Genomic DNA, 215,175 nt, shown 5'->3' on the forward strand with positions numbered 1-215,175 from the left:
AAATATAAGCTCCCTTGTTTTGTGGGGAAAATATGCAGTGACTCTCATGCATGTTCACTCATCCACTCAAGATTTTATCTTATAACACTTTCAAATCATGAGTTGAATCTATAGATCCATGAGTTGCTATTTTATCTAGTACTAGTAAATTCAATCTTACAGAAGCTCCTTCACACTGCCAGTATGCCATATGTATCTGATAAAGCTCCTTTGGGAGTTCATTTCTCAGGTGGGTAAGAGCATAAAGGGAGGCCTGCTGAATTGAGCTGAATATCCATTTGCAGCTTTGATTGATTTTCCTTATCAGTCATCATAATAATCATAATATTTCCAAGTAGCCAATAAACTTATCCTGCCCCCAATCTCCTGTAGCTCCTGTTCAGTGAGATTCTGCTTTTAGTCATGGTCCTCTGTTCATATCAGCCTCCTAAACTTTTCAACCGAGGGTGGGAATATATGTAGATTCTTATTCATCAGAAGATAAACTGATGAGGATGCCACACCCTTTCGACCCCGAGGATCATGCTAATTTTCTTCAGCATATTGTGATTCTAAATGAAACACTAAATGAAATGGCAGCCATCAGCCATTTTAATTTTTAATAATGCCTCTGAGACATGAAAATATCTTTGGAAAGAAGTGTGCTAATGCACACAATGCTTTTTAGTAAGGCAGTGCTTTTTTCCTTCCCAAATTAAGTTTAGCTGTAATGGGAAATTTAAAGAGGCCTACATGCAGTGAAAAAGATCCCAGCTGTTCATAATTTCTGAAGGCTAGAGTATAATTATTTCAAGCTATTAAATTAATTAAATACACAACAAAAAGGCATCATATTTTTGAAGATCCTCCCCTCAACCCTTGATAATAATGATATTTGAGTATCATTATTATTGAAATTAATCTAAAACAATCAAAAGAATAATCAATTTTTCAATGGCTTCAGAACCCTTCTTCAGGCCTCATATTACAAAACCAGTTACTTAAGAAAGGATAAAAAGTTATTTCTGCTGACAGGTTCACTTCTAGACTACTGGAAGGAGCGCTGAACTAAAATGGTCATTAGGCTTCGTCCCTTTTTTTTCCCTAATATACTGGCTGTGAAATAAGGTTTGTTTTATTCTGTGTAACTGAAGTTCCATCAGGGAGCAATGGTGAGGGCTCCCTCTTCCTTTCTTTGATAAATATTTGCTGTCTCAATTTACCATTTTCTAAAAGAATTGACAAATAGTTTCCAGAGTGCCGCCTTGCTGTAATTAGCTATTATTAGGGCTTTTTTAAAAATTGGCAATCATGCAGTGGGAAATGATTACTTTCAGAATTCTTCTGTTCAAGAACGATTATTGAGAGGAGGTGTCAGGAAGAGTTCACCTCCAGGAAGGTGAGGGCTGCTGTCTGTTTCCATTGAACCCAACAGCTGAGTGACTATTAATGCTTTCAGTTAAGAAATGATACTGAAGGGAAGATGGGGAGACAGGCAGGGAAAAGCTTTTAGGAGCGGGATTCCCATCAATGCCGGTCTTTGGAAACAAATTAAACGGGTATGAAATTAAGGGGTCAAGTAACAGGAAAAGCTGCTGTGGAAAATGGCATCTTAGATTGTGCAAAGTACTTTGGATTGAGTCATGTTTCCCCCCCCTTAGACATTTAAAGGGAAGCACAAAATAGTCTGTTTTATTGTCTTTTTGGCGCCACTTGTGAGTGTACCAGGTCTGCCTGTGTTGATTAGAGTGAGACTTTAAGGAGTAAGACTTTAAGGCTTTGTTTGTTCAAGGCAGATTCCGATTCCTATTATAACCTGATCAATCTGAGAATACATCTTCCAAGATTAAGAGCCTGTAAAACGGGGGTGGGGGGTGGGAGAGAAAGTCATAAAGGCAATATTGGAGTGATAGACCAATGGTAAAACATATTACAGTATACTAGTTTTTTTCCTGACAGTTATGTTAATGCTAAACATATTTTTCTATTGAAAATCCCATTGTACCTTAGCAATTTCATGGGTGGGCCGCTGGGGGTTCGCAGGGGTTTGGGAGAGCCTCTAGCTAAAATTCTGTGCAGTTCGAAGAAGCCCCAAATCCCACTCTGTTCCGTCCCTCCCAGGGGTCCCCATGTGGCCAATTTTGGCCCGTGCGGAAACTTGGGGAGGGCAAAAAATGGGTCTACCAGAAGTTTGGAAAAGCCGGAAATGGGCAAGTTTCCAGTCTTCAGAGGGCCTCCAGAGCATGGGAAGGGCAAAAACCATGAGCCCTAGTTTAGTTACGTAGGCTTTATTTGTGTTTTAGACAACCAATGTCCCATTGGTTTTCATTGTTTCAGCCATCTTTGGTTTGTTGCTTGGGAATAGTAAGATTATAGTGCAACCTATCTATGTGGTGCAATTTGGGAAAGGTATATGCATGCATTGTTACAAAATTCACTATATGGAGTAGTAGTGTGGGTATCAGAGTTATAAATTAATAAGGACTGGATAAATTCATATTAAGAAGCATGAAATATTTTCAGGATACTAAAAAGTAAAATAGCAAAGAAATACTAATAAATAAACATTTGAGATCATTCAATAGTTAGCAGCATTTTTATAGTAAGTGATTTGCCGTTACTGGTTTTTAATTACTTTAAACAACACTATGGACATAGAATTTGATAGATTATACTTTCCCTACAATTGCATTAAATCTTACATTTCTTCCCCCCAAAAGTATAGTTTATAATCCTAGCCAAATTCATATTTATTATGCTTCCAGACAAAGACAAACCTTAATTGCAGTAGGTATAAATGAACTTAACTGACAAGTCAGCCTTTAATCTTCTCTTGGATGGATTTATCTGTGGTTTGTGGGTTTGCCCAAAGAAAGCACATGACCTGAACTCTTTTTAGTCCTTTCTTAGCAGCAGACATAACAACAACAGAAACAGAATTAACTGGATAAATCTACTTTTCTCATTCCTTTCGTTATTTGCGAATTGCTATGTTCTGCTCAAGCAAGGGGGTGGATTACACCTCCAAAATCCGGTCCAACCCTATGATTGTAAATTCTAAGAATCCTGCCATTAGAAACCAAGTCCTCACCTCTGGGCTTCTAGATAACCCATTCTTTATTGTTCTTTCCCATGGTTCCATTACATTAAAAAAGGCATTTTTAGCTGTTTTTAATTTCTAGTTTCATTATATCATAAGAAAAATAGATCTGTGGGGAGCAAAAATACAAACTTTTGTCTCAATGCAAGCTGTCTCTCAGAGACTCGGGTAGGTTGCATGTACCTGGGAAAGTAGATAAAAGATGAACAAATATAAATTGGAAAAAATAACTAGAAAAGGAATAAAAGAAGAACATATCTATCTACTGACTGGAATCCACAAAAACTGATTTATATGAACCAAAATAGAAGGAATTGTGTTTAGGTGAAGGATCATCAATTACATACTCCATGTTCTAACAAAATATCCAGTACATCTGAAAAAAAAAAGCTACCAAAAACAACAACACAAAAAAATATCTTGCTTTCAGCTTCCTTTTTTCCATAGCAATGGGTTTTCCCTCAAAGGGAAATATGTGACAATATTTCCTGAAATCATTCATATCTTACAATAACTTTGATAACAACACTGATTATTTTTTTCTGAGCAAATCAGGAACAGCATTTTTTCCACCAAAGGTTTCTTATGTAATGGGTGTATTAAGAAATATGTATTATTCTTTACAAAGGAAATACAATTTGATCATAAATCTTTACTCCATAGTAAAAGAATGTGCTTTAAAAAATCTACAAGGATTTCTAAATATAATTCAGTCCTTTTTTAATTTTAATATTTTTGTGTTCATATGTACCCTATTAATAAAATTGTTTCAGGTTTTTTTTCTTAAAATAAATCAAGCTACTTGCACATAAGTCGGGGGTCCCCAACTTGGCAACTTTAAGACTTGTGGACTTCAACTCCCAGAATTCTGGGAATTGAAGTCCACAAGTCCTAAAGGTGCCAAGTTGAAGACCTCTGACATAGGCCGTCAGCTATCATTATTTTAAAAAGTAGGACTGATGAAAGATAGGGAATCAAAAGTCTTTTGTATTTTAATGTACAATTTTATAGATAGTGAACTTCGTTTTAGCTAACAGACAGCAGAATCATGAGATTTTTTTCAATCATTGACTTTTTAGAGGTCTTACTCACCCTTAGCAACTCCCACATGCACAAATTTCAGCTTCCAGAATTCTCTGCTAGCATGGTCATTACACTAATGAACATTTTAGAATTTTGAGGTTCATACATTTAGGAGTTATAGAAGTTGTAAATATTGAGTCAATGTATTATTTAAATCCCTGTCCTGGTAAGATTTTTAGCAAATTATTAAAATTAACCAAGCTTTAAACAGATTTATATCTAATATAAATCCCATCTTTTGACAGACAGAATAGAGGTCACTAAACTGAAACTGATATCAAACATATGGACCCTTTTGTATCTAACAGATGTATCTCTATCTATTGTGGAATCATACTATGTACTCTAAAAATTGAAATTATAAGAAGTCTTTAATTCTTTTTCTCACAGCTACCAACCATATAATTCAATTTCAGCAGTGCAACATCAAAAATCAGCAGTGCTGTAAATATTGTATATTGTAGAATTTATACTAGAGGAAAACTATAATGTAAGCCCTATAAATGTTTAAAGAAATTTTTTAAAAATCCTAATCCATAAATCTGGGTTAAAACTAGAATATTCTAGACCAGACCTGATCAGTATCTCTACTTGCACTGTTCAATTAATCACTGTCCACCTACCATGGCAATAAAAAGAATTTATTTAAAAAAGAAGAGGAGGAAGAGGAGGAGGAGGAGGAGGAGGAGGAGGAGGAGGAGGAGGAGGAGGAGGAGGAGGAGGAGGAGGAGGAGGAGGAGGAGGAATAATCATAGATCTTTCCATTGAAACAAACTAATTATCCCTTTGGTGTGCTGCCTGCCTTATTTCCCAGTTAGGTCCCTTGTTGGGCTCCTTGATTTTGACTCCAAGTTGGAATCCCCTAGCCTTTTGGTATTGGATTTCAACCTACACCCCCTTGAATATAGTAGAAATTAATAGTGTCCATGATAATAATGGGCTTGTGCTAGGTAATCATAACTCTCATGATTTAATTATAATTTTCTTTTACATCTTTAAACATGTAAATAGGCAGAGTATACTTTCTTGGGCAGCATAAATATGTTTCAATTACAATAAGGGCAACACCCTATGATTTGGACTTCAATAGTAGCCAAAATTATTTAGAAAGAGAATCACAAAATGTCTCTACACTGAAGAACCACAAATCCAATTAAACAGCATTACATGGATACAAAAATCATTAACAGGGAAAAAATCAATAAATTCAAAAGTTATCAAACTCAAACAGCTCATAAAATATAAGAGAAAGATTGCAATATTTTAAGATATTTATTTCTTTTTTAAATTCCTTATTTAGTTGTTGAAAATGTTCAAGGAATCCAACTCTTGAGGCTAATTTAAAATGCAACATTATCAGAGGTGATATGTAGCCGGTCCTTACCGGTTCTGACGAAATGGTAGTGGCGCCTGCTGGAGGCTCCGCTCACCCGCCCCGACGTAATGCGTGACATTCTGTGCATGCGAGAAGGTTCCATGCGCGACTCTCTGCACATGCGAGCACACCCACATTTGCGAACTGGTAGCGAAGACAAGTGAACATTATGTATAATAATGAATGGTCATCAGGAAACAGTAATGTAACTAGTTTCATTTTGTAAAAGATTCAAGAAAATCTATATTATGGTAGTTAAGAAGGATGTTGCAATGTTGACTTTCCACTGATGATCATTTCACTTGGTATTTTAAGCATTAACCCAAATAATTGTAAAGTTGTGGAATGAAACATGAAACCACCATGGGAGAAAAGCATCGAGAGCCTGGAAAAGATTATTAAAATAACCTGGCAAACAATAAAACTATAAAAAATAACTGGAAAAATTGCATTTTAGTGATCCTGGAGTTATGGCAAATGTGTTAAATAACATTTTCATTTATGTTAATAAATATTAAAGCCAGGCTAGAACCAAGGGGTGAAAGTAGCTTAATCTAAAATGGAGTGAGGTGCTCTCCAGTTCTTGGTCCCTGACATCATGCATATGATTTCACAGAAGCTCAGATCTGAAGGCACAGCTACTGGTAGTTCAGTCCCCTGCTAATTACATGATCTAACCAAGACAGATGCTTCATACAGAATATTTCTGATTCCTTTCTGCAGAACACTCTGAGATCACAAACATTATCTGGTACCTCTCTCAGATAGCTCTAGATCACAGGCTCAGATATTAAATGTGGGCATTAAAACATCATCATGGTAAGAAATATTGTGAGAAAGACATTAAAAAAAATGTTATTGCATTCTGTTCTGAGCACACTTTCTCCAAAATATTTCCCCTACTCTTTGATGCTGTATACTTCACAAAAGGTATTGACAAATGAAAAAAAATTCAAAGACCAAAGATAAGGAGTGTTTGGAATGCAAGAACTATAAAAAAATGCTGATGCAACTAGATATATTTATTAAAGGAAAGAATGAAGGGAAAAAGCAATCAAATGTTATTTCAGTAACGCAACCCTCTTTCCCCACCCCACCCATAAAGAATTTAGACTGAAGCAGATTATCTACCACACAGGTAGAAGATAAACTTTCTAGTGATTTTTAACTCATTTTAATCACAGGACGCCATGCTTGTTCATCAAAATACTCCTCTCTATATTTCTCTGATAGCCAAATATATTCTAAAAGAATATATTCTTCTGTTGCTATGTTGCAAACATTTGTATCTTCAATTCAATTCCCTCTCAGCAAACCACTTGAGAGAAACACTGAAATTTTCAGCTGTTGTGAGACATATCCAGTTTAGTCTAGCCTATTACATGAACTGAATGGGTAACATTTTAAGCTCTGATGCTGAAGCAAGATGCTAAATAGGAATCCAAGATTGCATTTCTATGTTCCATATTACCTTGTGCATCTGCACGCATGTACTCGCTCACACACACACACCCCTCTTATTTCTTTCTTTCTCACACATACATCAATTTTCTAGTGCTATAGTATGTTACCAGTGATGTGCTCTTTCAGCCCATTGATTAGGTAGTGATAGGAGCTTGATGAGTTGATAACCTGCTATTATTCACAAAAGGACACCTCCTGATCACTGGGTGGCGCTCTTATGCTCTGCAGGTCACCCTTTTTTGTAGCTAAAGGGCACTTAAAACTACCAAATCATTGTGGCAAATGTGAGCAATCCTCTTGCCATTGTGGGATGCCCTTTCACCTTTAAGTGCTGGGCTCTTCAAAACTGTAGTAGAGAAGGGCATTGCAAATGTTAGATGTTTTCTGGTTAGGATTATTAAAGGGCTACATAAAATACAGCATCCAATGATAATAGGTTTGTCCTATATATTTTCTAAACAAGATAAAAAAGAAAGAAAGTGCTTTTCTTGTCAAATTTCAGCAGTGTGATTCTAGAATGTCTGGAAACTGTGCTTTGTGGTTTGATCCTCTCTAGTTTACACTCAGCAGTGCTGAGATGAGGCTTGTTGAACAGGTACTCCTAGATTTCTGACCACAATTGAACCCGAAATTTCTATTGCTCAGTGAGATAATTTGTAAAGTGAGTTTTGTCCCATTCTACGACCTTTCATGCTATGGTTGTTAAGTGATTAATTGCAGTTGTTAAGTTAGTAAGACAGTTGTTAAGTGAATCTGGCTTCCCCATTGACTTTGTCGGAAGATTGCAAAAGAGGATCACATGACTCCTGGACACTGCAATCTGTCATAAATATGAGTCAGTTGCCAAGCATCTGAATTTTGATCACATGACCCTGGGTTTGCTGCAACAGTCCGAAATGTGAGAAACGGTTGTAAGTCACTTTTTGCAGTGCTGTTGTTACATTGAACGGTCACTAAATGAATGTTTGTAAATTGAGGACTTCTTGAGATCATCTGAAAGGCTACAGGCTAGGAAAATCTAATCCAGAAACAAGGAACACAATGAAGATTCAGATTCATTCACAAATCCTTGAATGTGGGGCTTCAGGGAGCTGAAATCTGGTCTTTCATGCCATCCCAATGTTTCCTAACAACTATGCAGTTTTTCTAATCAGCTTTTCACTAATACTAAATCAAATGCTCTTTTGAAATCAATAAGCATTTCTTTATAACCCATTTTATTTAAAATATTCATATGGGCCTGTTTGAAAAACACAAACAATATGCAACAAAAAACACAGCTAAACATTAACATATAACAATTGGTAAAAACATATATTAAAATAGTGTATGAAATGACGTGCTACTGCCCTTGTCTCTCTATGCAGAGGAATGAGATAAAAAGCATTTATTTTGAAAACTCAAACATTGCAGAAATGCAGAAAATATCCTGTCACAGATCATTCGAAAATTCTTCAGAATATTATCTTTCACATGATTGTTTTAGCTGGCTTCCTGTGGCAAGTGATAAATAAGAGCTCAGAACATAATCTATTGAGAAAGACTGCTAAGCTAACACACACACACACACACACACACACACACACACACACACACGTGCGACCAGCATCACCACTGCAAAATGGATACAGGGCAAGAGAACTGCCAGAGATAATTGTCTAGCTTCCAATCTGTCAGCTATTTGATACTTAGCTGATGCTTTAGAAACTTGTCATGACGCAGAAAGAAGCATTTTGGAATTCACTTCTGCTTTTTCTTGTTCCTCAGAAAAACATTATGTAACAAGAGCTCTGGAAATTCAGAGTAATTCAAAGAAGATAAGGGAGGATCAAACCCTGAATTGTTCAGCATCCCATTTCTGACAACAGAATCTACCAGGAGCATAAATAGGATATCATCACAAAACAACTCCCTCTTCCCATGATCCCCAGCCACTGCTGTTTCAATTTATACTGCTTCCGAGAATTCCCATACTCAGTGGAATTTTTAATGTGACTGTAAGAGAAAATTATTAAAAACATAACGAACAATCACAGTAAATGTATTAAATAAGCAAGTGAACAATCTCGATTTGAATTGAAATTTTCTTCTTAGTCCTGATTCTATCATTCTCTGGAATAGATATCTTGACATGCCATTCAAATGCTAAGTGAAGGCCTCCACAATGAGCATGCCAATAAATACATACGTGAAATAATATAAACTATTCATTTAGTTCATGAGCCACGGTGGTGCAGTGATTAAAATGCAGTACTGCAGGCTACTTCTGCTGCCTGCCGGTTGCCTGCAATTTGGCAGTTCAAATCTCAAGATTGATTCAGCCTTCCATTTTTCCGAGGTGGGTAAAATAAGGACTCAAATTGTTGGGGGGTAATAAGTTGACTCTGTAAACGGCTTAGAGAGGGCTATAAAGCACTGTGAAGTGGTATACAAGTCTAAGTTCTACTGCTAGTTTATTTTATTTCTTTAAATAAAGCCAGTAGGCATACTTTATTTCTGTTTATTCAATCCTAAAATATCCTATCTATTGCATTGGCGTTTATCTTTTCTATAATCTATGTTTCTCTGATTATTCCTTACCCAAAGAATGATACTGAGGATTCTCTGGTTGTCAAGGGTGTCAAACTCGATTTCATTGAAGGCTCCATCAGGGTTGTGTTTGACCTCGGGGGTGGGGTAGGTGTGACTAACTTGACGTCACTTGTGTCGAAGGTGTCTGTGGTGGCCGAAGCACTCTGCCAGCGAAAACGGGCTCCAGAGCTCCATTTTCAGCTGCAACGGTCTTCTGCCACCCTCTGCCAGTGAAAACGGAGCTCCATTTTCACTGGCAGAAGGTGGCAGGAGACCGTTGCGGCTGAAAATGGAGCCTGGGAGGGCCACACATGGCCCTCAGAGCTCCTTTTCCACTGGCAGAAAATTTCACTGGCTAGTCCTTGCTGTTTCTAGGGTAGTCCCGTGGGTCAGATCTAAGCACCCCATGGGTGAATCTGGCCCCAGGGCCTTGAATTTGACACTCCATAATGAGGTATTTTCGTTTTATTATTTTTATTATGCTGTTCCTCTGAAAGAAACCAGAGTGATCTGGCTCATGTTAAAAATTAGTTGAACACACCAGAAACAAGCAAGTTTTTCCAATGGACAAAGTAATCATGGTGTTTATGGCCATGCCTCATTCTTTTTTAGCAGTTTCTAGCTTTTAGTTCTGTGCCTTTCTTATAATGATCAAGAAGCCACAAAAATGTATCAGAAGTAATACAGAAGCAAACCATGAATCTCATTCACGTTATATATTACATGTATATAAAGCTAATAAGCTACAATATTCATAGATCTCAATGTGCATATCACACCAAGTAAAAAAACAAAATTCTTTTGACTGTCAATTGGTCCAGCATTTGCCTCAATGATTTTTCTCTCTATGAGTTTGAACCATAAGAGAAGATTATGCACCAAGTTACTGATACCAAACATGAAGGAATGGATGAAAAAAGCACAAATGTTTCAATATTTTGGAGTATTTACTAATCTGGACCCCACAGAAATGTTGTGGCAATAATTCAGATGAATAGTTCATGCTAAAAGAGAAATTTCAAGGAGGTTTTGTGTTGTTGTTTTCAATATTTCTTCATTGTAATTTCTAAATTTACTATAGTTCCTTTTATTTACTGCGGAGAATCTTTTAAGATTAGGGCAGGTAATAAATATGATCAAATAAATAAATATACAGACAGACAAACAAATGTGACTAAATTGAAATAGTCTGTTATAGAGGTACAGGACTAAAGTATTCCACAACAATGAAACGCTGATAATCAATTACAAGAAGCAATTAGTTGCAGTCTTCCTACACCAGGGGTTGCAGTTACTAAAACTATATAGAAGAGATGGGGAAGAGATTGAAGGGGAAGAGAGAGGAGGAGTTTGGGATCAGCAATCCTTTGTGAAGGTATAGGAAGAGAGAATATATTATCTGTTTTCTTAAATAAAATAAAAAAACAGATATGCCCACCAGTTCTGAGGTGTCCAACATTATCCTTTGTTTTATTTTGCTTACATTTTTAACTCATATATCTGTTTTTTCCTCATGTCTAGGTTTATTTGTTTTTTTGATGGATGTTTTTTTATTAATTGTATAGTTTTGCTCATTGTCAGTTTTCAATTTTGTGAAAAGAAAGGCAAGTCATAGCCATTTTAATGTGTGCAATGACCAGGCTGATCATGAAGGAGGGGGTCAAACATGTCCTCAGTCTCAAGTCCAGGGGTGAAATTCAGCACGTTCTGACAGGTTCCGGAGAACCGGTAGCAGAAATTTTGAGTAGTTCAGAGAACTGGCAAATACCATCTCTGGCTGGCCCCAGAGTGGGGTGGAATGGAGATTTTGCAATATCGCTCCCCTGCCATGCCCACCAAGACACATCCACAGAACTGATAGTTAAAAAAATTGAATTTCACCACTGCTCAAGTCCTTTGCATCAACAAGAAATGTAAGTCCAGACCACTTTGAATCCCATTGACTTTTATCTGTGACCAATTTTCTTTGACAGTTAGTAGTTTAGTTTCTTGCAGTGAGCTTATGTTTACAATAAACCCTTACATTCATTTGAGCTGCCTGGATCTCCTGATTTCCCACGCTTGACATTTAAATTAAATAAAACAATACAAAATTCCACAAGGCTGATATCTATTACATCTTCCCGGCTCTCTGAAGGGTCAGCATCAGTTTATTTTTTCAACCTTGGCAACTTTAATATGGACGGAATTTAGCTCCCGAAATTCTCCAGCCATCATGGTGTACATGACTTCATCCTAAATCTGAGGGAGGGGGAATAAACTTGGCTTTATTCAGAGTTGGAAGAACTCTTGTTAGTACTAAGTATATGGATGATTTATTTCAATAAAACAACAATATGCTTAAAACAAAAAGAATAGCAGGAAGGAGCATTTGTAATATTTGTTTCCAAAAATGCACTAATAGCCTCATAAAAAATGACCATAAAATTGCTACTGCCAGTATGCAATGACAGCATGAGCTCCCATGTAAGTGGGGTGGGGAAGCCCAGTAACTTTTCTGCTTCAGAAACAGGAAATATTTTCTTTCCAGGGACAGGGTCAGCTTGTGCACTTAACAGTTTATAACCTTTGGTTGTTTAACATATGTTGTGCATATCCAGAAATGACCCTTAAAGGTCACGAGTAATTCAGAAAGAGAGATCAGGTCAAAGAAGGGAATGGAATCAGAACATCAAATCCATTGGATGATTGGAAGCAGATGAACAGCCTTAAAACCAGTCTTTCAGTATATACCAGTGTTTCCCCGAAAATAAGACTGGGTCTTATATTAATTTTTGCTTCCAAAAGCACATTAGACCTTATTTTCCGGTTAGGAAAATTATTTTGGGGAAAATAAGTTACTAAATGCATCCATCTGACTGATTATCTTAACTGGGGCTTATTTTGGGGGGTAGGGCTTATATTATAAGCATCCTGAAAAATCCTGCTAGGATTTATTTTTTGATTGGGTCTTATTTTCAGAGAAACACGGTACTAGTGGGGATTTAATTTTACAAAAGCCTCAGCTTTGGAGGGTGAAGAACAAGATCTGGTGTTGTTAGAGCTGCTCAGAGAAAACTGTTAAACGTGGGAGATACACAACATAAAAAAATAGCAATACAAACAGGTCTCTCTTTAATCTACTGCAGAAAATAAGATAAGTCCTCAACTTATAATAATTCATTTTGTGACCATTCAAAGTTACAATAGCACTGAAAAAAAGTTACTTATCACCATTTTCCATACACTGCAGCATCCCCAGGGTCACATGATCAAAATTCAGATGCTTGGCCACTGGCATGTATTTATGACGATTGCATTGTCCCAGGGTCATGTGATCACCTTTTGGGACCTTCTGGTAAGCAAAGTCAATGGGGAAATCAGATTCACTTAGCAAACACATTACTAACTTAACAATTGCTGTAATTCACTTAACAATTGTGGCCAGAAAGGTTTTAAAAATACCTACTTAACAACTGTCTTTCTTAGCAACATAAATTTTTGCTCATGTCAATTGTGGTCATAAGTCAAGGACTACTTTACAGTGATCCAAGTTCCTAGATTCTTCATTTGTCCGTTCATCTCAAAACTATTTCTTAACATCTACCTCAATAATTTTCATTCTCCCATTTCTTCTCATTTCTTATGAATCTGTCCTCAAACTCAGTTTTTCCATGAAATTTTTGAAACAATCACTAGTCCCCAGAACTTGTTACCATTTAGCCAATAATAAAGTTTAGCTAATTGTGTTAAATACCCTATGGTATTCTTTAATGTCTTGTGGGGATAGATATCAATAAGCATCTTATCCAACTAATAATTGGGCTAAAAATGGTATCATGGTCACCATAGAAATGAAGGAGGTAATCCTTGCACTTAAAATATTCCAAGGCGATGATGACTAAGATGCTATATGGAGCTGAGATCTTAGAATGAAAAGTTATCGCCCAAAAAGGAAGAAGCCTTTGATAATAAATAATAAAAATGCAAAAGATTTACAAGTATGGTAGACCAAATAAACACAGAGTGTAATGAATTGTTTTTTATGCTCAGATCATTGATCTGGTTTTTATTCTTTCCACATTGATAATAGAATGATTATGAACAACATAGAAGCTTTACTGGTATATTAATGATTTAACAGGTTAAAAACAGATCATCTAGCTGGGAAGCTACAGAGTTTATTCTAAATTGCTTCTTTTCAGATTTGATGTATAATTGTCTATGCTCACTTTAAGTTATGAGAACAGAAATCTAGATTGCCTGGAGGGCACCAAACTTTTTTTCAAGGTTCCACTGCCGGTGCTTGAAGCTTTCGTTTTTCTTGTTAACAGTTGACTTACAACAGATGAGAATGTCTCCTGCATAAAAACACATGTGTGCAGCACTGAATCACTGAACCAACATCTCAAAAGAAGAGATACCTAAATAGAATGTTACCTGACCTTAGTCTTCTTATTTAAAATATGCTCAAATTGAACAGAATTTTATTAATATGGTTCATTTTTCATGCAGATTTTTACATCTTAAATAAACTAATATCTATCAAAACCAGCGGTGGGATTCAAAAATGTTAGTAACCAGCTCTCTGCCTGGCTGCTGGATGGGCGTAGCCATGGTGGCATGGCCTACTTGGCCTCCTGCACCATGGCGGGGGGGGGGGGGCTCACCCTTCCCAGGCTCTGGGAGAGGGTGAAAACGGCCTCACCTGGAACTTCAGAGGCCCTCCAGAAGCCAGAAATAGGCCCATTTTTGGACTCCGGAACTTACACTAGGGCTGTTTTGTTTGCCGTCCCAGGCTTTGGAGACTTTCCCTCAGTCTCTGGGAGGGCAAAAAACAGGCCTAGCGTATGTTAGGCTCCAGAGATCCTAAATCGGCCTGTTTCCGGACTTCTGGAACTTCCCAAAGTCCTGTTTTTTTGCCCTCCCAGACTCTCCGCGTGGGCCCTGCATGATTAACCAGCCACCAACCAACCTGGGAGGTGCTGGACAGATGGACAGAGCCAGCCAGTCCTTGCAAGAACTGGTTCAGCGAACCAGATGCAAAATTAGCATCCAGTTTGCCCGAACCGGTCCAAACTGGCTGAATCGCACCCCTGATCAAAACCTTCCCCTTCCCATATTATGCACATTGGATAAAAGAGGATCTTTGAAGTTTCAGGTAAGGTCTTTTCCCAGCCTTTCCAGAAAAGGCAGGAGGAACTTTGGTTTTCTCAGTCAGATCTGTCTTGGATTACAAGGGTGGCCTTTCTGGCAACCTATTGCCTACTCGCTTCTAGAGAACTGCAAGTCTGGTTTAGATGGGGAAAGGAGAAAACAAGTGATTGGGCAATCAGGCCCTGCCATGGCCCAAACTAAGCATCTGCCTAGGTCTGTTGCTAATCCACTGCAATTCAGAGTAGAACATTTAAAACTCCCCTTTGGCACAGCCAAGAATTGCTCTCAATCAGTTATAAGAATGCCAAACTCCAATCAACTGTCCTGTTTTTGCATGCTTATTCTTCCAAGAATATAAAAACCAATCCAACATTATTGCTTTCTACCTGTTTGGGGGCAGGATGTGTGTGAGGTGGAGGACTAGAGATGCCATGATACTCTGCCAGGGCTCTCATGGCATAGAGATTCATGGAACCTCGGGCATTTCCTGAAGAAAGTTGGCAAACCATTGTATTTGCAAAAGAGATCTTTTTAGTAAATCATAAACTAAACAAATGGTTTGAGTTCTTACAAAATACTAAGCCCTTGTAGCCAACAATCTGTAATCAAAGCTCAAACTATCTGTTTGCAGAAATGTCCTTCTGGGTTCAGCTCCAAGTGGGGAAAAAGACACTGGAGAGATGGAGGCTACTTGGAAAGATGGTTTAATGGTGGACAGGACCACATGGCTTGAGGTCCTGGGGAAAAGGGTAATCACATGCTCAGATGTTGGGTGAAGAAGAAGAGAGAGAAGGGCTGAAAGTTCCTGGCTTTATACTCTCTATTCAGCCCCACCTCTCTGTTTCCTGTTCCTGTGTAAGAAAATATATTCTGATTCGTTCTCAGACTCCCATGGGGCCATACAAGGGCAACTCTCTAGGCTGTCTTTGAGTCCAAGTTTGAGTTTCCAGATGCCATGTGGTGAGTGGGGTAAATGGTTAATACTATCATGCCTTAATCCCATCACCCTGGAGCTGAACGGGGAAAATTCTTCATTATGTAGAAAGAAGGGCTTGGGCATTTTAATGGCCCATTAAGGAAAGTGGGGGCTATTAAGAGTGAGTCTGTTTCCTGCCTAAAAACATGTTTTTCAATTTCTGATCCAGGGAAATATAATATTCTGCCTTTTCAATACTTCCCAGGATATTTCAGTTTTCTAGCAAAGGGGTTTTAACTTCCTACATATCAAGTAGGTGGATAATTGATCTTGTTAAGCATATTGTCTGAACTGACGCACGTATGAGCAAATTGTTCCCTAATGATTTTCTAAGAGTCTAGCTCTCTAAATATGTTTCAGATTAATTAGGTTTGAAGTGTTGACACTCCCCAGATTTAGAGGTCAGTGTCTGTGAGCTGGGATCCTGAGAATCTTCTCTTTTTTTCTCCCATCACTGGCTCCTTGTGCATGTGAAGATGCATTTGTGCATGTGCTCTCGCCAGCTGTTTCGCGGCCCGTTTGCAAAGCCCTCACAGCCCACTAGTAGGCCAGGCCCACAGGTTGGGGCCCCCTGTTTTATTTCATTCTTTAAGTTCTAATGCTATTGCATTTTTTACTGCTGTAATTTTGATATTTTTATTCTATGTGCCATTCAGAATAAGATAACCTATAAACTGCAAATAGTTTAATATCTTATAAATTTCCAGATACTCTTTCTTTTCTTTGCATTTTTTACCAGAGGGCTTTTTACCAATGTCCAATAAATCTGGTATTTGTTGCAGGGTACTTTCTTCCCTTTCCTATCTTATATTTTCTCATCTTTATCTTAGTGTTGTAAGATGCTGTCCTTCTAGTCAGAGTGCTACCAGCATATATAGGAATAAAGATGCTTTTGATAGAATCTTTAACATCACAAAAACCAGCGGTTCCTACAGCATTGTAAAAGGTGGAGAGTTATATGATTAAACTCATTTAATTTTGCTGCTAGGTACCCTGTTGGCACAACTTATCATTGTATAGCTACAATTAATCAGTTTGCTGTGTTGTTTCTGTGACCTAATACCACAGACAGATGTTTGTGGTCACTGGGAGTCAAAAACAATTTGATGTCACATCATCATAATAAAAAGAAACCCACATACAATGGAGTTTTTTAAAAAATTAAAAATGACTACATAGAAACTAAGATCTTAAAAAGGAAGGCATTTTTGGAAAATATAATGAAGACCTTCCTCTCTCACAAACTCACTCCTATGCACACAATGCAAGCTCTTTTTTAAATGCTGAATATTGTAGTTGCTATTCAGCAACATTTGGAAATTGATTGTACCTCTAGGGACATTACCTTGCTATTTTGCTGAAATGGTTCCTAACTGATGCCAGTTTCAGATTTACATTTGGTCTATAGAAACTTTAGTACAGTAATGAAAAAAATATATAGAGTGATATGGTCGGGCTCATCTATGTATAATAATAGTATGAATGCCTATCATCAAAGGATATTCTTTTTAAAGCATGAAGATCATCTACTCCAGCTTGTGATGTATTACGGTATAATTTGACGTGTTTGTACTGCACCTTGTGTTAATATTTTAAACTAAAAATTTGCATCATACCAGAACCTGTTTCACTTAAGAAACCATACATCCCATCCCTGATGCACACAAAATGAAATGAAAGAAAGGAGAATAAGAGAGCAATTCTCTACTCAGAGTTTGCTCGTCTGTAGGTTGCTATCATTTCAACCGAATAGCCCATGTAGTCAGTATTTGCTCACCCTAAGTGGAATAACTTTTGATAATACAAACAAACATAGCATAAAAATATCAGACCTTCTCCTCTTTCCCCTACAGTGAAGACTCGGATAATGCCAGCGATGTCTCCTAAATGCTACTTATTTAGCCGGTAAAATCATGTAGAGGGCAACAATCTAACACAAAATAATACCAAAGTGTTCATTATTTATTTCTTACTTTTATATCCTATTCCTTTTATCAAGGTGATTTAAGAACTGTGTGATTGCCACATGCGATGTTCCCAACCAGATGCTTGTGATGTTCTGGCAACAGGAAAAACAGATTCACTTAATAACTGCAGTGTTTCATTAAACAACTCCTTAAACAACTGCACTGATTCATTTAACAACCATGGCAAAAATGGTTGTAAAATAAGGTGCAACTCACATAACAACCACCTTGCTTAGCAATGGAAATTGTGGTCTCAGTTGTGGTTGATAATACAAAATGATTAACATTAAGAAGATTAAATAAAAAACAAAACCAAAAGGACTGATATTGATTAATGTCATACCCTTCAAAAATGAATTATACAATAATACAATAGCAGAGTTGGAAGGGATCTTGGAGGTCTTCTAGTCCAACCCCCTGCCTAGGCAAGAAACCCTATTTGTGTGTGAATGTATGTGCATCTGACTAAGGTAGGGCTAGAACTCACTTTGGGGTTTGTAGCGTGATGCTGTCACCATACTGGCTCAAAATAAATAAATAAAATAAGTAAACAGTAGAAAATGGCAAAGAGGAACTTAAAGCCTATTAACCTTTCATCACATTAGCCGGAAGTTAAGGGAGCTGGCAACTAACAGATTGGCCAATTAAGACTGTGTGCTATAGTTACACAAAAGAGAGTCAATCAATCATCCTTAACTATAAATTCTGTACATGGCAGGCCTAGCTATCAAAAGTGGAAGGTTAGATGTGTATACTGGCATCCAGAAGGCCCAGCCCTTGAGGAAATGGAGCTTGTCATCTGACACTCAAAAGACTTAAAAATGCCATGGCTATTATTATTATTATTGGGACGTGGTGGTTCAGTGGCTAAGATGCTGAGCTTGTTGATCAAAAGGGCGGAAGCTCAGCAGTTCGAATACTAGCTCTGCGTAATGGAGTGAGCTCCCATTACTTGTCCCAGCTTCTTCCAACCTAGCAGTTCGAAAGTATCTAAAAAATGCAAGTAGAGAAATAGGAACAAACTTTGGTGGGACTGTAACAGCGTTCTGTGCACCTCTGGCATTTAGTCATGCCGGCCACATGACCACGGAAATGTCTTTGGACAGTGCTGGCTCTGAAACAGAGATGAGCACCGTCCCCTAGAGTTGGGAATGACTAGCACATTTGTGCGAAGGGAACCTTTACCTTTACTTTATTATTGTGCATAAGTGCATAGAAGGCTGTGCTCAGACCATTTTTCTCATGAGAAAACATGTCTACAATTTTGTGCATACATATACAAAACTAAGCAGTAATATAGAAGAGGGGAGAAAATATCTTTATTTATTTATATGATCTACACAAGTGACTTTGAGTGACTTACAAGATTAAATAGATAAACTCATCAAACATAATTCGCAGCACCCAAGGCTAAGAAGTTAACCCCACTCACCATTCATAGCAGGAGACCTCCTCCATCCCTTGATCCAAATGCCTGGGGAAACAACCATGACTTCAATATCTTGCAAAAGGTTAACAGGATAACCCATTGAGCAGGCATGACTCCATAGTCCAATAAGATGACATTAATTAATAGAAGGAACCTGGAACATACCCTATTGAGTATATTTGAGTGTACATGTTTATGCAAGAACAAGAAAGGCAGTTCTAAAAGTTATACTGTAGCTCTTCTACATATTTTCCTCTCATGTTCCACAGTGTTATTTTTTCCAGTTATAGCATGGGCAACAAGTACATTGAAATACTGACTATTTTATTGCCATCATTAATTTATATTGAACCAATTAAAAAAATGGTGCTTTGCATAGAACAGGTTTGACAATTTTCTACTCAAAAGGCTTTATAATCTATTGGCAATAATGTTGTTTACTGACATTTCAAATAGCATTGCATGCATACCACTATATGTAAATTCAAAACCATGAGGGTTAGGAGCTTCTTAATGAAAGTTGTATGTTGTTTTTAAGAAGCAGAAATATCTTATTAACAGCATCCCATCTTGAGATTGCTGAATTAGATATTTAAATGCTATCAAAAAGACTTTTTTCATCAAGTTTTTTTATTTTATAACATATAAAAATTACATTTTTGCAAAAAAAAACCCATTATTCCAGTTATTGCCCAAGAAATTATTTATATTAAATAATTTTTAAAAAACCTCATTCCAGGTAGACCACCTTTATGCTGTATGGGGGCAATGAATGTGTGTCTTACCCTGACTTTCAAAGCTGAAATTCAAACCATGTGTACACTGCTGAATCTAATAGGATTTCAATGTCAACATGTGTGCATTGTATTGGTATCCTTCAGTCTCAAAAAACTTAGGTAAGGTACAGTGGTGGGTTTCAAATCCCATTCCAACCGTTGGAATATACTGTTGGAATGGGGCCGGTGGCATCTTCATGGATGCATGCAGCACACGCACACATGCTTCAGCTTTTCCGTGGAGCATCACGCAGGCACTGTATGCACCATGCACATGCGCGGAAGCGCAGAAGCTTTAAAATACAGGTAAGGAGCTCGGGCAGGTGGGTGGGCCCTCCAGAGCACCGTACCGGAACGGTATCCAGTGCTCCGGGCTGGCTCCTGTACGCCCATACTGGGACGTACCGCCTGCAACCCACCACTGGTATGGTGTCTGGAAAGGGGTCCTAAAACAGCGTCTGGTATACTGTATGCAAAGCTGGAGTGTTCTCTACAGAGCACGAGGCCTGGGTGCACTTTCATGTTATATGTGTTTTTGATAACTTTGATTAAAGAAGCCTGACTAATGTTAATGTTGAATGTAAACCCTTTTTGGATTTTTGGGATGAAATAGAAAAAAATAAAATTATGACGTATGGATTTGATGATTAGAAAAATGCTAGATAACAGAAAAATGAAAGTTATGTTGTAAAATAAGAGTTTAATGTGAATTTATACTTACATCTACTATAAAGACAGCCAGAAGTCACTTTTTTGCATTTCTTTTGCTTTGCTCTTCTTTCTTTTTCATTCTTTATTTGTCTGTTTTTCTATTTTAGACAGTTGTTGTTAATTGAAAAATCAAATATTTTTTTAAAAAAGAAAATAGGTGTTTCCTGAATTCCAGCAGAAGGTAAGTCCAATTATGGCACAGAAATGCCATAATTTGAATCTATTAGGTTTCTCCATGAACATCCCAAGGAAGAGGAAAAAGTGATTTTACTCTTGCACAAGTGATACAAATTATGAATTTTATGCCATTTGCATCATATAACTGATACAAATTATATAATGATAGTATGAAGCATGCAAAACCTTCATGGTTTCTATGGGACACTCTGGGACTTCCCAACAAAATTCTTGTCTTGCATGCTCTGGCCTGCAAAACTGGAAGGTTAACTCGGTTCATTGCAGTTTGGGGCCCCTACAAATCATTATTTCTCTTCAAAGAGTTGAAATCCCAAGTTTTTGAAATCTATTTTTAAAGCATTTTGCTACATTCTACAAGTGGTGCATTGCTGTGAAGTGTACTTAAAACAGAAACTTCTTCCTCGATTTTCATTTTCTCTCATTGTCTTAAACTCTACTTTTTTTCCCCAGACAGCTTGACCTCTTTAATTATAGCTTTCAGTTTTCCTTGTGCCAGGCAATACGTTCCAAGCTGCAACCCTATGGCTTTTCATGGTCAGCTATTACTCTGGTGGGCTACGATAACAAACTAGCTGATCTCAAACAACAGGCCACTGATTTAGAGAAGGAAGAACATTTATCAATTCTACCTAGAAATACCTTGAGCTACAGTACTTACTCTGCATACCTTCTCCAAGCAGTCAGGTACATTAGTTGCATAACAATTCTGAAATTTAGAAGGGTTTTACCCTTGGCTAGATTCAATATCCTCCCAGAAGCTGTTATTGAAGGGAAATACTGAAATATCACTTTTCAACAAAGATTGTGTCCCTATGTCAGAGGAATAATTGAACGATGGAACTCAATATATTGTATTTCCTCCTTTTCACAAATACTCAGCAGGAATCATCTTTATTCTTCAGTAAACATCCTGGTCATTCTGACTTGTTTTATTTTAAGTTATTACTATGATTTTATTTAACAATAGCGAAGCACAGTACTGTTCTATAGTTTGTACATTATGGCAGAATATCATCTTAAAACATTTTAGAAGAATTTTTTTTTATTTTTCATCCTAATTAATTGTGATTTTATTGTTTTATTTTCTGGCTTATTACAAAATAAAAATAGATTGACTAATCATTACATATTTGTGAATGAGATCAAAGAAGTAAATTTTTTAAGGTATGGTAATTCATGCTGGCCTATTGGTGTTATTATTGATATTCAGTCCTAATAGCTTAAGACTGATTACATTTTGATATCCTGACAGAAAACTGAATGGAACAGCTAATATCTTCAAAGTCAGAAGTAATATACAAACAAGCCTTAAAGCCTACAGAAATGATATGAATAATAGAATTATATGCATAGAGAAAAAAAATACCAAAATGGTCAGTTGGAACAAAGACACAGGGATAGGATAGTGAATTCCTGACTTACCCATGATACTTGTAAAAAGTTCTTACACTAGCAATTAATTACCAAATGCATATGAAACAGAAACCTGCTTGGGTTGCAAAAGAAGTCAACACATTTTTAGAATTCAAGAGAAAATTAGCTGAAGCAGGATATGCAAATCAAATTTCTGAAAAGACTTTACACAGATATCATGAAATAAGGGATTTAGTAAGGTAGATTTTGACTGTTCATACGGAGCAGAGAATTAGAACTTTCCATACCTCTTTAGGTGACCACACATCCAGATTATTACAGCCCACATACCTAGATCTAGTTTTTGGAAAAGTATCTGGTACGGTTTACAAGAATAGCTTCCCAGTTAAAATACTGATGGCAGAGGAAAAGGGTATAGGAACATAATCAGATCCAAGCAGCAGTTCTTGCTTTTTATCTCTTGCAATTCGCAAGACTCACGATTTGTTCAATTGGACAGTAAGCCATAATAAGTGTTACAATATGTAAGCTCAGCTATTGTGGCTCTTAGCCCAGGCATTTGGTGAGGGTGATCAAAGCCCCTTCCTGGATAATATGGGTTTCTTTGGTTGTTGTCCCGCTTGTGTCATCTTTTGTTACATTGTTTGTTTTTATTATATCAATGTTATTTCCCCTGATTTTGTAAGTGAACCACCTAAAATTGCTGGGATTGTGCAAAGTAAAATGGAATAAATAAATAAACCATTGATGTTGGTTGAAGGTGTATATGAACAGATTATTTAATAAATCATGGTGAAGTATACCATAAATGTAATGCCAAATGAATCTGTGTGCTTCTTTTCATTTAGGGTGTGTGTGTATGTTTTCATTCAACTACACCGTCACAACCAGCTTGAAAACACTGTGGAAACTCTCCTTAGCATTAGTGTTCCCATAATGTTGTTGAGGAACTTCCAGTTCAGCAGCAGCACAAGGAGATGGACAAGGATTGTTCTGCAGGTTTAACTGAAGCCATGAGTGTGGTAGCCTTGTCACTGCTGAAAATTCTGGCTTGCTTGCATCTTCCTGATGAAGACAACGTGACTTGTATCATTTCATCATCTTCCTTGAGAATAACATTTCAGCCTTTTGAAAGATTGAAAGGATGGATTTTTTTTTTAAAAAATGAAGAAGCACACAGAGCACTGTGTGTGACATAACTATTTCTCAGTCCTATCCAGGATAAGGAATGGATTTGAATGGGAGACAGTTTCAATTGTGTTTTATTACCAGACTGGGAGAGTCAACAGAGGGGGGAATTGGAGAAAAAGAAGCAGAGAAGCAATTATAGGATGATTTAAAAGTAGTTAGTTCTCATTAACTTCTGCTGAGTTAGAACTAATTTGCTTCTTGGTTTCATTAAGGAAAATTTATTACTTTGGATCCTACTCTGAATTTCCATTGGTGGTGCTCTATTTCAAAGAAGAAATAATAATAGGTTCTGTTGTTATTTGTTTATTAAACTTGCACGCTGATTCTCGGTGACTGACTTAAAGAAATTACAACTGAATCACTAAAACATAAGACAGGGACATCATGTCCACAGTGCACATTTCAAAAATGATGTTCACCAGCAAAACTTAATTTTTAAGATGATGGTGCTGTTTTCTATTAAGTAATAGAAGATAAAAACTTAAAAGGCTAGAATCAAATAGGTGTATCCCTATAGTACCAGAAAAAAAGAAAAAGGTTGAACCGAATTCCTTTTTGTTTGCTTGCTTGCTTGCAAATCCCACCTTGACATTACCTTCAGCGCCTCTTAGGCCAAATAAGCAAAAACCATGCTTGAGTTCAGTTGGCACAGCCAATTTGGTAGTGTACATGTCAGACCTGAAGGTCCAATGTAAAAGATGGCTTCCAGGTCTTCAGGCCTGACAGCACATTTGATAACCTGTTTACATTTAAGGTTGCCAACAATTGTAAAATATTTGATGATTTATCACTTGTTACCTGTATGTACACTGAGACCTTATGCACTGGAGCCAAATTCCTTGTGTGTCCAATCACATTAGGCCAATAAAGAATTTTGTTCTGTTCTATTCTATGTTTCGTAGAATTCCTCTTGGTAAAGGATGACCTGGAGAACAGAATGCGCTTACTAAGACTATGAAAAGTGGATGTGACTACAGTGAATAGAAAGCAGCACAACGGAAATTATGATAAAATGCTAGGAGGTGCATGTGGATGTACTTAGCTCACAATACTTTAGTCTTAACTCAGTTCAACTTCCTAAAAGTTTAAAATAGTATAAAAAGAAATTTGTTTTTGGTTGTTTGGAAATTTGTAGCTTTTGTGTCCGAAATAAATCAGTCCTTCCCATTATCTCATTCAGCTGAAATAAGGCCTTGGTCTACAGCAGTGTTTCTCAACCTTGGCCACTTGAAGATGTCTGGACTTCAACTCCCAGAATTCCCCAGCCAGCGAATGCTGGCTGGGGAATTCTGGGAGTTGAAGTCCAGACATCTTCAAGTAGCCAAGGTTGAGAAACACTGGTCTACAGCATAAGCCTAGATCCCAGCCATGCTGAGGGAAAGGTTGCTAATATTTAATTGAATGATAACTACATATCATTCAGATATATACTTATCAGGTACTGTGTTTGTCAACCTCTGCAACTCTAAAATATGTGGACTGCAATTCGCAGAATTCCCCCTCCTGCCTGAAAAACACTATCTAGAGTCAGATAAATTAATCTGCCCTGTAAATTCAACAAACTAGATTCAAATTGCATTATCTTAGAGAATGGGTTCCATATTTTAGTAAAGCACAAAAGGCTTTCTGTCTTTATTAGCTGTTGTACTGTTACGTTCTAAAAACGTGTACAAATTTTACAAAAATATCCCACAAAATAAAAAAACAAGACACGTAAAAAAGAAAAAGCCATGATAAATTTAAAAAAAACAATGAAAAAAGGTATTTTACACTATCTATACGTATCATGTGTCCCTTAAATATTAAACAGCATTTAAAAATTTCTAAATCCAAATGAACGAATAAATAACACTCGGTTGTTGCAAAAGCCATGAAATCTGTGCCAAAGGGAAATATTGCGAGACATTTTCTACGGTTTGTAAGAATACGCAGGTCACCTTCCTCGGCAGGGACTGGGAACCTCCGAAAGCCACGCGGCTCTTGTGATTTTGACACTTCTCTTTTTTTGTGTGTCTTCTAGTTGGAGGCGTTGCGCAAAAGCGGCTTCAATCAATACTTTTGCGTAAATCTCCAAGCAGCGAGAGTGCCCCTGCCGGGCCGTTTGCAAACAAAGCCCAACGAGTCACAGGTCGCAGACTGAAATCTTTACCAACCGAGGCATTGAGGGGGGGAGGGGAAAACGTGCGGAATGTGAGGGGGCTTCTTGGACAGTAACGCGCGCTTTCAGCCCCCCCCCCCCCGTCTCCCCCGCAGGCCGTGCGCTGCCTTATCTGTGGCTCTGTTCACGAGGAAACCTCTCTAAGCTACACAAGGCGCATATATGAGATGCTTATGTTGGCTAAACAGCCGGAAACTATAGAAAAGGTTGCGCGCAGAGTGAGCGCGCTTCCAGCAGACTGAACAGGAGGCCCTCCCCCGACGGGATCCCTTCAGTATCTCCTTTCGGCGGATTTGAAGTTGGGACTCGGAGGCGAAGAATTTGCTGACGTCCCGAATAGAGTCCGTCCAACTTCCTACGCTCTGCAAGCAAAGCCAAACAAAGCGGTAGGTCGGGAGGGGCTACCAAAAGTCCCCCGAAAGACCCGAACTCGAACCCCCCACCTGCTCCTCCGGAGTAGCCGCCGGGAACCGGACCGCTTTTACGTAGAGGAGGAAAGAGGGAGGGGAAAGCCACGTATCCTCCACACATCGGAGCGTAGGGCAGGCTTATAAGGACTGCAGCTCCCGCTCTTTCCATAGGGGCTCATGGAAAGGGGGAATCAAAGCAAGCGCGGGATCCGATTGCTGCTGCGGTTTCTTCGGCCAGCAACGGAGGAGCAGCGCGGACTCAGGGAGAAGAGGTGCCGGAGCTTCGGCAGTCTGAACAGATAATGGGGCTTCAATCCGAAAACAGCAAAGCCCCGGCAACCGACTATAAGCCTCCGAGGCTGAACACCTGCCCGGGCAAGGTCTTCGGTAACATTAAGGTAAGAAGGACCTTCGCTCCGAGAGGAAGAGCCGGGAGGTGGTTGAGAAGGAGCCCGTCTCGCCATTGGCTTCGTTCGCAGAGGATCGACGCCGTTCCCTCTCTTTCTAGGAACAGAGCGGGGTCGGGATGCGCTGGCTGCTATTCGCCCCGATCACCACAGCCCTTCTTGCCTGGCTCTTTTGGTCTCATCCGAGCCACCTTGTAGTTCACGTTTTCAATTGTGAAAAGTTTAATAGGTAAAATCCACCTGTATTTAATTCAGGTTTCCAAACCTAATGGGTTTCTTGGAAGCTGTACACAGCCCTTGAACTGAGTAAGGTACATCAGGACTATGGTCCTCTCTGTGCACTTATTTCTTCATTGAGTTGCCACATTGATAAGGTCCCCTAACTATAAAAACTCCAAGTGATAGGTAGCATTAAAAACAGTAAATAATAATATAAACAGAGGTGACCAATAGCAGTAGACTTAGCAGTAGACTTATATACCGCTTCATAGGCCTTTCAGGCCTCTCTAAGCGGTTTACAGAGAGTCAGCATATTGCCCCCAACAATCTGGGTCCTCATTTTACCCACCTCGGAAGGATGGAAGGCTGAGTCAACCCTGAGCCGGTGAGATTTGAACCGCTGACCTGCTGATCTAGCAGTAGCCTGCAGTGCTGCATTTAACCACTGCGCTACCTTGGCTCCTTATTGACCCACCTTATTGACCAATGCATGCCTAGAAGAAGAAGTAAAAATCAAATATGCAAAATCTTATACTACCCTGTTTCCCTGAAAATAAGACCTCCCTGGATACTAAGACCAATTGGGCTTTTGAGTGCATGCGCTAAAATAATCCCTACCCTGAAAATAAGCCCTCCCTGAAAATATTGCAACAGAGCAGCAGACATAGGTGACCACAGTTGCAGCCACCTGCACCTCAAAAATAATAAGGCATCCCCAAAAATAAGGCCAATTGCTTATTTCAGGGGGGGGTCAAAAGAAAATAAGACCCTGTCTTATTTTCGGGGAAACATGGTAGGAGGTGGGGTTTTTTACACATTTGGGCTCAAGCCCTGGAGAAAAAAGACTTTAAACTGGGTCAGGAGAGGGGCTTTGTGGGAGATGCTGTTTCAGGGAGCACATTCTGTGAAAGGAATAGGATTCCTGATTTACTGAGAAGTAAATTAATAGGAAATGCCTAAGATATTATAAAGCTTTCATGACAATTAAGATTTATACCATCCTGTGCAGTTTATGAAATCAAGAACTGGTATTCATTTCTGAATAAACAATGTATTCACTCTGATTGTATGTGGTATAATTATCATTTTTGCAGTGTACTAAAAGCATGTGCTATGTTGCAAAAGAACAAAATTCTTTAAAACCAAAAATTCTTTACTTGTCAACACCTATGTGCTTTTGCTGTGATTCACACTTTAATTAAGCTGGAGTATTAGGTGACACATCAAATTGGGTTTGCTTCTTGGAGAGCATATAGACAAATGCTCACCTCTTTGACCTGTATCCAAGTACTACTCCAAATGTGTCCTGTAGGTTGTTTTTACACCACCCACCCACCTTATTGACTATACTCTGCCACTCCCTTTCTCTTTTTCTAAGCAAGGTTTTATTTTATATTCATCATCTGTTTGCATCTCATATCCAAATGGTCTGAATTTCTGCCTACTACTCAATGCCTGAAGGGAACAATCAGCCTTCATTTGTCCCAGGATTGATGACTTAGTTCTTCTTGCAGTGTGTTGTTCTTATATGAACCATCTCTAGAAGGCATTTAACTGCTTTCTATGAGTTCTACTTAATGCCCGGCTTTCATGATAGTATATTATCACTAGAAAATAATTGTTTTAGCCTTTTTCTTCAATCTTTGGGGACGTCCTTCATGATCTTGCTTAAATCTATCATTGACATCCTTTCCAGAATATCCTTTCTCTGGCAGGTTGTCCACCTTTATCTTATTCTGAGCCCAAGAAAATAAAATTATCCACCAACTTCACTTTTTGTCATTCGCTGTACATCCACTAAACCATTAGTGCTTCCTAATATTTTAGCACAAAGTCAGGTATTGCTTTCCCAACTTTTGCTTTCACAATGAGCTATTTAAAGAGACCTCTTCTTTTGGCAAATAAAGTAGGGTTATCAACACAGCTTAAATTGATGTTTCAGCCTCTTGCTAAAAAAAATTGTTGGAAGTGATTCTTGCTTGCTTTGCAATTGTGAACCCTTTCAAATTCTGTTCCTACAGTACTTTCTTATACATTATAAGATCTTTCCAAAAATTATTATATATTCTCACAACTATTAGCTTATTCTGATATTAACTACAAGCTTTGCTGTAGTTAACAAAGCAAAGATAACTCATCTTTTTATATTACTTTATAAACAATAATAGACCATCTTATATTAGCTATCTGTTCTAGGCTCCCTCTGCTTTTTCTGAAACTTGCTTATTCATTTGGAATTCCTCTGTACCTATATGGCTCCTTTCTAAGATGCTTGTTTGCATAAGAAATTAGTAGTTCAGCAATTTGCACATTCTGCGCCATATGTATAAACGTGAATCCTTTTTTGTCTCTAGGCCATATAATGTCTGTGTTGAAATAAACAGTAATAATTTAGTATCTTACCCTATAGTTTTCAACCATTTAAAAGTATACTTTAAGTCATGCTTTCCTACCTGACCACTTCACTTTTCGGTGAATAGCTTTCTGAACATATTATCTTTCTGTCATCCTATAATACTGTCCATAAACAGTTTGAGTACAGCTGTTTCATTATTCTTTGATCACATTTTTCTCTATTGGATTCTTCCACAATTATTATTGAGTATTCCTAACTAAAATGCATGCTTTCTTGTGATTTCTCCAATATTCTTACCTTAAAAGTATTGGTCGTTTTGTTTTTCTCTATTAGCTGACATTTACTTGATAGGTTTTTTTTTGTCTTTTATAGCTTGATACCAGAAGGTGACATTCAGAAGTATATTCAGTTAATATATACACTTTTCCTTGCCCAAGGCAATTACAATAACTCATTCTGAACCTTTTCATTTTGAGAATATTATTTTTTCACTTTAGTTTTCTCATGTGTCTCACTCTTCTCATAGATCCTCAGCTTTAGTTTCATATAAATGAAGTGTGCTAAATATTTCACTTTCTGGATGAGGCTGGTTTGAGATATCAGGTGATCACACAAAAGAGGGGGTCAATCTATTCTTTAAAGTACCTGAGGGCAGGACTGGAATTATGGAAAAGGTTGGAGAGATCCAACCTAGAACTTAGAAGACATTTCCTCACAGCAAGAACAATTAACCAGTGGAAAGGCTTGCCTCCAAAAGTTGTGGATGGTCCTTCACTTGAGGTTTTTAAGAAAGGATTGTACAGCCATTTGTCCACAAATGGTATAGGAACTCTTGCAATTCCACGTAATTCCTCAAAGTTTTCTTCTATCAGGTGTATCAAGCTGGTCGATCATTCATTAATTTCAGAGCCGAGGTGGCGCAGTGGTTAGGGTGCAGTACTGAAGGCCACTACAGCTGACTGTTATCTGCAGTTCAGCGGTTCTAATCTCACCGGCTCAAGGTTGACTCAGCCTTCCATTCTTCCGAGGTGGGTGAAATGAGGACCCAGACTGTGGGGGCGATATGCTGACTCTGTAAACTGCTTAGAGAGGGCTGAAAGCCCTATGAAGCGGTATATAAGTCTAACTGCTATTGCTATTAATTTCCCACCTGTATTATTTTTTACAAATAACTCATGGTGGTCATTAGGTTATGACCTAGTATCTTGTTACTACTTTGTTCCTTCATATGGTTTCATGCCTGAATCATTTAATTATATGAGTGCCAAATTCTGATCTATTTATGTTTACCTATCCCTACTTTATTTGACAACATAACTTTTTCTTCCCCATGCTTCTCTTTGCTTTGATTTTAAATTTCCTTATGAAATTGAAAAACGTTTCGCTACTAGCATGATCAGTGATCTGATTTTCTTATAGTTGGTTATGTCATCATATCTAAATCTATTTCTGTAAATTCAGAGTTTTTTCTAGTAATAGCAGAGTTCTTCTGTGTCTTATCACCTGCCATCTCAACCCAGCCATGTTGAAAAAGTTTTATTGGCAGAAACACAGAAGTGGTTTTCCACTGTTTTCTTCCAGTTTGGAAGAAATTTTGGAATGCCTTAAGTGGGTTTGTTTCAATAATTAATGAAAAAATCCATTTACTGTCATCTCCATTGTGGATTACTTTTAGTTTTGTCCCTCCTGGTTTAGCTTTAACAGCAAGCATTTCCCTACAGAGAGCTCCTGCCTGTTTTTCCCACTGATGTGATTGATATGTCATTAAGTCAGTGTCAATTCTTAGCAACCAATACTTCTAAAGAAACATCTATCTCCAACTTGGCCATTCAAGTCCTCTATGGATGTACTTATTGCTGTAATCCAGCCCATGAGTCTTGCTATTGATCATCCTTCTTCTTTCCTTCTGTCTTTTCCAACATTACATATTTTTCAATATCTTTACATAATATATCCAAAATACGATAATTTTAAACTGGTCCTTTGTGCTTCATATGACAATTCTAACTTGATTAGTTCTATGTTCAATTTGTTTTTGGACTATACATGCTATAAACATAACGGTATTTACTAACATCAACATTCCAAAATATAAATACTTTTTTCCATCCTGCTTCCTCAGTGACCAAGGTTCACTTGCATGGAATATCCCAGGGAAATCATTGCCTGCACAATTCTGACCTTTGCAGGTATAGACACATCCAGCATTTTTTGTACCCATTTTCATTAATTTGTTCTTTATATGTAATCATAGTCCTATTTTTAATTGTGTTCATGACTTTCTTGACTAGAATTTGGACATCATTTGCATTTCAGTCTGTCTAAGTAGCACCAATAGTATGTGCAGATTATTAATCTTTCTTCCTCCAATTTACCCTCTCCCTCCAGTCCTCATATACTGCCTCATCATGATGGACAAATATGCCTGGGAGATTTGAGCAAATAATATTGGGAGCGTATACCAGTAGGGTCACCCAAGGCATAAAGATAATCCCAGTTATCCAGTTAAAACAAGCAGGTGCTTATATTGGATAATAGTAACATAGGCAGAAGCTGGAGGTGGATGCTAACTTCTGTGACAATGGCAAAGGCATTGCATACTGCAAAGTAAAAGGCAATAAGTAAACCCCTCTTGTATTCTACCAAGAAAACACACAAAGAGACACTTTTGTAGTAGGAAGGTTCAATAGTTTTAGTAAGACAAAAAGAATGGAGATCCTAACATCTCCCTTGTTGTGATATTAATAGTAATCCCATGGGATTAATGTTACGAGATAATTAGTAACAAGAAAGCCTTTTTAGAGATGGCAAATACTCATACATTAAATTGTTCTTTTTTTATTTTTACCCACTAACTAGATTTTTATTGAATAACAAATTGCCAGAATGAATTATGGTTTTTCTGGAGAACTGAAGTTTTCAGGACATTTGCCATCTGGATAACTTGTCCTCTGTTTTATTTGTGTTAGTATTAATCAAATCAGAACATTTAAATTAATCACATATGCTCTTCAGACACTTATGATTCTCCTCTATAAATAGTTGAAAGAACTGCCTGAAGAATTTAGCACCATTTCCAAATGCACGTATCCTGTCCCTTATGTGCAAATAACAGTGCCATTCAAAGGAAGCCGTACATGCTGGTGCTCTTGCTGACAGAAAATGTATAAGTGATGAAAGATGTAGTCTTTCATCAGTTATACATAGCTCTATTTTTATATATGTATATTGTTTCAGCTGGGAGAGACAGGGCAGTTGGGAGAAGCAACTTTGCTGTGAAATGAGACTAGGTCACTCTCCTGGTAATGAATAGCTAGTAAATAGAGATAGAGCAATGGAACAGGAGTGAAAAAGGATTTTCACACAAAAAAAAATGATGTGCAGGACTACAGGCAGATAAAATTTTGTAATTTATATGAACATAACTGTCTGTTAGTTTTTACCCATAGTCTACCTCCCCACCCCTTCCTAGCCCATACATTTTTTCTTCTTTAAAGCCACCTAAGCCAACTACCTTTTCTGAATTCTGGCAGGTGGTGCAACGTGAGGTCAGACCATATATAACAATGAGTATTTGCAGTGGAAATATTTTGTGTTAAGTTTAATTTTCTGTATTTTTTAAAAGTCACTGAAAGAGAAAAGGAAACAAAAGTTGAAATTTTCCACATAAATTGGTTCCAGAACTTTATAGCTTGGCTCATTGCATAGACATCAACCAGATTCACTATGAATGAGCCCCAGAATGCTAGAAACAAATCATGTGCACAATTTTTGAGAGCCCACTGGTCAAGTCTGAGGGTTAGATTCTAGATCAAAGTCTGTGTAGTTGATCAAGAGGGAAATTAAGTTTTGTTTTTTGCATGTTTGAATCAGTCAAAACTGGGAAAGTCCTGAAGTGGGGTTTTTCCCAACTACCAAATTGGTACAATCAGATACCACCCACGTTGTATCCTTGAGGGAACATAACAAAATTCCAGCAAATCATTTGCTGTTCTGTCTCTCTTCCATAATTTCAAGTCTTTATAGACTGATATTGCTTGTGTGACAGTTGGTATAGAAGGATGAGTGGTTTTATCCTCTGGCTTTGCTGCTATTCTTTCCTAAACAAGCCACCAGCCATTGAAGGAAATAGCCATCAATCAAGGCATGCAAGCAAGGAATGGGGCAAAGCTAACAGACTTTGCATGGACTGGTTTCTCCAAACTAGCAAATAAACAGAGCAAAATGTCTCTTGTCTTGAATTATTTTGGATCACAAGCAACATCTATTTTCTCCCCAGCATTTTCAAGATTGGAATTGAACCAATAACTGAAGTGTACAAAACTTGGATTTCTATAAGGGGTCAGTAAAGGCCGACAAACCTTTCTTTGTCAGGAAAATATACCATTGCTCTAACTCAGTGTTTCTCTACTTCAGCAACTTTCAGATGCATGGACTGTTGGCTGAGGAATTCTGGGAACTGAAGTCCATGCATCTTAAGGTTGGTAAGATTGAGAAATACTACTCTGTGTTACTTTGCATTCTTCTTTTACCAAGCATACTGGCAGTGTTCTACGCGGGCTTACATGTTTCAATGACATACCTCAAGGATGTCAAATTTGCATCATCACAATGGCATCACCTGACTTATCGGGACTTTTCTGCCCTTTGCTAAACCAGGCGGAGGTGGGGCCAGCAAGTGACGTATCCGGCCCATGGGCTATGAGTTTGACACCCCTGATATACATAATGAAAATTAGAATCTTTGGAGAATATTTTGAGGTATAAAAAATTGTTGTAGTCCTACAACACCTTTTCTACAAAATGCAAACATGGATATTTTCAAGAAAGTAGATTCTTATGGTCACTTATGTTTTTGTAGTGATGAGAACCTCCATTCAATCTCAAACACAGTGCTTTGTCTGTTACATTTATTCTTAGGGTGACCAGACATCCTGCATTTGGTGGGACAGGCACGCTTTCTCATAATTTTTCCCACGTCCCGGGCCATTCCCAAAAGATCCCGCTTAATTTTGGTGCCTTCTTTGATGGCTCGCTCCCCCGCCCATCCGCTGCGCTCGCATGGGTGGGTTGCGTAGCGAGTGAGAGGGCGGATGGCGGTGGGATCGCCGCCCAGGAGCCGCCAGAAGCCTTCCTGCCCACCACCGGCTGCACTGCAGCTGACTCGCCCCGGGCAGGCTGGGAGGCTTTGGGCGTCCGGGCGGGAAGAGCCGCGAGTGGATGGTGGTGGGATCGCTGCCCGGGAGCCGCCAGATGCCGCTCCCGGCCGCGGGTCCCTGCCCTGCCACGTCCAGCGTGTCTTCAACAGCAAGCGGGTTGCCTGCCCGGCTCGCTGCCCCTCCCTAGCCGGGTCATCCCAAACGTGCATGACCCGGAGCTCCCTGCGCCTAGCTGCATGGCACACACCCGCGGGGATTCAAGGAATCCGGCTGGATACCTTGAATCCCCGTGCATGTGCGCAACGCAGCTAGGCGGGGGGAGCTCCGCTTGAGATGACCAGGCTATGCCCTCCATGTTTGCCAACAGTTACAATTTATATTTGTAAATTGTAGTTATGTTGAAATAAAAAAAATATTACAATACTATTTTTGCGTTGTATGAAAATTTTTGTTGCTCCGTATAAATTTTTTAATCAAGCCCCCCCCCCCAACCCGGTCAAAGGTGTCCCTCTTTACCAATCTGAAAATCTGGTCACCTTATTTATTCTGCATTTATCAGATCAATGGAATTTTAACATTGCCATTTTTTCATTTAAAAAAAACCCTGAGCAACATGTCTTTCTCAGCAAATGAGATTCTTTACAAAGGATTATTGTACTTGTGTACAGTAGTTTGGATATAGCACTATCAAGAGAAACGATGAAGTGTTTTCACACATTGCAGCATATACCCACTTTTTTTTAGAGATTTCAGAGGTGGGCTGCTGGGGTTCTGCATGGGTTCGGGTGATCGTCTAGATAGGATTCTGCCCAGTTCAGTGAACACCCAAATGCCACCCCTGGCTGGCCACCTCCCACCCTTCCCTCCTGTCCCGCCCCTCCCAGGAGTTTCCATGCGGCCCGTTCATAATGCCAGGTAAGTTTAGGGCCTACGTGGAGGTTCAGGGAGGGGGGAAATGGGCCTACTGGTGGTTCTGGAAGTCCGGAAACAGGGCCTCCAGAGCCCGGGGGAAGTTTTTGTCCACCGGAGAAGCCTCTGGAGCTTGGGAAGGGTGAAAAACACCCCCCCTCCATCATGGTGCAGGAGGCCAACTAGGCCATAGCCACCATGGCCACACCCACCCAGCAACGGGGCATCAAACCTGTTGCCAGTTTTTGAACGCCACCCCTGCATTGCATCATTATTTGCTTAGCATTTCTGTTGTTTCTTGTGGTTTCCCTTTCTGAGCTGACGCTCTGATGATAGAATTATTTTATCATTTCTCATATTTATCTTTTAGAATGGCATAATTGCTCTCATTAGTTTGGATTGATTCCAAGGCTTCCTTCCTACGTCATTTATTTGCTTGTACAACTAGTACAATGATCTTAATCCCATAGGAAGTGCATTGTACAAGGGAGCGGTATCTGGATTTGCATATCAGCATGCCAGGCAGATACCAGCAGCTCTGCATTGTTTGCTCAGGGTAAAAGGAAGACCAGCATCAAGAATTTACCTGTACTGAACACATCGGCTCTATCAAAAACTAAGGTTTAGGTTTTTTTAGGTTTTATTGGGATTTATATGCCGCCCTTTTCCCTGAGGGGACTCAGGGCGGCTTACAACCACAGGGGAGGGGAAGTGCAAGGTCAAAACAAACACTTTGTGAACAAAAGAAAAATAATAAACACAACTTTCATTCAGCAATCAAACACTCGGGCGGGTAATTGGAAGCCTATCCCCAGGCCTGCTGGGAGAGCCAGATCTTGAGGGCTGCGCGGAAGGTCTGGATCGTGGTGAGGGTGCGGATCTCCATGGGGAGCTCGTTCCATAGGGTCGGGGCAGCAACAGAAAAGGCTCTCCTCCGTGTGGTCGCCAGTCGACATTGACTGGCAGATGGAATTCGGAGGAGGCCCAGTCTGTGCGATCTGATTGGTCGATTTAGGGAGGTAATCGGCAGAAGGCGGTCTCTCAAGTACCCAGATCCACTACCATGGAGTGCTTTAAAGATGGTCATCATTATCCTGAAGCGCACCCGGAGACCAACAGACAGCCAGTGCAGCTCGCGGAGGACAGGTGTAACGTGGGCGAACCGAGGTGCGCCCACTATCACTCGCGCGGCTGCATTTTGGACTAGCTGTAGTCGCCGGATGCACTTCAGGGGCAACCCCATGTAGAGCCCATTGCAGTATTCCAGTCTAGAGATCACAAGGGCTCGAGTGACTGTTGTGAGGGCCCCCCGATCTAGGTAGGGCCGCAACTGGCGGACCAGGCGAACCTGGGCAAATGCCCCCCTGGTCACAGCCGACAGCTGATGGTCAAAAGTCAGCTGTGGATCCAGGAGGACTCCTAAGTTGCGAACCCTATCTGAGGGGTATAAAATTTGACCCCCCAGCCTAAGCGTTGGTGTATTAGCCAAATTATTGGGGGGGAAACACAACAGCCACTCGGTCTTATCCGGGTTGAGCACCAGTTTGTTAGCACTCATCCAGTTCTTAACGGCCTCCAGACCCCGGTTCATCACGTCCACCGCTTCATTGAGTTGGCACGGGGCGGACAGATACAATTGCGTATCGTCCGCATATTGATGGTATTTTATCCCGTGCCTCCGAATGATCTCGCCCAGCGGTTTCATGTATATGTTAAATAGTAGGGGGGATAGGACCGAACCCTGAGGTACTCCACATGTTAGGGGCCTCAGGGACGATCTCTGCCCCCCTACTAACACCGACTGCGACCTGTCCGAGAGGTAGGAGGAGAACCACCGCAAAACAGTGCCTCCCACTCCCACCTCCCGCAGTCGTCGCAGAAGGATACCATGGTCGATGGTATCGAAAGCCGCTGAGAGGTCAAGGAGAACCAGGATGGACGCATAGCCTCCATCTCTGGCCCTCCAGAGATCATCGGTCAATGCGACCAAAGCGGTTTCTGTGCTGTAACCAGGTCTGAAGCCGGACTGGAAGGGGTCAAGATAACTAGCTTCCTCCAAGGCCCGTCGAAGCTGAAAGGCCACCACCTTCTCAACAACCTTCCCGATAAAGGGAAGGTTGGAGACAGGACGAAAGTTGTTTAAGATGGCTGGATCTAACGATGGTTTCTTTAGGAGGGGTCTCACCACCGCCGTTTTGAGCGCGGCGGGGAAGTGCCCCTCCCGAAGGGAGGCGGTGACAACCGCCTGGATCCAGCCATGTGTCACCTCCCTGCTGTTGGCCACCAGCCAGGAGGGACACGGGTCCAGAATACAAGTGGAGGCACTTACAGCTCGGATGGCCTTGTCCACATCCCCAGAGGCAACTTCCTGGAACTCAACCCAGAACTGATGTGGCAAATGATCCTCCTGTGTCTCAGCTGGATCTACTGCGGTGGAGTCCAAGTCCGATCGAAACCGAGCTACTTTGTCCGCCAAGAATTGAGCATAATCCTCAGCCCTACCCTGCAAGGGGTCTCCCGCATCCCTCCTATTAAGGAGGGAGCGGGTTATCCTGAACAGGGCGGCTGGGCGTGACTCGGCGGACGCAACCAAGGAAGAAATATATGATCTTTTTGCAGTTCTTAATGCTCGGACATAGTCCTTGGTGCAGGTAGTTAAGAGTGCTCGGTTTGCCTCGGACCTATCGGACCTCCACTGGTGCTCTAGGCATCTCCTCCGGCGTTTCTTCTCCCGGAGTTCCTCGGTAAACCAGGGAACTCTCCGGGATCCACTGACCCGGAGGGGCCGTAGTGGCGCAATCCGGTCGAGAGACTCCGACGCCGCCGAGTACCAGGCGGCAGCCAGAGTCTCTGCCGAACTGTGGGCGAGGGTATCAGGAATAACCCCAAGCTCCGTCTGGAACCTCAAAGGGTCCATAAGTCGCCTGGGGCGGAACCACCTGGTCGGTTCCTCCTCCCTACGGTGGGGGTTTGGCCTCCGGAAGTCAAGCCTCAGTAGGCAATGGTCTGACCACGACAGGGGTATGATCTCATTACCCCTCAGACCAAGATCACACATCCACTGCTCCGAGAGAAATACGAGGTCGAGCATGTGACCCGCTGCATGGGTTGGGCCCCGAATTACTTGGGTCAAGCCCATGGCTGTCATGGAAGCCATGAACTCCTGCGCCCCTTCAGAGCGTTCACCGAGCGATGGCAAGTTGAAATCCCCCAGAACTATAAGCCTGGGGAACTCAACTGCCAGCTCGGCTACTGACTCGAGGAGCGAGGGGAGGGATGCTGCAACGCAGTTGGGAGGCAGGTACGTTAGCAGCAAACCCACTTGACCCTTGAGGTCCAACTTTATCAGCAGAGACTCACACCCGACAAGCTCCGGAGCAGGGACCCTACGAGGTAACAGAGACTCCCGGATTACAATAGCCACACCGCCACCCCTTCCCTGGGCTCTCGGCTGATGAAGCACCTGAAATCCCTCTGGGCACATCTCTACAAGGGGGACTCCTCCTTCTGTGCCCAGCCAGGTTTCAGTAATACATGCCAGGTCTGCCCTCTCGTCAACAATTAAGTCCCGGACGAGGGGAGCTTTGTGAACAACAGACCTGGCATTTAGCGACAACAGCCTGAGACCAGGGTCCTGACTACTCGCGCCATCTGGTCTTGGAGTGGGACTCCTAGGGCCGGAAGGAGGGATCTCTGTAATGTAGGAAATGGGGTTGCTATCATAAGTCCATTTTTGTCATTACAATGCACAATATTACTGCTTTTAAATCTGAGGTCTGTTAGCTCAAGATAATGGACTTCCTGTTTGTTTTGTAGCGGTGTTTATAAAGTCCCTTTATTAAGCTACTCCAGCAACAACACACATCGATTCAGCATAAAACCTTGCATGCAGAGATTGTTTTCCCCACCCCTGTTTAAACTTATGAATGAGCTTCACCGTACAGATGAATCATTTCCTTATGACTTGTACAGTGTAACTGAGCAGTTTATAAATAAATAATTCGGCTTTTCTATCTGCTATCTGAATTGTTGAATCATGGGTTTCACTGAGAGACGTGGGGTGGGGAATTGGCAATTGTGACTGCTGAATGATTAAGCAACAAGTCCTGATGATGAAAAGTTCATATCAGGTTTGCCTTTCAGCACTTAGAAGAGGAGAGGCAGGCTAAATCAAATAACATGGTGTACCCATAGCCTGCTGATTACCAGAGATGGGTGAACAGTAGGTTAAGCACCTTTAAAAGGTTAAATAAATTATCTTATTGGCTTTCACATAACAGCCTCTCAGGTGTACCGTGTTTCACTGAAAATAAGACAGGGTCTTATTTTCTTTTGACCCCCAAAATAAGCGCTTGGCCTTATTTTCAGGGAGGTCTTATTATTTTTGAGGTGCAGGAGGCAGAGAGTATGGTTACCTCATGGCTGCTGCTGTGTTGCAATATTTGGGGGGGGGCTTATTTTAGTGCATGCGCTCAAAAGCCCGATTGGGCTTATTATCCAGGGAGGTATTATTTTCAGGGAAACAGGGTATTAACTCCCAGAATTCTACACAGCAGGAACAAAACATTACTATTGTGGAATCTGAGACTTCTCATTCCACGTTGTGAGTGTTGAGCTAATTAAAGGATTGGCGTGTCTTCCATGCTTCGTATTCATGGTGTTAGAAGGAGAAAATGTTAAATATAGTAATGGAACAAGAACAGTGCTATCTGGCACTATTTACTGAAATATATTCAGATATAACCAATCACAGCAGCAGTGAAGATGGAAACACTACTTCCTTGTTTAATAGGAATCAATATAAACAGAGACTCATTGAAAAGGTAACAATTCTGAACCAAAGAAAGGTGATTGGTAATTTATATGAATTGAAATCTGCTTTGTATTGATATATTCTGCTTCTAGTAGGCTTAGAAATAGTCTTCTTCTCAGCTTCTTGAATGTTACCAGAAGTTTTCTTCCAGTTTCAGATATATTTTTATAGTCGGGACTATAAAAAAAAAGTGCTTTAAAAGACACTCTTAGGGGTTGAGAGCATGGAACTGAAAAAAAGCTCCTGTTTTGGAAAAAGCCACCCTTGTAGATGTTGTCTTAATCTGGATCAAGGTCTTTGTGACTGTTGAGTTGACAAATTGAAGGAGGTGAAAGAATGTAAATTTTAGTTAAACTAAAAGAGATGGCTAGAATTGCATCTAACTCGATTCTTAGCATCATTAGTCCCATACACACCATCATAAATTCCTTGATAAATTATTGAATTGTATAAATTAACTATTAATTTTAAAATGTATATTGTAAAATCCCAAGGCCATATAAATACTGCTGGAATCCTAGAACTGGGGACCTGGATTTAAAAGTCTGTCCCCTTTGGGAATTATTAAATGATTTGGCATGATTGTGGAAGTTGGATGGTAAAAGATACCATGACTGAACTCCATTGCAAGAATAAGTGAAGAGGCAATGTAAAAAAAAAAAAAAACCTGTCAAAATCTTTATCCATCATAGTGCTGGAATGTTAATTACAGTGGTAGCAAAAAGACTGAAAGCATTTAAAACAGGAAAATGAGGAAATGTAGAAAGTAATTATTTATTTTTTATACGAGACACATTGGCTAACAATCTGGCAGGAATTTAGCAAAGAATAGAAAATGCAATCTAGTACTCTTTCAAAGTTTTGCAAATTCAGGAAAAGGTAGTTGGGATAATAAAGTAGGTAAGGAAACGGCAGCTGTTTAGTTATGCTGTCTGATGATACTGAAAGATTAAATTTCAATTTATACTAAATCAGAAATTATACTTTCCAAGTATATGTTGGGATATGTTTGAGTTTACACAACACCTTAACAAATCACATTGTGCTTTGTATGAACCATTAGATCAAAGCCAAAAAGGGATTTGAGGGAACAGCTAACTACCTCCAAATGCCCCTGAAGTACAACTCCCAGCTGCCCAAACAGGTTGCAACCTCTAAAGCCAGAGGTCAGAAAAATTGGGAGAGCCACCTGAGAGTCACAAGTCTCAGGGAACCTATAACACCCATTAACAGCATCACTCATAGGATCAGTTTGGTATTGTGATATTGGACATTCTTGTCTTTGCCCTGGGAAAGTTTACTAAAATTTGCCCACGTTGCTGGGAAAGTGGGAAAATTAATGAAACTAATATTCCTCTGTGGCTGATTGGAGTATGAAAATGAATTGTTTTTAGCAGCACCAAAAACACCCTCCTTTTGAAGGTGCAAAATCCATGAAAAGTATATTTTGTATGGTAGCTGCAAGCAATTTTTTCTTCTATTACCTCTAAGCCATAACACATTTCATGTATTTGTTATTTATACCAGTATATTTCAGCTGTTCTTGAAAAGCTCACAGAACTATAAGTAACTAAAATAAAGGATTGTTCTTTATATTTATTAAGTAATGCTATAGAACTGTATTTTTCAACCTTGGCAACTTGAAGATGGCAAGGTTGGCAGCTTCAAGAATTCCCCAGCCAGTTATGTTATGCTGGTTGGGGAATTCCAGGAGCTGAAGTTCACCCATCTTCAAGTTGCTAACTTTGGAAAAAAAAACTGCTGTAAAATAAAATGTTAATTTGTAACTAAGTTCTAAATAATGCATTTAATGTTAAGGTGACATCCAAGTGATGTTTCATTCCGAACCCATTTCCTCCCCACAAGACCTTTTAAGGAAGCTAGCTTTTCTGGTTATAACCAGTGTGCTGCATTAGGTGGACTTTGGATCACCCAGCAAGTCCATTTTTATCTGGTTAGCTCCAAAACTGCATTTAATTTCCTGACCTTTAGATAGGGAGGAATGTCAACTTGGTGTATAGTAGCCCTCGACTTACAACCACAATTGAGGCAAGTCTGCCATTTCTGTCCTTAGCTTCTTTTGAGATGTTGGTAGGAAATCAGGGTGTTGGTCACTGGAAATTGAGTCACGATATGGCATATGTCTGACTTGGCAGTTCTGCTAACAGAAAGGATGGTTCATAGCAAAGTATATTCATATCAATGGAATATTTAAGGTAGGGAATGCCCTGTTTCTCTTTGCCCAGAGAAGCTGTCTTGCTCCGTTAGCTTGTTCTGCTATGTTTAATGAGTTGTTATTATTTTAATGGGCTGTTAGTAATCAAGAGGCAGGAGAATCCCTTAAGTGCTCTGTAGTTTTAGTCAGATCGCTTAGAGTAGATGTGGGCAGTCTGAAGGATGTATACACTCCTGTGCTTATGACTGGCCCCTTCCGTAAAACTTGTTTTTACTATCACTTGGATCCTGGTAATGTTTTTTTTCTAATGTGAACTGTAGCACCTTTTTATTTGCTTTCTTGCATTTCCATTTAAGCATCATGTTTCTATCCTCTAGTCCTCAAGTCCTACCCAGTGCACAAAAGCAGTCTTTGTCCAAAGAAAGAGAGCAACCCTTGAGCAGTAAATTGTGGCTCATTTTTGATTTTGGGAAAATAAAATTACAAAGGCTAATTCTCTCCTTATTATCCTTGAGAAATCCCATAGTGAGGAGGGCACTTTGTTCTCCTTCAAACTGACGGGGAAGGATTAGATTAGATTAGATTAGATTAGATTTATTAGATTTATAGGCTGCCCAATCCCGGGGGACTCCAGGCGGCTTACAAAAACAGGAAAAGAAAAACAGAAATAAAAATAAAAAATAATTTAAAAATTCACCAACACGCATACGTTCTGATCGGGGCTGGACCCTACATAATAAGGTCAACAACCCCAGGCCTGCTGGAACAGCCAGGTTTTAACAGCTTTTCTGAAGGCCATGAGGGTGGGTGAGGTCCGGACCTCTGGGGGTAGCTGATTCCACAGGGTCAGAGCAGCCACAGAGAAGACTCTCCTCCGAGGCCCCGCCAGCCGGCACTGTCCGGCTGACGGTGTCCTAAGGAGGCCCACCCTGTGGGATCTTATCGGCCGTTGGGAGGTATGTGGCAGTAGGCGGTCTCGCAAATCTAGAAGGATCTAAGAAGCTACCGCTCTGTCACCTTGACAGCAATGCCTGAGAAAGTTTTTGGACCAGATATAAAGACAATGAGCTGTGATCACATTGTGAACAGTATAGACTTCACAAGTTTTGCCAGATTAATTTTATAAACTGTTTGACTAAGTGGATGTTGTAGGAGTTTTCTGTGTTTCTGTAGGCCTTTGAATTTAGTGTTGATTCTTGATAGCTGCCCAGACAAGTCCCTGCAATTTTCTTGGTGAGGCTTTTTGGAAGCATTTGCCATTGCCTGCTTCTTAGTGCTAAGAGAGAATAACTGGCCCAAGGTTACCCAGATGGCTTTATGCCTAAAGCAGGGAATAGAACTCATGTCTCACAGTTTCTATCCCAGGGCCTTACCCACTACACCAAACTTGCCCTTATGTAGATCTAATAATCTTGATTTATGCAAGAGTGCATCCCCATAATTGTTTTATTGACAAACTAGTTAAGTGTGGGCACAAGGACATGAATTCACAGATATCTGCACTTTCAATGACTATGTGCATTACATTAACTTTAGGAGCTATCCGGGTGCTGGGGTTTAGTAGTTGCAGGAAGGGAAATGTCTGATGAGTTTCAATAGGATGAAACTGGTCACATGGCTGAAAATACAGTAGCAGGTTAGAACAGTGGTCTCCAATTTTAAGACTTGTGGACTTCAACTCCTAGAGTTCCTCAGCCAGCTTTGAACTCTGGGAGTTGAAGTCCACAGGTCTTAAAGTTGCCAAGGTTGGAGACCACTGGATTAGAATACACATTATAAAATAGAGAAGCCATGTAAAATTCCACACGGGGAGGTCTGACATAATGTAATATCTGTATCTCTCTGATCTGAGATTTTAAGGAAAGGAGGTCTAAATATATTATTTTGATAGCTCTTGAATGATGGGTTGTCAGTCTTTCTCGGTTTTACCTCTCTTTGAGGTGTTAAAGCTATATGTGATTCAATAGCAGATTTAAGCCTTATTTCAACATTATAAATATAACCTCTGTAAATACAATCTTATTATAACCTTACATTCTGTTCCTATGCCAGTGTTGCTTCAATTATATTAGCATCCTGAAGTCATTCTAGCATTCTGCAGCCATTCATACATTCAGTGTAAATGTATCTCATGGGAAAGAACAAGATTACTGGTATTATGCAGCCCCTGAGCTGTATATGTAGGGGGATAATGATAATAAAAGCAACTGTTTGAAATATTTAATTTTATTTCTAGTCTATTTAAAAATTTCAAGATCTTTATAAGCCATGGGTGGGGAAAAACGAGGAAGAGAGTTTTATACTTTTCAGGACTGCTGAAATTGAGACAAATGAGAATGTTGAGAATTACTTAAACAGAATTTCCTAAAAAGGCCAGTACTTTTTCAAACATTAACTTCATCCAGATACCTCACTGTTTACTGGCAGATTTCTTGAATAATAGTAATCCTCAGCCAAGGCATAAATTGTCTCTTAAATTAGGAGAAAAGAGTTTCAATTAATCCAAAGACAATGACCTTGTATATTAGGGATGTGTGATTTTTTTTCTGAAGCCAAGATTTGTAATTGGTCTTTAGATGAAATGCCTGGAATACACTCCAAAAAGTAAGGAGACTAATTTGATTTTATATAATTAAGTTAGTTTAATGAGGTAATAGGCTTACTCCCCATGTATTTAATAATCTCTTTCTGTGAATAATTACTTTGAAGTGGCAACTTTCAGAGCACTTCTTGGAAATGCATGCAAATCAGGAGTCATAGACAACATGCTTTTATAATGTAGCATCCCAGGAAGGCTCTGTTACTGAACTCTAGAGCTGGCCCTGTCATTTGACAAAGTGGGCAGCTACTTTGCACAACTGATTTGGGTTATAGTAAAGGGATAGAAGAGTATTAAAGAGCTATTTAAAAGATTGTTGCTACCCCCCCAAAAAATAAGAAAATAAAATAAAAGATTGTTGCTGCAGTTTCCCTAAAGGAACAGTAGGGCTTTGTCTTTCAAGTGATATATAATATCACAGTCTTGGGTCAAGTAGCAAGCAGGTGCTGTGCAGTTGAAAATTAACTAGTCTGGCATGACTGCAGGCGCAGACAACCTGATCCTTTCCAAATGTTCCACCCATTCTTTCCAATAGCATTGCTTCATGAGTTGTTCCAAAGCATCTTTTTCTGTACTTACCTACTTGCCTACTTCTGCTTTACTGAAACTTTATGCTTAGGTGCCCTGCTCTTCATTTTGAGAACGTGGTTATCCTTTAAACTTACAGATCTCATTTTTCAGCTCACTTTTCAGTCTTTCTCATCCCTACCCACTTCTTGTTCATTCTTTACTTGTGACTCTTTGAAACCTGGTTAGTGACAGTTGGACTGAAGTAGTTAATTGGTGGCAAAATCTACTGATGATATAGATTCTGAGTTTTAATACCCTCGTCATCATGGCTTTAAAGTTTTGATTCAAAAGTGCTTGCAGAACACCATGATTGTTGAAAAATATCTTGCACCAATTTTTCATTTCCTAAACTTTCTATAGCCACAGTATCTGTAATAACCACTTGCACTCTGCTCATCTGACTCCTGCTCCCTTTTATTTTATTTTTTTGTTTTTTCTGATCCCTTTACTTGGGTGGTCAGGTCTCATTATTTGAAACAGACTTTAAATTGTGTTAAAGAGTATAATTAATTTTTTCTGGGGCAGAGATTATAAATATGGGTCTGATGGATTTAGGATCCTTGAATAATCTCTTTTCTATTACCTAGACCCATGATGTCGAACCTATGACACACATGCCACAGGTGGCATGCAGAGCCATTTGTTAGAGCATGCGAGGTGTTGCCCTGTCAGCTGACTTCGGCCTTCATTTTCAGCTGTTTTCCACCCTCCAGAGGTTTCTCTGAAACCTCCGGAGGATGAAAAACAGCACAACATGCAAACTGGAAGTTTAGGAATGACTTCTGGTTTATGCATTCGTCTGTTTTCTCCCTCCGGCTGCTTCATGGAAGCCTCCTGAAGCCTCCAGAGGGAGAAAAACAGTCCTACGGGCAAACTGGAAGTTTGGGGCTAGACTTCCGGTTTGCCTGTAGGGTCATTTTTTGCCCTCCTAAGGCATTAAGGAAGCCTCCTGAAGGCTCTGGAGGGCCTTGGGGGGGGAGCAGCTGTTTTCACCCTCCCCAGGCTCCTAGAAAGCCTCTGGAGCCTGGGGAGGGCAAAAAACGAGTCCACCACTTGCCAAAAGTGGGGAGGTGGGGGTCGCATGTATAGAAAGTCTGGGTTTGCCCCAACTTCATTCTTAGTATTGAAATACCTGGAAAGGCAACTCAGTGAAATGACTACCTTGGTTCTCCAGTGGAAAGAGAAATTCCTTACTATTTTTCATTTTTGATTTTCATGTAATGTTACTTTTATATATGAAAAGAAGTATAAAACTCAGGTATACCATTTCACCCATACCTTGTTAGTAACCTGTTATGACTTAGCATCAGCTTGCTGTGAGTTGCGTTGGGATGGAGGAATAATGAGCAGCTGTTGCTCGTTAGGGTCATCTTCTGCAGATAAAAGATGGATGGTGCCACACCTTAGTGGCAGAAGTCAACGTTCGTTCATGGTTCGTCATTTGTCGTGTATGGTTCATTGTTTTGAGATTCAAAGAGGCACTTGGATAAGTGATTTGTTTTCTGCAAACCTGATTCAAAGAGGCACTTGGATAAGTGATTTGCTTTCTGTAAACCTGGTTTGCTGTAAGAGCTTTTTGTTTTTGCATTTGCTGTGTAACTTTTTGCCAGAGACTTTATCTACATTTATTTTTGGGCTTGCAGCCAACTTGAGCCAGGACTGATAAAGATATTTCCTTTGAAGTTCTGTCTGACTGTCATTTGTGAACGAGCGTAGAGGGGGGTTAGAACAGTAACCCATATTTAGAATGAGGAATGCAATACTTTCTAAACTTTTAAAATTTTGAAAAGGTATCAAATATTCAGATTCCAAGATTGTTCGTGAGTAAAAGTTCCCAGCTAGCAAACCACTGATGATTTTACCTAGTTTGGTAATGAAATGTCTACAAGAAAACTACCAACCTCAGAAAGCACTGAGGACCCCATATCAAACTTAAACCAAGAAAAATATATACTTTATGGCATAAACTTAATTCTGAAAGATTTGACTGACAATTAAAGCTCTTGAGTATACAATGAGATGGAAACTTTCCACAAGTAAAGTTCCAAAACATTTTATGCAACAGACTTTTAGTAAGAAAAGAGAGAGCCAGTTTGGTGTAGTGATTAACATGCTGGATAGAAACCAGGAGAGAGTGCGTTCTAGTTTCACTAGCTGGGTGACTTTGGGTCAGTCACTCTCTCTCAATCCAATTTACCTTATGGGATTGTAGTTGTGTGAAAATAGGAGATGGAAAGAGAATTATGTATGTGCGCTGTCAGGAAGGAAAGAAGGAAAGAAGAAAGGAAGGAAGGAGACGTGGTATAAATTACTAGTGATAACATTTTTTAAAAATCCCAAATATTCAATTTAAGAGAGGATCATCTGTTACAATCTTTTAAAACAGGTTTAGATGTTTGAATGTTCTAACTCTCTGACTATTTATGCCGTGTTCTGCTACAGCTCCTCCTTCCCACAGCTTGGTAACATTTATACCTCAACAATTCCCTCTGCATTAGTTAAGACATATTTAAACTGGAAAACTACAGTACAAATAAGGATTATAGTTCTTTGTTTCTCAAGATGATGAGAAGGCTTTCAGATACCTCCTCCCTCTATTTTTCTTCTGACAAAGATTCGTCAAAGGAAAGCTTTATGCCAAATTGAGATTTGCTCTGTGCCTCATAACAGTATCTTGCATGATATTGATGAAAGAAATGTCCTTCTGGGTTCGGCTCCAAGTGTGGAAAAAGACACTGGAGACATGGAGGCTTCTTGGAAAGATGGTTTATTGGTGGACAGGACCACGTGGCTTGAGCCCTGAACAGAAAAGGTGATCACATGCTTCAATGTTGGTGGAGAAGAGAGAACTTCCTGCAATAGGTTGAGTCCGTGTTTTACTCCTCATCTCTGATTTTATATAAAGATATAAAAGGAAAGTAGCTTTTTCTGGAAACACAGAGGGTAAAGCCTTTAACTCTAAACCGTAGTAGGATTTTCTTGATAATTAATTCCAGGGGAATTACTATATACATGAACTTTGATTTTTGTTAGCTAATGTTGCAACAATGGCACAGACTTTTTTCTGCCTAATCTCTGGAAATGTTCAACAGTGCTTATATTTTTATACCAGATGCTTGAATGTTGCCTTTAGAAGGGTAAGCAAAGTTGTTGATTGTATTATTTTACATAAACTAATCTGGTTGCCTAATGTGGACTGGATATATTTGCATTAATTACTTTGATACCCAACATCAGAAAAGAAACAGATTTCATTGCTTTATGCTTTAATGCTAAGGGTGTTTCAGATACCAAGCTCATAATAATAATTTACCCTTTAAAAAAAAACACCCCTCCAACAGTGACCTATATACGTTTCCATATATGTTTCTTTTTAATAAAAAGAATTGCATTCTCCTATTCTTTGCTGTGCTAGTGATCATCTACAACTAAGTCTAGGGTAGACCATTCTGTCAATTCTACATTTTGAAAGTTTTCATTTATTTTCTTATTCAACTATTCCTAAGAAGTGTATATTTATATACAGCTATCTCTAATATATACATTTTAGTTACATAATTTCTACATGTAATCGTTGCCTATTTTGTCAATTTGAAATGTATGTTTCTGTGCAGGCATCTTTTCCAAAGAGATGCTTTTTTCTATAACTGCATACTCCTTTTTCTATAATTGAACATGGATATGTATTATGGCAAATTACATACCCTTGAATACTATGCCAGGTTCTATTCTAGAAAATCATAACATTTACTTGAAAATAAAATCTGTGATGGATTTTTAAAGCCTCTCTGTTTTATAGGAGTTGGGCATGGGAAAATAGACATTTTAAAAATAAATTGTGGTTGGAATTAAGCTATTTCTATAAACAGTTTGCCGCTATGGTGATTTATCCAACTTTCAAATAAACCAGGCAATGAATATGGGATTTAAGAAAACACAGATGTAGAATGTTGGGTGACAGTGTTTGAAACTCTTTTCAAATGTTCCTGACTATGTCTAGGGGAAAACCCTATTTTGGCCTGGGGGACAGGCTCTGTATATCCAGAGATATTTAAGAATTACAGTACCTAGAGCTACCATGCTTTTTGTCAACTCTAGCCTTTCTAGTTTTCAATTCATATGAAAAACCATCAGCCTGTAGGACTTGTCACAAAGCTGAGTGGCAAATTGAATTTCCCATGTGGATCACATTTTATGATCTACTAAGATCACTCTTTCCCAGTAACTGCCTTTCTGTGTTACACTGACTTATTTTTACCATTCAATTCAAGAGAGCCAAAACATTATTTTTTACAGCTGATTGTAGTAATGAAAAGAAACAAGGTTCTTGGAAAAATATTAGTATATCTCAGAAGGAACTAGTGTCTCACATCAATTGAGAAACCTCGGTAACTCAACTGATTTTAGCCAGATGCCTTTTAATAGACAATTCCAATGTCTTTTTCTGTCAAATGGAGAATTTGGCTCCCCTTTCACTCAACTTTTAACATGCATCTGCCTAAAATCAGGACACTTTTGATATTATTAGTAAGTTTTTTTAAAAAAAAATATTTGCCCTAACTTACTTTCAGAGAAAGGTTAACTGCTATGTCCATCTGGATTTTATTTCCCATTATTGCTTGTTCTATCTTTTCTTTTCTCCTGTATGGGGAATATCTTTAATTATTAATGTAAGATTAAACCTTTTTCTTTATTAGTTTTATGTTTACCTGCTTACATGAAAATATTTTGGAATTTAGTACGTTTTATTTAATAGACAAGTTTAGAATGCCACTGTAAACTAACATTAAGATTGCACCAGAAATATCATCTTGAAGGTATAGCTGTGCAAATAAATGCAAAAATTGAAATCCAATTCAGATTTTACAAATTTAAAAATCCATATTCAGAAAATGGGCTCCTCCAGTCACAAATACATACAGGAGCCTTCAAACTATCTGAATGTATTAGTAGCAAATATCAGCCTAATTACATCAACAATAAGCCACAAGAAATGGGCCCTTCAAATAAATACATTAGGGCATATTCCTGTTAAGGAGCTTGAATTTCCTTCTTATGGACACCATGGCTTCATTGCTTTCCTGTATTGTTGTACATAACTGAACTAATATTATTTCCAGAATTCATAGGTGAATGGAGGTTGGCTGGGGAACTGAAATCTCAATGCATGGAGGGTGCCATGTTGGAAAATGCTGTTTTTTTTGTTTTGTTTTTTTTACTGTAGGCTACTTCAGCATTTATAATAGTTTATTGCCCTACTACCACTAGACCCATCATGAGTAAGCATATTGATGGAAACATATTGAGCACACATAGTACTATAGAGCTTCTTTCTGGCTCAAACAATAGATGTAGATTAATTAGATTAAGGTGCAGTTGCCCTAGTAAGTATAAAGAAGCATGGAAGACAATCAGTTTTTAATTTTGAAAAAAGCCCAAGAACTGAATTTGTTTGATCCTCATTTTAGAAATGTTCTTGTTCCTTAAGCGCTTCTCTGTAAGTGAGCTTACTGGCATTATTATAAGTTGTCTAAAAAAATTTGGGATGTGTAGAGGGGAAGAACTATCTCAGAGGAAAGATTAGGTTGTGTTTTTATGGGGAACATATGGGGTTTTAGGGCGTGAACTGAGCATTCTTATGAAATGGTTACAGAACAGTTACACCTGTCATATTGCTTAATCATTCTTGATTCTGAGAAAAATTAAAGGTAGGAGAGGTTTTTTTAAAAACAGTTAAGTCTTTGTCAGATAATGTTAATGTATTTGTAACTCAACAAAGCCAGTGAAAACATGGCAGCTTCATTCACAATTGTTAAAAGCCATACGGAAAACATACTGTGCTCAACAGTAAGCTGCGCTCCTGTAGTGTCAGTCTGAATTCCAAGGAAAAGAACCAAGAATCTGATCTGGATACTATTAAGAAATTGTAGTGTCTGCTTTTTTGATCGCAGTCCAAATCTTGGAAATGCTTTTGATTTTCCTTTCTATACACATAAATCAGCTTCCCAATATATCTCATTCCTCTAATTTGTGCTGTTTTATCTCAAGAGGCACTGTTTCCTGGGCCAGGATAATGTTTTTTACCTTTGTTTTTTCATGGATATTTTGCTCATGGATATCGGGGGACGTTCACAAACACAGGCTTTGTTATTAAACTGTACACTTTGTCATTCATAAGTAATGTGTGAATAATGCTGACATAACAACATTGGAACATTGTCACCAAATTATAAGAGCTGAGAAAACAAAGAGTAGTCTACTCTTTTTCATGAGTAAAAAAAGGCAGTAACCAGTTTTGCAGTTGATGATGCGAAGTAATGAGTTGTGTCAGGAAAATGACTAGCCGTCACAGTCACTTTTGTTATGTAGAAAAGAGTTTTGAGAGGACTAGTAATAAGAAACAGTATAGAATTTTAAAAAGTAATAATATAGAGGAGGATTTGGCATGAATTTCTCATTTTCCCTTCCAAACTATGAAACTCCACTTTGTCCCTTCCTTTTTTCACCTCACTTTTCTTTTGTCTTTCTGTGTTTCTGTCATATTTGTTAAACATTATTTGAGTTAAGAGCAACAAGAGGGAAAGGAATGTTCCACTGGTGGCCTTGATTGGGAAACTGTTCTTTATTGTCATTGGTTAAACAAAAAAACGTCATGCAAAATTTAGGTTTGCATGTATGCACACACACACACACACACACACACACAAAGACACACATACACACAAAATGTTATTACTATTGCCAGCATTAGTGTTGGAACAGAGGCCAGTGGATCTCATGGATGCCTGTTCTATGTCAAGCATCAACAAATACTGGAAACAATTATGTTTATGATAACCCTCCTAAAAAATACTGATCGGCAACAATGGGGAATTGAGAATTAGAAAAGCTAAGATTTGGAAAAAGTATTGTATAACTTAATTTGTATTTGTCATGTTAATATTTATTTAAAATATATATCTATTACCAGTTGGGTAGTGCAGGCTCTTAATTTATGGTCTTCAAGTTCTTTTGCATTTCAAATTTCAGGTTCTGATTATTTAGTGATTTATTTGATTTTTATTCTGCTATCATGTTTTATATCATTTTTGGCTTTTCTTTCACTCAAAAATACATATTTTGATGCCTCGCCCTACCATAATTGACCAAGCAAGATCATAATGTCTAACAAGCAAACAGTCTCCATCAGCCCGTAAAACAGTTTTTGGCTCAAGATTTTACTACTGCATTCTCTTTATCAAATATTCCCACATTTGGTTTCTTTATAAAAGTTCGAGAAATAAATTAAAGAAAAGTAGTATACTTGGCCATTAAACTTGCATAGTGTCATGCCAAGCTGTACTAAAAGCCAGTATTTGCTCAACACAGCCAGATTCGTTTGATTTGGAAAGGGGAGAATGCAGTTGCAAGTAGAACAGCAGATCTCCCTAACATATTTTCCGTACCTGTGCACTTTGAAAGTATTTTGAAGGTACAGCATGAAGAAATTGGCATATTTAGACCTAAAAGAAAAAGGATTGAGGGGAAATGGGAAAGCACTCTTTAAATATCTGAAAGAATGTCACAGAGAAAAGATTAAAGCCTATAGTTTGTCTTTTCAGAATTCAGAACGAGGAAGACAAGAGTTATGTTACAGGAAGATAGATGCTATAGATCTACTTACTATTAAACATGTAATAATAAGAGCAATGCAAAAGGGGAAAGAATAAGTAGTTAAGGATGGAATCACAATCACTGGTTGTGTTAAAGTGGGGCTCCACAGCCAGATGCTTTACTTTTCATTCATGTGTTGAACAGGGATTGGACTTAATGCCAAAATGGTTCCTTCAGATTCTGTGGTTCTATTTTATATGTTACTTATTCCTTCTTAAAACTTACTTTATTTTTATTGATGATTTTTCTATGATACATATGCTATTGTAATCTCACAATCTCCATTGTTTCACTACAATGTTTCTCTAAGTTTGTTCAAATTGGGTAGGGATTTAGTCACTTCCATATATCATATTTTAAAATGATGGCAAGGAGCCAAGCTTTCTTTTTATCTTTATTTTATTAATGTAACACATCTCAAACAAGCAAGTAGTTTTTCGTTGTAATTGTAGCTGCCAAATCCTAGGAAAGTCTTTTAAACGCAAGGAAATACGGACAAAATGAGACCACCAAGGAAGAAAAGAAAATTTCCCAAAGAAAAGCCCAACGTTACAAAAATGCAAAAATTAAAATAAAATGTTAAAAACTGTAAAGGGATCAAAAAACAAACAAACTCAGAGCAATCCAGTAGCAGAAGAGAGGAAAAATATGGCTTGCTGAATCACAGAGTTGGAGTGAAAGAATAATATACGTCCAGGATTTTTGTAGCCTAATGCCAGATATATTTCCTTGTTTGTTTTAACAAGCATTTATTTCGTGTTAAAAGAGCATGAAGACATGATCCCTATGTCAAACAAGAGCTAAATAAATGATTGTAGCATAAAGTTTTGACCATCAGAAGGCAATGACTTCAGCAATCAGTCTATATACTGTGTAACCCACTGTCAGTTTGATGTGCTACAAAAATTATACAAATCTCAAAAGGAAATTTTTTTTCCATCTTCCTTATAACTCCTGTCACCATATTTAAACTTTTATTTCAATACCATTTAAACTTTTCATATATTTTCATAGATTTTCACGGGTGTAGGTATGCTAGTCTTGTTGTATTCAGGTCTTTTCCCGTGTAAGATTGAGATTGAAAAACACCCCCACAACATGAATAAACATGATGATACCTCCCACCTACCAGACATCTGGAAACCAGCCCTAGTCAAGAAACAAGCCCCACTCACCACCCAGGCCATTACAACAACAGACATACAGCCAGCACCAATCAGCACCAATCTACCAATTATGATACAACTACACAACCAATCATTCTACTTACTGAAACAAAGCCAGAACTCCACACACACACACCAAGATTTATAGAAAGATGGCAGCTCCGACCACGCTTTAAGCCAAAAACATCAGCCTGAAGATAGCGAGTGAGACCTCGTCGAAATGTTGCCAAGACAATCTCAATCTTACACGGGAAAAGACCTGAATACCTGGAGTTGTAGAAATCTCACATTTCATTTTAAATAAAAATTCAGCTCTCTCAAATATTGAAAATGTGAGCTCACTGACCTTGAAACCAGCTTGTAGGGCAACAGATTCCAATTTTTTTAAAAGCTTGTTTTTCAGATAAGCAAATTCTCTTCAGATGTTTAGGGACTTTGATTTTAAGTTTATATAAACATTTGGTTACTATTTTGTCTGAAAACTCAGAATTACCCAACAATATCATCCACATACATATTGGTACTTCCTAGCCTTCCATCATGATAATACATCTAACTATGCATCTTCTTGCTAACAGGTGTTTGTGTTCTGCCATGGCCTGATGCAGCTGTGTCAACTCCTCTACAGTGCTTACTTTAAGAGTAGCTTGACTACCATCGAGAAGCGCTTTGGCCTCTCCAGTTTGTCCTCTGGCTTTATCTCCAGTTTACATGAGGTAATTGCATCAGCTGAATTGTTTCTGGGTGAAGCTGTGGGTTACTCTAGCTCAGTGGTTCCCAAACTTTTTCAGTCCACCGCCTCCTTGGTGCTACAAACTGATCCTCAGTGCTCCCCACCCAGTGGTGGAATTCAATTTTTTTTACTACCGGTTCTGTAGGCGTGACTTGGTGGGCGTGGCTGGGGGGTTCATGTGATTGGGCGGTTTGCACGAGCTTGACGGACGGAAGATAGTAACAGTAAAATTCAAAACTGTAACAATTAATTACACAATTTAAAAACCTTTTTAAAGGTTTGACCCAGAGTACCTTAGTTAGCACTGGTCTATGGTTACAAGTCCACCCTTCATTTTTGGAAGACCATCCTAGTTGAAAATCATGCAGTTTCATTTTTTCTTCCTTCCCTGCATTTCAGGCTGATATTTACTCTACTCATCTGCCTTTCACTTGCAACAGAGAACAGAAACAATGATTTAACCAAAACTATGGCACTCAAGAAGAAGAAATGGGCCCATCGCTATTATTATGAGCTTCAGTTGAAATATGCCAGTTGGCCTAATATGTTATAAGACCTTGTCATCCAAATACTTTTTGAACAATACTTGCTGATTATGTTTAAAAGATTGGGTTTGCTGAAATCATCATTTCATAATTAGGTCGCCTGTCAGAAAGTTTGAGCTAAACCGAATCAGGCACAAGAGAGACAAGTCTCTTCCCATCCACCTCCTCCGTAAAGCTAGGCCGGTCTGGCTTTGACTCACCACTGACGGCCCATTTTTTGTTCATTTCTGCCCTCCCCACCCCCCAGGAGCTGTCTGAAAGCCTTCTACAAGCTATGCAAGGCCATTTTGGTGAAGGGGGCAAGGTTTCAGGAGACAAAAAATGCTGTATTCACTGTATAAGACAGACTCAGATTTTCAGCCTCTTTTTTGAGGGAAAAAGGTGCATCTTATACTCCGAAAAATACGGTACATGTGCATGGGAAGCATATGGAGTGGTGTATAGGCACTCCACTCCAGGTAATGCATCCAGAACAGGGGCCTAATTTCTATGTCAGTGAATTATTGTATATTGTAGCATCATTGAGCCACCTATAGCATGAGATTGGTATGGCAATGGTTGGATGTCTGTGGCAACTTTAAGATGTGTGGACTTCAATTCCCAGAATTCCACAGCCAGCCTGAAGTAAAGCCCACACATTTTAAAGATGCTGAGTTTAAAAATAAGGGTCTGGAATATGCTGTAAATTACTAATATGGAAATGATCTTAGAATGGAGGAATCCGCAGCATTGAGGCATTGCCTCTAAATGGATGAATTCAGAGATGTGTTTTTTCTGGAATATTTCTTATTGTAACCTCAAATCAGATCTGGTCCATTAAAAAAATAGATTATTAAGTTTAATTCCATTCTGTGATTTTTCAAAGAGATAATTTGCTGATGGAAAGCATCTTGAACCCTTAACAGAATTTCTTTCCACATTTGGATAGTTTGGAAAGAATAAAAAGGAGAGCAGAATCACTGATTAGAAATTAAGATAAGAGTGTTGCATAACTCCATAAGAAAAAAATAATTGCCAAATCTCACATTAACTGTGAATATAGAAGCAGCTAATTTTTTTATCAGCACCTCTCATTAGATATTATAATAGGAAAAATACCATAGCACATGGAAATAAATGCAACAAAATATTTTTTAATAGCATGCACAACCACTACAATAATTCTTGCCAAAGGAATGCAGAAAAGCTCTGAAATTGTACAGGTTATATACACTCTGAAAAGATACCTGAGCAACAAAAGGCAATGTAAATAACAACATTCCCTGTACAGGCATAATGTAGCATCTGATAAGCAGGGGTGAAATTCAGTAGGTTCTGACAAATTTCTGGAGAACCAGTAGCTGAAATTTTGAGTAGTTTGGAGAACCAGCAAATAACACCTCTGGCTGGCCCCAGAGTCAGGTGGGAATGGAGATTTTGCAGTTTCCTTCTCCTGCCACGCCCACCAAGCCACGACCACAGAACCAGTAGTAAATTGAATTTCACCATTGCTGATAAGAACATTAGGTGATCTTACGATGGGCTGATTAGGCACCTTTAAATTACACTACTGTTGCTACTGCAGCATCTTATAACATTTTTATTGTACGTATGTATTGACTCCTTTCACACCAAGGAAAAGACTACAATTTGGTTTTTTAACTATCTGTCTCCTGTTCCTCCAGGGTCATCAGACAATTTCAGTTTTCTTGCTCCTTCAGCTGTAGAATTCAGAATCCCTCAGGAATCATGTTTATAAGGATAGAAATATTATTTGTTTCCATAATAGGTTTCCCGTTCTATTATCCAGACTATTTTAGAGTAAACCAGTCATTCTGATATTCATCTTCTTCATTAACCTCCTCCAGATATTAAGGGTGTGCCTTCCAGAAACTTCAGATTACAGTTTTCATCATTCCTTCAGTCGACCGTGATAGTTTGAGCTATGGGAATTAAAGTTTAAGAGGGCTGTAGGTTACTGGCTTTTGTTTCTGATAATTGCAATAATAACCATGCATTTCTTTCCGATTGCTCAGTTATACATGATGAGCAAAATGCCAGAGTTAGAATCCTTGAACTCCTTCTCAACTCATTTCTTTTTAACCTATTTTATTCAAGATTCCAAATTGTTGCTTCTAGAGATGTTTCTGTTTCCCACATTTGGGTAGGTTGGAAAGAAAAATTCTCTTTTGTGGAACAGATTTAATGATTTTTCTCTGGACTTAAAAAAAATGGCAATAAATCTCTCCTAAGATGCAAAGTGAGGGCAAACATTCCAGTGTGGTGAATGTTAAAATATTTCTACCAACTCACCATAGTATTAGGTTTGTTGTTCAGGATTGTTTTAGGGTACCCTTCCCTAACTCTGACTCTCCAGATGCATTGAGATATAAAAAATTCCAATCAGAGTTTATATTGGCCATACTGATCAAACATTCTGGGAAGTCAATTTCAGTGTGTCTGGTAGCCCATGGGTCAGCCGAGACTGTTTTTTTTAAAAACATCATTCCCAAAGCTATTGTATAAAAGTTGTTCCTGTATAGAGGTTTATAGCTGAGAGTTTTATTTTGGGAAGGGCAGAGTATGTACCTCAGTATCAGAGGACATGATTTTCCTGAAGAAGGCCTAAAGTTCAATTTTTAGCATCCTAAAATAAATGTAAGAGAGCCACTACCGGTCAACTTGATGTGATGTTGTTGGTATGTTAGGTGTGTCTGAGTACACATTGATTTTTAGACATCTCTGCAAATTTCGGCCCCATGTCATTTGCTTTTCTAAGGGAATAGGTGTTTTCTAAGGATCATTTGAAAATCCTGAAACTGGACATATATTGTAGTGCAATCCAAAGACTGTACATGTAGAAGCGGATTCCATTAAGACCAGATGATACATGTAAATACTGGATTCACACATATTGTGTGTTGTTTGGATTGGTCATATGACCCCACTGTGATTTATTCCGTAAACTATAAAATATGTAGAAATTCAACAAAATGCCTGCGGATGCAGTTCTAAAAATCAGTAGAAATGTTTTGCAACTAATATGTTACAAACATCAAAACTCTTTGTGTCAAGTTGAACAGCCTCCAGATGTGTGGACTACAATTCCTAGAATTTTCAGCAAAAGCCATTCTGGCAAGAAATTTTAGGAGCTGGTCCACATATCTGGAGGACACTCAGGAAAGCTTTTCCAACAGAACTCCAAGCACATTGCCTCATTTACGGTAGGAAACACAAATATTTTTTATATTAAAAAGATGTGGTCTTACTCTTGAGGGTCACCATAATGTCTGCTTTGTGATGTTCTTCCCTGAAAATTTCTTCATGGTCACATTTATTCTAGCCCACAAACAGCCATCATTAATGTCCTGCCAAGTACATATGTTTTTGCTTGGAACTATTTTTCATGCTTTTTCTACAAGCTCCCCTGGCTGATGACTGGGATCGTAGGCTTTCTCAGTTATGTTTAAAAATGATTCCAAAAGCTGGGCCAAAAAAAATTGATTCTAACGTACATTTGGAATAATAGAAAAATATATGGATGAAAGGATTGAAATTTACATTAAGTTATAATCTTAAATATATTTTTAATAAAAACTATTAGTATATGTCAACAGAGATTGTCCATAATATATAAAGACATTTCAAATTTATGTTGGAAATGTGAACAACAAGAAAGGACATTTTATCATCTTTGATGGATGTGTCCAAAGCTAGAAAATTCTGGATTCAAATACATTAATTAACTAAGAGAATGTAAAGGTTAATATGAAATTGAAGTCATATGTTTTTCATTTAGGATTGATGGACAAACAGTTGGAAAAGGTCATGGAACTTGTTTTTATATATGATAACTGCTGCAAGAGTATTATAGGTACAAATATGGAATGATTTGGCACTGCCCACAAATGGAGAAATGATTGCGGTAGATGATAGAACCTGCTGAGGTGGATAAATTGACTTCTTTGATCAGAGAAATGATAAGATCTACATTAATTGCTAACTGAAGCCCCTTATAGACTTTTTGCTTGGAACAGAAAATAATGAATTTATTATTTATGCTTTGAGGATTAAATAGATTATAGAAAGAACAGCTTTATGCTGTAGTAATAGAAGAAGACGTAAACCTATAATAGTACTTATATCTGCTATAAAGATCAGAAGCTAATTCTTTGCATCTTTTAAATTTTGTTTCTTTTTTTAACTTTTGTTTCTTTTTTGCATTTTTTCTCTTTGATTATTACTTTTCTCTTTTTCACTTTATATTAATTTGTATTAGTATTAAAAAAACCTTTGATAAAATTGTATATTGAAGAAATGATTCCATCAGCTGTAAAACCAAGAAAGGATGACAGTGTGTATGTATATTAATGGGGTGGGTGGGTGAATTCACAATTAGAGAATCTGTTCTAGTTCTATCTAAGACAGAGCAAGCAAGCAAATGAAGGAGGAAAAAAAGAGATCCAGATGATCCTTCTTCTCCTTAGCATGTGTCTTCCTTTGGGACTCTCCTAACACATCTGTATATTTTTGTCTCTCCACAGATTGGCAATGTCATCCTCATCATCTTTGTGAGCTACTTTGGTAGTCGAGTTCATCGACCTCGGATCATTGGCCTGGGAGGTCTGCTGTTGGCACTAGGGGCCTTCCTTTTGACTCTTCCTCATTTCCTTTCTGGCCGATATGAATATTCTTCAGCACAAATCAGTATGTAACTTTCTTGAACTCATTTCGTCTCCAAGTCTTTTGTAGATATTTGAAAGTTTAGTTGAGCTCCCTACCTTTTTTTTTTTTTTTTGCTTTCTTTTCTACCTTCAATTTGGAAGGTTCCCCAAATTCTTGATTTGTTCTTGTTAAATCCTGTATGGTACTATATGATTCTCCCTAACAGGTAAGTTTGGAAGGTTAGTTGCATGTTATAGTAACTTGGCCTTTGGCCATCTTAACTTCCAACATTCCTTGCAGGGCTATGTGCAGTCTCTGTGTGTAATGACTTGCCTACTCTGAGCATGCCAAGCTGGATCAGGACCAATGATGCAAGTTTTGGGTGTCATTGATAATTGTTCTATGTATTGAATTTCTGCTTTGAAAATATTGGGATTCTTTGATGTTAGCAAAATGAGTTGAAACTGTATGCAGATAGAGAAATAATGGTAATTAGGACATTGATGCATAGTTCATGCTTTTTTTTGTCATCAAAGCCTTATAAAAAGAGAATGTTCAGTGTATATATGATACAATATTTTATCTGTATTAAAGAAAATCACCAACAGGAAAAACAAAACAAAGAAAAAAGCAAAAGGAACAGATACATATATACATACATATACATACATACATATATAGCAATATACTCATCTGTGTTATTTATCTTTTTTAAACTTAATGCTATAATTGACCTTATATAAGCTTTAAATTGAGATTAAGACTGAAGTGAAAATTCCAAAGATGAGATTTGATATGATTATATAAAAAATTAAAAGCAAAAAATTAAAAAGAGAAAAATATGTCTAAGAAAACAATTATTATTGCCCTCTCTTTGGTTCTTTTCCTCCTCTACTTTAATATTGGTATAATGCAGTATGTTTTAAACTGCTGTATTATTGCTCATTTCTATTTAGACCTAAAAGGAAATTATTGATTTATACATTAATTTGTTATATAGTCAGCTTGGCTTCCAGTATTTCCCTCATTTCCTTTTAATGTCAGATAGAAACAAAGAGCCTGATGTACTCTACTTGAAAAGAGTTCCACATCTGGTTGGCAGGAGCAATTGTTTCTAATGACATCAGCTGGATTTGATTGTTTGGTTGCCAAGATTTGGATTCAAATTCTGAATTTCTAAACAGTATGCTATTCATCAAAAAGCAACATAGGATGATGGATAAGAGAATTCATTTAGGAAGCATTGACAAGTACATTTGGCTTCTCCTGAACCTTCTAATCATACATATAATCATGTAATAGTACCTTTTACGCGGTCATGATATTTATCTATAAAGTATTCAGCAAGTATGCAGGAAAACATTATTCTCATTTGTTCCTGGAAGAGGAAATCTGGATATTCACAGTTACTGACAAGTACAAATGCAACATCTTACAGCGTTTTCTCTTGTACTAGACGAGATTTTTGTTATAACTGTCATTTTACAGAGCCATCTTTATGCACAAACCATGATGGAATAAAATTACTGGAAAGTGCCTTTATAGAAAATGCTATGATCTTGAAAATGCTTATGAATTTGGTAAGAAAGATCTTGGCAGAAGATTCAGCAAAAATGTTATTACTTAGATTGTGGATTTTTATTTACTATGGCTCTGCAAGTCTTTCAAAAGATTTCCTCAGAACACATGAAAGCATGTATGAAGTATCTCTTTTCAAATCATTAAAGAAGCTTAGTCTTTTTCTAAACCTGCACAATTGCTTTGAAAGCGGCTCCTTGCTGCCACCACCCTCTCCCCCCCCCCCCACTCTTGCACACGAGCTTCATATTATTCTCAGTAAAATGAAGTGGCCATTTCATATTAAGCTAAGAAAACCAAAGAAAATTGTGCATTATATTATTTCAGTAGAATCTGCATGACACTTAAGTGATCATGCCTAACAATCTTTAGAAACACAAATTAACGATGAAGAGGTTCTGAAGATCTTGGGGAAGATGTAATCAGTTCTCTGGAGAAAAAGTCGTTATGTAAAGTTCATTTGTTAATAGTAAAGACAATAAAGATCTCTCTAATCTTTCGGGGAATTTCTGGGTATTTCTGGGAATTGAAACTGGGTGTTTTTAGTTATGTTTTATTAGAGATATTCAGGCTAAACGATTTTGTGGATCATACCTCATTAATAAATAGAATATATTCTTAGGTATATTAAGACATTTTAAAACATAGCTTTCTTCATCATGGAATGTATAGATTTGCCTCCAGTATACTTTTCTATGTAGGGCTGTCTGTTGTTTTTAATTAACAATTTTTAGTTACCATTTAAATACCATCTGTAGATTCATTTCAATTACATATGTATATCTAAAACTTATTTACCTCAATTGTATATGTGTGAGGACAGTAAACCATTTTTCTTTTCCAGAAAGATCCTTTCTGATCTCTTCAGAATCTCTTCAGTAAGAGATGAGAAGTGAAAATTAAGAGCATTTATATAAATAAACAAAAAAGAAATTGTTGGATTGTACCATTTTTCTCATTTATCTCCAGTTTCAGTTTTAAAAATTGTACTTTGTCATGCAATGTGTCTCAAATATGGTCCTGTGGGAATTGAATTATACAAATAAATATGAAATATTTATGAAGGCTCCTGCATTCTGGAATTACATCATGGCCTCCTGTGCTGTAATATTGTTGCTGTAATATTGTTGCTGTAATGAATTTATATGGAAATGTCAGTGCAATGTATTAATTGAATTTCCTTCATTAACTGCTCAGCATGTTTTGTTTCACTCACTTTCAAATTCATAGAAGTACACAAATCTGCATGGTAATTCATTAAGTAATTTCAATTTGTGGCAATATCTGAATCAACAGTGAAAATGCAAATAACAAGATTTAGGATGTAGGAAAACTGAATGAAGGGCAAAGACATTGTGTGTGTTTTAACTTTGCTTAGGTCCTGTAATAACTATCCTCTTATCTTTTGATGTCTGTCTCTCTCTGTCTCTCTCTGTCTGTCTCTGTCTGTCTGTCTCTGTCTCTGTCTCTGTCTCTCTCTCTCTCTCTCTCTCTCTCTCTCTCTCTCTGTGTGTCTTTCTCTGTCTCTGTCTCTCTCTCTCTCTCCTTTTTGTCCCTTCATCCTTGGAACCCAGGTTCCAAAAATCTTTCTGAACTTACCCTGTAACAATGCTGTCATATCTTGACAGAAAATGTGATGACACGTACTAATTAAACTAAGGAAGTTTATAGGTCTGGCAATTCTCCAGGAATGATAAATCATTAAGCAAATTTAAGGGTATATAATTCACTTTTCATTCTAGCTTGATCTTGCTAGTAGATCCCTGAGATTACAAGAATTGCACCCACAATGTTACCACCCACGATGTTGCTGTTACAAAGATGATTCTGAATGGATGTTAGCCAGTATAAGGTGCTTCAGGTGCTCGTCGGAGTTATTAAGTTTTCTTCCCTCCAAAATGTTTACTTTCTACTTGTGCGGCCTTTAGATCCCAAATAGAGTTATTGTGTCTCTACAGCCTCTGTTGTTAAATGATTCTTTGGTCATCTGGACCCTAAATATACATACCAATAATCATCAGAAATGTGGCTTGTGCTACCTCATCAATCCTCATTTCCCCCCCCTGGACATGACAAGTGATTATGTATGAATAAGTTACTGCAGGTTGATTTTCAAGTTTGCTGTTTGCCCATTTTTATATACACAGTACAGGTAGCCCTCAATTTACAACCACAATTGAACTCCCAAATTAGGTTGCTAAGTGAGAAATTTGTTAAGTGAGTTTTGCCCCATTTTACAAGCTTTCTTGGCACATTTTTTAAGTGAATCACTGCAATTCTTAAACTGTTGTTAAGTGAATCTGGTTTCCCCATTGACTTTACTTGTCAGAAGGTCGTAAAAGGGGATCACATGACTCTGGGACACTGCAAATGTGAGTCAGTTGTCAAACATCCGAATGTAAATCACATGACCATGGGGATGCTACAACGGTCATATAGTAAGTGTGAGAAATGGTCATAAGCTACTTTTTTCAGTGCTGTTGTAACTTTGAGCGGTCACTAAATGAACCATTGTAAGTCGAGGACTACCTATAGTAATTTTCTTTTTCAAACAAAAATGCTAATAAGGATTTAATATAAGAACTTAGTATCATAAAAAGTTAATTCCCAGTGTATTCCTCTGAAATTATTGTTGATTTTGTTCTAGATAACCAGAGCAGCCAGTCCAGATTAGAGCTCTGTCAAGGAGGATTTAAGTGTTTGAATGCCACTGTGAACGTCCAGGCAGAGGCTAGTATCATGTGGGGATTAATGATACTTGCCCAACTCTTGGCTGGAATTGGAACAGTCCCTATCCAGCCTTTTGGAATTTCCTACGTGGATGACTTTGCTGAACCAAACAATTCTCCTTTGTACATAGGTAAATATTTGCTTGAAAGTTGTACTGTAGCATCCTTATTGTCTGGTTTGTATTGCTTTAATACCAGTGTGGTGCTGGCTGAGAAGGTATCTGCTAAGCACACTGTCATGGGTGTGTCACTGATGTAGAAGAACTCTTTCTGATGTAACGTAAGTCAGGGACATAATCTTGTAATAAAAATCGCTGTCCAGGAAGGAGGTGAGACACATATTCAATTGTGGGAATTATTGACAACATGATGACAGACTTAATGTCTGTTCTTGTTGATAATGGCAGCTTTTGCCTCATGTACTTCTCTTATGAAAAGAATAAGAAATATATTTTTCTGGTTTTCTGCCATAATACATGTGGCCATTGGCATTTAGTATGGCAAGGTTTTTGCAGTTTCATTGCACACTTAATCCTCCAGAACTGATGTTTTGCGGCCTTTACCGTCTTCTGGCAGTTGCCAGATACCAACTCATCACAACTTATCCAGCAATTGCAGCACTATATGCTTTATTGGATGGGATGTGGTGGCTCAGAAGCTAAGATGCTGAGCTTGTCGATCAGAAAGATTAGCAGTTCTAATCCCTAGTGCCGTGTAATGGAGTGAGTTCCCATTATTTGTGCCAGCTTCTGCCAACCTAGCAGTTCGAAAGCATGTAAACTGCAAGTAGAAAAATAGGGACCACCTTTGGTGGGAAGGTAACAGCATTCCATGCACCTTTGGCATTTAATCATGCTGGCCCCATGACCACGGAGACGCCTTCGGACAATGCTGGCTCTTTGGCTTTGAAACGGAGATGAGCACTGCTCCCTAGAGTTGGGAACAACTAGCACATATGTGTAAGGGGAACTTTTACCTTTACCTTTACCTTATGCTGTGTTGGATAAAATCGGTTATATTCTGGTTTTGTTTCTATGATTCTTTGGTCATCTATCAATCATCTCTTCTTTGTTTAGTATTGGTATGTCAGTGTTAGTTGCCAGTCCTTATGCTAGGACAGAGGTGTCAAACTCAAGGCTCGTGGCGGGATCTGGCCCACAGGGTGCTTAGATCTGGCCCATGGAGCTGCCCTGGAAACAGCAAAGGACCGGCCCGCAGTGCCTTTGCCAATCTCCATTTTCAGCTGGGATGGCCAGCAATCATCTTCCAGTGTAAACAAAGCTTGGGAGAGCTCCATTTTCACTGGCACAGAGTTGCAGGAGGCCGTCCCAGCCGAAAACGGAGATTGGGAGCCCGCTTTTGCTGGCAGAGCACTCAGGCCGCCACAGGTGCCCTTGATACAAGTGACGTCAAGCTGCCCATGCCCACTCTTGCCACGTCCACACCAGTCCCCCAAGGTCAAACACAACCCTGATGCGGTCCTCAATGAAATTGAGTTTGACACTCCTGTGCTAGTAGAAAACAATGCCAGCATAACATTTGCTACTCCCATTTGGTGATCCCTATCCTGCCAGAAGCACATTACTAGCAAATCTTGTGGTCCTAATTCATGGTGTTCCAGAATTATTAATGCCAAGTGGCCATTTCGTTCATCTCCCATTAAATATGCAGTTCCAGTGGGAAGTCATCATTAATCACTTTCTTTTACATGGAGAAAGCAAGTTTTAACAGATGCTAGACCCATGTTTAACACTCTGGATTATTTTTGCAAGTAGTTGGCTTATGTATGTTCAAAGAAAGACCAACTGATAGTCAAGTTCTTTTAGATACTGGCTTAATCCTCTTCCCAAAAGCACTAAACCAATATTTGAAAGCAGCCAAAATAACATTTGACAGGTGTGGGAGTGTTGTGCTTTGAAGGAGGAGAAAGGACCACCTCTTCCCTGCTTCACTGAGCAGTTCTCCCAACCCCATCTTGCTCTGCAGCTGCTTCTCTGTCTTATAAGTACAAGCACAATGAGACAATCCAGTTTATAACATCCGTAACAGCTGCTGGGCTGCATAGATCTCATGCACCACCAGCGAATAACTGGTGAAGGGCATCAGATTTTATGCACAACCTAAATATAAACCCTGGATACATATACTATTTTAACAATGGTACAGATAAAAATGATTTAAAGTTCACCCAGTTGGTTAGGCATTAGATGAATACAATATTATGATTATGATGATGATACCAAAAAAGATTGCCATCCAATTCTGCTCAACAATTAGATATAAGGAAATATAATTTGGCATAGCATGGATGTTTCTTTCCTCAATACAAAAAAAGTCCTTGAATTATTGTTGCTGCCATGCCATTTCCTATATCATTTTTAGGGCAATGGGAACTTTTAACTCTTTATTCAGTGATTCAGTTGTCCTTATGCATGCAAAGGATTAGTTTGAAAGACTTCATGAGCATTTCGCAACTGAAAATGAATGAGTTGCAAGTATGCTTTAGATCCAAATATTTTCAGCTTTAGAGTTCCTGCACTGCATTGCACTATGTGATTTTGTCATTTAAAGTGGGAGGTGATCTTTATTTTAGGGAAATTGTTAGGGATTTCTTCCAGTGACAAATAAGAGTGGATTTGCTATCAAAAAAAGATCTGTAACAATCTACTGTAGTAAGTCTTAATTATACAATTTATTTTAACCCAGTACTTTCACAGTTTGTAGTACAAAATAAATATTCAGATCAAACTTCATTACAGGCTGGGAAGAATTAAGACCAATGAATTGTATTTGGGGAAAAAACAAAATAATCCACTTTTCTTTTTCTTTTTTTCCTTTTCAGCAATCTTATTTTCCATCTCAGTGTTTGGTCCAGCTTTTGGCTACCTACTTGGCTCTGCAGCATTGAGGATTTTTGTGGATTTTGGACGGGTTAGCCCAAGTAAGTGTTTGGTCTAATTTAGGGAAGCTATGGGCTCTTACACATAAGCTTTGAATAATCAGAGACCTGGAAATTAAGCTACAATCACACAAAATATGTTCCTGTGTCCATTGCCACTTGCAGGCAGATTTTTTATACCCTGCAGGGTGGAAGTACAGCCTGACTAAATTAGAGGTACTGTGAAATTCTGCAGTTCTTGGTTCTTGAAGCAACAAGTCATTTATGCCTTCTTGTAGATAGATGTTTAGAAACAGTAAGACGTATGTAGATATGTTTATTAGAATATTATTCTAATATAAATATTATCAAATTGGGAAGAGGCAATTTTGTTGTCACATAATGAAGTTAGTTGGATATGCATATATAAGCTACTCTGGCTTGAATAATGCTTCAAATGATATATTGTCATGTGAATTTATGGATAATAGGCATGTAATGTGCTGCCAAGCACTCAGATCACATTTACAGAAACCATGTGTCAAGATGGATCCCTTGAATCCATCTGGATGGATTCTCCCTTGAATGGAGAGATCGCTCCATTCAAGAGATCGGTTTCCATCTTTTCTTGTCCAATTCTCCCATATCCAGTATAATCATAATTATTTCTTGATACATCTCTATTATTTATCATGGGATTTCTAGGGAGAAATTCACATTTTATTATAATAGGTTTTGTGGAATACACATCTAATTAAGAATTTGGACTTAAGTGTAATGCAATATGTGGATGACCTTGAGAAATGAGGGGAGAAGATGCTCCATAGGAAAGAATCAGACAAGAAAGGAAGGAGTTCCCAGTGGCTTAACAGTCAGAGGAAGAAACTTAGAAAGGAGCTGCCCTAATTGATCAAGCAATTCAAAGTAGCAACAGAAAGTTTGTGATGTCAGTCCTCCCAGGTAAATCAGACAGGAAACATAACTAGATGAACCAGTTCTACTTTATTTGTAAGGCTAAAAGAATGAACTAATTCTGCTAATAATACAGCTAATTAACTGAATTGTGTAAATCTTAAGGTACAGACTTAGGTCACTAGTACAGGAATGTCAAACTTGTAGCCCACTGGCCAGATGCATCACATGCTGGCCACACCCACCAATTTAGTGAAGAGAAAAAGTCATGATACATCATATATATTTTGTGTGTGTGTGTGTGTGTCTGTCTGTCTGTCTGCCTGCCTGCCTGTCTGTCTGTCTGTCTGTGTATGCTGGTCTTGTTGTATTTGAGTCTTTTCCCATGTAAGATTGAGATTGTCTTGGCAATGTTTCAGCGAGGTCTCACTCGCCATCTTCAGGCTGGGTTTTGGGCTTAAAATGGGCTTTAAGCCCAAAACCCAGCATGAAGATGGTGAGTGAGACCTCGCTGAAACATTGCCAAGACAATCTCAATCTTACATGGGAAAAGACTCAAATACAACAAGACCAGCATACCTACACCCATGAAAATCTACAAAAACGTGTGGGGTGGGGTGGGGGGTGGGGGCGGTGTACACAGAGTTCTTTCTATCAGTACACAGATTTTCTTTCTCATATCCCCATTTCAGGCAGACTGGAATTTCAGAATGGTTGCTGACATCTTGTCCTATATTAAGCAAATAATGAGCTGAGAGCGGGAAGTGGCAATAGGTTTCTTTTCATTAGTTGCCCCTTGATTATGTCACCCAATTTTGAGTGGGGTAGTCACATCCAGGAAAGCTATACCATTGTTTAAATGGGGTGTGGGCTCTTCTTGTCTGCATGCTTTTAATACTGAAGGACAGGAAACCTGGACAGAGCTGGAAAAGTCTGAAGATTGCTATTTATTTCTTCCTGCTCATTAACAATGTGGAGCGATACTTTTGATGCCAGTTTCAGTGATCTGCTGCCTGTTTGAAGCAAGACCTCCTGCTGGGAGGATGTCCGCTCTCAAAATACACTGATTTGAGGTCTCTTCTCTAAGATCTCAGGAGAATAGAGGCTCCAAATGTTGGCCTTATTAAGACAGCTACTCTAATGAGACTCTTTTCAGGAAAAGGCCAGTTAATATTTCCAGTTACCTTTACTATTTATATTGTTGGCTAATCAGTTTTAAAAAACTATCAGTTGTCTAGAATTTTTTTAATACAACGGTTTCCATAATTAATACTGCAATTCCACCAGTGAATGAAACCTGCCACTTTACCGCCCTCAGCCTCACAATTCAGCTGTAGACTGTTAAAAGTCTGTATTTTAAACAAATACCTTTCACCACATGATACTACTAAGTTTCCTCCTCACCAGAAGTTCATATTTGGTGCCCGGTCCTATAGATACATTTTCTTTCTGTTTCCCCATTACTTATGCTTCTTTATTCACAATTCCATTAGAGGTTGTTTCTTCTAAAAAATTGTCATTAGATAATATTTCCTGTTAATTGTTTTAGAGCAATTTTTCCTTAAAAATTGTGAATCACTTCTTCAATTCAACTTAATTAAATTATACTAAATAATATGTATTTATTTCATTTCAAACACAGAGCAGAACAAAACTAACAGTAACTCTGAAATAGAAATAAAAATAAAAAATCATAATAACAAAATAAGGTAAAATAAATTTATTAGTGTAAAATTTCAAAATACAGGAATCAAAACTCAATGGAGACCTGTAAAATTACAATCAGCATTACCATCAATCAACTAAATACTATATAGATAACCAAGATAGAAATGATAGAAACTATAAAAAGACATAAGTAACACTAGGATTTACAAAATACTATTAGAATGTAAAGCTATGCTAACATATTAAGACTATAACTTGCTGAAGCCCTGCTAAAGTTTGTTGGAATTATGACAATTATAATCCAACCAATTAAACAAAGAAATATTAGGGTTAGGATTGCTGAATAATATATAATTGTGGTTGGCCATAACTTTAAAGAAAGGGGGATGGGGAACAGGACTACAGATCAAATGTGACAGCATTGCTGTTTTTTAAAAAAAATAATCCTGGGATGGATTGGTCTTGGAGAAAATAGATTCTAAGAATAGAAATAATTTGAATTTCATGGCATTTGGCCACTGAAGAAAAAAGGATCATATTTTACGTATTGGCAGAATTGTAATGTAACTTCTTAGTAACAAATTACTGAGTGCAGCTTTCTCCAACCTGGTACCTTCCAGATACAATGGGATTGAAATTCACAAGGTGACTATGGGTCACGCTTCCCGAGAATTCAGGGAATTGCAGAACCTGAAAAATGCCAGGTTAAGAATCGGGTCTGGTGACTTCACTTCTTGATATTTGTGATTTGTTTTTCCCATTTGTCTCTTAGAGGATGTAAACCTGACCCCAGATGACCCTCGTTGGATTGGAGCATGGTGGTTGGGTCTTCTCGTTGCTGCTGGTTGTTTGCTACTCTGTTCCATTCCCTATTTCTTCTTCCCTCGATATATGCTGAAAGGGAAGGTAAGCCTCGAGTATTGCATTGGAAATTATCTTGCTAAATTGCCACCGTCCTGTCCATAATGGAATGTAGAATGTTACATAAGAGAAAAAAACTATTTACTTCCACTTTGCCAGTGGGAAATGATTATTTCTTGTTCTGGATTAGTCATTTAAAAAAAATATTTTATCTCTTTTTTTACTGTCCTGAAACTGCCCTTGGTTATTTTAATATATAAATTAAATTCATAGATAAACATCTTGATATACATAATGAAATCAATAGATCCAGAGACAATGAAGAGATAAAAAAATGATACTATATTTTAATAAAGCCATATAGGGTTTTATAAATAAAACAAATGCTTTTATTTTGACATGAAAGGCAACTGGAAGCCAATGCAGCCAATGTTGTACAAAGCCACAGGGAGATGTCTAACATAAGCTTGGATAATGCATTTTGGACATGCTGCAGTTTCAGTCCCTCTATATTCCATCATCTTTCAAACAACCTTCTGTTTTCTTACATTAAAAAAGGCTTTATTTCATTCATCTTTACATGACATTAATCTTTTGCCTTCTGCTACTCGCTCATTAACAGTCCTCCCTACCAATCTCAGGCCTTCAGGGGGAATCCCAAAATGTGGTAATGTTTAAAACCGAACCTGGGGAAAAAAATTCAGTAGAGCCCCCAGCAGTGATTTTTTTTAAATTCTCTTCCATCAGGAAGCATCTGAAGCAGATATCCTGAAGAAGATTGAGAAAACAAAGGCAGAGGAAGAGTCCCTGATGGTTTTTATCAAAAGTAAAGTGATTTCAATGAAAGTGTATTTCCAGTAAAAGTAAATGCTTGTTTTGTTAAATAATTATATCTACTTAGGGGGGAAACAACAACATTTCTTAATGTCTACAATACCAACCATCCTGTTCATATTTGCAAGTTAAATACGGATTAATTGTTTGGATCTTTCAAGCCAATCCATTCCAGGTTTCATTCGATTTTTGTAGCAATATTGAAAAGCAGGATAACTAAAAATATTTCTTACTCGTTCTATTATGATTTTAGTTAGCCATCAAATCGACCCATCTTTCAGTGCTTTTAGGTGTCATTATAGTAGCTGGCTTAGCTGGTAGAGGAATGTTCAACTTCTACTCCAAGAGACAATAGATATTCCACACTGAATGAAATATGACTGAAAAAATGTTTCTAATAAGCATTTAGGCATACTGTATAGTAATCTTAGAAAATTGTTCACCAATTCAAACTGATGGCTAACTCAGCTGTTTGGTACATATTTCCTAATAGTTGTTTTTTTTTTCAAAACAATCTCATTTCCAAATAAAGTGGTCAGTTCTTTGTAAGCTAATATATATGCACATGACTTTTCATAATATGTAGGTAGTCCTTGGCTTACGACCACAATTGAGTCCAAAATTTCTGTTGCCAAGCAAGACAGCCATTAAGTGAATTTTGTCCCATTTTACGACCTAACTTGCCACAGCCGTTAAGAGAATCACTGTACTTGTTAAGTTATCATGGTTGTTAAGTGAATCTGACTTCCTATGGACTTTGCTTGTCAGAAGGTCACAAAAGGTGGTCACATGACCCTGGGACATTGCAACCGTCATAAAGAGGAATCAGTGGCCAAACATCTGAATTTTGATCACATAATTATGGTGATGCTACCACAGTCATAAGTGTGAAAAATGGTCATAACTCACTTTTTCAAGTGCCATTGCAATTTCAAATGAACTGTTGTAAGTCAAGAGCAGTGGTGGGTTGCAGGTGGTACGTACCAGTTGGAATGGGATCTGGAATCCACCACTGGTCAAGGCCCAAGACAATGTGCGAGGATTAAGATGGCTGCAAGGCTCCGTCCGCTCTAAAATCTACCCGACGAAATGCTGGAGAAACCGCGAGTAACATCTTTAAAATATAATATAAACAGCTCACCCGGGAAGCCTAAGACCCAGGGAGCCCCAAAAGATCAGTTGACGGCAGGGACTACCTCTTTGGAGATAGCCCCGAACCGCAAGGGCTCCAGCGTCTTTAGCGATCTCCATGCTGGTCGGGCCATTCGGCAGCGCGGAAGAGAATTTCGGGTTGGAAATGGCGGCGGCGTTCTTCGGGGGCTCCATCGCCTGTTTCATCTTCTAGCTATGCTGGCTTGCGACGGGAGCGACCCACGACTGTGCATCCACCCCCAGGACCATCTCCGGGCCGTCAGGACGCTGCAGCTGCGGATTGCGGAGGTTTGGGCGATTCTGGCGGTTTCCGTGCTGCTTCATTTGCATCAGCTGTTCGGCGGCGAGGGGGGGAATATCAATTTGGTGGCAGTGGCATCGTATTTTGGCATCTCCATCGCCTCCCCCACCCCTGCCCCCCGTTTGCCTACAGGGGGATTGTGGAACTGGGGAGACCACCCCTGGAATTTGCAGACCTGGACGATCCCATTGGCCTCAGAGTCTCCGGTGCTTTTTGGACTGCCTTGCCTATCTAACATCGAGGGAGCAAGCGCCATCTTGGGAATAACGACGGGGTCTCTAGGCAATTACAGCGCCTGTTCCATCTTTTCCCATTTATTTTTAATGGTGTGCCTCTGGGAACTTCTTGGAATGGTTTTTCCACCAGAAGGAAGACTCTGGACTTGTTCTGCGGGTGGACAGATGATGACTGCACTGCGTGTGTGTTTTGAACCCCCACAGGACCTCCTGACTAACAAAGTTATAGAAAAAGAGAGGGGTTATAAGACACTTCCCCACAGATACTATCTGAACTATAACTGGTCCTTAGCCATTTCAATTCTGAACATTGAGAGCCAATCTTTTACTGCCTGAACTCGCACCTTAAATTAATTAATTTTGCGCAATTATAATTTCTTTCTTTTCTTTCATCTTTTTCTTCTCTCTTTGCATGGGCTATGTATGAGGTACGCATGAGATGAATGAATGTCCCACTTTTATGATCATATTGTTGTAAAATTTTTGTGTTTTTTAACTTTTACGTGGGGACTGTTTGGGGGAGTGTTTGAGTATGTGTGATTCGGAGGACCTGCCGGGAGTTGCGGGGGCCATGGGGGTGGTTGAGGGGACCAGAGACACGGGAGAGGGTCGGGGTATTGCGGTCGTAACAGGGAGGGGCAGATACGGCGGGGACTTTAGGGCAGGCCATTACCGGGGAAGGAGGGTTCGCTACATTGCAGAGATCCCTCCTTCCGGCCCTAGGAGTCCCACTCCAAGACCAGATGGCGTAAGTAGTCAGGACCCTGGTCTCAGGCTGTTGTCGCTAAATGCCAGGTCTGTTGTTCATAAAGCTCCTCTCGTCCGGGACTTAATTTTAGACGAGAGGGCAGACCTGGCATGTATTACTGAAACCTGGCTGGGCCCAGAGGGAGGAGTCCCCCTTGTAGAGCTGTGCCCAGAAGGATTTCAGGTGCTGCATCAGCCGAGAGCCCAGGGAAGGGGTGGGGGTGTGGCCGCTGTCATCCGGGAGTCGTTAGTTCCTCGTAGGGTCCCTGCCCCGGAGATTGTCGGGTGTGAGTCTTTGCTGTTAAAGTTGGACCTCAAGTGGGTCTGCTGCTAACGTACCTGCCTCCCAACAGCGTTGCAGCAGCCCTCCCCTCGCTCCTCGAGTCGGTAGCCGAGCTGGCAATTGAGTTCCCTAGGTTGATGGTCCTGGGGGACTTTAATTTGCCGTCGCTCGGTGAAAACTCTGATGGGGCGCAGGAGTTCATGGCTTCCATGACAGCCATGGGCTTGACCCAAGTAATTCGAGGCCCAACCCATTCAGCGGGACACATGCTTGACCTTGTATTTCTCTCGGAGCAGTGGATTTGTGAACTTGGTCTGAGGGGGAGTGACATCATACCCCTGTCGTGGTCAGACCACTGCCTACTGAGGCTCGACTTCCGGAGGCCAAACCCCCACTGTAGGGAGGAGGAACCGACCAGGTGGTTCCGCCCCAGGCGCCTTATGGAGCCGTCAAGGTTCCAGACAGAGCTTGGGGTTATTCCTGACACTCTTGCCCACAGTCCGGTGGAGACTCTGGCTACTGCGTGGCACTCGGCAGCGTCGGAGGCCCTCGACCGGATTGCGCCACTGCGGCTCCTCCGAGGCAGCGGATCCCGGAGACCCCCTTGGTTCACCGAGGAACTCCGGGAGATGAAGCGCCGGAGGAGATGCCTAGAGCACCGTTGGAGGTCCGATAAGTCCGAATCGAACCGAGCAATGGTAACCACCTGCACCAGGGAATGCACCAGGGCACTCAGGGCAGCAAAAAGATCCCACATAGCCACCCTGGTTGCATCCGCTGAGTCCCGTCCAGCCGCCCTGTTTAGGATAACCCGCTCCCTACTGAACAAAAGGGAGGCGGGGGAACCCTTGCAGGGCAGAGCTGAAGAGTATGCCCAATTCTTAGCGGACAAAATTGCTCGGTTTCGGTCGGACTTGGACTCCACCCCCGCAGTTCCAGCCGAGGCACAGGGGGACCAAGTAGAACAGCTCTGGGTTGAGTTTCAGGACGTTACCCCCGGGGATGTGGACAAGGCCATGAGAGCTGTAAGTTCCTCCACCTGTGTTCTGGATCCGTGTCCCTCATGGCTGGTCACAAACTGCAGTGAGGTGACACGAGGCTGGATCCAGGCGGTTGTAACCGCCTCCCTTCGGGAGGGGAACTTCCCCGCCGCACTGAAAGCGGCGGTGGTGAGACCCCTCCTGAAGAAATCATCCTTGGATCCAGCTGTTCTTAATAGCTATCGCCCAGTCTCCAACCTTCCCTTCTTGGGGAAGGTTGTTGAGAAGGTGGTGGCCTTCCAGCTCCAACGGTCCTTGGAGGAAGCAAACTACCTAGACCCCTTCCAGTCAGGCTTCAGACCCGGTTACAGCACAGAAACCGCTTTGGTCGCATTGATTGATGATCTCTGGAGAGCCAGAGATGAAGGACATCCCTCCATCCTGGTCCTCCTTGACCTCTCAGCGGCTTTCGATACCATCGACCATGGTATCCTTCTGCGACGACTGCGGGAGGTGGGAGTGGGAGGCACCGTGTTACGGTGGTTCTCCTCCTACCTCTCGGACAGGTCGCAGTCGGTGTTAGTGGGGGGGCAGAGATCGTCCCCTAGGCCCCTAAATTATGGGGTGCCTCAGGGTTCGGTCTTATCCCCCCTACTATTCAACATCTACATGAAACCGCTGGGAGAGATCATCCGCAGGCACGGGATTAGATACCATCAATATGCGGACGATACTCAATTGTATCTGTCCGCCCCGTGCCAACTCAATGAAGCGGTAGATGTGATGGGCCGGGGCCTTGAGGCCGTTATGGACTGGATGAGGGTTAACAAGCTTGTGCTCAACCCAGAAAAGACCGAGTGGCTGTTGTGTTTTCCTCCCAAAGATTTGACTAATATTCCACCACTCAGGCTGGGGGGTCAAATTTTACACCCCTCAGAGAGGGTTCGCAACTTGGGAGTCCTCCTGGATCCACAGCTGTCATTTGACCACCACCTAACGGCTGTGACCAGGGGGGCATTCGCCCAGGTTCGCCTGGTGCGCCAGTTGTGACCCTACCTGAATCGGGAGGCTCTCACAACAGTCACTCGGGCCCTTGTGATCTCTAGGCTGGAATACTGCAATGTGCTCTACATGGGGCTGCCCTTGAAGAGCATCCGGCGACTTCAGCTAGTGCAGAACGCAGCCGCGCGAGTGATTGCGGGTGCACCTCGATTCACCCGCATAACACCTATCCTCCGCGAGCTGCGCTGGCTGCCTGTCGATCTCCGGATGCGCTTCAAGGTGCTATTAATCACCCATAAAGCCCTACATGGCAGTGGATCTGGATACTTGAGAGACCGCCTTCTGCCAATTACATCCCTGCGACCAATAAGATCCCATAGACTAGGCCTCCTCCGTATCCCATCGGCCAGCCAGTGTCGGCTGGCAACCACAAGGAGGAGGGCCTTCTCAGCAGTAGCCCCGACCCTTTGGAACGAGCTCCCCGTAGAGATTCGTACCCTCTCCACCGTCCAGGCCTTCCGCATAGCCTTGAAGAACTGGCTCGCCCGTCAGGCCTGGGGATAAGGATAGTTGCCCCTCCCGAATGATGAATGTATGTTGCCTACCATTTTATTATATGTTTCTATCTTGATGTCTGTATTCCCCTTTCCCGGTTTTATGTGAGCCGCCCTGAGTCCCCTCAGGGAAAAGGGCGGCCTACAAATTCTAATAAAAAAACTCTAAACTCTAAAACCACCCATATAAGATAAATCTAATCAAGCTAGTTTGGCATACTAAAGGATAAGACTTGAAACTGGGAGGCTTTGAATTCTACTCCCAGTTTTGTCAAAGAGCCAGTCCTAGGAAGGTGGTAATGGCAAACCACTTCTGGGGCCAAAAAAACTTGCTGAGTAATTGCAGGGACATGCCCAGACAGTCTCCAAGAATCAGACATGATTGAATGGAAAAAAAGTTTAACTTTCCATACAGCATCTGAGGTTGAAGTTTCTGCCGAGATACAGAGAGCTAATCTTAGAGATTACTCTATAACCTTGGTTCCTTCTTCCCATCTGATGCTTGCTTTCCAAAAGTAAGTTTACATTTTGTTGATACTGATTTTGCTTGTTGACTTTTACTTGATGAGCATAGAGAAAAGTCCACAAGGTAAGAGGAATATAGCTCTGAATGAGATTTGTGCCTTAACAGTTTGAGAATTTTAGATTTAAGTCTCTTAGGCTCCAATGAAGAGATAACTCTGAACACAAGACAGTGAGAGTATGAGTAAATGTTATCTGTGTTACTTATCTTATATACTTCTTTTGAACTATTGTGAGGGTAAAGGAGAGGGGGGGAAAGATTCTAAAGAGCTCTCGTCTTTCTTTTTCCATGAGCATTTAGCAGAAAGCCATTAAAGCCTAAATCAATCAAGCCTGGTCTTCCCCAGTCTAGTGGTTTCCAGGTATGTTGGGCTGCAACCTTACATTTTCACCTAGTTAAATACATCTGAAGAATATCAGATTGGGGAACCTTAGTCTAGAAAAGCATACACATCTTTAAGAATAGACCCCAAGTAGATCTACCTTAAGAATTGATCTTCTTGTTGCAACTGACATCCTTAATAAGATGCTATAACAATTATTTGGGTGTACTCAAGTCCTGAAGCCCTTTTCCTTTTCTAATCTTCATACTCTTCTATTTTTATTTTCAGAGTTCCCACAAGGCTTCTTAAGACTGCTCCTCAATCCTCTCTTCATGTTGTTGGTCTTGACACAATGCAGCTTCTCCTCTATTATTGCTGGGCTCTCTACCTTCCTCAACAAGTACCTGGAAAAACAATTTGGTGTTTCCTCCTCTTATGCTAACTTCCTCATTGGTGAGAAAACTAGAATAACTCATTTAATTTGAGATAATGGCTGAGGCTTTTTGAGAACAAAGCACTAGCTATTTAAACAGAGTGCTTAGGTAATTCTCCATATTCATTTCATCCAATAACAGACCAGAGTGGAACACAGTATTGAGATTGAAGATGTAATCTGAGAAATTGGAAGGCATAGAAAAATTAGCAAATTATCTTCTGTGGGCTGCCAACAGCGTTTGACATCAAATATCTGTTAATAAAGTATCTGCTAACAACATTAAATTGAGGGCAATGAAAATTAGTTAGAAGTTGAAGCACGACTTGATTTGATAAATCTTAAAATATGTCAGGCTGAAACCATGCTTTTTTATATCTGCGTCAAAAATTATCTCACCAAAAATATTGCTCTGAATGCATCTGCAGTATAGTGGTTGCAGGTGACTATCAAGCATTTCTATGCATTCTAGTTGCCAATCCATCCAAAATCCTTCCTTCCTTTTATACTTATGTTTGTTTGTTTTTTAAAAAAAGTAGCTGTGCAACTCCACCTTTGAGGCCTGTATTGCTGCCATAAATAGTTAAGAGGCACTTTGAATTAAATGGATAAAATACCTCAATATTGATAAAAGAAAATATTTCCAGCTCAATGTTGAAATGAGGGGGTCTTTGGTGCTCACTCCTTCCTAGCAATGATGAGGTTACCTAGTTTGGATAATGAAACACCTGCAAGAAAACAACCAAGTTCAGAAAGCAGCAGGACGCCTGATAATTCAATATCCCTATGATAAATTAAATGTCCTTCTCTCCATCACATAGATACTGTATAGGAGGTTAGAGCCTAGGGATCTCTTGCTGTTACTGTAAAAAAAATAAGTGGCTCAGTACTGCACCTCTTTTGCCATGTGGCAGCAGTGAACTAGAACTCTTTTAATGACAGGAGCATGTTCACTGTTTTTCCAATCACTGAGAATGTTATGTTGGAAAGAGACAATGTCATTTTTCCTCCTGGCTTACATGCAGATGTTGCCTGCAGCTTACAGCAACCATCTGTACTTTCCCGAGACATTTTTGAACTGAAGAGCATCAATATTTATCTATTCATTTAAGTTTTATGAAGCAGGGGGTAGAATTGAAGGTAGTGCATGAATGTTTTAATTTGAAAACATTAAGGCATCCTTGTCACATCTTTAAAACAAAAATTCCTGCTTGTATTTTCTCTTCCTTTGAGAAGAGCTAAAGAGGCAAACCAACAATTTACCTCGTCAAAACCCAAATTAAGTCCTATGAAACCCAAAGGAATGGCTGGCACTTTTGCTTCATCATCTTCTAGTAATGTCATGAAAACAAGTACCTGTAACTCTGGAAGGGTAACTGAAAGCACAGTATCCTCTGCAAAAGAATTGCCTATTCCTGTGTTTGCATTTGCCTTTCCTATAGAAATTGTCTACCTTTTGCTGAATTTTTAGAGTGCAAGACGCAGGATTCCTTCAGATTTATATGCGGGGGCGGGGGGGATCCCAATATGAATTTCAAAGTGCAATAGCCAGGAAACAGAATTGATTATCCTACCCTTACAATAAAAATAAAGAATGTTTTTATTATGCAAAAAGAATATGCAATCCCTTCTGTACCAATTTTAAGATCGATTTTTCATCAAGATATTTTTTTTAAATCTTCAGTTGTGTAGCACTGTTTCCAATTGTTAAGGATTTGTAATTCAACCCCCTCCTTTCCTTTATAGGATCTGTGAATTTACCTTCAGCTGCCCTGGGGATGCTCTTTGGAGGGTTGATCATGAAACGTTTTGCTTTCTCACTCAAAACCATCCCACGTTTCACCATTGTGGTGTTACTTTTTTCCACCCTTTGCTATCTTCCTATCTTTTTTATGGGCTGCTCTTCGCAGACCGTGGCTGGAATTCATCTGTCCAGGTAATATGCTCTACTCTTCTGGCAGTACTCTATGGCAACTAGAACATGGGGCTATAAAATCATGGCACAGAGATTTCTCTTTATCTTGAATTGACAATTTCTCCTTGTCCTGGCCCTTGGATTTTTATTTCATTATTTATTTGTTTTATTTTATTTGCTTCATTCTTCATCTAATAAATATGGTGACTGGGTTTAGCGATAAACTTTAAAACAAAATCTTTAGCCAGTGTTTTGTCGTGGTTTTATTGTTTTTGCTATTCTGACTTGTGAAGGCTACATATTGCTGAATCGTTTGGGGCAGGGATATCACCAAAAAAATCGCCTTTGTTTTCCAATGATGCTTACACATCTTCTTGCTGCATGCTATAGGGCAGTGGTTCCTAAACTTGGCAACTTTAAGACTTGTGGACTTCAACTCCCAGAATTCTCCAGCCAGCTCTGCTTAAAGTCTTAAAGTTGCCAAGTTTGGGAACCACTGCTATAGGGCTCTGTTAGTATCACTGGCACTCTGTAATATTTGAGGTGAACTCTTCTACATAGAGTGCATAATTAATTTATGGAATTAGGTGGAATTGCCACTATTTTAGATGGCTTTAAAAGATAAGTAGAGAGAAAAGATAGCTACAACTGTCAGTTAGGATGGTTAAGTTGGTCTTCCCAATTCCAGGACATGAAGGCAGTTAATGCAAATTGCTTTGAGATAACCAACAAGAGACTTAGTGTCCATGCTCTGCCTGTAAATATCCCAGTAATTCTACTCACATGAATTTTTGGCCCAATTTAGTAGAGTTGTTCTTATATTATAATATGGCAAAAAGCTTCAAATTATTCATTTAAAACAGTTTGGAGACATGAAAGCAATACAGATAGTCCTCAACCTATGACCACAATTGAGCTCAACATTTCTGTCGCTAAGTGAGATATTTGTTAAGTGAATTTTTCCCCATTCTACAATCTTACTTGCCATAATTGTTAAGTGAATCACTGTACTTGTTAAATTAGTAACACGGTTGTTAAGTGAATCTGGCTTCCCCATTGACTTTGCTTATTGGGAAGTCACAAAAGGTGATCACATAACCTTGGATACTGCAACCATCATAAATATGAACCAATTGCCAAGCTTCCAAATTTTGATCACATGACTATGGGGATGCTGCAACGATCATATGAAAAATAGTCATGTGACTTTTTTTAGTCCCATTGTAACTTTGAATGGTCTCTAAACACTGTAAGTTGAAAACTACCTATATCAGTTTTCAGTAACTCTTCCTTGAGCATAGAAGAAGCTAAAGTGATGGAGGTCTTATTCATTCAAAAGATTATAAGCTCTTGTCCAGAAGAGTTCCAAGCAAATCCCAATATTTAGTAAACATTTCCTCTGATATTTTAGAAAGATACATGCTCACTAATAGAATATATGATCTATGCTTATAATGAAAGTGTACTCGAGAAAGCTTAGGTAATGTGTTCCATTGATTCCTAATGTTAAATTGTCATTGGTCAGGAGTTCATAATTTTGTTCAAAATGAGGGACCCAATTCAAAAAGAAAATTGTAAGAATGTGATTCTGCCTTGAGGTACTTTTGCCTTAAGAAGCTTTTCCATTTTAATTCCAATATCATTTTGACATTTTTCTCCTTGGTTTCCCCTTGGTTTCTACTGACAGGCTTATATTGGATAATTTCAGGAATCAAATAAATTGCTCCCCAAATTATCTACACATTTTGGCTTGTGTAATAATTATATATGATTTAACTAAACAATGTTAGCAATACCTTCAGACGGCAATAGTCCAAGGTTCAAGATGGCAAGAACCCAATAAGATAGCCTAGAAATCACCAGTCCACTCAAGAAAACATATTTCACTCATTGGTTCCATGTTGTTTTGTCTCCTTTTTTTCTGGCAGTACATCAAGTTCCCCAGAACAAGATCCATGTAACCCTCATTGCTCCTGCTCAAAGTATCTCTTTCATCCAGTCTGTGGAGATGATGGTGTGGAGTACCTCTCTCCCTGTCACGCTGGCTGTACTGGTTTCTTCTCTAATTCTTCAACATCTGGAATGGTAAGAGGTTAAGGATGCAGAGTGCATTCAAATCTCTCTAGCACTCATCATACAGACAGGGTGGGAATATGGCCAAATCATTTGTAGATAAGGAAGGCAATATGCCATGCATTCTGCAGGAATTTGAAGTGCTTTCTCCTGAATGATTAGAGCAGGATTGTGTTAGAGCAGGATTCATTACTCAGAATATGTGCTTTTCATGCAGAGAAACTCAGTTTTAATTCTGATTATTTTAATTAAAAATATACTTCTCAAGAAAAAATTGAAGAAATAGTGTTATTCAACATAAATAATAAAAAAATTCATGAATTGGTACTACAATAAGATGGCTTTACTAGTAATGTCAAAAACAAAACCAGCTTTTTTAATGTCCCTCAGGTTTAATATGAGTCCTGTCCTTTTTATTTATTTAAAAGGAATCGATTTCTTTAATATCTCACCTCTATAATGGCACTCAAACAGAAATAAACAATTTTTTTTCAGGCCGGGAGATACATTTATATTTTGAGGAGTATGGTGAGAAGGGACACTCCACTTAAAAATGGGTCAGGCCAGAACAAAGTTGATTTTGTTGTTTAAATTAAAATTTAGCATCAGATCAGTAAGTTAAATATGTTTATTGTCCATGTATTTAATCATTTCCTACTTCTCTTAATAAAAATTACAGTATATAATAATTTTGGACTCCAAAGCATGCAAATCCAAATAGATTAATAGGTACCACTTCATTGAGAAGGTAAAAGCCTTCCAGTGTGCCTTTGGCATATAGCCATGCTGGCCACATGACTACAGAAATTGTCTTCAGACAATGCTGGCTCCCTCAACCAAGAAATAGAGATGAGCCCCATGCCCTAGAGTCAGACATGACTGACTGGGAAACCTTTACCTTTTTATAGGGCTGAGACCACAGATTTTATATTGATGTGCTAAACAGCCTTCTCATAATGTCTTCTGTTTATTAATTGGGTTTTCATATGTACTTCAAGAATTGCAGACGCTAAACTTCTAAACTAAGCTTTAGAAGACCTGCTTTACTTTTAAAATTGCTTAAGATGCAGTATCAGCACTGTACTTTTTAATTTATTTATCTACTTAGATATTTGTTTTTATTAATTCCAGCTCTAAAATTTCAGAAAATATTATATTTATATTCACAAATATAATATCAATATATAATTTTAAATGTGCATACAATGTCTATAATACTAGAGTAGTGCTACAACTAAACTCCCTGTTTCCTTCAAACATATGCTCACAATTCCAAACAGCCAAACAGTGAATTGGGCATGAAATAATTAAGTCACGAATCACTTGCAACTGATTTATATTGTATCAAACTATTTGCTTATTCAATGTTGTTGTTTGCTTATTCAATGTTGTAAATTCTGACCAATTGGACATTTAGGACAGAGGGTTTTTTTAACATTTGTACTTTTAGCTAGAAAAGCTGGGGATCGAACCTGAGTACTTCTGATTTTGATGCTTTATCATTGAGCTGTGGTCTGATCTTAAAGTGAATTTATTTCCTGAGATTGATTTCCCTTCTTTTCTTTAAACTAGATCTACACAAATTGCTCCTGTATCTATGCCAAGAATGGACAATCTTCCGCAAAGACTGGATCTTGCTCTGTTAGCTGTGCCCATCTATTGTTGCCTGTTATATTCATCATCTCATTTTCTGCATTGATTGCCTGTCTATCTCACAACCCTCTCTACATGATGGTGTTACGGTAAGAAGGGGCTAAGACCTTAGTAGATAGTCCCATGCAATACATCTGTAATTTGTAATAATCACAAATGCCAGCTGCAGCATAGCAATGTGGAATCAAATAAAAGAAATCCTAAAACCTTGATATGGTTTCATACAGCTTTTCCCAATCTGTATGCTCTACTGAGATTTGAATCAATTTCCAAAATTCCTGAACCAGTATTTGCTGAAATACGTACCTTGAAATTGAAGTATAACCTAAGTCTTCTAAAAGTAAGAGAGATTAGGTTTCACCTGGTTTTATTTTAGAATAGTATAACAGAGTTGGAAGGGACCTTGGAGGTCTTCTAGTCCAACCCCCTGCCTAGACAGGAAACCCTACACCACTTCAGACAAATGGCTATCCAACATCTTCTTAAAAACTTCCAGTGTTGGGGCATTCACAACTTCTGGCAAGTTGTTCCACTGATTAATTGTTCTACCTGTAAGGAAATTTCTCCTTAGTTCTTCTCTCCTTGATCAGTTTCCACCCATTGCTTCTTGTTCTACCTTCAGGTGCTTTGGAGAATAGTTTGACTCCATCTTCTCTGTGGCAACCCCTGAGATATTGAAACACTGCTATCATGTCTTCCCGTAGTTCTTCTTATAGAATTTATGGAGAACTGCCGCCAGAAATATTTTGCTTTATACCCCTTTTTCAATTTTAACCCTCTTTTTATGTAACTCAGTGACTAAACAACTAAAGCCAAATGGGTCACTGAACAGACTTACGGTAGGAAGACATATAAATAACCCCACAAAAGAAGTTGCTAGGCTTTGAACTACGTTAGCAATGGACAATCCTGATAGGATTTGCACCTCGCATGGCATCTGCTGGGACTCTCTGTTTAAATGGGGGGTAGTATCCTCCTCTCAGTGCGACTGTGGCATCCCATGTCAAACTGTAGATCACATTGTGACCGACTGTAAGCTAAGGGCATATACCAGTCCGGTATCTGATTTTTTTTTTACATTAACGATGCTGCACTTCAGTGGCTAGACAGCCTTGACATAGGTATTTCAACATAGAACTTTTTAACATTTGTATTTTACTGTGTATTATTATTCCAGGTGAAATGTTAATATATATTGCTAGTCCATGTATGACATGCCATATGCTAAATATGTAACTAATTCGCTATGTCTGTTTTACAACCATTCATAATCATCATCAAGCTTTCTAGCTTTTCCCAGAACAGGAACAGATCACTGCTCTCCCTCCCTAGTTTTCTGACATACTTTGCTGTATTTTGATTCTAACCAGAGTGGTGTCCTGTGATGAAAAGTCTTTTGCTATTGGAGTCCAGTTCCTGTTGATGAGATTACTGGGTAAGTAACAGCAATCCTAGAATTATTTATAAAGCAGTAACCCACACTGAATATAGTAGGGATTTGCATCTGACTATACATACAAAGGTTGTTGTAATAGTATTTGAAGGTTTTTATCAGAAATGTGCACAGGTAGTCCTCAACGTACAACCACAATTGAGCCCAAAATGTACGTTGCTTAGTGAGAAATTTGTTAGATTACATTTTTTAGGTGAGTTTATTCCCACTTTATGACTTTTACTGCCACAGTTGTTAAGTGAATCACTGCAGTTGTTAAATTAGTAACATGGTTGTTAAGTGAATCTGGATTCCTCGTTGACTTTCCTTGTCAGAAGGTCACAAAAAGAGGTCACATGACCCCGGGGAGGTTCAACCGCCATAAATATGAACCAGTTATCAAGCATCTGAGTGTAAATCACCATGGGGATGCTGTGATAGTCATAAGTGTGAGAAATTGTCATAAGTCACTTTTTTCAGTGCTATTGTATCTTCAAACGGTCACTAAATGAACAGTTGTAAGTCAAGGACTACCTGTAGTTTCTATGGTCATTCCAGGTAAGTTGAAGGGTTATTTTTAAAAGAGGGAGGGGGGAGGGGGAGAGCAGGACAAAAACATTATATAAATGATTTTTTTTCTGAGGAGAATTTTTTAAAAATGAGGATTGGGAAACTTCTGCCCACCAGATGTTTTTGAATTCCATAGAATCCTAAAATTGCAAGGTCCCATTTAGGCCATTACTTTCAACCCCCTATTTAGTACAAGAATCCAAATTAAAGAATTCCAGAAAATTGGATGGCTAATTATACGCTTGCAATTATCAGGTAAAAGGGAGTTCTCTGTACAGTTTGTTCCACAACTGAACTGCATCTAATGTTAGAAAATCAGCCACAATGAATAGGACTGAGAGCATAACATGACTTTAAATTTGTGCTTGTATCCGTATTATTCATATTGATGTTTCCTAATATGATTTGATTGCTTATTTGTACCCTATGACTATCATTAAGTGTTGTACCTTACGATTCTTGAAAAATGTATCTTTTCTTTTTTGTACTGTGCTGCCCCATGATAACATGTCATGGAACAACATTTCCCATAAGGCAGTCTCTGCCTACATTTCCCAGGAGGTAGTTTCTTAAAGGAATCAGCTCATAATTTCTGCACTATCTATATCCGTGATGGCGAACCTATGGCATGTGTGCCACAGGTGGCATGCAGAACCATTTATCAGGGCACATGATGTGTTGCCCTGTCAGTTGGCCAGCGTGCATGCGCATGCTGGCCAGCTGATTTTGGCCTTTCGAGACCGTTTTTCGCCCTCCGGAGGCTTCCTTGAAACCTCTGGAGTGCAAAAAAATGGCCCTACGGGTAAACTGGAAATTTAGGAACATACTTCCAGTTTGCTCATTCGGTCATTTTTTGCCCTTCGGAGCCTTCAGGGAGGCCTCCTGAAGGCCCCTGAAGCCTCTGGAGGGCCTTTGGGGGGCAGAGGAAGCTGTTTTTGCCCAAAGACTTTATAGGAGCCTGGAGAGGGAGAAAAAAGCACACCAAAAATGGAGGGGGAGAGCTGGTCGTGCACGCATGCTCACTGGGGTCGTGCGCAAAGCATTATGGGTGTGGCATGCCCATGCACAACCCCTCTGAGCTCCCTCCGCTTTTGGCATGTGAGCCAAAGAAGATTCGCCATCACTGATCTATATACACTGAGAGCATATGCACCAAAGACAAATTACTTGTATGTCCAATCACACTTGGCCAATAAAGAATTTTATTCCATTCTATTCTATAAATTCCATATTCTAGCTTGAAGACATGGCATTTGGTTCAGAATAGAACTTACCATTCTCTAGATGTTGGGCTGCATCTTCTTTCAAATGCAATCAAAGTCACTCTAAAGTTGAACAGCCTTAGGAATTCAATTATCTAAATACAAGTGTCTAGCAGCTTAACAGTCAGAACTTCAATAATGAGAATTGGATTCCAACCACATTTGGATAATTCTTCTTCTCCCCCATTTCACACACATATAATTGTTTCTACTCAGGACAATACCGGTAGTTACCAATCCTTAAGTAATTTCTCTTTTTCTTTGCTCTGCTGAATATAATGTTAAGGCCAAGTATAGATTTGGGATTGGTAAGAGAACAGCCAAAAACAGTGTGTTCTAAATAGAGAAGATGACAACTCAAAAACTCATGGGCTGGATGTACATATTGCACTTGGGTGTGATAAGATTTTTTTACAAAATATTTTAATTGCCTTTAATCAACAAATAAAGGAGAAGCTATCTAAGCACAAGTTTTAATAATCCAAAACAAAGAAACAGAATAGAATAGAATAGAATAGAATAGAATAGAATTCTTTATTGGCTAAGTGTGATAGGTCACACTAAGGAATTTGTCTTTGGTGCATATGCTCTCAGTGTACATAAAAAATAAAAATAAATAAAAATAAAACAAAAATTGAAAACAATGGGTGTTCTGATAACCAAGGTTTTAAACAATAAATTAAAATTTGATGACACAAAGCATACTGATTGTACTTTTCCTAATATTGGTTAAAAGTTTATTTGTATACAAAGGTGCATACATGCCTTCCTCCCAGGGTTTTAAATCAGATGCAGATTATCTTAAATCCATTGTTCTTCATATTTCAATACATTTCACATTTCTGAAATATAATTTTAGATATTGGGATAATTTTCATTTGCTATTGGGTTTGTAGAAAATCTTACTGTTTTGTTTCAATGTTACTGTTTTGTTTACTGTAATTTCAAATCAAAATAGAGAAAGATATCAACAAAGTTTGATCTTCATATCCTTGAAAATATAACATGAACTCTTACATTAAATTAGTTGTAATCCAGATTCAATTTTGATTCAGGTGATTCTTTGATTATTTTCCCTTGGAAGAGATATAACTAACAAATAAAAGGGTTTTGTTGAGTTGGCCCATAGGGGTTTTTCTGAATGTGAAAAATGTGTAGAGTTGTGTACTTGGGGTATGAAATACTAGTAGATTTTTTTTTCCTTTCTTTTTTTCCTAGCCTGGTTGCCAGCTCCCACCCTCTTTGGTATCCTAATTGACTCTTCCTGCATATGGTGGAAGAAAGCCTGCAACAGTAAGAGTGGAGCCTGCCATTATTATAACAATAGCTTGTTCCGCAGCAGGTAAGAAATGGGAATAGAGATAGTTCTCTGTGTGAATTAGATAAGGGCCTTTCTTATCTGGGGTAGATAGATAGAACTGATGGAGAGATTGCCTTCTACAAGTCATATCATAAAGTCACTATTTACTTTGTCCTTCAAAAATGCTGGTGTCCATTAATAATTATCCTCCCTGGATAATAAGCCCAATCGGGCTTTTGAGCACATGCACTAAAATAAGCCCTCCCCTGAAAACAAGCCCTCCCCAAAAATATTGCAACACAGCACCAGCCATGAGGTGACCATGCTTACCACCTCCTGCATCTCAAAAATAATAAGACCTCCCCAAAAATAAGGCCAAGTGCTTATTTCGGCAGTCAAAAGAAAATAAGACCCTGTCTTATTTTTGGGAAAACATGGTAGTAGTAGTATCTGCAGCATAATCTAACTTAGTCATTTGCCCAATATTTTCTGTATTGTGCTTAACAATCAGGGTGCAAGTCTGCTGCACTAAAATCACTTTTAAGCGATGTAAGCAAGATGAAAAATTAATAATTACAAGCTTAAAGCAATAGCAGGAAAACCTTCTGTTCATAATGTGGCTTTGTTCTGGTTGTCTCTTAAAAGACTTTGATGCAGTTATCTCTGCATCTGAACAAAGGTGGCTGATGCCTGAATCTTCTTGGCTCTTCTTTCTTATGTTTAGCCCCCCCCCCCCCCCCCCCGGCTTTGATTGTTGCTCTGCCTATGCATCTGAATTGGCTGGATCTGAAAGCTGTTGTTGTTTTTTAATCAGCTTAAGAAATGTACTATTTTGGGGGAGTCAGAATTATTTATACTCCTGGAGCCTAATGTATGAATGCCTTGGCATTCCTTTACAAACCACTTAGGATTTTTATATACATGCACACAAAATCATTTGAGAATACTTGTTTTGACTTGGTTTTTGAAGAGAAGGTAAATTCCCAGGAATTTCCCCGTCCCTTTTTCTCAGAACTTTTGCCATGTGCCTCTTCTGTAAGCACAATCTCCTTATATCACTTTTCTGAGAAGACTCCTCCATCCCAATGCAAAAATACTGCTGTCTTCTCAAAAATGCCATCTTTTAAGCACATTTGCTGCAGGGAAAATATATGAACTGCCATTTTAGTGTATTTTACTGGGTCTAGGAAGATCCACATCTATATTCCTACTTGAAGTTAGAGTTTACTGGGTGACTTTTGCCAGTCAGTCGCCTTGTGCTCAAAATGTCTGGTAGGGTTATTGAATAAAATGAGCGAAGGCCATCTGTGCCCCCTGCATGATTTTGAAATACATTGGCTTTTTGTGGAAATGTTTGTGTATTGAAATGCTATAGGAAAGTTTTGTGCATTGTGACCTTGAACCAACTGTGGCTATTCATTACTGAATAACTATTTCCAGGACAGGCACTTTAAGGGCGTTGAGAAAGTATATTCTCAAAGATTTAATTTGAGGATGAGGACTTCCTCCCCTTGATCCTTAGGCTTCTGCCATCTACAAGGGAAGCAAGCTCCTGAGGTGCACAGCACTTGCAAAGAAGAATCTCAATAGAGGATTTGACTAACACAAATAGATAAGCAAAAATGGAATGCATCTTGCCATGAAATCCCCAGTAATGTTCCATGAAGTCTGTCTCAAGAGCAGGGACATATCTGCCCTTGACCCATGCCTGCCTCTGGCTAGGTGAAGTTAAGAAAATAAGCTTGGCTGTCAGTGCGTTAGCAATTTCCTCCTTGGGATGCAGATGGGTTGACCTTTCCTTCCATCCCACCAAACAAGACTCCAATAACCCCAACATTAGTAAAGCTTTGGGACTTTAATCAGTAACAAAGGAAGTCTTTTCAATGGCCCTTTGCCATCTCTTACCACATTCTCCAATGACTGTTTCTGTTGGTGCGTCAGAGATTCACCTCCCAAGGAATCTCAGATATTTCCTAGCATACCAGCCATGGGAGTGAATTAAGCATCCATTGAGTATAGTCTCAGCCAAGATCCTGATCTTCATTCCTCCTCACAAGAATAGCTTCAACCTTAAACTGTCTACTGTGGACCTCACGCCATTCCTAAGAGGTCCATAAAGGGGGGGGGGGCATCATAAGCGCACCAGCATGTCTACCGTCCCTGTCCTACTGTCCCCATTTATTTGTATTCATTTTCTTTGTTCATGTCCCATGATACCTGTTACATGTTTGACAAACTAAACCAAACAAAATAAAATAAATGAATAAAGTGGAGGTGACATTCCTTCCTAAAACAGAGCAGTTAACTGGGACTAACTGAACCAGGAACTAATAGTAATGCACAGTTCCACAGCTACTCAGGGTGTAGACACTTGAGTCAGAGCCATCTGTAGAGGAGCTCTCCAACCTGCTGCCTCCACATGGGACATAAAAGGTCAGAAATCTGTGGCTTGCAGTTCCAACATCTGTAGCGGTACCAATTTGTATTTAATAGAAATTGGAGATACATATCATTTGTGGCTGGGAAGATTGCAATATGGATTCAAGGAAAGAAGGAATTTTGTCTTAAAATGAAAATAAAATGGAAACCAGTCTGGGGCAAGCATATTCCTACCTTTATAATAATAAATCATTAACTTGGCTTGCACATCTTATGCTCTCCAGACAGCAGAAAACATTTGGGCAGGCTGAATCACACATATTAACCCTTATCTGCCATGATAGGAACTGCTTCACTAAGTAACTATGAATTCCTCACCTGTATAGTATTGCTGTTATCTTATAACCTCATTTTAAAAAAGCTATGTGACTAGGAGTTATCTGGAAGTTCAGGACAGCTTGATCCTGGAAGACTTGTTATGCCAGCCAGGTGTAACACTCCGCTTCATAAAATGATTGAAAAATTACTATTTATCTCCACCTCTTTGTTAATTCTCCAAAAGAAATATTACAACACTTTTGGGATACCTATTGGAGGGGAACTGGTTTTTGTCCCTTAAAGAGGAGTTTCTCTTCTCCCCCCCACCAAGCTTTCTTTTCTTGACAACGTAGAATCACATAGAATAGCAGGTTGGGAAGGGACCTTGGAGGTCTTCCAGTCTAACCCCCTGCTCGAACAGGAGACCTTGTACTAGTCAAGACAACTGGCTGCCCAGTCTCTTCTTGAAAACTTCCAGTGATGGAGCATTCACAATTTCAGGAGGCAAGCCATTCCGCAAGATTAATAGTTCCCACTGTCAAAACTCACCCAGATCCGGAATCTCCATTTTCATATAAATGGAAGTTCATATTTCTGCATTCAGAACTGACTTGAATCATTTTGGAAGTGTACAGAGCTTAAAACAGAGCATTTTGTAACACTTAGAAATGAAATAGCCAGATTCAGTGAAACATTTGCTTTGCACTTGAGTAACTGTTTGGAGTTCAAAATGTTTTTTTTTCCAAATTCAGCATTGGATAGTTTAATAATGTTTTACAAATGATTCATTTTTTTCTCAGTCATTCAGCTACGTTTTATTATTGCATCCCTACAAATGTGATAAGTTGCATTTCAAAGGGAATGATCTCTCTCTTTATATCTCCAGATACTTAGGCCTCCAGGTTGGCTACAAAATTATTGGCATTCTGCTGTTATCTTTCATCAGCTGGAAGCTGACCAGGAACAAGCAATACAATGTGCAAGATAAAGCTGCTGACCCAGAATAGCTCTACACTACAACAAGACCTGCTTCAAGCATCATTTTGTATGATGTTTGAATTTACTTAACTTGGCCTTTGTGCCTTTTGTTTTATAATTTTTTTTAACAATACAGACACCATTTTATATTAGCAGCTGAACTTGGAACTCCTACATGAACAGTTTCTGCTGCATGTAGTCCAGCTAAAAGAACATATTTGTGTTGGGGAACAGAGATCACACAGCCAGCTCATCTCATTGAGAGGCATCGAAATGAAAACACCCACCAAAAGGGAGCCCACCCCACCACTGGCTACAGTGGTAGAGGCATCTTCAAAGACTGGCCCATCTGCATGTACAGAGGTTTGGAAGACAATGGGTTCTCTTGTTTTTATGTCAAAACAATGGAAATGGCTAGCAAAAACTGTTAACACTTAAAAGAACCGTATGAGTCACTTAAAAGTTGTTAGCAGGGGGAAGCCGTCCAATTTGGCTATGGGGTCTTGGACTGTTCTACTCAATCAACTTTGATGCATTATCCAAGCTTGCCAAAGGAATGGGACCAAGGGAGAAGCAATCTCAACTTGTCTGCCCTCTCTCGTGCCTTCGCTGCTTTTTCCTTTACTATACAGGCCAGAACGGATAAAAATCCCAGTTGATGTATAACGTTGGTTGTTATGACATGTATACTTTTAAATAAAAAACTTTTTTTTCTAGTTTGTTCTTACTGGTTTTTTACTGGCAGATTTTGAAGAAGCCACTTTTTTTCAATATTTCCCCTACTTTTGAGCCTCCTTGTTGCTATAGGCATATATATGTTTGACTTTGGAATTTTTTGACATGGTACTAATCCAAATTTTAATTCTAGGAATTGTTTTAGTCATGGGATAGTTTTTAATTAGTAATGAAAATATAGATATTTCATCAAGAAATGATTCATTTCTCATGTTACTTTCTCTTCAACTTACAACTTGTCATTTTGGTCTTTCCCCTACTTCCCAAAACTGAAGAGTACTTGGGGAGACAGAGAAAGTCTGTTAAGCTTCTTAAATCTAAAACCACTAACATGCTGTTTAGTTTATGTTGCACTGTATTTGCTTGAGATTTGACTCAATTGAAGGGAGTCTTCAATTCTCTATTCTGCTTGAGGACAAGAGCAAGATGCAAATAAACAACTGGATTAATAAATTGATTAGGAAGCATGCCTTAAAGAAAGAGATGCACTGTTGGCGAACAACTGTTTTAGGTGTTTACAAAATTATAAAGTTTGAGGAAAGTGTAGGTTATTTTCCAACTCCGTAAATTTAGTGGTTCCTTCAAACCTTTTTAAAAAAAATATCTGCATAAAAATAAAAACTTAACTACAAAGAAATGTTGTACCACCACCTAGTGGCACATTGATTTATGACAGATATATTTTGTTATGCTTAACATTCAGAGTTGTTTTCTTATACTGCGTGCCAAATCTGAGCAATAGGACAATTTAAGGTACAGTTTGTTTTTTGCTGATTTTTGGTTTTACGAACAATAAGAAAATGAAATACATATTGTAAACAGAGCCAGTGAAGGAAAACCACATGAGTCCTTTTAACTTGCAAGGCATAAGAAGATGTAATTATACGTGTTGGGTTGGCAATGAGAGTTTAAACATTATTCACTGTTCAGTTGACGCAAACAACTCATCTCTCTCATTTCTAGTTTCTACTAAGTTTAACATTTATTTGGGAATCCTATGATGGCAAAATAAAATAGTATAATTTGAATAGAAAAATGGTTTGGAGAGTTATATGTGTTTTTATGTTCAAGTATACAGTACCATTCCTTCTGCTGCTATTGTAAACACACACATGTACAACATACACTTTTGATATACATAATAAATTTGTTTTAAAAACAAAGTAGTTGAGTAGTTACTTATTGCAAAATGTTTATATGTTGCAAAATCCACATATCTGAAAACCATAAAGAAAATGTTATCATTTGAAAGGAAATAAAAAATATGAAACTACTAATAATTTGCCACATTTTCAGGGTCCTACAACTGCATCTAAAGCATTATTTGAGCCACCACTTATAATTCTAGCCTTAGGCATTCAGCCCAATCTTATGTGCTTTTACAACATATCTAAATCACATTTTTAAAAAGCATTCAGCTCAATCTTCTGTGCTTTTACAACATATCTAAAACACTTTTTTATTTAAAAAAAGCAAACTGATTTTACTGCAATAGAAGTAAAAAAAATGTCCCTTCTAACTGGATTTGTAACAAATAGCTTGATCTGCAGATTTGGGAACTGAAATTACATTCAGATCAATAGAAGATTCCAGTTATATTTCAGGGAACAAGAATTAAAGAGAATTGCTGAATCAGAGAAGAAGATGTAACTACAGTATGTATATGCTACATACTGTAAGTAAATAGGATATGCCTGAAAGAATTGCAATACTTTCTGTTTCTACATAGAAGCTTACTGGATTGGCAGCTGTATCTATTCAGTCCAAGATAGCAACATCTCTGCACCCATATAGATTAGATTATGTTGTATAACATAATTTTATACTTCCCATATCTTCCTACTGTTCCTCTAAGAGTTTGCTGTTTGAAAGCATATAATTTGATTATACTGCAATCTGTCTCCATTACCTAAACATTTTTTTTAAAAGCCAGCTTTATGTAACTGTAAATCATATTTTACAGATTGTGGTGCAAGGAACAGGAAAGCTGAACTGGATGGATGGATGGATGGATGGATATGTGTGTAATGTCAGAGAGATAAGTGGAAACCTCAGGTTGACAATATGACAAGAAAATAACACTCAGGTACTTTATAAACACAAGGACCTGACTCCATCTGAAGCCGTAGAGACTGCTAAAAAATGGTTCACATCCCTGGCTACCAAACCTAAGGAGATAATACTAGAGAAGCAGATGTCAAGAAGGCAAATGCCCTGTTCTCCAAACAACCATCCATGTGTACACCTAACTGCAGTGCAACACAGTAACAGCAGTACTGGAAGAACATGGGAGAAAGAGAAGACACGTAGCATAGATGGCTGCAGGACCCGAAAGCAGACCATATGATCTCCCAAAACAGGAACCAGTTACAATCACAGTAGCGCAATAGCCAACAGTAAGTCAACAACGTGAAAGTCTATATAGCACCTGACCCAGACATGATCTACACCTATTGGGTAACAGTAGTGCATAAATGCCTAGTAGCACAGATGAACCAGCTGCTAGCACCAGGGTCCTACCCAGATTGGCTAATACAAGGAAGGATATTGCTGATCATAAAAGACCATCACAAAGGAACAGCACTGTCCAACTATGGATCATTAACCTATCTTCACAAAACTTGGAAAGTCCTATCAGGTATCATAGCCATCAAGCTACAGGACCATACGTGCCACCACATGAGCTCAGAAAGGCACTTGGAACAACACCAGAGGCTCAAAACACCAGATGCTAAAAGATAAATACAGCCATCCTCAACACTCAAGGCTGAGACAGATCAATCTGAGCACAACCTGGATTGACTACAGGAGAGCTTACAACTCAGGGGAAAACGGACAGATCTGTGGATCCCTGGCACTATACAATGTCAACAGGACACTAAGGATCTTCCCCAAGAGGACTGTGGGCGACAACACTGAGAATCAACTCAAGACAGCTCACATAAGTGGCTATTAGGTGAGGCATATAATAAGGTATTGCAGTGTCCCCACTTCTGCTTTGCATATGTTTAAACTTCCTCGGCCAAATTATCACAATACTATGAGTATTAGTATCGTTAGTATAGTTTAAGAGTGGAACTACAATCAGCCACCTCCTGTACATTGATGATGTCAAGTGTATGCTAAGAGTAAGTGAAGCATTGATCCACTTAATGTGGATCTACCGTGAGGACATTGGGATGTCATTTAGACTGTAGATGGAAGTAAAGAGAAGGAACATAGTTAAGACTGATGGAAGGGGGAACTACCAGTGGGCCACATAGACCAGCTAAAAGTACCTTGGTATCCCACAGCCACATGGGAATCATGAGAAAGGTGTAAGGAAGACAGCAACATTCAAGTATCAAGTATCGACAAAGGTTAAGACAAGTCCTGAAGGCAAGCTTAATGGGGGGGAAAATCACACCATCAACACATGCCCTGCCAGTTATCAGATAACCTGTTGGTTACTGAGAAGAATATGGAGGATATAGAAGCTGCCAATGTGAAAACTGGGAAGTCTTCACAATGCACACAAGTTTCCACTGCAAGTCCAACACCCAAAACCTTTATACCAACCAGAAAAAGGGTGGATACAGTTTGGTGACTTTCAAAACCACTGTCCCAGAGAAAACCCAGAGCATCCAGGAGTACATGGCATCCAAAGAAGAGCGGCTAAAGAATGCTTGAGATACCAACAGACATTTGAGAAAGATCAAGCAAAGGAAGTGCTGTGGCAAGTCAAAACCTGAATGGGATGTACCATCAAAGATAGCTGAGATGTCAGACATTGGGAAATGGCTGGAAAGAGGCTGGATTTAAAGGCAATAGTGAGAGTCTGACCAACGCAGCACAAGAATAGGTACCAAAACTCAGATCCATAGAAGCAGGAGTCTGAGACCCAGGTAGAGAAAGTCTCGGAGATCCAGGCAGAAAGGCCCCAGAGATAGTCCAATAAATAATGACAGGGTGTGAAATGCATGACAGAATAGAATACATTGAATGGTACAATTAGGTAGCTGGCATTGTGTACATGAACAGCTGTACCAATGTATGGGTTAAACCTTCCCAAGTCGAGATAAGGCATTCCTTAGAACATGTGGGACTTCCAGATCCAGGCAGGTATTGGCCAATCACCCAGACATTGCATAATGGACAAGGTGTCCACCTATCTACCACCCAAAGATAGAGGTGGTAATGGATGTAGAAGTATCAATTGACAGCAGTAGCAGGAAGAAGCAGTACAAGAAACTGGAGAAGTAACAGGGCCTAAAGAAGGAATTAAAGAGGCTATGGAAAGTAAAAGCCAAAGAGTTTCAGTAGTCAGAGGTGGACTTCAGCCTGTTTGCACTGGTTCAGGCAAACCGCTAGTGAACTTTTTGCCCAGTTCAGAGAACTGGCTAATCCCAACTCTGTCTGGCCCCGCCCACCTATCCCCTCTTCGGAGTCCCCCCGTGCCCCATTTTGCCTTCCAGCATGGTGCAGGAGGCCTTCCAGGCCCCAAACCCCTGCTTTAGGGTGAGATGGGAATGGTGATTTTGCATTATGATTGTAAGCAAGAACCAGTAAGGGAGGAATGACAAAAATCCCTATTTATACATCAGCGTTTTTCAATCTTCACAAGTTTAAAATGGGTGAACTTCATGCTACCTGGGGAATTATGGGTATTGAAGTCCATGCACCAGAGGTGGGTTGCTGCCAGTTTGGCCCAGATCGGAAGAACCGTAGTAGTGGCAGCGGGTGGCTCCACTCACCCACCCGGATGCTTCTGTGCATGCGCAGAAGTGTTGCACGTGCCCGAACCAGTAGTAAAAAAATTAGCAACCCAACACCGCCATGCACCTTAATATTGCCAAAGTTGAGAAGCATGGGTCTACACTAGCGCTTAGGATTTTCCATTCCTGTTTTATTTAGAGTTTGGTGCAATTAAATAAATCAGTTGTGGTTTCATTAACAAATAGTGATTAAAGTGATATGAATCTTTACAGGACTTTTTGTAAGAAACTGAAATTAAAAGTTGACCTTGGCTTTGATGATTAAATAAAGGATTTTGGAAATAATGTAAGCAAATGTTAATCTTAGAGTAAAAGTTTGATATACTTTTTTACTTGTACCAAAGAAAGTTGGAAGTTATTCTTTTTCAGTTTTCCGTCTTTTCCTCTTTCTTTCTTATACTTTCACTCTTTTTCTTTCCTGAGCCTTTTCTTTTTCAAATCTGTTTTTATTTTTTCATCCCTTAGCTTTGTATTTTTTTTATGTATGAAGGATAAAATATTTCGCCATTATAATTCTACATTCCTTATTTATAGAAATATCAAAATTTAGAATGAAATCCACAGGGAACCATCTCAAATAACATAGGCTCTGAATCCCTCTAACCCAAAAATGTTTATCGATAGAAGAGAATATTTGTATCTTAGGGTTGAACTGTGAATTCTGTGGTGCTCTCTGAGCTTGATGGTTTTCTTGCAGATGTTTCATTACCAAACTAGGTAACATCATCAGTACTAAAAGAGAGTGGAGTTTGCTCTTATTTTCATATACTAGTGACTTACCTTTTCAGTGTTTATCAGTTGCTTCACAAAAAGTGTTTTGATTGGTGTAGGTCTCTACAGTCTCAGGCAGAGAAGGGCTATTCTGCACCCCTCCCTCAAATGTCCTTTAAAATACAGAGTTTCCCAGCATTCCTTTAGGAACCTCCAACATGCAAACTGTGGTTACTCATCCTAAAATGAATCCTCTTTACCTGGAGCTTCAAAATTTGCTGTTTGCTGGGGAGGTGTGTAGTTAAAAGTCAGTCTATATTTAGTGTACATCTGACTTTGGGGATATTTCTTGATAACCAAACAAAAGTGTATTTTCTGTGCAGTTCACACCCCTTGCTTGCTGGATCTGGATGTCACAAAGCAAAGCCCACATTTTGTAATTAACCCCCGTGCCCTCTTTTGACTGACAGAGTGCTGCAGGAGGCTGAGTCCCTGGCCCCGCCCACCCTGTCACTTCCACCCTTCCAGTCATTAGGGCAGAGAACTGGTTGTTAAATTATTTGAATCCCACCACTGCCAGTCATGGTAGGAACACTTGGGTCTGTGACTCCTACAACAGATCCCAGGACATCATAGCTTTGTCTCCAGAAGAGTGCAGCATTAGGAACAGCTAAGGTATTGCAGAGAATCTTCAAATTCCCAGGTCTCTAGTACAGGACCTCAGATGGAGGAAACTGCATACCAACAATAAGGGCAAGAAGGGATTTTCTTTGATGTTATGGAGATGAGTGGAAACCTCAAATTTAAAGAGGAGAAGAAAGAATAAGTATGTGGTGATGAAGGAGAGTGAAAGGGGGGGAATCGGGTTGAAATTAAATGGATAGGGAAAGCTCTTGGCCACTGGTTCATTCAGAGCTAAGGATTGCCTTCATCCTCAATGGTACTCATACAAGTCTGCAACATCTATGATTCCATTACCAGAAGGGTGAGTGTGTTGTGATATATCATCCAACATGTTTTTCCTGTTCCAGTGAGTATTTCAAAGGGAGCTAATAAAACACCGTGCAGGTGACAAATCTGTATGGAGGTGTCTGTAACATCAAGATAAGAGGACATCTGCTCAGCAAGGTGCTTCATTAACTCTCTTCAATGCCTGTCTGATAACTATGCCATTCGCTGTTCGGCAGAACCATTTTTATCTCACCAATAACTAAAAAGTAACCGAAATGAACTGCTAGCTCAGCAAAGAAAATCTTACTTCAGCTGATTAAGACTGAAGAGACTTCTGTTTGATCTGGCTACTGGAGGAGAAGTTTCAGGAGTTTGTTGCAAGCAGATAGTGGCATTTCTTATTCCCAAATCTGGTAAATGCTAGAAGATGGGGGTGGAGGTGGGAGGCACAATGAGCATAGAATTCCTATGTGCCCTCTAAGAAAGTCATGTCCGGGGAGACAAACCTGTATTTTTATTTACTTCAATACAAGTAAGGTAATGTCACAGCAGGACATGACTTGCAAAACAACAACAACAACCATAATCCCAAAATTCAAAAACTGAGACCTCAAACTGTAATTTGGATTAAAACAAATATATCAAGGTTGTTACCAAACTTACAAATTTATTGAAAATATTTATTAAACATACAGGTAATTTATACAGACTCATGAATTATATTTAATTAACTTCAATTAGAAATGAAATGAAATACAATTTAGTTTTTGTTCTAGCTTCATTCCCCATTTCTTTGGAGTGTGGTTCCCCCCCACCCAGTCATGCCATGCAACAGGCAAGTGTGATCCTCCAACTAGGAAAAGTGTGTATCACGTGTAATTTTTGCAGATATCATGCTATAGAGAGCCTGCTTCTTTGGGGAAATGGAGTAAAGGCCAGTTCTGTCACTTGACCAAACAATGGGCCAAGGAATATTAGTTTGAAAGAATAAGCTAAGCAGGAGAGAAACCGAAAATGCACCTGTGATTGCCAGCAATGTAATAAATCAATAGTATTGGTATTGGTATTGGTATTTTATTATTTGTATGCCGCCCTTCTCCGGGAGGACTCAGGGTGGCAAACAATTCAAAGGGGAAAAAAAGGGGGAACATAAAAGACAAAATACAAATAATAAAAGTAGGCAACAGTCGCACAACCATACATGTCGAGAGGGGAGGGAACTCATCACCCCCAGGCCTGCCGACAAAGCCAGGTTTTGATGGCTTTTCGGAAGGCCTGGAGAGAGGTGAGGGTCCGAATCCCTGCGGGGAGTTCATTCCAGAGGACCGGAGCTGCCACAGAGAAGGCCCTCCCCCGGGTAATAGCCAGGTGGCATTGGCTGGTAGATGGCACCCGGAGGAGGCCAACCCTGTGAGATCTAATGGGTCTGTGGGAGGTAATTGGCAGCAGGCGGTCTCTCAAGTACCCAGATCCAATACCATGAAGGGCTTTATAAGTTACGACTAGCACCTTGAAGCGTATCCGGAGACTGATTGGTAACAAGTGCAGCTCGCGGAGGATAGGTGTAACGTGGGTGTACCGAGGTGCACCCATAATCGCACGTGCGGCTGCGTTCTGGACGAGTTGAAGTCTCTGAATACTCTTCAAGGGCTGCCCCATGTAGAGCGCATTGCAGTAGTCCAGTCTTGAGGTCATGAGGGCGTGAGTGACTGTTGCAAGTGCCTCCCGGTCCAGGTAGGGACGCAACTGGTGCACCAGGCACCAGTTAATATCTAAGTTAGTATCTAAGAGTCTAGGAATAAATGGCCTCAACATCTTGGAAGTTTTTAAATGTTCTGTTTTATCTATCAATCAGCTGAGCCACTTGCAGAATAATTCAGAATGGTCAGATTTTTTTACACATTTGACTTACCTTGAAAGTGGCCAATTTAAGTGAGGAAATGTTTTAAAATCAAAATAGCTAAGGATTATTTCATATGGCTCCTGGTATAGACAGGGGTGATATGAAGGCAACTTCATGTCAATACATCACAAAAAAGATGTTGTCACTGCAAGTCTATGTTGTGGTTAGATGCAACTGGAATTTTTTTTTAATTTATACTGGCTTTTCCTTTCAAATTTTGTGAGGTATTTTTCATATCCAAACAGCAGGACACTGCCTCTTCAGTATCACGGGAACATATTTGCTAGACATTTATAAACAGCTGATCAAGCTAGTTTATATAAATGTGTTCCAATTTATTTGCCTCTGTGTGTTTTTTTTTAGAATGGTTTGCTCTCTCTCTCTGAGTACCCAGTACTGTTACGTATCTTTGCTGCAAAACAACTGAAATAAAATCAAAGACAGAAACATTTGCCCAATGTCTCATTTCCTACTTTTATTATTTCCAGGTAACTCAGTTGATGTTTATGTTTTTAAACATCCAGAATAACATGTTTCACAGTCCTGTTCTTTCAGATATTCTAATGACTCCAAATAATTTTAAACTAGAGAAATCTGTCCCTCCAGTTAGTTGGCAATTCTTCCCCTGGGCTGATAGGGATTAGAATTCATAAACAACTAGACAGCTTATCCTCCAAATAGCCCACCCATGACAGGTTATAGTTAAATTATAGTTTAGCATTCCCTTTCTTCTGCTACTTACAATATTTTTTAATGCAGAACTATCAAAATTCCTACTAATCTGTCTGGGTATTGTTTACTTCAGATGCTAAAAATAGTTCACCACTTCAAAAAGTCCTATTGTGGAACAATAATTGCACTGATGGTTCTGTTCTTCTGGTTATTGAACTTGACCTAAATGGGCAGCTTAAATTCTGTGATTTTTATGACCTTGGGAGAAAAGAGATCCTTTCAGCTACAGTTTCCTTTGTTTCTGTTGTTCTAATGGGGAAAAGCCATATCAAATAAAAATCTTTTCAAGATCTCTAAAACATATAGAATAGTTTCAACATTTGGCTAGGGAAGTTATTTGTCAAAAGAGAAAAGAAAGGCAAATCAATCAGATATTGTCAAGGGCAACACTACATGTAGGTGATGAAAAATAGAAGGGTAGAAAGAGGGCCAAAGTAAATTGTAAAAAGGCAGTGTATAAGTTCAACAAGAAATGTAAACAGAGTGAACAATGAAAATTCAAATATTTGTTTATTTTCATTCACAGTAGCAAAAAAATGAACTCGGAGTACTGGGAAAGGGGATATTCTTGCAACAGAAATATTTGCTTTAACATTTGACCTATTCAACATGCAAAATCGCTTTGCTTTACTGAACAAACAAGCATTAGATTTGCTAACCAACAGATAAATCAATGTCTTGGCTGGTTTCTAAAGGAAAAAGAAAGCCCAGAAAATGTGCCGCAAATCTAGGTTGGACCACCGAGCGCCATTACCTATGCAGTTTACACTATTTATATTTAATAGATCCAACTCTAATTCCTAAAGTCAAACATAATTAGTTATGTAATTATGGAAGAACAAAGTTTTTAAGCATGTTCTATAAAGAATAATCAATCCCATTGTTGGCTTTCAAATAAATACTAGAAACTAAAATTATTTCACCTTGTTTTCCTTTTAACTCCAAGCTGCAGTGTTAAAAGTAAGTTGAGAGTAGCATTTCCCTCTTCCATTTATTGCTTCCTTTTGATACATGTCCATTATTCTATGGGCATCTTTCCATTCACAAACAGTATGAAATCCAGCAGACTGAGGATGTACCTTCATATATTTCAGGAAATGATCTGGATACCCAACAAAACGAACAGATAATTAAAATGTGGATAGGAAGCATGCAGTAGTTAGGAGGGTATAGCTAACTGAATATTCTAATAGCTAGGATGTTAGTGTTTCCTCAATGCCTTACTTAGCGAGCTCTATTGTACCTACATCTTGTGTTCTCATCCTTTGAGTCCACACATGAGGTCAAGGCATTTTAGAACAGGGTTTTTTGCATTCAAATCTGTTCTGCTGAAGAACATCCCAACTTTAACCACCAGAATATTGAACACATAATGGAGTTCTGCTTTTCTATCAGCAACTCTCACCATTCTCAGTGCCCATGCCCCAACTCTCACAAGTCCAGAGGAAGGAAGCTCTCTACAACTTGGAGCAAATTATTCAAACAACCACCAGCAGCGATAAATTCATCATTCTGGGAGGCTTCAATGCTAGGGCGGACAAAGACAGTGACAACTGGAACAGAATCTTTGGAAGATACAAGGTGGGAAAACAAAATGTCAAAGGGCTGTTTCTGAGCAAATATGCTGAAAGCAAATTGTGTATCATAAACAATTATGTTCAGACTTGCCAACAAGTACAAAATTACCTGGCTGCTACAAAAGTACAAAACTGACAGATCCAAGCACTGGCACCTACTTGAAATTTATGTCATAATATACTTAAAAGATGTCACCATCACTCATGTCATGTGAATTGCTGCATCACAAGCTGGTCTGGTCAGTCCTCAGCCTACACATAGCCCATTTACATTACATACAACCAAGGACTGTAAGTCATTCTATATTGGTAGACTACAAGAGTTAGACCAAGTCCAAGGCGCCCAAGATGTACTTAATGAAATACTGTTTGCTGCTTGTAGGAATCTATTAAGAAAAGTAGACACACCATAGTTTAAATATGTCATCATGCAGACTGTGATAACTGTATTGGATTGAAAACCCAGTCACATCACAAGACTGATTTGATGAAAACTGCAAAGACATTTTAGCAGTCCTTTAAGCCAAGAGAAAAGCCTACCCAGACTGGCAGAATGAATCATCATCTGTCTCAAAGAAAGACAAATTTAAGCACATGCAATCCAAATACAGATGGAACTGTGAGAAATACAGGATAAATGGTGGCAAAAGAAGGCTGTGCAGGGGGAACATTATGCAGAGGTGGTATTCAGCAGGTTCTGACCAGTTCTGGGGAACCAGCAGCGAAAATTTTGAGTAGTCCGGAGAATCAGTAAATACCACTTCTGATTGGCCCTGCCCCATCTATTCTATGCCTCCCGAGTCCCAGCTGATTGGGAGGAAATGGGAATTTTACAGTAACCTTCCCCTGCCACACCCACCAAGCCACACCCACCAAGCCACGCCCACAGAACCAGTAGAAAAAAAATTGAATCCCACCAGTGATACAGACGTGCATGACATCAAAAAGTTCTCCAATGCCATTATTTATTTATTTAGCATATGGTGATGTTACATTAGCCAGACTATAATGCTAGTACATAGCAGTAGTTTGGCTACCTAAGACTACTAGCACATTCTGTTCACTTTCACATATTTTCCAAAATGTACTACAGGCAGTGAGCTAGCTTCACCAGAAAGAAAGATGGACACCATCCTACAGCGTCATCTGGGGACTTCTCCAGCAGGGCTCTGACTGTATGCACAAAACACCATCTCATCTTCCCACAGAATGCCATAAAACATGATGCTTCCCCTTATTGTGATCTGATGGGTCAAGCTTGATAAAAGACTACCGTGGTTCTCCAAAAATAAAACAGGGTCTTATTTTCTTTTGACCCCCAAAATAAGCACTTGGCCTTATTTTCAGGGAAGTCTTAATATTTTTGAGGTCCAGGAGGTGGCAAGCGTGGTCACTTCATGGCTGCTGTTGTGTTGCAATATTTTCAGGGAAGGCTTATTTTAGTGCATATGCTCAAAAGTCTGATTGGGCTTATTATCCGGGGATGTATTTTTGGGGAAACAGGGTAGGAAGGACTGAAAAGCCATGGCTAAACATTTTTCCAACTTTCTTTATAAGCCAATCCACAATTGATCATGATACTTACTGCAGATTCCTGCCAGTCCTGGTACCCTCGACATGCTTCTTTCTATTAATGAAATCAATGTACAGTAAGTTCAAATAAAGCAACAGGGCAGGATGACATTCTAGCTGAGATCTACAAAGCAATAGACCCAAATGCTTTGCATGCATTCAAAGACATGGTAGAAGACATTTGATCCTTAGAAGAAATACCTGATGACTTCCGATGTCCTCGTTGTGGCTCTCTTATTAAAATAAGGGAAGCAAATCCAACTGCAAAAACTACAGAAGTGTCTCACACCTGTCCATTGCAGGCAAGATCTTTGTTATATGTCTAGAAACGTTATATTGTTATTAATAGTACTTTCAGGCAGCCGAAAACTGGACTCCGTGAGCGCTACACTTAAAGTAACATTTTCTTCAAATCAAACTCCTGGTGATTCAACGGACATATCTGGGTTGTTTTCTTGGCAACAAAATCTTGTTTCAGAGATTTAAAAAAAAAACTTTGTGTAGTCTCTAACCATGAGATTGCTGGTAGTCTTCCACATACATAACCAGCTCTAACCAGGCTTAGCTTTTTCAAGATAAACAGTTAGTTACATGCTATTATAGCTGTGACTTGCACTTTTAATTTAGGATTAATTTCATGGACTGACATGCAGACAGACATTGTGATATAATGAAAAAAATATATCAGCTATCACAGATTTGGTCTTGGGCTTTCTAAGCAATTGCCCTACTTAACACATGGAGTTGGTCCCAGTCAGAATATGATTATTTGAAACAATCAGACTGATACTTTTCTTCACCATACTCCATTATTGGATTTGGATTTATTACATTTATATGCCGCCCTTTTCCCCGAAGGGGACTCAGGGCAGCTCACAATTCAGTCAGGGAAGGGGGTACAGACAGGGGATAAAAAGACGAACATAACAATACACAATTTAAAACACACAACAACCATACCATTATCCTGGTTGAACTAACTTCAACTGATAACTGAAGTGGGAAAAGATGCACGTGTGGCTCAAAGATCATTCTCACTCATCTCTCTCCTACTTTAATGTTTGTTAAAAGATTCTTGGCTTGATTCCTAGCCACAAAATGAACATGTATAGGCATATCTTTCTCATAAACAGGAACATGGTATTGATGCACATTGGAGTGGGTGAAGAAACCAAACTTTTCTAAGGAATTCACCAAATCAACAAAAATCTCACTTATGTAGCTAATCAACGGTTACCCTGTCATATGAAATATTTTTTAATAACAAACTTTAGGCTCCATATATCTTTTTAAAAGGGATATGAAAGGGTATTATGACCCTTATCTTCACTTTTGCAGCCACTACTTTATTTTTCACCTTAAATACAAGCAACAAGGCTAAATTCCTCCCTCTCCCTATCCATTAGTTGGATCCAGTGTAAGTTAGTATAACCTCAATCATATCTACTCAGAAGTCTTATGAAGTTCAGTAAGCATTATTCTAATACAAGTGAGTACAATAATGCAAAATTTAGTGCCACTGATCATTTCAATATTTCTACCTCCACAATTTCATCATTTGCAGTTCATGCTTGACCTGACTGATTTCTTCTGGTTACCACCACTAAGTCACTGAAGTAAGCTTAAGTGAGCTATTATCTGAACTTATTTTATAGCTGCAGGTTTACAGCCATTTGACTGGTTTCAATGAGACTCTGTATTCAGATGATTTGAAACCATATATCTTACCAATGTTAAAATAATACTTTTTACACCTGATAAAATTTTCTAGTGAATTAAGTTCAAAAAGCAGAACTAAGGATAAATTTCCTGACAGTGAGAACAATAAACCAGTGAAATAACTTGTCTCCATCACTGGAGGTTTTTAAGAAGGATTGGACAGCCATTGGTCTTGAGCGAGGTTGGATTAGAAGACCTGCAAGGTCCCTCCCAACTGCATTATTCTGTTACTTTAGAAGACTATTAAAATGCAATTTGTTAGAATTTGTGACTTTGAATAAGTGTTGTTTCATGGATGAGCCCCTGCAGTTTTCTTGTCAAGATTTTTTTAGAGCTGGCTTGCCATTGCCTACTTCCTACGGTTGAGATTGAGTGATTGGACCAAGGTCATTTGTTGGCTTTGTTCCTACAGTGTGACTAGTGACTAGAATTTACATTCTCCCGGATTTCTAGGCTGGTGCCTTAGTCACTACACCAAACTGGCTGTCATTAGGAACACAGTGTTATTATTTCATGTTATTTGATTGCAAAAATATGAAAGAATTTTATATCGTTGAACAAGTATAACATATGAGCATTCATGCATGCGTTCAATAAGGATTATCCCCTAATCTATGAGGTCACTAACACTCACACTTTTTGCCCATCTGTCTCATCTGTTCACTACCCCTAACATCCATTGCCACACCCAACAAATACAGCAAGGCAATGCCAGACTTGTAGCTGTGTTACCAGTATACCTGTTTACCCATGTTGGATGGATGGATGGATGGATGGATGGATGGATGGATGGATAGATAGATAGATAGATAGATAGATAGATAGATAGATAGATAGATAGATAGATAGGCAGGCAGGCAGGCAGACAGACAGACAGACAGACAGACAGACAGACAGACAGACAGACGGACGGAGTATATCTCCATTAATAACTCCTGTTGCTAAAACTACCAGAAAAGAGTTATAATTCAGGATTGTTCAATGGGAAAATTTCATCACCACCCAGCCAATTCGTCTGCCTTTTCCTACTCAAGGGACACACTTGTGGCTTCTACCGCACCTGCTTACTCCCAGCAGGTGCCGGTTAGATGTGGGGGGAGGGTGGACACCAGATGGGTGGGAATGAGAGGCAGAGAAGCCGTTGGGCTTTAGGGAAGGTGCAGCCAACTCCTCCAGGGGTTGGGATTACCCTCTCCTCGGGATCACAGAAACCCGCGAGCCCCTCCCTCCCCACCAGCAATCCGGGTCCGTCTATGCACAAGCACACCCCTCTCCTGCAGCACCGCATTGGACTGCTGGCGCTCCAGCATGACATCAGGCTGGCCGGGATAGGGCCAGAGCGCAGGCGCCGCGGACTGGGGAGGGAGGCGAGCGGGTGGCAGGCGGCATCAAGGAGCAGCAGCGGCAGCAGGCGGCCGAAAGCAGCACGCTCGCTCCAGCATCTCCCGCAGCCCTCCTCCGGTGCGGACTCGCGTCCTTGCCCGTCAGGCGCAGGCTGTGCCCGGCTCTGGCGGCTCCCCTATAGAACGCCGAGGTCGGAGCCTCCCTCCGCTGGTGGCGAGGGCAGGGGAGCGCTAGGGTCGCCTTGAGCAAAGGAGCCAGTCTGCAGACGCTGCTTCTCCCCGCCCTGCCCTCGCTGTCCTCCCGGCGCAGCACTCTGCCGAGCCAGGCGCATCATGACTACGGGAGGCGATTTCGGAAACCCGCTTAGGAAATTCAAGTTGGTCTTCCTAGGGGAGCAAAGCGGTAAGTGGCCGGGCGCGCTTTCTCGCCTTCTCCCCCGCTCCCCGTCCGGCTCGCCTCCGGCAAAGTAGCAGGAGCGGCCGAGGGAGCGTTTGCGCGCGGTGCCCCCGGCTCGCTGCGGCAGGTGCCTGGAAAGCCTCGGCCGCTGCGTGCGCGGCGACAGGGACGAGCTGGATGCGCCCGGCTGCTGCCCACAAGCCCTTCGCTTGTGGGCTCGCTGTGCCCGACCGGTCTCCTTTCAGACGGGGAAAGACGAGCCAGGTTCTATTGCGGCAACTCTCCCGTCGCTGGGGCGCCGCTTGGCCCCTTTCTCTGGCCTGTCGGGTGGGCTGCAATGTCGCTTCTGCCTGGGAAAGAGCATCCGGGGAGTTGGAGGCCGGGTTGCTCGCCAAGGAGAAACAAGATTAGATCGAAGTCGGGGGGGGGGGGGTTTCCCCTATCGGTCCGCCGTCGCTTCGTCTTTGAAAACAGGCAGCCTCCCCGTCTGCTTTGTGGGAACTATCCGGGGGGGCGATGGCTAATAGGCAAACCTGCCATTAATGGAGAAGCCGTGTGATCTCCTTCCAAAGAGATGGGGGCGGCGTCGGGTGCAGGTAGACACTTTTATTTATTTATTTATTTTTAATTTTTATTTTCGCCCTTCGGGTGGTTTTCGGGGTTTTTTTTTTTACCTCCCAGGTGGCATCGTAACCAGGTGATTCCCCGCTCTCCCCACCATCCTCCCCGCTCTGCTAGCCGGCTGCTGCTCCTTTGGGAAAGGTTTGCGCAAATAAAGCAGGAAGCGAGATACGGGAGAGAGGACACACCCTGCCGCTGGTCAAGTCTCTCTGTCCCCCCCCCCTCCGTCTGCGACCAGATACAGAACTTACTGGGTTGTTTCCGCCGCGAGGGAGGAGAGTTGCGGGCGTTCTGTCTCAGGCCTACCCCGCGCTTACACACACATACACACACACAACACAAAACCCACACCCACGCATCATTCCTTCCTTGGCTTTGAAAGGAGGGAGAGAGTCCAGAAACCTCCCCTCCCGTTGCATCTGTCTGCGGAGTCTACTTCCTAGCGGAAGGGGAAAAGACAGCTGTTGCAGCCTGCAGGGCTTAACTTGGGCCAGGTTTGAAGGCTTGCCTCAAGGTACCTCAAAAAAGACAGATCCTGGCAAAGCATTCTCTCTAAACTGGTTTTTGTTGCATGTATTGCGTAAAGGGAGTGAGAGTACAGCCCAGCTAGACTGGACCATAAAGACACCTGCATCCCGTTTTCCAGTAGGATGCTCCAGAGAAGACTTGTCAAGAGCCTATAAAAGAAATGGGAAGCTGCTTATAATGCAGTAGTGGGCAGTTAATTTTCCCAAGAGCCCACATGAGAACCTGGGACTGTTGTGAAGGCCTGAACCAATAGGGCTGTGGAGATACATAAGCATATAGGTACACTGATATGTAAATTGAAAAAAAATAAATAGGAGTCACCTTCAAAATGGAGGCCATCTATGCGGGCTGGACTCCGGACAGCCAAAAGGCTGGATATGGGCTTTAGGCTGTTATAATGACTGAATTTCTACAATAGGTTTAGCCTTAAGCTGTATTGTTTGCATAACAGTGTAATGGATAACATACATATCTGCATTAAATCTGAACAAATTAAAGTACAATCTAACTACCTTGGTGGCTTTGCAAATCATACTGACAAATTCTAAATCTATTTTAGGCAAATGTTGAACAAATAAACCTGTGATTTGATATGCGTGGCTAAATTCATTGAGGTCAGTAAGTGATGGTTTATGGCCTAATATGAGTGAACACAACCAGTTGTGATTGAACAAACTATGACTTAGTGCAATGCAGTCCTAGCCTCTGATTCAGACCACTGGTGCATCTGGAGTAGTATTGTTGATCTGACAGATATTTAATGGATGTTTATCCAGCCTCAATGATACTTAAGAGTACTGGGAAGGAACCTGGAGCCTTCTATCTGTGCAATTTGAATTATGGCCCTACTGCTACTTTTGTCTCTGGCTCCAGTATGTCGCTTCCTTGTCCCACTGTTGAAAAACCACAAACCAGCATCTGCATTTATGGAATATGGAGCACATGACTTCAAAGTCTCTTGAGACCCATCATTTTTCCTCTTTCTTGAAATTAAGCATCCATTTGATAATATCTACATCATAACAATTAAAAAACACTAAAGGGAGGAAGCATGGATAATCACTTTAATGAGCAGTATAATAGGTCAATCTATGGGATCATCCTCTTGGGACATACCTTCCTCTTTAAAATTTAGCACAGAAACACCAATTTGCTGCATGAAGTCTATTAACCAAGCCATTTCTATATTTGAGATCAGAGATCCCCTTTCTTCATAAGAAAGCTTTGATGAATGATACATTTCATTTTCATGAGCTGTTTCTAATGCTTTCAAATCCATGTCCAAAGTAATTTCTATAGCCTGGAACTCCCTAAAAGGATGTCTGGACCACAGAAATTCTGAGGATTCCTCATTTCCACTCACGTTGCTCCAGTATTTAAAACTCTCGTATGATTCCTTCAAAATGTATGATGTTTTAAGAAATTGGAGACAGGTGCTACATTGACACTCCTTGTGCTCCAAATCAATTTGGGAAGCTGAGCCTAGAGAGTGCAGGGTGCTAAGAAATGCACAGTACTTATACCACAGGAATCTCCAACCTGTAGCGATTGGTTGTGCTGGCTACAATATGATGCTAGCCATGGTCCAGTCTTGGCTATTTGCCTAGTTTTTTTCAACTCACATGCAAATATAGTAGGCAATTCAGAGAGCTGAAATGCCAGAATTTAGAGGATCTGCAGATTGGAGAAGATTGAAAAAACAGGACCATCTTGGATCCATCTTTTTCACAGTTTGATAAAGCATTTTTGCATTCCATTTTTTTAAAAATTCCAAAATTAGAAAAAGAATTAGTCCCACTAGTGAACACAATAATGGTGATATAAAAGAGTTTAATCACACAAGAGGGCTATCCTGTTGTACTTATATTGGCTATGTAAACATTGGGAGGGTTTTCCTTGTTTTTTTGTTTTTTGTTTTGTTGATGTATAGGTCGGTAAGTATCTTTCTTCAGGACCAGCCCCATCAGGAGGTATTTTGTTGCAATTACTGAATTCACCACACTATATGAAAGGTAATATGTATAGTCATGAAATGTGTCATGAAAGATACTAATTACCACCATAACTATTAGCATTTACTGCCTGGTAGGAAAGGGGGTATTGGGTTCTTCTTCCTCTTGCATATTATGCATCTTGATCTGCAGAACACTGAGGTTGCCTTCGTCACTCTTCCTTCAGCAGCAAAATTCTTTAAGCTGTCCTACTCAGAGACAAAAGAAATATTAATTGCATTTTGAAAATGTTGCATTCAAAATTGTGCTAGAGCAGAAAAGGTTAAGCCAGATGACCTTGGTTGGCTGCCTGCACCCATGCATCAAAATAGGCTGCTATATTTCAAATAATCATATGGCTTTATATTGAACAAAAAAATATTTGATTTATCAGTGTTTGCCATTCCTCCTTATCCTCAGGACAAAACCATTAAAATAATAGCTTTGGTATATTTCTTCTTCTTCACCACCTCTCCTGATTGTGTCATGCTCTGGTTTCTTTGTCAACTGTATACTCTTGACCCATGGATGGAGGGGGGGGAATTAGTTGTTGGCATGGATTGCTATCTGAGGCTAAAAGTGGAAGGAGATGGCCTCTTAATTTTGTTTCAGTTCTTAAGGCAGATAGACAATTGCAGTGGTGCAGAAATGCATGCTCTGAGTCTGAATCGAGGAAAATATTAAATAATCCAATAAAAGAACATGCTTCTTTGTTTTTAAGTATTATTCCTAATTTCCTTTTTCTCTTAACGTGATAGGCTAAGGCCTAAACAAAACAAAGAAACAAACTCAAGCTGCATCCCTCAGGGGAAGAACCTGCAGGACTCCATGGTGTGAGCTTATATATTGCAGCTATTCAGTTGGGTTAGAGGATGTGATTAAGTGAATGAAAAATTAAAATATAGTTAAATACCTGAAAAATGGGTCTAGTAAAGAAATAGTGGCCTGGTTAGTTGTGGCCATTGGGGATAATGAAAGATTTAGTAAACTGAAAGTTCATTTTTTGGTGGGGGGGTTAGTACCATTGATTTCTAACATAGGACTACCAATGGACCAAAAAGATGATTTTTTAAATTTCATAATCCAGTTTCTTCCCCTTAAGAAACTGGCAGGCCTCCATTTTTATACTATTCCTTCTTATCCACTTTGTCTGTATAGATAGCTTATGTCCATGATGGCGAACTTGTGGCACGTATGCCAGAGGGTATGTGCAACATTGCCAGCTGCTCTTCTGGTTTGTGGTATGCACAAACGCCTGCTGGTTTTCGCGGGTGCCAGAGCACCAGAAAATGGCCTGAAAATTGCCAAAACCCAGGCTATTTTTCAGGCCGTTTTTGGGCCATTTTCCAGCATTCCGGCACCCGTGAAGACCATTACAAAAACAGCCTGAAAACAGCCCCCAAAACAGGCAAAAAACAGGCATTTGGTCTTTGGGTTTATGATGCTCTGGTGCACACACATGCACACATGTTCTGATTTGGGCATTCGGTGCTGAAAAGGTTCACCATCACTGGCTTATGTCCTCTCTCAAAAAACGGTTGTTGTTTGTACTAAATTAGGTGGCAAATATAAATAGTTATCAGACATCGTTAAAGAAAACTTAAGAAACTGTGGTTTCTTAAAGGCAAAGACATGGGGCTACTTTAAACTCCCTGTTTCGATAGGCCTGGGGTTGAACTGAACCAACTGATTTGTGACAAAGCAGAACACGTTTTGCCACCCTCTTGGGTTTTTTTTTTACAGTTCTATATAATAGCTATATCCCTACAAGATTCTTTTCAGTTTGTCATTCTGCTTATAACTATGTGAGCAGTGCAGATTCTGAATCACTGAATTTTCATGCATATTAAGATTTTGCTTTTAGTGGTATCTTGCTCAATGGGTTGTGGCAAATAAACCATCTTTTAGATCAGTGTTTCTCAACCTTGGCAACTTGAAGATGTCCGGACTTCAATTCCCAGAATTCCCCAGAATTCGCTGGCTGGGGAATTCTGGGAGTTGAAGTCCGGACATCTTCAAGTTGCCAAGGTTGAGAAACACTGTTTTAGATCATGCATTGGGAAGCTCGGTAAATCAATTTGTTTAAACTTTTTTTTCTTCTCAGGATGAATTTAAGGATGAGAACTCATTCTTTTTCCGTTTTTAGGCAAAACTTGCTGGTGCCGAGCACTAATTAGCTCTTATCAATATCATTAATCATTTTGGAACTTAATTGAATATTAATTAAAGCAATAGATATTAATACAGTATTTCTCAACCTTGTGAACTTTAAGATGTGTGGACTTCAACACCACAATTCCCCAGGCAGCATGTTGGCTTGGGATTTCTGAGAGTTGTAGTCCACACGTGAAAGCTTACTGAAAGTTCAGCAAATATCACTGTTGATTGAAGTCCACAGGAACTGGTGAAATTTGCTGATCTGGAAAAAAAAAAGCATTGTTAGACGTGGTTGTTCTTGGATGAGGATACACCAGGAAATCTCACAATCATAGATAAGCTGGAAAGTTTAAAGAACATCTGGAGGGGGGGATAGCAAACCACTTCCTATTGTTGACCAAAAAAAAAATCTTTTACAGTTTATATTTCCCAGAACTATCCAAAAGATTATCTTTCTAATACCCAACCATGGAAGTGTTTTGCAAGAGAAACAGGGTGCCTTTCTTTTTTTCCAGATTACCATGTAAGACTTCTCACCTCTTTGCTCTCCATGTCTGAAGAAGCCCTTGTTAATATTATCAGCAGCACACTCCCGGGCAAATCTTAGACGTTGCGAGAGAAAGCCACACTTTCCTGGGCTGAACGTAGTTCAGTATTTTAGCCACATTCAATAGTTTCAGGAGGATAACTAAACAGGTGTTCTGTACTGTTTAAAGTCCCATGGTGCTCAGTAGATCTTTCTCCTTAATAAGTGTGAATGTATTGCAGTGGGTTATAATGCCTTGTTCTTTTGCATATGAATGAGTCCTATTTGACTCTGGGTGAGATTTATCTCCGAGCATTTTCATGCCTGAATCACACATTAATTGGGTGTTTTTGCCCATATGTCAGGGAAGTGGCCTGAAGCTCATCACCAATCGGCAGGGCTCCCCATGACCTCTCATCGCTTCCTTGCTCACTTTCCTGCTGGTTGCCTGGCAACTGAATAGCAGCATTCTGTATCTGTGTACCTGCTGTCAGGATCACACTTTTCCAAAGGCCAGTGGTTTACACAAAGTGAATGGAAGAATTTCTCTCCCACTGTGATGGAGTGGAAGTGCAGCTAAAGAGACTGCAATGCTGGCTGGTATGACGAGGAGAGGCGCAGAGTTTGCTATGAATGCCACATATACTTGAATGTTATTTGTTCCAGCCCACTGCATGGAGAGCCAGCTACTTGTGGAGCTGCCAGAGTAAGCAGCCAGAAGTGATGCCTGCTCTTCGCCCCAGATTCTGTGCTACCATGGAAATGGGATTGCTTGGTACTGCACCCTTGCCAATGCATGTCTGAGTAACTTTCCCATCCCAGGAGCCCTGTTCATCGTGACAGATGCTTTTTCTGCCCAAGCATGACTAATTGAGAGAGCAGACATGGGAAGAGTGGTTTCCACTCCATAAGACATCAGGATGGGCTTTAATTATGCATCAGGATGTTTGGCAGTACCACTGCTTATCTCTCGTGAGTTCTGTGTTTCCCTTCATAGCTCTTATCATCTACTGCTTTCTCAGTAGTCAGTTTATGGTTTAACTCTTTCATTCATGCATTCCCATAATGTACACATTCTTTTCTTCTTCCTGATTGAATTTTCTAATTCCCCATTCCTTAAAATCTTTGATACTCAACGCTTAGCACAAAACTGTAGACGTTCCATTGAGAAAATGGTCTTGCTATTTCCTAAAACAACAGTATTAATAATAAAATAAAGAATGATAATGTATAATGATAATAAAATCCAATCTGGACATCTGTGCAATGAATCAACATATCCAGAACAGAAGAAGAGAAAAACTGGAGAAAATAGCAAAATATAAAGACCTCAAAATAGAAGTAGAATGACAGTAGAAAAATAAAGCAAAGATAATATCAATATCATAGGCACTTTGGGGGCAATCCCAAAACGTCAGGAGTACCGCCTGAATGCCATCAGCACTGACAAATTCACCATTAGTCAAATGCAAAAGGCAACCTTACTTGGAAAAGCCTATATCCCATTATAGTACCTCTAACATCTTCAAATCCACTCTAAACATCTGACTAATTGCATGACCAACCAAAGCAATTATTATGGTGGGTGACATATCAAGCCAGATGTTTAAGCAGACTTGGCATTCTTGCCCTCTGATCGAGTCCTTCCCAAGGACTTGGGATAGGGTGGATGATGTTGTTAGCAGATGTTGCTGCCAGTGCAATAACAAATAGTAATGGTGACAGTGAGTGTTCTTGAAAGATTCTTCTCCTGATATTAACCTCTCTCAACATGGCTAGGCCGACACATAGGTAAATGTTCCAGTTCTGAAGCTGGGAAATATTTAGCCTTCTTAATCTTCCCTGCAACTGGGGAAATGTGCATTTTAGTCCAATAAAACTGCAGGACAGCAGGTCAGAGAAGGTAGTTTCATAGTAGAAAAATAAATAAAATGAAAATAAATTACAAAAAGGTGTACTTTTTCATTAACATGAGATCTAATAAGAGCTGTAAAATGTATTTAATGTATCCAATTGTATCCCATTAATGAAATGTAGCAGAAATCATTTTTTATTGGAAAGAATCACATTTAAGGTTTCTAAATAGAAGAGAGATCTTTGATACAGATGTTCAAAACAAACAAATAAAACATAATAAAAATTGCACATTGCCCACAGTTTCTGTAGGGTGCTAAATTGGAGAATCACATCTGGATGCTCCCTTTTCCGTGAACTTCTGAAAGATTATTCTGAGAAATCAAGCTCTAAGTGTAGTTGCATAGAAAACCTGTTAATGGTGCATATTTTCAAGTTGAGGGACCACAGAACTAATTGGTGGTTGGAATTCTAGGTATGACATGGGGAATACCATGTGTTACCAAAAGATGCTAAGCATATCCTAGTGGTCTTGCTCTGTATTTTATCATTTTTATGAACTACTATAACATTTTCTTTGTTATTCCTCTTACATGTGATGCTTTGATACACAAATTAATATAATAATTTAATATTCAATTCTTTGGGCACCAAGGGATTTGCAGAGCACTTTACAAGATCAATCAGTAAATGAAACAATATAGCTATAAAATGATTTCAGCCGATATAATAAAAAAATTCAATTTAAATAAATAAATTTAACATTTAAGAGCATCTTTAAATCATGAAACTAATCCTTGATGAATAACATCCTATTCTGAACAAATTACGTGTTTTGCAAGTCTCAAATCATGCTCATTTTGTCGAACTTCTGATTATGAGCTCTCATTTTGACTACTATTGGCTCCAAAAGTTTTGTAGCATATGCAGTGAGAAGGGAGTAGTTAAGTGTCATCTGCTTCTGCTTTAATGTTTTAATCAAAGTTCTCAGGTGAACTCAGAGCAATATTTTCAGTCCAGCACAACTATAGAGGTAAAAAATGAAATTAGAATGCTTTCTGGAACACTGATGATAATAAAAGATCCCAAGGATTTGTAATGGAAGAAATATGCTGCTTTGTAGTTATGAATATAAATTGGAAGTAGCATATAAATATGCTTCAATGGTGCTATTAAGATATTTATACCCTCTGCTTTTCCATCCAAATAATAATTTAGAATTTAGAACATTTATAGAACTGGTGAAGATGTAAAGGGTACACCAAGTATCTGCATCTAAGATCTTTATTCCTGGGCATTCCATTTTCTCCCTTCCTGCATTGAGCTAAAATGCCAGAAATATTCAAAGACAGTCTTGTAGTGGTCCCTTTTCTCACTGTACAGGAACTGTAGCAGGAACTCAGAATGTGCTAATCAGCTGCAACTGATCAGCCTCCAGTGTTACCCATCACCTATCCCTGCCCTTGCTTCTTCATCTCATGTTTGTGATTGTAATATAAGCCTGCAGAAATCTAGGTGACTAGTTCAACATCATCATAAAAGCCTATGTAAGGGCCCTGGGGCATTGAAGGAGCTTAATGGCTTGTGGGAAAAGACAAAAAACAAAAACCACTCCAAGGCAGAGATTGGCATTAGTTCCTGCCAACAGGAAATTGGAAACTTGGAATATCCATTGTCATAAATTTCAAATGGACTTTGAGCCTTTGGTTTTGAAAAAAAGAAGTTGGACAGTCCCCAATCATTTCATCTAAAATTGCTGTAAGATTAGAAAGTGCCTTGTTTAATTTGCAGATGTTGCCGAAATGGCATGTGTGCTGGTATCTTTTATTTAGGGGCACCTAACCATTGGCCCCATCTCCACTGCTGCAGAGAATGCTAGAGCCTGTTGTAAATTTTTACTATTTAAAAATGTGATGAAGAAGAGTAGGGCTCTGTTCAAAACCAGCAGCCTATCACAAGCAGACAGTTGTCTCTAGACAGACTATAAAACAGTTATTTGTTCAAAGTCACAATACCTTTTTTCTCCTCTAGTCAGTGTAGCTCAGTCAGGACAGATTTTTCCTGCGTTCCACAGATAATGTCAAAGAGGCCTGTGACCTCCATGATGAATTGCTGAGACTGTTTTGTGCTAGACACCTTTGATCTAGTATTGATTTGGCTGGGCTGCCTGGCTAATGTATAAAAATTGTCCTTTTTCTTTCCCTGTCTTCAATATCTTCCCAAGAAGAGCAGTGAAGTGGCAATTTTCTCTGTCACTGCTTGCACAACACACTGAATAATAAAGTAGCTAACCATTTTAGTCTTGTGTGTTGACTGAACTTATATCATGTTGCTAGTAATAATTTAGTGTATCCCATGAAGCCCCCAAAATGGCTTATGCCTGTGAACAAAACATATGGGTTGGTTGCAGTGTACTAAATTCTCATCTGGAGTTCCAGATAAAGCTAGATTTTAATAGTATAAAATCAGACCTCCAAATCTCTGTAAGCTGATGTATGATAAAAAAAAAACTGTTGCATATTTGTATTAGACTTCTTGTGGAACTGAGTTTTCCCCTCTTGTTTCATTATGCATCTATTTCACTTTTCACGAAACCCATCCTTAATAACTAAGTTAATTGAGCCACAGTCCCTGAATGCGAAGCATTACGTGGTTTCTTGTGAGAGAAATTTTAGATGAATTGTTAGACTCCGGGATCTTCCGTCTACTCTTTTCCCCTGCTTTTTTTATTATTTTAGATTTGTAGGCACAGCAAATGGCAAGCTTGTGTTTCTGTGAAAATGGCAACAGATCAAAACTCTGAAGAGCAAATGTTTATAACCTTTTACAGTTGCCAGCATGTAATGATCAAAAATAAAAAGGAGATAAAATATTTTGCGAGTTTGTGCAAGATTCTGGTGTTCTTGCATGAATGCTGGCTGGTGCATGCGCCTGGAATACAAATAGCCTCCCTGTCTAGGGTTTGCTGCGTAACTGTTCTTCAGTTTTTCAAGCAAGGCATGTATGAAGCAGGTTTCACCTTTCCCTTTGACTGACTGGGCTTTGAAGAACTGGATTGACTGATGCAAGTGTTACAGAGATTGCTAGCTGAATATTTGTCTCTTTCTTGGATTCTGTGCATGGATCCTGTGCTGAATGTGTGCCACATGCGCCTAAGGGTTGCTGTATGTAATACCAGTATTCCTACATAAAGTCCTTAGGCAAAATAAATGTGATTGGGTTAGGCAGAAAAATATTGGAAGAAGATAAAGTTTTATTTTAAAAAAAATACCTGGACAGGCTTTTGCCTTGCAGCAAGGATATGAAATAACAATATGTTAAGTTGGAGAAAGCAGTTGCAATTTAGGGCAGAGACAAGCAACCTTTAAGACATGTTTGGAATTTGAGTGAATGGGGCTGGTTTTCCAAAATGGTTTTCATGGTGATCAAGATCAAGAAGGCAGACAAGTAGTGATATTCCTACTATTCCAATATATTCACATGCAAATGACATCTAAAATCCATCCTTAAGAACAAAGCTTTATACAATGCAAGTAGTCCCCAGCTTACAACCATTTGTTTAGTGACCATTCGAAGTTACAATGGTACTGAAAAAAATATTTATGACAGGTCCTCAAACGTACAATAGTTGCAGCATCTCCATGGTCAAAATTTGGGCAGTTGGCAACCAGCATACTGTATATTTATGAGATCATATGATCGCCATTTGCAATCTTCCCAGATGGCCTGCAACAAGCAAAGTCAATGGGGAAAACCATATTCACTTAACAACCATATGATTCACTTAATAACTGCAGTGATCCACTTTACAACCGTGGCAAAAAAAGCTCATATAATCAGATGCAACTCTTTTTTCAACCTCCTTTCTTAGCAACAAAAATTCTGGTCCCAATTGGGGTTGTAAGTCAAAGACTATCTGTAGTTTCCCTTCTCAGTACCACTGATTGACAATAAGCCTCTTCAGCAAATTGACATAACAAAGAGCAAGAAAAACTTGCCATGCAGATTTCTGATAACAGGAAACTCACTGCTACTATTTTCTTTCTTTATGCCTCAGCATTGGCATATTTTGCATACTTTTCCCTTCATACAAACTGATAAATCTTTTTATTTTTAAGCCAGTTACCATGTCCTTGACTGGAGGCTCCATGTCTATCCTTTCTTCTCTACTTTGATTTACTTACAGTTACCTTCTGTTCCTAAAGTGAAAGATGTTAGCACATTATTTGGTCTTTGATTGCTAGCTTTCATCCTGAAAACTACTTTTCTTCATCCTCAATTCATTTTATTACTAATTTGCCCCAAATCTTTTGGCAAGATTTCAGTTACCAAAAAATGTTTTTGGAAGTATTTAATATTTTTAAAGGTTTCTAAAGAAAAACACTTTAAAAAAAAGAATTAGCTTTTAATCATAGGTAAATAATTGCTTAGGTAAGAACAAGAAATACAAAAATTATATGCTATAAGTATTCTACTATATAGAATATATCTTGTGCCATTTGCAGCTTTTCAGTGAACAAATGAATAAAACTATTCAGCTCTATCAGTTTTCTGGAAATAGGAATTCTCAAATACTATATCTTATCTTTAAAAGTATTTAACAAAAACTAACATTGGAAAATAATCAAATTATTTCTGCCTGGTTTTTGTTCCAGCAGTTTTAAATCACTGTGTAGATTATCCCAGAAAATATTAAGATACTTTCTTGCAAGATGTATACAATGAAGTCAGACACATATTAAATCGGACTAACATTTTTGGATCATCTTTTCTTTTCTATACATTGATGGAGGTGATGGTTGATATTTTATCGGATATTTAGATTATTTTGTTGTGTGTTGTTTGTGATTGCTTACATTTTATCAAGAATGGGAGGAGACGTGTGTCTCTTCTTTTTGTACTATTTTGCAACTTGCACATTCTAGTCCTTCGTGATGAAACAAATAAGCTGCCAATGTAGAAACCATGTATAGGGTCCACTGTAGGGAAGCTGGGAGTTCTTGTTTCATTATACAAAAGCCTCAAAGCAGTTTGTATTTCTCATTCTTACATTTTGGTTTAGTCTCTGAATTAACAACTGAATGCTGTTGTACAAAAGAATTATTGGAAAGAGAAGATCCAGAATTGTATCTTTTTCTATTTCATGTAATACAAAGTGAGAGTAATGCAATTAAATTGGTTGATGGAGGTGTGTGTGCAGGAATTAACCTTTTTCCAACTAATGGCCCTATCCATAAATCCCTTAGTGGAGAATATAGATTTAGGAATTTGTTTCATTGATAGAATTAAAGTTGGCTAATAAAAGCTTGTGAGAATTCTTGCAACATTGCTGACATCTACCATCCAGAAGTAGGTTTTCAGTTATTTATATTCTGATTTTTTTCTTGGTTCTTCTTATAAACCATGAATATTTGAATATTGGAATAAACAAAAGGATAAGCTGTAAATTCAATATGAGAAATATAATTTTGGAATAATTGCTAAAATTCATTCTGTATCTTCCCCCTTCCTATTAACTCAAAGATGCTGCACATCTAACTAGCCGGATGTCCTATTTTACAAGATAAATTTGAACATTGTCTGGTTTTTTTAAAAAGGGTTATTTAAATGGAGGCAGAAGCTATATGTGCACAAGTTACCTAGTTATAGTTTTTCTGACATAATGAGTTGCTTTTATAAAATCAAATCTATATCCATAAATTAACAAACGTAGATTTTATGTAAATATTCTTCATGTCATGCTCTGCGTTTGCGGGCATGTTTTCTTAATTCTTTTTCTCCTTCTTGACAATGCATAAACAGTCTAAGATAGAATTCACGGTTGATGCTGGTTGTAGCATTATAAAATGTCATGGTACAGTGGAACCCCTCTACAAGGAATAATTCCTCCTGTTGTCCCTGTTAGTATTAAAATGAAATTGTCTCTGGCATCGATAGTGATGGCTGCTGGAGGCAATATTATTTATTCTCTCCTTTCCCATTAAAAGAAAATCACTCTGCTATGTCCCCACCTTGCCATACTTTTTTTAAAAGTAGTGCTAAATAGTTGTACCATTCTTTTAAACAATAATTCCCTTCTTTTCCACAGGCGAATCATATTTTTAATGATAGCTCTGGAATGCTGGAATACTAAATTAGCTGGCATTAAGCCTTATCCACTGAATGTAGTGTTAAAGCAAAATATGGTATTTTACTTTTTTTCTGGCAGGAGATTTTGATGGAATGGAAATGTGTGAAAAAATTCCAACCAATAAAGATTCTTGTTGTTGCACTCCTGCTGGTGTGCCCTCAACACTGGATGCTCATTAAACCTAAAGAGAGCTCCTATCTTTATAGCAGGCACAACAGAGGGAATTAGCATACTTAATTAAGGCTCTTGATGAATGGCTCTGTAAAGTTTCTTAATTAACCAATGTCTCCTAGGGGGGAGATGGTGTTAAACCAAGGTTGAGTTAAAATGTTTTCCTTTTTATGCATTTAATTAGCATAATCAGAGTGCTGTTTTTTTCATTGTTGTGTGTAGAAAGGTAGATTTTTCTGAGATACACGTTACATTTGGGAGCATGTCAGGAAAAGGATAGATCAGACCTCATCGTATCTTCTCTTGAGTTAGGGTAGGAAACTGCAGACTATAGAAAAGTAATTAATTGCCTAGTAAGAAACAAGTCACTCACCTATTTTGAAACTAAAGCAAACGCTGGAAACGTTGAAACCGCAAAGAAAGCAACCTTATCAAATGTAATGAGAATAACTGAAACTAATGCAGTGACAATTTTTGACAGAGTGGTAACATCTGCCTTGATAATAAAATAACTTATATTTGTGGGATGGAAATAGTACTTTTTTTTTTCAGTCAAACCATCATAGTAGCCCCTGTACTGGTTGGCTGGAAAGAAAATGTAAGTATAGCTCTGATTATATTACTGAGTTGCATAATGAATCATCTGCAAGTTCAGAGGTCATCAAGGACTCCACAAAAAAAGTAATCTCCTAGTAAATCATGAATAAAGATTTGAAGATTAGGGCCAATTTCTTAACACTTATTATTGCTTTGGTTCCCTGATGGGACTAAGGATTTGTTTATTTATTTATAAAAATGTATACACTTCGGTTTCGATGGCTCTAAATGGTAAACAGTACAACATACCCTATAATCTTATGTAAAAACTATTAATAAATTAATACTTTAAATTCAACAGTGTATTTTATCAGTAATATAAGCTAAAGGGGGAGCGGTTATAGATTTTCTGTTAAATAATAGAAACTTTCCCATATAAATATTTCTTCCAAAATGAAAAATTTGGTTAAGAAAAAACGGAATTGCTTATACTAGTTTTACTTAGAGGGTCTCTGGTTGGGTAGCTTTTTCTTTCTAGATTTTCATAGCTCATCACTCTGTATGAGTATTAAATGGAGTAAAAAAACAACCCATCCAATCTAGCATTATAAAAATAACGAAAAAGATTTTAATCCATAGGTATAAAAAAAGAATATAAAAAGTACGTAGTAGAAGAAAAACTAATCCATTCAATTTAAATAGGAAACATTTGCAAAAGTTCCATACGAAAAAGAAAATTAAAAAAATAAAATAACACACTGTCTAATGTAGCTTAATTTTGCCGCTTGTTCTCTTCTGTTTTCAAATTTAATTTAGTTTTAATTTTTTTGGTGGTAGTCTCTTTTACAATAATAAGATTTCCTCACCAGATGGACACACTTTCTCTTTCCATTTTCCTCCTGTTCCAGAGCTGTCTCAACTTCAGCAGCTTCAATGGCTGCGCTTCTGTCGCTGGCAAAAAGAGATTCTCCTGGATCAGTCAGGGACTTTGCGGTGTCCCTGAGATCAGCAGTACGTACTCTTACCTATCACCATCTCTTCGGGACGGTTTAAGTCCACCGTCCAGTGGCAAAAGTATCGACTGCGATCTTGGAGCTCCAAGATCGCACGTTGTGTCATTGTGACGTTGGCTCCTCCTCTCTCCACTCTGTATGAGTCTGTATGCTTCTTATTCCTTGTATCAAAGACCACATTGAAGCACACTGAAAACATTCAATTATTTCCTTAAAGGTATACAGGCTATAAATTTAAATCCATGTTGTATGAATCCCATTATACCTGATTTTCAGTTTTGACTGATTCTAGGGCCCTCAGTCAGGAATCTAGATAAAGAAATCAGTATTGTCCAATAAGATGAATATCTAATTTTGCAGTCCTGTAGGGTAAGCAATGGTTCGATAATATGCCTACAATGTACTGGTCATCAAGAACCAGATTTTCTTTAGGAAATACCAGCACAGTGAGCACACCTAGAGGAGTCAAGTAGAGTGTATAGTATAAGCATGATTGAGATGTGGCATGATGTTATATCATGGTAAGTTGCAGTGCTTCAAATCAATCAAATATTTGACATTTAGATGTTTTTGGTTTAAATCTTACGTTCCATCGTTTCTCAGAATTACACACACTTTGTGATTTCTTCCTTACTTAACTTGCAAGATCATTAAACTGTCTTTGATTCAACATTTCTTCTACTTGGGTAATTTTTTAATTCTCTAGAATTATTATATAAGAATTATTTTAATACAATAATTTATAATTATTATAATAATTTATAATAATAAAATAAGATAGATATTGTTATGGTTTGTCTTGTTGGAAAATGCCTGTAATAATTAGAATTCTCCATAAAATATGATATTATGAAAAATATACCTATGATATCAATATCTAGAGAATTAAAATGTCACTTTGAGTTTCTTGGGGAGATAACAGGAGAAAACTAAATCGTTTTTGAGTCAATCAAGTTACATGATAAAACAAAATTTGATCTTGTTATTTTATCATCTTATATTCCTTGTCATACTACCCTATATGTTCATTCTAATCTTATTTTTTTCCAAATATATGATGGAGTAACATAAAATAGTTTTATTAAAGTCTCAACTTCTTGAACTTTGGGGTAGCTTAGAAGTTTAAAATTCCTGCATATTTTGGTATGCTTTACGTATGATAAATTGATCGAGTATATATTTAGGTATTTGAAATCTGGGGGTTTAAAGAGAATGGATTGAGGAATGGGGTTAAAAAGACCCTTTTTAAAATGTTTCCTCTTTACCATAGTTAAACTGCCAGTTGATGGAATAAAGTGATTACATCAAAAGGAAAGGTGGATGGCCTTCATCAACTTCTTTGGCAACCATTTTACTGTGACTAAAATACGCAGTTCTTAGGAATGTCTGTACACAGGCTGCCCCCTTGTCCTTTTACAGATACAGGTTTGAGGAGCCTTGTTTGTGAATAATCATTTGTGAATAATTTTAAAAAATAGAAAATAGATTTCACATCTGATTTGAATAAGAATTATGCTTCTAAAATACCTGCTTATGGGTTGAATGGGATATACAGGATTGTGACTGATCTCTCAACATTCATGGCTACTGTTCAATCTCTAATTGTTGTTTTCCTTAACAGTTGGGAAGACATCCCTGATCACAAGATTCATGTATGACAGTTTTGACAACACATATCAGGTTAGCTGTTTTATATTCAATCACATGATATATGCTAATAAAGTGGAATGTTTCTGGGTTAATAGACTGTCGGTATGAAAGCTTGCATTGATATAAAAATATTTATTTTTCTAATTTTATTTAATAGCAATGCTGCATACCTATTAAATTGTTTGTTGCCCAGTCGGCCAGATGTTGAGACTGGATTTGGCATTTTTGTCCACCTAGCAAGTCTTTCCCAAGGATCTGGGATAGACATAGGTGGATGTTTGATGGTGTTAAAGGTAATTGTCACAGGACACAAGATGTTCCAAGTAATATTAACTACCTTTTGAAATTGACTAATGGTGATTTTGTCAATGTTGATGGTATTCAAGTGAGGCTCCAGTTGTTTTGGAAATGCGCCCAAGGCATCTATTACTTTTGGTACTATGTTTGCTTTCTTTTGCTATAGTAGTTCTATTTCTATTTGCAGATCTTTGTATTTTGTTATCTTCTTCAGTTTTTTCTCTTCTATTCTGCTATCTCCAGGTATTGCAACGTCCATTAGCCAGACTTTTTTGTTTTTGTTTTATTATTATTAGCTACCTGAAATTTCCTAATTATCTTCAAATAAAAAGCTCATCGCAGTAGGCCAACCTTTCAAGTATATCAGTTATCAAAGCCAATCTGCCTTCTTCAGAGATAGATGTCCCTACTTTATGAGTCAGAACCTCTAAAAGACCATTCTTGCCACTAATAATATGTGGCCATCTAGCATCAATGATGGATCCTGGACAACCCCTAGAGTACAATTATATCACTTAATGGAGATTTAAAACTCCATCAAAATTGTGTATTTCCCAAAATGTCCAAACCCTGCTTCCAGTTATAGCTTCATATTGGATTCAGCTTCAGTTTTATTTTCCTATATTCACTCTTTTATGCCTGGATAAATTAGAGAGTCTGTTACAGCCAGTCTAGAGTCAATAGAAAAAGTAATCAGAAAATAAATGTAGCTGAACATTATCAGCATATAACACACACTTATGATGCTGAACCTTATTGAGTTCTAGCAGTTTTATTGCTATACAGCAGGGGTGTCAAACTCAAGGCCTGGGGGTCATATCTGGCCCGTGGGGCCTCCCTGGAAACAGTAAAGGACTGGCCCGTGGTGCCTCTGTCAGCGAAAATGGGCTCCGAATCTCCATTTTCAGCTGGGATGGCTGCCACGGGCAGCCCTCCTAAACTGGCAGGGAGTTGCAGGAGGCCATCGCAGCTGAAAACGGAGCTTGGGAGCCTGTTTTCGCTGGCAGAGCACTCAGGCCACCACAGGCGCCCACGACACAAGTGACGTCGAGCTGGCCATGCCCCCCCTGGCCATGCCCCTCCCCCAACGTGAAACAGAACCCTGATGTGGCCCTCAATGAAATTAAGTTTGACACCCCTACTATAGAGGCTTATAAGGGATTTTTTTAAACATTAAATTCAGTTGTGTTTGAAGGCCACACATAAGCCACGTTGGTTGTCATTGGATACCTATAGTATCCTCTGATGCCCAACCCCCAGTCTGTTGGAGAGATCCAAGCAAATTGGAGCAGATTTTAAGGTCAGGGACATTATAGAAGTTAAAAGATAACTAATGAATTGTTTAGTGTTGCTCAGAGCAGCAGACATGTCTTGCTCAGAATGCCAGCTATTGGTGTTAGTCATGTTCAGTACACTCCTGTCTTTTAAATACTTCCTTTTCTTAGAGTATGTTAGAGGTTGTAGCAAATAATGTTAGCAGTTAATATGCTATAAACCAGTGATACTTCCTGCTATAGATAAGGCTTCTGTTGAATGGTAAGTAGGTTCTCTGAATTAAAAGTATTAAAAATCAAAATGAAAAGCAAAAGTTCCTCTAATCCAGATCAAGAGTAAGAAATCAGAAGGGGTGAGAAAAGCAGTTCTTATTTATTTATGTTTGTTTGTTTGTTTTGTTTTGCCAAGCATGTATAAGATAACAGATATAAGTATATACAAAACTATTAATACATGAAATGGATACGAATAAATTGGGTTGTTATGACAAGGACAGTAGGCAAGTTGGAGCGTTTATGCATGCCCCTTAATTGTGCCTTATATGTTAACCAGCTGCTGTGCTGATCATTTTCTCCTTAAGCTACAGAGCTAGTAGCTTCTAGCTAGGAAGACTCTCTCTATGACCATATGTTCACAGTTTACAATTTGAAACAGGTTTCAACCAGCCTAAAAGACTGTTGGCCTTCAGCTATCATTTCCTCTGCCCTCCTAGATTTAAAGAGTCACCTGACTCAATGATGATGGCAATTTAATGTGGTAAACAAACTCCCCTTTCACCTTTTGACAGGCAATTTAAAATGCATGCAGGAGTAGAAGCATTGCTTGAGTGAACTTAGTAGATTGATTTTCTTGTTAAACCCTGCTTCAATTTCCAGGATAGCTTTTTGGGGCCGTATAGAGTGGCATCTTTTCTCACAATATTTTTCACATTCCTTTCTGGTTACTTGAATTTGATGCCAATAAAGCACACCCAAGGGCTAGAAGTTGCATTTAAATGCAAAGCTATTTAATTTTTAGTTTTCAGTCAATTCAGTTATTTAAAATTAAAAAGACCTCCGAATGTCTCAATATACTTCTTCCAACAAATATGAAGTTTATATTAGTGAAAAAAATCTGTACAAATTGCATATACTCATGAAAAGAATTTCTAAAAATGTATCATATTATTGAACTTGTTTAATAGAAGTATATATCAGGCTACGTTGTAAACTAAAGTTGCATAGATTTTAGCATACCTTTTCATAATCAGATTTGATAAATGACCTTGGAATATTTTATTACATGTAAAACAGGTAACATGTTCAAGGGTTGTAACTTCAGAGTGACTATTTCTTATTACAAAATTTAAAAAGTGCATATATTGCAATTTTCGTACAATACAATATCCACCAAGTACAATACATCCTGATGTGATATACTCCTGGGCTTACTGTACTCTATGCTTCATTGTTTTAGGTTTTCTCATGGATGTGTAGAGATACAACTACTCTTCTGACTGGGTTCTTTTGTTATGTGCCTTTGCCCTTGTTCTTTCTTCTTTCGTGGCTTTTCATTGCAGAGGAGGAAGTCATATGTTCTAGGGAAAAATGTGTTATTCTGATCATAAAACTTGTTTCCCTTAATACTAAAAAAAAAGTATAACAGCACAACTCGGTTAGCACTGTCTTCCTGATTTAGACTATAAGGTAGGACAACTTTAATTTGTGATATATGATTTTAGCCTTGCCATTTTCATGGTCTGCAGACAAAATGGCATCAATTTTGATATGCAGAAATGAAAGCAGGTTCATCTGTATTTAGAAAAAATCACATCTAATTGCATTTAATTTCTACATCTTGCAAATGAAGCAGGTGCATGAAGCAGCTAAACTGAAACTGGGAGAGGAAAGATATTAGAGACAGCACATATGAAAACCAAGGGTTGAGGGAAATATTGTTTAACTCATGGCCCCACTTTACAAAATGCTTTACAGATGTTGCTACTTCTCAGAGCTTGTTGTCCATCAACATTGCTGTTTATCACCAAGAAGCCTCTAAAGAGCCGAGGTGGCGCAGTGGTTAGGGTGCAGTACTGCAGGCCACTTCAGCTGACTGCTATCTGCAGTTCAGCGGTTCAAATCTCACCGGCTCAAGGTTGACTCAGCCTTCCATCCTTCTGAGGTGGGTGAAATGAGGACCCAGACTGGGGGGGCGATATGCTGACTCTGTAAACGGCTGAGAGAGGGCTGAAAGCCCTATGAAGTGGTATATAAGTCTAATTGCTATTGCTATTGCTAATGTGACTACAGGTTCCTAACTTGTTTCTGCTGTATTGTTTCTCTTGCTGTTGATGAAAAAGTGACTAATTTTTGCATAATATATGTCCTTGGGGATTTAATATATTTATATATTTAATAATATTCAAATTTCCTTTTGTTCTGAAAAATAAATGTGAACTCTTGATTTACCTTGTTTTTCACTTGAAAATATTTGTGTCTGGAGATTAAATCTGCATTCTTCATTTCATGCGTAATATGGCTTGTGTTAAACATATTTTAAATCAGCTCTTTCTTGTGAAATCTTGGGAAGGCTTGCCCTGAAAGGTGGGTGATATAAATGAATTAACATGGAAGGAAAGACAAGGGAGTCATCTACAATTTGAATGAGTCTCCTGACCAATAACAGCCATTGCAACCCAATAGCACATTGTGTATTAGAACCCAATTGGAAAAAGCTGCTTTAATAAGCTTTAAAAAAACCCACTCCTGCTATCTAAGAAAAAAAATGCCTAAGTGATGCTTTCAAACAGCTCTGGCTTCAGACTGATTTTGACACTGATCTCATGTGGCAGGGATTTCACACAAGAATTGTCATACTGCTCCATTTAATGCAGCACGCATGTTCCACAAACAAAAGCAAGACAATATTCCTGGAATGCAGAAAGATTGTTCTCTCTTGCTTTTACTGTGGGCATCTGGTATACTGTATATGATGGATCCATGCACTCATCAAGCATTGCAATAAGATTTGCTATGAGTGTTTTGGTTTGTAGTTCATGCTCTTAATTTCTGCGTATCATAGGTTTTGCCAGCTTGACAAAAAGAAAGTAACTGCATCTTTTCCGATTCTGAAGAGATTACCTGTCCTAAGCTGAATAGCAGGAACTGGGGATGGGAGATGGGGATGAAACAATTTATGCATTGTGTGACTTAATAGAATTTGGCTTGAAGTAAATGAGAGGGAAATCCTAAAAGAGCAGTGTCCAAAAAAAAGTATATTATTAAGGATCTCTGGAATGTATACCCATGCTGTAAAACAATTACAAGAATGATGCTTGATATAAATATTGAAAATAAATGGAATTATATATTAGCAACCCCTTCACACAGACACTGATACCATATCTATTTCTAGTAAAGTTAGAGAAAATCCTTTGAAATTAATGTAGCACTAGTATTATATCCCAATGCTTTTAGCAATATATATATGCACAAATGCAACACACACACACACACACACACACATATATATATACACACACACACATACATACATACACACACACATACACACACATACACACACATACACATACACATGCATACATATACATACATACACCCAACAATGTTAGTGGGCAATGTTTAGAAGGTAAACATTGGCAATATTAAAATATGCATTTTATCCTTGTTCAAAGATAAAAATGAAAATATTAAGAACACAGATGTTAGGTTTATGCTGATAACAGCAAGAAATGTTGTTATTCAGAAATAAAGACATAAGAATTTCAACACTAGATGTTTGATACTGTAAATTATTAGTATTGTCTCAATGAAAGGACCCACGGATACAAAAAATGCATGTTCTTTAGGTATAACATTCCTTTTAATTTGATTTGTAAAGGTTGTGTACCTTTTTATATAAAATTGGAATCAACAAGGAGGTACTTAATCGCAACAGTGGGGTGAATTTTGTGGCATGGAGATATATCATTATCTTAAAGGAGAAGGAGTCTTGCATTTGTTATGAAGAACTGTATTTTCTAATAGTATACTTTTTTCTGTATTTTTTTAAAGTTAATATTCAGTAGATGGTGGACTACTTTTGCAATTCCCTTACATATCCTGTTTCCCTGAAAATAAGACCTCCCTGGATAATAAGCCCAATTGGGCTTTTGAGCGCATGCACTAAAATAAGTCCTCCCCCCAAAATAAGCCCTCCTCAAAAATATTGCAACACAGCAGCAGCCATGAGTGACCACACTCGCCGCCTCCTGCACCTCAAAATTAATAAGACCTCCCCCCAAATAAGGCCAAGCGCCTATTTTGGGGGTCAAAAGAAAATAACGCCCTGTCTTATTTTCGGGGAAACACAGTACTTATTTAAATTCTGCTGTATTAAAAGTGATATCTGGCAAAAAAATTCTGGTTTTCCTTCTTCTCATCATTTTTCTCTTATCTCACCTCCAATATGACCCTTACAGAGAAATGATTTGGTGCCATTCCTATTGATCTCCAGTGGCCCTCCCAACCCTTTCTGTTGTTCTGTCTGACTTTCTTCTCAAATGCCTCCTTACTCCTGAGATTCAAAGGCCTTGAAACTCAAAAGATTATTTGTTTTTTTTTTTCTAATAGGAACTGTGCATATCAGGATCCGGAGCTTAATTAGCTTCCAAACCATACTGCTTTTCTTTCTTTCATCCCACTCTATCCCCTTCTGACAGCTGCGGCTACAAAGCAAATCAATAAAAGGGCCCTAAAATAGAAGGACATTTTCTCCATCATCTGAATATAGAACACCCACCGAAAATATGAAATTAAACTGTATTATTACACTGTAAAGTCAAGATTCTAAGAAACCTAAAAGACTGAATATAAATTCAGTAATCACTTTCTGCATTTCTCAGAGAGATATGTAAGTGAACACCAGATAAGGCCAAGCCAATCTGAACAAAGGAAGTGCACAGCAGTGGGTGAACTGCCAATCATTTCTCACTTGTCAGTTTTCTAGTGACAGCCATTTGTTTATGTCCTGTTGGTTGCTGTTTGATCTTCACTATTATGTTTATCAGGAATCAGTAATAAATATTTGTGCCTTTGTGGTATGGATACAATAGAGAGCAATTTAAAAACAAGAGGTGGCATTAATATTTAGGTGGGAGGATATGCAGCAACTCAGAATTCATGCTCACCCAGACTATCTGTTGCTATGGAAGTCTAATGAAGGCAAACACTAATCTCTCTAAAATGCAATTATTTTAGTGAGATGTCAGAATTTCAGCAACAACCAGAAGTTCTAAATAAGTATTGCCTCCTTTGGCCATGGGAGTATTTCCTTATTTTTTTTCTTCACTTTATTGTTGCTTTTCACAGCAATAATAGGCAGGGCAGAATAAACCAATCTGCCAGGGGCATGAAAATGTGCAAATTAAATTCCATCTATTTCTTTCTCTGCTGTGCCACACTTGTAACTGGAAAGACTCCCTTTGATGTGTGAGCTATATCACTCGGTAGCTTAGAACAGCCATCTGAGTTCAACAGTACAAGATGGATTTTTGTCATCTTATTTTCAAATTCTATTTTTGCATTTCTAAAAAAAAAAAAACCCGAATAAATGCAACTCATTGTGGAGCACTAACCATACGGAGTCAGTGATGTGTTGGCTTGGTAAATATTGGCCAGCTGCCTCTGGAGATAATGCCTTTTGCAGACTGCAGCACACACTGTTTGATTAATCAGCTAAACTCAGAAGCAGATGTGACTTGAAATCCAAACTTCTCCACCTGAGCTCTCATACACAGCCCCTTTTTTAACTACACTGGTCAGCTTTGCAGTCATGAGGTTGTAGAGCTTCTTTGTCATGTACTCCACTACAATGCCCATATTTGACTGGGAAAAACAATTTGAAATCAAGTAATAGAAAATAACTAATATTTGTGTATATTACATCAAGTAGATGCAATTATTTTGCAGCCAAGGCCATATTTAAAAATAAAAAAAGACTTTCAAGGAGCACAGCAGGTATAGTGATGATGCAATGTAAATGATGCTAGATTGGGAAAGGATGCTTGATTGTGAACAGTGTATATAGGACAGAACTTCATTACGTAAATTATATCCTAAGAAGTCTGGATCTACTTTCTATGTTCAAGGAGACTTGGGGTCTTATTTTAACAATAATAAGGTAAAGGTTCCCCTCGCACATATGTGCTTGTCGTTCCTGACTCTAGGAGGCAGTGGTCATCGCCGTTTCAAAGGCGAAGAGCCAGCACTGTCCAAAGACGTCTCCATGGTCATGTGGCTGGCATGACTAAATGCCAAAGACACACTGAACTCTGTTATCTTCCCACCAAAAGTGGCCCCTATTTTTCTACTTGCATTTTTACATGCTTTCAAACTGCTAGGTTGCCAGAAGCTGGGACAAGTAATGGGAACTCACTACGTTATGCAGTGCTAGGGATTCAAACCGCTGAACTGCCGACCTTTCAGATCGACAAGCTCAGTGTCTTATCCACTGAGCCACCGCATCCCTTTTAACAATAATAGCCTTCCATTTTTCTTTTCAAATTGACACTTTTTCTGAAGTTTTATAAAGAACATTATAAAGTTCAGTGGGGAGGGGCAATGGGGGAACAATCTTACTGTCACTAACCCTCCCCTACCGTTGTTCTCTGCTCTCCACACATCCATCTTTTTTTATAATATTAATGTATTCTCATTGTGTTCTTTTTCTTTGTTTATTAACTTATTTCTGTTCTCTTTACACTTTGTTCATTTCTTTTTATTGTGGTAAGCTGCCTTAGAACAGCCTCACGGCGAGAGAGGAGGCAAGTAAACTTAACAAAAAAATAAATATATATGCTGCAATACTTGAGTGCACTTGTTCCTGTTGAAGCAGTAGAATGTAAAATTAATTTTGAATCAAAATAGCTGCTGACATTTCTTCTGTTTTCCCTCTTTCTTATAGGCTACAATTGGAATTGACTTCCTATCTAAAACCATGTATTTGGAAGATCGGACAGTAAGTAGCAGGAAGTGTTGAACTGCTGAGATTATGAAGCTCTGTGCTCAGAAAAAACAGTGGGCAGACATCAAGAGGTCCCCATGCTAAGCCCCTCCTGTTTGACCAAACTGATAATTAACTTGTCCACTGATGGTGTGTCATACCTAGTAGGGTTGTTTTTGTTATATTGCCCTGGACCCTATTAAGAAAATGGTGTCCTAAAAAAAAATTAGAGTCACACTTTTTCCACGTGGCTGCTTTTTTTCACAAGATTCTGCTGTTGCTCCTTTCGAAGAAGTGCAGAAGTAGGACAAATGAACAGAATTCAATCTAGCAATTATCACCTTTGGTAAACAATGACCACAAACTCCATGAATTACTCTAACCCCCCCCCCCCAAAAAAAACATTTACCTAGGATTTTGGCTGAATGTTAGTTTAGGGCAGGGGTCAGCAATTCACGGCTCTGGAGCCGCATGTGGCTCTTTCATCCCTCTGCTGTGGCTCCCGGTCGCTCGTCAACTCCACAATTTATAGGGCTTTCAGTTAGGACAGGTAGAGAAAAAAGGATGCTGTTCTAGGAGGGGACTCTATAGTGGGGGAACCAGACTTCCAGTCAGCTCCAGAATTGAATGGAGGGGTTCCAGTTAGGACCTTTGTGGCTTTTTGAGTGTTTAAGCTTGCCGACCTCTGGTTTAGGGATTAGCAACTTCACTGCATTGCTTCCATGGCAATAACTAAAGTTGCCTGTCAAGTGACCTTGATTACAGAAGGCTTCAGGGGCACATCCCATTGTTAGCTTGGCAAAAGTACTAGAATGGTTTGTCATTACTTTCTTCTGGAAATATGTTTGGCTTTCTAGTTTAGAATATTGCTATATTTCTTGGAAGCCTCTCATCCAAGGCTTTGTTTTCTTACTTGCTGCTAGCGAGATTGCTTGCCATCTCTGGAATGAGATGGAGCATGCAGTTTCTTCAAAGAAAGAAGAAATTAACTAGGAAGCTTTCCTTAAGTGCCTATGTTTTGATGCTTCTGCTTTTTCTTAGAAATGTCACTGCCCCTTCTTAAAAAAAAAAGCAATTTATAATTTGGGGAGAACCTTTTTGTAAGGATAATCCAATGTCAACACAGATGGGCGTCAGCTAAAATGAGAGAGAAGCAGCGGCGGCAGCACTGCATTAATCAGTAGCATCTTGTGCAGCGTTAATGCAATCTCAAACATCTATCTTAGTCCTAATGGATTGTTTCCAAGGCTTTCCAATTGCTTTTATGAAAATGACAGGTCGAGTATAATAGAAATGCAAGAGGAAAAGTACTGGTAAATTTCCCTAAGCTGCCTCACAGATTGTATGATCTGCTAGGGGCTAGAAGATGAATACTGTAGCTTTCTTATTTCTGCTGTCCTTTCATCAGAAGATACCAGCTAGTTGTTTCCCTAGGGAAACCGACTCAAATGTACCAAAGGGTAGGTTGCCTGCATTCAGACTAGGTTTGGTGAAGCATTCCTTTGGCAAATATTCCTGAGTCAGTTTGAATTTTGTATATGTGTAAAAGTGTTGTGCCCAATTGTACTTTATGATGACATGATGCTTGAGTATTCCTGGTGTATCGATCCTCCTGATCCCTCTAATAATGCAGATAGCTATAGACTATGTTGCAAATCTCATGAATCAATGCAAATGTGCATTGCCTATGCCTTCCTTTCAGTGAAAACCAGCGGTGACTTTTGTGATACTATTGTAGCCTGATCCCAGTTGCTTTTTAAAACCAACTATTACAGGCATCTCTCCTTCAAATTTCTATCTCACGGGCCCCTTTTTGTTCATCCTATCAAACTTTCATAGTTATAACATTTATAATATATTTTTAAGATGCCAGCTTTTTAAAATAAGAATTTCAATCTCATACTTTAAAACATACATCATTTTTGGATCCAAGATTTCACGAAGAAGTAGTACAAATATATCAAAGCAGATAATATGCATGACCAAAATTTAAACAAGCAGCAGATTGACTTCTGTCTGGTGTCCTCCAAAGGCCAACATATTTTAAGAACATCAGGTTGGGGGAAACCAATGTACAAGACATACATAGAAATTCTTTCTCCCCATCTGTGTTCTATGGATTATAAATACACAAAATTATGTTTGTAATCTTGTGTGGGCACTACATAAGATTACAAATAATGTTTTGAAGAACTAACACACAAAACATTAAATGATCTATTTAAAAAACAAAATGCATAGCTAGAAGCCTCTTCTGTTTAATTCTTTATCACTTTTGTTTTCTTCCTGTTGTTTATATCTGTTTCTCTTCCTAATTGTGTGTGTGTATATGTATATGCCTTTCTCTTTGCTGCTCTCCTCCCCTGGCCCTGGCAGGTACGGTTGCAGCTCTGGGACACAGCAGGCCAAGAGAGATTCCGAAGTTTGATTCCCAGTTACATCCGTGACTCTACAGTAGCTGTGGTGGTTTATGATATCACAAGTGAGTTAAGTTTAGATGTGGTTGTCTAAATGGAAATACACCATGAAGGCACTTTTTACTTCAATATCAGTGCTCTCTATAATATAGTACATCACATTACTCAATATAAAGTGAAACAAATGATTACACTAGAAGGATTCCTGACTGCCATCTGTCAGAAATGGTGTCAGGTCTCCTATTTGAGCCGGGGGTTGGACTAGATGACCTACAAGGTCCCTTCCAACTCTGTTATTCTGTGATTCTGATTGTACTGAAAGGATATGAGATGTTACTGGAGAGCTTGGCCCTGTTCTCCTTTATGCTACCACCGTATTTTAAGATGTAGTAATATGCAGGCATTCTAAATGTCCTTGTTAGCAGTTTCCACTACCCTTCAATCTTGTAAATTGCTATTATAAAGAACAGGAAGCTCCTGTTCGTATTGTATTATAAGGGAAGTAAAGCTTCCCTTATGTGGATAATTGTAATCCAAGGTTTTATTTTTCTTCTGTTTAATCATATCAATTTTTGGAGAGTGACTGGACAAACCCCTGTGGTTTTCTTAGCAAGGTTTTTGCCGTTGCCTCGTTCCTAAGGTAAAAGAGAAAGCGACTAAGATGGGACTAGAACTCACAGTCCCTCAGCTTCTAGCCCAATGACATAACCATTATACCAAACTGTCTGTGTATATCTACATTGGAGAAGGCTAATTCTTAAGAGGTTCAATGAATATTAGAGACATACCTTAAATTCCTAGCCAGGTGCTGGGTGGGGACTTCTGGGAATTGAAGGCCACACATCTTAATGCTACCAAGGTTAAGAATCACTGCCTTAAGGAGTAGCTTGATATTCCAAATAAGTATCCTCAAATCCCACATTCTGCTTCCACTATTATTAAACCTGATACCACTGGGAAGTCTCAGGCCAAATAAAGCAGGAATCATTTAACTATAGACTGGTCCCTTCCTGAGAAATTAGATCAATGCTTTTTAAATCTTGTTAAGAGTACATCATTTCCTTTTGTGTATATAATACTGATTGCCCATATGGTAAAAACGAATTGATTTATGGACTGAGTGAAACTAATAAACAAGCAAAACACTGAAATATCTTCTCATCGGTATTTTTATAAACAGGCTGTTTTAAATTTTTGTGGGTCTTGTTTTTTAAAGGACACATTAATTTACTTCCCTTTAACATGTTTGCAACTAGAGCGATGGTACTTTCGATTACACTCCTATTGTCCTTTCCAGTATCTATCACTATAATATTTCTCAGATGGCTTGAACTGCCAACACCAGAACTTTCTGTGGCAGTTTTGCTTTAGTACCGTGCTTGTATTTCTTTCATTTATTATAATTATATGTCATGCTTTCTTCAAATTACACTTAATTTGTAATATTTCCATATGCCCATTTTATCCTCATATAGTCTGAAAGGGAGTGATTGACTATATGATGTCTTGTAGCTGAATGTCAGTTTTAATCCATGGCTCCAAGTGTGATCTACCCTTTATAACCACATTGGCCAGTCTAATACATAAGAAAAGTCTTCCAGATCAGACCTACATTATGGGAAAGATGAAAATGCAGCAGTCATATCTCCAGCTTAAGGGCAAAAGTTCAGTGCCCAGTGCAGGAATATTTGCAAATGATCTGTCAGAGAGGTAGAAAGGTTAGCATCATAATGTCCTAAAGGAGCTCAACTAGGCTGACTTTTTTCCCATGCCCCTCCCTTTCTTGTGGTTTAAATATATATTGCAATCAAGACAGATAAATGTTTGTGTTTACACATGTTCGTTATTACTTTGTCTTAAAAAATGAACTATTTTTTCTACAGAGATGAAGTACCTATTCTCAAGAAACAGTATTTAATAAAATCCACTATAACGGCAAAAGCCATTTTATATTTGATGTCTGTAACTATACTGATATCATTGCATAAGCACATATATATTTTTATCAGCAATGGCATCTCTTCCTTGTCTGTAAAAAGTGGTTGTAAATCAGGGAATAGAAGTTGGAGAAAGAATTAGTGGTTGTAAATCAGGGAATAGAAGTTAGAGAAAGAATTATCACAACGATCTAAATAAATTATTCATAAACTTACTTAACCTGCACTACTGGTTATCCTTCATGAATTTGTACACTCCCATTTGTAAGCCATTTGAATTGATGGCCATCCACAAACTTTCTGGGAGCGAATTCCATAGTTCCATAAGTATTCTCAATGACCGATGATTTTCAGATGGCACTCGTTTTTTTCCTTCCACGAAACCTGTCTCCATGCTGAAGGAGCTACCAAGATAAAATAATTCTGATCTTCAAATGCTGGATCCAGGTTCTGCCATGAAGACACTAACTTTTTCTGAAGCCCTCTCTCGCCATTGTATTGTTCCTATTGAAAAGAACATAACAGGAGTGGGAAGTGAGAGAAAGGAGGATCTGGCTCCCTCTGGTGGCTCCAGCTGACCAAGGCAGTTGAGGAGTGAACAGACAAAAGTGATTCAGTATAAATGCTCCTTTTCTAATGGATTGCTTTGGAAGGACTGAGAGGACTGCTTTGGTTGCTATAGTTGCATACACTCTGTCTCTAACTGGCAACTGACCTTCTTAGAAAACAAATGTAGGCATTAGTGATTTGTTGAAAAAGAAAGCTTGGGCCTTCTGTTACAGTTTGTTTGCCTTAGAAGAACTTGTGGTTGAAGCTGTTGGGTATGCACAGAAAACTAGCTGTGTGAACAAAAGACACATGCAACCAAATAGTCTACAAAACAAGGATAGTGGGAATTTACTGCTGTGCTAACACAATATGTCTTTCCTTTTTTATTTTTTATTTTTTATTAACAAACATGTAAAATACACACACACAAAACCTAGACGTACACCACATTTACACAATACAATACGAACAGGAGCTTCCTGTTCTTTCTAATAGCAATTATCAATCGATACCGCTCACCTTATATTATTTCCCCTTCTATTGTGTTTCATTTGGATTTCACCATTCTTAACCCTCTTATTTTAGTCATAACTTATTATTTTTTGAGTTTTGTTATATTCCTTCATTGATTCTTGTTTCTTTCCTCCATCCACCTGTGCCATTTATCCCATATCTGGTAGAATTCTGATTCTTCTTTTCCCTGGATTTCTTTAGTTAGTTTGTCCATTTCAGCACAATCCATAACCTTTCTTATTATTTCATCTTCGCTTGGAGTTAATTTGTTTTTCCATTTCTGGGCAAAGGCAATTCTTGCCACCATAATTATATGTAGTATTAAATACTGGATTTCTTTTTTGTATTTCGCAGACATTATTACTAATAAAAAAACTTCAGGTTTCCATTCTATTTTAACCCCCGTTATTGTCCCTGTTATATTTGATCCTTTTCCAAAAAATGTTAGCCTCCTCACAGGTCCACCATAAATGGTAATATGTTCCGTGTATTGATTCACATTTCCAACATTTTGAGGAGGTATTTGTTAAGATTTTAGCTAACCTTGTTGGTGGCAGATGCCATCTGTAAAACATTTTGTACTGGTTTTCCTTGTATGCAACTGATAGTGTCATTTTTAAGTTTGTTCCCCAAAATTTTTCCCATTTGTCTAATTCAATATTACAGCCAAAGTTCTGTGACAAAATGTCTTTCCTAAGGGATACTTTATCCGAACAACGTCTGGCTACAGCTGCAAGTGGCTAGTACAGAAATGCTTAAAATGTTAGTATTAGCTCTGTTTGCAGCTTGAGCATGAAAAATAGATTAGTTGTAAATTGTATGGATGTTGCTTGTGATATGCATGTTTTAAAATCTTCTATCCCACTCCTCCTCCCCTTGGTGTATTTCCACTATATGTCAATGTACTCAACTTGTCCTATTACAGAGAAATTAAAGAGAAACAGTATATCTGTGAAGTCGCATTACATTGAAATCTAACACATAGTATATATCCCTCCCTCCCCCCCAACACCCCACCTCCCTCCCCCCCCACTTCCCAGAGCCCGTACATGGTATAGATTTTTAACAAACACAGTCTAAAATATATTGAGAAAAAAGAAATAAAAAAAAGAGGTTAATAACATCTCTACATTGATCTTAGCTTCTTCCTGCTACACTAACTTTGAACAGTTTAAATCATTCCTGATCTTAAGCATAGACTATCTGGAATTTCTTAGTCCCGTATTTGTTTTGTATATAGTCAATCCATTTTTTCCAGTCTCGTTTATATCTTTCATTTGAATGATCTTTAAGATATGCCGATATTTTAGCCATCTCGGCTAAATTTGTAACTTTCAATGTCCATTCTTGAGTTGTAGGCAAGTCTTCCTTCTTCCAGTATTGCGCCACCAACAGTCTTGCCGTCGTTATTAGGTGCAGAATCAAGTTAGTCTCTACCACTGTAAAGTCAGTACATATACCTAGTAAAAATAACTGAGGAATAAACTTTATCCTTCTTTTAAAGATATTTTGCATAATCCACCATACTTTTATCCAAAATGCCTTAACCTTTTGGCAGGTCCACCATATATGAAAATATGTAGCATCGAGAGAACCACAACTCCAACATTTAGGCTGTACATTCGGATACATAGAAGCCAGCTTTTTAGGATCTAAATGCCATCTATAGAACATCTTATAAAAATTTTCTCTCAGGTTTTGAGCTTGTGTAAATTTCACATTTCTTACCCAGATTCTTTCCCATGTATCCAACATTATTGGTTCTTCAATATTTTGAGCCCACTTTATCATACAATCTTTAACTAATTCTGTTTCCGAATCCATCTGTATTAATACATTATATATCCTCTTTATATGCATTAAACTTTGATCTCTTATTTGTTTAAACAAATTATCCTCAACTTGTATAAAACCAATTTTTTGATCTATTTTCCACCTGGCCTGTAATTGCCCATACTGGAACCATGTTTGAACTACCTTCTCCTCTTTTAATACCTCTAAAGATTTTAGTTGTAGTACCCCTCTTTCCAAAATGAGAAGCTGTCTGTAGGTAGTTCTATCCTGTTTTTGTGCTATATTCATATTTCAATTGCATGTCTAGGAATTGCCCACATGGGTATCTTGTCATTTAATTTATATTGGTATTTTTTCCAGACCCGCAGTAAAGCATTTCTTAAAATATGATTTCTAAAATTCTTATCCAATTTTTTGTTGAATAACAGGTAAGCATGCCAACCATATACCAGATCGTATCCCTCGATATTCGTATTCTATCATTAGTTAAATGAGTCCAATCACTAATTACAGATAGCGCCACTTCATCATAATATAGTTTTAGGTTAGGTAATTTCAAGCCTCCTCTCTCGCGTACATCTTGCATTATTTTCCTCTTTACCCTTGGCTTTTTTCCTGCCCATACAAATTTGTTGATACCCTTCTGCCATTCTAAAAGATTCACATCTTTTTTGAGTATGGGTAACATTTGGAAGAGAAATAAAAATTTTGGTAAGATGTTCATTTTCACTGCTGCTATCCTACACAACAAAGATAAGTGCAATTTCTCCCATTTTTTCATCTCTGTCTGTATACTATGCCAAAGTGGTTCATAATTATGTTTATATAGTTTCCCATTTGAGGTTAAAATATTAACTCCAAGATATTTGACTTTTTTGACTATCTCACATCCTAGCATCCCTCCTAGTTCTTCCTTTTGTTTAGTATTCATATTTATAGCTAATATTTTTGTTTTTCCTAAATTTATTTTAAAACCAGACACTTGACCATATTGATTAACCGTATTCATTAAACCATACTGGATTTCTGTGGTTGTTCCAATATTATGACCAAATCATCCGCAAACGCGCGCACTCTGTATTCTTGCAGAGTTATAATAAACAATAGTGGGGACAAAGGACAGCCCTGTCTTGTACCTTTTCCAATTTGAAAAAGTCTGTTAAACTTCTATTGACTATGTTTTGTGCTGTTTGCTGTTGGTATATTGACTTTGATTGACTCCTATCTGCATTTTCTGCAATATCTTCAACAGAAATTGCCAGTTAACTCGATCAAAGGCCTTCTCAGCATCCAAAAATAGGAACGCAGCAGGAATTTGGTTGTTCTTTCCCAAATATTCTAATGCATTAATAATTAATCTAACATTACTTTTCATCTGTCTCCCCTATATAAACCTGTTTGGTCGGTGTGTATCAATTGTTGAGTAACCAGCATTAACCTATTTGCTAATATTTTAGTAAAAAATTTATAATCTACATTAAGTAATGAGATAGGTCTATAATTTTTTGGTTGGGTAGTGTCTTGATCTTCTTTGGGTATCAAAGATATAAACGCTGTCTTCCAAGATGGAGGCACCTTACCTTCCATTTGAATCTTATTAAATAATTCTCTAAGAGGTTCTACCATTTCTAACTGTAAATTTTTACAGTAAACCACTGTCAAACCATCTGTACCTGGTGCTTTCCCTAACTTTAGTTGCTTAATTACCTGCAAAATTTCCCCCGAGGTTATTGGTTGGTTCAATTTTTGCCTGTGCTCTTCTCTAACTGAGGGTATTTTCTCTTTATCTAAGTATTTGTCTATATCTAAACCATTAATTTTATCCCCTTTATACAATTCTGTAAAAAATTCCCGAAATGCATCGGGAATTTGAATCTCCTCCTGTTGAAACACCTCCTTCCCTCTATAAATCAGTTTAGATATATTTCGAGTTTTCCTTTTTTTCCTAATCTGATAAGCTAACCATCTGCCAGGTTTGTTTGCGTTACAAAAAGTATTGTGTTTTGCATATAATAAACTAGTGGCTACCTGGTCAGAGATCAACATGTCAAATTGAGATTTTAATATGGTAATTGCTTCCTTAACCTTTGTATCGCCTGGATTCATTGTTAACTCCAACTCTTTCCTCTTAATTTCCTCTTCCAATTCTGTTCGTTTTAGCCCTTGTTTATGTCTATGTGTTTTATTTATATTCATCAGCACTCCTCTCATATACGCTTTGCTTGCATCCCATACGAATTCCATAGGTGTACCCTTATTCATATTCAAAACAAAGTATTCAGATAACAATTTTTTACAATCATTAATATACTTTTCATATCTGAATAAGTTTTCATTCAGTCTCCAAGACCTTCTTGCCTGCACTGCCCTTCCCAATTCCATCCAAACTGGGTTATGATCCGAAAGGACCCTAGCCGCAATCTTTGTCTTCTTCACCCTAGAAAGCAAATCATTAGTGATTAGTATAAAATCAATCCTTGAAAGGGATTGATGTCTATCAGAAAAGAAAGTGAAATCATATTTCTCTGCGTTTCTTTCTTGCCAAATATCTCTCAATTCAAAGTCGTCCATCATGTCAAAAAAAGGTTTGGGTAGCTTAGCTCGCATTTTAGCTTTTGGGCGAGAAGTCGTCTTATCTCTTTTAGTGTCTATCACATCGTTCCAGTCACCCAATTGTATACAAGACCTATAATCCCACTGTACTAATTTAGCATGCATGTTTTAAAATCAACTGGCTAGGGGAAGGGGGCATAATAATCACTGTGTTCTGATAAAAAAAAATCAGAATTTTTTTTGTTGACATTAGTTCTATTTCTTCTATAGATGAGGTGCTGCTAAGAACATTCTAATGGACATTGTGCTGAAAGGCACATTTGATGTTATGCCCAATCACTGTTTGGATTACAATTATAATAAAGCAACAAGATTTCAACCTTCTGTTCACTTCCTGTCCATTCCTGTCCTTGTAAAAATACTTTACGTTGTGTAATATTTTTGTATTCAAACCTTTTCTCTTTTGGCTTTCATTGTCCTGGCGTTTGTATCCAAAATCTTAGTTTTGATTTCTTTGAATCACTTTTATTTCTTCTTTCCTCTAGCCTCATAACACAGGCAGAAAAGTTGATATCACTTCTTTATTGTACAATTTCTTTGTGTACTTTTATCTTTTTCATCCCAGGAAATGAGATTCTCTATAAGGAAATCCAGTCAGCTGTCCAGCTTCTCTTCCAAATAATCTTATGAGATAGCTTTAGTAATTGGTGCAAAATCCCCGTTAAATTTTCACATATAAATAAATAATTTTAACCTAAGCACAATATTCAGTCACTCTGAATTGATTAATCCAGAGAAACCCAGATATGGGTGGAGTAACTGGCTAAAAATTATATGAGTTGTGGTTCAAAAACATTTGGGGACCAGAGTTTCTCCATCCCTGAGTCTGAATGAATTTTCTCAAATTCATTCAACACTGTGACTATTGTCAGAAATCATAAAAATTCTCCAAATCCTTTGGCTAAGCCATTTCTATCATCTGTTGGAAAGACTGGTCTGTACCTAATTTCTGGTTTTTCTTCACAGATCTCAATTCCTTCCAACAAACTTCCAAATGGATTGATGATGTCCGAACAGAAAGAGGAAGTGATGTCATCATTATGTTAGTGGGCAACAAAACTGACCTTGCAGATAAAAGGTAAATACCCACTATCAGAAATGAAAAGGAAGCAATTCAGGTACAGAAGGTCTCTTAATTTGTCTAAACTGTACACAGAAATGTTGAAGAGAGGCAGTATGTCATATACTATGGAAGACCTCTAAGGCAGTGTTTCTCAACCTTGGCGACTTGAAGTCCACAGGACTTAAAGTCACCAAGGTTGAGAAACACTGCTCTAAGTCTCTTTGTCAAAGGAAGAGATACCCTAGAGTGGTATTTCTTCTTGCATTTGTTATGGAAGCAGGTGGATCTTAATTCCAAGATATCTTGTTTTCCCCACTTTCCCAATTGCATTGAATCAGCTACCATTTTCTTTTTGTCTGACTCTAGGCAAATCACCATTGAAGAAGGGGAACAGAGAGCTAAAGAACTGAATGTAATGTTTATTGAAACAAGTGCAAAAACAGGATACAATGTAAAACAGGTAATACATGCTTATTCTTGGGTACACATAAGAAATTGCATTTTTCATACATGAGAAAGGATACATAACAAGGGGAGAGAATATACAGACAGCTGGTTATTCTGTTGGCAAAAACTGTTATATAGCAATTAAGGCCTTCATGGCCTGAGCTTTTTCAGGATGCCATCACTTAATAGCCTTTATACAAAAATCATTTTTATTTAATTCATCCCTGGTTTGCAATCAGTTGGCTCTCCAGGTATATTGCTTGGTTCCACCACAAATGCGCGCACAACAAAAGCGCGCCTGACTAAACTGTGGTGTCTAAAGCGCGGTGACAAAACCGCGCGACGAATGAGCGACTAATTAGCCCTAAAGCGTTCCGACAAAAGCGCGCCGACAGAAGCGCGCTGTAACATAACCCTAAACCTAACCCTAAGCCTAACCCTAAACCTAACCCTAAACCTAACCCTAAACCTAACCCTAAACCTAACTGTAAATCTTACCTTAAATTAAATCGCGCTTCTGTCGGCACGCTGTTGTCGGCGCGCTGTTGTCGGCGGGCTTTTGACATCGCGGTTTTAGCGCCGCGGTGTTGTCAGCGCGCTTATGACGTTCACGCTTTTGTCGGGTCATGATATTGCTTGATATTCTAGAAATTGAAATGATACTTTCTGGAAATATGTGGCTTTCACTGCTCAATGGAAAGGCTTTCCCTGTGATACTAATCTGAAGAGCACTCATTTTTGTAACCTTCAGCTAACATACTAGGAAGACAGTTTGGGGTTCTCCTTTTATGAATGTCACATGCACAGTATTATTGCTAATTTCAATTTTATTTTGGATGCAAAGTCCTGATTGTTTTTTCTCTTGTTTAATCTCATCTCCCATTGGCCTTGATTTCTCCAGCTCTTCCGACGTGTTGCATCAGCCCTACCAGGGATGGAGAGTGTTCAAGAGAAGAGTAAAGAAGGGAGTATCCTTTATTAATTAAGAACAGCAGTTTCACAAAGGGAATTTCCCATTTAGGAACTCAGAGCCAATTCAAATGAATAAGAAATGGGATGTTTAAAGTGGCAAGTAAGTTAGCTTGTGGAAATGTCTGTATGTTGTCTTATATGTAACATGTACTATATATATGTTACATATCTTCCTCCAAATGAATTTAAGCTTGAAGATATTTCCTCTGCTGTTCCATTGACAATCTCCTCTCCCCAATTATCAATGGCTGGAATAGGGGAAATATTATTTGTTTCTTCATTTAGAAAAAAATGTATATGGCTTTGCAACTTAAGCAAACAACTCAGAGAGGCAACTCACAGTTGGTAAGCTAACGTAAAAGCAGAACAGAAAAGTATAATTTCTCTAAAAGTAGTTGTAACATAATACAAAGTCTGAGGCATCTTTAAAGCAAGCCATATTCTCTAAAATTGTATGTTGCGCTTCTCTTAACAGCATTGCACTAACATGTGAGGTAACAGCCAGGTCTTCACATCCTTTCACAAGGCTGGCAAAATTTGGGCAAAACAGACCTTGGAGGAAGGCTGGGCAGGTGCTACCACAGAAGAATGCATGTCACCTGGATCACACAACATGGTACTGTTCCACAGAATCCATCTGGAGCCATGACTATCTTGTTGAATCCATTGGAGCAGCAAGAAATATTTTAACTATTAAGTTAATATAATCCAATATGTAAAGAGTGAAATAATTAACAGTACCACCCAAAATAATACAAATATCCAAGTTTTCTAAAGCTCAAAAAAAAAAGAAGAATATTAGGTGTAATCTAAGCTCTGTCATGGGCAATATACTGTATCCTTTAGACTGACAATGCAGAAGTTAAAAGAAATACAAATTGTTATATCAAGCCTGAGAAATAATTTGGTTAATACATTAAATATAATATAATTAAACCAAGTTTTATAGCCTAGAAAATTGATTTAGGCCATTTGCAATACAGATAATCTTGACTTATGACCACAATTGAGCCCAAAATTATAGTTGCTAAGCAAGGCAATTGTTGTGCCCCATTTTACATCCGTTTTTGCCACAGTTGTTCAAGTGAATCACTGCAGTTGTTAAGTGAATTATGTGGTTGTTAATTGAATCTGATTTCCTCCATTGATTTTACTTGTTAGAAGCCAGCTGAGAAGGTTACATGACCTCAAGACAGAGTAATTGTGATAAATAAATGCCAGTTGCCAAGAGCCTGAATTTTGATCATGTGATCATGGGGATGCTGCTGTGGTTGTAAGTGTGAAAACCAGGCAAAAGTCACTTTTTACAGTGCCATTGTAACTTTGAACAGTCACTAAACAAATAGTTGTAGGTCAAGGACTACTGTAGTGCCTCAATACAAACTTAGCACTCCTAGAACTTTCTTTAGTTTACATCAAAATTAAAATTGGGATGATACTGATGTTTTTAATTTAAAGTAGTTCTTATTGGTTGGGGTGAAGGACTTGAACCTGAGAAATATATCAGGCTGATTATAATTATCATTACCTACAAAAGTAAATTTTGCACTTTCCTTTATCTCTCCTTTTATGTTCAGTCAACATAGAATATAGAAGGGACAACGAGCGAACACATAAGAATTCACTCATTTAGAATTCAGCATTTCTTGGTGAAAAACTTTTGGTGCTTATTATTTTAGGGAAATATAGCTTTCTGTATATTTTAATGTAAGCATATATTAAGAAAAATGCTATTTAAGTTCAAACATTTTAGTTTAATTTGAGATCACTGTATAGTGTCAAAAGGCAACTGTTTTGAAAAGTGTCGGAAATCCATCTTTTAATTCTATATTTGTTTCAAATCCTTCAAGAATTGTAAATCGCTAGAATTTTTAATCACAGATGTGTAGAAAATGGTCCATGTTGTTTTGGCTTTTGTTTTCCTACTGGGAAAGACTTAATGTGCAAGCCAACAATTTTGTGTCTTGGTAACATCGGGCTTTGTATTGCGAGGTATCAAAAGGCAGATGAGGAATCAGCTAACTACTTCCTTCCTATTGTGAATTCCACAGACACACAAAATGACCTTGTTAAATTGAACTCAGAATCTCATTTCTCCCATTATGGGATGAATACACCAAAGGAAAGCATTAGCACAGAACAGTACCAATGAATATTGTTCAATTAACTGTTATTTATTTGAGATAAATGAAACCCAGCAATAATGACTTCCTTCTACCCCTGAGGCTGGCAGGAAATCAAGAATACACATGGGTAGTTGCCAACTAATGACAATTTATACCATGTTAACATTATTTCTGTAAGTTATGCAAGAGGACTATGTAAATCCTCTTTCTCCCCAAATTGCTGATCTCAACAAATAAATGTGATTTAGAAATTAACTTGAACAGACTCTAATGAACACTACTTTAAAAGAGTGTTAAAAACATTTTATTTCAGCATTCCTGTCAGACTTAGTTTATTTAGTGATAACAAATGTGAGTTATAGTTCCTTTGTTGACATTATGTCATGCCTTCACTTTGTAAAAGTAGTCAGACACTTCAGTGGCTTCCAAATCAGATCTCCGCTAAATTTTAATGTTCAATTTAGGAATTGTTTCCCCTTTTTCATTTCCATTTTACTTGCTTTCACAGCAATCACAAACATAATTTGAACTTTCCACAGTGTCTGCTGCTGGGTTATTTTCCTGAGGCATTCGTGCATATTTCACGTTCTTTTAATTATTGAAAAACCTAATCTTGTACAAATGAGATATCAGAAATTGAAAGTTTTCTGATCAAGTGTCAGCTCATTCATGTGTCTGTTACACAATGTGAATGATGTGCTTGGGATATTCTTTTTTCTATCTGGGCTTTGCATGCCAATATTCAGATGATATACATCTTGCCATTCAGTGCTTATTAAATGAACTACAGGTAGTCCTCCCTTAACAACTGTTTGTTCAGCAACCTTTTGAAATTATAATCATGCTGCACAAAGGGACTTACAACCTATGTCCAGAGTTACAGCCATTGTAGCACTCCTGTGTGGTCTTGTAATGAAAATGCAAGTGTTTGGCAATCTGCTCACTCTTAATGATCGACTGCAGGGATGTTGCAACTGCCCTCCCCTGCCTATCTTGTCTCCCCATCTTAGCTGCCCAACTGGCCCAACAGCATGCTCAAAGGTGCTGCGATCCTGGAGACCCAAGACTGCTTCCTATTTCATCATACCTGGAAGACCTTAGCTTGTTACAGTGTCCATAGCACACCACTTACCTTTGTGGTTTTCAGCAACAACAGAGGTCACAGTCAAGTTTTTGAAAGTTGCAGTTTTTGCATTTTCCACACAGTCTACTTTGTATTCATGGAAGAGAGGGAGATATACTGGGCCTAATTTTCATTTACCCAAAAAGCCTAAAAGCAACCTACACTACCAAATATTTCTTTGGGCAGAAAAAAAGGCACATGTTTTAAGTCTCTGTAGCAAAAGGGAGCTGTGTCTGTCTTCTAGTCTAATTCCTACTTTTCCTTTTGGGAAAGGGTAGCTCACTTAGGTGGTGTAGCAATTTATGTTAGATATGTTAGCAGCACATAAAGAAAGCATGACCTGGACATTGCTAACAAAATATCTTCACTTGCATTGCTTTTTAAAGTGAGTATTTGTCCTCAAGGGTAATTCAGGAAGAAATTCCACCTGTTTGGTTTTTTTTATAGGACCTATTTACATTTAGAGGAGGTGCACTGAATACCTACGGTATGTTCACTTTGAGTTCCAGGGATTTTTTCATTAGATGGATAGTGTCACAATTTAGGTCTCCTTTTATGCCCTGAGTTTTAACTATTACCACTCATTAACGGAATATCAGATGTAATAATTGGTTATATAATCTATTTCCTAACTTCATCATAATCGCCAACTGATTAGCAAAGGGCCAGTTCTAAAGAGGGAACAGGATAAATGGAAATGGCACTCTTGACATAAAGAAAAAGGTAACTGATTAGTCCATCTGAACTTTGCTATAAGCATTCTCAGCAGTGGTTTTTAATCAGAATTGTCTCTATAGTACATTTAAGGTGATTATAAGGCCAGACAGTGCTTATTCTTTGCCTTCAGAGTTGATGCTGCTGATTAATGTACTACAGGGTGTCCTCAACTTAAAACAGTTTGCTTAGTGACCATTCATAGTTACAACAGCACTCCAAAGACCATTTTTCACACTTTTGACCATTGCAGCATCCCCACAGTAACATAATTTAATACAATACAATAGCAGAGTTTGAAGGGACCTTGGAGGTCTTCTAGTCCAACCCCCTGCCTAGGCAGGAAACCCTATACCATTTCAGACAAATGGCTATCCAACACCTACTTAAAGACTTCCAGTGTTGGGGCATTTACTACTTCCGGAGACAAGCTGTTCCACTGATTAATTGTTCTAACTGTCAGGAAATTTCTCCTCAGTTCTGAGTTGCTTCTCTCCTTGATTAGTTTCCACCCATTGCTTCTTGTTCTACCCTCAGGTGCCTTGGAGAATAGTTTGATTCCTTCTTCTTTGTGGCAACCCCTGAGATATTGGAAAACTGCTATCATGTCTCCCCTAGTCCTTCTTTTCATTAAACTAGACATACCCAGTTCCTGCAACCGTTCTTCATATGTTTTAGTCTCCAGTCCCCTAATCATCTTTGCTTCTCTTCTCTGCACTCTTTCTAGAGTCTCCACATCTTTTCTACATCGTGGCGACCAAAACTGAATGCAGTAATTTACATTCAGATGCTTGACAACTGTCTCGAATTTATGAGTTGCAGTGTCCCAGGGTCATGTGATCACCTTTTGCAACCTTCTGCACAAGCAAAGTTAATGGGGAAACCAAATTCACTCAACAACCGTGTTGCTACAGTGATTCACTTAACAAATGTGTCAATAAAAGTAGTAAAATGGGGGGAAACCCACTTAACAAATTTCTGACTTAGCAACATAAATTTTCAGCTCAGTTGTGGTCGTAAGTCAAGGACTACCTGTTTTTACTTACTGGAATATGTAACAAAATCTTATTCTCTCAAAGGATACAATTCTTATTTTATAATGACCAAAGGAATAACTTTTTTGCTTATCTCCCTTAACCTTTTTCTTCAGTGATAGACATTAAATTGGACAAACCACAGGAACCACCAGCGAGTGAAGGAGGATGTTCTTGTTAATGCAGAATGCAGGATCTGTCAGCTTCATTTGACACCACGCTTGTTGTGTTGCTTCCTATTGGTTAGCTTCCTCAAAATACAAATTGAGTTATTGGTTGGGGAGGATTTTTTTTCTCTCAATACTTCTCTTGGGTAGGGAGGCTCAACACAAATCAACAGCTGGCTCTAGCCTTTTCTTTTTTGTTTTATTTAGTTGTAATATAATGTACTTTATTAAAAATGCCAAAACAATTCAGAATTTTCCACAAGACACTTTAATCGTGTGTATACAACTTTCAGCCATGGGGACTTTTATCCTTTTTGGGGCACCTTTTTTTTTTAAATTGTATATTTGTAAAAAATAAAAGTCAAGTCTCCATCAACTTGAGCTAAAATTTACAAAGAAAAACCCCAAGATTATACAGGCTGCCTAATTTCAAAGTTTAACATATTAGCTGTAGCTGCATCTTGTAGTAACCTAATACTGATCATTCATTGAGCATTACCATTTATACACCAGAGACAGCATAGTCAATCCCTTTGCAACTGTTATAACATAGTGCAGGTCTCTGATTCTATAGCTATAAAGAGGAGGAAGAGCAAGCTATAAGTAAAATATAATTCATGACAGTGGCAGCATTTCTGCACAGTACACCCCATTCTCAAAGAGAACATCTTGGCACACTCTGTGGTGCATATACCACTTCCTGAATCCTATTTTAATATCAGAATGGTTTAAAGTCTTCACTTATGTCACATAGTCCAGGTGTGTGACTTTTTAAAACTTTAATTGAAGCCCTAGAACAGTGGTTCCCAAACTTGGCATCTTTAAGACTTGTGGACTTCAACTCCCAGAATTCTCCAGCCAGCTCTGCCAAGTTTGGGAACCACTGCCCTAGAACAAATGTATAATTGAATGTATATGGGAAACCAAGAACGCTCCTGTCTATTTACAAGCATCATTTGGATCAGGGAACTCTTGAGTTAGTCTTTATTCCCTGCATAAATCACTATAATCAGTAAGAGCGCCATTAAATTTATGTTGAAAAACATGTATTTCTCCTTCCCACTCCCAAAATATCTTTATGCAATGCTTTCCATTGTTAAAAGTAGATTCTTCTAATGAAAACATTCAAACCAGTTGCCAAATTTCAAACAGGATTGTTAATTACTATAACGTCAAAAAAATTACCCTATAAGATCACCATTTTTAACCAACAGGACTATTCAAGGAGGTTTATTATTATGAGTGATAGTAATTTCTGCATGAACGAACAAAGGTTGAGAGAGAATAAATGGTCTGTCTCCATAAATTTACCTTGGCAATGACGAAGCGATAATGTATGTAATTTCGGTATACATGTGTATGCATGTCTCATAGTGACATAAAACATACATTAACACACACAGCTGTGTAGAGGTGTATGTATACACATCCAAGCACAATATAGATGCTTGGTTTCACCCACTATTACAGTTGAGAATGCAGCCAACAATCATTGTAAAAAAATATAGTTGCTGCAGTGTGTGGGTCTAGAAAGTCTTTGTTAATTGTTGGGGAAAAGTGTGATTTGTCAATGTCTTCAATAAACGAAACTCAGATACATGTGAACCTAGAAAAAAAAACTACACAAAGACATATCTCCAGATGTTGTCAATCAATGTGTGATAGTCCGTGTAGTCACATTCTGGATGCACTACAGAGAGAGTTACTTTCTGAGATCTCATTTTAGCTGTCACTTCAGTTAAAACTACAGAAAGTGTCACAGGGATGTTATAATAGATGTGAGTTTTTCTTTATGGAATAGTATTTCTCAATCTCAGTTCTGTACAGCCAAAGTATTTCAGTTATATGCTTTGGAAATTACTTCTGCTTGCTTGTAGTCTTACCCCATGCACAATTCAGTTTGTCTAATTGTAGCCAAAGCTATTGATTATCTGTCTCAAGTTTCTTTCCTTCTCAAACCCATTGACCTATTAATTTCCTTGCTGATTTCTCCTAGATATTGTTGTTTTTGTAAGTACCTCTCTGACTTCCCTGACTCATAGATTGCTTCATTCACTTACCACTAGCAGAGGCAGCTTATTACCTCCACTGCTTTTTTCACTTTATGTTTGTCACACTTGTTCTTTGCCTTGTCTTTAGAATTGGTTATAAAAACAACATTCAGGTTTTTAACAGGAAACTTAAGCGCTACCACATTTGATCAGCCATTCCAGATTCTATTTTAATGAGATGAAATGAAGCAAGGTTTGAATGGTCACTTACCATTTTAGTTAGCTGAACGTTACAGTGACTTCTGCACTGCAAGTCTGCAGTAAATGCTGAAAACTGGCAACTAATCAGATCACACTTTTACTAGCAAGTAAGCAGTCGAATATACAGCAAGCCACTGGCCATAACCAGAGGTGAGTTGCTCCTGGTTTGGCCAAACTGGTAGTGGAATTTGGCCACACCGCCAAACCACTTCCTTCTACGCCGCTGGGCAGCTGCCATTTTGGATTTTAGTGGCTGCGCGTGTGCAGTTCACTGTAAACTGTTCTGCGGATGCGTAAAGAACAATTTACATTAAATAGTGCATACGCACAAGCGAAGCAAGCACATATGCCTGACGTGGGCACGGATTGCAAACCGGTAGTAAAACCAGCAGCAACCCACCCCTGGCCATAACCTACTATCGCCTCGCTCCATTTGTGGTGAATTAATGGGAAGACAGGATTAAGTGGTATTGTCTAGTTGGTTTGAGGTGGTTATATTGGGTCTGACAATGCTCTTTTTGCATTTCACCATTAAAAATACCAATGTTTTAAAGCGAATAGATTATTTGAAGTGGTCCTTCAAATAATCTACTAAACAGATTGTCCCATCTTGTTTTCTGTCTCGGGGGTATTTTATGAAAAGAGAACATTTTTAAAGGTAAAACCAAATTATTGAAAACCTTTCAGCCTTGTGAGGTAGTTAAGACAAGAAGGTTACATTATCAGAATCTTGCAAATCTGCAAGTACATCTCTCCATTGTTAGCTTTACAGCCGAAGAAACTAGGGAGGAGGCTTTCTGAGTGTTTGCCCTGCCCACAATTCTGCTGGGGGCAGCCTAGCTGAACATTCACCTGGTTGTAACTCGTCCCCCTACCATTCCCATATACCACTGCAAAATGGGATTTAAAAATTAAAGGAAATCAAGTTAGTAAATTTTTTTAAAAAGCTGGCAGTCAGTGTAACTATAGGCATACTAGGCTAAATCCATATTGTAGGCATGAATTGACATACATGTAAATGAAAAATGACAATGAGTTAAAGATTTTCTAAAGATTTGACGCCTTGGCCAAAATATTTCTGCAAAGCATAAAAGTCGCAATCATATTAAATAAATCTCAGAGACATTGGAAAGCCTCTTCCAAACCTAAATAAATTTTACATTTTTAGATATCTTACCAGAAGCACAAACATAAGTAATCCATAGCAAACATTGGAGTGAAGAGAACAATTTTTCTTAATATTATATCAAAAGAAACTGAACATTTTTAACTTAGGAAGAAAATTCAATTATAGTATTTTCTTTTATATATGTTAACCCATTACTCTCAAAAGATGTGAAAGAACCAATGTAGAAAGTATCAGTATTACACATTTCTAAGGAACTAGAAAAATCCAAAGATTTTTTTAAGTGACAAATTATAAAACCATGGTGTAATTTATTTTTCTTCTGAAAACTCAGCTGAACAGAAGAAGAGTAGAGATGAGGCATACATAACAATTTTGACACTAGGGCATAAGGCATCTTGAAGACACCTTGACCTCCCAATCACAATGTGTATCTGAAGTACATGAACTGACAATTTTTTAAAAAGGCAGTGTTTGCAAGACAAGGATACAAACTCATCAGAAAAAGCAGTTCACCTGCTTCAGCAATAATATCTAGCAACAATTATGCATAAGTATACACTTTCATCTTTGAATTATAAATGTCTATGTTCACAGAGATCCAGGTAATCAGTTCCTTTCCAATAAAAACACAAACAAGGGATTAATAACCTATATTGATATGAGGGAGAGTTTTGTTTAGAAGAGATGAAGAGGCTTGGTCTGGATTTTATTCCACTACAATTATATATAAAATGCAGAGTTCTGTGGGTAGAAGGGGGTGTCCAATATGTCTCCAATTCATATAAATACTGCACCTTGCTGAAATTTCAGATGTAATTATTCATAATTTACCAGAGATGAGAAATTCCAGACTGCTTCCTCACCCTAATGGCTAGGTCATATAACTGAAGTTTTTATAGTTTTGAGGCAAACATAACTTAAGAGTATCCCAACTATACACAACTAATATTTAAAACAATCCATGCAGACAAACCTAAGCACTGTTGTATTGGTTCACCTTCAAAGCAACACTCCAGCTGTCCATTCGTTTTAATTTATATTTTGATGTGATGCTTTCACTACTCGTTCTGGTTTCACACAATGATTCATGAAGCACAAAAGTGGTTCAAGGTGTATTTCAAATGTCCTCTATGAATGACATTAGCACTAATTGACACCATGCCACATGTCTTTAAGAGGACAAGGAGGTGGGATTTAGTAAATTTCATACAATTAGAAGAGTAGAATTAGAGAAACTCTATTATTTTAATACATTTAGAATCTTCCCCCAAAGAAAAGCTTGCCTTAGCAAAAGTCAATGTGCAATACATTATTTCATTAATCATAACAGGAATATCCAAAAAAACAGTGTATCCTCCATCTCTTTTCTGCATGAAGAGTATTTTTTTTCTCCCAGACATCCATCACAGGCCCCAACATGGTATGTTTGCTATGTGCATCTTTAAACATACTACTGATATTTCCTGTTAAAGAAATAGACTTCAGATTCTATTTTAGCTTGATGTAAGAGTCTGTACTCGGAAGAAAAATAAGCTCATTCTCCACCTTCCAGCATATAACTATCCAACCATTTGGCCTTGTTCATGAGACTTTTGCTCAAGTTTAAAGAAGTATTCGCCAAGCAAATATCTTCCAGGTAGTCAAGACTGCAATTTTCATAACCCTTGGCATTGTCCATACTTGCAAGATGTAAGGGTTTAGGACAACGTATTGGTATTTGGAGGACACCAAGATGGATCATTGTGCTCATAGACAAGCCTTTATTATCAAAATGATAAGGCTGGAAGGCAAAACTTTTACAGAACTGGAGGCAAGGGATGTGTTTAGCCTGAAGATGTAAGACAGTATGGCGGCATATTAATAGCTGTTTGAAGTCACATGCAGCCTGTAAGCCACAGGTTGGACACACCTGATGTAGAAGACAGAATTGTATGGTTCAGAGTAGTTCCAGAAGATAGGTTTTTTTAAAAGGATTTAAATTATGAAGAGGCAAATTTTAATGGCAGGCTAAATTTCCTAAGCAGCTGGTCCACAATGGAACAGAATACCTCAGAAGTGGAGCCGCCTTCACAGGATTTTAAACAGGCTGGTTGGCCTATTAGGTTTGCCATAGTTATAGCTTTCTGAACCAGTGGAAGGGTGTTTGTGCCTTTCATACACCAACACAAATATTCAATTGATTATCTGTGGAATAGAAAGCTGAAAACATGGGCAGTGATATTATCTAGCTAAAATTCTTGGGAGTTGTTATTCCAAAACATTTGGCTGCAGAAGTTGCAGAAATGTGGTTCTGATAAATATGCACACAGATTAGCAACAGTAAATGCATGTAGATAAATCCCCAAAAGATTAGGGAGAAAGAGTGTCACCAAGCAGAATATTTACTTACTCAAAATTCTTAGCAAACATCATTGCAGGCATAAATATACCATTATTTCATCTCTTAATATACTTTTTGTTTGTGAAAACAGCAATAAAATTCCCCAGATGGACAATAAAGTTGCAGAATAAAAACTTAGTCTAATGGAACAGCAGTATTCCAGGAATTAAACTGACATCACAGCCTGATACATAAAACTGCAATATTTGCAAAGTGACACACAAGTGGAAGAATCACTGTCAAATATTTAAAATTTGGGGGTTCTGCCCTCTTTGGGCCATTTGCATTAACTAAAGAAATTCAACCAAAACATAAAACTGAAATTCAACACAGCTGAGCTGAAAATCAAAGAAGAGTTTTTATAGCCTTCCCCAGAGCAATTTATAGAAATTACACAATGGATTGTCTCCCACTGAATTGATAGTTGAGAAAAAAAACCAACTATCGTATATAGACAAAAGATGAAGAAGAGACAGTCTCATTGAGACCACCTTTTATTGGAATTAGTATATAATTGAACTTAGCTTTATTTATTTATTAATTTTATTGACCGCCCATCTTACCATGGCATAGATAACTCTGGGTAGCTTACAATATTAAAAAGATAAAACTATATGAATACTCCAAAAATATAAAAATACAAAATACAATACCTAAAAGATGGGGAGGGAGGGAATAGGATGAGTGGTGGGGGAGATGGGATCTGATATTATCTACCACTCCCAAGATGAAGCTCCTCCTTTGGAGTCCCAAGCCAACTGGGAGAGCAAAGTATTTAAGCTCCTGGTTATAAATGACAATAAAGGTAATTTCTCTTAAATATATAAACATATCAGAGCTTATTTTTTTAACAGAAGCAGCAGAATCTCCATGCAAATGTTCTTAGCACCATTAACAAATCCTTTAAAAAAAATTAAAATGCTGTCTTCAACTGACAAATACATATTGGGCGAATAAAACTATGGGAATAGTTTCCTATTGCAATAGAAAAATATTTTTATTTACCGTATTTTTCAGAGTATAAGAAGCATCAAGGTTTTGAAGAGGCAAATTTAAAAAAATGTTTTTGCACTCTGCAGTCCTCTCAAAAACAGCCCATTTTTGGCGAAAACAGGCCTAGTTTTTTTTTAAAGGGCATGAATAGCCTTTAGGAGGCTTGTAGAGTGGTCCTGAGGGGGGGGGGGCAAAAATGAGCAAAAAAATGGCCCGTTATTTGTTCATTTCTGCCCTCCCCTACAAGGCTCCAAAAGGCTATGCACAGCCATTTTGATGAAGGGGGCAGGGTTTCGGGAGGCAAAAAAATGCTGTATTCAGTGTATGAGACGCACCCAGATTTTCAGCCTCTTTTTTGAGGGAAAAGGGTGCATCTTATACTCTGAAAAATACGGTACTTTTATTCCAGCAATTATTTAAATACAGGAACAGACAACATATATATCTTTTATAAGATGCTATTCCCAGATATCTGTGCCTTGTAATTCTGTTTTTGTAAATTCACATTAAAATATATAAAAGGTATTTTTACTGCTACATATAAAACACATATAATCTAGCATTTCTCAAACCTGAAGGGCTCTCTTTAAATCCAACATCTGGCAGTAGACAGATTTTTAATGTTGGTTGTTGTGATATATTTTTTTACATGCTGCAATTTGAAACTGTTCCAGGAATTAATGTTTATATCCTATAACAAATTAAATTCTACAACATCACTGTTGCTTCCTTTCAGTCTCCCTCCCCAATTGCAGTTTAGAAACTAAAATACAAAAAAAATGTACAGTAACTCCTATTAAAATACATCTTTTAATCCTATAGAATTTTGTAGCAAGTCATAAGACTTTCACAAGCAAAAATAACCCTAATTAAAAATGCACTCTAAACGATGTATTCACATTCTATTTAAACAAAATGTAACTGAGAATAGCAGAGATATGTTAGGCAAATATATCTTTATTTGTAGACATAAATAATAATATAAAAACGTGTGGGTTCTACACCTTTGCATCTTGTTCAAGGACAATGTGGGCCATGGGCCTCATGGCAAGCAGAGTACTCAAGATTTATTTACCACTTTTATTCTGGACTAGCTGTACCTAGCCACGCATTGCTGTGACCCAGTCTGGTTAAATGGAAAAGAAAAACAAGAGAAAATGCAAGTTTCTAATATGTTTAATTTCACAATGCTTCTGGGTATACAATATTTTTTGTTGTTCCATTGTCTGTGCAGATATAGAGATTGTCTGGTTTGCCAACTCTAGAACACGCAACATATAATTGTCCATGTGAGAAACAATTTTCAATTGCTGGACTGGGCACATTTACCAGCAGCATGCGAAGAAAGAAACATTCCCAGGGCGGTTCCTGGCAAATACATATTGGGCGAATAAAACAACGGCAGGGTCATGTTGTTGTTAGCAGCTGCAAGGTTCGTGAGGGTTTTGCCCACCTGGCAGGCCCTGCCATTCATTGCACCGGCCACGGCTCCCCCGGCAGAGGTGGCCCTCGCATGGAAGTAAGCCACGGTGGCCCCTGCAAGAGCCGCCATGGAGGACGCTCCTGCAGGCCCCGGCCTGACACCCTCCTCCACTGAGTCAGGCTGCTGCTGTGGCTGCTGCTGCATTGGGGCCGGCAGGAGGAAGGCCCGACACCAACGACACCGACGGCTCCCTCAGACGCTGCCCTGGCTGGGCTGAGGAGGAAAGGAGGAGGCCGCCGCCCCGACCTGGCTTCCTTCAGTGGGGGCAAGAGGAGGCGGCCGGTGTCCCCTGAGAAGGAGGAAGGAGCCACCCCTGGCGAGGCCTTAGCTGGCTCATTGTGAGGGGGGGCGGAGAATGCGCGCAGCTGGCCTGGCCAAGGAGACGCTCCGCCTCCTCTGAAGCTCCACTGGGCTGGGCGAGGGAAGGCCGACTTAAGGGTGTGGGGAAGCAGCTGAGGGATGGCGCAGGCGCTGCCCCACCACAGACAGCAAAGGCCTGGTGGGAGGGGAGAGGAGAGAGGGGAGGAGGAGGCCAAAGGGCTTCGGCTCCCCTTGGCAGAAATGGCCGAAGCTCGTTGGAGGAGGGGCAGAAAGGGGAAAGGGTGCGGCTGCAACCCAGCCACACATATACATCCCAGCCACACATCTTCGGGAGGGGCACTTCCCCGCCGCACTTAAAGCGGCGGTGGTGAGACCCCTCCTGAAGAAGCCATCTCTGGATCCAGCTGTTCTTAACAACTATCGACCAGTCTCCAACCTCCCTTTTGTAGGGAAGGTTGTCGAGAAGGTGGTGGCCTTCCAGCTCCAATGGTCCTTGGAGGAAGCAAATTATCTCGACCCCTTCCAGTCGGGCTTCAGACCCGGTTACAGCACAGAAACCGCTTTGGTCGCATTGACCGATGATCTCTGGAGAGCCAGAGACTGAGGCCATGCCTCCATCCTGGTTCTCCTCGACCTCTCAGCGGCTTTCGATACCATCGACCATGGTATCCTTCTGCGACGACTGCGGGAGGTGGGGGTGGGAGGCACTGTTTTGCAGTGGTTCTCCTCCTACCTCTCGGACAGGTCGCAGTCGGTGTTAGTGGGGGGGCAGAGATCGACCCCTAGGCCCCTAACATATGGGGTGCCGCAGGGTTCGGTCTTATCCCCCCTACTATTTAACATCTACATGAAACCGCTGGGCGAGATCATTCGGAGGCACGGGATAAAATACCATCAATACGCGGACGATACTCAGTTGTATCTGTCCGCCCCGTGCCAACTCAATGAAGCGGTGGACGTGATGAGCTGGGGTCTTGAAGCCGTTATGGACTGGATGAGGGCTAACAAGCTTGTACTCAACCCGGAGAAGACCGAGTGGCTGTTGTGTTTCCCTCCCAATAATTCGACCAGTGTTCCATCACTCAGGCTGGGGGGTCAAATTTTATACCCCTCAGAGAGGGTTCGCAACTTGGGAGTCCTCCTGGATCCACAGCTGACTTTCGACCACCATCTGACGGCTGTGACCAGGGGGGCATTTGCCCAGGTTCGCCTGGTACACCAGTTGCGACCCTACCTGAATCGGGAGGCCCTCACAAGTCACTCGGGCCCTTGTGACCTCTAGGCTGGAATACTGCAATGTGCTCTACATGGGGCTGCCCTTGAAGAGCATCCGGCGACTTCAGCTAGTCCAGAACGCGGCCGCGCGAGTGATTGTGGGTGCACCTCGGTTCGCCCACATAACACCTATCCTCTGCGAGCTGCGCTGGCTACCTGTTGATCTCCGGGTGCGCTTCAAGGTGCTACTTGTCACTCATAAAGCCCTCCATGGTAGTGGATCTGCGTACTTGAGAGACCGCCTCCTGCCAATTACCTCCCTGCGACCAATTAGATCGCATAGATTAGGCCTCCTCCGAGTACCATCAGCCAGTCAGTGTCGACTGGCAACCACACGGAGGAGAGCCTTTTCAGTAGTAGCTCCGACCCTTTGGAACGATCTCCCCGTGGAGATTCATACCCTCACCACCGTTCAGACCTTCCGCACAGCCCTTAAGACCTGGCTAGCCCGTCAGGCCTGGGGATAATGATAATCTGTCCCCACCCGAATGATGAATGAATGTTGTTTACTATTTTATTTTATGTACTAATTTGTGTCTATTGTCTGTACCCTCCCTTCCCCATTTTATGTAAGCCGCCCTGAGTCCCCTCAGGGAAAAGGGCGGCCTATAAATATTAATAAAATCACTAAAATCACTAAATCACCATCGGGACGAAGCTGGAGAGAGGCCGAACTGTTCCGAATATACTATACTCACAAAATGAACGCTATGGTAAACGACACAGCTCAATTCCAACGCAATGTCACATAAAATAATTAAATCAAAATGAAAATAATCAAATCTATGAAAATTCAATATAACAATGCAATCGGAAACATTGAAATGGAATCGTGAAATATTAGGTATAGTGTGTGTTGCTTTTACGTACAACAGATGGCGCTGGTTTTCAAAAAAGCATATTTTTACCTGTCACAGGTGTGACATCTATATAATATAGGTATATAAAAACACGCTCGTATTCTAATGCAACGTTGTGTCAAATTTTTTTTTTTCCATAATATTTTATTCATTTTCACATTCACATTCCATTTTACAGTCACTTATATACTGGATATTTGCTATAAGAAAAGAAATAAAACAAAATAAAAAAGAAAACACAAGTCATCATTCACAACCCCACCTGACACTTCCATCCTCCATACACCCCACCTTCCCCCTCCAACTTTCCTTTCCTCCCTCTAACACTCCCCTCCTACTTCCCTTTCCCCTCAAACCTTCCTTCTCCCCTTACTCCCAGCACGCCCTCCTTACATTCCCCTTACTCCTTCCTTACTCCTCCCTCTTCTTTCCCTCTACCTCCCTCCCTGGTGCATTCCTTTATTCAGCTGTTGTTTATTAATATAATATAATAAAAAATAAAATAAACCAAGGAAAAAAATATAAAGAAAAAAAAAGGAGAAAAAAAAAAAAAAAAAAAAGAACAACCGTATACAAGTGCATTCTTTTTCTTATTGAGAGTATATTAACACCCACCCACCCACCCCCCATAAATCCCCATCCCTAATCCTCCCGACTTCCCAGGGCCCACACCTGGCACTGCCCTCTATCTAAAGTATCTTGTACTCGTATGAATTAAAAATAAAAATAATATATTAAAATAAAATAAAAATTGGGTAAATACATGTATAAAGGAAAAGAAAGAAAAGAAAAAAAAAGGAAAAAGAAAAAAAAGAAAAAAAAGAACTCTATGTATTAAGCTCAGCCCCCCATCTTTATTTATGTTTAAATAGTGTAAGTGTCCTATATGTATTTTATTCTCGTCTCTTGCTTCTTTGTTATTTACCCCAACCTCCTGTAAACTCTCCAGTTCCTCTTCCTTAACCTTATATTCAGATAAACATTTATACAAATTTATATAGACATCAGTATACAATCTAGCTCAAAAATAATCTCCCCAAACTTTCCCTTCTAGTAAAATTTAAGCAGCGTGGATCATTCCACATATTCAAATATTACTTTACAGAAAAATAATCTCACCAAACTTTCCCTTCTAATAGGATTTAAACAGCGTAAATCATTCCGCGCGCATTTCACCCTCGTCCCTTTTCCCATAATCCCTACAAATAATCTTTCTTAACCTTATTTTCAAACAGTAATTCACACAAGAGTCAAAATTTATACAAATTTGTGCAGACATCAATTTACAATCTAGCTCAAAATGATCTGACCAAACTTTCCCTTCTAGTAAAATTTAAGCAGCGTGGATCCAATATTACTTTACACTAAAATCAGTTTGCATTCTATCTTGAGATGATCCCATCCAGCTTTCCCTTCTAATAGGATTTAAACAATGTAAATCATTCCGCATGCATTTTACCCTCATTCCTTGCTTCTCTGATATTTACCACTATCAAATTTATGCAGACATTAGTTTACACTCTGGCTCAAAATAATTTCACCAACCTTTCCCTTCTAATAAAAATTAGATAGCATAGATCATTCCACATATTCAAATAATAGTTTCAACAAGAATCAGTTTACCTTCTATTTTAAAATAATCTCTTCAAACTTTCCCTTCTAACAAGATTTAAACAGCGTAAATCATTCTGCATGCATTTTACAAATGTACATTCAGCATCACCCCACCAATATCCAATTCCGCTTTTTCTACCAGAGAGAGGTCGCAAACCCCCATTCAATCCACGGCTTTAACGAATATTTTAGAATGTCTAAATTCTCGAACTCCGCTTTTCTGTTTCTCCGCGGGGGGGGAGCTACCCCCTCCATCTTGCAGCCATGTGGTCTGTTGCTTGCCTTCTCCTTCGGCTTGTCTTTCCTCTTTTCCAAGTGAATCAGGAAGTCCCGCCTTCAAAGTCTTGTAATAGAAATCTCGAGCCTCCGAAACAGAGTTAAGACGAAGTCTTTGATTCTCAAATGTGACCGTAATGCCGGCTGGGGCCTCCCATCTATATTGAATCTGTTGATTTCTAAGCTCTTTAGTTAAAAAAGCATAGTCTCTTCTTGCTCTCAACATCTGGAATGGTATTTCTTTGAAGACAATCAAGTCCTGGCCATCAACTCGCAAGCTATTATTGTAAAATTTTTGCATGATCGCGTTTCTGGATTCTTTTGTGGAGAAATATATAATTATGTCCCTCGGGAGCTGTCGCTGTTCCGCTACCAATGAATTCTGTCGATAAGATTTTCCGAATCTGCCAATCAAAATTAAGTCCCGGGCTTCCCACCGCATGGCTGAAGGCTTCAACAAAGGTCTGTTTCAGATTCTCTCGCTCCTTTTCGCGGAATCCTCTGACTCTTATTGCAAATGCCTTCTTATCAAAATTTATCATAACAAGCTGTTCTTGAGTATCTCTAATTTTTTGTTCTAATGTTTGGATATTAGTGGTCAACTTAGAATTAGCCTCCTCCAAACTTTCCAGTTTGTTCTCCATTTCAGCGGTATAATCTGACAGGGCAGACACGGCTGCAAACGTATTCGCCTTCATTTGGGCAATTTTAGACTTTAAATTACCATATAGCTCCAATACAAATTCTTTAATTTCTTGTTTAAAATCATTAAACATTTGAAAGAAAAATTCCTGTGTTACGAATTCTCCAGTAGAGGGCGTAGGAGACAAGGGCTGCGATTCCATAGTAGATTCTTTAAATTCATTCGTAGATTCTTTAAGCACATTCGTAGGGAGACGCTTCGATTTTGACTTGGGTGCCATTGTAAATAAACAAATAAACAGTGCTCTCGCTCCCCTCTGTTTCCCAAAAAAATTATTTTGTTAAGGAGCGGTCTGCAAGAAGGTAAAGCCGGTTAAGTACATCCCCTATCAGTCACCAACGGAGAGAAATCGCCATTTTGAAGTCCGTTTAAACAAAGAAGCCTCTAGGACAAATGGAGCTGGTGTTTAAGATAGTAATAAAAGCATAAATCTCACAGGGATGGGACCTGCCCGTATTAATCCTAGCTTCAAACAACTTTGCTTTGTCCTGGGGGGGGGGGTCGCCTGTCTAGGGCTGCAAAAAAAAAGCAGCTGAGAAGAACTGGCTGGAGATAAAGGCTCCGCTTACGCTGGATCTAATCTCTGTCCACAGCCAAAAAAAGAAAAAGGCTGTGAACTACGAATAGACCCTAGCCACAGAGCTACTCCCTGCCCCTTTCTTAGCCAAAAAGGGGTGATATCTATGATCTTATTTAGATATACAGACCAGATCTCTGAGAGGAGCTCCGTTGAGCCCTTTTCGGCGACAGGCTCCGCCCCCCGGAAATTGTTGTGTCAAAATTTCAAAGCAATCAGTGAAGAACCTTCAGAGATTTAAGATTTTGAACAAACAAACATTTACATATTTATTTATATAGATTTGGCAAAAAGTTTATTAAATAAAAGCAAGAGAGCACAACTTCATTCCTAAGCTCAAACATAGTTTAGAGGCATGGCCCTGACGTTCCATTTGCAAGTCACCTAATGTACAAAAAGCTATTTCTAGGTCTATACTTGGGAGCAAATCGTGAAGTTATTAATACTGAACAGATTTTTGTGGGGTATACATAAATATTAGGGACCAATTCATACAATTTAAGAAAAACATTTTAATAGAACTTGGTCTTTAGTAACAAGTACAGGACAGAAGAGATGTACATTAAGCATTCAAAACAACAATTAAATGTGTTTTCTGTGTACATATCACTTTTTTTTACAGACAACACTTTTGGGAAATGAAACTCATCAAGAAAAAGTATCAAGTCCAGCTTGTGACAGACTAAAAAAATTCTAAGTTACCTATTTCTGCTGTAAAAAGTATGGCATATAAAATACAATGTTAAACAAGAATATGACTGAGAACAGTTACATCTTGTTTGATAGAGAACCACAGGTACGCAGTTCTAATGGCTTCTCTTGAACACTGAACATTCTACAGGAGAAGCATCTTTCAGGAGCTGATGGAATGACACCTCTTAAAGCACTAATAGAAGTTTTAAATCTATTAAAATATAATATTCTCAGAAGGTAGCATGTTACATTTTAGTAGATTTACAAACTTGGCACACTCTTTCCATGAAGATGCTATATAATTTAACATTTGCTAAGAATTTCGTAATCCAACCAAATGTGTATCAGAAAAGAATAGGAAAGTGCCCATCAGAAGCAGAGTTTAAATACTGAAATAACAACATCACAGAAGGAAGGAAGGAAGGAAGGTTTGAGATTTTCTAATCTTGTGTACCAATTATTCAGTCAATTTTTAGAAGCAAAACAACACATATCAAGTGATAGGGTAGCCACACTGCTAGGCATTGCACAGAATATTGGAAATAGTTACCTATTTCTTTTTCTTTTTTAGAAGCCATATTACTAGTGTTACAATAGTATATTCTACCCATTACAGAGTGCTATAAAACTTTTTAGAGAATGAAAGAATAAAATAAATTGAATAGATCACAAGCATTTCAGATGAGAAGAATATTGGAAGGAAAACAAAAGCAAAAGAATTTGAATCTAGGAATATCTTGACATGATCCTTTTCATTTTGAGACGTTTGCGTAACAAGGATTCTCCTTTTTTAAAGAAGAAAATTACCTACAACAATGAGAATGGGAAGCAGAAAAGAGGACACACTTTGCTAGGCTACATTTAAAAAATACTTCAGCAGAGCCTTTCTGGGAACAAGGAATAGAAAGTAAAAACTTCCCTGAGCAAGAGACTGAATATCCTCACCATTGCTCCAAGCCCCAAGTGTGCATCTTTTCCTAGCCAAGTTGCTATTTAAAACTCAAGTTATTTCTCTATTAAATTGCATGCCCCATCTACTCTTCCCATGGCCTCTTCTTTGCCACCTTATTCTCAGCCAATTTTTGCTAGCCATTTTTCCAAGTCATTAATGTCAGCACTACCCTCCTCTCCCTTGTTTCCTCTGGCACTACATTCAACAAATTCAACTTTCATGGGCAGCTGAGAGAAGTCGAACTCCTTTCCCTTCTTCCCAAGTTGAATGACAGATCCCGAGCTTGAACTATCCATGGTACTTGGGGCAGCAGAGAGGGTCACTCTTAAGGTATTACTGAAAAAAAAAAGAGAACAAACTTAGACAAATAAAATGGGTCTGTATAAAATCAACAATTGGCATTGAGGGCAGGTTGTACAATCTTTAGAGAGAGATGTATGAAACTAGACAACATGGGTAGAATCACAACTTCTCCTCAACCAAACTATTACCTGTTTTATTGTTTTTTTTCCTCTTTAAAACTTAACTTTTAGGATAAAGGTTTGTTCTCCAAGCTTGTGGACTGGTTTCTGAACATTTCATTACCAATCTAAGTAACATCTTCAGTGGAGTTAAAGATGTTACTAGCCTAGTAACGAAATGTTCAGAAACCAACCCATAAGCTCGGAGATCAAACCTTTACTCTCATTCTACACCTGAGCTACCGACATTTGCTGCATAACTTTTACTTTAATTTATATATTTATTATTTTCATGTTTTGTTGGCTATCCTGTTTTTCAGAGTGTTTCTTTGTAAGTCACTCTGAGCTGCCCAAGAGAAAGCATGGCACAGAAATATATAAAACAGATGAATAATCCATCTTTGGGAAAAGGACCTAAATATTAGATCATAGATATTTATAGCCAAAGCACACAGAAATCTGGCAATAGTAAATCATACTTAAATTAAAGTTTCAATAATTGGTCAAGTGTTTTAATTCTTCAATTGTACTTTAGGAAAAGGAGAACAAAGAGATATTTTATTCTCAGCAACATCTTTGCAATTTGTTGTCAGTTCTGGTGATAACCAAAAATAAGATTATAATGATTCAAGGAATAGCTTTAAGAATTAACTTAAAGTTGAACAAAGGAAAGCACCTTTTTGTGTTACATTTGCTCAGAAATTTAATTTGAAAACACAAAACAAATAATGGCATTACTTTAAATGTTCTTTATTTTAATGGATGGGAGAGACTCAGGTACAGTATATATGTGGGGAAAAAGGAGTATCCATTGTTATTTTTCAATGTGAACTATATAGTATGCATAAAACTATAATTTTCTATTCAGGTTATAAAAGAAATACATTTTTGTAAAATTGGATATTGTAGGTGCTAAATGTAGGAACTTAAGTTACACCCTCTCAGGAAGGAGACAGTGGCAAACCATTTCCATAATCTTCTCAAAAACACTGCAGGGACCAGTTCAGGAGGTCTCCAGCAGTCAACAAAAAATCAATGGCAAGGGAGAGAGGGAGGGGGGAAACTGACATATTAAATCAAGAATAATTTGAATAATTTTTGAAAGCAATGTTTTAAATATATACTCCAGCTAATAGACTTGATTAAATTAATATGTATGTTGCTATTTAAAACTCTAGCTGATCTCATTGGAAATTCTACAGGCAAAATCGGGTTTATTTTTCATTTGCTTGACATTACTTTCCCTTGTGCCTTCACAACATGAAAATAATTTCATCACTATTGGGCAGTAACCTTGCACATAACGAAAGATGCATTAAGGTTGACACCAATTAGCTGATTCTTTGAACTTACAGCTCTCTTTCCAGTTGCTGCTGTATGAGCTTAGAAGATTTTGCCATTGTAACATCTATGGAAAGAATAAGGGATAAACATATTAATACTGTGCTACAAATAATGGCTTTATACATTTGAAGGAACTTTCTAAAAGCTAATGACATTGCTAGGCCTTTGAACTCTAGGGGGTGCATTCCAAAGAAACTGGAGGGTAGTTAGAGAAGGTTTAATCTGAGTTATCATCAGGCAAGCTCATGAAGGCAAATCTCAGATAACTACAAAAAATGGGGAAAGTCACACAACTATTACTTCCAGACATAGTCATCACTCAGTTTCTAAAAAGGGCAGTTACTAAAACCTGAATTCACCACTGCAACACGATGGTGTGGTAAGTGGTTGGTGATATCCTTCCAGATATGTAAATAATAGTTATATTTGTATCTGGCTAATTGGCTGAGTTCATAAACCACCATTAAAATAAACCATGATTTCCCATAACAGGATCCAAATTTTAGAAACAGATAAAAGTTGTTAGTTTACCAAATGTGCATTTATTCTATACCTTATAAAAGGCATGGCAAAATACTGATCAGTATAAACATTTTAAATTATATGTCAGTGAAGTTCGGCTTATTTCAAAGATGAAAGGCTTTACCTTGTTTGTTGCAGGCTATTAAGAGGGGAGGTGCATTTTTCAGAATTGTGTTATCAGTCAGGAGCTGATATAGAAATTCTGCCACATCTTTCATCTCCCGTTGGAAAGCTACACTATCCACAACAAACACAACTGCCCTATACAAAAAAAAATGCAGTGCATGATATTAATTTCAATTGATATATCAGGAAAATAAACAACTCCCCCTCCACAATATGAAACTGCTTATAATCAGCATTTTTTCCCTCTTAAGTGTCGATACTGTCAAAATTTGCTATCTTAATGTGAATTGTTTTGTTTTGAAACTCTTCTCCAATTAGCTGGACAGAAAAGTTTAGGAAAAGAGGGAGCAAGAGATGAACAAAATCCAACAGATAAGATGCACATATTTCATCACATCCTCCTATTTATTTGCAGCAATCCTAAAAGTCTATACACCAGTAATGTCCTGAAAATGCTAATAGAACCATTCTTTTGAAACTTACCTAGCTGCAGCCTTGAACCTATCCAGGAACTGAAGCCTCAAGCTCTCATGGCCAGGAAGGTCAATTAAAGTCACATTCCTATTCTATAGGAAAAGCAATATATATTTATCATGGAGCAATTTTAGGCAGTATTTTGCTTAGGCTTATACATTTTTATTGCCTTCTACAATTATTTGAGTTTATTTCAAACAAATAACAATCCTTTCACATATGTATACATATATACCACAATATGCAACATTTTCATCCTTACCTTGTCATTTTTTACTCTGTACAAGGCAGAACCATCAGTTATGGAAGTTTGAGTATTTCTGAAATTTCCTGTTAAGAGCTACGGAAATCAAAAGAAAGCAGGTAAAATTAAGTATTCTCAGTAAAATTACAGATCTAATGCTTTCAAAGACTTCAAAAGCAAGAAGAAATTAAAAGTGTTTAAGTTTAATCTTCCCATAACATGAAAAAAATCACAACAAAATATTAGTCTAAAAGATACAGTCTAAAAGAAATTATGAAAGAAACTTGCATACCCTAACAAACAGAAGAGTTTTTCCTGAGTCACACAGACCAGCCAGAAGCACTGCTGTCCGACTGCTCTTTCTTGCTTGGAAAACTTTCCAAAGTACTGAAAAAGACAAGCAATAAGTAAGCTATATGCATAAATAACATTGCTATCCATGAAAATATTTTGACTCATGCAATGTCTAAAACCAAAGCTGCTTCACATTATATACAGAGAGTATACCGTAAGTTATAATTTTAAGTCATATGCGAGTTTTTTCCAAACCTGTAACTTTTTTCCTGTGTTATAAACAGTTGATCTGACAGAATAAGCAGGCAATTCACAATATTTATTTCCTGCAAAATTTATTTTTTACCACTTTCTGTACAGTCAAATCAGAAATACATGCATGCCAAACAAGTAAATGTATTTGTTTAGAAACAAGCATTAGCCATTTATTTATCTTTTATTAATATGAGCCCTAATGAAGTTTACCAAAATCTATTCCGAACAAACAGTGGTTATCATTCAAACAAAGATAAGAACATTTTAAGAGAAGCACTGCAGAAATATAATGTTTAAGTTTATGTGTTCTTTTGAATATTCAAATTTTCTGTATAAGTGTGATCTGAAATATGATCTGTTCTCCATACTAGTTCTAAAACTAGATAAAATGAACCCAATTAAACAAATTAATAAAAACATTACACTCATTCATTTGTTTGAGAAAAATGACCCAAAGCTAAAATTTATGTGGCAAAAATATGTAAACTTCTAGAATTATTAATTCATTTGCAGGGGAAATTAGAGCCAGGTGTATAAGGTGCAAGTATGGAGATTCTGCTTTATTTAAAAAATGGAATTATGGGTATTTAATATCAGTGTCTGACCTTCTCAACATAGGTATATGAAAGTGTGTCATGGCTTGAATAAAAGACTTTCCCAGGTCCTCCAAAAAACAGTTGTTGCTGCTCACTGGTCTTCAAAACATTACGAAACTATACAGTAGTTCACTGTCAGGCAGAAAGTGTACAAATGGTAGCAATTCAACACCGTTGTTACCCTCCCCAGGAATGGTCAACCAAACAGGATCACACCAAAAGCAATACATGAAATACTCTAGAACATCTCAAAGAACTTTAGGAGAACATCTAAAGAACTAAAGGCCTTTCTTGCATTGCTGAATGTCAATGTTTATGAGAATATTGAACAGCAATGATGTGTATGACAGGATTAAAAGGAGACCTACTCTCAAAAAAGAACACTACTGCCCATCCACAATTTGCAAAAGATCAGATGGGTCATCCAGAAAGATGTTAAAAGAATGTTCAATAAATGGATGAGACCAAAATAGTACTTTCTGGCTTGACTGAAAAGCATTATGTTCAGAAAAATGCAAACACTGCATTCCAGTATAAGAACCTTATTCTGTGAAACAGGGTAGTGGCAATATCACAGGTTGGACCTACTTTGCTGCCCATAGACCAGGGCAGATTGCCATCATTGATGAAGTTATGAATTCTGAATTGTAAGAACATATTCTAGTGCAAAATGTCATGGTATCTGTTTTTGAATTGAAGTTAAAGAAAAAATAGTTGTGCAGGTTTAGTGTTAAGATTAGGAATGCAGGAAGACAATGACCCAAAATGCAAGTCAAATTACCAAAGAATGGTTAAAGCAAAGAAAACTAAATATTTTGGAATGTCCAGGTCAAAGTCCTGATCTTCATCCTGTATAGAAATATTGTGGAAGTGGGCAGTTCATGCAAGGAGGTCCGCCAACATCCCTTTGAAGCTGTTCTGTAAGAAGGAATGAGCTAAAATTTCTCCAAATCAACATGCAAAACTGATCAACATTTAGTTGCAGTTATTGATGCCTAAAGATGGTATATCAGTTAAGATTCACATATGAGATGTGGCATACTTTTGTCACACAAAGATATGTAGCTCTGGATCATTTTCAAATATACAGATATGTTTTTGACTCATTGAACTGGATTTATCTAGTTTTTTAGTGAAAAACAGATCACATTTTATATCATATCTACAGTATGTAGAAATAGAGAACATTCAAAAGGTTTACAAACTTTTAAGTACCATTGTAGTAGGATAGCAGTTCATTCAAAATAACATTAAACTCAATGATAAAATACGCTACTTTGCTAGAATTACAAATTACAATTATCTGGTCAGAAATCAGAGGCCTTTTCTCAATTAAATTTGCCTACAAGCTTCCTTTCTCCTGCACATTCATCAAATACTATAAAACCCTCACGACAAAGTCCAAAGCAATTTTCACCAGCTTGTGGGTTGCCAGATGTGTTGTATCAGAATACTTATTTTCCCAGTCACTTTATTTTGAAAGTGGAAGACTGTTTGGAGTCAATTACCAGAATCGGGTGGGTGGATTGACAAGGAACATTGCTTTTGCAAAACTCCCCCAAATCTATAATCTATTAATAGCAGCCTTCAATGAAAAGAAGTAGTTCAAGTGTAATACATTTGTGAGTAATCTACTACTCCTACCAGACATTCCCCAAACATGGCATGATGTTTCTGTACAACCTAGGGCACTGGTTCCCAACGTGGGGCCCATGCCCCACAGGGGGGCAATTTAATTTTTAATGGGGGCAATTTGAGCCTTGTTTAAACCAACTTAATGGCCTTTCAGGCTTCCTCTGCATGAGTAGAGTTCACTCTTTGAGTAAAGTAAGAATTATATGTGGGGGGGGGGAAATCAGGATTTTAGAGATGCTTAGATGGGGCATGGCCAAAAAAAGGTTGGGAACCATTGATTTAGGGCATATTTCTTAATAACCTATCCAGTTTCTCCTCTTCATCTCTAGCACAAGATCCACTGATGAACTTCACAAAAGCCCCACTGCCACCTACCTTCAAATAACCATGCCGTATACGACAGTCTTGCAATTGTGATTTAAAGGGACACGGAGCGACGAAAGGCTCCGGGGTCACTAGGACAGCCCAGCTCTCCTTCCATTCATTCCCCGCTTTCTGCGCCGCTCGAAAGCCACTGCCGAGCAGGGCCAAGGCGCGCTGAAACTCACCCAGAACTAAGACGACGAACACGGCCACCGCCACCGAGACCAGGAGCCGGACCTGCGCCACGTCCTGGTCCGGCAGGGGCGCATCTTGGGGAGGGGGAAATTCGTCGCGCTGGGGCGTCACTTTCACACCGTTCATGCTGAGCCGCTCACCAGGCGTGACAGCTTCATACGTCTAATGTAGCGACGTGTCCAGCTATGGAATCGTCATCTTCCGGTTTCTACAGCAGGTGGCTGGTTATTGGAGCAGAGGATCATGCTCCAAGAGATTTATGGGAACTGTAGTTTACTCATCTGAGAGAGAGAGAGAGAGAGAGAGAGAGAGAGAGAGAGAGAGAGAGAGAGAGAGAGAGAGAGAGAGAGTGTTACATTGGACTACATCGCCCAGAATTCCTAGCGAAGAAACCTAGTGATACCGAGACTCGGAAACTTGTTCTAAATCTAAAGCAAGTGTCCCCAAACTTGGCAACTTTAAGACTTGTGGACTTCAACTCCCAGAATTCTATGCTATGCTGAATTCCAGCTCTGCTGGCTGGAGAATTCTGGGAGTTGAAGTCCACAAGTCTTAAAGTTGCCAGGTTTGAAGACCTGTGATCTAAGCATCCGTTTCTTGTAGTGGGGAAAAATCATCAGAATTTTGTAAAAATCAGAATTTGGGGGATGTTCCACATTCGAAGATGATTTTATTAGCCCATTTCATTCGGCATGGAAAGTGTTGGCAGATTTATAAAAACTATAGAAGATGAAATGGGGAGCATTTAAAAATGCTTTGTTAGTGCAATTGATCAGTATCCATGCGATCTTGACTCTTGAAAAACTGGGGCGACATTAATATTTCTGCTCTGTCAGTCATCTCGTACTCCACTGGCAGAAGCTGACTGAAATGGTTATTAAATTTTGTTTCCAACACAATAATGGGAGAGTGTTTTTACTAAGTTCAGAACAAATTCTATGATGTAAACCCATACTATATTGCTACCTCTGTCTGTTCAAACCTGAACTGAGTAATAATTTTATTTAAATAATCAAAGTGCTCTGAAGTGGTGACTTTGGGGTTCTTCAGAGCAGTTTTATCAGTCTGATGTTTTTTTAAAAATGCTTGATGAGAAGTGAGGAGAAAAACATGACAATGTTTATCTCTAAAATGTATTGACTACAATGTTTTTCCAATATGTCATACACTATATAATATGCAATTAAAGGTAGAGCACTAATCCTACAATTTTTTTCTGTTATTTTTTTTATAAGCAACTAGATGAAGAAATCTGAGGTAACCCCAAAACTTACTCAGGGTTTTAGGACATCTAAACTAATACAATATTTCCCATTTCTGGATTTTCTTGGGTGAAAACTGCTCCTGTTTAACTTTAACATGCAAACAAATGTAGATTCTAATCTGAGCTTGATTCCCAAGGAAGTGGTTAGGGTTCTCGGTGCTGTCAGTTTATCCACCTGTTTATGGGATCAGGGCTTGGATTGTAAAAGTGCCAGGGAGGCAATCTGTTGTTGGGGCCAGGCAATAGTGTTGACCTCACTGAAAAAGAGGGGGGTACCATTGATACCTTAAAATTAAACGTCCATTTTTTGAGCATCTACAACACAGGTGTCAAACTCGATTGCATCATGTGACATCATGTGATGCATTGCGATGTTTTTTGCCTTTGCAGAGCTGAGGTGGGTGTGGCCTGAGCATGATAAATTGGGCCCACTGGCTGTCAGTTTGATACCCCTGATACAAGCTATTTCTTCCTCAGAGTTAAGTTAAGCTCTGCTCTGTGACCTTAGTTATTTGATATTACCTTGGCCTGACTTTCACTGATGCTTGAAATTAACAAGACCTAAATTAGCTACATACTGAAGGCTTTTCCCTTCTAATTGCCTTACAGAACAGGTCAGGCAAACAGTCAGAACTAGCAATGTGTACCTGTTTATTCATTTGTAATTAATTTCTCTGTAATGAAAGTAAACACAAATACCTAATGTGTCCTCCCCCCCCCACGTTTTTCCTCCTTTCCATTTTTTTCTTATTTCTTTTGCCTGTTCAAATACCTGGTAACATTAGTGCACCCCCTCTTCAAAAAGCTGTCCTTGAAACTAGGTTTTCAACCAACAACAATCAGTTTCCAATCATTCCTTTTGGGGAAAGTTTGTTGAGCCTATAGTCAGTCTGCACCTGATGAGAACCCTGAAGGAAATGGATTATCTAGAGTAGAACCGTTTCAGTCAGGTTTTAGCCTGGGATTTAGTATTGAGACAGCCTTGGTCACATTTATCATTGACCTATGGTGGAGCTAAGATGGTAATGGCACATCCATTCTTGTGCTCCTTGATTGCACAGCAATTTTCAATACCATTAACCAGAGTATCCTTCTGAGCTTCTGGGTGAGGTCATCTGCCAGTTTGGGATTCAATATAATTAATATGTTGATGATACTCAATTATATTTTTCATTCAAGGTTGGTATGGAGTTGGAGTGAGGGCATTCTGAGCTTGCAGTTCTTGCTTGAAGAACAGGTATTCAGCTATGGCCAGGAAGGCCTTTGCACAACTCCATTTAGTGCCCCAGTTACATCTTTTCCTAAATTGAACAGAATTTTGACAATAATGCCTGTCCTACTTACTTTGCAGCTTGACTACTGCAATATGCTCTACATAGAGCTTATCTTGAAGATTATACAGAAATTTTAACTGGTCCAGAATGCTGTGGCATGAACAGTGATTGGCCTGCCCTGCTATGTCAATGTAAAATGTCTACTTTTTGTGGTGCACTGGTTACCAGTTTGCTTCCAGGTGCCATTTGAAGTCCTTGTTACTTATAAAACTCTACTTGGCATCCTGCCAAGTTACTTGACTAGTCTCTCACAGCACCTTTCCTGAAATTCAATTGTGCAGGACTGGCACACTTCAGGGTCATTGTTTAAAAAATGTGATCTATTGGAACCCTAAAAGTATATGTTCTCTGCAGAAGTGCCTGCCCTCTGGAATTAGATTTCCTCCAATATCTGGATGATCCCCGTTCTGGGGTTGTTTTGAAGAGTCATGAAGATAGTATCAGTAGTAATAAGTGGCTTGGCTGCAATCCCAAAACGTCTGGAGCATCACTTGAATACCATTGACATTGATAAAATCACCATCAGTCAATTGCAAAAAGCAGTTATACTTGGAATAGCTTACATCTTGCAATGGTACTTTCAGCACTATCAAACAGCTATCTTTACCAGGTTCTTGGGAATCACATGATAAGTAGGTAAAAATACCAAATCCAATCCAAACATCTCACTGACTATATAATGAACCATAACAATTAATAATCATGAGCAATTATTATGATTGGTTGCATAGTCAGCAAGTTGTTTAGTCTAGATTTGGCATTATTAGCCACCTACTGACTCCTTTCGAAGGACGTAAGATAAGCCATTGTTGTTTAATAGTATTAAACGTATTGGTACATAGTGAAAGCTGTTCCAAATAAAATTGCCTTAGTATTATTTGTTGTTACTATTTGTGGCCAAGAAATTGTTTTCAGCCTTGGTAGACAATGACACAAAATGCTAATATATGAAGGCAAGCTACTAAAATAAGCAATCACAATAAACAGAAATTAAACTGTAGATGTTAATTCTATTTATTTTTTGCACTAGTGACTCTACAGAGTTACAAAGCCATAATGGAATGTTTAACAGAAGGTATTAAAGAAGAATAAAGTAAGTACGGTAGACTTTTGTCAACTTTGGGCAAGTAAGTATGAAGCATCCATTTTATTTCACTGCAAGAACTTGATATTCACCAGTCATGTTGATGGAAGGTGCAGACCTTAAGGAGTTCTGTCACAAGAAAACAGAAAAAAAAGTAAGAATTAAGAGAGAGAGAACTAAATAAATTGTTCTACAATAGCACAAAGTGGCCCACAAACTGTTTAACCTTTAGGAAATCTTTTGCTGTTCTGAGTATTCCAGCCCCAGTTTGAATCCCTGCCATCCCAAGAGCATGTTGGGTTGGGAAGACCAAAGTATGGCATGTCTTAAAAAACAACTTGTGCAAAATAAGGGGTGTTTTTGAGAGCATAAAAATATTTATCTAATATGATAGCTATGTGTTTAATTCCACATTCCTCTATAAATTGTTGGGAGCATGGAAAGAAAAGAGATATATTCTATAGATAATGAGACTGAAAAAGACCTTCCAACGGTGCATATTCTACTCTGCACCATTAACATATCATCATTGTAACTGTTTTAAAGTATTCCTTAGTAGTGTTAAGTTCTATTTTTTAAAAAAAAGAAAGAACAACCCTATCCCAATTGACTTCTCCTTCATCTCTGAAGAACTTAACAGAAGAGTTTAAAATTGAACAAAAGAAAGAACATTTATTACACCTTTACACCAGGCGTAATATACCACAATGAAGAAAACAACATGCCCAGAGCTCTGATATATTTTTCTACGGAACCATTTGCCATACATTTAAAATATCTTTTCAATATAGCCTATTGCAACTAATATTTAATTTTCTCTTTGTCAAGTTATCTCATCCTTTGAATGTGCTTTATATCAAGAAATTCTAGTACAATGGTGTTATAAGCATTTTTAAAAAAAATATCTTTAAAAATAGAGGAAACATATTCAAATGATAGTGAAGGTATTTATTTGTTGGCTTTTCAGCCTGCCTTTATTACAGAACTTTATAATTCACAAGGCAGTGAACATATGTAGAGCCGAGGTGGCGCAGTGGTTAAATGCAGCACTGCAGGCTACTTCAGCTGACTGCAGTTCTGCAGTTCGGCTGTTCAAATCTCACTGGCTCAAGTTTGACTCAGCCTTTCATCCTTCTGAGGTGGGTAAAATGAGGACCCGGATTGTTGGGGGCAATATGCTGACTCTGTAAACCGCTTAGAGAGGGCTGAAAGCCCTATGAAGCGGTATATAAGTCTAACTACTATTGCTATTGCTATATGTAATATTCCTCACTTCTCCTATTTTCCCCACAACAACCCTGTGAAGTCAGTTGGGCTAAGAAAGAGCAACTGACCCAAAGTCACCCAGCTATATCATGCCTAAGGCAGAACTAGAAGTCACAAATCCCAATATAACCTCTTGACTTAATCAATTTGCAAAATGAATTGTCAATAAACTTACAGACGCTCTGGACCTATAGAGTAACAACATTTGGTGTATTTGGTGCCATACAAAAAAACCTGGGAAAGCATTTGGACAGAATAGGCTGGACAAATTATCAAGTCATCAACTGCTAAAAATTGCACTGTTTGGAAATATAGTATATTATAATATTTTTATAAGCCTAGATGTTTATGGAAGATCAGATAGTCAAAAGTTCCAAATCTAGTCTGAGCTGCCTGATAGACTGCATGTAAATTATAATTAATGTTATTTTGTGTTATTCATTTGCATTTTTAGCTTTTACATTAAATTACAATTATGTGTGTGTGTGTGTGTGTGTGTGAGTGAGTGAGTGACTGTGTGTGTGTGTGCGTGTGTGCGCGCGTGCGCACGCACGCCTTGAAGTTATTCTTGACTTCTGGAAACTGCCTGGACTAGTTCCTACAATTTTCTTGGCAAGATTTTCAGACATGGCTTGCCATTACCTTCTTCCTGGGGTTGAGAGAGAATTGGTCCAAGGTCACCCAGCTGGCTTCATGCCTAAGGTGTAAGTAAAATTCATGGTTTCCTGGTTTTTAGCCTGGAGCCTTAACCTCTAGACTGAGCTAGTAGTATAAAACTATATTGTTTGTGACAGGAAACATAAACGTTGCCAAAACAAGGTACAGTGTTAGTTACTGTGGGTAACCGTGGAGACGGCCTTGACAGAAATATGGTTGGGATGTGCTTTTGTTTTGACTGACATACTGCCTCACTGCAGCTGCAAAGTTTGTTTTCCCATCACCCCTGCCTATGGCAACTCAAGAGCAGGCCAGGGATGCTTTGTGAGTTGACACTAGCAATGTCTGGAGATGGCCTCCTGCATTTTGTTTTATATTCTGTTAGAGTTACATTTATAACCAGCTTGAAATGAAATTTCTACTACTGAAATGGATGAATGCCATTCATCTTAATCTAAGATTGTTACCTGAAGATGAACATTTAGTGAATCCTTCAAGAGACTGCAGATATTCCGGCCCAAGATATTGCTCAAAGTTATTTTCATTTGGAACAGCTAAGCATTCTGTGCCATCTTTGAACAAGCTATCTTTGGCTTCAGATTGGAATAATGAGAAGACATCTTTCTGACTTCCCTGCGATCCAAATAGTTTCTGTAAAAATCAACAAAAGCAGGATTTTAGTAGTTATCATAATATTTAATAAATACAGTAGTTTTCAGTAAATGCATAACATTTCTTGTATTTGGAACTATGTTTTCTTTTTATTTGTGTCTGTCATTTCTGAAGGATGTTATTATTGGAATATTATACTGGTAGATGCTTCTCGCAGCCATCACATCACAGCCAACTCACTACAGGGCCAACTCGCCATGAGACAAGAGTTATACTAATATCAAAAAATGGTGGACTAGAATAATTAAGTTAAGAATGCAAAACGAGGGACAAAATGAATATGTGATTGACAAAAATTGAAATCATTTTTTTATTTTTTTAAATAACTAAGTTGAATTGTTGAATTGTCCCATGGCAAGTTGTCCTGTGGCGAATTGCCCATGGCAAGTTATCCCACAACGACTTGGCCATGGCAAATTGCTACAGTGAGTTGGCCAGTTCTGTCTATCAGAGCTGATGCACATCTCCAATGTGTATATGTTATATAATTTTACTATTAAACATAACAGCCTCAATTCAGAGCTTACCTGTTGCTCAAGTGCCACCTTTTTAACCACTTCTGCTCGTTCAGGAGTTGTCACCACTGCATGATTGCAAACTTGGGCCAAACCACATGTGCTATACTCATTATAACGACAACGCTCACCATTTTTGTTCAGAAGAACAAAATCGGAAGGAGAAAAACCACTTGCCCAAGCAGGTCTGTTCTCTCCTATTTAAAAAATGATTAAAATTATTAACAAGAATAAGGACTCCCTGCATCACTGTGCATATACTTGCCTTATTAGCCCTACTCCATGGAAAGGGGGGATAGGACTTTGCCAGCTGCTCCCCGTGCCATTTCTTATCTCACTGGCAATACAGTCTATATGACAATGTAGTAGTTTTAAAGTTATTTGGAGTGGTGCATATACATGACATTTTGTCAGCATGTTCACTTTTATTTATTATTTATTTAGCATATGGCATATCATACATGGAAATAACAATACATACATACACACACAGAGAGACAGACATACACATATGCAGGCAAGAAATCTAGTATGCAGGCAAATGGATGGGTAGGCACTACAGAATGTTGGCAGAGGGGTGGCTGCATGCTGCAGAATGCAGATGGGCCAATGGCAAGTGCTATGGACATGCCCTATGGAATCCGGGCAGGGTGGAAGATGTTACAAGGTGCTGGTGGGTTAGTAGCCACCATGGAATGCAAGTGGGTGGTATGGGCAGATGCACACTACAAAGAGCAGGTGGGTAAGCTCATATTATGGAATAGAGATCCCCATGGTTCTAAGGAACACTAGGAGTTCCTTAGAAGAAAAGAAAGGCAGAGTGAGAGCAACTGCAGGAGTGACTAGTGACTTCTTGCCAGCTTCCGCATTGACTTTTCTTTGTGGGAAGCCAGCAGGGAAAGCCACAAATAGTGATCATGTGACTATAGTTGAGCACTTTTAACTGTTATATGCATGAGCAGTTTGCCAAGCACCTGAATTATGAAAACATGACTGTGAGGACTTTGAGGCTAATATTTGAAGCTCCCTCATCACCAAACAGTTGCTGAACATGTGGTTACTAAGCAAAGGCTACCTGTCCTATTTTCTTTTCCATGAACTTATTAAAATTAATCTGATCCTTCAAACTGAAAATCTGAGGGGAGACAAAGTAGTTGAGGCATGTAGCAATGCAAGGTCTTTCTTTTTTCTGTGCTGCTCTGAGGTTTCCAAAAACACAGATGCTTGGATTTTCTGCCTGAATGTCCCAGAATTACTTGGCCAACCTTAGTATTCTGCATTTTGACTTCACTAGATGTATTCAACTTTGTCTGATACAACTCCAGCACAAAATGAGTTTTCCAGTACTTCTTATTCTACTGGATGATGCTTTCTAATGCAACGTGATTCTGGACCATAGTTTATTTATCTTATAAACATTATCATTATATTACAACTATTACTATTACTATTATTATTATTATTATTATTATTATTATTATTATTATTATTATACAATTGTATCACAGCGGCCAGTTGTTTCGCCGGATTTGGCATTGGTTACTAGTCGGGCCCCACCCAGGGGCCTAGGACGTCGTAACGTATTTTCGTAATATGCGTGCAGATCCAAGCAGTGCGGCTTTTTGCATTTGACTGATGGTGATTTTGTCAATTTTTAACTGTTTTAAATGTAATTCCAGTGCTTTTGGAATAGCACCCAGTGTGCCAATTACCACTGGAATTACCACTGCTGGTTTGTGCCATAGTCATTGAATTTTGATTTTTAAGTCCTGGGATTTCGTGATTTTTTCATGTTCCTTCTCGGCGACCCTGCTATCACCTGGTATTGCGATGTCTATGATTGTGACCTTATTTTTCTCAACCAGTGTGATGTCTGGTGTATTATGCGCCAGTATTTTGTCCGTTTGTATACGGAAATCCCATTATTATTATTATTATTATTATTATTATTATTATTATTATTAAATTTATTCATTAAACATGAAAGTCAACTGAACATTTAAAAATGTGTCACAAATACCATTGATTGGTGCTAATGGTTGATACGGGTTGTTGCCAGTGTCTTAGGTATCAACCAAGTATCTTCTTAAAATATATGTTGTTGATATTATTATTACCATTCTTTGGATTATGCCTGACAATCTTCATCAGTCTACTATTTCTCAACTATCATAAATAAGATGATCAACAGTTATATATTTATTTGTATGATTCCATACCTTCTGTGACATCAGTGATGGTGGTGTGTTTAACAAAAGCTACCTGTCCTGCTTCAATCAAGCATCTGAAAAATACAAGCAAAGAAAAGAGTAAGTGGCACATTTCACTCCTTGCCTTGCATAGTTTGTCATCTGAAAAATTATTCAAAAATAATTAAAAACAAATAGTCCTGCTCTGTTTAATTTGGGATTAAGAAGAATTATAAATAGATGTGAACTGAAAAGGTTCTGCCCACTTTATTATAGTACATTAATTTGATTGGAATTACTTTTTGCATGTTAATATAAAACATAAAATCTTTTAACAGCTACATATGAAGACAGAATAACATGCTTATATTGTGGAATAATAGTGATCATTATACCACTAGGTGGGGTAGTAATTGCATCTAAAGAGGACTTCCAATCTAGCTTCAGTATCAAGGCTTTGCTGGGTGTGTGTGTGTGTGTTACAATAGTTGTAATAACAATAAAAAAATTATAATAAGAATGTTCATATGACCCTGTGCAGAGCCTCCACTGACTGATCACAATCAAATTTAAAGGAAGATTCCAGTAAACAGAAATTTGCTTCGAAACCACACTACAGAATCTTGTATCTTCACTGGATTCTCAGCCCTGGGCATTATTTAAAATAATATACCATTTCAGACCAATTATTGTTTTAGCAGTTTCATTTCCCCATAATAATAAAATAAAATAAAAGAAGGAATATTTTTAAAATTGGGTGGTAGAGTGACAAATTAAGGCAATATTCACTATTGTTTAGAATTGATGCCCTATAAGATTTCCCATGGAAGGATTCAGGAAATGCTTTGGTAATTCTGAAACCTCTAGACCAGTGTTTTTCAACCTTTTTTGTGCAAAGGCACACTTTTTTCATGAAAAAAATCAAGAGGCACACCACCATTAGAAAATGTTAAAAAAATTTAACTCTGTGCCTATATTGACTATATATAAAGTAATTTTCCCACGGCACACCTTACACTATGTCACGGCACACTAGTGTGCCGCAGCACAGTGGTTGAAAAACACTGCTCTAGACAAGCTCTTCCTAGATCACCTCACAGTCACATGTTACATTTTCTTCCCCTCCAGTATGCTGACTTGTATGAGCCATCTGAAGCTATTTGTTCTGATAGTTTACTCATTTGTATTCACTATCTTGGTTGATTAGATAGATGATTTGTGGGGATTTTTAATTCCCACAAATATGTAAGAGAATAACAGAATAACAGAGTTGGAAGCAACCTTAGAGGTCTTCCCCTGTTCAGACAGTAAATCCTATCTCATTTCAGACCAATGCTTCTCCAATATCTTCTTAAAAACTTCCAGTATTGGAGCATTCACAACTTCTGGAGGCAAGTTGTTCCACTGATTAATTGTTCTAACTATCAGGAACTTTCTCCTTAATTCTAGGTTGGTTGATTAGTTTCTTTCCTTGATTAGTTTCCATTCATTGCTTCTTGTCCTGCCTTCAGGTGATTTGGAGAATAGGTTGACCCCCTCTTCTTTGTGGCAACCCTTTAGATACTGGAACACTGCTAGCATGTCACCTCTAGTCCTTAGAAATACCCAAGTCCAGAAACTGTTCTTTATATGCCTCCAGGCCCCTAATCATCTTTGTTGCTCTTCTCTGCACTATTTCTAGAGCCTAAGAAGACATATAACACATGAATTTTATTATAGGCTAACATCTACAGGAATGAATCCTGAAATGGAGGTGGAAAATGAGGAATGATCAACAAGTGTCTTCTCATTTATCTATCATATTCCAAGGAACAGCAACCTACCGAAGAGCACCTGCATACCCATAGTATATTTCATTGCTGTTAGGTTTACATTTGTATTTTTCAGACAGGCCACCTTCATCACCGCTGCCTTTGCACAGTCTGCACAATGAAGACTCAAGAGGTGAACCTGGCGCACAGCTTCCACTGAAGAATGTATCTAGCATGGGATCAGAGAAGAAACATTTCAATACTTTTGTTTATATTCTTATAACATAACATACTCTAATTGGTTGTCTATCGGTCCCCAACCCCCGGTCCGCGGACCGGTGCCGGGCCGTGGAGTACCTGGCACCGGGCCGCGGAAGCCGGGTGTTCGCTGTCCCAGGCGGCCCCGCTGCGGGGAAACGGAAGCCCCGAGAACAAAACAGGCGTCAATGCAGAGAACGGGAGCCTCGCAGAAACAGCCCTTCGGGCGCTTCCTCTGCAGCCAGAAGCTTCAGCGGCCAAGGCGGCTCCGCTTGAAGAGGCTCTTCGAAGCTTTTTCCGGCGCCGAGAGGAGGGCTAACCCGCCCTCCCTAGCCAGGGCTCCGGCTTCGCCACATGCGATGCTCGGCGCATCCCCCGCTGCTGCATGGCCTGCGAACCCCGGCAGCTCCGCTTTCCAGCTGCAGCGAAAGCGACAAGGCACCTGCCGAGTGGCCCCAGCCCAGTTGGCAGCGGGCATATGGTCCCAGCCCAGCCAGCCTCATCGCAGCGAGGGGCTCTTGGGGAAGCCGCCTTGCTCGCCCCCCGACCGGCTAATTTGCAGGGCGAGGCTTCCCCGGATGCGAGGGCGAGGCTTCCCCGGATGCAGTCCCGGCGACTTCCCTTTGGTTCGTTGGAGCTGCCCCGCGGCCAAGAAGTAGCCGGGAGGGCGGCCGCGGCTCCCCTGGGCAAGGCCTGACCGTGTCTCGGGAGGCGCCCACGCGAGCACGGCTCAGCCGGCAGCCGGGCGGGCCTCCGGAAGCGCCGGCGTTCCTCTTCAGTGGGATCGCCGAGAGGCCGAGGGCAGAGCCGCTCCCTTCCTCCCCATGGAGCCCACCGTGGGGAGGGGGCGAGGAGGGAACCGCCGCCCGTCCCGGCAGGTGGGGGCGGCGGTTCACCGTGGAGACGATCCGGAGGTAAGCACGGCTGACGACCACGCCCGCCCACCCACCTCCTTGCGGGCCACTTTGGCCTCGGCGTGCCGGAACTTGGACACCCTGAACAGGCTCTTGCACCTTTCCCCGCACCTCTGAAGGACGCCGACCAATGACCGCCCTCTGGGCTAGTGCCCAGAACCGCTTCGCGGGAGCCCTGTGGGCGGAGGGGGTGGGCAGGCAGGGGCGCAGGGTCGCGAACAACGCCCCCCCACCCCTGCGCGCGCTCAGCGGGCCACGGTAAAATTATCAAAGGCTGACTGGTCCGCGGCGATAAAAAGGTTGGGGACCACTGGTCTATCTGATATGTTGGATTTCAGTTTGCACAGACCCCAGAAAGCATGATAAGTGCATCAAATTGGGGGGATCTAACTCTAGCAATCCTGTAATTATAATAAAGCTAAGTATTGACAGCTAGATCTTCAAAACCTTAATATTAGTATTGGGAAGCGTGGCCAGCTTAAAAATGACAACTTTAGAATTCTGTCCTTTCAAAATATGTAACTGATTATCACATTATAAATTCAGGAAATACCAACAGCAGAGGTTCTCAAGGTGAACTGATATGAATACACAGAATTTGTTCTCAGTCATATTAGATTAATCAGAAAAAAAACTGTGCTGGTACTTGATACAAATCATTTTCAAAGAAGGATCAGCTCCAATAAAGAGGATCAGTTGCAGAGGTGATAAGATAAATAAAAATTGAAAAATTGAGTTAGGAATAGCTTTCATACTGTTCATTTGCTTTCTGGTATTCCATTTATTCCATAAATTTCAATGCAGTAATCTAATGTTGCAAAATTCCTTTGCACTTCTATATTATCTTAGCAGAATGCTATTTTAAGGACTGACATATACATATCTTAAGAAGCATTTTAACTAGAGGCAGGGCATGCACAATGCCTTATTTAAAAACATTTTGAGTGTGAGTTTTTAATAAAGGTTCACTAAATCTCTAGTGCAAAATGTCCTGTTTTGAGTACTTTGGGGAGAGTCTGAAGCTCAAAATTAAGAAATTTCTCCAAAAATGTGCTCAAGACATTTTAGATCAAACAATTTGATGCCCCTAATGTTTATGTTACTTTATTAAAAAAAAAAAAAACTAAGGAAGAAAAAAGTAGTGATAGTCTCTGAAACATAACAACTAGAAATAGTTTCCATTTATAGCCAATCACTTTTTTCTTTCTTCTTTTTCCATGCAAAATACTTATGGGGTGGGGAGGACACAATTAATGCATAATCCTTTGGTAACCCTTTGGAACCACAGAAGCTGTTGTCCTAGAAGCACCGGTTTCTTTACTGCAGTGTTTCTGAACTTTAGCAGTTTTATGATGCGTGGACTTCCATTCCAGAATTCCTCAGGCAGCATGGTTTAGAAACACTGTTTTACAAGATGGCTGAGGTAGTAGTATAAAAAGCATAAGCAACCAAATGGAAATAAAGCCACTCACCAAGGCTACAATTAAGATTATGTAGAATGTTAATGAGACCCATGGGAATATTCCAGCCAGCAGTTCTACCAACACCAGTATGACAGGAGGTCTTTCCTCTCAGATTGGTCCAGTTGATCTCACTGTCACTTTTCTTAGCAACAGCTACAGCAGTGTAACCTTTAGCTGAAAAATAAGAAGCAGACGCAACATTTCTCCACTGACAATTCAACAGAAGGGAGGCATGGTCCAGTAACTCCTTCACATCTTTTGCAAACATTTAAAGAGAAAAGAGTTCACTTACATATATGAATCCTAAGTATAGGATTCATTTAGTCACCATTCAAAGTTAAAATGGCACTGAAGAAAGTGGGATATGGCTGTATTTCACACATACGACCGTTGAGGCATCTCCATTGTCACAAGATCAAAACTTAGATGCTTGGCAACTGACTCATGTTTATGACAGTTGCAGTGTCCTTAGAACACGTTATCCCCTTTTGCAACCTTCTGACAAGCAAAGTCAATGGGGAAGCCAGATTCATTTAGCAACCATGTTACTAACTTAACAACTGCAGTGATTCACTTAACAACTGCAGCAGGAAAGGTCATAAAATGGGGCAAAAAACAACTGTCTCAGCAACAGAAATTTTGGGCTCAGCTGTGGTCATAAGTTGAGGACTATCTGTATTTTGTGCAAAAAGAGGAATTTTCGTCAGCGGATTAGGAAGATAGATACAGAATGATTTGACCAAGTTTTAACCAATTTTGTTGTATTTAAGAACAATGACAAATAAAGATTATACTTATATACATATAAATTGACAAAAGTGTAGATGCTTGCAGATCTCTTAAGTGGCAATATGTTCACCATAATTACCTACCTGTTACACCTTTCGTGGGATCGATGCAGGCAGCAGACTCTTCACCTGGAAGAAATAAAAATAAAAATAGGATATGAAGATCTCACTTCAAGCTCAAGCACATTCAATTTTCATCTACCTTTGGACTACAGGGGAGGTATCTTGTACACATAGACCTAAAAACAGATAATGTCAAGCATATTGGCAAAATAAAGGACACTATTATGGAGTGCAAGATAACTGAACTCAAGACATAATATGTATGATCCAGGACTGATGACACTGGTGAACACAAAGATGGACTCAATTTCTATCCACCCCCTTACAATTTTGCAATGGCCATGCATATTGCTCTTTGGGAATGAGATAAAAGTATTAGATCACTTGGTGAGCATGATAATGAAAAGGAGGAAAAATCATGCTTCAGCTATGATCCAAGTAGAGTAGTGAGGAATGAGGTGGCTTGAAACAGATTTTTCTCCCTTCAGATCAGATGCCAGAACACTTAAGTTTTTCTTAATTTAAAGCGCAGAGTTAGAAGTCATTTTCATTTACATAATTGTGGATATACTTTTGATGACAGGGAGATTATTTCTGAAGACTATCTGCTGGGAGACTCTGTTATGCAGTTGGATGACTGCTAGGAGACAATCTACTGCAGGGGTGTCAAACTCAAGGTCCGGGGACAGGATCTAGCCCATGGGCTGCTTAGATCTGGCCTGTGGGGGCACCCTGGAAACAGCAAAGGACCGGTCTCCGGTGCCTCTGCAAGCAAAAATGGAGCTTGGGAGGGCCCTCCCGAGCTCAGTTTTCACTGGCAGAGGATTGCACAAAGCTGTCACAGCCGAAAGCAGCGCTTGGGAGCCTGTTTTCGCTGGCAGAGTGCTTGGGCCATCACAGGCACCCCCGACATGAGTGATGTTGAGCTGGCCATGCCCACCCTCGCCACGTTCACCCCAGCCCTCCAAGGTCAAACACAACCCTGATGCGGCCCTTAATGAAATCAAATTTGACACCCCGATCTACTGGAATAAATGAGCCAGAGTCCTATATAGCAGGTCACTTCTTATGTGCTTACAACAGCTACTGATCTACTGAGTTCATACTTACGAGGGATTTCTGTCAATATTGGGACAAGGCCACATTTTCCTGCAGTGTAGATATGTCCTCCATCCAAGGTAATGGCATCAGCTTCTCTTTTCTGCAAAGACCAATGTATTTTCTATCAGCAAACACATTTCCTAATATGTGTCTTTACATGGTTAAAATGAATCATTCAAGCTCAGCAGGGATCCTCAGGTTTACATTGTTGGGGGGGGGGATTCCACCAATATTTTGAATAACCAGTTTTGTCTGAGCACACTCTATGGGACAGAGAGGTGATTGACCACAGATGGAACAAAACTGAAAGTCATTGGCAGGGAAACAAGTATCTTATCAAAAGGTGTATTTGACAGGGCAGTATTAAGCAAGTGTGCACTCAGCTCTGCCTATTGCAATTTCTATATTTTTAAAACTAGGAGAAGGAAAAAATGAATCATCATCATCTTGTTTCCTGCTGTTGGGTTTTCGGGTTTGTAGAACTATAGCAGTCCCCTTACATTTTTCTCCAAAAGAGTAGAGAGAGGTTACGACAGAAGAGTCAAGGTAAATCCAACATTTTCAGGATCTAATCCATAGAACTCAAGCTATAGAAATGCCTAAATTTCCAAACAGAACATAGTGGAAGAAATAATACCAAGAATATTGACCTAACTGAATAACAATAAAGGGATGTACTGTCTCATGCTATGGAAGGATATCTTATGTTCACTTTGGGATTTAAATATCTTAGGGACCAACTGATATCACTGAAGAAATAAAATACAAAGAGGACAGGTTACAATTCCAGTAAAAATAAAATAAGGGGAGAAAAATAATGGAGAGATGCTTCAAATGGAGGAAATAAAAGTTAAACAGACCACTGAATATGTTCCCTGGGGAAAAAATGGCACTGGTATTTAGGGTAGAGATATCCCAATAGGTGCAGAGGTAAATCATGAACAGAAGCATCAGCTGTCCTCACACTGGTACTTTTTAACTATTTCAATCATTCCCAGCTTAGAAAAATAGGGATGGGAAGCACCACACTACGCACTCAGTGCATTGTTGTAGAGGCTATTGCCCAGTATGAAAGACTCATAACATGGATATATTCAATTAACATGTACTAGCAAAATCACAAACTTCTTGTTTATTTTACTAGTGTCTTTTTCATGGATGGCACCTAGTATCCTGGTTTTTTTAAATATTTTTTCAACTAAAGTGCCTGGACTTGGTCACTATTTTCATGTGAAAAGGTATGTGGAAACTTTAAACACTTACTATAATCTTGATAAGGCAATCTTCTGTTTTGTCTGCAACAGCACATTCAACGGCACCATTGCTCTGTGCACTCCACATATCACATTTATTCTTTTCAGCCTTGCCCACTGCACACCACACAATTCTTTCTGTGGTATCAGGCTCTGGATCAGATCTCTCTAAAGGACAAGAAATACCTCGGTTAACCAAGTATTCAGATTCCTCAGAATATTGCAAACTGCTGAAATTGCTGGTAAACAGAGACCACCAATGTCCACTGTAAGCTTCAGTGTACCATCTTTATATTCTAGACTCAAAGAGGGTGGAATGGAGCAACTTCCTGCAGCCAATTCACCACATCAACTCGCCACAGAGGGACGGACTGCATTGAGAGGGAAACTTTTTGCCAGGGCTGCCGGCACTCCTAATAAAGGAATCTTTAACTTCAGGGAGTTTGTCGTGTTTGGGAGCTGGGTCAGAACATCTACACTGGCTACGCTGGCTGGGGGATTCTGGGAGTTGAAGTCCACAGGACTTAAAGTCGCCAAGGTTGAGAAACACTGGTGTAGATGTTCTGACCCAGCTCCCCCATCCTATTGCTTATGGTTTGCTATTATTACCCTTTTTATTACTTCAGTGCTCAGCTAGCCAAACAGAGTAAAATATGAGTCTTAGCCACAAACAAGTTGGAACTAATCCTGTTATAACATGGGTGTAGCCAAAGCATAAAAGTTTCTACTTTGACAAAAGTTTGACATTTTTCCCATCACAGAGATTTTAGAAGCAGTCAACAGACTGAACTGCAATTAAGCTTGTATTGCTGATAGCAAGTGAACCAATTATTATTTTTTAACAGTTTTCTAATGCCTTATTTTCAATGCCTGGTATTCATCACTGTGACTTCATAATGCATAACAAGTCCTGCCCTGTTTACCTCTTTTGAGAGCCTGTATTGCAGCACAGTACTTAGGACCTAGGTAAAGTTCAGCATCTGCTTGTTTAGGCACTTGAGTGAGACCAACTGCGCTATCCTTAAACAGGAGATCTTTGCCAGAGTCCTGAGAAGATTTAAAAAGTTGGCATCTTGGTTGCTTTTGCTTCATCTGTTCCTAAAATAAGAGAAAAATGAATGGAAGAAGAATGAGATGAGATGGAATATGAAAATTAATGGAATATTTATTTTATTTATTCAATCTGTATAGCTGTCCGTCTCACTATTACATGACTTGCAATAAAACAAAAACACAGAATACATACTATAAAAACAAAATAAAAAACCCATAGCAGCTGGGCATGATCCAACTTCATCCATAAAACCAGGAGATGGACTTTAATCCACACTCAGTGCCCCAGACTCAAGCACAAAGGCAAGTTTTCAAGACCTCAAGAAATATCAACAGGTCGATCTAATCTCAGAGGTGATGATGCGCTAAAGGACAGATGCCAGACAACACTTCCTATCTCATAGCACTCGAAGCGTACTCTTTCTGTCAAATCATATAGGACTGACAGAGACAATTGGGGAAAGATGGTACTGCATATAGCTCAGCCCAAAGTCACAAAGGATTTTAAATTGATAACCAGCACTTTGAATTTCACGCAAAAATGTATCAGATGCCAATGTGGTTTACGGAGTACTGGTGTTACATGTGCCAAGTAACTGATACCACTAACTGTCTTCATCGCCATATTTTGCACCAGTTAAAGCTTTCAAATACTCTTCAAGCTCAGCCCCACATAAAGTGCATTACAGTAGTCCATTATTGGGGATCACAAGGGCATGAGTGACTGTGAGCAAGGCCTCTCCCACCCTTTGAGAGAACAGAGAGAAATTAGGAAGAACAAAGAATCTTGAATAATGAAACTGCATGAAAAATGCAGGAGCTATGTTGCAGATAGGAAGTTTGGGAAAAGACTACTGCAATGTGAACAAACTCAGAATTAAATTCAGAACTTTTTTTTTCTAAACTAGAGCCTGAAATTTGAAACAGGAAAGATAATAGTAGCAATTTTGGCTTTATCTTAACCAAAATATTCTGTGAGTCACCTACCCCTCTTTCCTAGCATATGGTTCTGTTCCAATTCTCTTCATTCAAATGAATAAAGGAAAGACCAGGAAACACTATCAGGAGTCAAAAATATCAATTGATTTTTTCTTCCTCCATTTTATTTTCCAATATCTCTTTCCTTGGTAGCTTTAATGTTTCAATTATTTACCACCTTCAATTTATCTGAACAATCCTCCACACAATACTATTATTGTTCAAATATGACTCTGTCTTATTCATGAAATGTTATGGGAGAGAGGAGTTCAGATGATGAAAACTTTCACCTGTAACTCTTCCATATTTTCTCACAATTTAATTCATTTACAAAAAGCAAATGGAATCCATGCACTGTCCTTTATCTGAAACCTTTAAAACATTCAGACTTCTTTGGGTAAATCTGCTTGGGAATTTGAGCATAATTTTGACTTGGCAGCAGTTTATTGCCTTTCCCTTTAAAGGGTAGTGGCAAAATTGTTGTTTTTAGCCTTTAGTATGAAGAGCAAAAATTTAAACTCATTGTCTATTTGGGTGATTTCTTTGCGTGTAGCAACGTAAAATATGAGTTCCTTCATGAAACTATCACAATGATCTCATTAATATTTTTACTAATGGGTCAGGCAAAATTTCAATTATATGAAAATTATGAACCATTGCCCAAGTGGCACAGTGCTGTCAGCCAAAAGAACTTATGTTTTCTATCTGTGTCACAATACCAGGTCAGGAACAATGTAAATGAATATTTCTTTGTTCTTTTTAAAATGAACTTTGTAGTATACAAATCAGTCAAAACAGCTTTATTTGTGGCATTTCCTTTTCAAGTTAGCATTTTCCTACTTTTAGTACTTCATCTTCTTCTTCTTCTTTTAGTACTTCATTAAATTTGAATTGAGATGTTTGTGATATTTATTTTTAATCTGTTTTATAAAAAAAAGAAAAACTTGATAAATACCAGTGCATAGGAAAGGAGTTTCCAGATTTTAACTGCCGAATCATCAGGTCGTGCTACCACAGCATGAGCTGACACTCTAGCCCAGTGACAGGATTCATATTCTTCAATAGGCTTTCTGGTGCCATCAAGACAAAGTAATTCATACTTGCTTCTTTCTTCTGCACTGTCAGCTGTGAAGAATAAAGGCAACAGTGAGTGTATGTAAGAAAACAAACTGACAACTGTCTGCTTCAGGCAGCAACTAGGGTCTCAGCTGAACTGCCCATCAGGAAACCTCCAAGCTCTCTCTGGAATTCCACCGGGTTCACTCAATCTCCTAGGACAGGTGACTTGAACGGTCCCTGCCTCTCTTGCATATTTAATGCAATACCATTTTTTTTCTCAATTGCAGGCCATCATACAATATCATAAACAGGTTTTGAAATTCCTGTTTCGAAATCAGTTTGTTACATACTCTTGTAAGACTGTTGTTTGGGAAATTTCCACATTTAATGTGCTTGGTACACTTCGCTTAAAAGCATGTACAGAGCTATTATTTGTATAGATTTCACAGATCTCCAAAAATAGGTAAGCATAAGTACACCTCAAGCTTGCTCTGGAACCCCACTAGAAAACTGGTGTTGAGGACCCAATAGATGAGTACTTGATAAAATGAAACGCCTCTGCAAATAATCATAGGTTTAAGCACTTTTTGGTATTTCAATTTACAGATTAGCATTTTCCCAGATTCATACCTAATACGACTGCCTCATTCACAAAAGCCACATGTCCAGCTCCAGATTTCAGGCACCTTATGAAAAAAAGGATAAAATATTAGGAAGGGGTGGTGGTTAAGTATTATATTTATTGCATATTGTATGATGCTATCACCAACATTTCTGCTTTTTCAACTGAATAGAAACCATCTACGCAAACTGCCCGAATATGGCTATCCAAAGCCAATGAAGCACTGGCTTGTGGCACCAAAATTTAGGGTGCACCAATACTACTCTTATTCCAAAAACAGAGGCAATTCTAAAAATACAAATCTGTACATTGATGGGAGGTAGCACCATCAGTCAATATGACCTAGGGGCACCACATATCCTCAAACTAGCACTGCAGATACCATAGGTTAATTATTGTTTCTTACCAAGAAAATAAATAAATGTGAACTGAATAGAGAACTTTTACAGGGAATGAATAGTGAGAATATGGAAGAACAATTAAGGCAAGACAACTCATGTCTCTCTGGTTAAGTAATTTGTCCATTTTTAGCCCAATATCGTTCAAACAGACTGGCAGCAGTTCTTTAGGCTCTTGGACAAAACATTTTGCCATCAGTGAAAACCAGAACTCTACCTAGTTGAAGATCCTGAAACCTTTGGTAAATAAGATAAGAAATGAACTACTGAATTGTAACTAATCTTGCTACAATTAGTCCTTAATTTATGACGACAATTGAGGTGAAAATTTCTGTTGCTAAGCGAGACAGTGAGTTTTGCCCCCCATTTTACAACCTTTCCTGTCACAGTAGTTAAGTGAATCACTGCAGTTGTTAAATTAGTAACATAGTTGTTAAGTGACTCTGGCTTCCCCATTGACTAATGAGTAATGGCTGTCCTGGGCACTTCCCTGGACAAGTCTCTGGATGCTAGGTCAGATGAGGAAGAGCTGGGTCTAGAGGCATTGTGCGGGGGACATGGAGGAATATCCAGAGGTTGCCGGAAGCGCTGAGCCAGGAGTGGCGAGGTCGAGCACTGCGGAGCTATCATAGGAGGAGTGACAAGATGAGCAGCTGGCTGAGCTATTCAACCACAGTTTTTTAAAAATTTCTTTAAAAGTGCTTTGATTCTTCTAGCCTTAAGTGACATTTCTGTGTTCATTATGCAAAGCAGCACAGTGAATTCAGCAGTTCTTTTGGTCTGTGTGCAAATCTCACAGAATTCAGTTCCCAATGGGAGCTAAGAGCAACTGGAGATTTTTCAGTGTTGGAGGGGGAGGTGTTAAGTCCTCGGACTTCCAACCTGGGCTAAGCCGAGGTAACACCAGACACCAAGTTGAACCATTTATTAACAAGCTAGCATTGAACTACGACAGACGCACAAGAGGCCGTCTGACGGCTATTTGTAAAATCGCTATCGGGTGGCCAGCCAATCCGCGGCTACGTTTAGCTGGAACCAATCAGTGAAACTCGGCTTAGCCCAGGTCGGAAGTCTGAGGACTTAACAGGAAAGTATTCCTTGATTACAATCATTTGCTTAGTATCCATTTGAAGTTACAACAGCACTGAAAAAAGTGACTTATGACTGTTTTTCACATGACCATTGCTGCATTCCCATGATCACATGATCAAATTCAGATGCTTGGCAACTGGCATGTAATTATGACATTTCCAGTGTCCCAGGTTCATGTGATCACTTTTTGCAACCTACTGACAAGCAAAGTCATTGGAAAAGCCAGATCCAGTTAACAAACATGTTACAGGCTTAACAACTGCAGCAATTCACTTAATGATTGTGGCAAGAAGGGTTGTAAAATGAGGCAAAATTCTCTTAACAATTTCCATTGCTTACTTTTGGTTAAATTGTGGTCATACATTGAGGAATACCTGTGTACGAATGCTAAAGGAATTTGCATACCATCTAAGAGGGAAGTGGAACAAGAAAATTGTAATTATCTGACATAAAGGTCAGAAGTCGTTCACATATTTAACTTTAATTTTTTTTCTTTCTTTTTCATTTCTGTACTTTCTTATTTCATTTTCTTTTTCTTTCTTTTTTCTTTCAAATTGTCTTTTATTCTATTAAAAAAATCTTTTATTCTATGTGAATAGAATGTGAATTTTAAAAAGTTGAACTTAATTGGAGGGCATGTTCCCTTATAAAATATATTTCGGATGTAGTTATAGAAGCGTGATAAAAGCTTATTGTGGCTTATGGGGAAAAGCATGTGTCACTTACTGATAGGCTCCTGAATATCCAACAAAAGGATCATTCCAGTCACAGTTTCCACGGCAAGCACGGCACAGTTTTGGTGCATTTTTGACACCTGGGGCACAACCACCTGCAAAGAATTTCTCCACAGCTGAAAAAGAAATCAGATGGGTAAGTCTTTGACAGTCCTTTATTAGTAGGATAAAGTACTAGATCCTTTATATGATTAAATTGCATTCTTCAAGTTTGGTTCAGAATTGGATCGACCATATTGTGCCTCACATGGTATGCTTGAAGTTTTATTATATTCAAGAGTAAAAGGGGCATCTTTTCCTTCGAAGGAAGTAGTTGGTAAACAAATAAGAGGATTCCAGATTTCCCTGTGATGTCAAAGATTTGCTGGATCATAAATTTCACAATATGTTACTTATGGACAGCAGCTGCATATCATTTGAGAAAGTATGGTCCCTACAAGGTTATATAAGTAGACACACTTCTTAGATCCTGCTCCATAACTGCATAAGGCAATAAAAATGTAAGGCAATTAAAATATTGTTTTATATATGGAACATTTTACTGTAGCTGTGTTTATATGAAAAGAATATACGGAGAAGCAAAGGGGAAAAAAAGAAAAGACAAAGAAATATTCATATTCTAAAATGCACATAGACATCACACAGTTTTCTTTTGGAGTAAGCAACTTGTGTAGAGTACAAAAAAGAGGGTAATAAATAATATACCAAAGAAATTAAATACATAAGCTAAAGGAAAAGAGGTGTATGTAAAACCATTTTATATTCATACCATTCTTTCAACCTTTCCATATAGCCATATATTTCTATCCTTGCAAACTACTCTTTCTTTATCACACTTATCACTACTTCATGTGTTGGTTTTTATTTTGGAGAATTAGAAAGATTATACACAAACCCTCGACTTCATGATATCACATGATAATTCACATGGACCGTACCCTTTTATAAAGTTTTAATACTTATTCTCTGACTTATTCTCTAATATCTTGACTATTCTTTTCTGCTCTGATCATCAGAGCATGATCATTTGACTTTATTTATTACCATTTCTTCATTTCCAGTTCCTTCTGCAATATAATTTATTTCAGATAATTCTGTCCAGGATAAATAATGTGTTAATGAAAGTATTGCCCTTACTGAGAAGCTTTTTGCAATTTCATACATTTAAGCACTATGCTTTCTCTAAAATTATTTCAATTATGAATACAACCAGAAAATCTCTGAAGAATTGTTAAAAAAAAAAGACTAGTTTGACCAGGAATACAGGCTTATGATATAAGCTTGCAAAACATCAAACTAGAGTTAAAGGAAATAGGACTGAAACTTTAGTTCCATTTTTGATATAATTCTATTCTCAATATGAGCACTTGCTAAAAGCCCCCCAAAAACCCTGATATTACAAGAACTAATAGAGAGAGAAATGAATTTCCACATTGTACAAAAAAAAAAATACAGAAGGTTTTGGTATCAGTTGTATATATGCGTGCAATCCCACCACAGTTGCCCATATTCCACACTGAGATACATTCTACTCTTTCTTGGCCATCTACAATAGTTCCCAACATGAATTAATCCAAAAATACCCACTACCTAAATTAGTTTTATTTCCAGAGTGGCCTACACACTCAGCTTGAAAATGCTGATTGAAGCCATGACATTAGGGAAACCTTCTGTGCTTGTGAAGTGAATATTCATTGTTCATCCCCGCCTCCTTTTTCCCCCTAGTTTTTTTCAAAAATTTATCAGGGTTGTTGTTTTGGGGAGAATGGGAGATGGAATGTGTGTAGGATATATTCTCTACCTTGAGTTATTTGTAAAAATAATAGCCATGCATATAGATGATAAATAGAGAAATAGAGCTGTAGAGGTTTTTCTTACCCTTTTCTACAGGTTCTGATTCTATTCCATCCCACGGAATGGTACCGCCAGCCACAAGATTTCCTATTGGGATATTCCAGCCTGCAGATCTTCCAAAACCAGTGTGACAAGATATCTTTCCTTTGAGGTCCTCAATTGAAGTAATAGTTCCTTTCTTCACAACAGCAATGGCATGATAACTAGTAGTAGTTACTGATAAGTAGAGAAGGAAAAATCAAATGTAGGTTATAGCTAGAGTCTCTGTCTATTTCCAACAAAATTGTTTAAGAAACAATTTGTAGCAAAGTGAACAAACTTCATTATCATGTCATATCCGTATACTATAGAGGAAACAGCTGGCTATATTAAGCAAAATATATATTTAGGAGTGGGCTTGCCAGTGTGCTTCTATTATAATTGCTTCTAATGTTAATGGTCTGAAACTCTTTGTATGAATGAATTAAATAAATTAAAGACTAAAGTATCTTGACTGTGTTAAGGTGAAATTGATTACAGCAAATGTAAAACACAAATGTATCGTGAAAAGGAGGAAATACAGGCTTTCTCTTTTGATCAGTCCAGAGGACTTCACCAGTTTGTGGCTCTGGTAAATGTGATCCAAAGAAAACATCAGTCCACCATCATAACTAAAGGAGAGGAAGGAGTTAAAATTCTGAAAGGGGATTTCTGAAACTGGCTTGGTTTCCAGACTCTGGCAGCCTAATGCTGAAGAGCAGAAAAACCCCGAGCAAATTATCCTAACACTGCATCCCTGAATCACAAATACAAAACTCATCTTAAATATATCTGGAGCCTCCAGGAGTCAATACCAAGAAAGGGCATTGCAGTATTTCTCAAACTTGACAACTTGAAAATATATGGGCTTCAACTCCCAGAATTCCCAGGCCTGTCTGGAGAATTCTAGGAATTAAGTCCATCTTCAAGTTGCCAAGTTTGACTGGACTGGAATAATAAACCTGGCATGCAGCAAATCCACAAATCCGCAAATCCAGTCCTGTGTGAATTTTCAAGTGGATTTTGCATGGTGAGCTATAACAACCCACACATCTAGTTTAATTCATATTAGCAACTTTATCTTTAATTCGTTATCAAATCTATAAGGCCACTCATTGATTCTACAAAACTGTGATTGGTAAATGCCAGCAATAAACGGTAAAAATCCAAGCCAAAGTCCTCTTATTAAAAGCATAAAACATCTATGCTATATGTCTACCCCAAAGCTCCAAAATTAATAGTCTGTCCCAAATATCTGGCTGAAGAGCCAAGTTTTCATGGCTTTCTGAAAGGCAGTATGGTTGGAGATATCCATACTCTGGGCAGGTCCCATGACAGAGAAGGGCTCATATCACCTCCCCTGCCAATGAGCAACCATTGAATGAATTATGCAGCCTCTTTGTATTTTCAGGTCAATCCTATCAACTTTACCTCTTGGGCCTTTTGAATGAAGTTCAGCTATAACAGGCTTTAGAAAATAAGGGTTCAAGCTTGCTTCTAAAATAAGACCAGCATCTAAAGTGATGGCATCTGCGTCTGAGTTCTAAAAAAAACATAAAAGTAGGATAATAAGGAGAAAATATTTCTTTGGCATAAAATATTTCATGAATGCATGACAGTTATATCTCCCTGTTTCTTCCTAGATCTGGAAATTAACATGACTTTCTTTTCTTTCAAAACATATTTGCCATGAAGAGTGATCATGCTATCTTGAACAGAGAACTGGGCTTCTCGTCAGTTGATTCTTAAGCTGACTTCTATCCAAAGTCAGGAGCATCCACAGAGGAGATCAAGAAAATTAAAATTAAGCTACAACTTTGAAGCCTGGCCTTTTCATTATATGTTGAAGAGAAAGGAAGGGAAGGGAAGGGAAGGGAGGATTTAATCACATGATCATGGTGGTCTTTTGACTATTTAGAGCAGGGATCTCCAACCCCCAGCTTGCGGCCCACTACCGGGCCATGGCCTATTCGGAATTGGTCCATATGAATGGCTGGTTGGAGTATATACATGCACGCAGCTCAACTTGCACAAGTGACAGGTCAGTTGGCAATTGCATGCATGTGTGCCGGACTGCCGCTCACATATGTTGAGCTGTATATACACACCTTGGCCCACTGCTTGTGCGGCCCAGTTCCCACCTTCCTCCCCAGCTTGGCTGCAAAGGTTGGGGAACACTGATTTAGACAATCCTCTGCAGATTCCCTGTGGTCAGCATTTCATTGATCTAATACAGAGGTCCCCAATCCCCCAACTCCCAGTCCATGGACAGGCATGCCAGAAATGGGGCCTAATGAAACCCCATCCACGGGATGCAGACAGTATGCAAAACCATGGCCCCTGTGGTCCACAGAAAAACCTCTCTCCATGGAACTGGTCCTTTTTGGCCCAAAAGGCTGGGGGTCTCTGATCTAATACATAAAATATGCAAGCAATGAATGACTGTTCTGAAATCTAAAAATTTAATGAGCAGACAAAAAATATTTTATACTGATTGCATCATTTCAGCCTATGTCAATTTTCCCATCATCCAAGCATATTTTTCAAAATTCTGCTTCCATGTATGAGATTCTATTTTCTATAGTACTTGCTCCTGTTTTTATTTCTTTGAAGGGAAATAAAAAAAATAAGTTGTTTGAACAAAGAACTCGGGAAGTTTCCCAGCTTCCCTATCCAGCCATGAGCAGTCACTTACTTTAATAGCTGTTATGCACTCCTGGTGATCAGTCTTCCTCACACAAATCAGTTCTGGAAAATCCTTGGACTGTTGCTGGGCAAAGCATTCCTGCTTAAGCCTTTGGCATTTTTCCTGCTCTTCATTGGATACTGTGCACCATCTTACGGAAGAAGTTGCAAGACACAGAGCTATGAAAAGAATGAAAAGGGTGCAGATAATGTTAATATCACAGATCTTAAGCAAGGATTGATAGAGTTGCCTGGTTGAAGCTTTTTCTACATATGAAATCAGATCAAAAGGGTTACTGAACTGAAGTGGACTGAATTTATTTTCATTAACTGTAGGGATGGTGTTTTGCATCTCTCAGACATGAATATCTGGACTTGCATTTGGGTTCCCACTTATCGAATAATGTCACCTGGTATTTAGAATCCATTTTTATATGCAAGATTAACTATATTACTAATTTCATAGAATGAGAAGCAGCACAGCTTTTGTACATAGAAATGTATCTTTTCTAAAAGGTAGTTCTCAGTTTGAAGATTTGTCAGCAGACATTCCTAAAATCCAGGTAAATCCAATTTCAGTTTAAGATCACATAGGAAGAGGAGACACAGAGAAAGAAAGTTAATAAATGAAATAAACTAGAAATAAAATTGTGGATACTGAATATCTAAACAGATAACATTACAATTACATCATTATTATAAAAAGTGATAATCTGTCAAGGTGATTAGCATGCTAAGTTATAGAAAAATTGCACTTTTTAACAATATATTATAGGTCAATTACTGAGAAAAATTTTATAGTTTGCAAAATAAATTAGAAAATGTGTTTGGGCTTCAAGAAGGGATATGACACAGTCATTAAAGCAATTTAAATGCAATTGAAGACAGACCAAAAACTTTCCAAAGAGTAAAACTGGCAGCCAAACATTAGAAAACAACAAATACTGAACAGAATGTTCCTATTATCACATAGAAACTAATCAGTGAAGAAGATAATCTAAACTCCTTGGAGTTTAGATCCTCATGCTGCTACAGAAAAGGCTGTCACGCATTTTCATCTAAATTCTCAATTCAGGGGGTCTCCAACCCCAGGGCCCACTACCAGGCCATGGCCTATTTACAACCAGACTGTGTGAGTGGAGGGCCGGTTTGCACATGCGCATTCCGCTCAACTTGCAAAAGTTGACCTGTACATGCATGTGTGTGCGCACCAGCGTGCCGCTCACACAATTTGAGCTGCTCATGCAAACGCATGCTGCACACCGGCTGCTGCTCAAGGGGCCCTGCTCCCTTCCTCCGCCTGAGGGGCCACCAAGCCACAAAGGTTGGAGACCACTGCTCTAATTGATGAGACCTGTAACAGGGATTCATACCAAGATCCATGGCAGGTGCATAAGTAAGCATGTGGCTTTTTCACTATCCTGGCCCTAAACAATTAAGGACTTTATGTTAAGAACCAGTATATTAAAACTAGACCCAGAAATGCATTTGATGCCTGTTCAACTAATATAGGATAAGTTTGAAATAGTCTATAAAGGGAATAGCAACAGACAAATTGGCTGCACTCTTTTGTACAGTTTTATCAAATGACCATCAACAATCTCTCTTGTTTGTCTATTTTTGTTTGTTTGTTTATCAAATTTTCTGATTGATCAACTCTGTCTCAGAGTGACTCTGGGCATGTCAGGATTTTACTTGCTGATCAAAATACCTTGATGTAATCAAGATATCAATTCTGGATTCCCCCCTCCCATCATTTCTTAAATAGCAATAGCACTTACTTATATACAACCTCATAGTGCATTACAGCCTGTCTAAGTGGTTTACAGAGTCAGCATATTGCCCCCAACAATCTGGATCCTCATTTTACCAATTATCAAGATAAGTGTGTCTATTCCATTCCATACCTGCCCCTTATTCCTGTATTTGTTCTAATCTTGTCAGGAAAGAAGTAAAAAAATATTTGCAGGGATAATTTAGATGACAGAGGAATAATTAACCAACCTATCTCTTATTCATCTTTTCTCTCCTCCAGTTTCTTTTAGTATGAAATCACATTAATTTGGAAATATTTCTTAAAGTATCTCATCCCACCCTAATATTCCTTGTTCAAAGCAAGTTCATTCATGATGATAATAAAAATAGTATTCTTTCTTCTTTTGCCTTTGAACTCACATCTAATTAAATAATTTATGTATTGGTCTTCCTTTCAGCCTGTATGAAAGCATAACTCCAAGTTCAGCATTTGCTTAAATTGAAACTTAAATCTTCATATTAAAAATGTATATTTGGCAGAATTCTTGAACCAGATCCTCAGTTAAAACTGAAATTTCTGCATTTTTTTTTAATTTTGCAATTTTCTAGTTCTTAAAAAACACCAGGAACAAGGTAATTGGTGTAGCATAGTGGGTAAGGTGCTACATGTACATGATAGAAATCTAAATTCATGTCTTCATATGATCATGGAGTATGCTGAGTGATTTTATACTAAACTTTTCCTCAGCCAAACCAACCTTTAGGGTTGGTGAAAACATAAAAGCAAAGAAGATCCCATATATGCCAGCCTGAATTCTTAGAAGAAAAGGTGGGAAACAAATGCAATAGAAAGAGAAAAAAATACTCCACAGTAGTTAAAGGTTTCATTTTGAAAACTAATCTAGAAGTCGCCCCTTTAATCACCTCTGGTGCTAGAATTGTTACTATCTGTTAATCTGCGTTCACTTACCCAGCAGCCCAAAGGACAGAGTGGCTTGGAGGGCAAATTTCATTTTTCCTCGCCCTCTGGTGGCTTTCAGGCAAGGTGTTGCAGAGCTGTCGGTCACAGACTGCTCTCAAAGAGTCTGTGAAGGCTGTTGACTCAGCTGCCTTGCCTTTTATAGAGAGCCTGGACTCTGCAGGATTAGCAGAAGCAGTGACCCAACAGTGTTTGTCCTTCCTTGTTTCCCAATAGTGCCTCTCTCCCGCTCCATCTCACCAGCCCACTTCAGGGAGACTCTCATATTGGCACTGAATTCACTGCATGCCTGGAATGGAAAAGGGGGAATTGTTCGAGAAGCTTCAGCTGGGAATTTCCACATGATTTAAATCCTTCCTTTACCTGAAACTCAGTTCTATTAGCAAGGACATATTCTTCCACTCCCATCATTGCAATGCCATCTAAATATGCCTGCTGAAACTGTGCTGAAACTAAATGTTGCCTGCTTATGCAATAGCTCCACTCTGTTAAAAGTCAGAGATTTAATTTCTACACAACTAAGACTATACCTTAAAAGCAATATTTATTATTGATGTCTCTCTGTTAGGGAGCCTCAATGTAGATACTGAAATGAGCAGAGGGTTGAAACTCAAGGAACTCTTTCCTTCCTTCCTTCCTTCCTTCTTTCCTTCCTTCCTTCCTTCCTTCCTTCCTTCCTTCTTTCCTTCCTGCCTCCTGCCTGCGTGCCTATCTCCTTCCCTCCCTTCCTCTGGTTTACTTTTACAAGGCAATGCATTCAAAAATCCATTGTGGTTCAGGACTTGTTTCAAGTAGGAAACAAATTATTTATTTAAGGTTTAAATTTATTTGGTTTCCATGTCACTTCAATTGCTATCTGATTCTGAGCATTTTATAATCCTACCACCTGTAAACAGGATTTTTAAAAAATTAGATATAACCAAATAAATAAATATCATTGCAGAGTAATATATTCTGGTGCCAAGGACCCCATAGGAACTCAAATGCAGGAGATGCTATTCTTTTCTGAAATAACAACTTTTCAAGATCTTTATTTAATTGTTACAAAACAACCCACCTTTTAGCAACTTAAAAACCAATGAAACATACATTATAACATGAGATTTTGTAGATTCTTTAGCTTTTTTTCTTCTTAAATCTTTCAGTGAAAGGTAATATTTTGTATCTAGCCGCAGCCATGCATTTTGGGGGTAATATCATAGTTAGACTACTGGAGAACGGTACTTTAGCTGGCTTGTGGTAATTTCATCTGCTTCATAATAGCGTAACACAATTCTCGACCAAACAAAATAATAGACACCATTTCAAGGTCCAATTCAAAAGAATAGTTAAAAATACCATTAGCGATCCCCTTGGTGTCCTTACCAGTTGAAGCAGACTTACAGAGACAGTAGCAAAAATTGTGTAACACAAAATTACCACACTATTCTGTATGCCACTGGAACTCTGGCAAGGTTTCAGAGTTTGAGCAAGAATTGACTATATGCCAGGGATGTGCAGTCATTAGAGGCAGGGGAGGCGGGACCTCACAAGTCTCCTGAGGGAAAGGAAGAATTTTAAATATTTTTTTAAAAATAATTAAAGCCAGGGTAGTTGCTACCAGATTCAAAGTCACAGTGGCTTGGTGTCTGCTCTCAGTGTTAACTATGGGAGGAGGCCAGAGAACTCGGGGCCTCTTTTGCCTAAGGAATTGTTCGCCTTTTAAAAGTTAGGGAGGAATTAACAAGCGAACACTTTCATATGCAAAAGAGGCACTGATTCTCCCGCCTCCTGATCGGGGAGCAGCGAATCATGCCTTATGAGCTTACGTTAGCACACTTACGTTGGGCGGACAAGAGGAGAGTTGAGAGAGTTTCCACAGCTGGAAAAGGTGGATCATGGATGGAGGGAGGGGGGGTTCAAATTTATTGTAATTTAATTTGTAATTTGTAATTTAATAAAAAAAATATTTTTTTATTGTGAGGTTTGTGTGTGTGTGTTTTTTTCTTTCTTCACAGCGGTGGGGTTGGAGGAGGCGGGGGGGTGAGGTGGCGGAGCACAGAAGCGGCAGGGATGTTCTCGCCGCTGTGTTTCAACAGGCCAGGCATCTCACATTTATGTCCACCATAAACGCGAGACACCTGGCCTGTTGGACACAGTGGTGGTGGTGGGAGGAATTGGTTGGGTGGGCTGGCTGGCTGGGGAAGGGAGACCCCTTTAAAGCCCAGCACCGAGCGGGGAGGAGGAGGAGGAGGAGGAGGAGGAGGAGAGCGGTGAGTCCAGGCAGGGAGCAGGTCGGGCGGGCTGGCTGCAGGCTGGGGCAGCAGGATTGTGACTGTCTGTATGAGGAGGTGGGGGCAGGGGCAAGGCGGTGGAGCGCGATGGTGGCGAGAAGCATCTCAGATGGAGCCAGGACACCCGGAAGGCAAGCCAGCACTTCGGCATGCCTTTAAGTGCCGGCTTGTCTTCCGGGTGTCCTGGCTCCATCTGAGATGCTTCTCGCCACCGTCGCGCTCCACCACCTTGCCCCCGCCCCTGCCTCCTCCGACAAACAATCCTGATGCCCCGGCCTGCAGCCAGCCCAGCACTGAGCGGGGACGAGGAGGAGGAGGAGGAGAAGAGCGGTGAGTCCAGGCTTGGTGCTGGGCTGGCTGCAGGCCGGGGCAGCAGGATTGTTTGTCAGAGGAGGCAGGGGCGGGGGCAAGGCGCTGGAGCGCGACGGCGGCGAGAAGCATCTCAGATGGAGCACTTCGGCATGCCTTTAAGTGCCGGCTTGTCTTCCGGGTGTCCTGGCTCCATCTGAGATGCTTCTTGCTGCCGTCGCACTCCACCGCTTTACCCCCGCCCCCGCCTCTTCCGACAAACAATCCTGACTCCTGGATTTTGATCCTGATCAGAGGAGGCGGGGTGGGCAAGGCGGTGGAGCGCGACGGCGGCGAGAAGCAACACCCCCGCCATTGTGTCCGACAGGTGTCTCGCATTTATGTCCGCCATAAATGCGAGACGCTTGTCGGACACAGTGCTGGGGATGTTGCTTCTCGCTGCTGCTGCGGTCTTGCCTCACCAACGGTAACCGTCACCACACGTCACTGCTATATGCCCACATAGAAGTGTGAAAGAAAGGAAAAATGAAGGGGGGGGAAGGACCAAATAGGAATAGGAATTACTATACTAGAAAAGATTGCATTTTTGTGAGAAATTTGAAAAAAAGGAATGTGACAAAGAGCAGAACAACCAAAACTGCTTGGAAGTCAGAGAGATAGACTACCATGATGCTGCAGTGGAGATGGGAGTGCTGTTTGGGATAGACTCTTACCAAAAAAAAAAAAGCTCCAGTTCAAAGAGAAATTGTAGGAAGAATAGGGAGACTTTATCAAGAATATAAGAAAATATAGATTGGTCCTTGTGGCCACTCTCCTCAGAATATACTTTGGAAGCTAGTAGTAACCCACATGTTTGATAGGACACACTGTAGATTCAACGAGATAGTGTTGCAAGCTTGGTAGGACTTTTTCAACAACTACAGGCCACACAAAGCAAATCAGATTTGTGGGTCTTATGTTCATATACAATCAAAAATGTTTCAGCTGGTAGAAGTGGCAATCAGTGACAACCGTGATTCTAGAAGGAGACATGTGGAGCAATATAATGCAATACTGTATATTTGGTCAATACTATGAAAATTTAAAAAACACAACACAAAGGTAAAATCAAATTGATGAGATAAAATATTAGCATAACGACAATAAAATAAGAAATAAAGTGTAACATAACCTACTATAATAGTGAATTAATTACCCATGCCAGTGTAAATATAAAATATTGCAATCTATGAGGAAATATATATATAGCACCTGGAATAAGATAGCTAGCATGACATAATGAATAAAATAGAAATGGTTATCTTTGTAACTAGTTATGCATTATTTTCACCTCAGAAACACAGAATTTGGCTACCTCACAAGTAATAAAAGGTTTTGAATCTTCTTGAAGATTATTTGCTTAGACGTTTAGTTTTCCTGGAAATTTATATAAATGGGGTCAGAATATAAACAGTCCTGATATCCCTGTAGAATTTAAAATGTAATAATAGATGTGAGTCTCCTTGGAGAAAACCAAATATGAGAGTAACCAGTTAAAAAACCCTGTTCTAGTAAAATCTGTATTTTTGTATGATCATAGTTGTACATTAATTGTACATTAATAATCAAATCTTACAGTTACATAATTGAGAAAACATAAAGAAAATGTGAATAAATATTTATCTGTCTCTGCCTTCTGTGTAAATCCAATGTCTCTAAATGGAATAAGGTGGCTGTGATTTGTCTCTTTCAGCCAATTATGACCTCCAAAAACTATATGATATTGATATGTGATTAGATTATCTAAAACTACTTTTCCACATATGATTTCCTTGGTTTTAAATTCTTTAGCTGTCTCAATCTTAAACTGATATCTACCTTTCAGTCAAAACTTCTTTGAGTTTTTATATAATTCCCAGCCACACCTTTTCAAGTGCTGTCTCTGGAACAGTTTACAGAAGGAGACCTGCCTAATCTCATTTCCACTGACTTCACACCCTCAAGGCCTTTTTCTAAAATAGTTATTTAACCCCATAATCTGAGCTGATCTGGTCATAGATGCAATTGATTTAAGGTGATGATAATTGTTTAGGTGATTATTTGCATTGATTTTACTGATATGTTTCACATCCCTTGGTTCTCTGTCAATCTAACATAATTTTTGTATTATGTAATCTATAGAGTAGATCATGATAACTAGAAGGTAGAATCAGTTCTGCATCTACACCAGCCTTACCTAAAATGATGTCCCCCAGAGATATTGAACTCCTTTCATTTTGGTCAATATGTCCACAATGTTTAAGAATGCTTAACTTTATTATATAACACATGATTGCAGTTAATTTCATGTATAACTTATGGAAAGATATGGGGAAAACAGAATGGTTATTTATTTTCCTTGAGACTTCCTATAGTGAAATACAGGAAATTATAGTTGTTGTATAAATAGCCAGCCAGAAACTACGTATTAATATACAATTGTCATCTGATGCAAATGTAACCTGTGTCATAAAAATAGGACACTTAGCCAGTGTTGCAGAACTCTTTAACAATTTTTTTTTATTTTTTGCAAACTAAATAATTCTCATAATTCATGGTTATTTAAAAAAAATAGAAGTTTGAATCAAATAAAGGGGAAAATATGTGAACTAGTTGCATTCCATTGTGTAAGCCTCAATGACAAGATATTTATCTCACATTGTATGAATAAGACAGTTGGGAAGACATTCCTTTTCTGAAGAAACAATGGAAGGCTTGGTTTAGGTCATAGGGGAAGGAGAGCCATTACTTACAATAAAGAGAACACAACATGTGATTATGAGACCTTAGTAAATACCTCACTCCTAAATACATGTTTGTTTGTTTCATTGCAGAACACAGATGGCTCCTTATACACTATATTGCCAACAGTATTCGCTCACCTGCCTTTACTCGCATATGAACTTACAGTATTTAACCTGTGATTATGTCTTCCCGACTGAATTGCTGTTAGTATTTTTTTCACCTTTGGATTCATTGTTGAGTCACCGATACTACATTAATGCCCATAATGTGGCTAGATATTTCCTTAGTCTACTCCATGCTTCATTTGTTTTTATTATCCTACAGATGCATATCAGTTATAACGTGACTTCTCCAACTTAATGACTTTTTTCATTATTCTTTGTGCTAATTATAGTTAGTCTGGATTTTATCAGACTGATTTTCATTTATCTGTTCTGTGTTAATATGAGTATTGGGTAGAGAATTTGTAACAACATCCATTAGACATCGGTCAGCAGAGATCTGGAGCATGCGGCATGTCCATATGGGAATGCATGGGGAAGGCAGAGGTTGAGGGGAGCAGGTAGTCCTGCAAGTAGCTCAGTTCTATGGTATCTAAAGCTTTACAGGCAATAACCAGGAAACTTGAATTGCACCTGAACATGTATTGGGAGCCAATATAAGTTCATATGCGAGTAAAGACAGGTGAGCGAATACTTTTGGCAATATAGTGTATCATATAATAATTCTAGACCAGGAGTGTCAAACTGGCAGCCCATGGGCCAGATGCATCTCACACACAGGCCATGCCCACCCAGCTCCATAAATGGGAAAAACGTCATGAAACATCGTGGCAATATGATGCGTGAGTTTGACACCCGTATTCTAAGCAGATCACAACGAGCAATAAAAACAGATGCTCTGCTGGATTCCTTTTCCTAATTGTGCCAGCATGCTGCTACAGGTAATGTACCACAATGAGAGCAGAAACATGGGCTCAGCCAGTAGGTTGCCTTTTCTGAAAATGCTTCCTTGAGCATGCTCCATTCATTGATACAGTGGCTCTGGCACACAGCATACAGTTCAGTGGTGGGTTGCAGGTGGTACGCCCCGGTACAGACGTACCGGAGCCTGCCCAGAGCACCGGTATGGTGCTCTTGAGGGCTCACCCATCCGCCCAAGCTCCTTATCGTTTTTTAAAGCTTTTGGTGCTTTCACACAACCACATGGTGCATACAGCGCCTGTGCAACGCTCCACTGAGCAGCTGGAGCACCGCGGAGGCTTGCGGAAGCATCATTTGCAGCTACAATGCATGCGCACACCGTGTGCATGTGCGCACACACAATGTGCATCCTTGTGAGCAACCCCGGGCCCGTTCCAACCATACCAGTTGGAACAGGATCCGGAACCTACCATTGATACAGTTATATTATCAATGGGGGGGGTGTTGTCATCTTGTCGCTTTAGTTAGACTGCATCTTCACTTGGAAGATTCTCCAATGATGTTTCGTTTACTTTGTTGTCATTGCACCTCATACAATGAGATTAAATGCCACCTTCAGTGTACATTATAACTGTAAAAATAAAACACACATCCTTCACATTCTATACAATTGAATTGAAAACCCGATATTGCATTAATGCCACAGAACCTGGCAAAAATCCACCAATATATCCCTGTGTTCCCTGCACTCTGTTTTCAGATCACAGATGATATTGCATTTCAGTTCTAATTTATTATTCATGAAAATATCTTCAGAGAGGAGAATTCATGAAAATATCTTCAGAGAGGAGAACTCAGCAGTCTTTAAAATACACTTTTAAAAGGTATGACCTAAAAAACATTATAAGCCAGATTTTTTTAGAAATTCACCATTAAAATTTGATTCCCCCATTATACAAACATTTATTTAAAACGTGGGAGGAGGGGAGGAATCTAAGTATTCTCATTTAGAATGACTTCATCCAGACTGAATAAATTTGTGGTCTTCATTGTGATCTAAACATTAAGATATTCTAATGCGTATTATTGCCCTGATCTAAAACTGAATGTATATAATAAAACGTTCACACATATTTAGACTAGGGTGAAGGTGTTATACAGAGCTGTGTGAGAAAAGACTCTTGAATCATGTTAATTAGGTAACTATTACAGAATGTCATGAGTTCATACTGTTACTAAATTTGTGAAAAACTGGAAAGTCATTCCTTTTTTTTTTTTTTTTGCTTTTTACCAACACCAGACTATTAGTAATCTGTAAATAGTTCTTATTCCAAAGAGGAACACTTCATGTCAAAATAAGTAGAAGTCAAAAACAAAACACATCATATTTCTCCATAAAAAAACAACACCCACAGCTTTTCTATATCATTAGTCAATCAAAAACAAAACAGAATTGAACCAGACTTTCCATCAACCAACCCCATTTTATAGGGATATAGGGTAGAGCTTGCACATCACTTGGGAGGTCAAAAGGAAGATCAGCTAAATAATCAGCTCCTAAGGAAATGCTGGGGAAATTGCTGAGCACCCTTGGAAGAAAAATTAGCCCCAAGCAGCATCTCTCTGTATCATACAATCCTTGTTTCTTGACAATATTTGGAAGATGTAACAGCAAGAGATGATACCAATAACCTTTAAGGAAGTTGTGTTGTGCGCTAGATTCAGAGTTGTAGACAACTGTTGTGGGTCTCTAACCTTCCCTTTTGGGGCAGGATTATTGAAAGAGTGAGATAACCAACTCTTAGTCTAGTCTAGAGGAAACAGATTAGACCCTTTTGTCAGCATTCCAGACAGCATCCAAAATTAAATTAGAGTCCAAGGCAATGTGCTGCTCAAAGTTCCAATTTATTAAGACAGCCATGTTGGCACATCTGGGTAAAACCCGAATCTGAAGCTTCTCAGTTTTCCCCACCCAAGTTAAAGTTCATGATCTTTCCCCCACACCCACAAGTCCATCACATGGTCCAATCTTCCACTGCCATGCTGGCAGTTCCACTCATCCAGTTCCGGTCAGGTGCAGGGGTGCCAAGACAAAGGATGACTTTGGCAATCTGGAAAGGAATTTTCTTTTGTCTACATAATATTCTACTCCGTACTATCCCCACTCCCAATTCCCCACCATAGAAGCAGCATAGTAGAATAGAAGTATGACAGGCCAAAGATTCAGAAGGAACATGGCTGCAGGCTGGACACTTTTTCCGTTAATGAAGGCCTGAAGACAATATTGTTTGAACTAGTGGATGACTTCTGTTGAACCCTAAATGAGTGCAATCTGCCCATTAATCCTTCTAATGTTTTTAATGGTCTTTGCCAGGGGTGGTATTCACTTACCTTCCCCATAGGTTCCCCATAGGTTTGCAAATGTGAGCGCACATGCCTGCGCATGCGCTCAGCCATCTGCTTTGGCTAAAAAAAGTGCCTAAATGGGCACTAGAGCCAGGGTGAGTGGGTGGGCAGGGGCAGGCCCACACACTATTTCCACTACTTCTTTGGGTGAACCGGTCCGAACTAGCAGAATACCACCTCTGGTCTTTGCTACCATTGAGATTGCATGGTTTCTCTTGTTCTTTTGTTCCACAACAGGAAGTTCCAATTAATAATTGTGTGAGAAAAGAGATTGGGCCAGTGACTGCTCCTTAGGGAGTGTTGCAGGAGTCAGCCCTTTCTTCCTCCTATTTAATATGTAATTAAAAGACTTGGGAGACATATTTGATGCTTTGAGATTTATAATCAATATGTTGATGATACCAGCTGTACATCACTTCCCAAATGCAGGCTTGTGATGCTACCAAAATCCTGTCCTGGCTGTGAAAGTTTAGATGGGAGAGCAGACTTAAACTGAATCCTAAAAAGACAAAAATATTGTTTGTCTGCTCCAGGGTAGCGCTATCTCTGAAGGAGAAAGGTGGCTTAGTTGTCTTTCAGGACTCATGGTTTTGGCTAATACAAAAGGGAAGCCATGGCCAGGAAGCCTTTTGGGCAGCTTCAGATGGTATCCCAGGTATGGCTCTACCTGAAATGGGAGACTCTTGCTACAGTGGCTTGCCACCCATTTAGACAACTGTAAGATACTCTGCCTGGGGGTTCCTTTGAAGCTCATTCAAAGACTGTAATTTGTTCCAAGATCACGAATGATAGCAAATTATGCTAATACTGTGAATCCTATGGTAATAAAATGTATCCCATGTGAGCTGCATTCACTACCAAATCTATGAAATGCCCTTCCCTATATGTGAAATGCTTGTAAAACAAAATTCAAAGAAAGCTCAATTGACTCCAAGTGGCAATAGCGGAAGGCATCAGGCAGAGATCAGTGGTCCAGTAAAACACATTGTTTATATTCATTGACCATATCTCAAAGGTAGTACAGCTAGCATGCTTATTTACACATTTATCCCTCACTGGAAGGGATAAATAATAAGAGGGACATTCGGATGGTGTTTTCAAAAGCATTCCAGCCATATGCTGAAAGTTACACAAGGTCTGCTTTTTCCTTTGTTCTGTCTTTGAAATATTGAAAGATATATAAGCTGTGTTTCTGTTTTTGCTCAAAGCTATTTGGCAAGTTGCCAATGCTTTGCTAGGAGCCCAGTGCACACTGTAACTGTATGCATGCTTAATAAATTTATATTGCATCTTTAAGATAATCTGGTTGCTTTAAGTGAACCAGGTTTTAGCTGCAATACCTACTAATAGGCCTCAGGATGTTATCTAAAGTGCTTTAGAATAACAGACCAGATAAAGAGTTGGAAGGGACCTTAGAGGTCTTCTAGTTTAACAACCTGCTCAAGCAGGAAACCCTATACCATATTTCAGATAAATGGCTGTCCAGATTCTTCTTTAAAACCTCTAGTGCTGAAGCACCTGGAACTTCTGAAAGCAAACTGTTCCACAACTAGGCAGATGTCTGGAACCCGCAGCTGATGCTTTTTTAAGGCTAGGAATAGCCTATTTGAGCGCTGCCCAAGACATTATGGTCAAGGATGACCCTGTGTCAATCTCCATATTGCATGGAGAGTCCTCAGTGAGGACTGTGAGTTTCAGCTTTTTTGGCCACTTCGTGCGGACTTAAGCCTATGGAGGTGTGGTAGGTGACTCTGGTGTCGTCTTCTGTTTGCCATAGTGGTGGCTGCCATGCCCTTGGTTGGGCCTCTGCTGGAGGTTAGGTATGCTTTTGGGCTTCCAGGTTGTAGCGGGTTGATCGCTTCTGCAGACCTTGGCAATGTGCCCCTTGCGTTCGTAACATTGACAGATGGTATCATGGAAACGGCAATGTGTACTGAGGTGGTTTACTCCACAGCTGACGCAAGGCGGCAAATGCAGTTCAAATTTCCGCACCACCTTGGTGCGATCACTGCACATGCGGTAGCTGTCATCTTCGCTCTCCAAGCCTTCAGGCTCTGTGGCCTCGCGATGCACGCCTGCGCTCTTCCGCGTGCTCTTTGGACTATTTTGGCACTGCAGGGTTTCCGCTGATTTAATTGAAGACTCAGTAACCCTGGCTTCACCTAGGGCAATTTGGAGAGTAAGATTAGTCTTTGCTAATAATTTCTTCTGCAGGCCAATGTCCCTAACACCACATATGATGCGGTCATGTAGTAGTTCATCAAGATCTCTAAACTCGCAGTATGCTGCAGCCTTTCTGAGAGCCACAACATATTCGTTGATGGATTCCGCTTCTGTTTGGTTATGGATGTTGAATTCGTGCCACCAGATGTATTTAGACAGTCTAGGAGCGTAGTGTGTCTTCAGTGTCTGTTGTAGAACCGGCCAAGTGACCAATTGGAGCGACATTGGCTCAGACAAATCCTTCGCCGTTTCGAACACATCTGGTCCGCAGTAGCTCAGGACCATATTCTTTTTCCAGCCTTCAGAAAGGCCCATGAGGTTGTTGGCTTCAAGGAAGCAATCGAACCTCATCATGTAGGATTCCTAGTGTTTAGTGGTTGGGTTGTACGGAGTTGGTGGGGCATGCATTGTCATCTTGTGTTTGTGAGCGTGTTTGAATTTGCCGCTCAAAGATGGCTGCTTGATGCTGCACTGTGCCCCGGGCTGGATTTACTTGCTGGATTGTTGTGCTCTTTTTGTCTGCCTATTTGTCTTCCAATGCCACCTTTGTTGCCAGTGTTAGATCGAGTGAATGAAGGCACACTCAGGCTCCAGAATAACAAATAGCTCTTTATTAGCACAAGTCAACTATGTACAATCCAGCGAAGGTTCAGTCTGACAGCAGCCCTTTTATAGGGAGCTGTCAGACCCTTCGACCAATCAGATTGAATCTCTGTTCCCGCCGGAACAGAGGACCTTGGTGTAAACCATTACCAATGTTTCTGGTATCTAACAACTATCTCTTAAAATACAACAAAGGCACTCTTTTACTCATCTCTTGACTATAAAAAAAATCTCAAGGCTTTGTCATTCATTCTTACTCAGAACAAATCCATTAATAGCTACCAAAAATAACTACATGTCTATTTTAACCTGAATCAAATAAGCTAAATCTAAACTTCCTGGTACTTTTAACAATCTTGGCTTTTAATCTCTTCAAATAGAGGCCTCACACTTGATTTTGTTTAATCTTTGTCTCCCATCAGCAGATCCTTCAAAACTTTAACAAATGTCTTTTTAAGTTCAATTTAAAAAAACATTACCCAAGACACTCTTCTGGTTTACTACTTCTCCTTTTCAAGTGTCAAGACATCAATTGATTTCAT

General features: G+C 38.9%; 4 protein-coding genes across 5 annotated transcripts; 2 read left to right on the forward strand and 2 right to left on the reverse strand.

Moving 5' to 3' along the window:
• Positions 1 to 25,421: 25,421 nt before the first annotated feature.
• Positions 25,422 to 93,239, forward strand: SLCO2A1 (solute carrier organic anion transporter family member 2A1). Of its 2 annotated transcripts, XM_032224988.1 has the most exons (15): positions 25,422 to 25,874; positions 26,070 to 26,296; positions 54,504 to 54,641; positions 59,727 to 59,889; positions 64,073 to 64,285; positions 66,997 to 67,095; positions 70,385 to 70,518; positions 71,221 to 71,299; positions 77,696 to 77,860; positions 79,587 to 79,776; positions 81,684 to 81,840; positions 83,401 to 83,570; positions 84,852 to 84,916; positions 87,964 to 88,087; positions 91,629 to 91,749. In XM_032224988.1, exons 2-15 carry the CDS (start codon positions 26,201 to 26,203, stop codon positions 91,747 to 91,749), a joined length of 1,914 nt encoding a protein of 637 aa, XP_032080879.1. In that variant the 5' UTR covers positions 25,422 to 25,874; positions 26,070 to 26,200. The 2 variants fall into 2 exon arrangements, with proteins under 2 accessions (XP_032080879.1, XP_032080880.1); XM_032224989.1 differs by lacking the exon at positions 25,422 to 25,874 and having other exon boundaries at positions 26,201 to 26,296; positions 91,629 to 93,239.
• Positions 93,240 to 107,755: 14,516 nt separating this feature from the next.
• RAB6B (RAB6B, member RAS oncogene family) lies at positions 107,756 to 152,144 on the forward strand. Its single transcript, XM_032225500.1, has 8 exons — positions 107,756 to 108,120; positions 125,264 to 125,322; positions 133,810 to 133,863; positions 136,225 to 136,330; positions 144,638 to 144,749; positions 145,101 to 145,194; positions 146,083 to 146,149; positions 151,267 to 152,144. The coding sequence occupies exons 1-8, from the start codon at positions 108,051 to 108,053 to the stop codon at positions 151,329 to 151,331; spliced, it is 627 nt and encodes a 208-aa protein (XP_032081391.1). The 5' UTR covers positions 107,756 to 108,050; the 3' UTR covers positions 151,332 to 152,144.
• A 13,528-nt stretch (positions 152,145 to 165,672) lies between these two features.
• On the reverse strand, positions 165,673 to 173,526 carry SRPRB (SRP receptor subunit beta). Its single transcript, XM_032225279.1, has 7 exons — positions 173,325 to 173,526; positions 170,289 to 170,383; positions 170,015 to 170,092; positions 169,762 to 169,844; positions 169,277 to 169,413; positions 168,640 to 168,694; positions 165,673 to 167,161 (listed from the first exon to the last, which is right to left on the reverse strand). Exons 1-7 carry the CDS (start codon positions 173,458 to 173,460, stop codon positions 166,945 to 166,947), a joined length of 801 nt encoding a protein of 266 aa, XP_032081170.1. The 5' UTR covers positions 173,461 to 173,526; the 3' UTR covers positions 165,673 to 166,944.
• Positions 173,527 to 176,922: 3,396 nt separating this feature from the next.
• TF (transferrin) lies at positions 176,923 to 203,255 on the reverse strand. The gene is made up of 17 exons (XM_032225278.1): positions 203,125 to 203,255; positions 200,410 to 200,579; positions 199,146 to 199,257; positions 197,721 to 197,912; positions 195,835 to 195,958; positions 193,627 to 193,682; positions 192,893 to 193,062; positions 190,830 to 191,004; positions 189,917 to 190,074; positions 188,663 to 188,753; positions 187,574 to 187,618; positions 186,711 to 186,875; positions 184,139 to 184,295; positions 182,346 to 182,410; positions 180,139 to 180,323; positions 179,407 to 179,590; positions 176,923 to 177,145 (listed from the first exon to the last, which is right to left on the reverse strand). The coding sequence occupies exons 1-17, from the start codon at positions 203,165 to 203,167 to the stop codon at positions 177,105 to 177,107; spliced, it is 2,133 nt and encodes a 710-aa protein (XP_032081169.1). The 5' UTR covers positions 203,168 to 203,255; the 3' UTR covers positions 176,923 to 177,104.
• Between the last annotated feature and the right edge of the window lie 11,920 nt (positions 203,256 to 215,175).

Source organism: Thamnophis elegans, chromosome 10 (assembly GCF_009769535.1).
Source record: "Thamnophis elegans isolate rThaEle1 chromosome 10, rThaEle1.pri, whole genome shotgun sequence".
Lineage (NCBI taxonomy): Eukaryota > Metazoa > Chordata > Lepidosauria > Squamata > Colubridae > Thamnophis > Thamnophis elegans.

Bases quoted from the DNA above. Each gene is read 5' to 3' on its own strand.
- SLCO2A1 (XM_032224988.1), top strand. From the start codon at position 26,201: ATGGGGCTTCAATCCGAAAACAGCAAAGCCCCGGCAACCGACTATAAG. The intron at 26,297-54,503 runs GTAAGAAGGACC...TCTTGCTAACAG, and splicing joins AGGTCTTCGGTAACATTAAG to GTGTTTGTGTTCTGCCATGG. The intron at 81,841-83,400 runs GTAAGAGGTTAA...TCTTTAAACTAG, and splicing joins ATTCTTCAACATCTGGAATG to ATCTACACAAATTGCTCCTG.
- RAB6B (XM_032225500.1), top strand. From the start codon at position 108,051: ATGACTACGGGAGGCGATTTCGGAAACCCGCTTAGGAAATTCAAGTTG. The intron at 108,121-125,263 runs GTAAGTGGCCGG...TTTCCTTAACAG, and splicing joins CTTCCTAGGGGAGCAAAGCG to TTGGGAAGACATCCCTGATC. The intron at 145,195-146,082 runs GTAATACATGCT...TGATTTCTCCAG, and splicing joins CAGGATACAATGTAAAACAG to CTCTTCCGACGTGTTGCATC.
- SRPRB (XM_032225279.1), bottom strand. From the start codon at position 173,460: ATGAACGGTGTGAAAGTGACGCCCCAGCGCGACGAATTTCCCCCTCCC. The intron at 170,093-170,288 runs GTATGCAAGTTT...TGATTTCCGTAG, and splicing joins AAACTCTTCTGTTTGTTAGG to CTCTTAACAGGAAATTTCAG. The intron at 167,162-168,639 runs GTAAGTTCAAAG...TTTTTTTTTCAG, and splicing joins CAGCAACTGGAAAGAGAGCT to TAATACCTTAAGAGTGACCC.
- TF (XM_032225278.1), bottom strand. From the start codon at position 203,167: ATGAAATTTGCCCTCCAAGCCACTCTGTCCTTTGGGCTGCTGG. The intron at 200,580-203,124 runs GTAAGTGAACGC...TTCTTTTCATAG, and splicing joins TCTGTCCTTTGGGCTGCTGG to CTCTGTGTCTTGCAACTTCT. The intron at 195,959-197,720 runs GTAAGAAAAACC...TTTCTTTTTCAG, and splicing joins ATCAGAACCTGTAGAAAAGG to CTGTGGAGAAATTCTTTGCA.